Source organism: Myotis nattereri (assembly GCF_964212035.1).
Source record: "Myotis nattereri genome assembly, chromosome: 7".
Taxonomy (NCBI): Eukaryota; Metazoa; Chordata; class Mammalia; order Chiroptera; family Vespertilionidae; genus Myotis; species Myotis nattereri.
The window spans coordinates 1,084,533-1,372,890 of record NC_138082.1 but is presented as its reverse complement, the minus strand read 5'-3'; the positions used below and the strand labels follow the sequence as shown (position 1 = coordinate 1,372,890).

The 288,358-nt window shown below is 51.2% G+C and overlaps 4 protein-coding genes across 4 annotated transcripts; 1 reads left to right on the top strand and 3 right to left on the bottom strand.

The window, feature by feature from the left end:
* Positions 1–130,031: 130,031 nt before the first annotated feature.
* ZSWIM2 (zinc finger SWIM-type containing 2) lies at positions 130,032–143,140 on the top strand (the record flags this gene model as incomplete). Its single annotated transcript, XM_081095981.1, has 9 exons — positions 130,032–130,556; positions 132,133–132,209; positions 133,971–134,011; positions 134,346–134,556; positions 135,963–136,214; positions 137,013–137,097; positions 137,483–137,595; positions 140,500–140,653; positions 142,484–143,140. The coding sequence occupies 9 exons, from the start codon at positions 130,032–130,034 to the stop codon at positions 143,138–143,140; spliced, it is 2,115 nt and encodes a 704-aa protein (XP_080952107.1).
* Positions 143,141–148,777: 5,637 nt separating this feature from the next.
* FAM171B (family with sequence similarity 171 member B) lies at positions 148,778–176,174 on the bottom strand. Its single transcript, XM_081095707.1, has 8 exons — positions 175,937–176,174; positions 158,996–159,229; positions 158,478–158,570; positions 158,182–158,340; positions 157,287–157,457; positions 156,162–156,278; positions 151,921–152,041; positions 148,778–151,722 (listed from the first exon to the last, which is right to left on the bottom strand). The coding sequence occupies exons 1-8, from the start codon at positions 176,142–176,144 to the stop codon at positions 150,471–150,473; spliced, it is 2,355 nt and encodes a 784-aa protein (XP_080951833.1). The 5' UTR covers positions 176,145–176,174; the 3' UTR covers positions 148,778–150,470.
* Positions 176,175–179,919: 3,745 nt separating this feature from the next.
* Positions 179,920–236,339, bottom strand: ITGAV (integrin subunit alpha V). The gene is made up of 30 exons (XM_081095551.1): positions 236,116–236,339; positions 226,515–226,642; positions 220,779–220,870; positions 220,134–220,248; positions 217,035–217,096; positions 214,919–214,964; positions 211,765–211,890; positions 210,590–210,634; positions 208,960–209,003; positions 208,819–208,875; positions 206,727–206,779; positions 205,953–206,155; positions 204,472–204,663; positions 200,839–200,884; positions 199,191–199,298; positions 197,434–197,492; positions 194,255–194,409; positions 192,214–192,351; positions 189,839–189,906; positions 189,070–189,217; positions 188,483–188,575; positions 187,583–187,662; positions 187,150–187,230; positions 186,113–186,218; positions 185,398–185,556; positions 184,345–184,455; positions 183,630–183,743; positions 183,438–183,545; positions 182,404–182,526; positions 179,920–182,175 (listed from the first exon to the last, which is right to left on the bottom strand). The coding sequence occupies exons 1-30, from the start codon at positions 236,295–236,297 to the stop codon at positions 182,080–182,082; spliced, it is 3,138 nt and encodes a 1,045-aa protein (XP_080951677.1). The 5' UTR covers positions 236,298–236,339; the 3' UTR covers positions 179,920–182,079.
* A 23,430-nt stretch (positions 236,340–259,769) lies between these two features.
* ZC3H15 (zinc finger CCCH-type containing 15) lies at positions 259,770–275,068 on the bottom strand. The gene is made up of 10 exons (XM_081095550.1): positions 274,371–275,068; positions 269,682–269,783; positions 268,986–269,097; positions 268,156–268,308; positions 267,642–267,733; positions 265,403–265,585; positions 263,607–263,753; positions 263,327–263,428; positions 262,326–262,449; positions 259,770–260,518 (listed from the first exon to the last, which is right to left on the bottom strand). Exons 1-10 carry the CDS (start codon positions 274,443–274,445, stop codon positions 260,328–260,330), a joined length of 1,281 nt encoding a protein of 426 aa, XP_080951676.1. The 5' UTR covers positions 274,446–275,068; the 3' UTR covers positions 259,770–260,327.
* Between the last annotated feature and the right edge of the window lie 13,290 nt (positions 275,069–288,358).

Below are 288,358 nucleotides of genomic sequence, written 5' to 3'. Positions count from 1 at the left end.
TTCCCTGGCTCGAGGGGGCTCATCACTAATTATCAGGGAAATGCAAATCAAAACCATAGTGAGATACCGCCTCGTACCAGTCAGAACGGCTATTATCAAAAAAGTCAACAGACAACATGGAGAAAATGAAACCCTTGTGGACTGTGGGTGGGACTGCAGACTGGTGCAGTCCCTAGGGAAAAACATTATGGAGATTCCCTCAAAAAATTAAAATATATATATGCAATATAACCGATTTTTTATTTTCTTTGGTATTTATCCAAAGAAAATGAAAACACTAATCTGAAAAGATATATGCACCCCAAGTTCATTGCAGAATTACAACAGCTAAAACATGCAACCGAGGTACCCACTGATAAATGAGTAGGTAAAGAAGATGCGTTATATTTACACCATGGACTGTTACTCAGCCATAAAAAGAATGAAATCTTGCCATTTGCTACAACATGGGTAGGTTTAGAGGGTATTGTGCTAAGTGAAATAAGTTAGGCAGAGAAAACAAATACCGTATGGTTTCACTTACAGGTAGAATCTTAAAAAAAAAGACAAAACAAACAAACATAATAAAACAAAAACAGATTTATAGATACAGACAAAAGGTATGGTTACCAGAAGGGAGGGAATGGGGAAATAGGTGAAAAGGGGCAGGGAAATATAGTCAATAATATTATGATAACTTTACATTGTGACATATGATTAGAACTATTGAGATGATCACATTATAAGATATGAAAATATCAAATCACGATATTGTATACTTGAAACTAATAGAATCAGTATAAGATTGATACCAACTCTACTTAAATAAAATTTTTTTAGTGATATCAAGGGAGAGGCAACTGGCAAAGCAGGATTCATGCATGTCAGGGATCTGGTCATTAACTACCATCAAACCACACCCTTATATCAAACAGCTAATAGTGACGGCTGCTGCTAAGAATTCAGAGGATGGCCTCGCTGGCATGGCTCGGTGATTGAGCAACGACCTATATACCAGGAGACCACATGCCCGGGTTGCGGGCTTGATCCCCAGTGTGGGATGTGCAGGAGGCAGCCGATCCATGATTCTCATCATTGATGCTTCTGTCTCTCTCTCCCCCTCTTCCTCCTCTCTGAAATCAGTAAAAATATATTTTTTTAAAAAATAATAAGTCAGAGGATGGAAACTGAAGGTAAAGCATGTTAACCTGCAGGAACAGGTTCCAGTAGAGCAGGGGTGATAAAAACCAAAGAGAAGTCATGTGTGAATTGCGAGGAAGTAGAAACAAGTGGCTGCAGACCAGTAAGAGGCTGAGTTAAGAGTAAACGTGCACATGGGAAAGTTTACATGGGATGAGAACCCTCACAAAACACTTTTAGCTGGAGAGTGAGAATTCAAGACGCCAATAAGAGGGACACTGGTCCCATGAATTCAGAAGGAAGTTGGATTGAAGATGTTCTTCAAAAGATAAATCAAAATCAGAAGATAATTCTTTAAGAGAGATGAAGAGAAGAGAACAGGCACAGGGCGTGTTTAAGGAACTAACAGGCAGCTCCTTCCACAGGGAAATCTGTGCTTAATGAAAAGAGCTCTAACTTACACGCCCAAGTAATAGAAATCAAATCTCATGTGTTATCATCATGTTTATTCTGTCCTTATTAAAGGACGTGTTGGAATAGAAGGTTTGGATCATCTCTCCTGATTGGATAAGTTTTCAAGAAGCAAAGCATGGACTCATTACCACAAATTCTGCTTGGACACTGTTTCTACCACAGGAAAGTTGAAGGGAAATGGTATCGGGGGCAGGATTTTCACATATTCTTCGGATTAAACAAGTCCCAGCACCCCTTGCTGTCCTAGAAGCAAATTGGTTAAAGATGTTAATAAAGTGAACGGAGCTTCCCTTCTTATAAACAAACAGCATTGCATGATTCTCAACAACCATGATTTTCACATTTTCTACGCTTTGAAACAGCTTGGTCAACATTTGTTTTCTCCACACATCATGCATAAGCAACACGGTTTCGTTAATGGTTTACAAAAAGCTAGTTTATCTCAAGCAACAGATACATTTACAATAACTCAGGCATTTACGGACTAAGAATTTATTTATTTCTGCATATCATTACTAAGTACAAAGGCTTCTCACAACTCAAACTTCATTTCATGGCCGTGTAGGCACCATTAGCATCAGTTTGCATATAACAAAGCTGGAACTTAAAGGTTAAACGTGACCTGTGTTGCCCTAGCCAGTTTGGCTCAATGGAAAAAGTGCTGGCCTGCGGATTGAAGGGCTCTGGGTTCAATTCTGGTCAAGGGCTCATACCTTGGTTGCAGGCTCGATCCCTGGCCCTAGGCAGGGTGCAACCAATTGTTTTGCCTCTCTCAGATGATGTTTCTCTCTCTGTCTCTTCCCCTCCCTTCCACTCTCTCTAAAAATCAATGGGGAAATATCCTCAGGTGGGGATTAACAACAAAAATGTGACATGTCGTGATCATGCATCTAACACAGTATCAGACTGGATACTTGAACCTGATGTTCAATATTCATTCTACTCCACATGACAAAGAAAAATCGTTGATCCCCTAATTTAACCTCTGATCCAATTTCCATGGTGATAATAAAACTAAATAGGGATGCCTCTTCATCCAACTGAGAACATTAAAAATTGTGTTTGCGCCCAGCCAGTGTGGTCCAATGGTTGAGGAGGTCATGGTTTGATTCCTGGTCAGGGCACACGCCCGAGTTTCAGGCTCGATTCCCAGTGGGAGGCGTGCAGGAGGCAGCTGATCAATGATTCTCTCTCATCATTGATGTTTCTATCTCCCTCTCCTTTCCTCTCTAAAATCAAAATGTATATATATATTTTTAAAATGTTGTGTTTGCTCTTGGAGAACTCAGAAGTGTTTGTCTAAGACTTGAGGGACAGGCCCTGCTAGTCTCCCATTTGTAAAATCTTATATGACATTGTTCTGTCTCACATCACTTTACATTTTAGCCGTCATTATTTACTTGATTTTAAATTATAAATTGAAATGCCATGTAACTAAACATGCTACCTTTCACACATGTTTTTTTTTTTTGAGGTTAAAAAACTGTTCTTTATCTTTGGTTAAATTTCATACATAACTGTCATGACTTTATCTTGAAAGAAACAAAAGTTATTATGCCCAGTATTCATTTTATGTGGAATTTATAGCTTTTATTTTGGGGTACAGAATTCATACATAAATATTTCTCCTATAGGCATGTGAAAAGGACACTAAAAATTGCTCATAAAACATTAGGAAATATGAGTGTGTTGTAATTTTAGGTTCTGCGATGACACCCTGCGAAAGCGGGTGTCCCCTGCTGCCCTTCCCCCCAGTCCTCACGGAGAGAAAGTGATATCTTAGCGTTCATGACCCAACACGCTCTGCTTAACTGGGAACTGGTGATGGGGAAATGGGCTCTTGTAGAGACGGGCTCCATTCCACAGCTCAGAACACGGAAATCGATATTCTCATGACACTAACTTTGTACATGTGAGGCCAGAAATACTCCATGTAGGAAGGACGGTGTTTCCTGGGAATAACGCTATTTCACATGGAGGCCTGGAGAGTGCATGATCACAAGATATGTCGCCCTTTGAAAGTTATGACAGCTTTCTCTAGAAAGGAATACCCCCGGAATGGTATGAATGTTCCCAATTGCTGCAAGTGGAGGTGACAACACTGAATTTTCTGAAGAAAGAACAGCGAGACCCTGGGCTGAGAGTCCCGGAGCGGCCCGTGCGGACGCCTGGCCGCTCAGGAGGGAGTGCGCTAGAGTCCTTCCACCAGAAACGCACCTGGCCTTCATCCTCATCACTCATACCAGACGCAAAGCTTTCAGGTTCCCGCTTTTTACAGTTGCACATTCCTCTCTCTAGGATCGTGAAGAAGTGTTACCGCTGGATTCTGGGGAGTCATCTTGGTAAGAGGTGTCCCAGGAGGCCTTCCTGGGGTGCGGCCAGTGTCTGGGCACATGTGGCTGTGCCCAGCGGGAACTCAGATGACAGTTTCTGCAACCCCGTCACCTAGCTGTGTAACAGGCACCTCTCACTTTCCTTGTAGGGAAATGAGCAGCTGCTCTCCTCCCCCTGGCTCTTTGCCGCCCTGCCTGCTGGGGGGTGCACGGGGCGGGGCAGGGGGGGCGGGGTAGAGACTGGCCTTGCAAATACACGTGCATCCGAGTCCGCACCTGTGGTCTCTGCCTCTGGGCCGCTCCCTGGGACGTGTCCTCAGGGAATATGAAGGGACGTGGACGTGGACGTGGACGTGGCCATATAGACACAGGCCTCGCTACGGCCTTGCTCGTCGGAGGAGAGGCAGGGCCGCTCCGTGAGGACCCGCGCCTGCAGGACGTGGCCCGGTGCCCTCTGCCAGCAGTCACCTGGTGGCCAAGCAGGCAGGCCCGCGACTGGGGAGGAACTGATATGTCGTCAGCGTTTTCAAATGAAACTTGAAAACTGACATTGTTTTCATTTTCGTTTATGTTTTCCCAAGATTCAAACTCCAATCTGGCCAGTTTCCAGGTAGAATTTTCATGAGGTTGGCTTTCGAGTCTTGGAAAGACTCAACGAAAACGAAAACAATGTCAGTGTTCAAGTTTCCTTTCTGCACGTCACAGAGTGACTCTCGCCTGTTTCACACGCCGTGTTCCTGTCCGGCATTGAACTTAAGGCCTCGGAGTCTTTCACGCTTTACTGGAGAGCTGTGCGCCCCCCCCCCCCCATAACTTTTTAAAGTTGTAGAATAACGGCGATTTTCAACTTTTTCATCTCGTGGCACACATAAGCCAATTACTAGCATCACGCAGCACACCAAAAAATAGATTACACTTTTGCTGATCTAACAAAAAAAGAAGGTATAATTTTTATTTTTTATTTTAAAGATTTTTTTATTGGTTATTTTAGAGAGCTAGGAAAGGAGAGGGAGAGAGAGAGAAACATCAATGATGAGAGAGAAACATTGATGGGCTGCCTCCTGCACAACCCACACTGGGGATCGAGCCCACAACCCAGGCCTGTGCCCCGACCGGGAATCTAACTGTGACCTCCTGGTTCATAGGTCGACACTCAATCACTGAGCCAGGCCAGCCAGGCAAAAAACAGGTGTAATTTTGATTCCTTCACACCAGATGGCCATTGTAGCGCAGGCTGTTGTCATTTTTTTACCTGACAATCTAAGGGGAAAGAGGTCAGAGCCCCCGGCTAAAGAGTCAGCATTGCCTGTTCTAAAAACCCCCGTGGCCCGCAGGGTGAAAATCGCTGGCAGAACTTGAACCAGTAACTTACTGAATTGTGCACCAAAAACGTGGCAAAAATCTTGTCCCTTAAATTCTTGCCAATGTTATCAGAAATGCCATCACCGAATCTGCAGGAAGGAGAGTGACAGCAGATAAAGGTCTGCTGAGTAACCCCACCCCTGCCACTCACACCCCCTCTCTCTCGAGAAACACGGTCACACCTTTTCTCCGCCCCCCACACCCCCCCGCCCCAGCCCCTCGCCGCTAAAACAACAAGAACGCTCCAGTGAAAGAAGAATGCGGCCACTGGAGAAAGGGGCCCGAGCCCTGCTCTATCGCCAGGAAACAAATGTGAGGAAAGATAAGCGGGTTCAGTGAGAAAGACGCAGAAGGCGCCGCAGGAAGAAGTCTGGGCAGCAGAATGGCCCGCGGAAAACGGGCCCTTCATGGGAGGAAGCCGGCCCGGCCTCCAAGGCAACGAGCAACAATAGAGGCCACTGGGTTTCTGGGCTTGGAGGGGACGCCGCCGCACAGATTAAACCTTAGAAGCCTTCGCCCTGAGCGGGTCCCCTCCCGCTCACACTTCTCCCGGTGATGGCATCGCAGCCTCTGCACCTGCCTCTCGTTAGAAAGTGCTGCCCACACCCTCGTCTGTATTTAAGATATTGTTACTGCTTTCAGAGAAGGGGGGAGAGGGAGAGAGAGAGAGAGAGAGAGAGAGACCTCCATGATGAGAGACAATCATGGACCGGCTGCCTCCTGCACGCCCCCCACTGAGGATGAGCCCACAACCCGGGTCTGTGCCCTGACTGGGGTGTGAACTGTGGCCTCCAGCCACCGAGCCACGCTGGCCGGCCCCACCCTTGTCTTAAGTGACCCAGAGAACACAGCTTTCCTTGCAGCTCCCCAGCCTGCACCCAGAAGGAGGATGGTCACCTGGTACCTGGGCCTGGACACAGGGCTGGACCTGTTGCCTCAGCTACACACACCTGCTGGCCAGTCCCTGTTCAGTCACTGGGCCCAGGGCTGGGCTGCAGGGTTTATTTCAGAGAGAGAAAGGGAAGGGAGGGGGAGAGGGAGAGAGAAACACCAATGATGAGAGGGAATCATGGATCAGCTGCCTCCTGCACATCCCCCACGGGGGATCAAGTCCACAACCTGGGCATATGCCCCATCCCTCATCACCTTATTCTCCCTCCCCCCCACCCCCCGCCATCTGTGCTGAAATACCGTTCGCTCCTCTATCCGCAGAGACCTGCTCTCCCAAGTATCTCTGCTTGGCCTCCTCCATTGTTCCTCGCCCAGAATTTCATCCGCTTTCATCCCAGAAAAGCACATCGGTTCTTCTCGAAGGAGTCACCCCTATTCCACCCTGGTGGCTCTGCCGGGACCAGCCCGATGCCAGCCCTGGGGGTGGGGCCACCGCTGGGGCCAGGAGGGGAGGCAAACTGACTTCACTGCACGGCACGGCACCCAGACCAGGCCAGTGGGCCCCACACAGTGACACTGTCCTCATATCTCTTCCCTCAGATTCCATGTTTTTCCAGTAACCTCGGCATAGATGCGGCTACACAGCGAAGTCAATACAAATGCCCCGGGCTGTTTGTGTGCTTGGGAGAATCTGGGAACAGATGCTTCTTATACTGACTACAAACCCCACGTGTGTGTCCGCTCGGGGCATCCTGCTCCAGGCGCAGAGCGAGACGCCGTGGAGATGCTGGATCGCCAGGTTGATCTGCTGTCCCTGCCGGCGATGTTTCCCTTTTCCCATGAGAACTGTCCCTCCTGGCGGAGCCCCACGCCCCTTGCTCTGACTAGCTGCCAGGCACACGCACGAGGGACCCACGTCATGCCTGTGCGAGGCGAGGAGAGAGACAATGCCTGGACCTTCCAGACGTAAACAGACAGCGCCTGCTCCAGCCTCGGCCTCCGTGGAGCCTCGAAAGGCCTGCGCCCAGTCGTGGCCGATGGTTGTGTGTCCCCGCCTGGAGCACTGAGCCCGGAGACGCTGGGCTGGACGCCCCCCACTACCGCAGCATCCCCTTGTCTGCGAGCAATGTCTCCCGAGTGCAGTCTTCGCCACCTGCCTCAGGTAATGGAGCTGCTCCCCCAGCTCCCCTCCCAGCCTCCTTGGCCCGACCCCGGGAAAGGGCAAGTCACTTTCTTTGCAAGCTGTGCTGTGTCTCTGCAAAATCCTTCCCCACGTTTCACATGCTTGAGAAGCAGCCTTGGATCGAAGCTGCCTCCTAAATACATTTCCTACCAAAGTACCTTCTTAATGTGATTCAGAAACGCATCTAACGCACAGAATGGACAACAACCACTGGCAGGACCAGATAAATGTTCCATGACAGGTCCAGCGCGTTTGCCAATATGAAAACCACACAAGATCTGTCTACGTGTAGTATGCGCTTAATTTAATCCCATACTTGTAATTACTCCTAATCTTATTTGAGAGGGAAGATGTACGGGTACAAGAGTCATCGTATTGTGCAAGAGGGATAAAATGGTGCTAATCTGGACGTAATTAGGGAATGAATTACATAATCAGCACACAAATACTGTCGAATTACATTAACCTTGAATCATCAGTGAGTACTCCGCACATAGAAATTGATCTGAACTCCAAACAGCTGAATGGTTTTGTGGAGAAAAAGGAAAAGTCAGGGTTGCCGGGCAGGTGTGGTTCAGCAGTTGAGTATTGACCCATGAACCAGGAGGTCACGGTTCCCTTCGCTGTCAGGGCACGTGCCCCTGTTGTGGGCTCAATCCCCAGTGGGGGGCGTGCAGGAGGCAGCTGATCCATGATTCTCTCTCATCATTGATGTTTCTATCCCTCTCTCCCTCTCCCTGAAATCTATAAAAACATATTTTAAAAGAAGAAGAAGAAGAAAAAGGCAAGGCTAAGATGAAGAAGACAATGAAAAGGAGAAGGCTTTCCAAAAAAGCTTGCAAAAAGCGAATAAAAGAAATCGCTAGATTCCTAAAGTGGGAAGATCAATAACCTACACAAGGAATATGTGGATCATTCACGTTGGAAGGAAACTGATCGAAAGAGTATTAGGGCCGCCATAGCGTCCACATAAAGAAAGTCCATCTAACTAAAGCCGACATGATAAATAACAGCTTTTGTAACCACTACCCGTAATTAACTTCTGCTATTTAAAACTTTTATTTCAAAAAAAATCTGTTTTTAAAGACAGGATAATACTGTTTAAATTTAATACTTTCTCCAAGTTATTGGACCAGAGCTTTCATTTCTCTAATCTTGTAACCACACAGGATTGAAATTTCATAACATAAAGCGAGTCGCTACGGCCCTGGTTGGTGACGCAGCTGGTGGGAGCACCATCCCACGCACCAAAGTGTGGTGGGTTCAATTCCCGGTCGAGGTACATTCCTAGGTTGTGGGTTCAATCCCCGGTCAGGGTGCACACAGGAGGCAACCGATCTATGTTTTGCTCTCATCTCTCTCTTCCTCTCTCTCAAAGTCAATAAAAACACATATTCTTGGGTGAGAATTTAAAAAACAAAAAAGAATCAATATGTATAGAAAGTGGTGTGTAAACGATTCAGTAAATGCGTGTATTGCGTAAGAGCTATAGAACAAATTAAAACTTCTGGCTGCAAATCCGTGGACCGTGTAAAACCCTCAGATCTGTGTGGCTCGGCGATGCTGTTAAAGGTCTCTTGCCATCGGGTTTCTGTAGCGTCTCAGGCGCGTCTTTTCGTTACCGTCAGAGCCACACCCACGCTCTCCCTGCGTCCGCCCGTGAGGCACTCCGGACGCAGGAGAGCCACAAAGAGAGATTCGGAGGTCAGTCCCCTTGGCACCACGTCAGGCGGCGAAGAACCAGGGATGCACCTCCTTTGCCTCCACCCCGGAGGCCTGGGGTCTTCAGAGCAGCCGCTCCTGCATCTCTGTCACTGACTCTCCTCATTGGTTTCATCACAGGCATCTTTTTGCAGCTCCTGGTTCATGAATATGGTGCCAAGGGACTCAATTGTCAAATCACTTGCTTCTCAGGGGCTTACTTGGTTCAATATACTTGGTTCAAGAACCATCTCCCTCTGATTTCAGACACAGTTTTCCTCAGACTCTAGAGTGTAAGAGAGCCTTCAAATGTAGCAAAACAAGGACAAAAACAAGCTAGAGCTCAAGAGATCTGACTTCTTACTGCCCTGGAGAATCCAGAAGGGGAAAATTTTAGTGGACATTTTTCCTGCATTAATTCTGATACATCCTTTTTCAAACATTTTCAGGTCTCAAACCTACAAAGTCAGTATCTAAATTCAATTACTATCTTATATACTCATTTGTAGTTTAAAGTTTTAAGCATTATCTATATATATAAAAGCCTAAGCGACTGTTACAACCAGAGGACCGGACGATAGCTATGACACACCCTGACCACCAGGGGGCAGACATTCCATGCAGGAGTGCACTCCCACAGCCAACCTCCCACGGACAGCCAACCTGGCATGGTCCCTCCCCCAAGCCGGCTGGCCCTCATCTGCCCCAATCGGGACTGGGCGAGATGGCCCCAATAGGCCCCGATCACCACCCAGGCCGAGGAACCCCCCACCCGTGCACAAATTCGTGCACCAGGCCTCTAGTAGCATATAAGACCACAGAATGCAAAGAGTCAAAGACATGTCCCTGGCCCTGGCCGGTTGTTCTCAGTGTTTAGAGCATCAGCCTGTGGACTGAAGGGTCCCAGGTTCGATTCCGGTCAAGGGCACGTTCCAGGCTCACATTGATATGTCTCTTCCCTCCCACTCTCTCTGAGAACCAATGGGAAAATATCCTCAGGTGAGGATTCACACACACAAAAACATGGCCCTGAGATCTAGGATATCTTTGGTCCAACTTTCTTTTTTATAAAATTAGGATCATATCCTCTGTCCATTACAGAGCTGCTTTGAGAATTCAGTAAGATAACATATGACACGTATCTCACGTGTGTAAACGTGTTGGGGAGACAACTTCTGTGCTCACTGCCTCCTTGCTCACGTTTCTTTTATCAAAAGGAAACACGGCTGAAGAGGGTACGTTCAGCGACGCGTTGATGATTGCGCGTGCTCTGGGATTCTTTCACAGGGATTCTGGAGAGCTCATTACCCCTGCTCACACCCATCACCGTCCTATATGCTTTTCATAGTTTAAAATTTCAAATTAAACTTTATTGTGCATTCTTTAGTTTTTGTTTCATGTCTCAAAAGGCCAAAAAAAAAAAAAAGAAAAAACAGGTAAACTGTTCACTAATTAGCCCTAAACAGGTAAAACGTTCACTAATTAGCCCTATCCTTACGTAATAACGATGCAACCTGTGATGATTAAATCCAGAATGTGTGGGGTTTCTATTTCTTTAAAAACAAGAAATTCATGAAGAACCAAATTGAGTTAAATCACAAAAGCATGGCCAGTACCCGTATTTGAATAAAACACATTGAAATAATTACGTGAAACAGGGAAAGTATGAATTGAAGACTTAGAGAAGTCATACAAATTGTATGCAAGTACATTTTCTTGGATTCATTTTCAAGCAATTTTACAAGATTTGGGTTTTTTCAAGGTCACTGTTCATGGGCTGAATTAGTGGGGACAACGGAGACTTTAACCACAGGTGGCAGCTATTCTGTAGTAGGACAGGACTTCAGCAGCTGGGAGTGGGGGGGCGGGGGTGAGGTCAGAGTGGGGAGCAGAGTTGGGGGGGGCGGTCCCAGCCAGAGTCCACAGTCCCAGGCTCACGTGTTTCTTTTTGTGGACTGATCCGCTTTGTAGCATTTCCATTGTCGTATCGTCTGCTAATTCTGAACTGTGTCACCTCCTCTTTCTCGGTGAGAAGGACTCCACTGTCCATTGTTGGCCTTCGAGAAAGAAGGGGCCACAGGCCACAGCGCTGTGGGCAACCCCTGGACGCTGGGGGCCACCGGGAAGGATCCCCCTGGAAACCAGAAGGGACGCAGCCCGGCTGAGGCCTGGGTTTCAGCGAGTGAGAAGCACTTCAGACTTCCGACTCCAGAGCGGTGCGCTCATACACGTGAGCTCTTCCTGCCACTGGGTTTGGGGAATTTGTTGCAGCAGCGATAGGAACGGTTCCGTGGCTTCCCAATGGCTCCGAAACAAAGCCGGTGACTTACTTAGAATCGCGGAGATGCACTCTCTCGCAGCTCTGGGGACCAAAAGCGCAAAGTCAAAGCCGTGCCCCTGCTGGGCTTCCCGGGAAGCTTCCAGAACAGACTCCTTCCTCGCTCGGGGGTGCTGGGTGCTCACACTCCAGTCTCTGCTCCGTCCTCCGTCCTCACGGGCCTTTTTCCCGTGTCTTTGCACCTTTCTCTCTTTTCTTATAAAAACATTCGTTGTTGGATTCCAAGCCCACGCCACCGGGACGGTCTCAGCCCGGAGCCTTCCCTTCATCCGCCACGGCGCTTCCCAAGGAGCTCACGTCACACGTGCTGGGGAGACGTGTCTTTTGAGGGGCCACCGTTCAACCTGCCGCCCTAGCTTTGTGTCTGTGTTGCCTGCGGAATTCATTTCTGTCCTCAGCACAGAGAGGGAAGCAGGAGGAGCCCAGTTAGAGGACCGTCACGGTCGTTTCCAGCGGGTGAGGAGCTGGCGATGGAGTGATTGTGGGTTCACCCCGCCCGTTTGGAAAACGTTCTTCTCTGTGAAGCTCGCAGGTGCACATGGGCGGCCAGCAGTGCATCCCGGTGAACGGCCAAGAGACGCCCTTGTACACAAGGCAGGAAACGTGTGCAAGAGCGTTCCCCAGCCCATCGTGGGTGACATGTGCCGCAGCAAAATGAACCAGTGCGAGCCGATCAGACCAGCTGGTGGGTCACACACATCGTATGGGTGAAGAGGCAATGCATACGCTAGGATTTTATGTGTATAAAACAGAAAAATAGGTCAAAGAAAGCCATATTTTATGTATCTATTTAAGGTTGTAAAACTAAAAACAAATCACAAAATTATTATTAAGACACCGCGCTAGCTGCAGAGAGCCCCCCCGCCCCCCCGTTCCCGGGGCGCATGGCAGTGAGTTACTGACCTGGGGGGTCGCAGGGGGGTCTATCTATAATTATTCTTCAAAATGATGTGTCTGTTTCCTACACTCTTCATGGGGCTGCACCTCACAATGAGATGAGGGGGAAAGAGGGAACAGAAGACAAAAGCGAGGAGACCTGGGCCTGGGCAGCCGGGGGGGGGGGGGGGGGCGTGAACGGGAGAAAGGGTGCAGGAGAAGAGGGAAGGTGAGGGAAGTTTCTTTGTCTCGGGCTCAGAGTCGGGACTGGACTCCCCGCTGCCATAGCAAAGGGAACAGGAGGTTTTAATTTCCGTTGCCTTTAAGGGTCTTATTAATCCACCTACAATCTTCTAAGAATCAACATGCAACGAGATAATGTCCTGGAGTGGGCGGCAGCCGTGGACAGAGGGGACAAGGCCACAAGGGGGTTCTCCCCTTGCCCCCCCAGGAAGCTGCCGGACTCTGCCGTGGCCCCCAATCCAGCGCTGAAACGGCGCTGAGACACCGTGACCAGCAGGACTGGGGGTGCTGGGGGAGGAACGTCCCGCGGGAGCCACAGGGAAGCAGCCTCGGGGGAGGCAGACGGGCCCTGCGCCTGCCAAAGGGAACAGGCGGCAGCCAGGAGCTGTCGGTCAAGTGTAACGAGGTTGGGAAATGTCAATGCCACGCATTAGCCCCATGGGAAACAGAACCGTGTCAATTTGACTCTAATTGATGGATATGGAAGGAATATTCATCTACAGTGAAAGACTGTGCACTTGGGTTGCTGTTGTTTATACATTTGTATTGATTTCAGAGAGGAACGGAGAGGGAGAGAGAAAGAAACGTCAATGATGAGAGAGGATCCTGGACCGGCTGCCTCCTGCACGCCCCCCACTGAGGATAGAGCCGCAACCTGGGCCTGTGGCCAGACCTGGGAATCAAACCCGTGACCTCCTGGTCGATGCTTAACCACTGAGCCACACTGGCCGGGCTAAACTTGTTTTTAAGTTGACGTACGTAGGGGTTCAGGCTGTCGCACTGGCCAGTGGACCAAACCCTCCTCTCCTGCAGAATCCAGCGTCACCGTTCCTGACGAGGTGGGCAGAGGCGGCGGCAAGAGCGTGCACCCCCAGAGCTGGCAAAGGAGTCCTCCGATCCCGTGTAGTGTCTACTGACACGCGCGTCCTCTCGGACACTGTGTCTGTGGAAACACATCCCCGCGTCTCTGGCCGACCGCCGCGCCTTTGCACGCCAGAGCCGAGGAGCAGGCGCTGCTTTTCTGTTGCTCGTTCATTTGCTCCGTGAACGCTTCCCGGGCATGTTTGCCAGGGACGTGCCCGGTGCCAGGGATTCTGAGGGGAAGCAGACGTGTTCTGATCCGTGGCTGGATGGTGGGGAGGGGAGGGGCTGACTGAGGATGAGCACATCCCTCAACGCGATGTGGTCCATGCGAAGAGAGAAACAAGATGAGGCCCCGAGCAAAGGCTGAGAACGCCTCCCGCAGGTGTAAGGGGTGTGAGGGGAGTCGGGGGATCGTAATGAGTGTGACTTGATTCTTAGCGGGATGCTTGGTGCCCGACAGACACAGCCGTGGCACAATGAAGGGCAGTCCACGCAGAGAAGAACTCGAGCAGAGGAAGGGGTTGAAACACACCCCAGTGTGTCTGTAAGGGAAACACATCTCATACATGACATTTTGTGATATTTTCGTGATGTTTCAGATTCATCAGGGAACTCATCTCCAGGCAAATGCATCGCACCGATGGCTGAGGGATCCCCACTGGTTCTTGAGTTAAGTAAGAATCACTTATCTGTCTTCATGCTTTCGCGATTTAACTTTTATTTTACCATTTCTGTGTGATCACATAACGTAGGAGAAGTTAAAAGATAAGTTTTTGAGCATAAGTAATCATTCCAATAAGAAATTTTATTTTGTATTCATACATTTCTATCCATTTGGTTTCCTTAAAATGACATATTTTATTATAATTGCTCTCCGTTGTGTTCAAGAAAACCTGGCCTTATCCTTATTGCAGACCTAATTCCACTTTTTTTTTTTTTTTACCACAGAGGATAAACTCTTGACTGAGAGTTTAAGTAAGCAAACATCCGTTTAAATACACAATTATCTCCTTTTAGCACTTATGTTTAGTAATTATGGGGAAACTAAAGTGTTACTTCATGTTACCATAAAAACAAAATGTATGAGCTGACTTTCTAGTTAAAATGTCATCTCTAATTCCATTCACCCTTTATGAGGAAAGTGTCTGTCAGTCCCCAATTGCTGTTGCTGTTGTTACTAGTGATTTTTTGGAAACCCCCAGACTAACCCCGAGTGGCCGCCTGCACAGGACGCGGTGAGCTGACGGTGTTGACATGTGCTGACCAAGCACACGGAGACCGGCCCTGGGCTTACAGATTCTGTGCAGAAGCTCTTCCTGCAGCCACGACATGTTTCTCTGTCTATTTAGGGCCAATAGGGAAGAATTCGAGTAGGGAGACGCTTGACTTTGCTGTTACGTCAGTTCGCATGCTTGCCTGACCTCTCCGGGCCTTTCGCAGACGTGGCTGAAACCAGGAGTGTTCGCTGACGGAAGGCGCCTCTGCCTGGTTCATAGAAAGCCATAGTGACTGTTTACGCTCATATTTTTGTGTGACAATGTAGCAAAAGCATTATTATTAATAATAATAGCATTTAAAATAAAATTAGAAATTTCTGCCCAGCTGGCATGGCTCAGTGGTTGAGCATTGACCTATGAACCAGGAACCCGGTTCAATTCCCGGTCAGGGCACATGCCCAGGATCCCCAATTGGGCAGTGCAGGAGGCAGCCGATCCATGATTCTCTCTCATCATTGATGTTTCCTCTCTCTCTCCCTTCCTCTCTGAAATCAATAAAAATATATTTCTAAAAAATAAAATTAGAAATTTTGCTATTTAAGAAATTGCCCAGAAATGCGGAGGATCGATGATGACCGCCTAACTATTCTATTTTCACTCTGGCTATTCCTCTGGGACGCACCATTTTTTCAGTTGAACGTCTCATCATCATGCAGAAACCATCTGCCAACATCGCGGTTGTTTCCCTTCCTCCTATCTCTCTGAAGCAAAATGTCAGGGTAAGTATAGACACCCCGACTTAGCAACGCTTCCCGTAACGACAGGAAGCAGTGTCTCATCCCCGGGGCTCCCGAGCCCGCCAAGGCCGTGGGAAATCTGCGGAGGAAGCCTCTCCACGGGCAGCAGCAGCAGCTCTGGGAGGGGCCCTGGAGAAAGGCCTTATCTTCACGATTGATCTCTCAGTTGATGAACAATCAAATGTCAACTGGGGCCTTACACATGCTGCCACAGCCCGCAGGCGGGGCTCCGGGGTTGGGCGTCGACCTATGAACCAGGAGGTCACGGGTCCATTCCCGGTCAGGCCAGATGCCCGGGTTGCGGGCTCGAATCCCAATGTGGGGCGTGCAGGAGGCAGCCGATCAAAGGTTCTCTCTCATCACTGATGTTTCTCTCTCTCTCTCTCTCTCTCTCTCTCTCTTTCTCTCTCCTTTTCTCCCTCTCAAATCAATAACAGCCTATTTTAAAAACATAACTAATCTAAAAATACATTTTCTATTAGATGCCAGCTTTGGATTCTTGATTTGTAAAACTGGATTTTCTACTAGAAAGAGGGACCGGCCTGGGAATGCTGAATGCTTGTGTTTAACCAATGGCCTGCATCCGCAGCCGGGGTAGAAGCTCAGGGATCACTGGGAAACACCCACATTCTTTTCTCATAATCAAGACATTTACAAGAAACTCCTCAATAGTGACAGGACCTTATGTGGTCCCAGGACGGCTCCATCTTACTCCAGCTTTGTACAAATGGCTCCATCACTCTCACAATCTTTGTAGAAGTGGCTCCATCACTCTCACAATCTTTGTACAAGTGGCTCCATCACACTCTCACAATCTTTGTACAAATGGCTCCATCACACTCACAATCTTTGTACAAATGGCTCCATCACTCTCACAATCTTTGTACAAATGGCTCCGTCACACTCACAATCTTTGTATAAATGGCTCCATCACTCTCACAATCTTTGTACAAATGGCTCTGTCACACTCACAATCTTTGTACAAATGGCTCCATCACACTCACAATCTTTGTATAAATGGCTCCATCACTCTCACAATCTTTGTACAAATGGCTCTGTCACACTCACAATCTTTGTACAAATGGCTCCGTCACACTCTCACAATCTGTACAAATGGCTCCATCACACTCACAATCTTTGTACAAATGGCTCCGTCACACTCTCACAATCTTTGTACAAATGGCTCCATCACACTCTCAATCTTTGTACAAATGACTCCATCACTCTCACAATCTTTGTACAAATGGCTCTGTCACACTCACAATCTGTACAAATGGCTCCATCACACTCACAATCTTTGTACAAATGGCTCCGTCACACTCTCACAATCTTTGTACAAATGGCTCTGTCACACTCACAATCTTTGTACAAATGGCTCCATCACACTCACAATCTTTGTACAAATGGCTCCGTCACACTCTCACAATCTGTACAAATGGCTCCATCACACTCACAATCTTTGTACAAATGGCTCCGTCACACTCTCACAATCTTTGTACAAATGGCTCCATCACACTCTCAATCTTTGTACAAATGACTCCATCACTCTCACAATCTTTGTACAAATGGCTCCGTCACACTCTCACCATCTGTACAAATGGTTCCATCACACTCACAATCTTTGTACAAATGGCTCCGTCACACTCTCACAATCTTTGTACAAATGGCTCCATCACACTCTCAATCTTTGTACAAATGACTCCATCACTCTCACAATCTTTGTACAAATGGCTCTGTCACACTCACAATCTGTACAAATGGCTCCATCACACTCACAATCTTTGTACAAATGGCTCCGTCACACTCACAATCTTTGTACAAATGGCTCCATCGCACTTTCACAATCTGCTGACGCTGATGCTGTTACTTTCATCATTATTCTTACTTCACAGAGGAGGAAAGGGAAGAACAAAATTGTTGACAATCTTGCCTAAGGGTCCATCAAAAGGAAATAGCAGAACCAGCATTTGAACCAAGCCAACTACTATATGACACAGTTCAACCCTTTTAATCAGCATTCTCCCAACGAAAGTGAGTAACTTGCTCCTTGTCCTAACTCCCTACTTTGCTGACACTCCTGTAGGGTATCGGTGACCACCCGCCTTTATGTTTGTAAATATAAATGTGTCTGCCCCACTCAGTCACTCCTAGAGTAGCCAGGGCTTCTACCGTGTACATGCTGGGTCTCCCGGACACTTAGCACAACTCCTTCCTTACACTGTATTTCTTCTTCATAATAGTTCCTCAGTGACAGCTTACTGACCATTTGACGGCATAAAATCTCAGAGTTCAGTCACTCCTCTTTGGTGTCCCTCAGCCTCGCCCTCTCTCTACTGCTGGCCTGGGAAACTGTCACTGCATTGCCTGGACGCCCTTTGCAGACATGACCACCTGTCAGCCACTCATCCCTGGAGGCACAGACAGGGATTGGAAGGTGGGAGGAGAGAAGAGGCCATCTCTCCAGCTCACACAGCCTGGGAATGGCTGCCCTGGAAGCTGGAGCAGCAACAGACCAGCGGGAACCCCCCATAGGCACCTCAGTTCCAGGGGCCCCAGTGGCCCAGTGATCACGGGCTACAGGCAACACATTTTCCTGCTGCTTCTCCAGTTGTAAGGAGTAGCATCTCCCTGCTCTTCCTAATTTTCACCTTCTCATTTTTAAAAAATATATTTGTATTGATTTCAGAGAGGAAGGGAGAGAGAAAGAGATAGAAACATCGGTGATGAGAGAGAATCATGGATCGGCTGCCTCCTACACGCCTCTTACTGGGGATTGAGCCCACAACCCAGGCATGTGCCCTGACCAGGAATTGGACCATGACCTCCTGGTTCATAGGTCGACCCTCAACCACTGAGTCACACCAGCCGGGCTCACCTTCTCATTTTTGCTTTTCAAACCTTAGCCTCTTAGCAGCTAATTTCTAGTGTCACATTCCCTCTGCTTTCATTGTTCTCATTAGATACTGACTTGCTGCACCTTCCAGAGGACAGACAGTGATCACCAGGACTGGCTCTCAGTAAACTCCGATCTGCTTGACTTGATTTAGAGAATCCTCCCACCTAAGACCACCTCATAAATTAGGGCACCCAGTAGATGGCTAATCTCTCTATCTATACTAGTATATATAAAAGCCTAAGCGACTGAAAGGCAGGACGACTGGATGACCGACTGATAGCTATGATGCGCACTGACCACCAGGGGGCAGATGCTCAATGCAGGAGCTGCCCCCTGGTGGTCAGTGTGCTCCCACAGGGTGCACCAGACCAGACGCTGGGCTGACGGCTGGCGAGAGCTGCTGCAGCAGCGAGAGCCTCACCTGCAGACACTCCCCCTGCACAACTGAGCGAGCAGCGGCAGCGGCAGGTGCAGCGGGCCCGGATGAGCAGGAGCGGCGCAGTGACCAGCCCGGGCTCGGGCTCCTCCCCGGCCAGCTGCAGCTTCCTGCACTACTACATCCCTCAGGGGATGTCGGACTGCTGCTTTCGGCCCTGCGGGGATCAGGCCAAAACCGCCAGTCCGACATCCCCCAGGGGTCCCGGATTGCGAGAGGGCACAGGCCAGGCTGAGGGACCCCAGCAGTGCACAAATCCGTGCACTGGGCCTCTAGTTGGTTTATAACAGTTTACAGCCCAAAGGGTGACTTGTTCTTGACATTACACCCATAAATGTAGAGGCCTTGCTTTAATATGTTACTCAATATATTAGCCACCGCATTCCCCCGGAGCTGAGGCGGGATTCAGCTACCCACACACAAACACATTCACTCCTCTCATTCACTCACTCAGCAAATGTCCACCACACTCCCACGCTCCTGCTGGACGCCCTGCGCTCTTTGAGACTAGAAATAGGGTGATGGGCACGGTAGCCAGATCGCTGCTTTCGTGGGTCTGACCTCCTGTTTTTGTTGGGAGGCAGACAGACGTTAAACAAATAGAATTTATAAACAAAAATTTTCCAACCAGAAGAAAATGACAAAACAAAGGAAAGAAAAAAAGAAATTTCTATCGACAACCTGTCCAGCATAATTTCAGAGCATTGGAGTGGTGCCCCATCCTGATGAACAGAATGCAAAACCCTATCCCTGGGAAATGGCATTTCAGCAGCGTGGCCATTTCCCCAAGAACCCACAGTCATAGGCTCACTGTGAGGAAAACATTAGACGAATCCAAGTGGAGAGCATATTCCACAGCATTTCTTGCCAGCACTCCTCAAAACTGCCAGAATCATCACAAACAAGGAAGGTCACAGCCCGGAGGACCTAACTCCACTGCAGTGACTGTCCAGCTTTACAGGGTAAGTGATTACTTTAATAGAGTGTTAGCTGACATATTAACATTTCCTGTGAGTGCTACGTTTGACCCAAAATAATTGAGCCAATTATTTTTCACATTTTTACAGTATTTAATAATCAATCAAATGCTTTCGGTATTTAAGTCCCTCGAATCAGCCCATATTACAAGCAGTAAGCGCAACATCTGCAATCATTGCTTAATCCCCAAAGAATACTCTTTAATCCATTCAACCCATGACATCTGAATGTTCAATTCCGCCCGGACACTGTCAGGCTCATTATGTCAGAATTTAACGTGTTTATGACGGACAGGGTCACCCCATAACTTTCCCCAATTAATCTCCTGGAGGAGTTTTAAATCCTACTTCTCAGGCGATAAACTGAGCCTCTGTAAGGATTTTCCACTACTTTCCGGGGACAGGCGGTCACGAGGGCCACAGAGAGGAAGTGACATTTGATCTGCAACAAAAGCGAAGCAGAGCCTGCCATGTGAAGGACTGGGGGAGGAATTCAAAGCAGAAGAAGACAAGTTCAAAGGCAGAGGCATAACTTATACTGATTCCCTTTCAAAGTACTCTTTTTTATATATATATATATATTTTAATTGATTTCAGAACTTCTCAGAGGGAGAGAGAGAAACATCAATGATGAGAGAGAGAATCATGGACTGGCTGCCTCTTGCACGGCCCCTATTGGGGATCCAGCCTGCGACCTGGGCATGTGCCCTAAGCGGGAATCAAACCGTGACCTCCTGGTTCCTGGGTCCACAGGTCCATGCTCAACCCCTGAGCCTCACCGGCCAGGCTCAAAGTGCTCTATCATTTATTCAGTGAATTACTGATTAGCGCTGACAGTGTCCTACCCATGGGGATAGCCTTCGATAGGCTGTTGCCTGTACCCCCTGTTGCCCCAGTCGGGAAGCAGGAAGAGGCCCGTCTCAGAACCCCGAGCTGTGGCACCCAGGAGAGCGATGTCGCCCAGGGTCTTTCCTTGGCAAATGGGACAAAGCAGGACCATGTGGCTGAGGGACTCGGGGTGCAGAGTCTCCACTCACAGGCCAGGCTCTCTCATCCTCCCCTCAACAGGGTCCAACACGGACCCGCGGGGCTCAGTGGGGAAGTTCTCACTTTTCAGAGCACTAACTGGCCCTGGCAGGGTGGCTGGGTTGGTGAAGTGTCATCCGTACACCAAAATGCTGGGGGTGGATCCTGACGGATGCCTATGGGAGGCAAGCATGGATGCTTCTCTCTCACATCAATGTTTCTCTCTCTCTCTCTCTTTCACGTTCTCCCATCCTCTCTCTGAAATTAATAAGCATATTATCAGGGGAGGTTAAATAAATAAGTAAATAAATGGCATTCGCCTAAAACAAGTTTGTGGCATGTTTTTCGCAGTTTTATTCCCCAAGTGGGTTTATCACTGCCGGGGTCCAACCCCAGCGGGTCCAGGGGTCCCCAAAGGTGTGGACGGAGTCGGCGAAGAAGGAATGACATGGGGACGGAGTTCAGTTGATCAGCAGCCTAGCCAGGATCTCTAGCCAAGTTCTGGTCAGGATCTCCAGTGAAGTTCTGCTTAGGATCTCCAGCCAGGTTCTGTCCAGGTTCTCCAGCCAGGTTCTGTCACCAGGTCCTAGCCGGGTTCTCTTGCCAATTTCTGTAGTCAGGTTCAGTCCAGGATCTTTTGCCATGTTCTCTCCAGCGAAGTTCTTCTGTCTCTAGAGAACGTTCTGTGTAGGTTCTGTGCCAATTTCTGTCTCTCCTCTCTGTCTCCTAAGTTCTGTCTCTTGCTGTCTTATTACATCTGTATTTATACCAGTTGATTTTAATCCTGTCAATCTCTATTACAAAGGTTAGGGCGTTTCTTATCTCCATTCCAGGGAGTAAAGATTATGTAGCTTAAGCATGATTGTTCATAGTTAAAGTGATTAATTACCCGCCTGGCACTTAGTTGAGGGGTTTTATTCCCTCCCTAACTTCAGGGAAAAATTCCTACCTGGGGAAACAACCTTTCTAGGAGAGGCATCCCCTCCCTGACTTCAGGGAAAAATTCCTACCTGGGGAAACAACCTTTCTCGGAGAGGTGACCTTGGTTAAAACACACAGCGCTAAGGGGAGCAAACATATTAAGAACAGTATGCTATATACGCCAGGTCCCTTGAAACAGCAAGGATGGACCGGCTCCCGGCATATCACCATGTGTGACCTGCACTGAACTCTGCCGTTTGAAAGCGGATGAAACTGCCATGTCTTTATCCACTGGGGGATCCCGAGCAAGAACAAATGCGGGACATGGAGAGCGCGAGTTGGGTCCAGGGTGGAAGCAGGAATCGGCAGGTCATCACAACATGAAGCCCAACTGGACCCTGAGCTCTCACCTACGCAGAGGCTGACCCTGTGAGGCCTGAGCCGCACTTTCTCCCCGGAGAGAGCATTTGTAAACCATGAGGGAATATCGTTAAGAGCTTTTCCTCTGAGGATGTGGGGAGAGGGGGGTTCTCTTCACTCGGGCTGGAGCGAGGCCTGGTCGCCGCCTCCCATCACAAGGAGCAGCTGGCGCCAGAGAGGAAGCGCTTGGGGGAGTGACCCCGACACGGAGGGGCCTGGGGACACCCTGACATGAGCCAGTCGCTCCTCGGGCTGCTCGGCCTGGTCATTCTCATGAGACACGTACCCTTTGGAGCAGAGTGACCGTGGGCTGTCTCCCAGGCACGTGTTCAATCACCATCTGTTCTCAGCAATGACCCCTGACCGAGGCTCCCGTCGGGCCCTGGGAAGCGACAGGAAAGCTCGCGGGGCGGCCGTGGCCCTGGAAGCCCCCAGGATCCACGCTCGTTGCCATGAGGACAGGACCGAGCAGGTCACCGGGCTCCGGGCTGTGGCCGCAGACGCCTGGGCAGAGCCGGGCAGCTCAGAGGCGAGGGCGGCCCTTCAGAATGTCCGAGATCGGAAGGAGGGGCCAGGCCCTGGGAGAGCCGCGGGGACCGGGGACCCTCTAGGCCCCGCCATGGCCTCCAGCAGACAATGCGGCTGCTGAGGGGATGCGCGCCCTGTGCCCACGGGGCCGGGTGTCTGGTGTCCACACACATAGCTCGTCCGTTTTGTGGGAGGCCTCTCTGTGAGAATTTTATCGTTTTTAAATCAATTGTTAGTGCTCATTCTGCTCACTTCCAGTATTTTTACTAATATTTGCAAATCATGAAGCTAACATATTCTTGCATGTCTTAGGGTGTGCTTGTACAAAGGTGGTTTTTTCCGTTTGCTTTTTTAAATGTCTTTTTATTGATTTCAGAGAGGAAGGGAGAGGGAGAGAAACATCAATGATGAGAGAGAATCATGGATCAGCTGCCTCCTGCACGCCCCCCACTGGGGATGGAGCCCACAACCCGGACATGTGCCCTGACTGGGCATTGAACCCTGACCTCCTGGTTCATAGGTTGACACTCAACCCCTGAGCCACTCCGGCCGGGCACTTAGACAAAGGTTTTAATAGGAATGAGTCTAATAGATATTTTTACAACAAAGTGGCCAATGGCCAATAATTTGGATTACAAGATAAGGTTCCTCTTCTACACAAAAAATAAGTATGTAAATGAGTAAGAACTTTCTCACACCTTCTTTCACCCAAACAAGGTGCAAGAGGGTGAGCCACGCATGCAATTTAGAAACGTCTCCTACTCTATGGCTCACCAAACAGTGTCACTGGCCATGCACACAGCAACCACTAGCTGACCGTGGCTATCACATGCTCTCGCTACTCACATAGTTACTAAGCTGTTTCCAACAACTAGCAGTGCTTTTCTACACCCAGTTCATCACACTGCTCACTCGAACCCACCTCCTCCCACTCTGTCTTCACCCACACGACCTGCAATCCCTCGCCGTGCTGCCATCTCACACAACCCGCGTGGAATCAGCATGAATATACCTCCCTCCCGCCTCACCCTTCCGCCTGCCTTTCTCACTAGCTCTTCAACCTCGAGGAACCCTATGAATTATCACCTCCTTTCTTTCCAAATAGAACTGCTCAGTCCAACTGCCTAATTTAAGTCCCGCTGCTCCTCGTGCCTACCTTTCCTTTTCCCTTTTTCCACCGCGAAGATGTGCCTCCTCCCATTCACCCCGCTCTCTCCCGCCATCGCCAGGGCCCAGCATTCTCCTCGCCAATGGGTTTCCCTCCCTCTCTCTGCACACATCAGGGCAGGTCTGCGGCCACTAACGTAAACATAATCGCTATAAAGCCATTCCGTTCTGTCCCAACTGCACTCGTCGGTTTCACATTCTCCCTACAAACATTTCTTGACCCCACAACTCAAATCCTGAAAGATATCTCGCTTTTAGAGGGCATCTTTTTACCAGAGGGAAGATAGGTCATATTTGAAGCCTTCACTTACCAGACATGATGATACATGTCTATGTTCCATGTCTTGTGACTTTTTCTTCATTGTGTATATATTAACCTACCCTTGTGGAGAGCTATAAAGCATTTACTCTTATGTTTTGATAAGGGAATATTAACTCTCAGGAACACTTCTTCTTTATACTGCTCATTTTAAGAGTTAATGAAGTAAACAGGAAAATAAAGCTATGTCCTATTGCCTCTGAAATGATTTTTAGCATATAATATGCCTAAAGGGTTATTGACTTTAGCGTTAGAAATGTAACATCCACAGTAAAATTTTAATTTTTGATAAACAGTTAATTTTTTAGCATAAGTCCCAAGCAATATTTGGAACATAAAAATTATTCATCATTTACCTGAAATTCAAATTTCACTGGTCATATTATAACATACCTGGCAACCACCAATACCTCTCAATGCCAAAAAACATAATTTTACTTGCATGTTTTCATAATATATCAAATAAAGGACATCCTCTACCTAGTTAATTCACCAAAAATTTCACACATCAGTACCTTCCAGACAACCCAGGTGAACAGGTCAGCCCAGCACCGACTGCCGTGGGAAGGGGAAGCGAGCGCCAGCGGAAACAGAGACCCATGAGCTAGTGAGGCTGTGTCCCTGCTCAGGGAGGACGCTGCCACCGGGAGCATCGCTTTCAACAGGCTCAGCATCTCCGACTGTAGTTACAGGTCTCTTCCAGGGAAAACGCTCTCTTTTCATGTAGCTCTAAGCTCAGATTTGTTTCCTACACTGAACATTTCAGTAAGTCCACTCCAGAAAATGAAAAATACTTGATTTAGTCTTATTTCGTTCATACTCACTCTGGGAATAATCACATCAATGTTTTAGATTTGTGTTTGATTTACAGAGAATGATTGGGACAGGTGATGTCGTCCCCTTAACCTTTTCTGGGTCACAAATACCTTTTACAAACTGATAAAAACTAAGAACTTCTCAGGGGCTTCGGAAGATGAACCACGGGCTCAGCTAAAAACCCGGAAAGTGCTGGGTGAGTGAGTAAGGTAACAGAACATGTAATCATCATTAAATTGTTGAATGCGCTGACGTTCTACTTTCACCTGAGCTTCCAGCAGTAGTAATTCCTCACGTAAAGTAGCTCACAGATTAAACACACAGTACACACCACACCTGCACACAGTTCTTTTGTTATTTTTCCCCTGATTTAGTAACCCACCTAATTTTACGGTGTGTCTACAGGAAGCTGCGAGGTAGTGGGTTTCCTGTCTTGTCCTGCCGCAGTGACTAATGTCTGCCTGTCTTATCCAAGTGCAGGAGTGACGGTCTGCCTGCTGGGACGATGCCCCCTCATAAGCAGGTGCAGAATCAGCCGAATTAACTTAGGGAGTCGTCTTCAGCCAGAGTTTTGCTCTCCGTGACTTACTGAGTGGTAACGACATTTAAATTGAGCTACTTGACTATATTAAAAGAATGCTACAAACAATAGAGCTAGTCTTCATAGTATTCCAAAATGTTTTAATATTGCTTAAAAAATAAACAACAACACGCTTTTACTTGCAACTTGGGTGAAGTTTTAAAAGTGAGTTCAAAACTAGTCACATTCACAATACCCAAGCATGGCATGGCGGTTGCCAGGGATGGGGATGAGGAGAAAGCCTTTGTCCGCAGCAGAAAGTCTCCGCTTAGCGAGAGGACCCCCCCCCCCCGCCCCCCACTGTCCCGGGTGCAGTGCTGTAGCTCAGTCAGCAACACCCTGCGTCCTACACGCGAAACTTGGCCAAGAGGCTGGCGCTCACGCAAACTGTTCATACCGCACAAAAGAACATTTTAAAACAACAAAAAACAACCTTTGATTTTCTCGTTTCCATGTGCTCTGAACTTAAAAAGGGCGCCTGGAGACCCAAAAAGTACCGCGCGTTCACTATCTTCCAACGGAGCGAGTTACTGTTGCCCAAGACCTGCTGTCCTGTCGGCCACACCAGCCAGAGGTCATCTTACGAGTTAGTTACTAATAATAAACGAAACGACTGCCTTCTAACGATTTACCAAGAATTAATGTCACAATATTTGGAGGATGAAATAAGGCCACTTCCACTTGTTCTGCCCCCAGGGACTGCCTCGCTCTGCCGATCACCCTGTAGCAGTAGAAGTCCCCTGGTTTGGGGAGAGATTTGTATTTCAATCCCGGGGTCGCCATTCGATGGCGTTGTCTTTTCGGCCAACGATTCCACCTTCTCCGGTTTTCACTTTCCTGCATGTTTACTGGAAAAACAAGACTAGATACGTAAAGCTCGTTAGAAACGTGAACGACGGCCTTGCACAGAGCCTGCCACACAACAGATGCCCATTAAAGCGCGTCGCCTCCAGCGCGTCCACCCAGGGTGAAGGGGGTACACGCGCACCGTCTGAGGGTCGCCTGGCGGCGTCAGGCTGAGTAAAGCGTGGTCGGGCTACGGACAGTGACGCATTCGTGACGTGGTTCCCCAGAGGCCCCTGGAGAGGCCTCCGTCAGGGCTGGGCGATGAGGGAGCTGCCGCCTGGACGTGGAGGCGGCGGGCTGGGAGGCGGAGAAGCGGGTGTGATGAAATGACAACCTCATCGCGGTGGCTGTTCACAGTTTCGGATAGGAAATGGCTAACTGGTCATGTAGTCTCTGGATTTCATTAGTTTTATCCTGGAAAACAAGCTTGTTTTGCCCTAAGATACAGGGACCAGGGTCCGATTGTGAAAGGGCCACCCGGCCTCCGTGTGTTCCTGACTGGCTTTTGCCAGCTTTGATTTGAAACCGCTGAAGGCGTCTAACTGCACGGAGGTCAGAGAACAGCTCCCAGCGTGTTAGGAAACACGGTGTCATCTGCGCACAGGTGGCAGGAGCCCACGCGGACGGCTCCAGGCGCCCTGGCTGCCACCCCGACGCCGACACCCCGGCCTCACACCAGGCCTGCGGGCCCGTCTGCCGACGGCTCGTCCAGAACCGAGACCCACTCACCAGGCGTCACTGGTCTTCCCCTCATTTTGTTTTTCGATCCTCACCTGAGAATATTTTCCCATTGATTTTCAGAGCGAGTGGACGGGAGGGGGAGAGACACAGAGAGAGAAACACATGGATGGGTGGCCTCCTGCGCACACCCTGACTGACTGGTGCCCGGGGCTGGGGAGGAGCCTGCAACGGAGGTACGTGCCCTTGACCGGAATGGAAACAGGGACTCATTGATCTGCAGGCCGACGCTCTATCCACTGAGCCACACTGGCTAGGAATCCTTTCTTTCCTTTGTAATTATCACAGGGATTTCTTGAGTTGAACCAAAAATTTTTCAGCAAATGTTCAGGAACTATGAGCAATAAATCATCGCAAGCACATTAAGATCATGATTTGAAAAATCACATAAGGGGTTTTTTTTTCTAACTTGGAATTTCCCTGGAAGAGACTTCTGAGGGACGGTCGACAAGAATGAGTGGCTCTGTTTCCTCTGAACTGGTGAGATGATTCTACGCTGACAGGGCTTCACAAAGAGAGAGAAGAGAAGCTGCGATGGAGAAGCGCCCCGAACCCAAGGCTGATTGTGGGGTGCACGCCCCGGCCCGCAGGCCTGGGTGGTCAGCCTCACCAGCGGGGTCCCGGGAGGCAGGCGGCGTGTGAACGTCAGATTGAAGTGGGAGATTACAGTTTTCCTTCCAGTTACATAAGCATCTGAAAGGAGGACCCACCTTTACGCCTCAATTTTTATCTTAATTTTTTATTGTAGCTTTGTGAAAAGAAAAGCTTTTCCTTTGTTGGCGGTGTTGCCTAGGAGACGGGTGTAGGAGAGGAAATGTGAACCGAACTCGGGCTGGGGAGCGGAGAAGCCGACTGATTGCCTTCCTGTTAGTCAGACCCTAAAAATACGTGACCAGAGGCGTCGAGTTCAAGGGGAAGGGCAAGCGATTAGCCGAAGTTTATGATGGCAGAGAGGGGCCTGGGCAATCGTGGGTACATCCCGCGCCAACCGACCCTCCTTTCCTGCCACCGAGCACAGGGAGAGTGCTGGGGGGGGGGGGGGGGTTGGGGGTGTAGACTCCAGTGTCTGATGCCTGAGACGCGCACCGGAGTGAAACAGGCCGCGTGTGAAACTTCTCGAGCTCAGACCAGCCCTGGGCGCCGGGTTCTGAGCGACAAACACCACGGCGCTCTGAGCAGTCGGTGTGCACACAGCCCCTTCCTCCCGTGAGCAGTCGGTGTGCACACAGTCCCTTCCTCCCGTGAGCAGTCGGTGTGCACACAGTCCCTTCCTCCCGTGAGCAGTCGGTGTGCACACAGTCCCTTCCTCCCGTGGGCAGTCCGTGTGCACACAGTCCCTTCCTCCCGTGGGCAGTCGGTGTGCACACAGTCCCTTCCTCCCGTGAGCAGTCCGTGTGCACACAGTCCCTTCCTCCCGTGAGCAGTCCGTGTGCGCACAGTCCCTTCCTCTGGGGAGATGGCTACTCATGTCTCCAACCCAAAACAAATGTGAAAGTGGCGCAGGGCGGCGGGGGGGGGGGCTGCCTCTGCGAGGCCCCGTGAGCCTGGGATAGAGACTGGTGGGGGCGGGACACACCTGCTGGCAGCTGCCCACCTGGTGTTGCAGAGACCTGAGCCCCCTGTGACCCTTGTGTTCTCCCCGGGACACGGGGCGCAGAGCCCAGCTGGGTGTGGGTGGACTGGTCAGCCCCGTGGTGCGTGTGGACGGGTCAGCCAGGAGCTCACACGGCCACGGCTCCACCGGGCTGCGGCCCTGCTCCTGCTGCTGCCCCTCCGTCTGTGCTTCCAGCCTCCTTCCCCACCACGCTGGCCCGTTCCCCTCAGTCCGGGGATTTCCACTGATACTGTGTTCCTTCCCCTCCTGGTTCACCACGAGCCCACCCGCCTCCTGAGAGAAGAGCAGAGGGACCTCTCCCGGGCCACGTTCACGAGAAACCTCACTGCCCTGGTCTCCAGGCACAAAAAGGAATCACAATGGCACCTTCTTTCAAGGTACGGACCGTGGTGACTCAACAATCATCCGTTAGGGAAATGCCCGTCAGAACCTCAATGAGATCCCGCGTCCCACCTGCTAGAGCAGCCACTACCCACCAGACGCGCGGTGCCGAGTGCGGAGAGGCTGTGGGGCGGGGGGGGGCGTTCACTGAGGTGGGAACGCAGGTGCACAGCCACTGTGGGCGCAGCCTGCCGAGTCCTCGGGAAGAAGAACAGAGCCACCGTACCACCCAGCAGGCCCTCTCCGGGGCGTCCACCGAAAACCTCGAACTCATGTATCTGCAATGACACACCCCCCTGTGTTTGCTGCAGCGTTACTCGCGGTGGCCAAGACATGGAAACAGCCCCCCACGTGCCCTGCGACAGAGGACCGGGTAACGGAGATGCGGCACATAACACAGTGGAGCACTACTCAGCCGCAAGAAGGGATGAAATAGCGGCATTTGCCACAACACGGATGGACTCTGAGAGTATGCTAAGTGAAAGAGGTCAGTCAGAAAAGCTAAGAACCGTCCGATGCCCACGTGTGTGGGGTAGACAACTGAAACTGGTGAGCACCAGCAGGCGGGTGGTGGCTGCCAGAGGGAAGGGGTGGGGGGAGACGGGGCCTCATATCTGGAGACGGAACATGGTGTGACTCTGGGCGGTGGGCACGCGGGGCCACATACAGATCTTGTCACGTAGAAACCCACCCATGAGACCTAAGGATCCTATCAACCATGTCACCCCAACACGTTTAATTTTTAAGATAGCCAAAAGAACGAAAGAAAGACCTAGGCAATGCCCCCGAGTGCTGGCAAATTCTGGGGGACCCCTGCCACAGGTGGAGTGCAGCCCCCACTCCTGCCCAGCGTATCCAGGTACCTCTGAGTCCTTCCTTCCTCATTCGCCTTTTTACGGAACCTTTCGGTGAAGCTATTCTGGAACCTTGCAGGCTCCGGAGGCCTCTGCACGCTAATGGAAGCGGATACCCCCCACCCCCACCCCCCATTGCTTGTTTCACTTGGGAACCCTGCTTTCCAGTGCACTTTGTAAACGAACGCTCCTGGCTAATTAGGCCTTTCTCCACGCTGGCCATTGTCTTTCCAGGCCGACTTAGTCACGCTTGGCCATTTTCTGTGGCTATCCACCGCCTCCAGGACCACGGTTCTTAGACGTCAGATTGGCTGGTGTTCTGGAAGGTGGCGTGCTCACCTCATGACCACTCGAGGCTCACGTTTCTGTAGCTGAGCCTCTTTAGCAAAGAGGGGTGTGCTGCTGGCCAGGGGCGTGGGGGTATCTGACAGCGTCTCACTGCGCAGACACGTTCTTGCTGTCAGTAGGTGACGTAGTGCTGCTCTAAGCCACCTGTAACCCTGTGTCCTAGCATGGGAGTCTTAGAGTTCAGGAGCAAGCACTCTGCCAGCTCGTAAGAGCTTCACAAGTGCCCACAAGTTTTGCAGCTTTGACTTCCAAAGTTCTCATTGGCAATGGATCTATCACTTGTTTAAGAGGCGATTCCTTGGTTACGGCGGACACCCTAATAGCTGTGAATAGTCTGACTTGTGCCCCCTGAGATTCTGATGTGCCGTGGCTTTAAAGGTCTGAACTTCTTATCTCAATTTCCGTCCCCAAGTCCCCCAAGGAATTATGGTTTGGCCTTACCTTGAGACTTGGTGAGCCCCCGGGAGCTGCCATCTGGCTTTCTTTAGTTTGAGGGGCCCCATGACGTTCCCTTGAAATAACCCTGCTGAATTCAGCCAGACCTGTCAGGACCTCCCACAGGTCAGCCACAAACCCAAATGCAGTGCCCAGGAAAGCTCGCTGTGGAAAGCTGGAGCCTCTGGCCCCGAACGGACAGGCCAACAAACACGCAGCGCCCGAGAGCAACACGAACAGAACGCCATCGGAGAGAGGCTTACCTGGGCCCAGAAGAGACGCAGGTTCCGAACTCGCACTGGGCGCCGCCACCTACCTCCGGGCGGTCCTGAGGGTCCAGCAGCTCTGCAGTCCCCACTCATCCCAGCACTGTCAGAGGACAGATTACTCAGGTTAGCAACAAGGGTGATGTCCTTTCTCTTTTAAATATGTTTTTATTGGTTTCAGCGAGGAAGGGAGAGGGAGAGAGAGAGAAACGTCAATGACGAGAGAGAATCATTGATCAGCTGCCTCCTGCACGCCCCACACTAGGGATTGAGTCCACAACCCAGGCATGTGCCCTGATGGGGAATGGAACTGTGACCTCCTGGGTCATAGGTGGACACTCAACCACTGAGCCACACCAGCCAGGCTAGTGTGAGGTCCTTTACTCAAGGGAAAACACCCACATATTGGGAGCGTGCAGTGCCTCCCAGGCAGTTGACTTTTATAAAACTACCAGAGGCCCGATGCATGAAATTTGTGCAAGAGTAGGTCTTTCTTCCCCAGGCTGCTGGTGCAGGCTTCCCTCTGGCACCCAGGACCCGGGCTTCCCTCCGGCCGTCGGCAGGCACCTGGGATCAGGGCTTCCCTCACAGTGCCGGCTTTGTCCAGAAGGTTGTCCGGTCTGATTAGCATATTACCCTTATATTATTATAGATTGGCACCTGTATCTGCAAAGCTCTGTGTTCCAATTAGAAGAGATGCTTGCGAGAGAACGAAGTTATTTGTATATTGTTAGTAATTTCAACAACTTGGCTTTGGATGGCAACAGTGACCATAGAACATGGACATTGACCATAAAACGTGGGTGAGAATAGTAGATGAAGAGGTCAGAGCTGGCCCCCCGTCCTAACATGGTGAGATTTGGACAATGAGTCGGGAAGGGAAACGGGAGGAGCACATGACTGGGTTTTAAACACTGTGCGTCTCTGAGAACGAACCCCGGGCCTGCGTGAACTCTAGGCTTAGCTCTGACAGTCAGCCGGGACCCTAGAAACCCGGATGTAGAATCCAGAGCAGAGCAAACTGGAGCCTTCTTCCCCAACTGCCAAAAGCCTGGGTGCAATAGAGAACCACAATTTACAGGCTGAAAAGAGTACAGAGACGGGAGGGCCTCAAAGGGTTTCACTCTCTCCAGGGCAGCCAGAGAACAGAACTCTAACAGGCTGAGAAGCTGGGGGGAAAGGACTTTTGGAAATTTCATACCAAAATGAGGTCCCAGAATCAACCAAGATAGACGGATCCTGTGATAGACCCTGAGTGTCGAGTGCGTGTTCCCCAAGCAGTGCATCCTGGGAGCACATGTGAGCCACACAGAAGCGCTCTCTCAAAGATGCAAGACCACCTTGACTCAGCGGAATCCACTGGAGGAAGCTGGGCCAGCTGTGATAGAACCACTCACCAGAAGCAGAAGAAAAAGACTCTAGAGAAGGGTAATGTGACCTAAGAAATCACATCACTTCTAACATTTTTCTTAAATGTATTTTATTGATTTTTTACAGAGAGGAAGGGAGAGGGATAGAGAGTTAGAAACATTGATGAGAGAGAAACATCAATCAGTTGCCTCCTGCACACCCCCTACTGGGGATGTGCCCACAACCAAGGTACATGCCCTTGACCGGAATCGAACCTGGGACCCTTCAGTCCGCAGGCCGACGCTCTAGCCACTGAGCCACACCAGTTAGGGCACATCTAACATATTTCATATATAACATCTGGCACGCGATAGAATGGAGCAGCATGAAAAACGTTTAAAGGGAAAGGGTGCCCACAAGACTTCGATGGCCCAGAGTGGAGAATGAACAGGCTTACGGTGATAAAACAATGAAGAGTGCAGAAAGTTCGTACACAAAACACAGATTTAGCTACATAAAATTTTTTCTAGGATCAACCCTTTATATTAGGATCAAGACTTGTTTTTTGCTTTAATTCATTTGACAAGTAAAAATATACGATAGAAAATGTCTAAAAGAGATAAAGAATTTTCTAAAAATGGTATTTTCTAAATACTAATAAAGAACTGAAACGGAGCTGTACAGTGAATAAGTTCTGGCAGCTCGCCCATTCGGCATGGTGACTGCGGTTAGGAATGTTGTATTATACACTTGACATCGGCTAAGAGAGTCGATCTTTGGTTCTTACCACACCAAAATAAAAAATAAAAAAGGCAACAATGTCAGATGATGAAAATGTCAATTAACTTCATCGTGGCAACCATCTATAATTGTATACATATATCAAATCATTACACTGTACATCTTCAGTATATACAATTTTTATTTGTCAATTATACCTCAATAAAGCTGGGGGGACATTGAAAGACATCAATTAACAAATATCAGATGTGATTGGGAATCATGTGACCATCCTCTCAGGAATGACAGTGCAGCCACAGCTTCGGGTTATAGCTTCCGTCTGAAATGCATGAGGAGGACCAGTAGGTTGGGATGTAGGAAGTGGGGCGCATTATCGCTGATGAGCACAGAGGTGATATTTTGATTCGTGGGTCTGAAGAGCATAATATAAAGATGCTTCCAATACGAACTCTAGAATCTTGTGTGAAACACTCTGGTTGCCATGGACACCTGTGTTTATTTTTCTTTATAAACAAACCCCGCTGAACCGTCCAACTGTAATTTACAGACAGCTTCTCATGGATCGCTCATTCTTTGCTCTGAACTCTTAGGGATATAAAATTCTCAAATGCCGTTGTTTTATTTACATAATAGACAGCTGTGGAGAGGGAAAGACTTCTCAGAGTTCAACATTTTCCTTAATCCATTCTGTTCCTGTGTGATTTTTAATAACGTCTTACAAATGCCGTCAGGTCACCGTGTGAAGAGACTGTGTGATGGGAATGGATCCGTACAAGGGTCACATTTCACGTCTGAACTGTCTCGGTGCCATCTGTCCGGTCCCTGCTTCAGGCCGGCCTGGCATTGTCCGTGGCCTGTTATCAATGAGACGCCTGGGGCCTTGCTCCTGCCACTGTTCGTGGAAGTGGAAAGCTCTTCAGATTTACAGCGCCCACGTATTAATGCACACAGACTTTCTTATCGTGGTCATTCTTGTCATCCTCACAGCCATGGCCATAGCGTTCTAGCACTACTTCTTTCAATGCGTGTCTGTGGCGAAATCTGCTCTTCCTCGCCAATGCCTTTCTTCCCTTCCTCCAGGAGAACCAAGCCCCAGGTTCAGCTGGATACAGAATCAGCGAAACGGAAGATAGGCCGTCTTTTCTAGCCCGTCCGTCCGCTGGCCGCAGGCCTGGTGACCTTCAGGCCAGTGGAGTGGAAGCAGGAGTGATGTGAGCACCAGCAGGTCCCGCTCCGGGAGCAGGCCTCTGGTCTGAGGGAACGGGGCCCCCTGAGCCTCTGACACAGCGAGGGCACCCCCAGGCGCTGCTGGCTTTCCAGAGATGACTCTACCAGCCAGCGGGCAAGCTGTCGTAGCTAACAATCCGCGGTTCTGGAGGAGCTGCACCACAAAGATCACAAATGCCACACGTCCTGGGTCTTATTTTATCTTTTCAGAGAACTGTTTACCTGCGCCACTGGTAACTTTGAAGGGAGCGGAAGGACATTGAGACAGAACACGTTTGGGTCTTTGTCTGAGTCCGATGCCCTCATCTTAAGGAATGATGTCAGCAATGACCCTGATACCAAAATCAGGTTTCACCCCGGAGGCCGGAAGGTCAGTATATGGCAGTGATGGCGAACCTTTTGAGCTCGGCGTGTCAGCATTTTGAAAACCCCTAACTTAACTCTGGTGCCGTGTCACATATAGAAATTTTTGATATTTGCAACCATAGTAAAACAAAGATTTATATTTTTGATATTTATTTTATATATTTAAATGCCATTTAACAAAGAAAAATCAACCAAAAAAATGAGTTCGCGTGTCACCTCTGACACGCGTGTCATAGGTTCACCATCACTGGTATATGGGCTGCAGGAGCACAGGACTCACTCACAGCAACGCCCTGGCCCTGGACTGGACTCATTGGCTGATGCGGACCACATGGCGGACATGGTGAAGGGCCTTACGCTGCTGGGCAGATCTCCCGGGACACTGACCCGCTGACGTCGGGAGGATGCGGCCATGGCTGCTCGGGGGCGTGTTCACACGGCGTCATACGCTTCCTAGGAGGCGAGTTTTGAGCTTCATCTGGCTTCCAGTGGTGGCGATGTTTGCACCCTCTCACTCTCCAGTCCATGGCCCCGGTGTACCGCCTGAGTCAGTAATGAAATAAGTACGTGGAACTGAAAACAGTTAAATAGTTAACCCGCCTGCAGCCTCCATTTTTATTTACTGGAACTTTCTTTATGAAGGTAAAGGCACCTGCCTGCCCTAGGGATGCCAGGAATTAAGTGAAACATGGTTTTTTTAATATATTTTTACTGATTTCAGAGAGCAAGGAAGAGGGAGAAAGAGATGGAAACATCCATGATGAGAGAGAGCCCCCTGCACGCCCCGCACTGGGGATGGAGCCTGCAACCCGAGCTGTGCCCTGACCGGGAACGACACTGTGCCCTCCTGGTTCCAAGGTCGACGCCAATCACTGAGCCACACCGGCCGGCAAAGTGAAACGTTTCACTGCGTCCAGTGCGGATAGCTCCCAGCCTCACCCTCCACCCTTCAGAGCGCCAGCCTCTCCAGGGGTGGGGTCGCCCCACGTGTCCCCGCCGCCGCCAGCCTATCAGCTCTGCAGAGGCGACTGGCAGCGGCCCCGGGAGTCACGCCAGACTCACGCCAAACGCAAGGCTTTGCGGGGAAACTGCTTAAGCCGCTCATCCCGGGAAGAAATGTGGCGGCGATGGAGGTCCCGAGGCACCCGGGGGGCGTGAGAGCCCCTTGATGCCAGGCATGTGGATGCGAGGCCCTCATTTCCCTGCACGTAGAAGGTTTGTCTTTTGTGTTCCGTCCGCAGCGCACTCCCGTTGGATAAGGGGGTTCGCCTTGTGCTGGAGGGAATGACACGCACAGCTGGTGGGTTACGTAACCACTGGGCTTCCTCTGAAGTCAGAGCAGCTCGGCTCTCGGGTCCATCAAAGGCTGTGATCCAGAGAGAGCCGTCCTCCTGGCGGAAAACCAGCACCGACATCATGACACATCTTTCCTCTTGAGAACAGGCACCACACGTCCCCCCGCTTCAACACCCCCCCCCCAGCGCTGGGCGCCCCTGCCCAGGCCTGGCCCAGCCCGGGGGCTGTGGGGGGGCCTTTCTTGCTCAGAGTTCTCCTCTGGGACCAGCTCTGGGGATGCCAGCAGCTCGTGGGGGTCCTGTGTGGGGGGCAGGGGGTCTGAGCCCTGAGCCCCCCGCCCAGAGGCCTGGCACTGAGCATCAGGTCGCCCCAGGAAGCCGCGCAGGCAGAGCTGCCCTGAGGTGTCCCAGAAGCCATAAAGCTGTCACAAGGCGCGTTGGCCAGCTGTCTCGCGCAGCTGTGGGGAGGGAGGAAGCGAGGCCGCGAGCACATCCTGCCGGCTGGCTCAGGGGAAGGCCAGCGCTCCCACAGGAGGACTCGCGGAAGGGGTGCTGGAGGTGGGTTCCCCCGCTGCGAACCGGGGACCTGCAGGTGCTGCGGCCAAGGAGAGGCCGGGCCTTCCTCCCGTCCCCTGCAGCTCGTGCTGCGTCAGGCCAAGAAACGAAAAGACTAGAACTTGATCTCACTCGTATGTGGGGTCTGATGAGTGTGGGGCTGGGGGGGACGAGAAGGGAGAAGCCACAGAACTTACATACTTATGTGCACGGCCCATGGACACGGGCAAAGGGGGTGAAGGCCTGGGGGAGGGGCGGGGGAAGGGGAGACATCGGTAATACTATCAACAATAAGAAATACATTTAGAAACAGAAATCAGGAAGACAGTGCAGTCCCCAGGGGCCAGCCTGGGCGCCTGCCGGCGGCTCACACCCTTCATGTCGGCTTCGCGTTAGAAACAGCAGCTGGTAGTCTCACTCCCATGGCGGCCCGCGCGTCAGGGCCAGAGCACTTTCAGCTCAACTACCGTCTGAGTGTCTCCGCTGAAGACGGTCGCAGCCAATAACTCTCTAAACATTTCAGATCTGAGTGAGCTGCCAGCAGTGACTGAACCGAGCTACATGTGCTGCCGATGGGTGGGGGCCGGGGGCTGGGGGTGACAAAGGCTGACCTGGTTAGAGGGGCCTCTCAGAATATACTCAGGGCCATGAAAACCAAGAACTGCCCTGGCCAGTTTGCTCAGTGGGTAGAGCGTCAGCCTGTGGACAGAAGGGTCCTGGGTTTGATTCCAGTCAAGGGCACATGCCCAGGTTGCAGGCCTGGTCCCCAGTGGGGGACGTGCAGGAGGCGGCCGATCCATGATTCTCTCACATCATTGATGTTTCTCTCTCTCCCTTCCTCTCTGAAATCAGTTTTATATATATATATAAAATGGACTTTTCCTCTATTGTGTTAAAGCCAAAAGGAAATACTCCCCCCCACCCCGCCCCGCATGTGATACTGTGCCTGAATGGATACTGGATTTCGAGAATCCAGCGCCGGGTGGCCATGGGATAGGTCACGGAGGGACAGAATGCCTGGGCGCCGGCTGAATGGCCTCACTGGCTCTGGGCGACCTTTACAAGGTGGTTCCTGCCACCAGAGTGAGCCAGGCCGAGGCAGCTGCACAGACAGGACAGCTGACTCTTCCGCGTGGAGCCAGTCGGCTTCGTGGGAAACCTGAGTGCTGCACGGGCGGCCCCGCACTGAGCGAGGGGGGCTGTGTGACCTCGGGGAGAGCCAGCCTGGGAGTCACTGAGGACCGAGCGGGAGTTTGATCCGAGAGCCACCGGGGATCGCATTCGCGCTGACACTGAGTGGAGCCTCTTCCTTCCCTGAAGCAGAACTTCAACGCCAGAAACAAAATCCACAAGCCAAGAGCAGGAACTACGCCTCCCAGAGGAAACCGAACATATTCCGACAGCTGAAGCTCGAATGTGCTGTTGCAGGATGTTCTGAAATGCGTAAACGATAAATATGAGTGTGTATGTGTGTGTATACATGTGCACATGTGTATGTATGTATCTGTACATGGAACCCAGTCTCCAAATGCAGCTCCTGGCCGTGGGATATAGTGACGGGAAGTAGACGTGTCAGCGGAGCCTGTGGAGCTGCCTCTGACCGCAGGCCGCGAGCAGCCCGTTGGCGAGGTGCGCACCTGCTGCTGGGGAAGGCGCGACGGCGTCGGTGAGGCTGAGGCTGGGGAGCCACACGCCCTGCAGGGAGCTCCAGGGCTCAGCTCACTTTCAGACACACCAGCTCAGGAAGCACTGTTTTCCCAGGACCCAGGGGCTCTGCCCGTCCTGCTCGGCCCTCCGCTCGCTTCACACGACGCCTTCGCCGGCATCCGGCCGCCACCTCGCCCCCACCTCCCTTACTCACGCCGCCTCTTCAGGCCCGCACACCCTGTCCCTCCCCATGTGATCGCATGCGCCTTCCCTGGTCTAAGGGAACATTTGCATTACTCTGGGGGGCAGAGAATGGATCAACATCGTGTCTACAGTAGAGCCATCCCAATCTTTCCAAAGAAGTTCTCTCTCTCCCTCCCTCTCCCTCTCCCTCTCCCACTCTCTCCCTCTCTCTCCCTCTCTCTCCCCTTTCCTAATTCCCCATGTTTTGCTGATGGGCCATGTCTGGGGCCTGCTTTCATGTCCTTTGTCTGTGAGGGCGTCTGTTCCTGTGGGTTCATGTGCTGGCCTGGCCGACCGTGAGAAAGCTCCCAGCGAGGCCGGGAAGTACCCTGAACAGCACAGCCAACACCAGGGGCCTCGCCCTGCCCGACGGTGGCCGGCAGCAGTGGGCTGTGACCAGTCTCCCTGGGCTGAGACCCGCCAGGAAGGGGTGGACGGTGGGCTGTGACCGAGTCTCCCTGGGCTGAGACCCACCAGGAAGGGGTGGACGGTGGGCTGTGACCGGGTCTCCCTGGGCTGAGACCCACCAGGAAGGGGTGGACGGTGGGCTGTGACCGGGTCTCCCTGGGCTGAGACCCACCAGGAAGGGGTGGACGGTGGGCTGTGACCGGGTCTCCCTGGGCTGAGACCCACCAGGAAGGGGTGGACGGTGGGCTGTGGTGGGTCTCCCTGAGCTGAGACCCACCAGGAAGGGGCGCAGTGAGCTGTGACCGGTCTCCCTGGGCTGAGACCCGCCAGGAAGGGGTGGACGGTGGGCTGAGGTGGGTCTCCCTGGGCTGAGACCCGCCAGGAAGGGCCGCAGTGGGCGCATCAAAGCTGCTGGGGTCCCTCCAGAGCGTGTCACCCAAGACAACTGCGTGCCGGGAGCGTTTTCATTTTACAAAGAAAGAAAGGAAGCAAGAGACATGACAATGGCTTTTTAAACAAAATCCTCTCCCTGAAACATGAAGAGAGCAGAGCTCTGGGCGGAAGGAAAACATATGCAACTACTTCTCTTAAGCACTCATTCGCTTTTGTCCTCCTGTGTAACTTTTTTAAAATAGTTGGAGGCCTGCCCCTAAGTGCATTTCTCTTTTGCATAAGTGACCATTCTATGCCACTCCACGCGGAATGAATGAATGAGTCGGGAAGGAGGACTTTTCCTGTTTCCAAAAAGGCGCATGAACATGCGGCCTCTGCAGCACCAGCCGCAGGTGACAAGGGCTGATGGAAACATGGACGTTCAGGAGAGGGAGCTGCACCTGCTGTGGGCGTGGAAAGTGAGTCTTCCGTCGCCTCATGCTCTGTGTGATGCTGAACAGAAGGCACGGACGCCACCATGTGCACCTGGCCTTGAAGGCCATTTTCTTGCTGATGGAAACAGCAGGCGTCCCTCCTCCTGGGACACATGGCGGGGTGGCTTACCACAGGAGCTGGTGGCTGGAGGTTTGAAAAATGCCCCCCAAGTCGCCTGTGCGACTCCCTCCGACAGCGGGTCACCAGGAAGCATGTAAAGGCTCCCGTTCTTCACTTCCTACCTCCGTCTTGGCCCTGATGACGCAGGGGGAGCCCCAAGCGCACAGGGCGCCGGACGGGTGCACACGCTACCCGTGCCCGCGGCTCACAGCCATCAGCCTGAGCACGCGGCGCAGGCCCCTGGGCAGCAGGAAGCCAAGAGGAAGAATAAAGAGGGGGACCCCCCAGCTCTGCTCAATCATCTTCAAATGCAGCGCCTTAGGGTGCTGTGGCATGTCCAGGGGGAGCCCAGCGACCCATTCCAAGAGAGCGCTCAGCCTGACTTGGGAGCTGGCACCTTCCCTAGCGGCTCCATGTCTGCGCACAGCCCAGCACCCCCTCAGCCCAGCACCCCCTCAGCCTAGCACCCCCTCAGCCCAGCACCCACCCAGCCCAGCACCCCCTCAGCCCAGCACCCACTAGGCCCAGAACCCACCCAGCCCAGCACCCCCTCGGCCCAGAACCCACCCAGCCCAGCACATCCTCAGCCCAACACCCACCCAACCCAGCACCCACGGGGGCATCAGGCATGGCTGTGCGCTTGGAAACCTGGGGTAAAATTCCACGTGGGGGCGTGCCCGGGCCTGGCCTGCCCTCCCGCTCCGGCTCCGGCTCCGGCTCTGGCTGGGGCTCGGGCAGGGGTGCAGGTGAGAGGCAGGAAGAGGCCCGGCCGCCTGCTCCAGCCGCGCTTGTTCAGCTTGAGCCTCAACAATGGCAGGAAACGGGTGAGGACACATTTTCCTCGAAGGGGAGCCGCAGCCTGGAGGGCCGCCCCGAGCCTGCCCACTCAGCATGAATGGGAGGAAGCCTGCAAGGAGGGCCTGGCCGGCCCGCCCGACAGAGGCCGTGGCTCCTGGACGGACGGACACACTCCCAGGATGCGCCTCCTCCCGTTTCCTGAGCTCCGCGCCTCCCTATCTCCTCCCAGGCCCTGCGGAGGCCGACAACCTGCTTTGCTTTCTTTTTCTTTAAGAACACGTGTCAAAGCAGCTCCTGAGAGTAACCCTCCACGCCACAAACACTCGGAAGGGCCCCCTCCCTCGCTGCCCAGGGGCCAGCCTGGACCTAAAGGCCATGTTCTTACGGATGGGACAGGAGGCGGCCCCTCCTCCTGGGACACAGGCCGTTTGGTTCCCACAGGAGCTGGTGGCTGGAGGCTCGGAAAATGTCCACCAAGCGGCCTGTGTGCCTCCTGTGACAGCGGGTCGCCAGGGAGCAGGTAAAGGTCACTGGTCTTTATTTTCGCCTCCATTTCGGCCATAAGGATGCAGGGAGGACACGAGGGCAGAGCGCCTGAGCCAGTGCACTCTCTGGCCGCCCCCCGCCCCCTGCCCGCAGCCGGCTGTGCAAAAAACACGATGCAGTGAAATGCACAATACCCATGATGCAGGGAAACGCCCCCCTATAGACACGATGCAGGGAAACGGCCCCCCATAGACACGATGCAGGGAAACGCCCCCCTATAGACACGATGCAGGGAAACGCCCCCCTATAGACACGATGCAGGGAAACGCCCTGCGGCTTCCCACGTGGGCGCCTCCCCGGGCCACGCTGTGCAGGGAGCCCCGGTGGCCTCGCCTGTTGAAACAGGAGAGAGAACTCCGCCTCGGGGCCATGGCTGCTGGGCGTCTGTCTGTCGTTTCAAAACAGGCTGCCCGTCCCGCCCGTCCCGTCCCGCGCAGGGCGTGAGTCAGGGCTCCTGAGGCGCATCGCTCGTGGCCGCAGGGTCTGTGTCTCCCGTGGAGGTAAGGGCCTGGCCGCGCTCCTGCTTTTCAGCTGGCACAGCCGGGAATGGAATTCCACGCGGGAAGAGGGGAGAGCTCGAGATGACTAGGAGATTAATAGTGTCAGTGCACACTGGGCCACGATGCCTTCACAGGGCCGAGGGAGGTGCCTATAAACCACATCTGGCTGTAAATACCATTGTCACAAATCCATAGTGTCGGGGTTTGCAATGGAGAGACATTTTACCATGTATTTTAGGGTTCCATCATTTTTCCCCGGGGAAGGTGTGTTTGGGAGTGGGAGGAATGCACGGATATTAAGTCACAGAGAAAGATTAGTTATTCCTGCGGCCTCAATATTAACACTTAACAAAAGCCGAAGGAGGGAGTAGATTAAACTCAAGAAAGGAGCTTCCAGTTAAACAATGAAGATGAGGATACAAGCTGTTTCCTGAGGACTTATCGCTGATTAAGAGAAGTTGTCGAAAGCATTTGGGCTTTCATGCTACCCAGCCCTTAATCCCCAGGAAGTATCCTTAACTTTATTGCTATTTTAAGATACGCTAAAAAGCTCTCAAAGAGAAAATGGTGATAGATGATCTATCTTTTTTTTTTAAAGCATTTTGTAACTCAAGATACTCCTATTGCCTTAGCCATTTCAAAGCATTCCCTACAATTTGTGTAGCTCACATGTAGTATCGTGCATACAGCCTAAGATTCATATATAATGGCTGAGTGGGATTTCTTAGCCACATAACAGATCTTTGGATCTTGATTCCAGAAGTACTAACTCTGTGACTTTGAGGAGGTTAATTTCTTCAAGTAACCATTTTCTAAACTATACGGGGATAATATCATCATAATAAAGGGTGATGAAATGAAATAATAAAATAATACTATGCGGAATACTTAATACAGGTAATCCTAAGTTCAGTTCCCTCACAGTTATTGCTAATTTCCCCGAAATTCGGTTTTGTTCTTTTTTTTTTTTTTTTTTTTTTTGCCTTTTCTTGTTTCCCCAGAAATTTTAAACTCTAAAGAAGGTATGTTAATATCTCCATTATTTCATCATTGCTTTCTTGCCTGTTTTTCCTCAAAACCTTTAGAAAATTAGGACCTATCTATTCCTATAGTAAAACTCTCTCAAATTCCACGTGTTCGGGACTTGTCAGACTATTGTGTCAATATAGTTCTATCCAGATGGTGACAGGTGTGCATGAGGACAGCGTGTGGCTGGCTCTAGAGCCCCTGTGTCCGTCCCACAGTCAGGGAGCTCTAGCTAAGCTCCCAAGTTGGAGAAGCTCTTTGCCTCCCAGCTCTGATTTTGACCATAAAAACCCATTTGGGCCCGGCCAGTGTTACTCAGTGGTTTGGAGTCGAGCTATGAACCAGGAGGTCACCATTGGATTCCTGCTCAGGGCACATGCCTGGGTTGCTCATTATTGATGTTTCTATTTCTCTTTCCCCCTCCCTTCCACTCTGAAATGAATAAAAATATATTTTAAATCAATTATGGTGTTGAACTCTTGAGTATAGTATACAGTTTGCCAAAGCAAAAAAAAAAAAAGTCTGGTAAATAATATGTTCTCTCTTTTCTCAAAAAACCTAATTTGCCTATTATGTAGTAATGATTCCTCATATCTGTCAATTCTGGCAAATGAGGAGAGAATGTTAAGAAAGGAACGTTTAGTTATTTTTTTAACTTGCATGTATTAGCAGCGTTGCCTGGGCGTACTCCACCTCCATTCATAAAGGGAAAGGCCAGGCTGATGGGTTTAAATCAAAGAAATAGGAAAAACGGACGACAAAAGCAGCCTCAAAACAGGGGAAGTGGGGCAGAAGGTGATACAGGCCATTAGCCCTCTCCATTCCAGGACCCCTTGGGGGATGTCTGACTGCAGGGATCAGGCCTAACCCGGCTGTCGGACATCCCTCACGCAATCTGGGACCGCTGCCTCCTAACCGCTCACCTGCCTGATTGCCCCGAACCACTTTGCCTGCCAGCCTGGTCACCCCTAACTGCCCTCCCCTGCCAGCCTGGTCGTCCCTAACTGCCCTCCCCTGCCAGCCTGGTCGCCCCTAACTGCCTCTGCCTCAGTCCCCACCACCGTGGCTTTGTCTGGAAATGATGTCCGGAAGATGTCTGGTCTAATTAGCATTTTATTAGTATTGATATTCAACATCTGGTTAGTGGCAAAAGTAGGACATAAACTCCAGTCCTCTAGTTTTCTTATGAAAGTTATTGTCACTGATCATAATGTACGCTTTCAGCATAAAGGCATATATGATGATGGATGGAAAGAGTCAATAGGATTTTACAAATTGTGGAAAATAGGACTTAATACAGACTACGTAACTTTGAAAAAATGCTGTAAATCAATAAATACATGTCCTGGTATCTCCGCAGTCTACTGTAACAAAAGCCTAGTTTGCATTTGAGACAACAGCATCACACAACTATTTCTTTTTCTTTTTAATATATTTTATTGATTTTTTACGGAGAGGAAGGCAGAGGGATAGAGAGTTAGAAACATCAGTCAGCTGCCTCCTGCACCCTCCCTACTGGTTATGTGCCCACAACCAAGGTACATGCCCTTGACCGGAATCGAACCTGGGACCCTTCAGTCCGCAGGCTGACACTCTATCCACTTGAGCCACACCGGTTAGGGCCACACAACTATTTCTCAGGAATTGCCCACCAGAGCGACTAGTCAAGAATATATGTCACCTGTTCTTTAGTCCTCAATAAATGGCCCATGTGTCTACAATTCTTTACCAAATCTCCTCTCTGCCAAATTACTTGTAAAAACCTTATAAAATCAGTTTATATGACTGGTATTTTTAAAATTATCTTATTATGACCACCAAATAAATCTATGTGAATAACTAAAAGGAATACTTTAAAGATATAGAGAGCTCATCTATTAAGCTTTAAAAAATTCCTTATTCTAATTAAAGTTAATAATGATTATACTGACACATTTTCCCAGAATCTTTAGGAAATGTTTTATTTAGTCATTACTATTAATTTAAAAAGTCAAAATAATAAAAACAGTTTTCAGCCAATTCAACAGATACTGTTTTACTGTTTTTACCTTCAGTTCCAGAGGAAATTGTCAAAAGAATTGATAAAAATGGACCACATTGGCAATATAAGTGCAATCACTTTGACAATTTCTCCTGGGCGGCTTTGTAAAATACAGTGCTTGTCTTTATAAAATAATTCTTATGGGAATCACCATGACTTTAATGAAAATACCTAGTATAGCCACTGGATGTAAAAAACAGTGTCCATGACTCAAAGCCATTGAAAGAGCGTTTACTTTAGATGTGATTTGGTAATGCTGTTTACGAGAACATTGTGATCAAAATCATATTTCAATTCCACGTGGAGACAATGGGTGTTTACGGAAGGAAGGTAGTTCAGCCACTGTTTACCTATCGTAGCGATGTGAACTTTGAATACCGCGCCACAGGAACGTTTACCAATAAATATGCCAGAGTAAAACTTTAATAAAAGGAAGACGTAACTATTTCACCACTGACATGAGGACTTACTTTAAGGAAGTAAAGACTGCGTGTTTGTGTGTATTTCTCCTCAGGGTACACATTTCATATACATGAGGCCGTTATTTCAATAAAGATTTGCCATGTGATAGTTCAGACTTGAAAAGAACATGCATCTACCCCAACCTGAGACTAAAATATTTGCAAAATTACATCAGTTTTGTCATCAGACTATACAAACGCACACACATAACATACCTCCACGAGAATTACCCTTTAGGGTAAAACAGAGAGATTTAAGGAGGTGTTTCTAGCCGACACCTCGCTAACTTGTAAATACATTTTAAACCCCAAGTTCACAGTCGGAATTTTCAGTGAGAGAAACGTGGTGCTTCTGTGTGTTCTGTGCTGTTTGCAGAATTCACAGCCTCAGCTCCCGCATCTGCTGATACTGAAAGAGCCCAAAGCAACCCCCAAAGCAGCAGCTCGTCCTCCAGCCAAAGGTGTCTCATCAGAACCGCCACCCGTCCAGGTGCAGCCTTGAACCTGAAGCACAGCTGCGAAGCAGGGGCAGATCTATGTCCTCCCTTCCTGCGCTCTAAGGCAGTGATGGCGAACCTTCTGAGCTCGGCGTGCCAGCATTTTGAAAAACCCTAACTTAACTCTGGTGCCGTGTCACATACAGAAATTTTTTGATCTTTGCAACCATAGTAAAACAAAGACTTATATTTTTGATATTTATTTTATATGTTTAAATGCCGTTTAACAAAGAAAAATCAACCAAAAACATGAGTTTGCGTGTCACCTCTGACACGCGTGTCATAGGTTCGCCATCACTGCTTTAAGCGACACAGCGAGCTCTGCCTTCCTCTCTTAGGGAGACCCACGTGTGTATGTTTTGAAAGCTCTTCTTCTTTCTCTTGCCCAGCAAACAGCTCTGGTGGGCAGATGAACTACATGCCAGTGAAGCTGGGGTAGCTGAGAACATTTGATGTGGCCAAACCTCAGGATAAAAACAAAGCAGACTCGTTATATGGATCGGTTATGACGTATTTATTAAAAGAAGAGCTTTATGGCCGTGTAGTATAGAATTATGAACTATGTCTGGGGGGGAAAAGCTGCTTAGTATTTTTAAAAAACAAAGACATGCTAAGAGCGACACAATTTGAAAAAACATGAATTCTGGGCTGCCCATAAGCTACTAGTGAGCTCACTTGATGGGACAAGGATGTACTCCTGGTGTTCCTTCTGAAAATGCTAAAATGCTGGCTTCATAAGGACAAGAGGAAGGCCCGGCCTCAAGTGTGTCTTTACCGACAAACGTTTATTCAATAAACCTGAACTGGGCAGCTACTAGGGCTCAGGTCCTGGGTTATGTGTTTGAAACAATGAGACAAAGACCCCCAGTGAGTTCATAATCTACTAGGAAGACAGGCCTGTGTGTCAATAAAGCCCAGAAATGAGACAGAAACAAAGTCCCTCCAGAACTGAAGGCAGGAGCCAAGCTTGGTCTGAAGGACCATCTGTGACACTTGATCTGGGCCTGGACGGCAAACCGGCTGAGTCGTCATCTCGAGGGTCACCTGGAATTCGTGGGAAGTTTTGCAGGCGCCGCAAGGTGAGTCTTCGTGTACAGATGCTCGATCTGCTGAAGAGGAATTCCCGCGTTCTGAAGATATTGGGGACCATTCACTCAAAAAGGAGCGCCCATGGGCTGCTGTTCCTTGTCTGAGATCCGCGGGATAACGGAAGCCAATGTCGTCGTTATTCCTCTCTCGGCTTCTGTTTAATAATTATTTATTGAGCACCTAATCCATGCCAGGTGTCTTATATATGGGGTTGGGCAAAAGTAGGTTTATAACTGTGGGTACACAAAACACAGAGGTTACTCTTGTATTCTTACTTATCACTTATTGCATTATGCATTTGTATCACAGCTGTAAGCCTACGTGTGCCCACTGTATGCAAAAGCAATGGGCTTATAATACTGAGCCTCAGGTTTAATAAGATAAGAATAGGCCTTCTCACCCCATGGCAGAAAGGAGAGGAGAGCCTGGCCGGTGTGGCTCAGTGGTTGAGTGTTGACCTATGAACCAGGAGGTCAGGGTTCGTTTCCCGGTCAGGGCACAGGCCCAGGTTGCAGGCTCAGTCCCCAGTGTGGGGCGTGCAGGAGGCAGCTGGTCCGTGATTCTCTCTCATCATTGATGTTTCTCTCTCTCTCCCTCTCCCTTCCTCTCTGAGATCAATACAAATATATTTTTTAAAAAAAGATGTAATGAGAGCACTTAAAAGTCATACCTATAGAGATCCTTCCTAATGGGAAGAGGCAAAAGGTGTCAGAAGCATTTTCCATTCCCTTTAATGGTGATGCTGGAACTGGGTCTTGAAGGAAGGGAGAGAGTTTCCAGGTCATGGTGTGCGGACGTGGGAAGTAAGAGAGCAAAAGCGGGGAATGGTAAACACGTTCAAACCCAAGCGCCAGAGCCCAGGTGTGGGATCACCGCAGGAGACAACGAAGAGCTTTCTGGGGACTGTAAGTCCCTGTGAAGAAAGAAGAGCTTTGTCGCCAGGCCCGTGTGGCTCAGTGGTTGACCTATGATGTTTCTACCTCTCTCTCCCCATCTCCCTTCCTCTCTGAAATCAATACAAATATATTTTTTTAAAAAGAAGAGCTTTGTCTACTTAAGAAGATGGCCCTGGGCTTAGTGAAGGACCTGGGAGAGAAGAGGATTGGTAGCTGGAAGGATGTTGCAATAATTCCAGATAGAAATGAGGAAGGCCTGGAGAAAGGTCCTGGCAGAAGAACCGAAAGGAGTGGACATGTCCTGTAAATGGTTCTTTAAGAAGATAGCTGGGAACCGGGGCTGCCTGTGTGGAAAAGGGAGGGCAGAGGAAACAAGCCTGAAGTTGGGTGTGGGAGCCTCGTTGGACAGATTTGATATAAGACAATATAATCTGAAACATACGATTGGCATGGGGGGAAGATGAGCTCTGTTTCAGATGTTATTGGGCCATGAGAGAGCTGAGACCCGAGACCGCATGTCAGGTTCAGGGTTCAGGGCCGTCAGACTCAGAGCCTGTGTGTTCTCTGGGACAGGACGAGGCTGGCGATCCCCCGGGGCTCCCCTCTAGTCCACAGCAAGTGGGGAAGCAGGGCATCTTCTTGTCAACATCCTCTCTTCTCTGGTGTGTAAAGCAAATTCCCAAACGAGTAAACACAACAATGAACACCGTATGCTTCCTCATTTTAAAGATATGGAAACCCTCTGTGTGAACGAACTCCTTCGAGAATAGCGGGCACAGCTGGGACTGAATCATCTCCATTTAAATGTCATCTCTTAAGGAGAACAGCTCCGGCAATGTTTCCTTCTCAGAGCACTGGCCACCGCCCTCAGAGCACCGACCATCTTTCTTATTCTTTTTGTTGTCGTTGCTTCTCTCTACAGCGATGCAAGCTCCACAGGAGTCCGCGATTCCTTTTTATTTCTGATCATGACTGTCACCTGAGAGCCGGGGATAGCGTTCGGCACAAAACCGCAGTTGGTAGCTGTGACCGTGGCAGTGAGGAGCTAGTCCGTTGTCAACCTTTGCCTGGGTTTCCAATCTCCTTCCTGGTTTCATGGGGAGAAAATACCAGCTTCCCTGAGGCCAGCGCAGATTCAGGGGTCAGAAGGCAGCTTCTGCTCACCGATGGGAGGCCCTGCAAGCCTGTTCCTCTGTGCTTGCTAACCGGCCTGCACTCCCTCCCCGGGAATCAGCGTCGTAAACACACCCACCCGAGCGGCATGAACTGAGTAAACCCCTGGCGTCAGGGCGAGCGCGGCTGATATCACTGGGTGTGACGAGGACGTCTGTGTGTCAGGCTCTGTTATGCAGTGTGAGCACAAGAACGTGGTCATAGGACTGAGTGTTGCCTTTTTCTAGGAGAACATTTCAAAGAACAAGAACAAGATATGCTCCTGGAGGGAAGGGCGGGGCCTGTCTGCTGGAGGAGGTGGCATCGTCCTAGGACCTGGCTGATCTGAAGCAGGAGCGAGCGAAGGGGCGGCCCCCACTGTCTGCGTGGTCCCCTGGGCAGCTTCCCCAGGAAGCACAGCTTCACGCTCCCCAGATCCACCGTCCATTCCCTGGGGTCCAACAAGGGGGAGATGGGCACCTGGGCGGTAAAGTCAGGGTGACTAGGGAAGCGGCTTGCCTGTCGGTCTAGCCGGGGATAAAGAGAAGTATCTTTGATGAGAGAGAAACATCATCCATCGGCTGCCTCCTGCACGCCCGCTACTGGGATCCAGTGTGCAACCTGGGCATGTGCCCAGGCCAGGAATCGAACCAACAAACTGGTGGATCGATACTCAACCACTGAGCCACGCCAGCCAGGCGAGAACGGCCTTATTATGTTTAGGTGGAAAAAGCTCATTCGACAGCGTTGACAGTGAGTCAGCCATTGATTCCATTGAGTTCTTGTTGTTGTTCAGTTACAGACTGATCTACTATTTCAGCCCTTCCTTTGCGATACCCTTTACCATGGCTCTAGGAATGGGCACTGGAGGGGCGTTGATCGCAACTCTGGGCAGTTCTCACTACCTACAGATCACCAGCCCAGACACCACAAACAGCTTCGCTCCATTATATCTTATGGATTTACCTTTCTCCAATCTCTACCTAAAATATTTGTATTTTTAAACGTGTATAGTGCCTAGGGGAAGTAGTAAACCATAAGATTATGAACAGAGTCTCATTATTTTGACAATTCCTGTGTTTTTTTGGTTCACTCTGTACTTAGGAAAGTGCCTAGTACATAGTAAGTCCTCAGTCAACATCACAAACTAATTGAAAACCATCACCGGAGAAAGACATCTGTAGGATGGCATCATACCACGCACAAAGAGACAAAGAGGATTATAAAGTAAAACAAAAGAGAGTCACATTATTTTACAAAATAATATTTGCATAGTTGAGGGAAACAGGGCAAAAAAAATTATTAATATTAATTAAAATTTAGAATTTGGTTATTATCTGATAGAAATAGTTACCTATAGCATTCAGGCATTTTTATTTTAATGACCACGTTTTTACTTAAAATATGTAATAAAAATGTTATAGTGGACATATAAACAGAAAAATAAAAATTTTATAGACAATAGCTAAGAATTCGATAATAGGTTTCCATAAATCCTTGCAAACATCTCCTTTGTCCACCAATTGCTGCTTGTTTGGATCTATCAATGTTGACTTTAAAGTCAATTAGTGGACATCATCTCTTCAAAATCTTTCTTTCTAATATGTTCCTTTTTTATCATAATCCATCTGGACTTATGTTTGCTTTCAGTTACATGAAGTCTAACAGCGCCGACCATCTGTACGTGGGAAAACACCCGCCCTCCAAGTATAAACCAGAGAACCAGGGAGTCGGACGCATTTAGATACAAATAAACAGTGCGCATTATCCTTGGCTCGCACTCCCGGCCAGATTTATTGGCCACTTGGAGAAAGAAATGGAAGTTACTGTCTTAGCCCTGTGGGGAAGAGAGAAGCCCAGTTACATGGCGTGCTGTTCCTTAAAAAAAGCAAGAAGAGGATGAAGTCTCCTGCCCAGAGCACTCACTGACCCTCTGCTGTCCTTGCTCTCTGACAGAGAGAAGCAGAGGGGGAATGAGAAAGACAATGATATCTTGAGATAAATTCGCCGGGACTCCGCCACACTTAGCGGGTGGACTAGCCAAATGGTCCCCACCGTCATACTGTCTTGCTAAAGATGCCACAATTGCTTGGCTGGTAAGTCCCGTGGATTCCCTCCACCCTTTGTGTTCATAGAAATGAGCAGCATCTCCGCGTGGATCATCCCAGCTCCTGGCTGCCCCTTCCCGACAGCACGGCTTGTCCTGGCGTTTCCCTCCGGGCACAGCCACTGCTTCTCAGGGACCGTTTCCTTTACTTTGACTTGTGTGTGTTTTTAATATATTTTTATTTATCTCAGAAAGGAAGGGAGAGGGAGAGAGAGATAGAAGCATCAAGGAAGAGAATCACTGATCGGCTGCCTCCTGTGCCCCGACCGGGAATCGAACCGTGGCCTCCTGGCTCAACCACTGAGCCACGCCGGCCGGGCCCTTGACTTTAACGGTTAACGCTACTCTTCGTGTCCACTTGGCACATTCTCCCTTCCCAAGACCACGTGTTCTGTGGTGGCTTCTCTACCTCCACCCAAGACGGTGGCCCTGGTGCGGAGCCACATGCAGCGCCATCTCCTGGACCTGCCCACTTGCGGGCCCTCAGGCTCCCACACTCAGCAGGACACACACTGAGTGTGCCACCGTCGCGCCCACATGCGCTTCTACCCCTGCGCTGCTTGTGAAGGCTCACAGCACGTTAGCCCATCAGCCCGAGCCCTCCCTCTCCTGCACCTTCATTCACATCCTCCGCTGCCGCCCAGGTTCTAGACCTTCCAAATCTGCACCCTCCCCGCCCACCACCGGGAATGGGACACAGGTTTCCATTAACTCGTAGCGAGACTGTTAACTCAAATGAGTCCCAGCTCCCGCTGCACACGGCTCTGACTGAGGCAGACCCCCACAGGGCACCTTCCACAAGAGACATGAAATCCGGCAATGCCTGTTTCTCAGCATGAGAAAGCCGTCCAACTCTTTCAGTGACACAGATGAGGGTTTACATGGTCTTATTCCCTCTGCCCGCCTTTACGGCTTCCTCTCTTTCTATCACACCCCCCCGGTCTCTGGCCAGGCTGAACTACTGGCCGTCCCCAGAAAGTCTAGTGTTCTTTCTAGTTCCCAATCTTTTGCACATGCCTAGACCCCTTCTTGTATTTCCCCAGCCAAACACATACGGGTCCTTAAAATCTTATTCAATATTTCACTCCCCCTGCTGTTCTCTGCACCCATTAGACTGGACACTAGTGGTTTGTACTTCATTGAAATTGTGCCTCACAGCCTCCTCCTCCAACCTACTTTCTAGGGCAGATGCTGTTCCCATGAATCCCAGGACCTAGAATAGTTCATAACGTTACTCATTAGGCCTTCTACAAAAATATGATAACTGAGTTCATAAACAAAGAACCTTTAAATAAAAAAAGACTATGACTTCTTTCCGTTTCACATTTCTTTGAGAAGATGCGGACATTCTACTTAAGGATTTTTCATCTGAAGAGATATTTAGTCTGTGTAGGAGATAAGAGAGGATTTGATAAATATGAAAAAGTGAGAACAAAAACCTTTTCTTTCCTTCTTAAACGATGTATAAATTACCAAATAGCCAAACATATTCACAATGTGCCATTATCTGAATGGCCAAAACATCACCCTTTAAAATGTTTTTATTTTGTGCTTTTGTGTACAGATTTAGAAGAGTATCAAGAACATTCCTATAGTGAAGGCCGGGGGGGGGCGGGCGGCAGGGAGCAGGCTAGAGGGGTTCAGTGTGGGGAGAAGACAACATCTGTAATATTTTCAACAATAAAGATAAATTTAAACATTTTTAAAGGGGAAAAAAAGAATATTATAAGTCACCACGGCCTTGTAGTTAGGGACCCAAAACTTGGAGTGGTGACCCCTCTCACCGAAGCCCAGAGAGCCAGCTCACACATGCGCCGAGGTGACTATCATGACCTTCAACCTCTCTGACTCACCTTCTGCTTCTACCCAAGGTTGGCTCTTTGCAAAGACCAGGTTTCCAATCAAGTCTGAGCACTGCCGATCGCTTCTCAAAACCAAGTAAATCCCATCCTCACTCAAGCCCTGTTTGGATCATGTGTTCAAACTTAGCAATCACTTGTGTTTGGTGAAACTAAATCACATGTTTATGATCATGGAAAGAGAAACCTGTTCCCACCCACCAATATCAAAGGGACCGGGCTCGAAGCAGGAAAGAGGATTCCAAAGGAAGAAGGAAGAGGCATGGACGCAGGAACATAGGGCAAGGCACACAACAGACTTCTCCTTGAATGGCTAATATCTACACACCTTTCTCTTATACAATCATTTTAAAATGTCCCTACCTCACATAATGCCTCAATATTATCTCAGAGAAAATATAGATCTCCAAATAAAAAAAACTCCAAATTTCACACAGTTACAGCTCCAGCTCCATGTCCAGGGAATCTAGGTGATATGCATGCTTTTCAAGGGGATGCAAGGTGGCTTTTCATGGCCTGGTCACCGCTGGCTCCCTGACCACTGTGCTCATGTCGTTAGAGTAACATCCTAGGGAGTATACCTGGTAGCATGGAGGAGGCAGAACAAGAATATAGAGCTCTGCTGGGCAGGCACTGCATAGTCTATTGCCCATAAAAGAGTAATGTGTCTTCTGAAATTGAGTGAGAATATCATTGTATAATCTTTTACAATAATTAAAGTGTAATATGTTAATTAGACCTGATGTCCTTCCGGACGAAGCCGGGCTGTGAGGGAAGCCCGGGTCCTGGGTGCCAGAGGGAAGCCGGTGCCGGCAGCTGGGGGAAGGAAGGCCTACTCTTGCACGAATTTTGTGCTTCAGGGCCTCTAGTAAGAATAATGCTTAAAATGGGTTTACATGAGAAAATTTTTCTACAAAAAATAATATTTTAAATCTGTTTTTACTTGTGGAAATAAGTTGACTTTTTCCAGAGTAGAAGTGTGTTGTGGAAGAGAAGATAACATTTTTTATCTGCTCCAATGAGAGGAAAACACCACCATGCGTGCCTTCTAAGACCCTTGGGAAACCAGGCCTGACTTCTGGCTTCTGGGCCCCGCGTGTAAGGGGCTTGGAACTCACGCTCCGTCCTAACAACAAGGAAAGAGCTGAACAAACTGGAAACTCACCCTCTTCTCAGATCAGGGCAGCTGCTCCCCAGCATCGGAGAGACGCTGGGCAAACACTGAATCGCGACTTCATGGGCCAGAAAGACGTGGCCACTGAACCGGCCCCCATAGGAAACCCACCCAGTACCAGGGACTTCTGGAAGCTCGGGGTGGACAACTCAGGCGCTAAAGCGCTGGGAATCTCCCCGCACCATCTGTGAGTCCTACCTTCCGAAGAACAGCCCAGCCGCGTCTCACGGTGAAGATCCGAGCAAAGCCCCTCTTGCTTCTGGCCGGGAGGAGGAGGCACTCTCCCACACCTGTGGGCGCTCATCTTCCTGAAAAGTCCGCCCTCAGGGGGAACCAATTCACCAGGCTCTGCCCCGCGGGGTGCAATTAGAGCCCCACTGACCCAGGAGGGGCACCCCCAACCCCAGGGCCGCTGGCCCCTGTCCCACTCAGCAGGGGGGGACAGAGAAGCACTTGGGGAGTCCACACCCCAGAGACACAGGCTCCCGAAGACTGAGACCAGCCACAGGACTGCAGAACCCTCCCCCCCACTCATCTCCGTCGCACCCAAGGCCTGCGTGGGGCATCGCGTCCAGCGTCAGGATGACAGTCCGCAGGCACAGCTCGGAGAGGCCTGAGCAGGGGAAGCAGACCCCGCAGAGGTGCTGGCATTTCCAGGCTGAGAATTGGCCGCCGTGACTGACACCCAGGCATCCAATGGAGGATGTGAGCAGCGTGTCAGGTCCGATGGGCAATGGAGGCGGAGGTTGAAAAGCCTCAGAACAAACGAAAGAGAAGCTCTAGAGATCAAAACACCCAGAGAAGCGGGGGTCCCTTCGATGTGCTTATGAAGAGGTGAGATGCAGCTGAGGAAATGATCTTGCAATTTGCCTGGGCGGCGGGGCTCAGTGGTTGAGCATCAACCTATGAACCAGGAGGTCAGGGTTCGATTCCCGGTCAGGGCACATGCCCGGGCGGTGGGCTCCATCCCCAGTGTGGGGCGTGCAGGAGGCAGCCAATCCATGGTTCTCTCTCATCATTGATGTTTCTATCTCCTTCTCCTCCCTTCCTCTCTGAAATCAATAAAAATATATTTATAACATAAAATAAAATAGAGCCTAACAAAAAGAATCTCACAATTTGAGGGTATCTCAAAGAAACCATCTGAAACGAGAAAAGACTTTTTAAAATAGAACCGAATATTTTAACTAAATTTTAATGGACAACAACTAAAAGGTATAGCCTGGGTAGTGGTAATACCAGAATTAGAGAAAGGACCAGAAGAAATACTTTCATAAATAATGACTAACCATTTCCCCAGGTTAATGCCAGACACCAAACTACATACTCAAAAGCTTAGTGAACTCCAAGCAGGATAAATACCCCAAAAAAACTACACCTAGAAACATTCCATTCAAACTACAGAAAATCACAGATAGGAAATGTGCCAAAAGAAGCCAGAAGAACAAGAATCACCTGATCATAGAGGAGAAGAGAGAATTACAGCTGATTTTTTCTCAGAAGCCACACGAAGGCAAGAGGAGAGGGAAGTGTTGAAAGTTTTGAAAAAAAAATAAAACCAGTGTAATATCCTGAACTAAAGCCAATATTCAGACTTAAAGCCAAATGAAACCTTTCTCCACATGGAAAAGGCTTCTTTCTAACATACAGGGTGAGGCACAAGCAGGGCTCCAGTTGTCTGTACGGGGAAATAATACAAGAAGAAGTAATAATGCAAGAATAAACTCTGTTTCTCATGCAACTCGGGTGCCTGTTTATATCTGAAAGCCTGTTGGACACACTTTCGCTGGCATTAGACAACGCTGACAGTTCTCAGCACGCACTGTTTTGGATGCTCCCAGATGACCCGCCCTCTCTCTCAGCCGTTAGTGAAATCTTCTCCGTGGGATCAGCCAAATTGGCCCTTACTGTTGCCTCTTCGCTCCGACGTTAACAAACGCCAAGACACTTTGGGGGGAAATTGAAAATGGGAGTCACATGAGCACTTGTTGGAAGATTATGTTTCCTGCCCCTCGTGGAGAGACTTCTCGTTTATGACAACAGCCCCCATCCAAGAAGTTTCCGGGCCCCGGGAGCCTCCCTGGGCAATGGCAACGGAGAATTCCACGCCGGAGTCTTCCCGAAGCCCGGACCTCGCGGGTGTTTGGGTAAAGAAGGACATACCCACGTGCCCATTTCCTTATTCACAACAAAAACTGAAAGAGCTGATGGTAAAGCTGTATGTATGAGCCTGGGCCTCTGGTGAAATGTAGTGGTGGACGTACCTTAGCAAACTAACCAGACACATGCCATTTGCTCCATTCTTTTCTCTCGGCATCCACTGCAGGGAAAGACGATGAACACTCTTATGTCACCCACGTGGAACTATTCCTACATTTACATCCGGGCCTGGTCATGCTGACTGGCTGGTCCAGACCTTGCGATAGTTAAGCCGTATATGGAATCTATATATATAAAGGGCTAATGTGCAAAGTGTCCCCTCCGGAGTTCAACTGGAGACCGGGAGTTTGATTGCTCACTATGACGTGTGCTGACCACCCGGGGGTGGTGCAGAACAAAGGAAGGCCCTGGCTGGCAGCCGAAAAGCCCCAATCGGCCCTGATTGCCGGCCAGGCCTGGGGACCCTACCTGTGCACAAATTTCATGTACTGCGCCTCTAGTCTATAATAATAACCGCTGCAGTGTAATTGCATAGCACTCTTAGCCTTTAAGACACTCTCACCTTAGGTTGGCTTTAATATTAAGATAAAGTCTTATGACACTTAAATCATGTTCATTTGCTGTCCTACCGCTAAAGTGCATTTTAAAAGATCCCTAACCAAATGTGCAACAGTTTACAAAGCTATCACTACAGGGGTGGGCAAAGGTAGGTTTACAGTTGTGAGTACCTAAAACACAGTTTATTCTTGTATTATTACTTATTAATTATTGTAGTATTTATTTTTATTACAACTATAAAGCTACTTTTGCCCACCCTGTATATATAAGCTAAAAAAAATAAAAATAAACCTAGCCCCTCCCCCAAAGTACCATATTTTTAATGCAACCCGTGTAATATAGTCTTCCTCCTGGCAATTAAAAAGATTATAATGCATAATATAATATTATTACTCATAATCAAATGAGAGCCTATATCACGAATCAATTTTATTTCCTGCCCTTCATTGCTTAGAATAATCTCTCGTGAGCTGTATTCTCTCACTCCGTCGGCAAGCTTTCTGGTATAGATGTTTTAGTTACACATTCTCTTGTCCTTCTATGCCAGGGGGACACTGAACATTTCATTTCCAGATGGTACAGCCGATGACCTATCACAATAAGGCCCTGACCACTTGCAGCTGAGGATGGCTGTCACCGAGCAGGTGGCTGAGCTGAGCTGTGCGGCTCACTGTCCACCGTCCACCCCCCAGAACATTTCCTCAGGGTACTGCTCGTGTAGGCCTGTCCCCCTGACGTCACTGATCGTGTCCACTTTTGTTGGTAAAAGGGTCCTAGTTTAAATGATAAATCACAGTGTCCCCCTGACATGGAGACATCGGCATAAACACCTGCTGTGGGGAGTCGGCGACCACACCTGCTGCTACCGAGGAGCACCCGCCTCGGACAGCAGCCGAGGGGTCACGCAGAGCCCGCAAGACCCCAGATGCGGATTTGAACGAGGACGGGACGGAGCCTGCATGTCTGCACCAAGAGGGTGAGGATACAACTCGCTGGGGGATCCTACAGACAGACACCCCCCAGGCCTGCATCCTTCCTCCGGGAGGCGCAGCTCCGGGGACGTGCCCTGTGCGCAGGCCAGTCGTGTGATGTATAAGACGCCCCCCTGACAGCGGACAGCGGAGGGAGGCCCCGAGGAGGCAGCGCAGAAGGAACCAGATGGGAGCCAGGTTCCTAGTGCAGACAAGGCACACAGCGCCCACCCGCGTGGGCAGGGGCAAGGCTGGCCGGCTCCCAGAGGCCTCGCGGGGTGATCTTCCTTACCTGGTGGGCTCCCCACGGGCCCCGACCAGGCCTGCGGGCTCCCAGGCCTAATGGCTCGGTTCTGTCCGCTTCCCGAAGCCAACCACATCTCAGGGACAAGCTCACAGGGTCCACGTTCCCGGGGCAAATAAATAAGAGCAGAGTGTGACTCAGTTCGTGTTGTGAAATAGCTGTTACGGGGATTAAAGCGCGTGAAGCTCCGGCGAGCAACACATTCTGCCTCCAAGGCGCACACACGTGGAGAGACAAGCACCATCAGAAGGCGGCTTAACAAATGTGGAGTCAAAACAACAACAGAAGCAGACGGTCCCTCCTTCAGTGACACTGGGCCCAGAGGCTGATGAACTCGTCTCCAACGGGCTTGCCAAGGGGCCGGTGGCTCCAAGTCTGCTGGCGACTGTCTCTCTCCCGGGCAGCGCTGGGTGGGAGTCGCCACATTTCCCTCCTGAGTCATTTTCTAAAGGCGCCCGTGACCAACCCGCTGCATCCCAGTGAGGCACTTTCTTCAGAGACCTTCATGCTCTATAGCAAACGCATTCGAGTCATAGCTCGTAGCATCATGTTTACTTGGTGATTTTTTTAATATTTTTATTGATTTCAGAGAGGGAGGGAGAGATAGGAACATCAATGATGAGAGAGAACCACTGATGGGCTGCCTCCTGCACGCCCCACACTGGGGATCGAGTCCACAACCCAGGCACATGCCCTGACCTGGAATTGAACTGTGACCTGATTCATAGGTCAACGTTCAACCACTGAGCCATGCCGGCTGGGCTCTTTGGTGATCTTTTCATTAAAATTATGTTTAAAATAATATACATGAATATTTTTAAAGGGAAAACTCATTTTAACCCTTTCAAACTTCCATTGCCCTTCTCAGATGTGCCTCATGCATATCCACAGATATGTACTTAGGTGTGTAAGGAATTCTATGTTGATTTCTTTCCTTAAAATTAAATTAAGTCCTAATCCCAACTCTCACCAAAACGTGAGAATGTGTTGCACTCGACATTACAACGGCTGAAAGGTGACTGGGTGTTGGGAATTCTTAGTTCCGTAGTGACCGCACGGCCGACCCGCGCGTGTGATTCGTTGCTGATTGAAGGGTCACTACGTGCTGCATGACTATATTTTCACTCGGAAAACAGAAAACTCAAGAAGAAATTTCATGTCTTCCACCATTGACTCTGCCAATGTAGAGTCTGTAAGCCCAAACCATAAAAATGTATTTTATTAAAGTGGATAAAAAACAACAACACCCTTGTCCCTAGCTACGGCCCAAGGGTTCATTGAAGTATTTGTTCTTTTTGTCATTCTCTCTCTCTCTCTCTCTCTCTCTCTCTCTCTCTCTCTCTCTCTCTCTCTCTCCCCCATCCTGTGGATCATTCCCATCAACAATATCATGCCCATTTTTTGCCCCATCCCCCACCTGCACCCGGCCACTGGTCAGCCCTGCCTGAGTCCACCACTCCCACACCTACCCAACAGTCAGAGCTCAGCCTTTTCCTAATTTGACTTAGTGTCACCTGTCAGCACCAGTAGTTCCCTCTTGCAATCCCTCTCCTGTGTGCTTCTGGGACACTGTTTGCGGACAGTCCACACCAGTTACTTCCACGGCAGCCTTCATGCTGGATCCCCCTGTGTCCTAACCCCTGGTGCCCACGTTTCTTCTCTCCTTTTGCAATACCTTTCTGGATAATAACATCAAATCTCATCTTTTAAGAAGATGATCCCTAAGTTTTACACCTAGCCCTATTCTTGCTACTGAATTCCAGGCCCACAGATTTAATTTCCAACTCAGCATGTCCACTCAGACACCCGTAGGAATCTCAAGTATCCAAGACTGAATTTCTATTTTTCACAGACACCTGCTCCATCCCAAGGAATTTCATCTCATCCAATAGTAATACCATTTGCCCACATTTAAGTACAAAACCTTATCATCATCTTTGGTTCTTCTTCTTCATACAAATATACAATCCAAAAGCAACGTCTATCGCTTCTACTTTAAAACATACCAAACAAAGGAACATACCACCCTCACAAACATCTTCCTAGTTTGAGGAACCATCATTTCTTGCCTGAATTACCATAGGAAGCCGTCGGCTTTTCTCCAACACACCAGGTGTGTTCCCCGCAGGGCCTTTGCCATTGATATTCCCTTGGCAAGAACATCCTTTCTTCCCTGATGTTGGCATAGCCCTTCCTTCAGCTTCTCTGTCTCGTTTCGCCTCCTCAGACAGACCTTCCGCGGACACCCGCATCTACAATGACAAGTCCCACCACCCGAGTGTCCAGGCTGTTTTCAAAGCTGATGCACTTGTTCCTCTTAATGGGACATGCCCTTCTGTCCTGCTGCTGTTCCCACCGACAGGTAAATGCTAGGTCTACTCCCAATACAACTGGACTGGCTGCGACTCTCTATGACCCATAGTCTGATGGAAGGTGTGGCGGGACTTGTAGGCCTCCGTCTTAGGAGCTTCTCTTTTGGTTTCCTTGGAAGCAGTCACCATATAAAGACGGTCAGGCCAGACTATTCAGTGATGAAAGACTGCATGACTGAGTCACCTCGCCAACAGTCAGAAGCAAGCCCCCAGATGTGTGTGCGTGTGTATATGTGTATGTGTGTGCATGTGTGTGTGTATGTGCGTGCGTGTGTGTGTGTGTGTGTGTGTGTGTGTGTGTGTAGCCATGTTGGACACCAGTTCCAACAAAGCTTTCTTGCCGAGTGCAGGTACACAAAGGAACCCAGAAATCTTAAGAAATTTTCCAGATTCTAGATCATTATTACACTATAAATAATTAGCCAATCTGTTCACAAATAATTAAACTAAGAATTTCAAAAGAGCCTTTGTGGGGAGTTTAGATCCTTTTGCGCGTAGGATTGAAACGCAGAGAGTATGCTGAGGGGTATGAGTAATAAGAAACTCCTTTTTCAGCTGAGAAAACATAGTGCAATCAAAGCTGCCAATCATTTCATTATCTTTGCATCAGGAGAGAGACATAGCATAGATTTATAGATTTTGTATATATAATAGAGAGAAAAGCAAGTATTCAAAATACAAAGTAACAGTAGATGAAGTGGAAAAGAAAAAGACAATAATAGACTTTTAACTTTAATTTACATTATTTGAAATGCAATTTGCAATGTCTCAACTAGAAAACTCACAAATGGTTTTATTTTTCAAAAAGATGACGGAGTTGCTGGCTCTCTAGTGAGTGATTTTCAACCTTTTTCATCTCATGGCACATAGACTAACCATTAAGATTCTGTGGCATACCAAAACAAATATTATTTTTTGCCAATTTGACAAAAAAATAGGTATAATTTTGATTGATTTAAGATAATATAATAATAGTAATTACCCTTTTGGTTTTAAATGGGCTTTTTAAAAAAATCAGGTGCTTTTACTTGTATATAAGGATTTCTAGTACCAAGAATTAACCAATCAGATTCAACCTTACCATTATTTTTTAAACCTCACCTGATGACATGTTTTTATAGATTTTTCAGAGCAAGAGGAAGGGAGAGAAAGAAGGGGGAGAGAGAGAAACATCGATGTGAGAGAGGAATATTGATCAGCTGCTTCCTGTACACACCCTCACTGGGGCATCAAACCTGCAATCTAGGTATGTGACTGACCAGGAATCAAACCTGCAACCTTTTGGAGTATGGCGGCTGCTCCAACCAACTGAGCCACCCAGCCAGGGCCAGACACAACCTTATTATGACCTGTGACCAATAAGATTCAAAACTATTAGATCCTGTGTATTTATGGCTCAAAACAGGGCATTCACACCGGGTGGCCCTTGCTGCGTTGGTTGCTGTCATTTTTTTATCCGACAATTTAAGGGAAAAGAGGTCCGTGCCCCTCACTAAATAGGCAGAGATGGCGTGTTTTAAACATTCCTGCGGCAGACCAGTTGAAAAATTGCTGCTCTAACAGAATGGAGGAAGCAGGAAGAGTTGCGGGCTTAAAATCTTAAATATTTCTTAGTTTTAAAAAACTAACAGACATAGAAGATTTTTTTAACCAAAGTTTAGAAATGTGAATCTTGGCCCTGGGAGACACTGATTTGGTAAATACCAATAAAGCAGAAACAGTTTAAAAGAGAATAGCGAGAAAGAAGGGATTTGGTTAAGGAAATAACGTTGAGAATTCATTCATGTCGAAACACGAAAGATGAGATGGGGGAAGGGAGGAATCCGGCTAAGGAGGAAGGCAGCGTCGAGAAAGTGAAGCTGAAACTTAGGAGGACTGAAGCTCATTCACCCTGGAATTTAAGAAATTGCGAAAAGTTTAATTTCTAAAGAGCAGGAAAAAGAGTCTGCGATACCGGAGGTCAGGGCGAGTGGGAGGAACAAGTAATGGCAGCAACGTGTTTCTTCCTTCAAATAGTGGTTTCTAGAGGAACGGGCTACACGGACGGAGGACGCGAGGTGGAGCCAGATGGGTAGAAGGGAGAGGCGCTTGGAAGCCGGGACTAGGAGGTTGCATCATCTCTTGTCGGATGGCTCCTACTTCAAAGCACCAAATGCGGGAGATTGGGTGCGGCCAGGGTGGGGGTTAGGAGGGTGGGAACGTTTGCAATGGCCACTGTGGTGAGAGAAGCAGGACACTGAGGACGCCCTGAGGGGGGATGAGCATCGGCTGCTCACCTGGCTGCAATCTCCTTAGAGGACACACGCTCGAGAGTCCAAAAATGGTGAAAATTTACGTATTCCATCTGAGTCCCGTTGTGTTCTCCCGAAGGCCGTGTCCGTGGATGCATGAGCACCTTCCTGTCTTATCTGCCTTTCTTGCTGAGGCTTTTACAGATGCCCCCCCCCCTTCTTTCTTTTTTAAATATATTTTATTGATTTTTTACAGAGAGAAAGGAAGAGGGATAAAGAGTTAGAAACACTGATGAGAGAAACATCGATCAGCTGCCTCCTGCACACCCTCTACTGGGAATGTGCTCGAGCCAGAGACGTAACTGAAGAAGTCTCCCTGCCACCTATTTTCAAACCCTTAGAGTCGACCACAGGCTCCATGACACCGCACCTACATTGGCATTAGATGTGGGAAAGGGAGGAATGCAGGCTGAGGACGCCCTGAGGGGGGGTGAGCATTGGCTGCATTGAGTAGTACCTGCTCATCCGGCTGCAATCTAAGAAAATGCAATAGGTCTAAGAAAACACAAGACACATGTGGCAAAGCCAAACAACTGACTAACAAAGTGTAAAACCTGAGCCCATCCCCGGTAAGTAACACCTACAACAGGCAGCACCCTGCACAGGGGACAGCTTGCTGTCCAATGTCACGAGAAAGCACGGTGGGTCTTAACGCAGCTCGGATCACCAAAGGAAGCCTCTGAGTCGTGGACATTTAAACTGAGACCCATGGGCGGGGGGAGGGGGGAATTTTCAACACAAAACATTCAGTTATGGAAAAAAATGGGCTAGAGAACCTTCTAGGCAGAATATACAAACTCCCAAGACAGAACAAAGCTTGGCACACAAGGAAAAGAAGAGTATGGCCCGAGTTTTGAGTATGTCGGGAGAGTGGTCTGAGATGAAGGCATGGAGAGGTAGCCAAAAGCCATGGGACTAAGGAATGTGCCTACAGGAATAAGAAATGTGTATTTCATTCCAGCCGGCGTGGGGAGATATCACAGAGTTTCGGGAAATTGACAGGCTTTCATTAGAACTTTCTCCCGGCGGCCTTTGAAGACGACGTTGGAGGTGGCAGGAACAGGAGCGGGGAGAACGAGGAAAATAGTGGGAATGTCCAGGCGAAGATGATGGTGATAGACATCGGAGACGTGGAGACGTGGACATGGAGTATTCGAGGTGTGCTTTCGGGAGAACGGAGAGCGGGGTTATGGGTTGGATGGGGGTTTCAGGACGAGTTCTGGGTCGCGTTAGATCCCTTACAATGAACCGTTGTTCCCGCTATGCCTCACGGAGACACTGGGTTTCCTACGAGCTGTGCCGATAAATAGAGGGAAATTGTCAGAGTCTGCAGCCAGCGCTTCTCCGGAAACATGGGAGGCAGAAGGAGCCCCGTGCACCTCCCTCCATGAAGCCCTCAGTCTCGTGTCAGGAGGCCTGACCTGCAGTTCTGACTGCGCCTTTACCCGACAGAACGTTCGGCGTGTTCCTGAACTTCTCTGACACTGAAATTCCTCCTCTGACAACAAGCGCGATTATTCCATAAGCGCCGGGCGCCAGGGTTAAGGGAGACGATGCATGTGAAGAACATAATGCAGTCCCTCGCATGTGGGAGGCACTTGTGGTTCCTTCCGGTGGAGGATGTGTAGGGGTTGTTTTTTTTTATTGATGTCAGAGAGGAAGGGAGGGAGAGAGAGATGGAAACATCCATGATGAGAGAGAATCATGGATCGGCTGCCTCCTGCACGCCCCACACTGGGGATGGAGCCCGCAACCCAGGCATGTGCCTTGAGTGGGAATCGAACCATGACCTCCTGGTTCATAGGTCGACGCTCAACCCCTGAGCCAGGCCGGCGGGGCCAGATGTTTCTTTTAAAAGTCCTCCTACTCGCTACGTCTGCTTGTTCTGTGAGTCTCATCTCCCCCAGCAAGGCCGTGGGAGCCTGGTAGGAAAGCCAGGACATGCTAAGGAGGTGTAAATTGCCTTGGAGATAGAAAACATTTCAATAGACTGCTTTAGCTCCTTCTCAGATATAAGCGTTTATTTTCTCTCTGTGTACGTGAAATTGCCAGGTTGTAAATATTCCTGCTGTACTTATGTATTTGCCACTGTGTTTGTTCTTTGGAGTTGACTGAGGACTGAAAGGAAAATCAATCTATGGTAACACATAGTCCTCACATGTCGTGAAGAAAAAACAGCAAAGATGACAGCATTTACAATAGTAGGGACAGAAGCGTTTTGGAATCTGTCATTGCTCCTGCAATCTTGAATAGAATTACACACAACTGTCACACTTTTGTACAACAGCCTTCACAATCTTTACGCTGTAGGACGTCTGGGGTGTCAGTAAAGTCATGGGTGATCAAAAGAAAGAAGACAGGGGAGCTTCCCACATTCCTATTTTGCACAAAGTAATCCTTGATTTAGAAAAACATCAAAAGGTATTCGAAAAAAAATAGAATATGATCAAATGGCCAGGCTCAGTGTCATTTGAGTAAATAATATACAATCCAGGTGTCAATTCCCAGGGCCAGGAACACAACGCCTTCCCCCGACTGTGAGCTTCTCTCGTTAGTCTACACCCCCTCTCGGACCCTAAGTGACTGCATTTGCACGGCTCCCCCCGGGCAGCTTCCTGGCGAGGGGTTGCCACCTCTGTCCCAATGAAGGGGGGTCCCAGGCAGGTGGCACTTCTGCCCATTCACACAATAATTGGTCCTGTGAGATGGCAGCCCCTGTGGAACCTGTGTGCAGAGCAGGGCATCCCCGAGTCCTTCCCGAGCTCAGGCAGCTAGGCCTTCTGGTTTCCCTGGGAGACACTCAATTTAAAGTTACACTGCGGTGGGGAGAACACGGACAGCTTTGAGCCAATCGCCAATTTCAAATTTACTTCTTTCCATCTAAAACCATGGACCAAATCTCTCTCTCTCTCTCACACACACACACACACACACATGCACACACAGAGACACACAGAGACACACACATGCACACACAGAAACACACACATGCACACACAGAGAGACACAGAGAGACATACAGACACACACACACACACACACACTATTGTTACTCTACATAGGATCCCTACATGTGATCATAATCATGTTTAAGCAATGACACCTTTTCATATGAGCATCAGATATGTGACACCAAGTCAAATCAGCGCTGCCTGTGTGACAGTTGCCAGCTTCCACTTTTGCAGGAGTGACTCTGAGTATTAATAACGGCCCAAAATAAATTTGGCCACATCAAGGCCAAACCCCCATTGTGAGCTGTAATTCCCTCCCACGTAAACCAGGACGATTGGATTACACGATTTCTGCGGACCCGTCCAGCCTTAAAGACGTATAACTATTATTTCCAAAAATGAGAGTGAAGGGACGCAGCCCCTGCCTCTTGTCTCAGCGCTGCATTATCCTGTGTTCATTTGCTTCTTTTTGTCCCCAGGAGACTCAACTTTTACTAAGGTCCCTTGATAGGCAACATGCTGCTGAGAGCAAGGGAAAGTGCAAAGGGTTCTGGTGCTCAGTTGGCCAGGAGTGCTTCAAGTTCATGGAGACTCGAAAGCAAAGAACCACCTCAGACTCAGCGGAACTAAACCCGCTTGGTAGCAGCATCGGCCACAGACACAGCACAGATGGCACCCTGGCCCCAGGCCTGGCAGCACTCAGAGTGATACCCGGATTGCTTTCCCCTGGGCTCAGGAGCGGTGATGTGAGACCTCCGTAGAGGAAGTCTATTAATATGGACGCGGTCTCACAGCCAAAGCCGGCAACGGATCTCTCTCAGGGGCAGCTGGCCTCTGCCCCGGGCTGCCCTGGAAGCCAGCGAGCACCACGCCGGAGGGATGAAACCTCAGAAGGTAAGATGAGGAGGCCTGTTTCCTCTTCCTGCCGGGACCGTGGGGAAAGCCAATAAACTCCGCTATTGTCTTCTGATTCCGTTATTCCAAAAGCAACGACTTAGAAAGCACTTAATGACTCGTATAAACAAGAAGTGGGCGATGTACATTCCCTGGTAACAAACTTCACTTTGTCTCCAGACTCGTTAGCAAGTCTTGCCTGAGCTTAGCGGGTGCCAGGCTTCCCTCCGTCCATGCCAGCGGTTCTCAACCTGTGGGACGCGACCCCTTTTGGGGGCGAATGACCCTTTCACCGGGGTCGCCTAAGACCATCGGAAAACACATCTATAATTACATATTGTTTTTGTGATTAATCACTATGCTTTAATTATGTTCAATGTGTCACAATGAAATTGGGGGTCACCACAACATGAGGAACTGTATTAAAGGGCCACGGCGTTAGGAAGGTTGAGAACCACTGGTCCATGCGGTTCTGTCTGCCTGGCTCCCTGCAGCCTGCAGACACGAATGTGACAGAGCGAGCGGAAGAGCCGACGAGGGTGAAGACCACAGAGCAGCAGTAACGGCATCCGCTCCTCCCTGGGCTCAGAGGTCACTCACTGAGCACCTGCCATTCCCCCAGCACCAGCACCGCACCTGCCAAAATTCAGGTGCTCAGCACATGTCATTAGCACCCAGTTCACACGGAACAACACAGACACACTTCATATATGAGCAACCAGTGGGCGGTGCGCGTGCCATGGACAGGCTGGGTCCCAGCCTGCAGTTTTCCCACCCGGATCTGCTTCTGCCCAGGACTTAGAACTCAGTTTCACTCTAACCTTCTGAGAGTACAACCTCTCTGCACCGAACACCAGCCGAACTGACTAGTATCCACTCTTGTCCCTAATCCCTGCCCTCACCCACCCCCAGGGCCTGTTCTCATCTTCTCTAGCATTAGCCCCTGGCTGTGCACTTTCCAGGACCTGCAAGCCCAGCCATAGTCATCGGACAGTGAGTGGACGGGTCCTGTCTCCATGCCTGCTGAGGTCCTGGACGGTAGGTGCCGACTGTCTGACCCTCCTGTGAAACCCTAGGCCACCGGCAGGGCTGCCCGGGAGCTGTCTGTGAACCAGCCTCCGCTGCCTCAGGATGTTCACATCCTGGCTCCTGAAGCGGGTGGCCAGGTGCCTGGTCCCTGGAGGACAGGAGAGGGTTCTGTGGAGGAGATGGTCTCCGATGAGCCGGTGGAGGCATCTCGGGCACGAGGGGGATTTGCCCTGGTCCCCAGTCGAGGGAGAAAGGCTCCCAGGAGAGCATTTCCTGCAGAGTCTGACATGATCCCCTAGACCCGTGGTCGGCAAACTGCAGCTCGCGAGCCACATGCGGCTCCTTGGCCCCTTGAGTGTGGCTCTTCCTAAGCCTTAGGAGTACCCTAATTAAGTTAATAACAATGTACCTACCTATATAGTTTAAGTTTAAAAAATTGGGCTCTCAAAAGAAATTTCAATCGTACTGTTGATATTTGGCTCTGGTGACTAATGAGTTTGCCGACCATTGTCCTAGAGCAGTGGTTCTCAACCTTCCTCATGCTCCGACCCTTTAATACAGTTAGTTCCTCATGTTGTGGTGACCCCCAACCATAAAATTATTTTCGTTGCTACTTCATAACTGTAATTTTGCTACTGTTATGAATCGTCATGTAAATATCTGATATGCAGGATGTATTTTCAGGGGTCGCGACCCACAGGTTGAGAACCGCTGTCCTAGAGTCTTCATACATACAGCATGCCTCTTCTTCACTTGCCAGAGTTTGGCCTCGTAAGAATCCATTTCATTGGCATCACACAATTAAATCAAGTATTATTTTGTTGACATTTAATCCATTTTTTAAATTTTACAAATATTTTATTGTTCATAAGTCAACTATATTGTTTACAAATGAACTATATATGCATGGCCAAAGTTATCACCCACAGAGCTGAATGGGAAATATTGTCCAGCAATCCCAGGCCCCTGGTTCCTCTCACCCACCTTTGGATATAGGGTGAATTTTAACGATATCACAAATTAACTAACATGATTTTCTCCAAAATCAGTGAGGAAGTAGGAAGTACCCAATGTTCCATAGTGCATTTCAGCTTTAACTCTTGCTGGTCAGACTCCCACTGTGTTTGTGGCTAAAAACCAAAACCTTCCTTCTCTCCTTGTCTCAGTGACGTCTCGCTCCTCGATATTTCATTCACTTGCATAGTTTCCCTAAAAGTGTTGATTCTTCTCCTTCTGTGTCATCGGGCTAATCTTAACCCATTTCTTTCTTCACCCAAACCACAGGTTCACATTTGGATTAGGACATTCCGTTCAAGTATGTCCAGGGGACATCGCCACCCTAATCCAAGGAATTTTGAAACAAATAACCAGCTTCTCTTAACTCTATACTGGCAATCAAAGTGGAATATTCAAATTAATTATTGCTGCAGAATCAATCATTAAGATGATTACAGATATAAAGCTACATGTTGTTGATTTGTTCATACTGTTTAAGTCTCTGTTATTCATAAATATTGCTCATGAGAGAGTTTATTTCTGGTAATGAACATGGGAAATAACCATTAAACAGTTTTTTAAATTATGAATACATGTACTAGCTCGTGAATGTACACTGGGTGTAAGCACTCAACTACATCCTAGGACAGGGGTGGGCAAACTTTTTGACTCGAGGGCCACAATGGGTTCTTAAACTGGACCAGAGGGCCGGAACAAAAGCATGGATGGAGTGTTTGTGTGAACTAATATAAATTCAAAGTAAACATCATTACATAAAAGGGTATGGTCTTTTTTTTTTTTTTTTTTTAGTTTTATTCATTTCAAACGGGCCGGATCCGGCCTGCGGGCCGTAGTTTGCCCACGGCTCTCCTAGGGCCATGGAGACTAAGGAGAAAATAAACAAATGGGACTACATCAAAATTAAAAGCTTCTGCACAGCAAAAGAAACCATCAACAAAACAACGAGAAAGTCCACTGCATGGGAGAACATATTTGCCAATGTTATCTCTGATAAGGGTTTAATCTCCAACATTTTCAGGGAACTCATACAACGTAACAAAAGGAAGATAAACAACCCAATCAAAAAATAAGCAAAGGACCTAAATAGACACTTTTCTAAAGAGGACATACAGAAGGCCGAGAGACATATGAAAACATGCTCAAAATCACTAATGATCTGAGAGATGCAAATCAAAACAACAATGAGGTACCACCTCACACCTGTCAGAATAGCTATCATCGACAAATCAACAAACGACAAGTGCTGGAGAGGATGTGGAGAAAAAGGAACCCTCGTGCACTGCTGGTGGGAATGCAGACTGGTGCAGCCACTGTGGAGAACAGTATGGCATTTCCTCAAAAAGTTAAAAATGGAGCTCCCATTTGACCCAGTGATCCCACTTCTAGGAACATATCCCAAGAAACCAGAAACACCAATCAGAAAGGATATATGCACCCCTATGTTCATAGCAGCACAATTCACCATTGCTAAGATTTGGAAACAACCAAATGCCCCTCAGCAGATTTAAAAACTGTGGTACATCTACACAATGTAATACTAAGCCACTATAAAAAAAGAAGGAACTTTTACCATTTGCAACAGCATGGCTGGACCTGGAGAGCATTATGCTAAGCGAAATAAGCCAGTCAGAGAAAGATTCGTATTACATGATCTCACTCATATGTGGGATATAATGATCAACATAATTTGATGAACAAAAATAGATCCAGAGACAAATGGCAGGGGAGTGGGGGGGGGGGGGGGCGGAGTAGAGAGCAACCAAAGGACATGTATGCATGCATATTAGCATAACCAGTGGACACAGACAATGGGGTGGTGGGGGCTTGCCTGGGATGGGAATGGCTGGGGGGGGGTGGGGGTGGGGGGTCAATCGGGGAAAAGGAGACATATGTAAATCTTTAGACAATAAATTAAAAAAAAGAACAACTACAAATTCCTGTGTGACCCTATAATCTATTGAGTCCGACACAAGGGTAAACAGAAAATTAAACACAGAACATGAAGCAATATCCTGCTATTCATCCATTTAATAAACATCCATCAGGTTCATAATTTGTTCCGGACCTTCAACAGGGTCCACAAGAAGAAGATAAATGAACTGACCTCATAAAGCCTGCACGCAGGCCGAGAAGAAATGAGTAAACGAAGAATGCGGTGCACTGAGGAGCCTGTGAGTGCTTGTGCCTCCATTCGGCGACATTTCTTGACGATTACTTTACGCCAGTCCCTGTGGCGGCTGCTGGGGAGAGAAAGGTTATAACTCATGGTTCCTTCCCTTACGGGGAACCCGTGGTCGCTGGCGCATTTGGATGTGACACTCACTTTGTCTTTCTAGATGCATCTGGGGTACCCCTGAATTTTGAAACCTCTTCCCAAAAGCCCACTTGGTAGCCCTAACATATATTTCCCATAGCGTGCATTATGTCACAATGATATGACACGTTAAAAATATATTTTTTTTTATTGATTTCAAAAAGGAAGGGTGAGAGAGAGAGAGAAATTTCAATGATGAGAATCATTGATTGGCTGCCTCCTGCACACCCCACACTGGGGATTAAGCCTACAACTTAGGCAGGTGCCCTGACCAGGAATTGAACAGTGACCTCCTGGCTCATAGGTCGCTGCTCAACCACTGAGCCATGCCAGCTGGGCTATTGTTTCCATCTTTTAAATATCAGTAGCATAAATGAATTGTATTGCCACAGTTTGGAAATATTGCTTGAATGAGGGTGACTCCCATCTTTGTAGCTTGACAACAGAGAAAAAAGACACAGAGGAAGGGAGGGGAGAGAGCTCTGAAGAGAAGAGATGAGCTCATGTCCAGGCTATGCGAGTCACGTTCACGTAGAGAGCTTCACTTAATCTCTATAATCACCTCGACAAGAAGTTGCTGTGACAGTTTTAAGGAGGAAGAAATTAAGGTTCCTAAAAATTATGGTACTTTTCAAAAATTGCACAGGCAGGAAAATGGAAGAAAGGCTTTGAAACAATATTTTACTCCCCAGTTAAAATAAGTATTTTGCAAGGTTTCCCTTTAAATTAACCACTATAAACCTTGCTTCATATTTGGAAAGTTAAAAATGCGAGGACATACTGTCGTTAAATATCTGGCTGACACCGTAGTCTAGCTTTATGTGTATGAATTAAGTTATTTTTCTGTTCCATGTTCATGTCAATAATTCTTCATAAAGAAAAAAACCAATTGAACTCTGCTTGTTCTGTGAGTGAGAGAGAATGAAGGGCCGGAACTATTTTTTTCTCTGAATTGTCCATTTTCATAGAATTTTTAAACTGGGAGAGACTATATAGATCGTCTAGTGGAGACATCCGATTCCTTCGCTTCACATATGAGAAAATTGAGCTCAGACGTTTATTAGGAGAACGGGGTGTGGGAAGCGATGGCGAATTATGAGTTCTGCCCGTTAAAATCTGCAATTATTATCCCACTTCCCTCCTCACTCTTCTCTGCAAACATTCTAATTGCTCTTTCCAGAAAAGTCACGTCCCAAGTGTGCAGCTCGCAAATAGAAGACAAAAGAGGGTCAAGCACCAGGAGGAGGAAAGGGCGGGGCTGGGAACACCCTCCCTTTGCCTCCAGGGGGTTCAAAGCCTTTCTTTTTTTCACTCCTTCCTCTTTTTTTTTCCTCACCCAAGGATATTTTTCCATTGATTTTTAGGGAGAGTGGAAGAGAGGAAACGACAGAGAGAAACATCCATGTGAGAGAGACACACTGATTGGTCGCCTCCTTCATGAGCCCTGACCAGGGTCTGGGCCAGTGGGAGCCTGCAACTGAGGTACTTGCCCTTGACCAGAATCGAACCCAGGACCCTTTGGTCCACAGGCTGACCCTCTATCCACTGAGCCAAATTGGCTAGGGCCTCACTCCTACTTCAGTATACACAGACTGAGCATGTGCAGGGCACGCTGTTTTATCTGCAGCCCCGACGGAAATTAGACAATTATTTTTCTCTTCCGATCTTGATGATTGACAACTGGCATCTCAAAGATTCACTTGCCTCTTCGGCATCTGTTTTCCCATTTCCTTCCCACTCCATGAATATATCAACCCGTCCGTGTTCATGTTCATTTCAGCTCTTTGTCCGTCAGGACGGCCTTTTTGGCAAAGGGCCCCCTCCCGCCCACTGCCCCCGAGTCTTTGCTTCTGGATGCCATGGAGGGTGGACAGCTACAGGGAGAGAGTCACACAGAGGGAGTCAGCCGAGGCCATAGGAATCATTTGTGTATTTCACAGGCCAAATATGAGCAACTCGTTTCCAATCTGTGCAGAAACTTTGCAGGCCAGAAGGGATTGGCCAGAAATAGTTAAAGTGATGAAAAGCAAGGGGCTATCACTTAGAAGGACAGAGAAAGAGCTTCCCAGACAAGACAAAGCTAAAGGAGTTCATCACCACCAAACCAATATTATATGAAATGTGAAAAGGTCTTGAAGGAGGATGAGGAGGAGAAAAAAGAGAAGAAGAAATATATAAACAATAAAATGGCAATGAATACATATATACATCAACAATTGAATCTAAAAAACACAATAAATGAACAAGCAGAACAGAAACAGATACAGAGAATATTTTGATGGCTGCCAGGTGGGAGGGGGGTTGGGTGAAAAAGATGAAGGGATTAAGAAGTACAAATTGGATCTTACGGAATAGGAACAGGGACGGAAAGTACAGCACAGGATACAGTCAACACTATTGTAATGACTGTGTGTAGTGTCAGGTGGGTGCAAGGCTTATCAGGATGACCACATAGTAAGCTACGTAATATCTAATCACCAGGGTGTACGCCTGGAATATAATAATGTGTATCAACTGTAATAGAAAATAAATGATTTTAAAATGGGGAGAAAGCAGGGGGAAGGGAGGCAATGGGGGCGTAAGGGGGGGCATCTGTAAAACTTTCAACAATAAAGATACATTTAAAATAAAATTAAAATGGGGGGATTTAAATTTGTCATTTGAAACCTTCAAAAATGAAAGGGTTCAAATTATACCAATACTTGGTAGTGAATTATACCAAGTATTTAACAAGGAAATAACACCAATTACTCCACACAGTCCCTTACAGAAACTAGAAAGCGAGAAGGGGCACTTCCAGTTCATTCTATGAAGCCAGTGTCGCCTGGGGCCCCCCCGCCAAGGGCATCACAAGAAAACACAGAGCACTGTCCCGCATGAACACACGGGAAAGATCCAGTGCTGCTATGAACATGCGTCCCCCCAGAATTCACGTGGTGGAAGCTTAACTCCCAGCTGTGATGATATTAATGGGGGAGACTTTCAGGGGTGATGAGGTCATGAGGGTGGTAAGTGTATGTTTATCCAAGACTGGCTCCGTAGCCAAACTTCTAAAATCAAATCTCAAGGATGGAAAATCCCATCTCAGTGCTACATGAACTTTGTTAGTTTTAAAAATTTTAATTTAAATATCACTTACACCCCTGATCAGTTTGGCTCAGTGGATAGAGCGTCGGCCTGCGGACTCAAGGGTCCCAGGTTCGATTCCGGTCAAGGGCATGTACCTTGGTTGCAGGCACATCCGCAGTAGGGAGTGTGCAGAAGGCAGCTGATCGATGTTTCTCTCCCATCGATGTTTCTGACTCTCTATCCCTCTCCATTCCTCTCTGTAAAAAAAAAAAAAAAAAAAAAAAAAAATCAATAAAATATATTTAAAATATATATATATATATATATCACTTATAACCTTGTAAATACTCACACGTATGTGCGCACACACACAATTATAACTAGTTTCAAGTACACCATGGTTGTCTCCAACACGGGGCCCCTGCTCTCTGGCTAACCTTTGATGAATTTCTTAACGAGAGAAAATGAGAAAATCACCCTCATAGCTAAAGCCGTCCTCTGGACAAACAGGTTTCAACCCCTGTTAGTTCATCTGTGGATCCCACCCAAAAAGCATTTGGCAAGAGTCCTTATGAAATCAGCAGGAGAGCCACAGAAGGACCAGTTGGGGTCATCTCAGTCGGTCCAAGGGCGTCTTAAAATGCTTTGAACCCGCATTTCCAGAGGGGAAAGCCAGGTTAACATCACAATCAGCTCATGACCTGCTTTCAGTTTCTTGTAACCGTGAGTCAGAGGGAGACGAGGTGGAGAAAGAAGAGAAAGGGCAATGGGGATGTTTGGGTAGAACATTGCCAAAGGACTGGAAATGATTGTTTTTTAATCATAAATTTGAAATAATTTCAAAAGAAAGGGTCATACTCATAAGCTATACTAGTTATCTTTTTAATCAAACCTGTAAATCATTCTTCTAAAATAAAAAACAATACTCTATTAAAATTATTTTTTTTTTTGGTATTCCATTTCAAAGTTCAAAATAAAATACATCCCAGAAGCGTTAAAACTAAAGCATTAAACTCTCTTCCTTCTTTAGATGAAATCTCATGTTCTCAGGTTTTAGACAATTGTCTGGATAGAAAGCCATAGTTTTCATTATATCAATATTATAATTAAAGCAAAGAACGTCCTTGTCTATGAATGCTTCACTACAAAGCCACTGGTGTCTGGAGGAGAGATGAGCTTTGGTTATTGAATTTGCTGCCACCAAAAACATTCCTAGAGCAATCATGTCTGTTTGTCCATTCCAGTCTTTACTTAAACTCTTTTCCTCACGTTTTCTTCTGTTTTTTATCTTTCCACTTGTTTTCTCCTGATTCTACAAGGAGTATTTCTTCCCCTTCCTTTTTGTCCTTCACATCTTTTCTTGTCCAACCCATCTGCTTGAGGAGTCTGGCTCGAGACCAGCGCTGTGGTGCTGGATCCCAACAGTCCCTTCTCCAACAGCTGCTCTTCCTTTAAAGGCCGCACTTGCACTGAAGACTGACGGACATGCTGGTGCCGTCAGCTGTGCTGGCCGTCTGGCTGCTTAAATTACTCACTGATGAGCTGTGGGTATCATTTTCAATGAAACTATACTTCCTAGGTCCCTAAAAATAAAGTCATCCGAGGAAGACAGAAATATTTTTGTAAACATGGTGTAATGTGTTCCCTTAAGAAGATTGGGGGGCAAGGAATAATACATGTACCGCAGCTTCCCTGCCATGCTCTCTGAAGAGGCATTTCAGATGCTCTCATCCATGGACTAACAGCAATCCCTATAATAAAAGCCCCTGGGCCGTGACGCCGTCACACCGAAATGACCAGAGACCGGTCACCAGGAGGCTGTGTGCGCAGCGAGGTGGGTGGGACTTGACTCTGGGTCCCATCCCACCCAGCCCGGCAGGAGTCAGTCCGGGACCCGGGTCTGGGCCTCTAGTCACACATAATGTGGGGAGTACACGTGTTTTTCCAGAGAAGTGCCATTAGCAGTGACTGGCCATGAACTGACGATTCCCCATAGCTCAGGCTCCTCGCTAAACACTGCACACGATTACCGCTCCTCATCCCTCCAACCACTCCTGCAAGTCCGGCTATTTTTATCGAGATTTGATGGCTGAGGAAACAGAGCCACAGACAGGTTGGGTAGCCTCTGGGAGCACATCAGCAATAGCTGGAGCTTCAGACTCAGGCCGTCGCCTGTCTCCAAAGACAGCCCTCCCGGCTGCCAGGCAGCCCTCCATCAGCCAGAAAACAGACAGTGAAATCCAGTACCTGCATGGAGAAGGTGCAGTTACGGGAAAATAGAAAACCTGGGAAATAAACAGAGAGGCACCAAGAAGGCTCTAGAAATGACGTGCCATTCCCTTCTTGGCCAGCGGCAAAAATAATTTAAACACGTAACTAGGGGTAAATATAAGAACCCTTCATGAGATGTCTGCCCTCTGTTTAAAATGTCTTTCCTGTATAACACCACGGTCACCTTTCTCCTTTTCTGACTCGGCGGCAGCACGCATTCTCAGATTACAGCGGACATGGGAGGCCGACGACGTGCTCAGGACTTGAACTTCAGTACGTAACAGGCTCTGCTCGCTCCTGGCGGGGACGCCAGGCCCGTGAGGAGCGTCACACGTCCGTGCACAGTCTCTCGTTTTAAAGTGCACAGCACAGCCGGCCTGACGTGACCATTAAGCTGACATTTCCCTGTGCCTCCCTGTGTGCTTTAAGGAAGGCCATAAAGCAGTCACATCACTAAGACCTAACTGCAAAAATGGCCGGGGTGTTACATCAAAAAAAAAAAAAAAAAGAAGCCTGATTTATTATCGTGTAAAATACACAAACTCCATGAACAGGGACATTTCCTACCCGTGTTTACTTAAGCGGAGCCCGGGGGTTCCCAGGCGCTGGATGGGGACGGGAGCCGTCGGGCACCCACGGTAACAATGGAGGCCGGGCTCTTCCTCTGAGATACTGCTCCAGCGCCAGGAAATGAGCCGCTGCTCCTGGCAGCACGTAGCGCCCGAGGGGTGGGAGCGCCCACGTCCAGCCTCAGCGAGTCGCCCGGGGCACCGGGTTCAGGCGAGGGGCGGGGGCGGTCTCCGCCCTGGGTGTTCTCTGAGCGGATCAGCCCCTTTGGAAGTGTTAGCGGAGCATGTCTGCTCTTCTGCTGGGGCGTGTGGGAGGACGGAGGCGGGAAACTCTGCCACCTTCTCCAGGAAGAGAAGACCTGCCCTCTCCTGGAAGACGACCAGGTTACACTTGGTGTGTTCGGACTTGTAAGGTGTGGAGGGAGGTCCCCGACCCACAGGGTCTCACACTCTGGAATAATGAGCCATCTCAAAGTACTCAGTTCAGCACAGGTGGTCTTATGCAGGGAAAGAGCAGTGGGTTTAGAACCAGAGAGCCAGCCCGGCCGGTGTGGTTCAGTGGTTGAGCATCAACTTAGGAACCGGGAAGTCGGGGTTCAATTCCCGGTCGGGGCACAGGCCCGGGTTGCAGGCTCCATCCCCAGTGGGGGTTGTGCAGGAGGCAGCCGATCCATGATTCTCTCTCATCACTGATGCTTCTATCTCTCTCTCCCTCTCCCTTCCTTTCTGAAATCAATAAAAATATATTTTTTTAAAAAAAGAATCAGAGAATCAGTGAATATATGGGGTCAGTCACTAGTTACTATGTCAACTTGGAAATCTTACAAAACAGTTCTGAGACTCGGTTTCTTCACCTGTAGGATTAGAGATAATAACGCCTGGCTCACCAGAGCGCGGCGAGGACAACATGGAATATGCAGAAGGTTCTCTCCTCTTTCCACTTTCCCTCAAATGTAAAACCGTCCGACCAGTCATGTCTGCAGGTCAGAAAGGGCCCTGCATGCGATGCCTTCGCTCGGACACAGGGACGCCAGGGGCACCCTGGAGAGAACGGCCCTCCCGGGAGCCAGCTCCCCTCTGGAGGCCCTGCCTCCAGCTCAGCCAGCGGCCAGGAGACGGCAGGAGGGAGCCACCTAGTGTCGGAAACAGCGGGACAGCGGGCTGGTGAGGGCTCAGGGACTCTGCACAAAGCGCGGCACTCAGAACGCGCTTGGCGGGGATTCGCTCTAAAAATGACTTTCAAAGGCAGATATTGGGGAATTTTCATTCTAAAAATTAAATACTGAAACCATTGAATTTTGAAAAACCACACAGTTTTTTAGGCCCTGCAGACTTTTAACCTTTACGTGAAAATATGGACTGCCATTGGGGGAGCTAATTTCTCTTATCACATGTCATTTTTATAACATTTGACCACACCCTTAACAGCTCTCTCTGATAGCTCGGTTCAAAGGCAAATACATCTTAGTGATCGCAGTTGAACATACTTTCACCTGTACAGACAGCCATGTGGTAAAAGCGCATGGAACATTGTCCGCTTGACTGGTTAGATACTTATAGTAATTTAGAAAATTATGTCGCAAAAACTTATGATCTGTTTTATGAACCACAACATTTTCACCAATCTGCCTTTTCAGAAAGGTTCAGTTATAAGCTAAAAGCACCCCCACCCCCAGCCGCTATTCACCACACTTTTGGAAAGAATTGTTAATGTAAAAACACTGGAACCTGTAAAGAATTTTTGTGAGTTTATTTGAGCCAAACTGTCGACATATGCCAGGAAGCAGAACCTCAAGGAATTGAGATAATGCTCCGGAGAATGGGGAGTTCATACCTTGTTTTTATGAATGACCATCAAAAGGAGAAAATGTAAGTGAGTTACAGGAAATTCATTGGTGATAGATTGGGGAGGTGGGAGAAAGCAAAGTGGGGGAAGAGAACCTCTGGGATAGGGCCAAAAGTGAAATGGTGGACATGTGCTTCTCTCACCCAGATGGGCACGGATAGTTAACATAGTTAGCGGTTGGCGGTTACCACGGTAACAATGACAAGGAGGGAACGCCCTGGTGCCATTTGTTGTGCCCTAAAGGGTCCGAGAAAAGGGAAGTTACACGTTACCCAGTCATTTCACAGGTATGTTATCTTAGAGCAGCGGTTCTCAACCTGTGGGTCGCGACCCCTTTGGGGGTCGAACGACCCTTTCACAGGGGTTGCCTAAGACCATCGGAAAACACATATATAATTACATATTGTTTTGTGATTAATCACTATGCTTTCATTATGTTCAATTTGTAACAATGAAAATATATCCTGCATATCAGCTATTTACATGACGATTCATAACAGTAGCAAAATTACAGTTATGAAGTAGCAACGAAAATAATTTTATGGTTGGGGGTCACCACGTAACTGTATTAAAGGGTAGTGGCATTAGAAAGGTTAAGAACCACTGTCTTACAGGCAAAAAAAAAAAAAAACAAAACAACAAAAAACAATGGGCTCAGTAAAGATCTAAGTTGATCTTTGTCAGAGAAAATACCGGCCTAGGACATGACTACCCATCATAACCTGTTTGTAAGCAAATATTTAATTTTCAGACCATTCTTTGTGGTTATTTTAGGTCTTTGAGTTTGCACAACCGCCATGCAGGCCTCCCCTGAGCTAGTCAGGTTAACATGTGGCCCCTTTTGTCCACAGAATGGAACACGGACCTGGGCTCAGAGACTTGCCATGGTTTTATGTATCTCTGACCCTTCATCTGGGGCAGGTTTCATAAAACAAGCTCCCTCCTCTTTAGACGCCTTCTTAAGCTTTTTATTTTGACATAATTTTTCACTCACAGAAGCTTGAAAAAAAATACTGCATAGAGTCTTGTGTATCCTTCCCCCAGCTTCCTCAATGGGGCATTGTCTATATTCATAAGGTTCTACTTTATAGTGTGTGTGTATAAAACTGTACATATATATAACCTTAGAACCATGTCTAAACCAGGAAATTGGCTTTGGTACAATATTATTAACTAGACCACAGATGCTATTCACTTTCACCATTTCCTACAGACATTCATGCCCTTGTGCATGTGTGTGCGTGTGTGTCTGTGTGTGCGTGTGTGTGTGCGTGTGTGTTTGCACACAGTCTTATCCCACATGCAGACAAAGCTTTGGCCACTGTGGTCCGTGCAGGAGGCACACAGCGGTGCCAGGCAGCGCCAGGAGGACCGATCTTGTCTTATTGAGGTTCTCACATCGCAGAAACCAGGGGCTTCCGGATCTGAGGTCATGTCTTCTCTCCCGCTTGGAGAACCTGAGCAAATCTCTCGCGATGTCGCATGTCAAGTTCTCCTCCAGGAACAGAGACATAAAGCAAATGGGCTGAGGGCGACAGTAGAGCGCCGGTCACATGACATGCGTCTGTCATCTCTGTTACGGGAGGGAAGCAGTTAGATGACATCGCCCCACGCTGACCTCCAGAAGGGCCTGCGCCTCAGGCCCGGGGACGCACAGGGCACTCGTCCCTCGGACCACGGGGCTGCCTTGCTCAGGTGAGGAGGCGGGAGGTCCCAGTCTGATTCCAGGTCAGGGCACAGGCCCGGGTTGTGGGCTCCATCCCCAGTGGGGGGCGTGCAGGAGGCAGCCGATCCATGATTCCCTCTCATTGTTGATGTTTCTCTCTCCCCCTCTCCCTGCCTCTCTGAAGGCAATACAACATATTTTGTAAAATAACAATACTCACGGCGCCTCGCTAGGGGTCTGCTGGCCATTGTGCTGGAGAGAAGGCCAGCCTCAGCCACCCCCTGGTCACTAACGTCTGTGGAGAGGCTGGCATCTCCGCGTGTGCAGACCCGGCGGCAGCACGATGGCGCGGGGAGGGGCCTGCACCCGCTGGCCGAGGAGCAGCAGGAGGGACGCTGGGTGCCGGCAGCAGGGCACCAGGGGGCCGAGCCAGACACAGAGAGAGGCCCTGGCTCAGCCTTTCTCCTCGGGACGGGGGGTGGGGGGGGGGTGGGGGGGGAGTGGGGAGCTTTGGTGCCTAAGACAGAAATGGCTGCTGCTGTCCCCATAACGCACAGAAACAAGGAAGTGGAGGGGGGTGTTAGGGAAACCCGAGGTGTTCCTTTCACCTTCTTTCTGAATAAATTCTAAAGTTCCCAGGTCGCCGCGGGTGACCCACGAGTAAGTAACCCTGTAGAAAGGGGGGCGTGGGGTGCTGAGCTCCTGCTGCTCCCAGTTTTCTCCCCCTCCTTCAGGAGCAGACAGACAGCTGGTGTTGAGCAGGAAGAACCCCTTTTGAGATGTAACACAGCCTCCCACCCCGCGGCCCAGCTCCCACGGCCCCTGCCCCAGGAAGCTGAAGCCACAGACACGCACCAGGGCTCCGATTCGGAAAAGGCAGGGCCAGGACGGAGCCGGCCGCTGGGTTCTGAGTGTCTGACACTCGGATGCTGTGACTTCGGCTGGAGCAGCAGAGGGAGGGCCCCCCTGAGGTCCCCCAGCTCAGCCGGGGGTGCGGCCGCTGCAGGAAGCGTGAGGCCGAGGAGATAAGACGCTCACGGGAAGGCCGGCCTGGAAGCGGCGCAGCATAAAGTGTGCTCATCCCCGACGGCCCCACCGGCCCGGGCGGCGGCCGCTGTGCGAGAGGCAAGCTGACGCCCTGAGCGCAGAGCACAGCCCTTGTCACCGCGGTTTTGGTAGCAGGAGGAGGGGGCATGCTTCTCTTCAAGGTTTTTATCAGCTTCGGGGGCGATAACCCTGGCTATTCCATCGTGGAAAGACTGCATCGTCGGCAGGACAAGCTATAAAGAAGGCTGAGTCTTCTGTTAAAAAGAAACTGTCTTTAAAATACACGTTTCGCCAGGCGCAGGCCAGGTGCGCCCTTGGCAGCTGGGGTCCGTGATGGGAGAGGCCGCTCCTGGCCCAGCTGGCACGGCCCGGGCACGCACGGCCCACCACTCATTCATCTGCTGGGAACAGTTCTGAGCGGCTACTAGGACCCCACAGGGACCGTTAGACAAAGACAAAGGGAAGGGTCCCTGTCAGTGCTGGTCTCCAGGGCTGCGAATGCCTCCCCCGTCCCTCCTCGATGACAAACAGCGGGAAGAAGGCGGCCGGACACGCCATCCGGACGTGAGTCATTTCAGGCCGCGGAGCTCGCCCTCGCGCTTATGGCCTAAGCGTCAGCAGCTGCAGCGGAGTCAGGTCGCGCTTGGTTTGCACAGACATGAAAGAGTTGGCGCTTCTGAAACCCAGTGACTGGGGAATTGTCCACGTACTTGGTTCTATTGGAAGAACTGCACGTGGTTTGTTTTATTACAGAGGAATTTACTTGCTTGCGTTGCTCTCATAGTTTGATTACTTCTTTGTCAACATTTTTATGAGCATGAGATGGATGTACCTGACTGCCTTAACGAGCAAAGCAAATTCTAAAAGTGTCATTAAATATAGACGGCTCTAAATTCTTTTAATTACAATTTTTAAAACATAACTTTGATGGATAATTTAAAAATATAATTTAAGGTATCACTTTTAAAAGCAAGTTATCTGCCTAGCTTAAGCTGCTTGACTTTTCAGAATTTGAACTCAGTTGTTGGATTAACTTAAATATTAAACCAGTTTCTCTAATTGAAAATGGTGTGAAATGACATCCCAACTTACAGTCCTGGAAACACTGACCTAGCAATCAGGTTATTAATCTATTCACCTGGAAATACATCTTAATACTAACTTTTCCCGTCATATATATTTAGTTTAAAAGTTTTAGTTAAACAATAGAATCACAAGAAAATTAGAGTAGATTTGAGTGCTACAACTTACGTTCACTTCATTTTTCATTATTTAAAAGTACATAATAGAAATACAGTGACACGTTGATCTCAGGATGTGGATATGAGAAATGTGTCATTAGTCCATTTTGTCATTGTGTGAACAGTATGGAGTGCACGTACATGAGCCTTGGTGGTACAGCCTGTCACATACCTGGGCTATATGACACACCTGTTACTACACACCTGTATAGGAGGTTGCTTACTTACTGTAGGCAACTGTAACATAAAGGTAAATATTTGTAAATCTAAACCTATCCAAACATAGAAAGGGTAGAGTAAAAACATGGTAAACAGGACTTTTATAAGCATAGCAGTGTTGATTATACCACCATCACTACACACATGTGAGTAATGCGTTGTGCTACGACCATATGACGTCATGCGGTGATAGGACTGTTTTAGCTCCACCATAATCTTATGGGATCATCATCACGTGTGTGGTCCATCATTGGCTGCAGCGTCGTTATGTGTACATAACGATATAAAAATGATAAACGTTCCCATAGAAAGACACTGTGGATTAGTGAGACCAACAAAGGTTTACGTCTCACCACTTCTACTCACATTTTCTTGATTTGGGTTCATTCCTTGAAAAACTATCAGAAGAGAAGTGTGGTATCTTTGGTTTGGAATAACACAAAAACCAGTACTAGAATCATCAGTACATGGCTCTGGGAGGGAGAGACCAAGCCCTGGCCATCGATCGCAAGGCTCAAGATGCAAGAAAGGATTTTAATGGAGTAAAAAGGAAGAACGCTTGGAGGTCACTCGTGAAAGGGAAACCCCAGGGGTTGCTCCAAAATAGACCTCTGGATTCTGTTCTGTCTCCTGGCCACTTGGTTCTGAAGAACTTGGCCCCAATTCCTCTCACGGGTGAGGATGCTTCAGGTGTGGGGTCTGAATCGGGATGTGTCTATGGCCTCTGACTTCCCTTGCTGGGAAAAATATAAATTCCTAAGGAGAACCTTGGGTGAGGATTAACAAAGAATATAAAAGATAATGCACCGTGACCATTACACACCTGTACAGGAGGTTACTGCACTTAAGACTGTAGGCAGAATCCCAGCAACAACACAGCGCTGGTAACTAACTATTACGCAGCCAGCTCCGGGCAGTGAACTTCCACTGGACAGAAAGGCCCTATAGCCTCAGAGGCCAACCCCAAAACACTGCCACCCAGAGGCTGACCCACAAACTGACTCTTTGCTAAACACAAAATAAGGCAGTCTGGGAAACAAAAGCGGTCTGCTTTAAAATAAGGACTGTGGTTTACAACACAGAGGAACAGTGTATTGCAGGGAAACTCAACACTCTCCTGAATACCTGGCAGGTCTAAGGCGAGCCACACTGAAGAATAGAAGAACCAAGGGACCTTCACTACTGCAATTTTTTTTTTCCACCTTTTAACTAAGAAACCAATTTTTTTTCTTTTTTTTTTTTCTTTTTTTTTTTTTCTTCTTTTTTTTTTTCTTTTTTTTTTTCTTTTCTTCTTTTTCCATCACCTGATTTTACCCTTTTAATTACTACCTTCTTATTTTTAACCAGTATTACTACTGCTACCATTTTACCATTTTTTAAAGTGCCATTTTATTTTCTCTTTATTTTATTTTGGGATTAGTGTTCTCCATTCTATTTTCATCGTTATATTATTGGTTGTTTCTAGTTTGCATTCATCTCCAGGGAGCTGTTGCTGGAATTTGTTGGGATTAATGGCTGTTCTATAGGAGTATTCTCCTCATATAAAAAGTCTCTTCCCCTCTTCCACTTCATTCTCTCTTTTCGCTCTTTTTTTTTTTTTCTTTTCTTTTCTCGCTTTTATTTTCCCCCCTTCTTTTTCCAGATTTCATTTTTGCACTCCTTTTTTTTTGGTCCCTACTTTTCTTTTCTTTTTCTCTTTTATCTTTTTCTCTTTCTTCTTCCTTGTTCCCTAATTCTCTTAATTCGGGTGATCACCTTTATTTGGGGTTATTAATATCGTGAATATATTTGTGTATAGTGCCTGGTACGTGGTGCCTTGTTGTGTTGTATTTTGTGCCTTTAAATCAACGCAGCAGGTCCAAGCAACAGCAACCTCCTGAGCAACACACCCTCTGCCGAGGAACAGCAGCTGTACGTGAAACCTCGCCCCACCAGCCAGAAGAGCCACCACAGCTGTGACCAGAACCCACCAGAGGAGCTGCTGCCAACTGAAGAGCAGCTGCTACCGCAACCGCCCGAAGAGCAACCACAGATCAAGGAGTCACTGCCACCAAGGGAGCAACCACTGAACGACTCAACGTCTAGATATGTCAGTGAGATCAAACATGGGTAGACAAAGAAACCCCCAAAGGAAAGAGAAGGAGGACTCTCCAGAAAAGCAGCTAAGCAATACAGAGGCATGCAACATGACAGAAAAAGAATTCAGAATAAGGGTCCTAGAGTGCATAAACCGGATGGAGGAAAAAATCGACAACCTCTGCAAGAAGCAAGACGAAACAGATGAAAAAATCGATAACATATGGAAGAAGCTAGAAGAAACAGATGAAAAAATCAACAACTTAAGTAAGACCCAAGAAGAAATGAAGAGTGATATAGCTGCAATAAAAAACTCCATTGAAAGTATCAACAGTAGACTAGGAGAAGCGGAGGACCGAATTAGTGAATTAGAAGACAAGGAAGCAAAACACACCCAAAATGTACTGCAATTGGAGAAAAAAATTAAAAGACAGGAGGACAGCCTAAGGGAGCTTTGGGACAACATGAAACGAAACAACATACGAATAATAGGAGTACCAGAACAACAAAAGGATGAACAAGGATTAGAAAACCTATTAGAAGAAATAATATCAGAAAACTTCCCTGAGGTGGGGAAGAAAAAAGTCACACATGCCCAGAGAGTCCCAAACAAGGTGAACCCGAAAAGACCCACACCAAGACACATCATAATTACCATGGCAAATGTTCAGGACAAAGAGAGAATCTTACAGGCTGCAAGAGAGAGACGGAAAGTTACATACAAGGGCTCTCCCATTAGATTGTCAAATGATTTCTCAACAGAAACACATCAGGCCAGAAAAGAATGGACTGAAATATACAAAGTGATGCAAAGCAAAGGACTGAATCCAAGAATACTCTATCCAGCAAGGCTATCATTCAAACTTGAAGGGGAAATAAGAAGCTTCACAGACAAAAAAAGGCTAAGGGAGTTTATCACCACCAAGCCAGCAATGCAAGGAATGCTAAAGGGACTGGTATAAAAATAAGAAATAAAAAGCTCAGAAAGAAAACAGCCACACAAAAACAGAAATGGCTACAAACAAGTACCTTTCAATAATAACTTTAAACGTAAACGGACTAAATGCTCCAAACAAAAGACATCGAGTGGCTGAATGGATAAAAAAACATGACCCATACATCTGCTGTCTACAAGAAACCCACCTCATTAGAAGGGACTCACACAGACTGAAAGTGAAAGGATGGAAAAATATCTTTCAGGCAAATGGAAAGGAAAAGAAAGCTGGGGTAGCAATACTTATATCGGACAAAATAGACCTCAAAGTGAAGGCCATAACAAGAGATAAGGAAGGCCACTTCATAATACTAAAGGGATCAATACAACAAGAAGATATAACTCTGGTAAACATATATGCACCCAATGCAGGAGCACCCAAATTCATAAAAAAACTCCTGGAAGATATCAAAGGAGAGATCGACAACAATACAATCATAGTAGGGGACTTTAATACACCACTGACAGCACTGGATAAGCCCTCTAGACAAACAATCAGCAAAGATACAGCAATCCTAAATGACTCACTAGATCAGATGGACTTAATAGACATCTTCAGAACACTCCACCCCAAAGCCAGGGAATATACATTCTACTCAAATGCTCATAAGACATATTCAAAAATAGACCATATATTGGGTCACAAGCAAAGTATCCCCAAATTCAAGAAGATTGAAATCATAAAAAGCATCTTCACAGACCACGATGGCATAATATTAGAAATAAACTACAATAAAAACAACCAAAAATACTCAAACACCTGGAAGCTGAATAGCATGCTATTAAATATTGATTGGGTTACCAATGAGATCAAAGAAGAAATTAAAAACATCCTGGAAACTAATGACAATGAAAACACAACAATCCAAAACCTATGGGACACAATGAAAGCAGTCTTGAGAGGGAAGTTTATAGCTCTACAGGCCTATCTCAAAAAACAAGAAAACATGGTAGTAAATCATCTAACTCTACAACTCAAAGAATTAGAAAGAGAGCAACAAGAAAACCCCAGAGTGAACAGAAGGAAGGAAATAATAAAGATTAGAGCAGAAATAAATGACATAGAGACCAAAAAAACAATACAGAAAATCAATGAAACCAAGAGCTGGTTCTTTGAAAGGATAAACAAGATTGACAAACCTCTAGCCAGACTCACCAAGAAGCAAAGTGAGAGGACCCAAATAAACAAAATCAGAAACGATAGAGGCGAAATAACAACAGACCCCACAGAAATACAAATGATCATTAAAAAATACTATGGACAGCTCTACTCCAACAAACTAGACAACCTGGAGGAAATGGACAAATTCCTAGAAAAATACAACATTCCAAAACTCAATCAGGAAGAATCTAAAAATCTCAACAGGCCAATAACTATGGAAGAAATTGAAGCAGTCATCAAAAAGCTTCCATCAAACAAAAGCCCAGGACCAGACGGCTTCACAGGGGAGTTTTACCAAACATTCAAGGAAGAACTAAAACCTATCCTCCTCAGACTACTACAAAAAATTCAAGAGGAAGGAACACTTCCAAGCTCATTCTATGAAGCCAGCATCACCCTAATACCAAAACCAGGTAAAGACAACACAATGAAAGAGAACTACAGGCCAATATCCCTCATGAACATAGATGCCAAAATCCTCAACAAAATCTTAGCAAATCGGATCCAGCAGTACATCAGAAAGATCATACACCATGACCAAGTAGGATTTATCCCAGGGATGCAAGGATGGTACAATATCCGCAAATCAATAAACGTGATACATCACATAAACAAACTGAAAGAAAAAAACCACATGGTCATATCAATTGATGCAGAAAAAGCATTTGACAAAATTCAACACCCATTTTTGATAAAAACTCTCAGCAAGGTGGGAGTAGAAGGATCATACCTCAACATAATAAAAGCCATATATGACAGGCCCACAGCCAACATCATACTCAATGGGCAAAAACTAACACCATTTCCCCTAAGAACAGGAACAAGACAGGGATGCCCCCTCTCACCACTCCTGTTCAACATAGTACTGGAAGTGTTAGCCATTGCAATTCGGCAAGAAGAAGAAATAAAAGGCATCCAAATTGGAAAAGAGGAAGTAAAACTGTCCTTATTTGCAGACGACATGATATTATACATACAAAACCCCAGAGACTCCATCCAAAAGCTACTAGACTTAATACATGAATTTGGCAATGTAGCAGGATACAAAATTAACCCCAAGAAATCGGAGGCATTTCTATACACCAGTAGTGAACTTTCAGAAAGCGAGATTATAAAAGCAATCCCGTTTACCATTGCACCAAAAAAATTAAGCTACCTAGGAATCAACTTAACTAAAGAGGTAAAAGACCTCTACTCAGAAAACTACAGGACGTTGAAAAAAGATATAGAGGAAGACATAAACAGATGGAAGAACATACCGTGTTCCTGGATTGGTAGAATCAACATCATTAAAATGTCCATACTACCCAAAGCAATCTATAAATTCAACGCACTTCCCATTAAAACACCAACGGCATACTTCAGAGATCTAGAACGAACTCTCCAAAAATTCATCTGGAATAAAAAAAGACCCCGAATAGCTGCAGCAATCCTGAAAAAGAACAAAGTAGGTGGGATCTCAATACCAGATATCAAGTTGTATTACAAAGCCACTGTTCTCAAAACTGCCTGGTACTGGCACAAGAATAGGCATATAGATCAATGGAATAGAATAGAGAGCCCAGAAATCGGCCCGAACCAATATGCTCAATTAATATTTGACAAAGGAGGCAAGAACATACAATGGAGCCAAGATAGTCTCTTCAATAAATGGTGTTGGGAAAATTGGACAGATATATGCAAGAAAATGAAACTAGACCACCAACTTACACCATACACAAAAATAAACTCAAAATGGATAAAGGACTTAAATGTACGACAGGAAACCATAAAAATTCTAGAAGAATCCAAAGGCAACAAAATCTCAGACATATGCCGAAGCAATTTCTTCACTGACACAGCTCCTAGGGCACTTGAAACTAAAGAGAAAATAAACAAATGGGACTTCATCAAAATAAAAAGCTTCTGCACAGCAAAAGAAACCATCAACAAAACAACAAGAAAACCCACTGTGTGGGAAAACATATTTGCCAATGTCATATCTGATAAGGGCCTAATCTCCAAAATTTATAGGGAACTCATACAACTCAACAAAAGGAAGATAAACAATCCAATCAAAAACTGGGCAAAGGACCTAAATAGACACCTTTCAAAAGAGGACATTCAGAAAGCCAAGAGACATATGAAAACATGCTCAAAGTCACTAATCATCCGAGAGATGCAAATCAAAACAACAATGAGGTATCATCTCACACCTGTCAGACTGGCTATCATCAACAAATCAACAAACGACAAGTGCTGGAGAGGATGTGGAGAAAAAGGATCACTTGTGCACTGCTGGTGGGAATGCAGACTGGTGCAGCCACTATGGAAGACAGTATGGAGTTTCCTTAAAAAACTGAAAATGGAACTCCCATTTGACCCTGTGATCCCACTTCTAGGAATATATCCCAAGAAACCAGAAACACCAATCAGAAAGGATATATGCACCCCTATGTTCATAGCAGCACAATTCACCATAGCTAAGATCTGGAAACAGCCTAAGTGCCCATCAGTAGATGAATGGATTAGAAAACTGTGGTACATCTACACGATGGAATACTATGCTGCTGTAAAAAGGAAGGAACTCTTACCATTTGCAAAGGCATGGATGGAACTGGAGAGCATTATGCTAAGTGAAATAAGCCAGTCAATGAAGGAAAAATACCACATGATCTCACTCATTCATGGATAATAGAGACCATTATAAACTTTTGAACAATAATAGATACAGAGGCAGAGCAGCCTCAAACAGATTGTCAAACTGCAGCAGGAAGGCCGGGGAGGGTTGGGGGGCAGGAGGTAGGGGGGTAAGAGATCAACTAAAGGACTTGTATGCATGCATATAAGCATAACCAATGGACATGAGACACTGGGGGATAGGGGAGGCTAGGGGACTGTCTAGGGCGGGGGGATAAAATGGACACATATGTAATACCCGTTGTAATACTTTAAGCAATAAAAAAATAAATAAATAAATAAATAAAAATAAATAAATAAATAAAAAAAAGACTGTAGGCAACTGTAACACAACAGTAAATATTTGTAAATCTAAGCCTATTTATTTCAGGGATGCAAGGTTAGTATAATATTCCACAAATCAATAAACGTGATACACCACCTAAACAAAATGAAGGCTAAAACCCACATGGCCATATCAATAGATGCAGAACAAGCATTTGCTAAAATCCAGCATCATTTATGATCAAAAGTCTCAGCAAAGTGGGAATAATACTTCCACGTAACAAAGGCCATCATCATGCTCAATGGGCAAAAACCTAAGTGTTTCCCTTCAGATTGGGAACAGGACAGGGATGTCCACTTCGACCCCTCTTGCTCCCCACGGTCCTAGACACGAGTTTAGGATCCGGGAATGTGCTGCAGTGGAGACACACATCTGACCATTCTCATCAGCGTAGAGAGTGTAGATGAAGCAACGAGAAAGGTCACATCCTCTTGGGCAAGGCTGAGCCATGAAGCACTTCAGCGTCTGGAGGACCGACTACAGATGAAGAGCCACTAAAGAGGCTAAAAAGGAACAGCCAGCAGCAAAGGAGAAAACAAGAGGGTCTGATGTGATGGAACCTGGAAGAGGGATGGTCGCCCGGCCAGCGTGGCTCAGGGGTTGAGCATTAACCCACGAACCAAGAGGTCAGGGTTTGGTTCCCAGTCAGGGTTGTGGGCTCCATCCCCAGTGTGGGGCGTGCAGGAGGCAGCTGATTCATGATTCTCTCTCATCATTGATGTTTCCCTCTCTCTCTCTCCCCCTCCCACTTCTTCTCTGAAATCAATAAAAATAAAAACTAAAAATAAAGAGGTGTGGTCAATTGTGTTGAACGGGCACATTGAATGCTCTCTCAGCCGGGTGAGGACAGAGAAGGGTCCTTGGTTGCTGGTGACCCTGACAAGATTCGTGTTAGTGGATTAATAAGGTAGACACTGAATGATGGAGTTGACCATGTATTTGGGGGGAAAGTGTAGATGGCAAGAGCACATTATGTTTTTGAGATTGTGTGTGTGTGAGTGTGTGTGTGTAGGGTGTTATCCAGAGAGGAATGAGAAACGATGATGTCACGGAGATTTTCTTTTTAACACGGGTATTGCCAGACCGTGTCTGTGCTCCCAGGAGGCAGGGTGAGGCTGACGGTGGGAGAGTGAATGACAGCAAGGACGAAGAAACCATTTGGACCAGCTGCTAAGAACTTTTTAGAAGTAGAACTTCTTTTTGGAACAATAAGCTTTTGTGTATTTATTCTGTTTATAAAGAAAATGGATGGTGGGTTGGAATGTGTTTGTGAAGTCACCTCCGTCTAAGGGACTGTTCTAGAAAGTAGTGAGCTGCAGAGGAATCGGGTTCTTGCCTCAAGAAGCTGACATTCAGCCCATTGATGCAGCCACTGTGGGAAACGGATGGAAGGTCCTCAAAAACTAAAAAATAGAAAGACCACATCATCTGGCATTTCAGCTTTAGGGCGTTCATCTGACCAAAATGAAAACATTAACTGAAAAACATAAACGTATGCGCCCCCATGTTTATTGCTGCATTACATACAGAAGCCAAAATACGGAAACAACCTCCGTGTTCATCAATGACTAAATAGATAAAGAAAATGTGAAATATACACATAGATACATAGATACATAGATACATACCTATATAATAGATTCTTAATGAGCCATAGAAAAGAAGGGAATTTTGTCATTTACAACAATGTGGGTGGACCTTGAGAGCATTATGTAAGTGAAAGGTTAGACAAAGAAAGACAAATATATGAAATTACTACTACGTGGAATTGAAAAAGAAATACTGAGCTCATCGTTACAGAGAGCAGATTGGCGGTTGCCGGCGGCGAGGGTGGAGGGTGGGTGAAATGGGTGAAGAGTCAAACCGCCAAGTTCCCGTTATGAATACGTAACTCACGAGCAGACACTTACTGTACTGCATGGGGACTGTCGTTGGTAACAGGACTGTGTGTGTGAAAGCTGCTCAGAGAGGGAATCTGAAAAGTTCTCATTACAAGAAAAAGTACAATTTTGCGTGGTGCTGGAGGTTAACTAGACTTAATGTGATGGCCATTTCACAATACATTCAAATACCAAATACGATGTTGTACAACGGAAACTAACGCGACATGTCCGTTGTACCCCAGTTGAAGGGTAATGTGTTTTTGACATGAAATGTTCTAGAGGAAGTGAAACATGATGATGAAAAAATGCCCAAAGCTTACAGTCAAGACTAAAATAAAGGTAAAGACTGAGTGTGAGGCATATGAAAATAACGAGGACTGTGTAAGAGAATAAGATACAAAATAAGACATCGCATGGACCAGACGCAGGCGTCGCCGCTCAGAGCTGGGATCCTGGGGGGAGGGGGGGAGCACTAAAGCGCCCTCAGTAAGACTCAGAGGGGCTCAGCAAGGGGGCGAGGCATGGCTCCCCTGCCTGGTCATAGAGGGGGCGGCCGGGGGCATGGAGGGGCTGCCCCCCTGACTCACCCACCTCCGGCCCTCGCTGAATCGTGGAGCCCTCAGGACAATGGTCAGCATCCTGCGGTCGCAGGGGTAGAACCTCGGGTCTGTGACCACAGAGACAGCGTTTCCATGAAACTAGAGACAACCTCTGGGCCTCAGCTGTGTTTCAGCCCCAGAACAGCCCTACCGTTTGCACCCTGAGGAACCGGACCAGCCACGCCCCGGCTGACCGAGGGCCAGATGCAATGACCAACTAGACCCACTGGCCCTAATGCTGACCAACCAATAGAGACCACGGCCCTGATCGTGACCCTAACTCCCTTAGTCACCAGGATGAAGGATCTTCCCCACATCACCCATCCCCTGGAGCCACGGGGGACACGTCATTGAGCATGAGCTACCTGCGGCTCTGGGCGCGGCCCATCTCCCTCAGAAGCCTTCCTTGCTCCTCTGCGTGTCTTGCTAGGCTCCGATGAACACAGGCAAACAAACCCTCCAGTTCTGTCTCAAGGGGAGAAGAAGAGAGAGAGAGAGAATTGCAAAGAGAACTGACCACACAAAATGAGCTTGTCGTCCAAAAGTCTAATAGGCAACTAAAAAATGTATGCTTTTGGCTTTTTAATAACAGTCACCACGACAAGTGGGAGAGGGTATCTCCTTGTGATGAGGGCACGGGCAGGCAAGAAGAATAGGGCCACGGCGGATGAATGACTCTTCCCCTGACTAACTATGAGGTTCTCACAGACCCTGGGAAACTGAGGGTGTGTTGCAAGGAGAAAACAGGGCTGGTGAACGATAAGAGACGCCTCAGAGCCCTGGAGGGTCCATGGCTCCCAAAAGAATTCACATCTTGAGAACAGACAGAGGACAGGACAGGCTCTGAGCTGGTCGCTGTGCCTGGACCCTGACCCCTCCGGGCGTTTGCTTCAGGGATGCTGACGTTCTCCCGTCCCAGGAACAGGCAGAGCCGGTTTAACATCACAGAAAAGCAACTAACGACCTTGCTATCGGAGTTCAAGACCTTGGAAGGGGACACACAGACCATGGGCCCTGCAGCCCCTCTCTGCCCCCTCCCCCTTGCACACAGCCCTGCTTCCTGGCCCCTTTGTGGTCAGCCGGCTGGTCAGGGAGGTCAGAGCAGAATTCACAGGGTGACCCGCTGCTCTCTCCTGCTGCCCTCGTTACTGCAATCAACGCTCAGCTATGAGTCAAGCCTGTCTGTGCTCAATCTGGCTCAGGTAGTGACGGGTGGCCGGACCCGTTTGGTGTCTGCTATTGAGTTGCAGGAGCGCCTTCCATATTTTGGAGAGTGCTCCCTATCAGTGACATGGTCTGCAAAGGTCACTCCATGCCCACGCAGCCCTGTTCACAACAGCCAAGGAGTGGGAACCGACACGTGAATGGATAATAGAAGGTGGTGCAGACCATCAATGGGCTGCTACTTGGTCTTAACGGAAGAAGGAGCTTCCACAATGTGCTGCAAAAGGGATTGTCCTTGCCCGGCCGCGGGGCTCAGAGGTTGAGTGTTGACCTATGAACCAGGAGGTCACAGTCCGATTCCCAGTCAGGGCACAGGCCCGGGTTGTGGGCTTGATCCCCAGTGTGGGGCGTGCGGGAGGCAGCCGATCCATGATTCTCTCTCGTCACTGATGTTTCCATCTCCCCCTCCCTCTCCCTTCCTCTCTGATGCTGGGGTCCAGCCCCAGTGGGTCCAGGGGTTCCCCAAAGGTGTGGACGGAGTCGGCGAAGAAGGAATGACACGGAGACAGCGTTCAGTTGATCAGCAGCCTTGCCAGGATCTCTAGCCACAATCTCCAGCCAAGTTCTGTTCAGGATCTCCAGCGAAGTTCTGGTCAGGATCTCCAGCCAAGTTCTGGCCAGGATCTCCAGCGAAGTTCTGGTTAGGATCTCCAGCCAGGTTCTGTCTCCATGTTCTCTTGCTAGGTTCTCCAGCCAGGTTCCTCAGGTTCCCCAGCCAGGTTCGGTCACCAGATTCTGTAGCCAGGTTCTGGCTGGTTCTCCAACCAAGTTCTGTAGCCAGGTCCTGTCCAGGATCTTTTGCCAGGTTCAGTCACCAGGTTCTAGTCAGGTTCTCTTGCCATGTTCTATCCAGGTTCTGTAGCCAAGTTCTGTCTCTAGGTTCTTCAGCCAGGTTCTCTTGCTAGGTTCTGTCTCTAGGTTCTGTCTCCAGTTTCTGTCCAGGATCTTTTGCCATGTTCTCTCCAGCAAAGTTCTTCTGTCTCTAGGTTCTGAGTAGGTTCTGTGTCTAGGTTCTGTGTCCTGTTGTCTTGTTACATCTGTATTTATACCAGTTGATTCCAATCCTATCAATCTCTATTCCAAAGGTTAGGGCGTTTCTTATCTCCATTCCAGGGAGTAAAGATTATGTAGCTTAAGCATGATTGTTCGTAGTTAAAGTGATTAATTACCTGCCTGGCACTTAGTTAAGGGGTTTTATTCCCTCCCTAACTTCAGGGGAAAATCCCTACCTGGGGAAACAACCTTTCTTGGAGAGGTGACCTTGGTTAAAACACATAGTGCCAAGAAGGTGAGCAAACATATTAAGAACAGTATGCCATATATGCCAGGTCCCTTGAAACAGCAAGGATGGACCGGCTCCCGGCACTCTGAGATCAATAAAAGCATATTTTAAAAGAAAAGAGAAAGAAACAAGTGGCAGGGCCTGCAACAGACTCACAGGCTCTGAGCTCCTCACCACCCTCCCCGAAGGGCAGCGATCCCGTCTCCTCATCGAAGGCAACTGCCCGCTGCGTCTCCGCCAGAGGAGTTTCAGTCCCACACTCTCAGGGCGCGCCCTCTTGGGACAGACTGTCTGTTAGCAAAGGACAGGAATAGCCCCAGAACCCGCCCGCCCACCACCACCACACACACACACACACACACACACACACACACACACACAGAAACATCCCTGAAGGAAGGAAGGTACGGAAGAGGACAGTCACAGCATAACCTCGAATCCAAATACCGGACTGTGTTGAGCAACTGCAACCCAATGAGCAATACAAGTTCAGAGGCTGAATATTTATGTGATAGAACATCGCTGAGTAACAGGTTATTGCAGAGCCGGCAATAAGGAAACTGCGACCAGAAGCAGCAAGTGAGGTATAGGAAAAAGACGACGCCAGGAGCAGAGCTGCATGGAGGTTGGGGTTGTTTTTACCAAAGTCATTAAAAAGAGGATTGAAAATTTTTTAAATATATTTTTACTGATTTCAGAGAGGACAGGAGAGGGAGAGAGAGACACACACATCAATGATGAGAGAGAATCATGGATGGGCTGCCTCCTGCATGCCCCACACTGGGGATCGAGCCCACAACCTGGGCATGTGTCCCGACCGGGAATCTAACTGTGACCTCCTGGTTCATAGGTTGACGCTCAACCACTGAGCCATGCAGTCAGGCAAGGATTGAACTTTTAAACAGCTCCATGTCACTTAGCAAAACATACGGATTACACATGCTGGGCTGGTTAGATGGCTTTAATAAAAGCTACCACAGAGCAGCGAGGCAGGGCGTGCCGACTGGAGCAGGCAGGGGGGCAGGAGCTGGTGGCCTCCATCCTAACCTACAGAGCGTGCTTTTCCCTCACGTGTTGCCATTTAACATGAATTATCCTGTGATTTTGATGCTCGATTCGCCTTCACTAAACCAACGCCCCTGTGACAGGCGATGCTTGCGTGGGTGGCCCGGCCAAGCGCCTAGGGACCTTCATCTGAAGCAAGCAGACTGTCAGCTCATGAACGTGGTTGACTACTCAGATGCCTGAGGGAGTGACTGTTGGTCTCATCTCTGCCCCGCCCCGTTTAGCAGTTGTTTCTCCCCAGATCAAGGCGGCCGTCCCCACTCCCGGCTGCCCCGCCCTGGTTCCTGCCCTTCTCCCCGCCTGGCCCCCGCCCAGCCTCACTGATTAAGCAGCTGGAACTCGGCACCCTCCTCGAAGCTTTCACCAACCCTCCTCCCTTCAGCCTGGCTCCCAAAACCCCCCATGAGAAACCTCCAGACAGAACTGAAGAGGAGCAGTCATAAGTCATGTCCCTCTCCCAGCCCCGTCTCAGGCTGAGCGCACACACACACACACACACACACACGTACACACACACACGCCCCTCCGCTGTGAGGTGGTAAATGGGTGAGCCATTCCAATTCAAATGTCATGTGTCACTTATTCAAGGTTAGAAAACAGCTAGGCAGTCACTGAATCTGTTTCTTCATAAAGTTGCAGCTTCTACAAAACACAATTAAATGCATAAATGCTGACTTCACATCCTCTTTCTTGTTTTCTTTAGAAATGTTTAAGTTTTTTCAATTACAGTTTACAGTCAGCATGACCTTGTATCAGTGTCCGGTGCACAGCACAGTGTTAGACAATCGTACCGTCTACCCAGTGTCCTGATATTCCCAGTGCCCGCCTGGCACCATTCACAGGCATTACAGTACGACTGGCATGTTCCCTGTGTGCGCTTCACTCCCTGTCACCCTGTACTTCTCAGTCCCTGCGCCTTCCCCAAAGCCCGCCCCTTTGGCAACTACCACTCTGTTCTCTGTATCTGTGAGTCTGTTTCTGTTTTGTTTGTTCATTTATATTCTTCTTCAGATTCCACATGCAAGTGACATCATATGGTGTTTGTCTCTCTCTGCCTAACTTACTTCACTGAGCATAATACCCTCTAGGGCAGCGACGGCGAACCTTCTGAGCGCGGCGTGCCAGCATTTTGAAAAACCCTAACTTAACTCTGGTGCCGTGTCACCTATAGAAATTTTTTGATCTTTGCAACCATAGTAAAACAAAGACTTCTATTTTTGATATTTATTTTATGTATTTAAATGCCATTTAACAAAGAAAAATCAGCCAAAAATATGAGTTTGCGTGTCACCTCTGACTCGCGTGTCATAGGTTCGCCATCACTGCTCTAGGGCAAGCCATACTGTCACAAATGGTAAGATTTCGTTCCTTTTTGTGGCCGAGTAATATTCCATTGTATATGTGTACCACAACTTCTTTATCCATTTGTCTGTGGATGGGCACTTGGGTGGCTTCCATAGCTTGGCTACTGTAAACAGTGAACATAGGGGTGCATATATTTTTCAAATTAGTGTTTTCAGTTTCTTTGGATACACAGTAATCAAAACAGCATAGTACGGGCATAAAAACAGACATTTAGATCAGTGAAATAGCATAGAGAGCCCAGAAGTAAACCCACACCTGCATGGTGAGCTGATATTTGACAAAGGTGGCAAGAACATGCAATGGAGTGAAGACAGGCTGTTTAATAAGTAGTGTTGGGAAAATGGGACAGCTACATGCAAAAATAATGAAAAAAAAGTGCTCAACATCACTAATTATCAGAAAAATGCAAATTAAACCACAATGAGATATCACTTCACACCTGAACTAATACCTTTAAAAACTGGCCTGTAGACTTTGATTCATCACAATCAAATAGAAATGAAAGGATTACTCTCTCTGTTTTGGTTAGTATTCCTCGGACAATTTATCTGCGAGGTAATTATATTAGTTTAAACAATGGAGATGGGTAAGGGGGGGAGAGGGAGACATCTGTAAGAGTGTCAACAATAAATTTTTAAAAATGAGATAAATTTAAGGTGCTATAAAATAAAGGCAAGCAATTAACTTATTCCTATTAGATATTTAATGTGTCTTTAATGTAACAGATATGTGAACGTGATCTTTATTAAGCTGTTCTTTTATGATTGTTCCAGTTGCTAACGCCTGATTAAACAGAACACAGATTAAGATATACAGAGAATACTACTAAATTGATCTGAGTTTGGAATCATGCCAAAGTCATTGAATTTTGTGGTAAAACGATAATATTTGAAATGTCTGTATACAAATACGTTACAGGGATGGGCACAGAAATGACAGGCCTCAGCGGGTATTCTCATATGTACTTAAAAGAATTATTTTTCTAATAAATCTGAATTTAACCAGCGTTCCTTTCCTAAGTAGTCACCAAACATAATATTACTAAGGTATTTACTGAATGGATATATTTTTCCAATAGAAAATTAGCATCAATTAACCAGCCGAATTAATGGATCCAATACTTTTAAAAAGCATTTTTGAGCACATATTACATACAAGACACTGGAGTAGACACCGGGAATAGGAAGAGTAGAAAGATAATCACTTTAAATTATTTACATTCTCAAAAATGCTTATAACTTATAGGAATGTTACTTGTGGTCTGAGCATAGAAAGAATGAAGTAGAGAGGAGAGGGTTTGGAATTTATTTTGTAGGAAATTTTAAACCACGAATCCTTTGAGAGCTTTGGTCCAGTGCGTGTGAGTGACAGGACAAGGCCACCCCGGAGACACTGCACCGGTCGGGGATGTGGCCGTGAGGGCCCGTAGCCATAGAATTAAACTCTAAACATGGAGAGACGACGCCCTGTAAAACCAGTTTTAACCATTGTGCGCTGTTGCGTGAGGCCGCAGATCTTTCTATCCCTCGTGAATCGCATTTTCTCTGGCGAGACCCTTTGCACCCCGGTGCTGTGACCTCCCCGGTGCCCTAAGACTCAGTGTTAATTATATGTCCCTGTGTCCATCAGCCCGGCTACCTCCCAGCTCCCGGGCGCATGCTCTGTGAGGCCCCGGTGCTCATCCCACGCCCGCAGGAAGCAGGCACTCACCAGGCCATGATTTATTTACACGCGTTGTTTCTATGGGAACCCAGACGGGCAGTGCCGTTTGCTCTCAATATCCTAGATGCTGGTGCTTTTCTGGAGAAATCGGGTTATTTTTATCTCAGAAGGGATAGAAGTTCTGTTTCGTTTCCTTCTTTCCTACCAGCCGTCAGGACAGGAAAAGCAACGTATACTCACCAATAACAAGTGGGTGAAATTCTCAGTTCCTGTCTCCATCTTATGTGGGTTCCTGACTTCTAACTGCCTCATCTCTCCTACTAATTCCAAGCTATGCTCTCTTCCTCAATGTTTTCATATTTATGTAAATCACCTTAAGTTCTTCGATAAACAACAGATTAAGATGATTAAGCAGGTGTTCCACAAACGTCTTTTCAAAGCTGGAGGAATGGAATACATTACTGAATTTTAAATTATACTGATTTTACACGTATGCTTTTCTTTCTGAAATCCCTTTGCCTTGCGTCAGGTGAATTCTTGTCTGTTCTTTAACCTGCACTGCTCAGTACAAGTTCAATGACATAAATTATAGGCAGAACCAAGACTGAGTGCTAGAGCTCTTGTCAGTGCTTCTGCTCTGTGCTCATAATGTGTGTGATGGCGCTTTTCCCAGAGGCCGATTCTCCTGCCTTAACAGTCACAGGAGGCGTTAGGGGTGTCCCCGTGATAGAAGTGTGCCTTGCAGTCTTCCGTGGCCTAGAACGGCAGCCTCACCACTCTGAGGTGATGGATTTAAAGTCATTTCTTTTGAGTTTTCATTGCCCACGACTTCGTATTCATACTTTCATAAGCTAAAGCCACAGGAGAGAGGGAAACACACCGCCTGTGATCCTCAGGGGGAGTGAGGGGACTAGGGGGGAATAGGGGGGCTTGGGGGGAGTGGGAGGAAGTGGAGGGAGTGAAGGGAGTGGGAGGAAGTAGAGGGAGTGGGGGGAGTGAGGGGGATTTGGGGGAGTGTGTGTGTCGGGGAAGGGGGGGTGCTGTGGCTTCAGGATTCCCAGAAGCTTGCACGGAGTGAGCTGACATGTGGAACAGCTCAGGCATCAAAAACAACAGCAAGGGCCTCTCTCTCAGCTCAGAGCTCCTGCTGTACAGTTAAAGTTTAAAGATAAAAATAGGCAGCAAAATTCTTCAGATGGCTTTAGCTAGAACTGACTGTGGCCAACGTCCACATTTTGATTGACTTGTTTCCATAAATATTCCAAAGAACAAACATTCTAGGCCATGTAATAATATCTGTATATTTTGCCAAACACTTAAGAAAGGATTCACATATGAAGCTTCCTGATTTATCTCATGCTGGGAACTACCTCGCTCTCCACAGGCCATTCTTGTGAGAACGCCACACTGAAGGAAAGCCGGGGGCTCGGATGAACCCTAGATCATCAGTTCATTGCGATGTCTGTCCTCTATCCACGGAGCAAGGCGTGTGCGCGGCCCATTCCACGTTAGGTTGGGGGAGTTCTTTAAATAGCTAGGAAATATTTTAAACTTTTCCTCCAAAAACTGCCCAGTGCTCTGTGGACTACTAAGGCTCATGAGAGGACTGCGTGCACATAGCTTCTTAAAGAAAACAGTCAAGTTGGAAAACAGCACATCGTCATAGGCCACGGACATCCTGGGAAGGGAATTTCAGATTTTTCTCTGAAAGGTTATTTCCCACTTTTGCAACATATTTCATCATTCTGTTGCATCATCATCAAAAAAACTCAGCTTTGTTTGCCATCGCTGACATGTTGACAACTTGATGGCTAACTCAGGCATATTAGTAAAAAGGCATGAAAATGACATTCAGACCTTTCCAGAATGAGAAAAGGTCCTTTAGGAAACAAAGGTTCTCACATTTTTATAAATTTATCTTTCATTACTTGGATATAATGTCATATCAGTTCATTACTTGGATACAATGTCATATCAGTTCGAAATTAAACACTGATAAAGGAGGTCCTAGATCAGCTAGCGAAAAGAAAAGTCATTTTCTCCTGAGAGCTCAAAGGGATTCTTTTTTAAAAAATATATTTCTTTGATTTCAGAGAGGAAGGGAGAGGGAGAGAGAGATGGAAACATCAATGATGAGAGAGAATCATGGATTGGCTGCCTCCTGCACGCCCCACAATGGAGATGGAGCCTACAACCCAGGTATGTGTCCTGACCAGGAATCAAACCATGACTTCCTGGTTCACAGGTCGACGCTCAACCACTGAGCCACACCGGCCAGGCTCACGGGGGTTCTTTGCATACAACTTATTTTAGGAAAAGTTTGAAAATACGTAATATTTAGCAGAGTTCTGACTCCCTCTTGTGACAAGTAAGTGAAATGTAAATGCTGCATAAGGGTTTCAACAGCAGTATTGATGGAATTGCCCCAACCTCGCTAGATTATAAATGTTCATTAAAATTAATTTAGTATCAATTTAGCACACACCTAAAAAGAACTTATTGAAAGAGAAATTCATCATGATTCATCCAAATGTGACAACAGCAAACATTTACTTATTTTGTTTTTCTTTTTATTTCAAATGCATACGTTAAGTGTCTGTGTTTCTTGGTACAAACACCAGAGTGCAAGAGAAGCAGCTTGAACTGGGAATGGCTTTAGGCCAGGCCCCCCTTTTACTGAACTGCTCCCCCAAATATTGGTCCTCAGACATGACCAGGAAGGATGGCAGGAGTGACGGCGCCAGACCCGGACCCGGTCCATGGGTAGCCGGAGCCGGCATCGCTGCCTCCTCTCTGGTTCTCAGAGGTCCCCCCCCCCCCCCCCCCCCGCAATGAGCCGATTAAAACGGCTCTCAGCTGAAACACAAGGAGGATGACACTTGTCGTGGATGACTTCTTCCTGCCCAACAGCCCTGCTCCCAAGCCTCGGCCTTGAGCGTTACCTTCCTCTTTGTCCAGAACCCAAAGTTCCCTCGTGGCCTCGGAACCAAATGTGCGCTGAGGCCTCTCCTCCCGCAGCCGGCGGCCTGTGCTCCGGGCCCATCGCCCGCTTCTCATGCGCGTCAGCAGCTTCGAAAGGACCCCCCTCCTCTCATGTCCGACTCTCGGGACCGGTACCCGAGAGAGCAGATGTGTTGTATGCACACGTACACACACACACTGATGGAGACTGAAATGTCCCGGTCACTGTTTGCCTCTCGCACCCTGTGCTTGCACTGCACCGGGGGTTCCTGGAGGCATCACCCTTCATCCCAGACCACACAGGGGCCCAGGCGCTGCGGTGGGAGGGCCCGTGTTGAACGCCTACGGCAGCAGGTGCTGCACTTGGCTCTTCGTAGACATCACCCCACTTCACCTTCGCGACATAACCCTCCCCTGAGGACAGCGTGGCTCTCCTTAGTTTACAGATGACAAAACTCACACTTAAAGGAGGAGCTCACTCGAGGCTGCTTGTCTCCCGGGGACAAACCCGGGTCTGTCTAGCTCAGCCGTGGGCAAACTACGGCCCGCGGGCCGGATCCGGCCCGTTGGGCTGTTCTATCCGGCCCGCGGAGCCGAAGAGCGGAGGGTTCTCTTGCTCTCCCCTCCGCTCCTTCACCAGCAGCAGTGTTAACATGTATTAGTTCACACAAACACTCCATCCATGCTTTTGTTCCGGCCTCTGGTCCAGTTTAAGAACCCATTGTGGCCCTCGAGTCAAAAAGTTTGCCCACCCCTGGCTCCAACGTCTCGGATGCTCTTCTTAGCAAATAAGGACGTGTTTTCCACCCGGGGTTTTCCAGGTGGTTCTGAGACATCACGTGAAGGTTGCGTCTGCTTTCTCTGTGCTGCTGGTCCTCCTGGTGAGCTGCAGCGTGCTCAGTGCGTCAAATAGGGGGAAAGTTCTCAAAACGAAACATACAAATATGAGGTCACTAAACTGATTTTCACCAAGTCCCAGGGGTGTCGTTGGTATTTTTTATAGTCCTGTATCGGGTGCTTTATTGCATTATGAAATTCTGTAGAATTGTAGCTTAATTTCATTATACATCATCAGGAGCATTTGAACATCCACTTCAGTTTATCCAGCAGTTATTTATTGAAATCTATCATGATTAAAATATTATAGGTTGTCCAGCCAGCGTGGTTGAGCATCGACCCATGAACCAAGAGGTCACTGTTTAATTCCCGGTCAGGGCACATGCCTGGGTTGCAGGCTTGGTCCCCAGTGTGGGGCATGTAGGAGGCAGCTGATCAATGATTCTCTTTCATTATTGATGTTTCTCTCTCTCGCTCCCTCTCCCTTCCTATCTGAAATCAATAAAAAAAAAATGTATTCTTTTTAAAAAAGAATGTAACTATGAGGCAATTTATAGGATTATTCCATTCAGCAAGGCTAGTGTAATGAGGCCCTTTAGGCATTTCAGTAAATAAATTCCTTTTTGTTGAAGTTCAAGACTGGCTCACCTTATACCGAAATAGTTATGTAGTTGACATATTTGGGGATTTTCTCTTTAAATTTTAAAGTGATGGGCCCTTTGGAAGTACAGTAGATATGTGGCAGCTGCTTTGTTTTCTAAACTCCACATTTGTTTTCTGACATGAAGTGAACATTTCTCCCCTCGCTACAAAATGTGTTGGTGGTTTTGTCAACTCTGATATAGCTGACTATTCTTTGATCTCCTATAGATGTGACTGACTCAGAATATATCATTGACAATCATTGGAGCTGATTTCCTGAGTGTGTTTACACTGTGTGAATACAGTTGTGAAGAATTAAATCAACACAAACCTTCCCCTACAGTGGTCAAATGCAGCTTTTGTTCTACTATTCACCGTCTATTGGAATGTCATTTAAAGAAGCTCCAAAAAATACTAGATTGTAACTAGATAAGCATATTTTTATTTTTTAAAATATATTTTTATTGATTTCAAAGAGGAAGGGAGAGATAGAAACATCAATGATGAGAGAGAATCATTGTTCTGCTGCCTCCTGCACGCCCCCTACTGGGGATCGAACCCACAACCTTGGCATGTGCCCTGACTGGGAATCGAACCTTGACCTTCTAGTTCAGAGGTCGACAACCACTGAGCCACACCCGGTGGGCTAGAGTAAGTGTATTTTTAAAAACCACAAAGAAAAAAAATGTGTAAATCATGAGCATTATATCCGCAATGTAGCCAGAAAGACAACCGCTGACACCCTCCCGTCATCTAAGCAGTGTTGAGGAGAACGTATTTCTCCTGTAGAAATGCTACCCTCAGATCAAATATGTCACTTTCTCTGACTCCAGGAGCCCCACGTCCATTGCCGGTTCTTTGTGGAAAAGAACAGTCTGGCTGGAGGACAGAAGAGTTGGGTTATGTTGGCCGTTATGTCTCTTATCATCGAATAACTCACTGGCTTCCTGGTTTATATACTGCGGTCTCTGGTGAGTTGAGTCATCCTGCACATCTGACTTATCGTAGCGTATTGACAAGATTGAGTCTGGCAAACTAGACCAGAGTGACAGCATCTGCGCTGGAATCGCGCTCTGTGTGGCCTCTCGGTCTCTTGAAATTTAACCAGCTGGCTCCCCCGCCGCAGTGCCTCCAAACCTCCATGACCGAGCAGAAGCGATTAGGTACAACAACTGGCAGACAGGCTCTCCTCCCGTCACTCCAGGTGTCTCAATGTGATTGACATCTGAGCATTATAAGCAATCATTCACATCAAGACTTCCTTCCTCCCATGTTCATTTATATAGAAAAAAAATTACTAAAAGCAGATTGATTTTTCATTGTAGCAATGCCTTTGCAACAAACATCACCGTGTTTTCTAAAAACGAAGGCCTGTTGATTGTAATGAAGGAAAGGGGAGACAAATAGTGTATTGGAAGCCAAGTCTTCAGATGTGCCGATGGATTGTGGCACACACCCAGGGATGGGCCAACCCTGCGTAGCTCAGCACTTTCCCTCCCTCGGGTGGAGGCAGGAGGAGGACCGGGGAATCAACGCGAGGACCACAGGAGAAGCGGGTCAGGTGATACTTGATCGATAGAGAGCGAGCCCAGGACTCAGGATGAGACCCACCAGAGGCCACAGACAGCCTGCTTTTCCCACCACGATCTTCACCCTCCACCCGCCCCACCCACACAAACAGACATGAGTATAAAATTGGGGATCTTACCACGTTCTGATGGCTGTATGGATACAGCGTGTTGAGAAAAGGAGGAGCGGCCATGGTTGCGATTCCGATACAACTTTAGAAAGTGGGAAACGAGAGGGAGCTGAGTCAGCTCCTGCCTTTTATCCTCACAGGCCCGCCCCCCACGTCACTGCGACCTCGCGGGTGTGGGAGGGAAGAGTGGGAAAAGGTGCTGGTGGTTTAGGGAGCAGGTGGAGGCAATGTTGGCACCGAGTGGGTGAGCTGAGCATTCCTGTAAGACTACAGTGTGAGGGGGAAGTCCCGGGCACGGGGTCCAGTAAGCCTGAGTCACTATGAGTGCACAGCTAGTTGGCTCTATGGTTTCTGTATGACCCTCCGTTTCTCATTCATGGAATCAGAATAGTAATCTCTATTAGGGATATTATGAGGAGCACACAAATGACTAAAACAGTGACTGGCACAGGGTGGGTACCCAATAAATGATGGCCATTATTAATAACTACTCTGGGAGATTTGTAGATCATACATACTTTGTATAAGGGGAGTTTATATAATAGACAAATAGCCCGATCCCTTTCATATGTTGTGCTTGGTAATCATTTATTTAACATTTTCATCTCTATTAAAAAGATCTTTTAAAATATTTCACTTAAGAATAATTTTCCTTTATATGACTTACTACCAAAATCATCCAGATGAATAAGAACTCCATGTCTAATTCTCTGAGGACTGGATGTTCTCTCACATGCTTCCATTTCTATCAATACTTAAGAGTTTTTAAGAGCATTTCTTTGGGTTCATTGTAGACCTACTAAGTGTGTGTTAAATGTGCTACACTCATTTGGATAAATATCCTTAGTCTTGGTCACTACATATTTATTTTTTCGTAAGGGAAACATATATGAGCCTTTTTCATTTTCTAAAAATTAATTTTATTCCACATCGCCATCCCCTGAGGGTTAGTCATGCCAAAGCCTGCATAGCAGCAGAGTATTTCATCATGGAATTGTGAAATGGAAATCTGTTCCACCCGAGTTATTGGTGGACAGCAAATGGTGAAGCTCGATAAACTCTCACCCATGTATGTCCTCCGCAGCTTATTTTTAAGACAGTAGCTGGCCATGTGATTAAACTTGGGTAAACCTTGAGTCAGTTCAATGTTACCCACCTTCCAGTCTGCTTCACTGAAGTTTATTTTTATTGAGCTGTAACTCACAGAAAAGCATTGTATAAGTTTGTGCTCAGCATATTGATTTGTACATTTATATATTGCAGTATATATTGCAGCATTAGCTAACAATGTTATTATATCACAGAGATTCTTTTTTTGTGGTGGAAATAATTAAGCTCTAATCTCCCCGTGACTTTGAGGCACTACTACAGTATTATTGTCTGTAAACATTATGTTGTGCATACATCTCCTTCTCTTTTAGGCTGTCCAGTTCCTGGGCATATAAGCACCCAGAGCAGTCTCTTAGGAGCCTACGTATTTCTGTGCTAACAGTAGTAATGCCTCCTTTCATTTCTTCTTTTGAATTTTCTCTCTCCTTTCTTAAATTGTACTAAAGATTTGTTGGTCTTTTTGAAACACCAGCTCTTAGTTGTGTTTTTTTATTGTTTTCTCAGTCTCTATTTTATTTGTTTCTGCTCTGATCTTTGTTATTTCCTTCCTTCTGTAAACCTTAGGCTTTGCTTGTTCTTTTTCTAGTTCCTTGAGTTGTAAAGTTAAGTTGTTCATTTGAAATCTTTCTATTTCTTAATATATCCATTTACCACTGTAAATTTCCCTCTCAGAATTGCTTTTGAAGCATACCATAGGTTTTGATATGTTTTGTTTCCATTTTCATTTGTTTTGATATTTTTTTAAAAAAATTTCTTCTTTATTTGTTGTTCCAGAGAGTTTGGTTTAATTTCCACATATTTGTCCATTTTTCAGCTTTTCTTTTGTTAATGATTTCTTGTTTCACATCTTTAAGGTTGGAAAGGTACTTGGTATGACTTCAATATTCTTACATTTCAAAGACATATTTCATGTGCTATTATACAATCTTCCCTTAAGAATGTTCCGTGTTCACTTGAGAAGAATGTTTGCTCTACAGCTGTTGGATAAAATGTTCCAGAAATGTCCATTGGGTCTGTCTGCTCTAATGTATGGTGCAAGTCCAGCTTTCCCTATTGATTTTCTGTCTGGATTATCTATCCATTGTTGAGAGTAGGGTACTGAAGTCCACTACTATTCTTGTGCTGTCTATCTCTCCCATCAGCTCTGTCAGCATGCATACATATCTATGAGTGTTGCATCTTCTTGATGTATTGACCACTTGATCACCATATAATGACCTTTTGTCTCTTGCTACTGTTTTGGCTTAGTCTATTTTTGAATGATATTAGTATAGCTTTCTTTTGGTTTCCACTTACATGGAATATCTTTTTCCCTCCCTTTACGTTAAGCCTGTATGTGACCATGAAAGCTGAAGTGAGTCTCTTGTATGCAGCAAAAATAAGATATTTCTTTTTTTTTTTTTTTTATCCATCCAGCCATTTTCCTTTTGATTGTGAATTCAATCCATTTTCACTTAGAGGTATTATTGGTATGTAAGGACATACTCATGCCATCTTATTAATTGCTTTCTGATTGTTTTGTATTTTGTTTCTTTTTCTTTATGTTTCTCCCTACCTTTGTATATTGGTAATTTTCCATAGGGGTGTGCTGTTTCTCCTTTCTTTGTCTCTTATAAATCTAGCCTAAGTTCTTGCTTCATGGTTACCATGAGGCTTATCTAAAGCATCTCATTAACAAAATGGCATATTTAAGCTAACAACAGCTTACCTTTGACTTCCTACACAAGGTTCATGTTTTTCCTCCCCTTTTTATCATTTTTGTGTCATCATTCACCTCTTTTTCCTTTGTGTATTCGTTAACACATTATAGTAGCTGTAATTATTTTTAACATTCTTCCCCTTTAACCTTCATACTATAGTTAAGTGGTGAGCATACCACCGGGCTCAGACCACCTTTCTGTGTCTGACTGTGAACGTACCTTTGCCAGGTGTGGTGTCTTTCCTGCTTTCATGCACTGAGCAATGTCTGTTCATATCAGCGTGAGGAACTCCTTCCCGTGCTTCTCCAGGGCAGGCTTATGGCGAAGAAGTCCCTCAGCTTTTGATTGTGTGCGTGTTCCTTGGGAAAGTCTGCTTCTTCTTTAGGCCTGAAGGATGACCTTGTTGTATGGCGTGTTCTGAGCTGCCCATTTTTTCTTTCAACACTTTGAACACATCATTCCATCCTCCCCTGGGGATCCTTTGTAGGTTTAATGTGCTTTTCTCTGGCTGCTTTTAGGGTTCCCCAGTCACCTGTGATTTTTGACGGCTGCATTGTGTGTCTCGAAGGTCTCTTTATGTTGCTATGACAGGGTGATCTCTTGGCTTCGTAAACTTGGATGTCCAAGTCTGTCTCCAAATTGGTGATGTTCTCAGCTATTATTTCTTTCAATACACTTTTGGTCCCTTTCTCCCTCTCTTCTCATTCTGGAATCCCAGTTATTCTAACATTATATGAATAGATAGATAGATAGATAGATAGATAGATAGATAGATAGATATAGATAGATAGATATATAGATATATAGATATATAGATATATAGATATATAGATATATATAATTGATTTCAGAGAGAGGGAAAGGAAGAGATAGAAACATCAATGATGAGAGAGAATCGTCGATCGGCTGTCAAAAATGATTCTCTTTGCTATTACCTTCCCACCCTTACTGGATCCCTCTTCCCCTAAGCTTATTTTCCAGGCTGTAAAAATATTGGAACACAGTGTCTATTTCTATTAGCTTTAAGACTGAACTAGTAAGATACCTCCAGCTGACAAAGTATATTTTAGAAGTTGGTGTTCATGTTTATAATGACAAAATCAAGACCAGGTCATTTGAAATGGATTTACATTAAAGAAACTCTTTTAACAAAGAAGGGTGGGAGGGACAAAAAGAAAGAAGTCTTGCCTCCATGATGTCACTCCCCTCCTAGCCTTTATTATTGTCATTTCTCTCACATTTGCATTTAGAGGAAAGAGATCCCAAAAGAAAAAAAGGAAATCTGTAGCGTGGGGGAGATGGTCACAGGATTTATAATCAAAAAATGCGAGATTCACTTTCTGGTTCCAATAAATTTCAACTTTGTGACTTTGGGCAAGTTAAATAAAACTTGATTTCAATTTCTCACCTGTAGAATGCAGATGAGCTCTCGCCCTCAGCTGTGGGGAGAACTGAATGAAATGCTAGAGCTACCCAGCATTTGTTGAATTGCATATTTTAAGCCAGGCTTACCTTCTTTCTTTTTTCCTTTCCTTTCTTTTCAATAAGAATGATAACTTCCTTCCCTATTTTACAGCTACTTTTCAAATATAAAGAATTCGATCAATTTAAGGAAAATCCAAACAAATTAAAGGCACAATTTTTGCTAATATCCAGCAGTTTTCTTTCACTTAGAACTTTATTATGGAGCAGGTTTGTATATACAAGGGCTAGGAGAATGAGGAGAGGGCCTCCAAAATATTATGATTTCTTTAAAGCATCTCTCTGTCTGGTGTCTACTAAGCGGGCAATAAATGTTTGTTTAATGAATGCTCACCAAAATCTGAAGGAACAAATAGAGTTAACGGGCTTGACAAATTGTATTTCACAAACAATATGCACAGATGTTCATTCTATTTTTAAAAGTTAAGAAGCAAATCAGTTTGGATGAACCTGTTCCTCTCAGTTATCTCCCCTCTGGTTTGACCTGAATAAATTAAATTTAAAAATGAAAAGTTACGTTACATTACTCACATAATTTCAAATGAGAAAATATGACCACTAATGAAGTAAACTTCTACGTGCCACTCTGAAAACACAACTAAAGCAACGACTTTTCCCATTTATCATGGCAAAACCTGTTCATAGAACATGAATTGCTGGAGTAAATAAAACTTGGCTCATAGTTATACAATTAGAATTCTGTTAGATTAAGTCCTATTCCCTAGAATAGTTTCATAAATGTCGTTGATACTCCTCTTGAGTTTTTTATTATTCTTTTTTAAAATATATTTTTATTGATTTCAGAGTGGAAGGGAGAGGGAGAGAAACATAATGATGACAGAATCATCAATTGGCTGCCTCCTGCTCGCCCCCTGCTGGTGATTGAGCCTGAAACCCAGGCATCTGCCCTGACCATGAATCGAACTGTAACCTCAACCACTCAGCCACACCAGTCGGGCAATGATTCCTTATTATTCTTATTGCTATATTCTATTCTTCCGATGAAAGACCTTGAAAACTCAATAGCATCATTACATGTGAAAGTTTTAACCTGACTGTCAACTCTCTTCCTTAACTGAGTGGAGGATGAGAGGGGAGCGGAGGGGAGAAGAGGAAGAGGAAGAACATGAGGAAGAGGAAAGTGGCGAGGAGGGTAGTGGACTCAGCCATGATAACATACAAAATCTTTGGCTCCAAGAGGGCATAGAATAATGTTCCTGGGGACCATGAAATCCTCTAGCAAGTGGTTCTTAGAACTTGCAAGATTCACTTTGTCCCGAGGTCCAAGTCCTCCTTGAAGTACGTCCCCCATCATTCAGCCAGTGGCAAGAATAACTAGGAGTGTTTCGAAATGTGGTTTTTAATCAAAGAATAGACCATGAGTGGGGTTGTTTTTTTACAACTACAATAATCGGTGTTCTAAAAACGTATCTGTAAAACTTTAAATTTAAAAATTAATTTGCAGCCCACCTGGCATGACTCAGTGGATGAGCATCAACCTATGAACCAAGAGGTCACGGTTTGATTCCCGGCCAAGGGCACAGGCCTGGGTTGTGGGCTCCATCCCCAGTGGGGGTCGTGCGGGAAGCAGCCGATCAATGATTCTCTCCCATCATAGATATTTCCATCTCTCTCTCCCTCTCCCTGCCTCTCAGAAATCAATAAAAATATTTTCAAAGTGATTTACAGAAATGTAGACTTCTCTAAACTGACAACTGAGTTCAAGATTCTTCTTTGATCAAATGTAACTATATCACATTTCTCATTAAGTTTTTAAAAGCAAGTGAGAAAAGGGGGGCATCTGTAATACTTTCCGCAATAAAGATAATTTAAAAAAAAAAAAGCAAGTGAAACGTATTTCGAACTACCTGACAGCTGTCCTTTCAATGCCATTTACCAAGGAAAGACCAAGAAGATAAAGGGTAAGCCCTCGTCTAATAATTGGGGTGAGCAGATCAAGTTACCCACGACCTGCAAGGATCCTGTCTGAAGGGTCACAGGATGGGGGTGGGAGGAAGAGGGTCCCGCTGACCCCCCCTCAGACCCGAGCTCTGGGGAGCACACCCCACCCACACACAGCTGCGTGGCCCACTGGAGCCTGTGACCCTGAGCGGGGAAAGTTGGGGATAAACAGTCAGAGGTTGCACAACTCAGGAGTTTGGCCAAGTGCTCCCAGCTCCTCACGCCGCCCCGGCCCCAGCCCCAGCCCCAGCCCCGGCCCCAGCCAGGGCCCGGCCCAAGACGTGCTCAGAGGGCTTTCCTGGGACTCCAGGAGCCAGACGCAGCCCTGCTCACAGCCAGCAGGGCCTCCCGGGTCAGATGACCTAGTTCAACAGCCTGGGAACATCTGGAGGCAGCAGAGACCTTCTCCCTGATGCTGTGCCAGCTGCCGGCGCACACGTCGCCAAGCTCGGGAAGACGCTCTTTCTTCTGATATTTCTGTGCGATGTTGCTAAATGCAAAAGGACAGCGTTTGCTTTTTAATCCAGCTGGGGTAGGAGGCTTCTCTTTTGTCGCCATTGTGGTTTTTCAAGAAAAAAGTTTCCTATAGAAAAAGCATTGAATACACTTAATCAATGTACACTCTCGTGGCCTATAGCTCGGTGAGAGCAGCGTCCTGAGACGCAGGAAATAACCCGCGAATGTAGGAGTAAGGGGAACGACAAACCCTCTCCTCCCTTCCTCTCTCTCTCTCTCTCCCGTTGATGTAAAAAGTAGTGCACGATTTGAAAGCCTGGCCATAAGCAAGAAAAATGGAATTCTTTTTTATCAGTAAAAACCCGATAAGGTCAAGAGAGCGTTAGGTTTTTAAAGCCTCTTTATGCTCGTGAAGATAAGAAATGGCCCGTCAGCCCATGGCTTACTCCCTGTGGAAAAAGGGGAAAGATGTCCAGTCGCTTCCACCTATTTGATTGTTTTGACCTGGTGTCCAGCCCCGTCCTCGGGCAGGAGCTGGGGCGGGAGGAGAACAAGCAGCAACCGGAGGAAAGAGAGAGCGCGGGACGCACAGCGGCTCCTCCCGGGTGTCAGAGCCGTGGGCGCTGGTCCGGGACGACGCCAGTGAGTTCTCTCGTTGTGACTTGGATTTGCATCTCTCTGATGATCAGTGACGTTGAGCATCTTTTTGTATGTCTCTTGGTTTTCTGAATGTCCTCTTCAGATCATCCTTCTAAATCCACTCTGCCACATACAACTATGTGGCTATCCATCTCTAGAGTATGTCCACCGGGACTCAGATAGCTCTTTAAAGCCAGATGCACACCCTGATTAAAACGTACAAAATAAAATCCCTGAAGGAAATTTTTATAGCTTCCGAAAGGCACGAATCCTTTATTTAAGACAGAACATCCGCCACAAAACGGAAATCCTCCTTTCTGAAATAAGAGAACGAATTTTTTTAATTATAGAAAACAAAGGGGAACAACTTTTAAATTATTAAGAAAATGTTTCTCCTTCAATAAATTGTGTTATTTCTAACATGCCCGTTTTAACTGTTATCTCCCTGTTTTTGAAAGAGGGCCACCTTTCCGGAGAGGAAGGTAAGACGCTGCTTCTTGTGCAGCTTCTAGGCCCGTGAGGCTGCCGCGTGCCTCCTGCGGGATGGGGCCCTGTCCCCAGATCCGCCTGCAGTGCTTGAGCCTGGATGCTCTCGGCACAGCCAGAGCCTGGATGCTCTCGGCACAGCCCGAGCCTGGATGCCCTCGGCACAGCCCGAGCCTGGATGCCCTCGGCACAGCCCCGGCCTGGTTGCTCTCAGCACAGCCCGAGCCTGGATGCCCTCGGCACAGCCCGGCCTGGTTGCTCTCGGCACAGCCCGGCCTGGATGCCCTCGGCACAGCCCGGCCTGGATGCCCTCGGCACAGCCCGAGCCTGGATGCCCTCGGCACAGCCCGAGCCTGGATGCCCTCGGCACAGCCCGGCCTGGTTGCTCTCGGCACAGCCCGAGCCTGGATGCCCTCGGCACAGCCAGAGCCTGGATGCTCTCGGCACAGCCCGAGCCTGGATGCTCTCGGCACAGCCCGAGCCTGGTTGCCCTCAGCATAGCCCCGGCCTGGTTGCCCTCGGCACAGCCCGAGCCTGGATGCTCTCGGCACAGCCCGAGCCTGGATGCCCTCGGCACAGCCCGGCCTGGATGCTCTCGGCACAGCCCGGCCTGGATGCTCTCGGCACAGCCCGAGCCTGGATGCCCTCGGCACAGCCCGAGCCTGGATGCCCTCGGCACAGCCCGAGCCTGGATGCCCTCGGCACAGCCAGAGCCTGGATGCTCTCGGCACAGCCCGAGCCTGGATGCCCTCGGCACAGCCCGAGCCTGGATGCTCTCGGCACAGCCCGAGCCTGGATGCTCTCGGCACAGCCAGAGCCTGGTTGCCCCCGGCACAGCCAGAGCCTGGTTGCCCTCGGCACAGCCCACCTAACCTGCCTGGCACTCCCCCTGCGTGTGTGCCCTGTCCTGCAGGCGGCCCAGCTTCCGCGACGGGATAACACGCCCGGCTTTGTTGCTGCTGCTGCGTGCGGGCAGGCGGTGCCCTCTGACCTGCGGGAAGCAGAGCCGGGCTTATCAGATCCTCCCCAGACACCGTGAGAGGAAGCGGCGAGAAGGCCGCCTTCGGTAGGAAGCATATTTTATAGGAGCCTGTCAGTTCTCGCCCTCTGGTCACGGCACAGAACGTCGCTTCTGCGAAGCTGGTCCTTTCAGACAATGAAGCCAAACCAAGACAAATGGAAGAAAGTCACAAGAAAAGCGTAGCTGGCAATAAATTACCCTCTTGCCATTGCATGGCCAAGGCTCTTTGCCAAAAACACTGACTCGCCATGGTAACAGGAAACTGAGTCTAAAGTCTTGTAAGTATTTAAAGGGTCAGAACTTATGTGCATTTATTTAACCTGTGCACATGATACAAACAGACTTTACTGACATTTAAGCTGCAACAGGTTTATTCCTAAATTTATTCGGTCTCTCAGATCACATGCGGCAGAAGAGTGATGGTCACACCTTCAAACCTCCTTGCCCCCAACTGATCTCCACCTTCACATACACAAGGAAACTGTTAAACCGAAGAAACAAATTTAGAAAAGTGACCAAATTTAGTAAAAGGATACAAAATTAACATATAAAAATATTTCCTTCCATATATTGACAGCAAGCCATCTGAAAGGAAATTAAGAAAACAATCCTCTTGCCGAAACCGGTTTGGCTCAGTGGATAGAGCGTCGGCCTGTGGACTGAAAGGTCCCAGGTTCGATTCCGGTCAAGGGCATGTACATTGGTTGCGGGCACCTCCCCAGTAGATGTGCAGGAGGCAGCTGATCGATGTTTCTTTCTCATCGATGTTTCTAACTCTCTATCTCTCTCCCTTCCTCTCTGTAAAAAAAATCAATAAAATATATTAAAAAAAAAACAATCCTCTTTACCACAGTATCAAAAAGATAAATACTTAGGAATAAACTTACGCAGGAAGACAAAAGACTTGTATGAAGAAAACTACAAATCATTGCAGAGAGAAATTAAAGGAAATGCAAATAAATAGAAAGACATCCAATGTTTATGGATCAGGAGGCATCATATTGTTAAGATGTCCCTACTACTTAGAGCCACCTACAGAATCAGTGCAATCCCAGCCAGAATCCCAATGGCATTTTTACAGAATAGAAAAAAACAACCTAAAAGTCATGTAGAGGCACAAAGGACCCAGACAACCAAAATGACCCTGAGGAAGAAGAACGAGGCTGAAGACCGCACACTTGCTGATTTCTAAATATATTACAAAGCTAAAGTGATTAAAAGAGCGTGGTACTGGCCTAAAGACAGAAAAAAGGTAAATGGAACCGTCTAGAAAGCCTAGAAGTAAACCCATGCATGCACCGTCAACTGATCATCAATAAGGGTGTTGCGAATGCACAGTCTCAACAGATGGATTTGGGAGAACTGGATTTCCACGTACAAAACACCACACACAAAACTCAACTCCACACGGACCTCTAGAACGGAGACAAACATCTTCAGAGCCTGCCCCAACGTCGCCTGGGCCCGGGAGACCACTCAGTAGAGACAGGTTATCTCCGGGAGGCAAACCCCAAGAGCACCCGAGAGACCTGGAGTATTCCCAGCATCGTTTTAGCCAAAGCCTATTGGCCATAGAGAGCGACGCGGGCGCCAGGCTTGGCCAGAAAATACTCGGGTAGCTGCACTCTTTGTGCCCAGCACTCAGAATCAGAGAGGACTGATTAACATACAAATGTGATGATTAATTACACATCATAGCAGTCACAGCTCAGTGTAAAATCTTTTAGAAAATATTAATCTTACAAAATTGTGTAGAGAAATTTCTTCCATGGAAAACTTTAATTTTAAGGTGTTGGCCTCTTTATACATAATTCTTGGGTTATATCATTAACATTCTAGTTCAAGAAAGTGAAATGCAAAATATTAAATATTTTCTTGCACTAGTTGAGCTCCAGAACTTAATCTTGTTAAAGAGATGCTTTAGCATGTCACTTTTTGGTGTAGATGATGCTTCCGAATTACCAACCAAAATCATGCTGGATAAAACTCTAGACATATTTCTTTGTTTTTTTTAAACATGTTTTATTGATGTTTTACAGAGAGGAAGGGAGAGGGATAGAGAGTTAGAAACATCGATGAGAGACAAACATCGATCAGCTGCCTCCTGCACACCCCCCACTAGGGATGTGTCCACAACCAAGGTGCATGCCCTTGACCGGAATCGAACCTGGGATCCCTCAGTCCACAGGCCGACGCTCTATCCACGGAGCCAAACCGGTTAGGGCTCTAGACATATTTCTAAGCGAGTTTCAGCCATTGCTCCAATGCTTAAGTCAAAACAGTGGTCGACCTGGCCAGAGTGGCTCAGCTGGTTGAGCATCGCCCTGTGCACCGAAAGGCTGCCCGTTGGGGTGAGGGTTTGACCCCCTGCCAACCCCCATCTAGGTGCGGATGGAAGGCAACCAATCCATGTTTCTCTCTCACACTGACGCTTCTCTCTCTCTCTCTCATCTCCCTTCCTCTCTCTAAGTGTGTCCTCGGGATGAGGATTAAAATAAAAAACACCAGAGTTGGCACAATGAGAACCGAACAGAGCAAGCACTAAACTCAGGCAACAGGCCTGAAAGACGCCAATGCCTTTCCCTTCATTATTCCTTCTGGTTCAGCTCACATGGCAGGGGTTTTACCGACATGTTAAGCGCACACAACAGATAGTTTGAATAAAATAGGGATAAATTCCATCATTTCTGTGATTTTAAAAATCCAGGTGTTTAAAGTCAGATAGACCAAGCATTCAAATATTTGAATATTTCTTCTTCATTTTATCTACATGTTCTGACGTTTTGGAAACAAAACTCGGAGTGAGAAATAGTGGATCCAAAATGAACCAAATAGAATTTTTATTTTGAGTAAATTTTGAGAAAGAGTTGACAGGCATGTTGAATGCATATTTGTGCTTTTTGAACAATGGACAACCTCCAGCATCTACTTGAACATTTCAGTAGTGATTTGCTACTTGCACGAGAGTAATCATGAGAGGACATTTCATGATTGGAGCTCCCATTAGTGGGGACCTCTCCGTTAGTGGGGAGCACCCCATTAGTGGGGAGCACTCCTCTAGTGGGGAGCACTCCGCTAATAGGGAGCACCCCATTAGTGTGGCTCCACACGCGCAGCAGCTCCCCCCCAGGTTCCCAGGGTTGCCTTCAGGGGGATCTGTGCTTCCAGCTGAAGACGCAGACAGACGCCCTCACCCACAGCGCGGTTCTGCTGAGTAACCAGATTTAACCCTCAGACAAAGCATTTCTTCTAAAATAACTTGTTTGGCACATCATCAGGGTTGCGCTATTATTAGTTCAAGGCAAACAGATGTCTTCCTGGTTGACATCCAGACCAGGCATCTTGTTTGCTTCTTGGCACGCGGGCTGTGTGCTAAATTATACATTTTCCAGCTCAGTGCGTTATTAGCATCAGAAAGGGATGCACTCTTGCAATTCCTTGGCTGTTTAATCTACCCTTTTGCAGTGGGTGTTACAACAACTTACTTCTCTACAAAACTATACAGTAAATTCCATGTTTCCTAAAAATGTACGTGTACTGGCCAATGACATAGAAAGTTCAAAATCACAGCATTTATAATCCTTTTGAGAGCATCAATAGCCATTCTTTTAAAAATGAAAACTGGGTTAGTATTTCCAAAATGTGCATAGTAATGTCAAAGATTAAAGCTGCCCTCAACGCTGCCACCTTTGTGAAGGGCTTTGAAATAGACTAAACACACATATTGCAACTTTTTCTTCTAAGGCAGCAGCAGAAATCCTCTTTCCCCATCTTCCCATGTAAATAACATTTTAACAATGTTTTTCAAAGTGAAAGTAAATTTTTAAAATAGTTTTATTGATTTCATAGAGGAAGGGAGAGGGAGAGAGAGATAGAAACATCCATGATGAGAGAGAACCATTGATTGGCTGCCTCCTGCTAGCCCCTGACCTGGAATCCAACCGTGACCTCCTGGTTCGTAGGTTGACCACTGAGCCATGCCAGCCAGGCGAAAGTAATTTTTTAAATTTACTCTAAGTTACTATATCTAAAATTGGCCAGTGCATGTACATTTTTAGAAAACATGGGACTTACTACATATATAGTTTTGTAGAGAAGTAAATTGTTGTAACACCCACTGTGAAACAGTAGATTAAACAGCCAAGGAATTGCAAGAGTGCATCTCTTTCTGATGCTAATAACGCACTGACCTGGAAAATGTATAATTTAGCACACAGCCCGCGTGCCAAGAAGCAAACAACAATGCCTGGTCTGGATGTCAACCAGGAAGGCATCTGCTGGCCTTGAACTAATCTGTTTGCCGGAAAAGCAGCCTCGCACTGACCACAGCTGCCCCATCATAGTCTCACCTTCTTCCTCTTACGGATAGAATCCTCCTGAATTTTAGCACAACGCAGGGCTGCCCGGCGGATACCCAGTCACCCAGCCTCCCTGGCCGGCGTGATGGCTATGCCCCTGTGCGCCAGCCCCGGGCCGGGAACAGGCGTGGCGTGTGCCGGTCCGGACCCTCCCCTGCAGCGGCCATCGCTGCCTCCTGCCCCCTCCCCTCCTCCTCTCCGCCGCCCCCTCCCGCCTCCGCGGGGCCCGCTGCAGCCACAGGAAACAAGAAACAACAGAACAGGAGGAACCTGACTTCTGATGGACTAAGGAGAGCCCTGCACCCCCGGGCCCGCTCCCCTCCTCTGGGCTGTTTCTTAGAGTCTTGTCCGAGCCCCGGTACCTTCACTTTTCTTGTGTTCAGCCTATTTCACCCGTTCATGTTTATAATGTGGTGGATCGGTGCAGAGAACGTGGAAACGGTTTAGCAGCGGTTCTCAACCTGTGGGTCGCGACCCCTTTGGCGGTCGAAGGACCCTTTCGCAGGGGTCACCTCAGACCACCCTGCATATCAGATATTTACATGACGATTCATAACAGCAGCAACATGACAGTTAGGAAGTAGCAACGAACATAATTTTATGGCTGGGTCACAGCATGAGGAACTGTATTGAAAGGGCCAGAAGGTTGAGAACCACCGGTCTAGAGGTCAGGTTGCTCTGTCTGCCGTCTGTTGAGAGGGCTCTGCACCCATGCGGCTGGGGGAGGGCCGGCGCTCCCTCGGGCACATGGACCCAGCCTCGGTCACTCGAGCACTGCCTGACACTGACCATCATGGCTGCTCATGGCTGGGCCCCCAGCCCATGCCAGGACCATACAAACCCTCCCAACAGCCTTGTTAAAACTGCCAGCGAAAGACCCCTCTTCTCCGACGGAGCTGATTAGCACGAAGCACCCACGACGCTGGAATGCTTGAGGCTCCTGGCTACCCAGTGGGGGGATCTGCCGAGAAGTAAATGCAACAAAAGAAAACAAACCCGCCGGGCAGGCCTGGCTCAGGGGCTGAGCGTCGGCCTGTGAACCGGGAGGTCACGGTTCAATTCCCAGTCAGGGCACAGGCCCAGGGCATGTGCATGGGTTGCAGGCTGCACCCCCTGTGGGCGTGCAGGAGGCAGCCCATCCATGATTCTCTCTCATCATTGATGTTTCTCTCTCTCTCTCTCCCTTCCTCTCTGAAGTCAATAAAAATATTTTTTTAAAGAACACAGACCCAAGAGAGGAGGAAAGAGGGGTCTTGATGATGGTATTTCAGCTCCCGCATCCAGCCGGCTGAAGCTGCCTGTAGCTGAGGTTCCCCACTTTTGTGGGCCAATAAATTCCCACTTTGGGTTAAAAGTCATTAAAGTTGGATTTGCAATTAAATAAATCTTGACTGAAACAGCTGCTGACGAGAGTCATTTTCACTGACAGCAACATCATTAAGACTTTGCATCTAAACGTAGTTCTAACCTCAGACTCATCGCCAGTCCCCAGGAACGTCCGTGGGCGGGTGCTGCCCGTCTTCTCGTTTGGCACGATCCTCCCGCTGCGCCCAGCAGAGTCTGACATTTCCAGCTCCGTGACACCACGGCTGCCACCCAGACACACACATGCTCTTCACTCTCCTGCATGTCGGCATCCGCAAATCATTGTGCTATTGCATACAGAACGTCATTTAATAACGTTATCACTTGAGTTGTACTTTTTTGGTGATATGTAGCACCTCTAGCCCTTCTTTTAGCTAAAAAAGAGATGTGAGATTTAAAAACTAAATTATATAAATAGTATATAGAGAGTGAACAAATAATATAGCATAAACTTAACTATGCTTTATTAAAACTTGCGACTCAAATTACTTCTGCTGACTGAGGACGTGGGAGTCTTGGCCACCTCTACTCACTGTCAACTCATCCACGGGGAAATAGCTGAGCATCCTACGCCGGACAAGCTTCCAAGCATTTGAAATACTGCACTGGCCTGACTGGTACGGCTCAGGGGTTGAGTGTCAACCTATGAACCAGGAGGTCACAGTTCAATTCCCAGTCAGGGCACAGGCCCAGGTTGTGGGCTCGATTCCCAGTGAGGGGCGTGCAGGAGGCAGCCGATCCATGACTCTCTCTCATCACTGATGTTTCTCTCACTCTCTCCCTCTCCCTTCCTCTCTGACATCAATAAAAAAATATTTTTTAAAAAAGAAATAACTGCACTGAAACAAGGAGCCAAGCTTCTGCTCCATCCGAGGTGGGTTTTCTCAGATGCGGGGGCTGCCTCCCCACCACCTGATGGGCGGGCGCTCAGGACTAGCGTCTACGGAGATCACAGGCCCACACCGTCACCATCCCCAGTGCCTTTCTAGGGTCATGATGCCAGGAACGCCAGAGCCACAGCAGCAGCGGGCCCCCCTGAACAGCTAGCGTCCCGGAGGCCCCGTCTGCTTCTCGTTAGAACCTTCCAACCTGCAGGCAGTGATCCTGGTCTGTTGCTGTTTATCTGGTTCAGCAAAAAGGTCGCGCCCTCACTGGGCCTTCCTTTCAGATGCTGTCATCGCACAGGACTCGACACTTCCTCACCGCCCAGGGCCAACGCTCGCCTCTTCCCCATCTCCCCTCGGCACCAGCTGGGGCTCTTTTTCATGGTTTTGTTTTTAAATTAGTTTATGCAGCAATCAGTAAATATTACTTGTGGTAGAAGACAGGATTAGGCAGGGATTTAATTCCTCCTTGGTTGCTGCTTTTATAAATCCTGAGAAAACCGTTCACATGCGGTGGGATGCGACCAATGGGAAGGGGAGTTTTGGTGTTTGCAAATGTAATTCGACTATTTGAACCCCTTTCGAGTTATATGCCCCCAAATCACATATTGATCTATTACCAAAGAGTGTATTTGAATGATCTGTCAGCTCCTTTGATCATTTAGAAACCAAAGAATTTGCCCTAGCTGGTTTGGCTCAATGGATAGAGGGTCAGCCTACAGACTGAAGGATCCCGGGTTCGAGTCCGGTCAAGGGCACATGCCAGGGTTGTGGGCTCAATCCCCAGTGGGGGGCGTGCAGGAGGCAGCCGATCCATGATTCTCTCTCATCATTGACATTTCTATCTCTCTCTCCCTCTCCCTTCCTCTCTGAAATCAATAAAAATATATTTTTAAAAAAATAGAAAGCAAAGAATTGGAAACATCAGGGAATTTCTAATTCTCAAATGACTTTGTTCCTCAAACACCTGGGAGGAGTGGGTGCGGGGCCGAGGGGGGTCAAAGGGAAACGAGGGGGCACATCTGTCATAGTTAGATTAGACGTGCACTTTCTTATCTTTACTGCGAAACTGCCTTTGGCTGGGGTCCCGTGATTTTCACGCTCCGGCGCTGAACATCCTGACAGCAATGCCTATGCCTCTAGAGGGAGAGAAGTACGGTTGCAAAAGGAAAGTGGGACAAGAAGACAGGCCTGGTGTTTGAGCCGAAGTTCTCAGGCCGATCAGGATTAGAAAGGAGTGAATGTCGGAGCTGAGGACGGGGCCAGGGACTCTCTTCGCATCGTCCCAGGTCCGTGTTCTTCGGAGAGTCTGTGTGGACGTCGAGAGCTGCACAGACCTCAGCTCGAAGCTGCCGACCCGCGGCCTCACGATTCCCAGCGCAGGCCATCTGGCCTCCCCAGCCTGAGCCAGGCCCTCTGCTCCCTTCCTGTGAACATCCATCTTCCCCCACACGCAGCCCACCGTCCACACATGCTCTTCCCTCCTCGCCTCCTGCCTCCTCCTCCCTGATGCTGGCAACAGTGGTCCCTGCCCCGACCCTGCGGGACCCGCTTCTGGGGGAGGCCTGGCAATTCCCGAATCTACAAGCCGTGGCCTTCCATGGCCCCTCGCTCCGCATCTCTGCAGCCTCTGACCCTGGGGACCGCTCCACGGTTCTCCATGTCCACTCTCTGGGCCACCACGTCCTCCTTCCCGAGACCCTCCCTCTTGGTCAGGGGCCAGGCTGCTGTCCTGCCGGGTCCCGCCATCGCCATCGCCGCCTCTGTCCCCGCTGCTCTGTCATCTGCTTCTCCTGACTCTTCTCTGCTGCTGCCCACACCGCCTCCACTGGCTCCACCTGCCCTCACCCTCCCTCCCAACTTGTGGCGCTCGCGGGCATCACGTGTGAATGCCACCAGCGGGCGGGCGTCTGAGTCAGAAGCGCCAGGGCTCTCCCAATCCCTCTGCTTCCCCACGGCCAGCCTCACCGACCCGTTCTCTGACACACCTGGCTTCTCCCTCTATTGACCCGTTTAACAAATTCCACTGCACACGTATGTGCCCGAGGCTGTTCCAATCATGCACAGGAGCCATGTTTCTTGTCATCTTAGCCCTGTGTGTGCATTTACAGAGATATACACATGTAGGTATACATGGACGCACGTGTGAACATACAGATCCTCATCTTAGAGTTGTACATATAACATTTCTTCAATCTAAATTTCTAAAAGACAGTTTTGCCAAAAATAGGGCCTTTAGAGATATCCATTGACCGAACGTTCTCTGTATTCTTTCCTTACAGCGTGGGATATTTTAACATCCCCAAATGTCTATAGTTTAGATTGTTTGATATTGGCTTTTTAATATGTATTTGATTGGTATTGAGAGTAAATCAATACTGAAAATAATTCTTTTACTATGAAGAAATAGCATGAAGGAGTGGACTTTCCTGTGAATTCTGAGGAAATTTTTCAAAGAAAAATTACAAGGTTATAACCATAAATTAACTAATTAATGAGTGATCCGTAATACTTCATTAAAATGACACTACATTGCCCCTGAGGATCCCCTACCCCACCCGACCACCCCATAGAAGGAAACTTATTAGAATGTTAAACACATTTTTTAAAAGTGCCCAAGTGGCACATTTTAATGAACTTTTATAGATGAAAAGTACTCATGTCGTTTTTCCCTTTAAAGTGTAGTAGCAGTAGTATTCAGCAAAATGACTAAAGTTTGGTGTACTAAGGAAAACAGAACTCGATATGAAATAACACAAACAGTTAGCTATTTCTGGCCTATGAAGATCTAAGGCACATTTTCTTTTTCTTTTTCTTTTTTTGTGAGGCGGGGGCAAGAATGAAAACTTTTAATATTTTGGCTGGAGGGCTTACATGGGTGAATGCATTTGTCAAAACTCATTCAGCTGTACGTGTAAAACCCATGCATGCTTTCTGTGTAAATTGTGTCTCAAAAGTCTGATGGAGGGAAAAACGTACCTGGAAGTAACAAACTTATATAAATTCAATCTAGGAGCAAATCTATATACAGGCAGTCCTTGGGTTACATTGGACTTGACATACGTTGTTTCATGGTTATGTCACCGTCTCCCATTTGTTTATTAAAAAAAAAAAAAAAAAGTTCTGTCATTTCGACGTCTGTACATATGTGCTTCATGTTTTCTATTGTTTATTTACCACAAGTAAAGGTCAGGAATTGTTCTCTTTCTTTTACGCTTTTTTAATGTTTCCCTTCATTACGCTGTGTCTGTGATCCATGTGAGTGACGTAGGTGCTGATGCAGGTGGTTCCGACTGACGGCAAAATTCGTGTTACGTCGCCGTAGGAACGGATCTCCCACGTACCCCGAGGACCTACTGTATATAGAAGCCTAAGCAACCGTTCAACCGTTCGACCGTTCAACCCATAGCTATGACACACACTGACCACCAGGGGGCAGATGCTCAACACACAGGCATGGAAACATGGGAAAGACTGATGAATCTCAGAGGGAAAGGGAGAGGGGAGAGGGCGGGAAGAGATTAACCAAGATCTTATATGCATACTAGAGGCCCGGTGCATGTATCCGTGCACCGGTGAGGTCCCTCAGCCTGGCCTGTAGCCACTTGTGCACCGGTGGGGTCCCTTGGCCTGGCCTGCGGGGATTGGGCTGAAACCAGCAGTCTGACATCCCCCGAGGGATCCTGGATTGCAAGAGGGCACAGACCAGGCTGAGGGACCCCACTGGTGCACAAATCCGTGCACCAGGCCTCTAGTGAACTTACAAAATCCCTAGAGAATTTCCATGTGACACTGACTAAAGTTCACTATTTAATTCTAACAAGCAGGGACGCTGTCATTATCTCCTTGTTCTAGAGAAGCAATTTTCAACCTTTCTCATCTCCTGGCACAGAAATTCATTATGAAAATTCTGCAGCACACCAAAAATGTATGTTTTGCTACTCTGGCCCCCCCCAAAAAAAAAAATAAAAATAGGTATAATCCTTATTCATTCACCCCAGATGGCTATTGTTGCATTGGCTGTGGCCATTTTTTAATCTGACAACCTAAGGGGAAAAAGTCATGCCCCCGACTAAACAGAGCATCGTACTACCCCGCGGCCCAGCGCCAGCTCCGCGATGCAGTGATATCAGCTCCGTTACGATGCAGAGGGTGGTGCAGGCACGCCGTCTCCTGCTCGCTGCTCGTGTCTCATCTGCGGCCCACGGGACGCACGCTGCTGCTTTGTGGTTGTTTTCCTTTATATTGACTATTGGGGTGACACTGGTTAGCAAAATGACACAGGTTTCAGGTGCTCGATTCCACAACACACGATCTGCACACTGTATTGTGTGTTCACCACCCCAAGTCATGTCCTTCCCCCCACACCCTCCTCCCCCTCCCCCCAGCGCCCACCCCCTCCCCCCGGGGTAACCCCACACTGTTGTTCATGTCCGTGAGGTTTTTTTTGCTCAGTCCCGCCCCCACCGGCACTCCCTCCCACAGCTGCCTCTATGTTGCTGGCTGCTCGTTTCATTATTGGATTCCACATGAGTGAGATTATGTGGTGCTATTTCCTGTACGATGAAGCTTATGTTCAGATGAATCAGGGTCGGCACACAGGCAAAGCCAATACTGCTGCACTGGGCAGCCAGAGGCCAGAGAAAAACCAAAACTATGTAACTTAGGAATTACCCCACATGTCCCTCAGCAAGAAGGCTTGTCTCTTGCACTGAGCAGGACACAGGCTGGTCAGTTATTGCTCACATCCTCTCAAGCACATTTACAGAGCAGATAACAGAAAGGGGAAATGCTATGCTTTCATCTTCTCCGACGCCCAAATTTCTTTCAGAAGCTATTGAGGACAAAAGCCACTGACTGAAAACCCAAAACGCAGATGCAGGAAACACCTCCTCACTGGCATGCCTGCGTGCCTGTTTGTTTCGTCTGGTCCCTGGATGTAGATCAGCTTCCCTAAAGCAAGCAGCTGGCACTGACGTGAGTAGGTCACATAAAATGAGCATTTGGGCAGGCGGTGATTGCTATAATACATGCGATGATTGCATTATTAAATCTGCATTTCCCATCACCATCCTTGGAAAGATCACCAGAAACATGTTCAGGAACAAGCAACGATTTCATGTTCACCCAGCTACTCACAGTGCTACGCTGACACCTAGTGGAATACAAGTTCCCAGGGCTGCCGAGGAATTCACATTTTTAAGTTTTTCCCACTTAACCTGTAGTCTAAATCACACACACACACACACACACACACACACACACACACACACAGGGTGCGGATATCATAAATATATGCCAAAAGACAATATGGCATTGGGGCCAACTTAGTAAGAAATTACTTGAAAGCAGATGCTACATTGGGTCTCAAATAATAACCCCTCACCAAGCTCTATAAAATTAGATTAAAAGTGGCTATGGAAGAGATAGAAGAAGATGTAAACAAGTGGAAGAATATGCCGTGTTCATGGATTAGTAGAATCAACATCATTAAAATGTTCACACTACCCAGGCGATCTCCAGATTCAATGCAATCCCCATTAAAATACCAGCCGCATATTTCACAGAGCTAGAACAAATACTGCAAAACTTTACATGGAACCAAAATAAAGACCCTGAATAGCTGCAGCAATTTTGAGAAAGAGAAACCAGATTTCAAGGTATTCTACAAAGCCATCATCAAAACAGCCTGGCGCTGGCCCATAGACCAATGGAACAGAACAGAGAACCCAGAAACCGACCCAAGTCATTACGCTCACTTACTATTTGACAAAGGAGGCAAGGGCATACAATGGAGTCAAGAGAGTCCCTTCAATAAACGGTGTTGGGAAAATTGGGCAAATACATGCAGAAATATGATACACTTGTAACTAACTAGTTATTCATAACAGGAAAAGAGCAAGGGGGGGCAGACATTATAGGCATGTTCCTTGCAAAACACTGGGGGGGGGGGGGGGACTGGACAGAGGGAAGACAGACACATGCCCAGTAGAGCTGGGGTGACATAGAGAAGGTACTTGCCTGTCAGTCACACCTGGGAACGGGTCAGTGGCCAGAATGGGCGTGGCCACTGAAAGGGCATGAAGATTTGGTGCTGAATTCCCTGAATGAGGAAGGCCCCTCTCTTGGACTCTCTCGGTTCCTCTTGGCCTGCTGCCCTGGGCTCCTGGCCTATGGGCTCTCTTGCTCCCGCTTCCTGGCCTCCTCCCACGTGGCCCACGGCCATGCAGACCCCACACAGTGGACTAATGGGCTGCAGCTGGCCTGATGCTGGGCTGGACGCGGCTCCAACCTCTGGACACTGGCTCTGATCTTAGCTCCACGGAAACCCAGCTACACTCCTTCTGTGACTGGAAGGGCTGGGGAAACGGGACTCTGGAAACCCAGGGGTGTGACTCCGTGCAAACAGCAATCACTCTCCCCTGTGCGTCTCAGATCCTTTTCTCAGGATTTTGTAAGAAGCCCACCCCCAGCACCCAGGGGGGGAGGACCCCCACCTCGCCTGGTACCCCTGGAGCTGGTCAGTGCCCAGCTCACCCACACTCCCATCTCACCGTGTATGTCACACTCGGTGAGCCCTTTCCAATGAGTTACCTTGAATATCTTAAATTATTTCTTTAATGTTTTCTTTTCTTTGTTGTTTTTTTCTATAATTTCTATTAATGAGGTATTAGAACTCTTGTACTATCTTACAATATTACTTTCTCACTGAAATTCTACATCTTTGTTTTTTGTTGGTGGTAGTGGTAGTTAGTTGGATCTTGTTGTTGCTTTATTTGTGAGGAAGATTTCCTTAGCCCTTATAATCCTGTTAAGTTTGTGTGTCTGTGTGTGTGTGTGTCTGTGTGTGTGTCTGTGTGTGTGTGTGTGTGTGTTATAACCTAAGCTGCTAAAAGCTCTTCTTTGCTCTCTTAATATTTCCGAATTGTACCATTCTGTTCCTTTTGCTTTTAATGGTTTCAGTGCACACACCTCTGAAAAGATTATGCGAAATTGTTCATCGTTGCTTCTCTCTGCTGAGTCTGTTTCTTCCTCAAATTTTTGTTCCTTTTAGTTATTTGATCTCTTTTAAGTTTCTAACCTTTGGTTACTAGATCATATAGGAGTGGGTGACAGAAAATCCCAGTTCAAAGAAAAGAGTGAGGAAGAAATGATGAAAGAGTAAATAATAGATAAGAATGACCAAAAACAAGCAAATAAAATCAGATACAAAATACAGCTAATGTATGTTCCTTAAAAAGAATCTGAAGCAATACGTCAGAAGCAATATCACTAATATCACAGACGAAGACACTGGGTCGACCAAGTGCCAGAAAAATTAATGAAAAACGGCTCTTGAAATGATCCTCATTGGAGTGTGAGATACTGAGAATTTTTAAGCTTTGGGAATAGAGGTGTTGCCATTACTTAAAAGATAAAAAAAAACTGGGCTAGTCTCAGACTTACACCCTCTAAATCATGGATCACCTGAGAATATATAGCATTATCTTCAGAGTTGCAGATGAAAGATTTTAATCCAAGTATTTTATACCCAACCAAATTGTCATTTACCTGTGAAACCAATTTTAAGACTATTTAGATTATTCAAGACCACAGAAAATATACCACTCACATTCTCTCTCTGCAAAAAGTATTACGTTCTCTCCCCACACTCCCGCCCCAGGTGTTCTCAGACTTCCCAAACCCATCTCATGCTTCAGTCCCTCCCTCCACATAATCCACCAACACCCCAACGCACACTCCCATGTTGAGATTGGCAGCTGGCTTCTTCCTCTGACTCGTCAGTCACTCCTCCTCCCACCTCCTCAGGGCATTCGCTTCCACACAATTCCAACCTCTAGCACTCCAGGCCCAGTCTTGTCTATCTCCATCTGGAGCAATAGTAGTTTATTACTTCCTGTCTTTCGTGACCAGATTGTATTGCTAAAGGGGCTAATACATATCTTATATGTTTGAAGTTTACAGATGACTAACCCCTTTCCTCTTTCTGGGGCAATATGTTTCAAAATGTAACCTGGAGGGGAACACAGTGGATTCAAAGGAGAATTTAATTCCCCAATTTAATATTTGCAAAATGTCACCCCTGTAACACATTCTTAAGAAATGAAGCAAGCATGTGGGACAGTCACCTGGCTTTAAAAATGTTGTTTTTCAAGTCTTAACTGACAGTTACCGAAACAAACGTCTTGCAGCGAGACAGGCGTTCTGTCTAGCCATCTGTGCTTTCTCTTGCTAATTTTTGGGAAAGCGTGAACATTGCTACTTTCATCATCCCCCCAAATGGAACTTCTGAACCTACATTCAGTTTACACAATGACTATTGTGTCTTAAACATATAACCTTCCTGAAAACGCTGTTTATCACTTACACACGGTGTGTCATTATCTAATTGCATTAAGTAAAACACAACTGTTTTACCAATTATTTACTATTGTTTTTCTTAATATTTATTGTTAAAAGTATTACATATGTCCCCTTTTTTTCTCCCATTTACTATTGTTTTTTTAAAGCTGTTTTCAAGGGCATTCTTAAGTAACTATATATTATATATATAATATAAATGGAGATAAAATACATATGGAAATATATATGTATATACTAAGGCCCGGTGCACACATTCGTGCACAGGTGGGTCCGGCCAGCCCACCCTGATCGCCTGGGCTGGGTTGGGGAGGGGCCGCAGGTGGTTGGCGGGGCCCCTGGTTCAACTCCAGGCTGCATTCCCTGGTCGAACTCCAGGCTGAGGGGACAATTTGCATATTAGCCTTTTATTATATAGGATATACTTACATATAAGTGTATATATACATATGGAGTATGTTGTATTCATGGCTGGATAGATACACACACATCTATGGAGAGAGTGGATGGCTGTTGAAGTGTCTTCAGTTATTTAGAAAGTGTGGGTTGTCACTCATTTACTTTGAATGTTTAAAATTATGTCTTAATAAATAGGCTACGGGACTTCGAGGTATGCTTTCTTTTGGCTTCAGGGTGAGCTTTTCCTGGTTAGCATGTCCTCCGTGGCCATCCAGCCGTTCAGTGGGTGGCGGAGCTGGGCGTCTGGTCCCGTGCGCGCCCCTTCTGAGTCAGACTGGGGTCCATGGTGTTGACCTGGTCGCTCGGGTGAGGCGGCCCCTCCAGCCTCTCCCTCCTGCTGCCGCCAGGGCTGCCTGACTCCCCGGGACGGAGGGGACCATCCTCCGTGCGGGGCGCCCAGCGGCTCCCCTGGCTTCCGTGGGGGGGTCCCCTGATGGGGCGCCTTCTCCTGACCCCCCTTACGGGCTCCCCTGGGACACGGGGGCAGCGTGTGGTGGGGCGCCGCCCGGGACCCGATCAGACCCGCAGGCTCCTCGGGGCGCGGGGAAGGCGCGGGGTCTGTCGGCGCCGCGATGGCTCGGGTCCGACCCAGACAAGGGCTCACAGCATCGCTGCAGCACCGGAGCCCAACCCGGCTGCGCGCCCGTCCCCGTCCCGCGCCGCCCGGCCCGCGGGACCCGAGGGAGGACTGGGACCGGGACCGGGAGGACCGGAGACCCACCGCCGCGCCCCGCCCAGGGCTCCTCCTGCGCCCGCGGCGGATGTTGCAGACCCTCCGGGTCCCGGTCCCGCGGGAAGGAGCCCCCGCCCCCGGCCCCGCCCCCGCCCCCGCCCCGCCCCCGCGCGGCGCAAGGCACGCCGGGACCCCGCGGTCCCGCCCCGTCACCCCGGCAACCGGCGGCGCGTCGCCCGGACAACAGCCGGCGGCGGGGATGCTGCGCGGAGGCCCCTCCCAGGCTCCGCGGCGCCGACACCCGGGCCGCCGGCTGAGCCGCGAGCAGGACCGGGCGCTGCGCGGCAGCATCTACCTCCTGCGGGAGACCGGCCCGACCGGCTTCCTGCTGCGCGAGGAGGAGCCCGCCTTCCGGGACTTCCGAGTAACGGCCCCCGACCGCCGACCGCCCCTCCGATCCCGACCCCGCCTGACCTTTCCCCCGGCGCCCCCCTCCCCCCGCTCCCCCATCCCTGAGGCCGCGGGAGCTGCAGGCCCGGGGAGGCGCAGGCGCAGGGACCTGTTGCTCGGAAAAGGTCCGGGCGGAGCTGGGACCCGGGTCGCACCCGCCGGGGGAGGGCGCCCGGACCTGCGGGTGGAGAGCGGAGCCCGTGGTCTGAACGCGAGGTCTGCGGGCGAAGCGACCTGAGACCGTCCGGCCCGCACCTGCCCCGCACCTGCCCCGCACCTGCCCCGCACCTGCCCCGCACCTGCCCCGCACCTGCCCCGCACCTGCCCCGCACCTGCCCCGCACCACACGACCTGGAAAGTGGACCCTCTGTCTGCAGACCGGCTGTATTTGCTAAACATCCGAACGGTTTTCCCCGACCCATTAGTCACTCAAGCTATAAGACCCTCAAGAAAAGCCCGCGGATATTTGGGATATCCGCACATCCTACCCTCACCGCTCAGCCAGCAGCCACCACGCCACCCCCAGCCGCTGGCCGGCGTGGAAACCGAGTGGTTTTTAATCACTTGGGGTAGTGACTGCGGATTCCTCACCGCTTCTTCCATTAGTACATCCTCTGATCACTCTGCTTACAGCACCGCACGCACTGTGCTCAGCCAAGGTAGACGTAGTGAACACAATTAGTCTCCTTGGAGCAACTTAAATAAAATAAACTCACCCATTCCAATGCACCAAACACACAAAAACCCAAAATCTTAGAAAGATCTTTAGCTTCACTGCAAGGCAGAAGAGAGATTTTTTAAATTAACCTTCTTTCCCCTTGCCTGAGTATAGGCCATTTAAAAACAGTCTTGGGTGACCATGCACGTTGTTGACGGAGGCGAAGGCCAAGGATGCTGGGCGTGAGGCACCAGAGGCCTCAAGAACTAAGGTGCCCTGTAGCCGAGAGGAAACCCTTCAGAGTGACGGGGGCTGGATTACCCCTTGAAATCTCCTGTAATCTAATCATTTGTTCACTTAGCTTTACTCTAACCCAGTGGTCGGCAAACTGCGGCTCGAGAGCCACATGCGGCTCTTTGGCCCCTTGAGTGTGGCTCTTCCATAAAATACCGACTTCTGCGCATGGGCCACGAAGTTTCAATCGCACATTACATGCGCGCCCGCACATGGTATTTTGTGGAAGAGCCACACTCAAGGGGCCAAAGAACTGCATGTGGCTCGCGAGCCACGGTTCGCCAACCACTGATAGACGAAACAAGTACACAAGACGAGTGTGGATGGGAGAGTTGGAAGGGGTCGACCTCAGCGAACGTACCTCCATCAGATTGAGGACGTTTTTAGCAAAGGCCAGCGTAGGAGGACCCTAATGAAGTTAATAACAATGTATAGTAATAAACCTGTATAGTTTAAGTTTAAAAAATTTGGCTCTCAAAAGAAATTTCAGTCGTTGTCCTGTTGATATTTGGCTCTGTTGACGAATGAGTTTGCCGACCACTGCCCTAACCCCACAAGCTGCCTGGAGCTTTAGAAAGTGTGCGTTTTTGCTTTCAAGGTTTTCCTCGGAAACCCGCACATCTGTAACTGCCCCACGTTTCAGAAAAGACGGGAGCTGTGCAGGCACATCTGCTGGTAAGTGGCAGCCACACCGCCTCCCACAGGGACAGCTGGGGCCTCCCCCGGCGGGTGCCCTTCCCGGGGTGAGCCCTGCGGGGTGGAAGGAGGTCGGTGCTGGGGACGAATACAGGCAAAACGGTCCGGCCCATCAGTATACTCCAGCGTGTTCTATTCACTCATAAGTGCGGCTTAACTTAAAACATACTACCACCTCTACGTGTTTTGAAGGTTAACATTTTTAATAAAAATCAGTGTGTGTGTACTCATTACGTACAATTATGAAATCGATAAGCCAGGGAAAGACTCCCTGACCATTCACGTCATTGATAACTATGCGTTTGGTTAGCGTGTATATTCTTTAGCTGATTGTTCTCCTTTCCAATAAGCATTTGACACTATCTTTCCAGATAGAAGTAGGACTTAACTGGAGATTCTTCTATCAAATCTGAAATTTGTCCTCTAATGTCAGAACCTACTTGTAAGGGAATTCCAGAAATAAAGTAATAAGTGTGCATTTAGTTTAACTCAGTTCGTTTTGTTTACTATACTGATGTCAAAAAGTCATTCATTATATTATTATAGAAAATTTGTGATTGATATCTGAGAGAGAAAAACATCAATAAGATTGTAAGAAAATACTGTGCATCTCGTATTTCTAATGCTTTTTGTTTATAGGTTTTTAAAAAAATACAGTGTAACATCCGTTATTCCTAATGCTTTTATTTACCAAATTTTTTGTTTTGATCAGTTTTTACTGAGCATCTACTAACAAGTTACTTGCTCTGGTTAGCGTAAGGCTATCAAACATGGTCCTTTCAAAACTTGCTGTTTGCTTTTATTATTATTATCATTAAAATACCTTTTTTCCCATTTTTATTTTCTGCCAGCTTCCTCGGGGCAAGGCAGTCTTTCCTGTTACTTATGTCACGTAGCTCAGGTTTTACTGTATATCACCTATAAACCAGATGGAGATGTGATACAAGTATTTAATATACTGAAATATACTTAATATATTCAGTACAAATTTTATATATATATATATATATGTGTATATATATATATATATATATATATATGTTACCCACTTTTAAAAAATAGTCATATTCCATTTTCATTGGTAATTTTGAAAATATTTTTCCTGTCATACAGTACAATGGCTCATGTAGGAAAATAGCCATTTGGTGCTCTCTCCAGAAAATCACTCCATTTCTGGGAGGAGGAGACGTCTGGGAAAGTTAAAGGGTCCTGTGAGTCCCCGAATTCCCCCACTAGCCTCTCTGCAAAGGACCTGATGTCATGAAGAAATGCCTGGACCCCGTCCGGCAAATTCCTTTACTGTAAATCAGAGGTCCTCAAACTTTTTAAACAGAGGGCCAGTTCACTGTCCCTCAGACCGTTGGAGGGCCGGACCATAGTTTAAAAAAAACTATGAACAAATTCCTGTGCACACTGCACATATCTTATCTTGAAGTAAAAAAACCAAACGGGAACAAATACAATATTTGTATTTGCATGTGGCCCGCGGGCCGTAGTTTGAGGACCCCTGCTGTAAATGTCTTTCGTTTCCATTTATCATACTTTTTTCACACGTGCTCATTTTAAAACATAAATGTGACTGCTTTCATAACAAAGCTGGTGAGGGTCTTCAGTTTATCCTCTGCATCCAGTAGTGTGAATTCTAGAATGCCATTCCTACTCTAAAATTACAATGAGGTAATTTTTGAGGTCCTATCAGAAATAAACGTGTTGTTTTGTTTTTCTACTTGTGAATCTTAGGATCTTGTTGAAAAAATTCAAGCTTCCAAGGAATCATGAATGTAAGTTGTATGTGCTTTTATACTAACTATTTTGAGGTTCACAAATTATAATCCTACAATTAATCCAAAACCCTTCAAATGCACTCGTTGCACGGGCTCTGGTAGTAAGGAAAGTGAGGTACTGTCCACTCTTTTTATAAATCAGTCTTTTCTGACCGTTTGGCTCTGGAAGGAATACAAAACAGTGGCAAAGGCGATGTAGTCACTCAGCCCGCACTGTCCTCCTGGCACTGGAACGAAAGGCTGACTTGCAGCACAAGGCGCGACGTCTGTGCCGCCCTCATGCTGCTGCTGGACTTTAACACGGGGTCCGGGGGGGGGGGGTGTCCGCTAGACGCTTCGCAGCTGGGCCTGGTGGAAGGAGAGATCGACGACCTGCTTCGGGGGGTGGGCCACCTGCCATCTGCCCCCAAACCAGCCAGCGACCCGCGTGCGCACACGGAAGGCGACGGGGGCGCGAAGCAGAAGGAGGTCGGCCCCGAGGACATCTGCTCCATCTGCCAGGAGCTGCTGCTGGAGAAGAGGCTTCCCGTCACCTTCTGCAGGTGCTGTTCCCGCCTGCATCTGGGAAAACATCCTAGTGCCATGTGTTTGTAGCCGGCCCGGGTGACACGCTGTCGGCAAACAGACATGTAGACGCCGTGTTTCCTTGGCCTCTCTTTTTTTCCCAAATATATTTTATTGATGTTTCACAGAGAGGAAGGGAGAGGGAGAGAGAGCTAGAAACATCGATCAGCTGCCTGCTGCACACCTCCTACTGGGGATATGCCCGCAGCCCAGGTCCATGCCCCTGACCGGAATCGAACCTGGGACCCTGCAGTCCGCAGGCCGACGCTCTAGCCACTGAGCCACACCGGCCAGGGCTCCTTGGCCTTCTCTTGTCTCCTAATGTATATGTTGTGGGAGGTCCTGTTCTTACTCTGACTATTTCTGGGCTACATTTTAAAGGGTGAAAATGGAAACCTAACTCTACTCGTTTCACTTTAAGTTTATTAAAGTCGAATATTCTTGACGTTTCTCTTTGAACACACGAATAAATGCCATGGTTTAGAGTAGTTACAGAGAGTTTTCCAAAAGTAAAGATGATTTTACTTTAAATGATAAAAAAGAAGATTCTGTTTTTCAGAGCTCTGTTTGTAAACCTAATAATCCAGAGTGTCACCCACGGCTCATTAAGTGTCGCCGCCAGCGTTCTCGGAGGCAGCGGATTTGGAAAGTGTGGACAGCCGTTGGCGATGGAGCATTTTTTCATTCTTTGTTTTCCCTCCCGGTCATTTTCCAGAATTGTGTCCACACGTAGTTTTCACCACTTCCCCAAACACTGTGTCTCTCAGGAGACGGTCACTGGGTGCTGCCGCATACCTCGGGGTTTCCAGAAAGAGAAGGTGGCAGCCTGCTCCCAGCGTGCTTCTTATTTAAAAAGGGAGCAGGCCCTGGCGGTGTGGCTCCATGGTGGAGCACCGGCCTAGGAGCCGGCAGCTCAGGGCTCCATTCCCGGTTGCGGGCTCGGTCCCCAGTGAGGGGCGTGCAGGAGGCAGCAGATCGCTGGTTCTCTCTCATCGATGTTTCTCTCTCTCACTCTCCCTTCCTCTCTGAAATCAATAAAAATATATATTTTTTAAAAAGTAATCATTGTTATAATGTTCCTTTTTGTTAATACTATGTGCAATCTCACTTTACAAATGGAAGATATTTTCATGCTGCAAAATTTTTTACCACCATTTCATTGAATGGGGGCAGTTAGCTTGGAATTCTGATGCAGTAAATTAAAGATGACAGACTAGACATACAGGAGAAGATAGAGTGGGCGTTGACATAAGCAAACGCGTTGTAGCTGGAAGCTCGGGGTCTGTTTTTATGGGAAATAAAGAAGGTAGCAGAGAACATTGTCTTGACACGCATTTGCAGAACCTTGTGTACACAGATGGCAACCTCGCTTTATTTCTCACAGGTTTGGCTGTGGCAATAACGTGCACATCAAATGCATGAAGATCCTGGCCAACTACCAGGACGCGGTGTCCAGCACGTCGATGCTGAAATGCCCGCTGTGCCGGGAAGACTTTGCGCCCTTAAGCCTGATCTTGGAGGAATTCAAAAACGCCAGCAAACTGGTGACCGTGGCGGAGAAGGAGCGGCTGGACAAGCAGCTGGGCATCCCCTGCAACGGCTGCAAGCGGTGCCCGATCCAGGGGCCGTGTTACAAGTGAGTGTCCGCAGCCTGGGGCGCAGGCATCTGGCCGCCTCCCGCCTCCCCTCCTAACGGAGTGTTTTCCCTGCCCGATGGGCGATGGGCCTGTGGGGAGGGTTTCCAGACTGGGAGGTAGGGGGCCAGGACCCAGAACTTCACTGTCTCCTGCTCTTCCCTCGCCCAAGGGCAGGGCTCTGCACAGCCCCCCCCAACCCCCAGCCCCTGACCCCACCAGCGAGATGCCCAGTGGTACCGCCCTGGGGTCCTGGGCCCGGCTTTGCTGATGGTCCTGGACAAACTCCCACGCTCAGAGCCCTACTCCGAGCCCCTCCCCCTCGCTCACAGCCCTTCGTTCGCCTGCGTCCCCTGGGCCAGGGTCAGCTCAGGGCTCTCGGAGGGGATGGGACAAGGGGACACAGAAGAGGGGGGCGCTGTGACTGTGAGCGGGAGGGCAGGCTCAGAGGTGCTGCCCCGCTTTCCCTGAGGTGAAGAGGGGGGTCACAGGAGGAGCAGGAAGGCGGGCGGCCGGGAAGGTGGACTGACAGGAGAGCGCTCTCGTCCAAGAGGAAATACAAGCTCCTGGCCCCTGGGTTTCAGCCAGGCTTCGTCTTACCAAACGATAGCTAATAAGCGGGCATTGCTCAGGCTGCTACCTGTGTTGACGCTTGTTACCATAGCAACAGGAAACTAACACAAGGTGGGACGTTTAGAGGGGCCTCCTCGGCACGTCTGCCTGGTTCCCAGGAAATTCTGGCCAGAATTCTTCATCCCAAACCATCCAAATAATTGGGTTTTCCTTGCGCGCGTGTCCAGGTGCACCCAGTGCGAGGAGTACCACCTGTGCCAGGACTGCTTCCGCAGCTGCGGCCACGGCTCCCACGCGTTCACCTTCCGGGAGGTGAGTGTCCCCGAGGGACACTGTGTGGGTCCCCTGGGAAACGGACTGAAGGGCATCTGAGAACAGCAGGACTGGATGGCACTCTGGAGAAGAGTGACATGAGACTGAATAGACACCAAGGACCTTACTCTTTGGAGAGCTCTCTCCACAGGGACGTGCCAGGCAATCGGTACGTACATTCGTGATCTGTAAAACCCAGCACAGTAGCAGCGTTGTACACAGCCGTCAGGACAGCCATCGGACCTGACGATGCATTCTTAAAGAGATCTGACCATTACAGACTGAGTTTCATATCCTGTTACTGACATGCAGCCTGTGAACTTTAATTCGCAAAATAAAAGTGTTTGTGATCGGCACAGAAACATGTACGTTTTCTCTATTACAGAAGAGAAATCAAAGATGGAAATTGCTAGAAAAGAGATCAGATGAGACTGGAAAATACAGAGACATTAGCAATGACATAGAAGAACAGACACCACATTTTCAAGAAAAGCCAGGGTGAGCTTCTCAGTGAAATTTCGTGGAGGACGTGGGGTACTTACGTAACGATTGAGTTTGACAAGTTTCATTCAGTCCTTTGTTCGATAAATACATGCTGAGTCCTCATTACAGGCCAGGGGACATTGCCATAAGCAGGGGGGGAGCGAGGCCTGGGGTCAGACAGCGTAAACCCAGGCCCAGGGCAGCCAGGTCAGCTGCCTGCCTTCGGGCAGTGACATCCGCTTTGCAATGGGGATGACTCTAAAACCAGCTGCGCAGGACTTCTGTGAGTCTGAAGGGAGTTAACACACACGGCAAATATTCCAGTCACGCCGTCTGTCATTAGTATTAATTCTACCAGAGGTTGCACTAGGTCCTGTGGAAGTAGTACAGTAATTCAATGATCATCTTAATAAATGTAAAATTTAAACTGACACATTATGTGTGCACCCCTATGTTCACAGCAGCACCATTTACAATAGCCAAGATCTGGAAACAGCCCAAGTGCCCGTCAGCAGGTGAGTGGGTAAGAAGGCTGTGGGTCCGCTTACGCCGTGGAACACTCTGCAGCAGTAGAAAGAAGGCTCTCTCACCCTTTGAGAAGCATGGAGGGACCTGGGGAGTATCATGCTAAGTGAAATAAGCCAGTCAGAGAAACACAGGTACCACATGACCTCACTCATATGTGGAATCTAATGAACAAAATAAACCGATGAACAAAGTAGATCCAGAGACACGGAAGCATAGAACAGAGTGATGACTTTCAGAGGGCAGGTGGGGGCGGGTGGGAAGAGATCAGCCAAAGACCTTGTGTGCGTGTGTGCACGGCCCATGGACACAGACAGTAGGGTGGGGCAGCCGGGGGGAGAGGGGGGGCTAGAAGGGGTCCATGGGGAAAAGGGGGACACATGTAATACTGTCAACAGTAAAGTTTGAGATAATAAAGTGGTTTAAAGAGAAAGAAGAAAAGGACCCCTGCAGGGGGATTTGAGGTCTGCTCTGACGTGGTTGGCCCTGCGGGAAGGCGGTCCCTGGGCCTCACCCCCCCCCACCCACCCACCCACATACACACACACACACACACACCCTCTTGCAGGGAGAGTGCCGAGCAATTGGCTGTGATCAGAACACAGACGGGACTGTTCTCCAGTGGGCAGGCCCCCAGACCTTGTGTCATACCCCTTAACTACTAAAAAAATCAAAGTTGCTGCTTTTATTAACCTACTACCTACATTATAAAATATATGCAAAAGGTCATTTTTAAAGGGTGGAATAAAATTGAATACTTTTTAAAAAATAATTTCAGTGAATTAATCAAACAAAATGTATATATACCCTGAGTGGCCAGACTATTATGACCACCCCATCAGTACTTCATTGACACTTCCAAAAATACTGAATATTGAAAACTTCCTAAGCAAGTACTCTCAAGGTTTTATTATTATTATTATTTGCATAACTAATTCACTTCATTGTACTGATGGGGTGGTCATAATAATCTGGCCGCTCAGTGTATACTAGAGGCCAGATGCACAAAATTCGTGCAGGAGTCGGCCTTCCTTCCCCCCATCTGCCTGCACCGGCTTCCCTCTGGCACCTGGGACCTGTTCTTCCCTCCAGCCACTGGCAGGCACCTGGGAACCGGGCTTCCCTCGCAGCCCTGGCTTCATCCGGAAGGACGTCTGGAAGGACATCTGGTCTAATTAGCATATGACGCTTTTATTATTATAGATACACATAACCCAGGGGATATTTAGCCCATGCCCTGTGGGCACTTTGGGGACCACCGCCCTTCATGCGCCCATACAGAGGCTCTGCCTCCTTTCCCTGGGCCCTGGCCCCTGGCCGAGGGGATGAGGAGCCGTAGGGCTCAGGGTGCGGGCGATGTGCGGGGAGGCCAGCGAGCATTGGCGGCAGAAGGACATTGGAGACAGAGAGCGTGCCACACAGGAGGGAGACTCGGGGGTCAGGGGACGCTGAGCCGATGGAAACGGGCACATCTTCCCTGGGACTCGGTGCCTTTGGTGAAAGCGGGCCCTGCAGCCGCCGGTGCATCCGCAGAGGAGCAGGAGGCACGGCTGTTCCCACGAACGCCCTGGACGTGCGTTCCCAGCGGCTTCTGAGTACAAGGGGGGCCTTCGCCCTCAGCTCTGCTGGTTGTGACTCTGGGTGCAAAATGGGCCTGGTCCTTTCAGAGCCTCAGCCACCCGGTCCAGCAATACCGATGGGGTCAGCGTCCCCTCCGGGAAGTGAGGGCGTCAGGCCAGTGCACTAGGACCTGCGGGCTTATCACAGCGGCGGGAACATCTAACGCGGCCAGTGAGCGCCTTCCTTCCCACCAGACGGAAGCGCCAGTTGAGTCGTATGCTCTTACAATATATATATATATTTCAGCCTGAGTCTGTTGGCTCAGACTGAAATAATTGGTATGATTCTCATCAAAATTCTGCTCTGGTTTTCAGGTTACTATTTTAAATTGAAATGACTAAATTTCATTCTTTTTTAAAATGTTTTTATTGGTTTCTTTTAGAGAGAGAGAAGCAGGGAGAGGGATAGAGAAACAAACATCCATGATGAGAACCATGGACCGGCTGCCTCCTGCAGGCCCCCCCACTGGGGATCGAGCCCACAAGCCGGGCCTGTGCCCTGACCGGAATCGAACCCTGACCTCCTGGTTCCTAGGTCGATGCCACGCTGGCTGGGCCTACGCTTGATTCCTGATGACGTTGATGTGAAAGTTGGTTCCTCCTTGTTCACGATCAAGACAATAGACTTTGTAGAACGGTCTGCCGTCCGAGACTGACTCTCTTCCATCCGAGAAAGCAGGTGTTTGTTCATTACGCTGTGGAGGTGGCTCCCTTATGGACGAGCCTCCTGGTCGGGGCGTCCCGGACCAGCACTCACGTCCGCTCACCCCCCCAGCCAGGTGCACACGCCGAGGCCGGCGGTGCGGTCGCTGCCCCTGCTGATGATCACCAAGAACAGCAAGCTGCTGGCGCCCGGCTTCCAGTGCCGCCTCTGCCTGCAGGCCTTCCGCCCCGGCCAGTACGCCAGGCTGCTCCCCTGCTCCCACAAGGTGGGTCCCCCGCCGCGCCCGCTCTCCCTGCGGCCGGCTCTCCCAGGCAAAGGGGCCACAGAAGCCTCCCCTTTCTCTCCGTGGTTTAAGTGCAGATGTTCAAACGGAGCAATGGCTGTAGAGGAGCAGAGAGACCATCGGAACGGCAGCCTTGCCCCTAAGAATGGATTCCTCTTGATTAGGGCTCGTTCCTGTGCCTACTGTCCAGGAAAGAGAGGCTGGCCCTTTAAGTTAGAGTCTTGCATCTACCGTAGTTATCTGTCAAAAGGAAAGGCTTACAGAATACTAGATTTTATGTGTATATTTTATTGATTTCAGAGCGGAAGGGGAAGGGAGAGAGAGATAGAAACATCAATGATGAGAGAAAATCACGGATCGGCTGCCTCCTGCATGCCCCCGCCGCCTTGGGGGTGGAGCCCTAGGCAGTGGTGCCCTGACTGGGAATCAAACCGTGACCTCCTGGTTCCCAGGTCGATGCTCAGCTACTGAGCCAGGCCGGCCGGGTCAGAATACTAACTTTTTAATGTATTTTTATGAGTCTTTGGAGGAAACAGATGCTTAACTTGACAGAGTTGGTTAATATTTCAAATGAACTCACTTGAAATATCGGAGTGTAATGTTGCTTATCGCCATGTAGTTGGTAACCAGGTTTTTCCTGAAATAAACTTACTTATTTGAGTTTAGTTTTCAGTTGTTTTAGGTTTCAGTTTGCCCTCAGTACTATCTCGCATTAGTTCCGGGTGCAGCATGGAGCTAGGCAGCCATCGCCTTGACCAGTGCCTCCCAGTATTCCCAGGGCCCGCCTGGCACCGCCATGGTGCTGCTCTGTTCTCTGTGCGGGACTTTAATCCCCGGGGCCATTCTGCCGCTGCCGATACAGAAACACACGCAGACACAGGGGACGGACTGGTGGCTGCCGAGAGGAGCGGGTTGAGGAAGGTGAAGGCAGTAAGAGTACCAACTGGTGGAATGAAATTGTTCCAATAAACAGACATGGATAGCTGTAGAGTCACCCTTACTTAAGATGTCTGACTGTTTTTCGCCCCAACAACGTGATTTATTTTATCTCACCATCATCAGACCAATAGTCAACTCTTGTTGGCTATGACTTTTTTTTTGTTATTTACTCCTTTTCATTCATTAGAAAGAGTAAAATTAATGGCTTAGATAACTAGTCTTAAACAAAATTACATAAATAATACCCATAATAGGCTTCCCATTTCAATGTTGAAAATGGACATAATAATAATATAGGTATATTACATTTTATGAAAATAAAATAGACCTATAATAATACTATAAGCTATGCCACATTTATCGTGGTTTTCTGTTTTGTTTTCAAAAAACGCATAACCCATAACCAATTACATTTTTAAGAGGACCTCTTCAACATGTTTTTATAAAACTTGGTAAGTTACGATTACCTTTCATTTTTGCTAGTTTTAATAGTAACTCAGTAATGAAACAGGAAAATTTGCATAGATTATATATATATATATATATATATATATATATATATATATGCCAAATATTCTAAGTGTCTGACCAATTAGTTGACTGCTCAATAAGTCGCTATGACGCACACTGACCATCAGGGGGAAGATGCTCCCACCGGTAGGGTTAGCTTGCTGCTGGGGTCCAGCCGATCAGGACTGGGCAGGACGGGCCAGACACACCGTGGAGCCAACCTCCCACAGCCCCTCCCCAACCTCTAAACTATTTCTTCTAATTAATTTCCTTTCAATGTGCACGAATTCGTGCACCGGGCCTCCAGTATACATTATAAGCAAGAGATTCATACCCTCAGTTAACTCATAACCTTTTTTTAAGTTTCACAGGAAATGTATCGACAGCTGGTTATTCCACAAGTGCAACGCCTGCCCCATTGACGGACAAGTCATCTACAACCCTCTGCTCTGGAAAGACACAGCCGTGAACGGACGCGGACATCGCTCCGTCCCAAACACAGAGGCCGCCCACCTGTCGAAGCAGGAGGAACCAGGGCTCTTTGTTCCTGGTACCGGGTTAGTCGTAAAACAACACGGAGCTTGGACTTTGCCTAGCATCCACCAACCTAACTCTGAAACGTCAAAGACCCCTCAGCGTCCCACAGACACCCACCAGGAAATGACCACAGGTGACCTGTACTCTATCAACGTAGACGATGCAAATTCAAGAAGATTAATCTACGAGTATAAAATCAGGCAACATTTCCCCCGGTATTTTCACGACTTACCCACGAGATCTTTTGGGAAAATACCATCTCAAACATTTCTTCCTTCTATCGCTCGCGAGAATAACGTCTGTCCCCCTGGAACGGGAGGCCCCCGGGTCAACGATGCCGGTCAAAGCCAGAAGCTGACCAAAGGCTCTAAACGTATCAACCACAATCTGAAGAAGATTCTTGGTGCCAACATCAGAGAGGAAAACAGGAGACCAAATACCTCCAGAAGATTACGATCTTATTGTCAGTTGGGGTACAACTGAGCTTGGTTTCTCTACGAGGTGTGCTAACTGTGTGGGGAAACTTAGAAATAAATGCCATCATCAGTCAAGAAGGCCTGTGCCTCGCCCTTTATATAAAACATTGGAAGGAGTTCAGTTATGAAAATACACGTTTGGCTAACATCAGAATTTTCTAATATTCGGATATTGAACATAAAATGTTTTCTTTGTAGAACATAAAGCAATACTTTGACAAATGGGTATAAAATTCTCTGTTGTCATTTTGCCTATTTGTCCATGAAGAACTAACTACACATAAAGGAAATTAGTTCACTCTTTATAAGACTTAAAGTGTTAGGTGTTTTGATGAGTATGTTCAGGATGTTATGATTATGAATATTTTTTGAACTTTTATATCTGACTTTATGCTGATTAAAATAATTATTATTACTTAAATGAAGGAAGGAGATTTTTCTTGTATTGAATCACTATTTTCAAACATTCCACTTGATAGCATAGAATGGGATTCTTTCCACATACGTGTGGGATGCTAGCAGAGAAAAACAACAATGCCGTAAAATTTACTTTCCGCTAAAAGAAAGCTATCGACAATATTCCTGTACTAGTCAAACTTATTAATGATAGCTCTGCCATCACTGAGTTTTCTTACTACAGTAGTAAACCACACACAGAACATTCTGCCCACAGCCTGCTCAGAGTAGTGAATCGTGTACCTTTCTGTAGGACGTTCGGATGGTCCGAGAGCAGGGGAGCTGACAGAGCCCCACGGCAAAAACGTAAGCGTGCGTGACTGTCTCCTCCGTGTCCAAGGGTCGCAAGCCCGCGACTCCCGGGAGCGTGCTCACCCACCCGGCTGTCTGAGGCAGACGCTGCAGTCCGCCTCGTGGTTTAATGAGGTCCGCACGGCTGAGAGCCAGCAGCACGTGAACGGGAAACTTCCAGGAAACCACTGGGGAGCTGGCGTGTCCCGCGGGACTGTGGGATGTCATTCACAGCCACAGCGAGCATGGGTGTAGAACCAGGAAATACAGGTCCCACCAGGGAAGGTTTTGTCCACAAAGGGAAGGAAAAGACAACATCTACTTTTCAAGACGTGAGCTCTCCCCACAGAAAGAGGAAGATGCTTGTCCACCAGAGCAGGCAACGCAGAGAAACGTGTTCCTGCAGCGGTTCACCCACCAGCACAGGGGTGGCCCTGACGCTCGGCTGTTACACACACATTTGGTGAAAAGGTTTTCTCACCGTTTGTAACGGAGTTTATTAACTTTTTGGTTTTTAAAATTACAATTGTGATGGATTTCTAGACGACTTTTCTCCAGTGGCGCTCTGAACGCTTTTGTAACGAAAAAAATACTTAACGCGTTGGACATTGAGCTAAAACCATACGTAAGTCAATGCCTCTGGCATCGCGCACCTGTTTCTTTTTAAAGCCCCGAAGGTGGTTTATTGAGCCCAGATAAAGCAGCACCATGTAGTTAACGGTGTTCCAGCTCAGAGCTCCCAGGAAGGGGCCCGGCTAGCTGCCACCTGACCCAGTGCTGGTGGGCGAGCCACTTCTGATAAACTCACTCAGACACCCAGCTCCACCCAGCTCCCTTCCCTGTGGCTCTTACCGGCCAGCCTCCTCTGCGCTGCTTTGGAGGCGAGAACGTGATGACCGGCAGCTGAAGTCACCTGCCTGGCGCTGAGTCTCCGATTGTGATGAATGAGATGCCCTCTCCCCGCCCGTTCCCTGTGGGTTGGCTCCGGCAGGACTCGTCAGGGGCTGCATCTTTCTCTTAAAACTCCAGACTCCGCCCGGCCAGCTACCGGCGTGGCTCAGTGGTTGAGTGTTGACCTATGAACCAGGAGGTCAGGGTTCAATTCCCAAGCAGGGCACATGCCCCGGTGCAGGCTCCATCCCCAGTAGGGGGCGTGCAGGAGGCAGCCGATCCATGGTTCTCTCTCATCATGGATGTTTCTCTCCCTCCCTTTCCCATCTTCTCTGAGATATATATACACTAGAGGCCCTGTGAATGAAATTCGTGCACAGGAGGTGGGTGTCCCTCAACCGGCCTGCACCCTCTCCAATCTGGGACCACTTGGGGGATGTTCAACTGCCAGTTTAGGCCCGATCCCACACTGCCCTCCCCTGCAGGCCTGGTCACCCCCAATTCCCCTCCCCTGCTGGCCATCTTGTGGCAGCCATCCTGTGACAACGTCGTGCAAGGGCATTGTGCTACGCCACCTAGGCTTTTATTATATAGGAGATATATATATTTTTTTTTTATTTATTTTTTTAAGACTCCAGATTCCCCTCCATGGAGGCCAGGCCCTGAGCCAGGGCAGCTCCCCCTGGCTTGTATGGGGCAGGGATCCAGATGGAAGTGCCCATGTCAGTGCCAGGGTTGGGCGTCATAATGGCCACCGTGTGGCTGAGTGGATTCAGAGCCCAATTCCCGTCCGAACTGACCAACTAACATGGTATTTCCAGCCCCACGTTCATCTGTTCCACAAACTGTCCAAAGGTGGCACCGGGTGAGGCTTCTAAGGAGCATCTGAAGCCCCAGGCGCAAAGGGCCGGGACCTAAGTGCGTCTGAGTGAGTGCAGGGCCCTCGAAGGAGAGCCGGAGCCGGCGCTCTAAGTGCGAACAGCCGCGGGTGAAACGCCGTCTGCGGTGTAAAGCCCAGAGAGCTTCCCGAAGGTGGGACGGAGGTGGCGTATCCTCGTCTCACTTGGGTATTTCGGGGATTGCAATTTATTTCACATGCTATCCATTATCTTAAGAAGTCTTCTCATTGGAGGAAAACTAGTATGTCTATCTTATGTGAACTTTGGAGAACACGACAAGCAGAGAGAGAGATCAAGTTCATCCTATAAACAAGGGGTCCTCAGAGGTATAATGCTTATCTTACTGTTGGGAGTGGAATAAATTAAAAATTAATACTTGCATTCTTCCCAGATTAAATGACAACTTAGAGAGGACTATGTCGTCGTTTGCCCAAAATGAACGATGCATCGAGCACATTTTCAGGTTTATCTTATCATCTTTAATGATCTGTGTGGGACATTTTACAGATCTTCAGGTGGTTCCAGTTTTCAGCAGTGAATACAGCAGTAACGGCCGTAAGTATACACTGGGATGGGGCCTCCTCTGACGAGAGAATACAAAAGCTAAAAACGCTTGGAATCAGAGGGCGAGCTGTCAGCGCTCGGTCTGCGATGGACACTCACAGAGTCAGATTCTCTACAAAGACAGCAAGTGCACGGGCCAGTGTGTGACTCATCCCCCCAAAAGGCAGATGTGACTCTGAGCGTCACCCTCGGGGGGGTCTTGAGGGGTATTGGTTGCCCACAGGTCCCTAAAACAGTCAGAGGCGTCGATCCCAGAGGACTCAGACCCGGGAAGGGATCTGAAGATGACTGCCAGGGCGGAGAAGTGCTCCACATGGTGTGCTGTGAATTACAAAAGGGGGTGGTCCCGAAACAACTGCCTACACGTCGTAAAAATGGGCTTTATAAAGTCTCAAGGCCCTACTGTGCGTTCAAAAATACACGTCGCTGTGCTTTCGTACACGAACCCATCGGGGAATCGAGGGAGACGCTCGCTTTTCAGATATGTGCAAAGTATGTACAAAGGATCCACAAACGCGAACCGCTTGTGACCAAAATTCTCTAGGTTTACATTTGCAAAAGCCTGGGTTGGTTCCATCCGGCATCGTAAGAAAGTGGTACGCGGTGTAAGCTTCTCATCACGGGGGTAAGGAGAAGTCGATGGTTCGTCTTCTGAACAGGAAATGCGTGGCCCGCTCGCCAAGGGGAAGGCGCACGTGGTCAGCCGTGAGGAAGGGAAAAGGCCGGTGCTTTCCAGGGGGGGACAGAATGTGCGGCGTATAAAACAATTGGGTTTTATTCTGAACCGAAACAATGCATTTCTGGAAAAGCCCTTGGGGACACCTCTTCTCGTTCCCTTTACACGAGGGTGAGTGAGTGCACATCTGAAAGGTACGCCCTTCCAGCCACGGGTATCCCCTCGCTGAGCCGGGAGAGGAGACACCTCTACTCAGACGTGGGAGAGACACACGTTTAAGATATTGATGAAGTAAAACTTTGCACTCGATGGTTTCTCACTCCAAGATAAACGACTGATATGAACGGCATTCAAACAAGAATCCACAAAAGAAAGAGAAACGCACGTGCATGCCGATTGCACCATCCCCACGTGAAGGAGCAGGTCCCTGTTCTCAGTGAAAACTGCACGTCTGCTGGGCTGGGGCTGGGGCTGGGCTGGGGCTGGGGCTGGGGCTGGGCTGGGGCTGGGGCTGGGGCTGGGGCTGGGGCTGGGGCTGGGGCTGGGGCTGGGGCTGGGGCTGGGCTGGGGCTGGGGCTGGGGCTGGGCTGGGGCTGGGGCTGGGGCTGGGGCTGGGGCTGGGCTGGGGCTGGGGCTGGGCTGGGGCTGGGGCTGGGCTGGGGCTGGGGCTGGGGCTGGGGCTGGGGCTGGGCTGGGGCTGGGGCTGGGGCTGGGCTGGGGCTGGGGCTGGGGCTGGGCTGGGGCTGGGGCTGGGGCTGGGGCTGGGGCTGGGGCTGGGGCTGGGGCTGGGCTGGGGCTGGGGCTGGGGCTGGGGCTGGGGCTGGGGCTGGGGCTGGGCTGGGGCTGGGGCTGGGGCTGGGGCTGGGGCTGGGGCTGGCCGAGACAGCGAGGTGCATCTTGAGGGAAAATGGGGTCCCCCTGACACAGCACGTCTCCTCAAGGCACTTCCACAGCCCGAGCCCTGGCCGCGCCCCCAGTTCCTTGGTGCGGCTCCTACCGGGTCTTGTGAGAAGCCTCCTCTGATGGGGGCCTCAGTGTCAGCCTGGGATCCCCAAACACCTCTCCCCAGGGGCTGGGAGACAGGGCCACTGTGCCCCTGGGCTAGATGCTTCAGCAGGGGGTACGAGGACCAGCTAGATGCCTCAGCAGGGGGTACGGGGGGCAGCTAGATGCCTCAGCAGGGGGTACAGGGACCAGCTAGATGCCTCAGCAGGGGGTACGGGGGGCAGCTAGAGCTTCAGCAGGGGGTACAGGGGGGCAGCTAGGGCCTCAGCAGGGGGTACAGGGGGCAGCTAGGGCCTCAGCAGGGGGTACGGGGGCAGCTAGAGCCTCAGCAGGGGGTACGGGGGGCAGCTAGGGCCTCAGCAGGGGGTACGGGGACCAGCTAGAGCCTCAGCAGGGGTACGGGGGGCAACTAGAGCCTCAGCAGGGGGTACGGGGGGCAGCTAGATGCCTTAGCAGGGGGTACAGGGACCAGCTAGATGCCTCAGCAGGGGGTACGGGGGCAGCTAGATGCCTTAGCAGGGGGTACGGGGTCAGCTAGATGCCTTAGCAGGGGGTACAGGGACCAGCTAGATGCCTCAGCAGGGGGTACGGGGGGCAGCTAGGGCCTCAGCAGGGGGTACGGGCACTGGCTGAAGTCCCCTCTGGAAAGTGATACCTTTCATGGCGCGTCCACGTATCCTCTAAGCTGAGGTGGCTCCTTTTGGCTCTTTCGATCCATGTGCCTTGGGTCTCCCTGTTGCTCTCATGTTGATCAGCAGGATGAGAAATGAAGCCATTTCCCCCATTTTCCCCCCAAGGAAAAGGGGCATCTGCTTCAGGCGCTGGTCTTCGAGGAAATTTTAAGGAAAATGGGGCGTGAGGATTTTAATTAAGAAGGGATTTATTTGGGATCTAGGACTGGGAACGTGGAGCAGAAAACATCATAAACAGCTGCATGTGTTCACGCGGAATTCTTCGCTGTGATGAAATGACGTGGACAGGGACATATTACTTCCAAAACTGGGGGTGCGGATGGGGGTGCTGCTAAGGCTCCAAGCGTTTTATGAAAAAATTTACTTTTCCCATTAAATTGAAACTGATTTTTTCAAACATCTCTTATGAATATTAACAGAAAAAAATCTATACACACACCTAATATCCCAAAGGTATTTTTGAGTCTCAGGGAAATGACATTTCTTGTTTAGCTCATCGACATTTAAGAAAAAAGTTGCAATGCTATTTCCTTTAGTTCCACACACTCTGTAAATGTTTTAATGTTCATAAGGAACATTTTTGATTTATTGATCTTTTTAAAAAATCAAGTTTAATAGCATTTTAGTGACAGAATTTTTGTTAATAAAAGACGTATCTTAGAATTGATTTTCGCTTCCATGTATCAGAGTTGAAACTAAAGGTGTGCTTGGTGAGTCTCTCTCTCTCTCTCTCTCTCTCTCTCTCTCTCTCTCTCTCTCTCTAGATTGGTGTAAAGTTTTCCTGGACAGCTAAGCTCATTTCACTTTTGAGAGAAGGAAAAGAAATTTTAAAATAAAAATTTAGTCTCAGAGCATCCGTTTCTCAGATTTCTAAATAACAAGTATCGCCTTACCGTCTGTTCTGGAGCTGCCCTCTCTAGCAGCCAAGTGGCTTCTTGCCCATCTTATGTGAATATGGGGTTCCCTGGGGGTCGATACAACCCACATGCTGTTTGCGGCAGCAACAACGAAAGGTCGAGTGGCCTTCAGACTCTGGACAGACATCAGCCCAGAATCGGTCCAGTGCGTCCCAGGGCAGGCGGTGGGAGCAGAGCGGCTCTATGTCACCTGAAGAGCCGTTTCATCCCCACGGCTTCGCGGGGTGTCCTCAGCGCGGAGCAACCCTTTCGCATGGAGGCAGCTTTGGGGTGCACATCCCACAGGGGCCTTAAGGGAGTCGGGGAGAGGGGGCTGCCGGGGCCACACTCCCAGACTACGAACTCCGGGAGCTGTTCTGCGTTGTGAGCACCTGGGTGCGGGCGGTGGGCCAGAAGCCGTCCTGGGCGCCTGCCTCCCTCACGGAGCTCCCATTTCACTGCTCACAGGGCCCCGGCCCGGTCGGTCTCACTCCTCGGGCTCATATTGGACCGGCCCCTGGCTCAGGGCTGAGCGTGGGCCTAGGAACCAGGAGGGCAGGGTTGGATCCCCATCAGGCCACAGGCCAGGGTGTGGCTCCAGCCCCAGTGGGGGGCGCGCAGGAGGCAGCCGGTCCACGATGCTCTCTCCCTCTCCCTTCCGCTCTGAAATCAATAAAATACATTAGCCCTGGCCGGTGTGGCTCAGGGAATAGAGCGTCAGCCTGTGGCCCGAAAGGTCCGGGTTCAATTCCGGTGAAGGGCACAGGCCGGGTTCCGGCTCCATCCCCAGGCGGGGTGCGGGGGCGCAGGAGGCAGCCGGTCCACGATGCTCTCATCATGGATGTTTCTCTCTCTCCCTCTGAAATCGATAAAAACATATTTTAAAAGAATAAGTTCCTCCTGCAATTTACACCGACACGCGCATGAACAGCAGGGAGGGGGGCCCTCCAGCGGGGCGGGGGGGGGGCTAGTTGGTGGGGAGCAGGGGGCGCCCCTCCCGCTTCCTCCAGATGCTCGCCTTGCTGTCCCTCTTGGGGAGCGGCGGGCGCCCCCTCTTCCTGGCGGGGGAGGTGCCGGCTGCCGCCTCATCTCCGTCCCCGGCGCCCCGGCTCCCGGGGGCCTCCTCCTCCCCGGGGCGCTCGGGGAGGGGCCCCCCTCCGTCCGGCGCGGGGTCCTCGGGGGAGCAGCCGGCCGTGCCGCTCTCGCTGCCGCTCAGGTCCGCGTCCTCCAGGTCGAGCGCGCGGGGGGCGGCGCCGCGCAGGAAGGTCCGCTCGCGCTCCAGCCGCCGGCCCGGGCCCGCGTGCGGCTCCTGCATGTCCACGCCCGAGTCCAGGCTGGCGTCGTGGCTGTGGCTGTGGCTGTGGCCGCGGCGGCCGCGCTGCAGGTCGATGAACGAGTGGCGCACCGGGGCCACCGGCTGCCCGTCCAGCGACACGAACCAGGCGCGCGGGTGCGGGCGGGGCGGCGGCGGGGACAGCGCCCGGCGCGCGCGCTCCGGCAGCCCCTGCAGCTCCTCGTTGAGCGCGCCCGGCACCGACACCGACTCCAGGAGGCTGCTGGGGTAGCGGCCCCACGCGGGGCCCGGCGGCGCGCCCTCCTCCCGGGCCGGCGGGGCGGGGGCGAGCCCCGGCGCCGGGGGCAGCGTCTGCGCCGAGGGCTCCCCGGGGCCCGGCGCCCGCAGCGGCCCGTAGAGCAGCGGCCCCTTGCGCGGCAGCGTGGCCGGCCGGGCCGCCGGGAGCGGGCGCTGCTCGGGGGCGAAGAGGTCGGCGCCCTGCAGGACGGCGAGGGGCGGGCCGTACAGGTGCAGCAGCTGCTCGGGCAGCGGGGCGCGCGCGTACCCCTCCGGGCGGCCCGCCAGGTGCCGCGCCTCCTCCTCGGCGTCCCCCCGGGGGGCCAGGCTGCCCGGGGCGCGTGCCAGCGGCCGGGGCTCCGAGGCGGGCGCGGGGGTCCTCTGATGGGCGGGCAGGAAGGCCGCGTCCTCCCCGTAGAGCTGGAAGTGCTCCCGCGTCTTCACCAGGGCCACGCGCTCCTCCGCCTCGGGCCTGGCCAGGCCGGGCCTCTGTGGGCTGCGGGAGGGGCTCCCCCTGTCCTCGGCTCTCAGGGCGGCCTTGGCGGCGCCGATGTGCTGGATGTGCGTGGTGGACGTGGTCTGGTCTCTCCTGAGGGCCTCCAGCTTGGTGACCGCCCTGTCCCTCTTCTGGGGAGGGCCGCACCTGTCCCTGCAGGGGTGGGGGGAGAGGGCACAGTGTTCACAGCTCACAACCTGGAAGGCCCTTCGGCAGCCAGCCCCCCACAGGGCACCCCGCGGGCGATGCTGGGGGACGCTCCCCTCCTGGTTCACCCCTGTCGTCAAGAGCCCACCCAGCTCAGCCGGCCCACCCTGTGACGGAGGGTGGGGTGCACGCGAACCCGCGCACCTGCAGTAGCACAGCAGCACCGCGAAGAAGCCGAGGACGATGACGACCGTGCCCCCCAGGATGGCCGTCAGGAACACCGTGTGGTAGGCGGCGATGTCCGCGGAGTCTCCGCCGCCCGGGCCTGAGCGGTCCCGTAGAAACAAGCAAATGACACGAGAAGGAAGTGCACGCCTTATTATTACTGTGTCACCCTGCCCTGGGGCTGTTTTCTCAGTGACTTTCAGAGAGAATTCTACTTAAGATTCATCATGAACACAGATTTCTGTATCGACCATGTTCCGCTCAGCAGCCCCAGCAGGTACCCAGCCCGTCACCGGCCACCCTGGACTGGACAGCAACGCTCAGCTCCTAACAGTGTTGGGAGAGAAGGGGTCACCACATCCAACCCCCGCTGTTTAGAAACCTGCAAACTAACACTCAGGGGGGTCAGTGCCTGTTTCGGACCCCTGGTCAGCGCCTGTTTCAGACCCCTGGTCAGTGCCGGCAAAGGCAGCGACACTCAGGCTGCCCCGAGTGTCTGGCAGAGCACAGCGTCCCCCCCACCCCACCCACCAGAGATCCGCCTGCAGCGGGAGGGAGCAGCAGCAGAAGGGATGGAGGTCAGTCTTGGCAGGACCCTCCCTCTCCTTCAGCACCTGATCCACAGTCTTTCCAACTCAAAAGCTCAGACCAAACTCTAACCTAGTTCAGAAAGGTATCCAGCTTTTACAACTCGTAAGGTCACCCTGTAAGCTGGTTGTTGCAGGTGTATGTTTAGGGGAAGGTACACTTCTCTCTCAGTAACAAAGTAAACGGATGAACCGAGCGGATCCAGAGACATGGAAGCATGGAACAGAGGGCGGGATCTCGGAGGGAAGGCGGGGAGGGTGGTGGTGGGAGGTGATCAGCCAAAGACCTTGTGTGCATATATGCATGGGCCATGGCCACAGACAGTGGGGTGCTGAAGGCCTGGGGCGGGGGGCAGGGGCGGGCTACAAGGGGTCAATGATAGAAAAAAGGGGGCATATGTAATACTTTCAACAATAAAGAATTATTTAAAATATAAATAAATAGCCCTGGCCGGTTTGGCTCAATGGATAGAGCGTTGGCCTGTGGACTGAAGGGTCCCGGGTTCAGTTTGGGTCAAGGGCACCTGCCTGGGTTGCAGGCTTGATCCCCAGTAGGGGGCGTGCAGGAGGCAGCCGATCCATGATTCTCTCTCATCACTGATGTTTCTATCCCTCTCTCCCTCTCCTTTCCTCTCTGAAATCAATAAAAATTACATATATATTTTAAAAAATAATAACATAAAATAAAAATAAATAAATAAATAAAAATACCCCCCCCCCCCCAAAAAAAAGTTCTACTTCTTCTCTACAAAGCGCAAGTGCTCCTCAGGCGATCTTTGTTGGACGTGAAATGGCATGGTGTTCGCTGAGCTGAAGGGTTACATTAAATATTAACTGTTCTTTCTCATCAATATTTCATTCTAGTTGCAAACCGGGAACGGGATGAGGCTGGACAGCTGGCAAGGCCGCATGGTACTCTGCATCGTGAGGACAAAGGCAGCCCCTCCGGTTTCTGAATGATAATGTCCTCGGCACTGAGGGAACAGCCCGTGGACCAGCATGGTTCAGGGCCCACAGTTCTCCTACGCGAGCACCAAATTCCGCTTCACTTGCATGGTGTTATTAGCCGATGTCACCCCAATAAATTCAGTTTTTAAAAATGTCTTGTTCCGTGCACAGTTTAAAATGCGAAGACTGTCAATAAAACAATGAACGTTAAAGCCTTTTTTTTTTAATTTCAGAAAAACTGTGAGAGTCTTCACATGAACAGATGCTGTGATGAGTGCGAGGACAGGAGCCGCGGAGAGAGGTCTGTGAGCGTCACCACGTCCGGTCGGCCTGTGCGCTGGGAGGGTCCTGCCGGCCTGGGACAGCCGCCTCCCGGCCCGGAGCCAGGCTCTCCCAGGATTAACTCTCCGACCCACGACCCACGATTAGATGGAGGGATGGCCTGGGCACTCAGCTTTCACTCCCCCCAGACTTCCCGGCAGCGCACTGAAGGTTTTGCTTTGCTTTGTTTTTGGAGGTTGCAAACCACAAGCTACAGGAGGAGGCGGTGGGAGACAAGAGCAGAGGCTGAAGGCCGGGAAGTTGCCTTGGCAACACTGGCTGCAGGGAAGGCCGGAGGCAACTCGATTTATGCCAGCCCCACCCCAAGGCCCAGGGGCACCTGCAAGCAGGCCAGAGGACGTCTCTTTATTTAAGAAGTCTTAGCCCAGCTGGCTGGCTCAGTGGTTGAACGTCAGCCTGTGAACCTGGAACTCACGGTTCGATTCCGTGGTCAGGGCACATGCCCGGGGCTGTGAGCTCGACCCCCAGTGTGGGGCCTGCAGGAGGCAGCCGGCCCATGATTCTCTCTCATCATTGATGTTTCCCTCTCTCTTTCCCTCCCCCTTCCTCCCTGAGATTAATAAAAATATTTTTTAAATAAATAAAACGTTTTTAAAAAGAAGACTTAATGGCTAAAATATGCAGTGCTTGAGTCTTTGGAGAGAGCTGCACAACTCACAGGTGCCTGCCAGATTGCCTTAGGTGCACGTGGTGTCATTGGACGCCTTGTTACATCTAGAAACCTGAGAGGCTCCTTCCTCCCGGATCTGACAGAGCACGCCTCCTGGGCCGTCCTCGGGTCCCGTCCACCTCTGCCCGCCCACACGGCAGGCCCATCTTCCCCGGGTAGCACCTGCCTTACCTGGGGAGCAGCTGGGGACACGCTTATCCGCAGCCCTTCCTCCACCCAGGGCTGTGCTCAGGACCCAGGCCCGGGCCCCCCATCTTCTCCCTCCCTGGGAGGCCAGGAGCGTGTGAGGACAGGACGTCAGAGGGTGTCAGCCATCACGTGGCAGAGCCAGTGACGGCGTCGGGTGGGCCTGAGCCGGGGCGGGGACCCTGCCTCCTGGCACCTGCTTCCTCGGTCTCCCCAGCACCCCGTGGACCCCCCTCGCCCTCACTGCGTCTCAATCACCCAGAGCCTGTCCCCCTCCTGGCAACCAGGTGCTCTCACTGGTCTGGGCGGAATTTATTCACAAAAAGTGAACTCAGAAAAGAGAGTGTCCTCTCGGCCTTCAGAAACCTGGTTGCACGAGGAAACCAACCCCGTACGTACTGTGGGTCTGGCCCTGTCGCTGCAGGAGGAGGAACGGTGGCCCAGAAGGGCTGCCTGGCTGCCTGAAGCCATCCAGCAACACCGGGGCACGACTCCCACCAGATGCCCTGGCCCCGAAGTGGCTCTGGCACCGTAACTCTGTTCCTTGCTGATCTGCTGACTGGTTTTATCTTTTCTTTACTCCTAGACCAGCAGTCACCAACCTTTCGGACCTCGCGGACCACCACTGGCGACCGCTGTACTAGACGACAGGTAATGACTTTTTTTCCTGCCTTTATTCAACTCCCCTGTTTGTACCCACCGTTTTGAGCGCATATCTCCTTAGCAACTATTTAGCTGAGTTATCATATCAAGACAAGAACTCTCAGCTACTCGCTGAAGTGTATGAAAGAATGCTGTAATTGCGAAGTTCATGTTTTATATGGAAACTAGAGGCCTGGTGCATGGTGGGGTTCCTCGGCCTGGCCTACGGGGATTGAGCCAAAACCAGCTCTCTGACATCCCCCGAGGGGTCCCAGATTGCGAGAGGGCGGTTCTCGGATGATGCACCCCGGAATCGAGCTCTCTCCTCTCTGGTTCCGGGTGCATCACCCGAGAACCGCAGCTGCCAAGTCACCACAGCTCGGCAGCTCCTACATTGAACGTCTGCCCCCTGGTGGTCATTGTGTGTCATAGCTACTGGTCAGATGGTCGAACATTCAAACGGTCGCTTAGGCTTTTATACATAAAGATGTTCTGTGATCTCTGATGGTGTTCCCTGAGAAAATTTAACTCCTGCTATATCTACATAAAGACCTGGCTCACTTAAAAAAAGAAAGAGAAAGAGGAGAGAGAGAGAGAGAGAGAGAGAGAGAGAGAGAGAGAGAGAAAGGGAAGACTTGATCCGAACAAACCTCATATTCACCTTAGAGCTCACGGAGCCTAACTTTTCTTATGAACACGGAGCAGACAGACCCAGAGCCCTGAAGCCGTGTGCTCGCTGCACCTCAGCGAGTGCGATGCTTATAACGAGGTCGGCCGCCGTCAGTGCCAGCGTGGCTGCTTGGGGGTCGCGTTTTTAAATTACTTTTTGTTTCACTTTTACACACCTCTAGTTCCTGGAAGCGGAGCTGCTATCCAGTAGCCCAAATGCGGCGCGTCGTACGTCCAGATTAAATGATTATTGTAGTCCTTGACCACTCCCCGGCCGTGACTGATCCAAGTACCTACAAGAAAGGAAAGTGGAGACGCCAAGCAGTTACAGTCGGTATCTGTCCCTTTGGAGCTGAAGGAGTTTGCCGATAGTCATGTAGAGAGTACCTTGCAGGACTTTTTCAAAAATTATGAAACCTGTACCAATATGTTACCATGGGATAATATATACATCGTATGTCACATGGTACTATAGTACCTATGATAATAAGATATTAAATAAAATGATTTGAATGATTTGTTATGACTACACAAAATAAAATCATTAGAAATAAGTACAGGATGTTTTAGGAAATCATAACTCTCCAAATAATGTTTAAATTGTGCCTATTGAGCCCAACCGGTGTGGCTTGATGCTTGAGTGTTGACACATGAACCAGGAGGTCACGGTTTGATTCCCAGTCAGGGCACATGCCTGTGTTCGACAGACATGGGCTCGATCCCCAGTGTGGGGTGTGCAGGAGGCAGCCGATCGACGGTTCTCTCTCATCATCGATGTTTTATCTCTCTCTCCCTCTGCCTTCCTCTCTGAAGTCAATAAAAATACATTTAAATTGTGCCTATTGCGATTATCGTAAGGATGCGAGTAGGGAAATCCGACAGGTGGTTGGTTATCTGCCACCTGTTCTGGGATTCCCTTTAGGCAGGTAGAGTGTATGCAGTGTTTGCATATGTGAAAATCAATCAAAAATCCTTTCGCTGGAAGGTACAGTGCGGCAAAGGCCTTTGCCAGGAGGAATACCCTGAAATCAGGACTCAAACAAGAAGATCTCCTTCAAAGTGATTTCAAACCACCTCCCACTCCACGTGTAGGAAGCGGAGGCCCCAGTCAGGGATGTGCTCACCAACAACCCTGGTGAGGGGGCTGTTTCCATCCTGAGGCCTTTACGTTACTTTACACGGAAATAGAGCAACTTCACTGGTCAGTTACACTTCAATAAGCGGAAACAAAGCGCAGACACCTACTTCTAAGATGCAACATTCACAAGAAGAGCATCCAGAACGCCTCTCTCGTCACACACCTGTGTTCATGTCAAAGGTCCAGGCGGGGACGGGGTCCCCCGCGCGCACGCCCTGCGGGCGGGGAAGCGGGAGCGAAAGCTGCACGGAGCCGGCCACCTGGAGCTCCCGGCCGCCCGAGTACATCTTCACGCACACCGCGGCCAGGGGCGTCAGCTCGATGCTCTCAAAACCTGGAAAAGGCCGTTTGCCAACGTCCACGTGAACACGGGTGCCGTGACCTGTCAGCAGCATTCACATGGCCCAAACACCCGCTCCTCTCGTCCAGCAGGCTGCCCACGACTGACCCTTCTCACCCATTCGGTAAGGATGCACAGAAGGTGCAGAAAATTATAAAAAGGCGTGTGCACACTGCTCTAAACCAGCGGTTCTCAACCTGTGGGTCGCGACCCCTTTGGCGGTCGAACGACGCTTTCACAGGGGTCGCCTCAGACCATCCTGCAGATCAGATATTTACATGACGATTCATCACAGTAGCAACATGACAGTGATGAAGTAGCAACGAAAATAATGTTATGGTCACAACATGAGGACCTGTATTTAAAGGGCCAGAAGGTTGAGAACCACTGCTCTAAATCAAATTTCCATTTTTAAATGTAGTTTTTAATTTACAAGATCACACAACAATCGTTACTATCTTCAACACCTGTTTTGACCTCTTTGAGGTAAAATTTGGAGGAGGGTGTGCAGAAGGCTTTGTTAACCTTTCTCCCACTGCATACGAGCGGATCGAGCGCTTGTAGCATCTAACCACGGGCTGTGTTTCCGAAGTGCCACCCCCCCACCCCCCTCCCTGAGCCTCAGCGAGCGTCCGACCTAAACCGCTGCGGCCGCCTTGACGGGAGGCTTGGGTACTGTCCCCCACAGACGGCTCTCCCGCGAGAAAGGAGACGGCACCTGATGTGTTAAGCGTGACTCCGGTCGTATACAGGAAACTGTCCATTTTCAGAAACTGCTGCAGGACGGTGAGGTAGCCGGTCACGTTGCCCAGCTGGTGGCTGTCCGGGAGCTGGATGAAGGCTTTTGAAAACTGGGCGCTTGGTTGAGATTGGGCATCTGGAAGGAAAAACAACCTGATCCGTTTAGATTTCCCACCTTAGGGCCCACAGTGACTCGTCCCTGCGGACGTGCAGTTGTCAGAGTAACCACCTCAACTGTGGACTTGTTAGCCGAGGAGAAAGCGTTACACTTACCGGCTAACTTTCCAGTAATTAAAACGGTGTCTTCAAACAGCCATATATTTGCTTGGCTTTGCGGGAACAGTGAAAGCGTCACTGATGAATATACTGTGAAATACAGCACAATGGAGAGACGTTACTAAGCTGGGGGGGGGGGGGGCAGACATGCATAGTTCTGCTCCAGCAAGACCCTAAAAAGTGGTAAAAGGCAAACTGTGAGCCAGGACGGTAGGGTTGGGTGTCCACCTATGAACCAGGAGGTCAGGGTTCGATTCCTGGTCAGGGCACAGGCCCGGGTGAGGCTCGATCCCCAGAATGGGGTTTGCAGGAGGCAGCCGGTCCATGATGGAAGTTTCCATCTCTCTCTCCCTCTCCCTTCCTCGCTGAGATCAGTAAAATATATTGGAGAGGAAAGGGAACGGGCACTCCTTTCTGACCCAGGCTATATGATCCCGCAGACACTCCCTGTGCAGTTAGCAGAGCCGAGGCCCCGGGACGGCGCGGCTGGGACGGGCACCCCGCCCCTCGCTTACTTGGCATCCGGCCGGGCCTCCAGGCCAGCGGGGCCAGCACGTAGCCGACCCTGTGCGCCAGGATGGTGAGGCCCAGGCCCAGCGCGAAGGGCACGCGGACCAGCACGGAGCCCTGGCTCCCGGTGGCGGCGGAATTCGTCTTCGTGTGGTTGACAAACACCTCGACCACCGCGCGGCTCAGGGGCTGGCGGCTGATGATGTCGTTCACCTGGACCTTCAGCGTGAACACGGACCCTGGAGGGAAGCAGGAGCGCGGCCGTCAGGCCCGGAGCGCGTGTCCCGGCGTCCACACGCCTCCCCGGCCTGCGAGCGGCGGTGCGAGCTGCTGGCCAACCCAGGAGACAGGGGTGTGGATGGGTGCACAGGAGACGGGGGTGTGTGGATGGGTGCACAGGAGACAGGGGGGTGTGGATGGGTGCACAGGAGACAGGGGGGTGTGGATGGGTGCACAGGAGACAGGGGGGTGTGGATGGGTGCACAGGAGACAGGGGGGTGTGTGGATGGGTGCACAGGAGACAGGGGTGTGTGGATGGGTGCACAGGAGACAGGGGTGTGTGGATGGGTGCACAGGAGACAGGGGTATGTGGATGGGTGCACAGGAGACAGTAGGGTGTGGATGGGTGCACAGGAGACAGGGGGGTGTGGATGGGTGCACAGGAGACGGGGGTGTGGATGGGTGCACAGGAGACGGGGGTGTGGATGGGTGCACAGGAGACGGGGGTGTGTGGATGGGTGCACAGGAGACAGGGGGATGTGGATGGGTGCACAGGAGACGGGGGTGTGGATGGGTGCACAGGAGACAGGGGTGTGTGGATGGGTGCACAGGAGACGGGGGTGTGGATGGGTGCACAGGAGACAGGGGTGTGTGGATGGGTGCACAGGAGACGGGGGTGTGTGGATGGGTGCACAGGAGACAGGGGGGTGTGGATGGGTGCACAGGAGACAGGGGGGTGTGGATGGGTGCACAGGAGACAGGGGGGTGTGGATGGGTGCACAGGAGGGGGTGGAAAACCTTCCGGCAGATTCAATTCTTCCTAAAACCCCACGCATTCGGGGCTCCAAGCCACCTCCACACCAGGTTACAGTGAGCCTGGGGTCAGTCTAGTTGGAGGAACGTGCGCTGTGACCCTCATTGCGAACCTAAATCCTGTACAGTAACAGCAGCTTCAGGAGGGAGCGGGAGTGCCCATGCCCGGCCATGGCTGCCAGCTCCAGCGGCAGGAGTAACGCCTGGAAAACTGAAAGGCTGGAGTATCTATGGCACGATGCGCTCTCCCCCAGCGGTACCTGCACAGGCCCAGTTAGTGCGGAAAACGGCCACGTGTGGAGGACAAGCCGCTGCTGCTCAATTCAAAACTGGTCCCCGGCCGCCTGCCCCGGCCCCTAGACACCGGGCTGGCCACCGGCGATGACCTCACTCTGGGGGCCTGAGAGGTTTCTGTCAGGACTTCGCAATGTGAACAGAGACACACAGAGGCGAAGAGAAAATGGAAAAATCAAACACGACAAAAAAACCCGGCCGGCGTGGCTCAATGGTGGAGCGTCAACCTATGAGCCAGGAGGTCACAGTTCAATTCCTGGTCAGGGCACGTGCCCAGATTGTGGATTTGATCCCCAGTGGGGTGGGGGGTGCAGGGGGGCAGGTGATCGATGATTCTCTCTCATCATTGATCTTTCTCTCTCTCTCTCTCCCTCTCCCTTCCTCTCTGACATCAATAAAAATATATTTAATAATAATTTTTAAAAAGATAGAGGCTCAGGTGGCTGGAGCTGAACCCTCTGAGAGACTCTAGGAGCCCCACCCACCGGTTCCCCGTTCCTGGCCCCTCCCCTTCCACAGGCTGGAGGTGCAGCTGCTGAGCGTGAGCCTTAGCATCGTCCCTCCCGGATCCCTCTGTTCCTTGTCCTCAGCCTCAGACGCGGCGGCCGGCTTCCAAGGCAAGAACTTGAATGATGCCGGGCACAACCTGAACACAGGCTGTTCCCTGGGCTCTTCTGCTCAGAGGGCAAAGGCAGGGACAGTGCCACCGACCAAAACTACGACGCCCATGAGACGAAGGGGACACAGCTCGCGGTGAGGGCATCGGGGTTCTCCCCGATTAAAATGCGATGCTCCCGCCGTTCCACTCCTCAGCACTGACCCGGAAAAGGAAAGCGCATGTCCACACAGACTTGGGTATGGACATGACAGCAGCTCATCGTTAATAGCAAGAACTTACACCACGAAATGCCCAACAGACGGACAGACACACTGCGGTGGGACCACACAGTGTCATGTGTTCGGCGATGAAAAGGCGCTTCCCATCGGCACACAAACAGCAGGACGACTCTCAGAGTGACTGCGCTCAGGGAGGGAACACCGACTAAAGGGAGTCCATGTCGTATGGTCCCGCTTACAAGATTCTAGAAAATTCCAACTATTTTATAGGGACAATAATTAGGTCAGTGGTCGCTTCAGGAGGATGGAGGGATGGAGGAGGGGGACCCGGAAACTGGGGGTGATGAGTGTGTTCACCATCTTGATGGTGGTGAGAATGTGAAGAAGGTTTGTATGTCAAACTGCACCCATTAAATCTCAATGAAGCTGCCCTTTAAAAAACAATAAAAGGTCAAGTTTGAGGACAGGTGCGATGAGCCTCGGTCCGTGCCATGGCGCCTCCCGCAGCACATGCAGGCGGGAGCTCCAGCGGGAATTTGTATTCATCCACTTGCTGGGAAGGTTCACGTCACAAGTTCTCGGAGCCTCTGGGCTGTGGACACATCCATTGGGCCGTAAGCCCAGCTCACGCCGCGCCATAAAAACTCTGCCTGCCCATCTGCTGCGTCCCGTGAAGCGCGGCTGCCAACGTGAGGCGCTAAGCGCTGGCGGCGGAGGCTGGGGTGGAATACGGGTGGGTCTTTCTAAAACATCTCCACTGCAGGATGGTGCTTCATTTTTTCACACGTGATGATAATATCCGTGTCACAAATGTGCTGAGACAACGAACGCTAACGTCAGAAAACGTGATCGGCAACGTCACACCACGGCCACCCACTCGTCTTCCCCTCTGAGGGCCCCACGCCTGAGCCCCGGGTCACCTCACAGACCCAGGGCACACGCAGGCCTGAGCAGGAGCTCAAACTGGAAAAACGACTGATGTCGGTGTGATACACGCGTGTGCACAGACACACACACACACACACACACACACCAGGGCCAGAGCTAGAAACTTCAGACGACAATTCGACAGTGAAACTGCCCAGCTTCACCCTGACACACACCCGCAGGCCCCTCCCCGCCTGCTCTCCTGCTCTCCCGCAGGCCCCGGGGCTGAATCGCCCAGAGAAGAGGGGAGATCCCCCATGAGCGATGAGCGGGCGGATCCTCCGACTCCCAGTCCCAGCGTCCCACCACACCTCCCCCGGGAGGGGCCTCGGGGTCTGGTTTCATCACTGTTTACCAGCTCACCACCTCCCCCCGGGCGCCCCAGAGCTGGGAAGGGGGTGCCCATTCACTGGCCCTCCATCCCTCACCCTCCTTCCTCCGTCCCTCACCCTCCTTCCTCTGCCTGGGTTGTGTGGCCCCGGCACAAGCAGCAGCAAAAACAGCATTAAAATCAAAACATAAACAAAACACTCAAAATCATTCCAGGGGCACAAACAACTCGTCTTCCCCCGGTAAAGGGAACATGACAAAGAACCACCTGCCTGTTGGACTTCTGTGCATCAAGTTTGACCAGGGCACCCCCGCTGACGGCCAGAAACACCCACATCCACAAACGCCTCCAGGTCTCCCTCCCACAGAGCCGCTCCCCCTCCAGGTCTCCCTCCCACAGAGCTGCTCCCCCTCCAGGTCTCCCTCCCACAGAGCTGCTCCCCCTCCAGGTCTCCCTCCCACAGAGCTACTCCCCCTCCAGGTCTCCCTCCCTCAGAGCCACTCCCCCTCCAGGTCTCCCTCCCTCAGAGCTACGCCCCCTCCAGGTCTCCCTCCCACAGAGCCACTCCCCCTCCAGGTCTCCCTCCCACAGAGCCACTCCCCCTCCAGGTCTCCCTCCCACAGAGCCACTCCCCCTCCAGGTCTCCCTCCCACAGAGCCACTCCCCCTCCAGGTCTCCCTCCCACAGAGCCACTCCCCCTCCAGGTCTCCCTCCCACAGAGCCACTCCCCCTCCAGGTCTCCCTCCCACAGAGCCACTCCCCCTCCAGGTCTCCCTCCCACAGAGCCACTCCCCCTCCAGGTCTCCTTCCCACAGAGCCACTCCCCCTCCAGGTCTCCTTCCCACAGAGCCACTCCCCCTCCAGGTCTCCCTCCCTCAGAGCCGCTCCCCCTCCAGGTCTCCCTCCCTCAGAGCTACTCCCCCTCCAGGTCTCCTTCCCACAGAGCTACTCCCCCTCCAGGTCTCCCTCCCACAGAGCTACTCCCTCTCCAGGTCTCCCTCCCACAGAGCTGCAGAGTCTGTGGTTAAAGATGTGATTTTCAACCCGAGGGGTGCCTTCTCCCTGGCGATAGGCCCCTCTTCCCCACTGAGTTTCCAGCTTCCTAGGCACGTAGCACTTTCTGTCACTTAATTATAATCATTACGGCAGACCCACCTAATCTTCCTCTCACTGTCACCGTGTTTAAAAAGAGCCTGAGAGCAAATGATTCCAGCGGCAGCCTTAGCAAACAGATCGCCTACATGGCGGGAGAAAGTAAAATAAAATGCACACCCACGAGCGCGGCCTGAGCTGCTGGGAGACACTGGGGGTTCAGCACGTAATGGGAGCTGCCAGGTCCCGAGAATCCCTAAGATTCAAAGGGTCACAGGACGGAGGGGTGCCAACGGAGTGCCCCTCCTGGAAGCGGAGAGGTGACCGAGACCCCGGACGTCCCGATCCATTCTGACCAGCAGAGGAGGTCGGCCCCCCAGCTCTCGCCGTTCTCACCTCACCTGGGAGACACCCCGAATTTCCTTCAAAGACACCAACGGGAATTCCAAAGGGTCCACAGGATTAGTCGCCTCCTTCAGACCCTCGCAGGCCCTCGGGCTGTTTCCTCTTTTTCAGACAAATCTAAGCTAATTGTTATCACTCATCTAAATGGGCAGGAGCAGGGAGTTAATGAGTCTGTTAATCTATCATCAATAATCAAAACTTCCCGGAGGGGGGGGAGAGGGTGCCGAGGGTCCTTGGGAAGCCCATCAGCAACAACACCGCGTCCTGGCTGTGCCGTAAGGTCCCGGCAGGTCGCCTGTGCGGAGGGTTAAGGAAAGGCCGTCTGTGCACCCAGAGACCCCGGGGCTGGCCCTGGTGAGCTGACACACACACCCCGCGTCCTGCCGCCGGGCACGGGGCCTCGTCTCCTCTGCGGCCACACTGCAGTGCCAACGGCGCCCTCGGAGAAAGCGGCTTCTTTCCCGATTTCTCTACAAAAACCAGCCCCCTCTCCCCCTGCGTTCCAAGCACCTACACTCGTCTCATTTCCCACACAACAGGCTCCTCTCCGCAAAGACGACGCTCAGCGCGTCCTAGTGAAGGCCTGGGGGGGGGGGGCGGGGGGGGCTGGGGGAAGCGGAGCAGGGGCTCCCTGGGGAAGAAGGGGCGTCTGTAACCCTTTCCACAATAAGACACGTTTGTTAAACATACACAAGTGCTAACCTAACAAAGAAAAACAAAGGCGGCTTCTTGTTTCTCAAATAAATAAATAAAGCTTGATGCACAATAACAGCAAACGTTTCAGATATCAGCGATGTCAGCATCAAATTCAAACGGCCATGCCGAGGGGTATGCGTTCCAATGAGAAGCAACGGACAAGCAGAGGAAGCGTCCCTGGTGAGTGAACGGCTGTTTGCTGGGCCACCCTGACCTGGGGGTGGGGGGTGGGGAGGGGCACACGGAGGATGTGGACCACATGGCCCCCCCCCCCCCCCCCCCCCGTCACCCCGGCTCGGTGAAACCACAGTTGTCTCTGACGATAGCGCCCTTCCTGTAGCAGGGCCTCTAACCAACTTCCTTTACGCCCTTCGGGGAAGGTCAAAGGTTGCTCCTGAGTTCCCATTTCTCAGAGTGACCCCCTTAACATAACCACACCCCAAAGGCAGGCTTTGGGGGGCACACTCGGCTCCCCCTCGGCACTTATCTACAACCAGGAAAGCACAAATGGTGCAGCCACTTGTGATGGCTGGAGGCAACGGGCCAGACGAGTTGGAAAATCCAAAGGCCTGGATTTCCACGGAACACGATTCCCTAGACCTGATCGATATGTTAATCCATCAGCGGCCTCCATTAGGAGTGGAGTGACCGCAGCACTAGAGAGAAACCATTCGCTCCTCTCAGACGGAAAAAGAACAGGATTTCACCTGCTCTGCAGCAGAATTCTTTCCTAAAAGGAGTGCCTGCTGAAGACGCCATGTGAACGGACAAACACGCGTCGGCAGGACGCACGGCCAGCAGAGGGGAGAGCTGCCCGCAGCCTGTCCTGTCCAGAGAGAAGAAACCCGGTCCTTCCCATACAGCTCCCCGGGGGCCCGCCAGCCTTCGCCGGCTTATTCATATGCTGAGAACGTTCTGGTCCGTGTTCAGGTTTCCCGGACACAAAACAAGAGGAAGAAAAACCGTTTCAGTCTCTCGTAAGAGCCGTCTGTCTTCTCAGCAAAACAAAAGGGCTGATGCGGTGAGACCTGCACCCCGGCCACGGGGCGTGCCCCTTGCTTAGGTAACGTTCCACGGACAACGCCAACTCTAGGCTGTTCTAAAAGAAAAACTCATTTTACTCCAGAAGATGCTTTCATAGTCTTACTACAGAAGCTTTCGTGTACTTTTACAGTCAACGACAGGAAACACAATGGAGCAGTGAAAACAAGCCCCGCCTCCTTGACCAGAAAGTTGTAAGGCTGGGAGTCACCTCCTCCGTCTACACTCGCCCCTGACTAACCTGCTACGGGCAATACGTCCAGGCAGAATGCTGAGCTTCTGAAATATTTAGCTTCCTACATGTGGTCTCTGACGGTAACGGCCATGGACCTGGTGAGTTCCAGATGTTTCACAAACATCAACCCCATTACTTGACGATTCTGCACAGGAGTCTCCTCTCTCTCTCAGAGCAAGTCTCACCGGCCCGCCCACAGCTCACATAGGAAGAGACGGGGGGGGGGCGGGGGGGGGGGGGCGGCCGCCTGGCTCAGTGACTGAGTGTTGGTCTCTGAACCAGGAGGTCACAGTTCAATTCCCGGTCAGAGCACAGGCCCAGGTTGCAGCTCGGTCCCCAGTAGGGGCTGTGCAGGAGGCAGCTGATCAATGACTCCCTCTCATTATGGATGTTGCTCTCTCTCTCCCTTCCTTTCTGGGATTAATAAATAAATATATACATATACATACATGCATATACATACTAGAGGCCCGGTGCACAAAAATCTGTGCACTCGGGGGGAGGGGGGTCCCTCAGCCCGGCCTGTGCCCTCTTGCAGTCTGGGACCCCTTGGGGGATGTCCACTTGCCAGCAAGGAGCAGGCCTAAACTGCAGTCAGACATCCTTAGCGCTGCTGAGGAGGCTGGAGAGGCTCCCACCACCACCGCTGTACTGGCAGCCGGCAGCCTGGCTTGTGGCTGAGCAGAGCTCCCCCTGTGGGAGCGCACTGACCACCAGGGGACAGCTCCTGCATTGAGTGTCTGCCCCCTGGTGGTCAGTGTGTGTCACAGTGACCAGTCATTCCCAGTCTTTCTGCTGTGAGGGTCAGTTTGCATATTACCCTTTTATTATGTAGGAGTGCCTGGCCAGCCTGGGCAGGCTGGCCACAGGCCCTTCAGGGTGGGGGTCCCCACTGGGGTGCCTGGCCAGCCTGGGTGAGGGGCTGAGGGCCATTTTCAGACTGGCCACAGCCCCTTCAGGGTGGGGGGTGGGTCCTGCTGGGGTACCTGGCCAGTCTGGGTGAGTGGCTGATGGCAGTTTGCAGGCTGGCCAAACCCCCCAGCAGGGACCCTCACCCCATGAGGGTGTGGCCAGCCTGGGTGAGGGGCTGATGGCTGTTTGCAGGCTGGCCACAGCCCCTTCAGGGTGGAGGTCCCTGCTGGGGTGCCTGGCCAGCCTGGGTGAGGGGCTGATGGCTATCTGCAGGCTGGCCACAGCCCCTTCAGGATGGGGATCCCTGCTGGGGTGCCTGGCCATCCTGGGTGAGGGGCTGAGGGCCGTTTTCAGGCTGGCTAAGCCCCCCAGTGGGGACCCTCACCCCATGAGGGTGTGGCCAGCCTGGGTGAGGGGCTGATGGCTGTTTGCAGGCTGGCCACAGCCCCCAGCCACTCAAGCTCCCAGTGGAGGTGGCTGGAAGCAGGTATCTGGGATTTGTTTATCTTCTATAATTGAAACTTTGTTGCCATAAGTGGAGGTCTCAGCCGGCTCAGGGCTGGCGGGAAGCTTGGCTTCCTCCATCGCCCAGGCAACCAAGCCTCCTGCTTGCTCCAGCTCATGGCTGTCGGCCGCCATCTTGATTGGGTTAATTTGCATATAGTCACTCTGATTGGCAGGTGGGTGTGGCTTAGGGTGTAGCAAAGGTACAGTCAATTAGCATCTTTGTCTTTTATTAGTGTAGATTTTAAAATAAAGAAGAGACTGGGCAGATTTGGACCCATTGCCCGAACCCCAAGCCCATGCTCTAGTCACCAAACCACACAGCGTAGGCGCCCCGCCCCTGTGAAGACCTCGGCCACAGAACAGCACGTGAGTAACAGAGACCAGGGCTCCACCCGACGACCACACGTGAGCCCCACCTCCCTCCGCACCCCAAGGCCCCTCATCCCCACGGCCTTCCCTCTCCAGCCTCACCCAGGAGTCACCCAGGTTTCAAAGCGCCTAGAAAAGAGTCTGACTGCCCCCCTTTTAGGGCAAAGGGAACTGCTCCTTGGTAATTACTGAGGATGGTTAGTTAAATGCCCTTGTTTGCCTTGTAGATTTAAAACTTGTTTTTCAAAGTCAGAGGCCCTGGGGCAGTGCTTTGAGGAGAAAAGGGGTCCTGTTTAGGGGAAGGACGCTAAATTCACTGTGAAGTGACAGGAAAGGAGGTGGGGGGGGGGGGCGGTGAGAGGCAGGAGATCATCGTCCTGGCCCAGGAAGTGAGAGAGCCAAGTGCTAATGGGAGACAAAAATAGAGGCAGGCAGGGAAAGAAGCAAAAAAGCAGAAAAGGGAGAGAAAACAACGCTAACTGGGCTCCAGGGGTGAGAACTGCACGTGGGCATATTCACATCACGGCTCCTTCCCCAGCCGTGTTCGCACAGCACCCCACACGCCCCTCGAACACACACCGCTACCACCTGAGGTCTCCTTGTCTTGTCCACTCGGGGTGTTCTCTGCCATCGGTGATCGGGTTTTGTTTAAAAATAAATAAATGGCCCGGCCGGCGTGGCTCAGGGGTTGAGCATCCACCCATGAACCAGGAGGTCAGGGTTCGAGTCTAGTCAGGTCAAATGCCCAGGCTGCAGACTCGATCCCCAGTGTGGGGTGCGCAGGAGGCAGCCCATCCATGATTCTCTCTCATCATTGATGTTTCTATCTCTCTCTCCCTCTCTCTTCCACTCTGAAATATATATATATATTTCATGAGTAGCAGCTCCAGGTACAATATCTAAAACGGGAAGCAACTCACATATCCATCCCCAGAAGCAGTGACAGACCAAGCGTGGTCATTCCTATAATGAAATACGATTCAGCAGGATAAAGAAAAACTACTGAACAAGCCACCGCAGGGGAACCCACGGAAAGCAGACTGAGCGGAAGAAGCTACACACACAGAGGCCGTGCTTCGTGCCTCCATGGCAGGAACAGAAATTCAACGCTCACCTACTGGGAAAACCATCGGGGGGGGGGGGGGGCCTGGGAAAGAGGAGGCCCTGCCTGGGAAGGGGCCACGGGGACGGCGAGGGGATGTGCAGGCTCCGTGTCTCCATCGGGGGGTGGTCATGGGCGGACACCCATCGGTCAGACAGCGCACTGAGGGGTGCGCATGTCCGTGTATTTTACCTCAAAGGGAAAGAAGAGCCCGCGATGGGGGGATGGGGGGAGGTGTGGGCACAGAATTCACAGCTGAAGGTGATCTTTGTCCAGGCTGTGATGCGTATGGGTTTTTTATTTATTTATCTTCTTTGTTGAAAGATGTCCCCTTTGCCCCCACCCATTGCCCCCTCCACCCCGCTCCCGTCCCCTCCCCAGGCCTCCATCCCACTATCGGCTGTGTCCATGGTTATGCATCTATGCATACAAGTTCTCTGGTTAATCTCCTTTTAGATACTATTTTTTTTTTTGCTTCCTGTATTTTTTACATTTTCCAACATAAAAAATTTAAAAATATGTATCGGTGAGATGTACAATCAAAACATGTTTATACCATAAAAATACGCTTTCCCGTATGCAGAGGACATTCATTACTACCCGGGTGACCCCTGCGGCCCCCCTCCCCCCCCTCACTGGGAGGACCTGAGGTGGAGCTCATTATTTCCTCTGCTCCCCTGCCCCCATCTATCTACCGGGCATCAGAGTGGATATGATGTGCTTGTCCATTCTTCCCAAACCCTCAAATATGATGAATAACTGATCCTGGTTCATCTGGAGTACCCGGAGCGGCTGCATCCTCTGGCGAAAACCACTGACTGACAGGTCTCAGCCTTCGCCTTTCCTCTCACTGCCCTCTAAGGAGGGCATTTTATGAGTTAGCAAGAGGTCCGGTGCACAAAATCCATGCACAGAGGTGGAGTTCCCTCAGCCTGGCCTGCACCTTCTCCAATCCAGAACCCCTCGGGGGATGTTCAACTGCTGGTTTAGGCCTGATCCCACAACCAGCAGTCAGATATGCCTCTCGCAATCTGGGACCACTGGCTCCTAACCGCTCAACGGCCTGCCTGCCTGATTGCCCCTAACTGCTCCCCTGTCAGCCTGATAGCCCCTAACCGCCTCTGCCTGCCTGCCTGATCGCTCCTAACTGCCTCTGCCTTGGCCCTGCACCCAGGACCCAGGATTCCCTCCTCTGGCCAGCCACAGGTACCCAGGACCCGGGCTTCCTTCCCTCTGGCCAGCTGCAGGCACCCGGGACACGGGCCGGCTTCGACCGGGCTGGCCGCAGCCACAGGGGACCGTAGGTGGGTGGCTTGTCCCTTTCCCGAGCTGCAGCCACTGGCACCCGGGTCTGCAGGGCAGGCGGCTTGTCTCGGGCCTGGCTTTGTCAGGAAGGACATCCAGAAGGTCATCGGTGCTGGGAGCCAGTCCATCCTTGCTGTTTCAAGGGACCTGGCATATATGGCATACTGTTCTTAATATGTTTGCTCACCTTCTTGGCACTATGTGTTTTAACCAAGGTCACCTCTCTGAGAAAGGTTGTTTCCCCAGGTAGGGATTTTCCCCTGAAGTTAGGGAGGGAATAAAACCCCTTAACTAAGTGCCAGGCGGGTAATTAATCACTTTAACTACAAACAATCATGCTTAAGCTACATAATCTTTACTCCCTGGAATGGAGATAAGAAACGCCCTAACCTTTGGAATAGAGATTGATAGGATTGGAATCAACTGGTATAAATACAGATGTAACAAGACAACAGGACACAGAACCTAGACACAGAACCTACACACAGAACCTAGACACAGAACCTAGAGACAGAAGAACTTCGCTGGAGAGAACATGGCAAAAGATCCTGGACAGAAACTGGCCACAGAACCTAGAGACAGAACCTAGTGAGAGAACCTGGCTGAAGAACCTAGAGACAGAACCTGGCTGCAGAACCTGGATAGAACATCAAGAGAACCTGACTAGAACCTGGTGACTGAACCTGGCTAGAGAATCTGGACAGAACCTGGCTGGAGAACCTAGAGAGGGAACATGGCTACAGAACCTGGCTGGAGAACCTAGCAAGAGAACATGGACACAGAACCTGGCTGGAGATCCTAACCAGAACTTCACTGGAGATCCTGACCAGATCCTGGCTAGAGATCCTGGCTAGGCTGCTGATCAACTGAACGCTGCCTCTGTGCCATTCCCTCTTCGCCGACTCCGTCCACACCTTTGGGGACCCCTGGACCTGCTGAGTGCACCCAGCATCTGGTGCCCAAACAGGGACCCCTAGGTAAGCCCCACTCTCGGGATGGACAGGACTCCACCGTAGGAAGAGGGTGGATAGTCTTCACCGACTCCGTCCACACCTTTGGGGACCCCTGGACCTGCTGGGGTTGGACCCCAGCACATCGGGAAGATGTCCGGTCTAATTAGCATATTACCCTTTTATTAGTATAGAGGAGAACATGTAAATTTACTGTTTTTAAATCCTGATTTTTCTAAATCTCATATTCAACTTTTACTTTTTGCTTTTTTATTTTATTTTAATCCTCACTCAATTGCATTGATTTCAGAGAGAGAGGAAGGGAGTGGGAGGGAGGGAAGGAGAAACATCGATGTGAGAGAGAAACGTCCATTCACTGCCTCCCATACACACCCCAACTGGGAACCGAACCAGCGACCGACCTTTCGGCGCACAGCACGGTGACAAACAAGGGGCCACACCAGCCGGGACACACTCGCCCCTTTTTAACCCACATTCTTCTTCCTCGCAAACAGAGAGACGTAAAGTCTCCGACTCATAAAACCCAGAGAGCACTAACCATGGTCCATGGCTACTTTCTCTGCTATCTGCTCAGCACACACCACTCACTGGATGTGTCTTCATCATTTTCTAGATTTTTCCTGAGCAAAGTCCTCTCCTTTTCCACATACCACGTCCTGAGGATCAGAACACCACACAGAGGCAGAGGAGAACCGCTGCTCAGCCACAGCCGTTTAAAGACACGCTCATGCCTGCGAGGCCGCAAGAGGGCTGCCGGTGCACACGGGGACAGAATTTCCTGGGCAGAACCCAGTAACTGGACTCTGGTGTTGGCATCAATCAGTCGGCTACGGTCAGCATAAGACAAACACTGAAATCAGATGATATTAAAAATCCAAAATTTGTATATCTATTTATAACCTCTACCACAAATACTTCTACCGAACGTTTCCTTACTTTGCATATGTCGCCTGCTAAATTCCAAGAAGAATTTCACAGGAGGTTACATCAGTGAAAGGGATCCTGATGCCAGCATTTCTTAAAATATATTTTTATTGATTTCGGAGAGGAAGGGAGAGGGAGAGAGAGAGAGAGAGAAACATCAGTGATGAGAGAGAATCATTGATCGGCTTCCTCCTGCACACCCCACACTGGCGATCAAGCCCGCAAATTGGGCATGTGCCCTGACCAGGAATCAAACCGTGACCTCCTGGTTCACAGGTCGAAGCTCAACCCCTGAGCCACGCTGGTTGGGCCTGATGCCAGCATTTTTGGTCGTCCACTCATCCATCCATTCATCCAACAAACCCATGCTGGCCTGGGCACACCAGGTGCTCTTTTAGGTATTAGAGACATGCAGAACAACCTATATATAAACGGCTATTCTGCAGTGTCCCCTCGGGAGTTCGACCGGTTCGATCGCTCGCTATGACGTGCGCTGACCACCAGGGGGTGGCGCAGAACAAAGGAAGGAAGGCCCCAGCCGGCAGCTGGCAGCCAGAAGGCTCCGATCGCCCTGATCGCCGGCCAGGCCTAGGGACCCTACCCGTGCACGAATGCCGTCCACCAGGCCTCTAGTTTAATATCACTGTTAACGGAACGAAGGCGATGCTGCCATGGAGCTTACAATCCAGGGGAAGGCGGGCTTCTAAGAGCCGAGGACACTGCCTGCCGCGGGAGAATCATCACAGACGGTGGTGTCATACGCCGGTCGGGAAGGCTCCCCTGCCCTGGTGCGTGGCTCGGCTGCTGGGTGTCATCCAAGCACCGAAAGGCTGCTGGGTCGGCTCTGGTCAGGGCACAGGCTCAGCTGCAGGCTGGGCCCCCAGTGGGAGACACACAGAGAAAGCCTCTCTCTCTCTCTCTCTCCCCCCCCCCAAAAAAAATAATTAATAAAAAATAAAATAAATAAAAAGGGCTTCCCTGTTATAGTGACACCTGAGCAAACCCAAAGGATTCCAGGCAAAAAAGGCAAGTGCAAAGGCCGCCGTGCCCCAGCCACTTGCAAAGGGAGGAAGAGCGGCAGGGTGGCTGCCGCAGGGAGCCAGGGTCAGGGCTGTGGGAGGTGGGGGGTGGGGGGTGGGGGAGGCTCGGGCCGGGGTGGAGGCTCTGCAGGCCATTTCCAGGGCCCGGCGTCCGGTCTGGGATGGTGGGCAGCCCCTGGAGGGCGGTGGGCAGCCCCTGGAGGGCGGTGGGCAGCCCCTGGAGGGCGGTGGGCAGCCCCTGGAGGGCGGTGGGCAGCCCCTGGAGGGCGGTGGGCAGGAAGGATCCTATTGAATGCTTTTAAAGGCCACTGGTGGTGCGAGGAGAGGAACGCGGGCCAGAGCCGGCGGCCAGGTCACCCGGAGACCTCGGGCCCCGGGGACCCTGTGCCTTCACGGCGTCGCCCTGTCTCCCAACAAGGAAAGCCGCCTTCGGCCGCTGCTCTCCTGCTCGGCCCTGGCTGGGAGCCCGCGTCCCGAGGGAAAGCAGAGGGCTCAGGAGTGACCTGTGGGCTCGGGCTCTTCCACGGCCGCGGCTCCGTCATCTCACTCTTCGCACAGCCTGCGGGCTTCCCGGCATCCGCCTCCTCAAAGCGACGCCGCGGATACGGACACGGGCCGTGTCCGTGCGATGTCCTCGTGCACACGGTGGAGGGGTGTCACTGTGGGCGCCCCACGCACCTCCTCACGCATGCACCGCGCAGTCACAGCCACTACTATTCCCCCCATAAACCGAATGAAAAGCACCGCGAACCCTAAACCGGCCACGCCGCCTTCTCCCGTCCGAACGGGTGACGTCCAGCCCCCCACTCCTGCCCGTCACTTCCTTCAGCTGAGCCAGCAGCGCAGGCCACCAGGCCCCAGCTCCCCATTACAGAGACCCCTGGGAAAGCCGCGTCCAGGGCGCCCGTCAGCTCCGGACCCGGTGGGAGCGCCATGCCCTGCTGAGCGGGCCGGCCCTCCTCGCTCAGGGCACCCCGACAGGGGAAGCACCCCATGTGTCCCCAGTCCTGGCCGGGCGCCTGGCTCCAGCAGCACCAAGTGCGATGCTGGCTCCACTCTTTAAACGCCTCCTCCCCAGCATCTCGTGGAATATGACTGGGCAGCACTTACACACACACAAACGCTGGAATTCGCTCAGGTTTTGCAAAACCCTCAGCCCATTCGCCAACAAATCCATGGCTTTTTTTTCTTTCCGAAGAGCAGGAGGGCAGGCATATGGGGTGGGGGTGGGGAGAGGCAGTGAAATGGAGTCCAGCTCCCTCTGAGCGGGGCTAGTGGGGGGGCGGGGAGGAGGAGCTGAGGGCCAGTCCCTGGCCGGAGGGCGCTGGGCACCTGCCTGTGAGTTCCACCCCCAGGTCAGGAGTCCCCTGGGGCAGGCGGGGAGGGGGGGGCGCCTTGCTGGGGGAGGGGGGCTGGCTGTGTGGGCATCACCAGGGCTCCTCCTCTCCGCCCCTCTCCCCCCTCCCTCCATCACAAACTCCCCTCACGGTGTGTTACATCCTGAAGGGATTCTGGCAAACTACTTTACACCCTTCCTTCCCGGAATAAGAAGAGAGAGAAATACATGAAAAGCAATCAAGACTTTTTCCTCCAATGTCTGCATTTAAATACAGCAGGTGGGCGGCGGGGAGATGGGGAGCAGGACAGAAACGGGTACAGAACAGGGTGCTGAAGGGAAGTGAGAGCCTGTGAGTGTGGGCATAGGTGTGTGTGTGAGTGTGTGTGTCTGTTGGAGTGTGTGTGGGGTGTGATTGTGTATGTGTGAGTCTGTGTGTGTGAATTTGTGTGTGTGTGCCAGTGAGTGTGTATGTCTGTCAGTGTGTGTGACTGTGTGTGTCTGTTGGAGTGTGTGTGTGTGTATGTATGTGTGAGTGTGCGTGTGTATGTATGAGTGTGCGTGTGTGTGAGTGCGTGTGTCTGTGTGTGTGGGTGTGTATGTGTGTGAGCACCGTGTGAGTGTGGGGGGTGTGAGTGTGTATGTATGAGTGTGAGTGTGTGTGTCCTTGGGTGTGTGTGTGTGTCAGTGAGTGTGTATGTCTGTCAGTGTGTGTGACTGTGTGTGTCTGTTGGAGTGTGTGTGTGTGTGTATGTATGTGTGAGTGTGCGTGTGTATGTATGAGTGTGCGTGTGTGTGAGTGTGCGTGTGTCTGTGTGAGTGTGGGTGTGTATGTGTGTGAGCACCGTGTGAGTGTGGGGGGTGTGAGTGTGTATGTATGAGTGTGAGTGTGTGTGTACTTGGGTGTGTGTGTGTGTCAGTGAGTGTGTATGTCTGTGTGTATGAGTGTGTGTCAGTGTCTGTGTGTACGTGAGTGTGCATGTGTGTCTGTGTGTGTGAGTGTCTGTGTGTGTGTCTGTGTGCGTGAGTGCGTGTGTGTGTGTGAGTGTGTGAGAGAGTGAGTGTGCATGTCTGTGAGTGTGTGTGTGAGTGTGCATGTGTGTCTGTGTTTGTGTGTGTGAGTGTGTGTCTGTGCGTGTCTGTGTGCGTGTGAGTGCGTGTGTCTGTGTGTGTGCGTGTCTGTGAGTGTGTGTGTGTGAGTGTGAGGTGTGTGCACAGCCCGGCAGGGGATCCTTCAGGAACAGGGAGGGAGGGAAGATCCATGGAGGCAGCACCGGCGCCCCCTCCCACCCCCTCCGCACCCTCCGCACCCACTGCAGAGCCGGGCTTCCCAGAAGGCTCCCGCCCCCAGGCTGACCCCCCACCCAGCAGCGCCCAGTCCTGGCAGGGAGGCCGGTGGGCAGGGGGTCTGGGCTGGGCAGGGGTCCGGGTGCCCAGGGAGGCCGGTGGGCAGGGGACCAGGGTGCCCAGCGGGTTTGGGCTGAGCAGGGAGGCCAGGTGCCAGGGAGGCCGGTGGGCAGGGAGAGGCCGCGGAGCTGCGCGGCGGGGAGGGCGGGGAAGCCGGGGTGGAGGGCCGGGGCGGGCACCTACCTGGCGCCGGGGAGGCGGAGGCCCCGGGCCCCTCGGGCGGGTCCTGCGCGGCCCGGTCCCGGTCCCGGTCCCGGTCCCGCGGCCGCGGGCGCTGCTGGATGAGGCTGAGGTCCGAGCGGCCGGGCTGGGCGGCGGGCACCGGGCGCGCCCGCAGCAGCAGCGCCAGGCCCAGGAGCAGCGCGCAGGGCGCGCGCCGGAGCCTCGCCATGGCCGGCAGCCGGGGCCTCGGCTCATGGCGGGCGGCGGGCGGGCGCCTGGGCTGCGGCTCTCCGCCCGCTCCGCTCCGCTCTGCGCGCTCCCGGCGGCGGGAGGCGGGAGGCGGGAGGCGGGCGCGGCGGGAGGAGGGACCCGCGTCCTCGCGCGGGTGCTCGCGGGGCGGGCGGGGCGGGCGGGGAGCGGGAGCGCGGCCACCCCGGCTGCCACCTGCGGCCCCGCCGGCCCCGTCCCCTGCGCCCTGACCCAGGCTGCGCCCTGACCACCCAAACCCACGGAACGACCACGGGACCCGAAATGAACACGTAAGATTTGTGTTTCCGCGCCAGCGAGGGACCGCACGGACCAGCAATTCAGGAAAAAGTCCCGCTTACAGAGGCCTTCGCGGAAAAGCCTCAGGGATACATTTACCCAAAGCGGACAGATCTGCAGGCGGAAAACTGCGGAACAAGGCGAGCGCAAGGCAGGCACGGGCGATGGAGCGCCACCCCCGCGCGTGGGCTGGAAGAGTGACTGTGGCTGCGCTGTCCGCACGCCCGAAGCATCTGGAGAGTCACTGCAACCCCTTTCGGATTCCAGCGGCCCTTTTCACAGAAATACTTCTTTTAAATCCTAGAATTCATATGAAACCACAAAAGGCCATGAGTAGCCAAAGCAATCTTGAGCAAAAAGAGCAAAGCTGGAGACAATGCCCTGCCTGACCTCAAAATACAATACAGCCCCAGGCCTGGCTCAGTGGCGGACCGTTGACCCCTGAACCAGGAGGTCACTGTTCGATTCCGGTCAGGGCACATGTCTGGGCTGCCGGCTCTATCCCAGGGTGGGGCGTGCAGGCAGCAGCCAATCAATGATTCTCTCTCATCATTGATGTCTCTCTCTTTCTCCCTCTTCCTTCCTCTCTGAAATTAAATTTATACACACAGATATATCTATATATATAAAAGCCCAAGTGACCCTTATGACCGGACAACCGATGGTCGCTATGACGAGCACTGACCACCAGGGGCAGGCGCTCAATGCAGGAGCTGCCCCCTGGTGGTCAGTGCGCTCTCACAGCCAACCTCCCATGGACCCTCCCCCGGCCCGCCCCATCAGTCCCGATTGGGACTGGGTGAGACAGCCCAGATCAGCCGGGAGGGGCCCCGCCTGAGCACAAATTCATGCACCAGTCCTCTAGTGTATATATATATATACACACACACACGTAAATAGTATATATATACACACACACATATATAAATAGTATACACACGCACATAAATAGTATACACACACACACACACACACACACACACACACATACAAAGCAGTCCAAATGGCATGGAAATGATATGGAAACAGACCCATCAACTACTGGAACAGAACAGGGAGCCCAGAACACATCTGCACACGTATGATGATTGCTCTCCGGTGCCCACTGGGAACCCACACGCCTCCCCTGAGTTTCACATCAGCAGGAACACCGCCAGCGTGGTCTACAGGAAGCACCCCACGAAGGCTATTGGCCCACACACTGCACCAGTGCTCAGCTGCGGACACATGCTGCCTTTCACGGGGGGATCAGTGAGGACCTGTTCATGGGGGGGGGGGGGGGCGGGGCTCAGTATGGACCCACGAGCCAGAGAATTCCTCGCAAAACCATTTGACACCACTGGAGGCTGCCCCGCTTGGGACCAGGGACTTTTCCCTTCTTTGAACCTGAACGTCCATCGTTGCTATCGGACGCCTGTCCCACCAGGGTGTGTTGGGAGCAGGGAACTGGTTTCTTTGGTTCCCCGGCTCCGCAGAGAGGACTGGTACCCGGGGGTAGATCAGGACCCAGGCCCCACCCACGCGACCCGGTGTGGAGTTAGGACAGCCATGCCCAGAGGTGCCCCTCTCACCTGCGGCTCAGCTGTTGGGCCAGGATGCGCGTGGCTTTCTGTGAGTTCCTGTTTGTGTTTCCTGAGCTTCCAACACTGTACATTCTACTTTTGATCAAATTCGGAAGCCTTTTGGCTTCTCACATATATATATTTTTAAAGGTAAGATTTCCTTTTTTTAAATATACTTCTAAAATGTTTTTATTGATTTTTAGTGAGAGGAAGGGAGAGGGATAGAGTGATAAAAACAATTCGAAACATCAACGATGAGAATCATGGATCAGCTGCCTCCTGCACACCCCACACTGGGGATCGAGCCCACAACCTGGGCAGGTGCCCTGACCGGGAATTGAACCCTGACCTCCTGGTTCATAGGTCAATGCTCAACCCCTGAGACACGCAGGCCGGGCTGGCTGCCAATATTTTGTCCGGCCCATTCTCTCTCCCTAGACTCTTCGTACCTGGTTAGACTGCCCCCTGGTTCCCGGAGACTTTCTCTCCTCCTTCCCCTGGGCTTCAGGCGGTGAGTCTATTGGTCTATTTACCACGTTCTTTGTTAGGAAGTCAGGCATGTATGTATGAGGTGTGCGTGTCACGGACGCGACCCTTTTCCTGCATCACTGCTGCTTGCTCGTGTGAGTAAAGAACAAAACGTCACGGAAGGAAGACACGGTCCACACAGAAGTGGCACCTGAGGCTCAAGTTTATTGGGCGGTCAGTCGCGGACACCAGGAGGACCCAGTACACGCTCCACAGACTCAGAGCAAGTTGGCAACGACAAGGGTAGAACACGCGCGTTTTATGCCTCGCCCGTGGGCTGCTCAGGGGAAGCGAACTAAGAAAGCCGGTTACCCAGGCAGCAAACCGCTCTGACGTCCGCAGCTTCCCAATCGCGTCAGGAGATTCCAAAGTGTTCCAGACCCAAGGCGGGAGCCCTGTCCAGCCGGAAGGAACGTGCAGAAGGGACGGATCTGAGTGACTTCCTCTGTGTGCCCCCAGCAGACTCACGCCTGCTAACCAAGCATCAATCCATCGCCATCAGCTCAGGGTCAGCGAGCGACGGGTGCCGGAGACTGTCTGGGCCTGGTTACTCGTTACATTGCACTTGGGGACAACGGCAACAGGACGCCAGGCTCGTACCTCTCCCGGAAGCTCATTCTGTACCAGAAGTGGCAGTGAAAGGCAAGCAGGTCCCATCCTCACTGCATCCGCCTCCCAGCCAGCGAGAGGGTGACGCTCCAGAACACAGGACTACGCCATTTCTTCACCACGTTTGATCCTAATTCCAGCTTCAGATTTTATTTTTTTCTTGTTTATCGAACTCCCACCTGCACGAGCTCCCCAGCAGCACAGCAGGTGGCACCGAGTCAGGGCCCAGGGGACCGGTCCTCACCGTGCCGGGCGCCTCCCTCTGCCACAGGGGCGCCCGCCGCCTCCCGAGCTGTTGGCCTGATAACCCAGCCGGCCTGGGACACCCTGTGCCTTCGCCACACAGACCCTTCCCTGAGGTCATGGCTCGCTGTTGGAACCGTCCGCAGCCTCTTACGCAGCCAGCAGAGTCTCTTTTCTTAATATGTAAATTTCCTCCTTATAGAAAAGTATTAATGAGAATTTACCATGAAAAAGTAGTTTCATAACGCAGGTATAACTGTGACACTCCCTTTTTGATTGTTTCACACGTCAGAATGAAGAACTCAATCAGAATGATTATCATAATCGCGAGAGAAAGGTAAAGGGAAGACAAGGAATGAATGTCTCATGCAAACGTTTTTTAAAATATTAATTCTCAAATAAATGCCTATGTAAGAAATCAACGACAGTATCAATATCTACCAACCACAAATGCTTTACATATTATGTACCTCACTCATGTGTTTTTTTAAACTGAATCAGATTACAAGAACCGTATACTCAAACTGGATTTTAATTCTCAATAAATAACACAACAGTAATTAAAATAGTTGAAAATTAAAATAGTTTTCATAGGGTTTTGTTTTTTTACATTTTAACCAGATATATTGACAGGCTACTTTCAGGTACAGAGAATCCAGACATTTTCCTCCACGAGTAGGCTCTTACATTAGACTTCTACCATATTTTTTAGAGATGTAAATTTTCATTTTTAAAGAAAATCCTACTGCCTGAGACCATAGGCATAAAGGCAATCTGAAACATCGCGTGAAGTTCCGATGGGGCGGCCTTCGATCTCCGATACCAGACTGGACCTCGGACAGAGGCCGCACGAGGGACAGACTGTGCGAAAGGAAACACAAACTGCTTGGAAAGAGTGAATCTCTACCCAACACGTCACTTCAGGAATGCCTGTCGGTGCCAGGAAAATGGGTCACGTCGTGGAGCGACAGCGACTGCCTGGGGGCGGGCCCTAGGATAAACATGGTTTTTTCTTTAAAAGAAATAAATTTTTTGGCAATAAAAGTCCTAACTGCATGTGAGTAAGCTCTCTTAAGCTACTAATAAAATCCATCCTACCGAATCTGCTCACTGTTAAATCACTGACGCGAACTGCGGGGTCCTGCCGATGTTGGGTCGTGTGTGACTCACCACGTGCCTCTCGCGTATGGCTGCGTGGGGAATTAGCACGCGAGTCACGGCAGGATAAATCCCAGGTGTCTTTAAAACAGAAAACATTCAATGATTTAAGGGAAACACTTGTCATTGCCTAATGAAGACAACAGTTAAAAACCGACGGAACCCGCAACCTCTAACGCATAACATGATGTAATTGCACAAAAACAGGGACGAGAGTCATCGCAGCCCGGCTGAGGGGCTGTGAGTGAGTCACACAGGCCTCCAGCCAACGCAGCGCCTGCAGGCACAGCACACTCCGTGCAGCTTTTATAAAAAACTCCTAGAAAAGTAATTCATGGTAATGACCCTAAGAAAGTTGTAAAATCTTCCCAGTAACTGGAATTGCTTATAAAAGTACCTTTAAAAAATTATTTGAGAGCTGAGACTGGCTTTGCACGTTACACCTCGCTCCGAGCGAGGTAACGCCAGGTACGCAGCCTCGCACCACTGATGCTCGAGACTTTCGACGCCGGGCACTTCCCGTGCGGCCGAGGCTGGTGCCGGTTCCTGAGGCGTCAAGACCCCTCGCTGGCCTTGACGCTCCTCAGTAACGGTTTGGGGAACAAAAGGAATAGTACCTAGACTAGTACAGGAGGAAAATAAATGAACCCCAACTGAACACTGGATCTAATCTAAGAACGTACTATTGATAAGCAACTCTATCGACGAACTACAAACATGGTTTTTAAATTAAAATGCCTCTTTTTTTGTATTGTAAGTGGCCAGACCAATTCAATGAAATAATTGATTTCCAACTCCATATGGATGTAAGCAGCACGATGCTCAGCTGAAATCAAGCTGCTACACACGGGGTGTTTGTGATGTAAGGACTAACTTCAGCACAGGTTGACTTAGAGGATGGGAGATGCAGCGTACACGTAAATAGTCAAAATGCAATAAGGCGGACTGTGGGTTAGATATAAATAAGAATTTAACAACACGTACCCGAATTTCATAGTCAAAATACTCTCCCTATCTATTCCAGGAAAACATTCTGATGTGGTAATAAATGTAGAAATATTAAAATCCAAGTTCCCGGAGCTGTAACGTCTTTAGTCGCTGGAAAGGCGCCTGTAGTGTGATGTGTATTAACACTGAGTCCCTGTGCACACGATGCGGGTGCGAAGGCCCAAGGAGGAATCGCTTTAGAACAACAACAACAGGTTTCGTTAAATCCAGAGCAGAAGCCAGAAACGTCAGTGCGGGAGGGGGTGCCGTGTCACAGAAAGTGTGAGCCACTGACGACGGCCTACGTACATGGATGAGCTGTCACGGGAACCGTGTCTCAAGCACCAGACGCACGTCAGTGGGTGTGCGCTCAAGGTGGTCTGATTGTTGGTGGCGGGCAGCCTGGCGGTTATCGCTCTCGTGCTGCGGCCGACGCCCCCGGCAGCAGCGGTGACTCAGTCCCCGCGAAGGGAACCGGGACGGGGCCCAGGCGCCCTCCGGGGCGGGGGCAGCGCAGCTCGAGCCGCCCGGTTAGGTCTCCGAGTTCCCCTCGCCGTTCTCGCGCGGCTGCAGCTGCTCCCTCTCGGGCTCCTCCTGAGGCGGCCGCACGCGCTTGAAGAAGCCCATCTGCCGGGCGAAGAGACACCGTTACTGCCGTAGGTGGAGGCCGTTCAAGGATCCACGTGCCTGCGTCTCCCCAAGGAGTCTCCCCCTTCACACCCTCTGGGGTGCGCATCGCCCATCGTCATCATCCAAGACCCGTCCTCCTTCCCTTCCTCCTTCCCTCTTCCTCCTCCTCCTCCTCCCCTTCCCTCCTGCCCACCCCCCGCCGCCCTCCCTACGTCCATTCCTCACCCGGTGCATCACAAAAACCAGGACCGCCAGCAGCAGCAGCCCTGCCAGGACCGCTAAGATGATCACCCACACGGGGACAGGCATGGGCGCCGGCTGGATGCCCCAGGTGACGTCCGTGGCGACCTGTCAGGGAAAGAAGGTTTTGGGTCTTAAAAACAGCGCAGCTACCGGATGCCTGCTCTGTTTTAACGGTGTTCACATTCTTTCCTTTTCCTGTGTCTGAGGAGTTACGATTGAACATCTGGCATGGACAGCAGACACACACACACACTCACACACACACACACACACACACACAACTCCCAACAGCAGGGCAACTTCCGGTCGCCTCTGAAGTGGTTTTCAGACAACCCGGTCCAGTCGATGGTGTGTTGGTCCAACTTTCAATCCTCCGATCAAAGACCTTTAAAATGCCTTCACTCCTTGTAGTTAACGTCCCACTTTCTAACGCGAAGGGGAAAAACTGCCAAGAACTTCCCCCATGAGATTCAGGAAATGCTAAGACTCTTACACAGGACAAGATGCTGAAGAGAAAGGCATACCTTTAACAGGTATGGGGCGAGGGAGTAAATTATTAAACTAGTTTATAATCCTATCGAATGACTCTTCGTTACTTTTAATCAGCGGTTCTCAACCTGTGGGTCCCAACCCCTTTCACAGAGGTCGAACGACCCTTTCACAGGGGTCGCCTAAGACCATCGGAAAACACATATATAATTACATATTGTTTTTGTGATTAATCACGATGCTTTCATGATGTTCAATATGTAACAATGAAAATACATCCTGCAGATCAGATATTTACATGACGATTCATAACAGTAGCAAAACTACAGTTATGAAGTAGCAACGAAAATAATGTTATGGTTGGGGGTCACCACAACATGAGGAACTGGATTAAGGGGGCGCAGCCTTGGGAAGGTTGAGAACCACTGCTTTAAATCATCAAAACAGCCAAACGGCCGTTATCTAAGTAAACGCAACATCCAGGGCAGGAAGCCGCGCATCTGCCCCGCTGGCCGCCGGCGACGTACGAGGGTGGAGTTGGAGATGTCGTCGATGGGCAGGTTCTTGTAGGGGAACTCGATGACGCTGAAGGACGCCGACGACGTCAGGGAGTAGGAGCGGTTCTGGTTTTCCTTCTGCGGGAGGGACATGCGTGTGAGGCGTGTTCATCCCTCTGCGGAGCTAGCAGGCGTGTGCGGGGGCTGCGCCTGTGCACTCACGTTCATGAAGGTCTGGGTCCACAGCAGCGACCGCACGTACAGGATGGCGCTCTTCCCGCGGTCCAGGCGCCCCACCTGGCAGACGATCTTCAGGCACTCGGCCACCCCGCAGCCCTGCCAACGAGACACGGCTCACAGCACAGGTCGCTCTGTCCCCACCGCAGCCTTTTTTAAAATGTATTTTTATTGATGTCAGAGGAGGGGAGAGGGAGAGAGAAACATCCATGGTGAGAGAATCCTTGATCGGCTGCCTCCTGCACGCCCTCCACTGGGGATGGAGCCTGCAACCCGGGCCTGTGCCCTTGACCTGGAATTGAACCGGGACCTCCTGGTTCATAGGTCAACGCTCAACCACGGAGACACGCCGGCCGGGCATGCAGAACTGTTCAATTTCAAAATTTATCCTTATATACTATTTTTGCTGATGTCTCTGGGATTTTCCTGCATTTTTGCAGGAAAGCCTCAAAGATCAGGGCGAGACCAAGAAAATGGGCCAGTTAACGGAGAACAGAACAAGCATGTGGGAACAGCGTATCTGCCACGGGCGAACCACGGCGATGGGCCTTTGCGAGACAGGAATAAGGAGGGAGGATCGAGTGGCACGGACGACGTGCGGCTCTCCGAGCACAGCTGCCGCCGTCTCTGACATGCTCTCCGGGTCGGTCCCAGAACCGCGCGTGTCATGTCTGAGGGCTCGCTGCGGAGCCGCACTCACCAGCGTGTGGACGCCCCCGTCGCTCTGGGCCAGGTCCCGCCTGGTGACCAGGTGGCTGCGCTCGCCCTGCCCGGGGACGCTGTCGTTCTCCGCCGGCTGCGAACTGGAGACCTGGGGGTCACAGGACAAAGTGACGCGTCATCACGGACACGGCTCACACGCCCATCGTCGCACAGGCTGCCAGAGGCCATTTAAACGGGACCGAACCGGGGCGGACGGGCAACCCGCTCCTACACACAAACACACACACACACACACACACACACACACACACACACACACACGGCGGAGACACAGGAAGTGAGGGTCCGCCCTGAATGTGTCAGGGAAGGTCGCCTGGGCCTGGCCACGACCCTCCTCCCCTCGCAGCCTCCGGGGGAACCTGACAACCCCCCGGAGGAGCCTGCACGTTACAGGGCGCCGCGTGTGTGCTGGGCGGGAGGGGGCGGTCCCCACGTCCACAGACCCCACGAAACGCCACGCTTCTAGGCCCCCAAGTCCAGAGAACCAGCCGTGAAACGGGGCACCTTCTCCCCAAAGACAAAATGGCAACAACAGAACACCCTTGACACGGTGTCGTCAGGGGACAAATCACAGTGCGATGGGACCAAAGTCAGATCAGGTCACTTCATGCCTCCTGAGCCCGGCTGGTGTGGCTCAGTGGTTGAGCGACAACCCATGAACCAGGAGGTCACAGTTCGATTCCCGTTCAGGGCACAGGCCCGGGTTGTGAGCTCCAGCCCCCGTGTGGGCACGCAGGGGGCAGCCGATCAGTGAGGATTCTCTCTCTCTATCCCTCTCGCTTCCCCTCTCTCCACAGTTCACATGTAAAAGGGTCCCTCCACAGGTCACTGAGCACCCCCTAGACATGGCGCCCCCGGACTTCAGAGATCATTTACACACAAGCAATTTCACGCCCGGCGTCCTGGCTGTGAGCTAAAACGGTCTGCGGAACGGGCTGCGAGGAAACAGCCGTTTCGTTCCGTGCATTTCTCGGGTCGGTTCGGGAAAAAGCGAGGGAACCTGCCCCGTGATGAGCCGCCGCGGGGCTACCTTGATCCTCAGGGGGTTGATCTCGGTGTCGGCCGTGCAGTTCATGGGCCCGTCCACGTCGTACTGGAGGATGTAGAGCAGCGTGCTGTTGTGGTACTTGTGGGGCCACTGGAGGGTCAGCATGGCCTTGCTGAAGGAGCTGGGGCCGCTGTTCCTCAGCTACGGGGGCGGGAAACCGTCAGCCTCGTCCGGCCCCGCTCCATCCCACAGCCCCCGCCCTCCCGCAGGAGCCTTAGCAACAGGAGCGGAAGCAGAGCGTCTCCATGGTTACGCTCCCATCACCACACGACTGTTACCACGCAAAAGAGATCAAACCCGGGATCTGCTCAGGGGGAGGTCGGGATAAAAACATAAATGAAGAGGAAGCTCTGGGCAAGGTTCTGGTGAAGATGGCACGGGAAATGCTCCTCCCGCAGAAGCCAGATCTGCTCTCGGCGTTTCCCATGTGGAGTCGGACCTGGCCATGTCCCTGTGAACATACTCGGCCGCCTGTGGCTTCCACTCAGGTGGCACTAAGGGGCTTGAGACAACCACGTGTGCTGACTGCGTTCGGTAGCCACTGACGCCACTTGTCTCATGAAAATGAACTTGGGGACAATTCACACAACCAGAGTCACACCAGTGTGGTTTCCGTAAAACTCAGATGCGTCTTTCCAGCAGCAGCCGTCCCCTCCGTGCGGCCCCACCCGGGCCCCCCGAGGCCCACCCCGCGCACCTCGTAGATGTGCTGAATCACGGGCCCCACGTCCTCCTCGGTCTCGGGGTGCTCCTTGTGCTCCCAGTTGGGGATCGGGAGGAAGACATGGTCAGGACTCGAGACCCTAAACAACCAGAGAAAACCCACCATGAACATCAAAGAGACATCGGTTCGTTCTGAGAGCGCCCTGCGCCCGGACGAAGAAAAGCAGACCTCACCGTTACAAAAGCGCTGCCTGTTTAGGGAAGAACCACCGTGTGCACTCCTGCCTACGACGCTAACGCGACAGGCGAACGGGTGCCAAGCTGCGTGAGAGCTCAGGGCACTCACGCTGTGCCCGCTGTCGCCTGGGGGTTCTTGCAGATGACACGCAAACGAACGTTTGGAGCAGCACCTAGGCCAGTGATGGCGAACCTTTTGAGCTCGGCGTGCCAGCATTTTGAAAAACCCTAACTTAACTCTGGTGCCGTGCCACATAGAGAAATTTTTTGATCTTTGCAACCATAGCAAAACAAAGACTTATGTTTTTGATATTTATTTTATATATTTAAGTGCCATTGAACAAAGAAAAATCAACCAAAACAATGAGTCTGCGTGTCACCTCTGGCACGCGTGTCATAGGCACGCCATGGCTGGCCTAGACCCTTCTCTCCCCGGAGCTGCACTCACAGGCCAGCAGCAAGCGGAGCGCCTGCCACCCCAGACAGCGAGGGGCCGAGGCTTTACTTCTAAAAAGTAACCGCCGCCCTGGCCCGTGCGGGTGAGTGGTTAGCATGTCGGCCTGCGCCCTGGAGGTCCGAGGTCGTGGGTGTGATTCCGGTCAAGGGCATGCACCTGGCTTGCAGGCTGGATCCCTGGCCCCGGGTGAGGTGCATGTGGGAGGCGACCATTGCGGTGTCCCCCTCACATCAATGTTTCTCTGTCTCTCCCCGCCCCCCTCCCTTCCACTCTCTCTAAAACTCGGGGAAAACGTCCCCAGGGGAAGATGAACACACTCCTTTGTAAAGCAGCTTAAGTCGTGAGAACGCCAGGCGCTGCTCGGAGACCACACTGACCCTCTGATCTCCACGGCAGCGAGGACAGCAAGGTCGACTCTGTAGGACACCACCGGGCTGACTTTATCGAAGAGGTTGGAGCTGGAAGAGAAAACACGCCCTGAGGACCGAGCTGAGCATCACCCTCACTCAAACGAGCAAATGGAAAGCAACAAAGAAATGAAAAACATACAAATCAATGATTTGCATTAGCATTTAATTCCAAGTTTTACTTAACTTTTTGTCTTATAAACTCAAAACTGACAGCCATTCTTACAATATAAACAATGACTTTAAAAGGGTATAATCACGTAATGAAGTTTTAGTCTATTCTATTGCATATTAAATTACATACCATTTTTAACAGATATTTCCTCATCAGTTATACATTGGAAAGGTGGTTTTTAGTCACCCCAATAAACCCAATTAGAAAAGCGGAAAGGCCGTGTCATACCTTCGGATTTGTAAGTCAAACTTCACGGACGTGTCCATCTCCGACTGCTGGTGCACACTGAACCGGAGGCCAGCGAGGAGCTGACGGGAGGGGAGGGAGATGTCAGAAAATCCGGTCCGGCTAGTGCACGTCCACGTCCAATAAAAAGAACGTCCTAACCAGTTTTCTGCGCTCGCAAGAACCTGGAGGTGTCTCAACAGGCTCATTACAGGCGATCTTCTAGCAAAGCTCTCCCAGGACCCCTGGGCCAACCCATGAGGGGGTCCATGGTAAGTCCACCTCCTTGTAATACTCATCGTCTTCCAAAAAAATGAAAACGTGAACGTTTGCAGAAGGAAACTACTCTGCACAGAGATGTGTCTGCAGGAAGCGAACCCTGAGCCTGTGTGTGTTAAGGGGCAGGAAGGACTGGCCTCAGGGGACACGGGCAGGGCCAGCCCCGGCTCCCCGCCCCTCACAGCGCCCCACACCCAGCACCCGGCTCCTGCAGGTGGGACCGTTACAAGAGGAGAGGACACCGGCTGTGGGTTCGTGTAAATGACACACAAACAGGCATTTCCCACTCTCCAAGCCTGGAGGTGGCCGCCGGAAATAACCTGGCCTCGTCCAGACTGAACGAGCTGTGAGTGGAGAAGCTAGAGAGACTGAGAAACACGAAAAAAACAAAACCAAAGTACGTTCCACTTGTTAGCGAAACGTTGTGTTAAGTATACGTGAGCCCTGGCCGGTGGCTCGGTGGTTCGAGCACCTGCCAATCACTGGCCTCTAAGTCAAAACCCATTGAAAGGCACCATTTTGAAGTGTTTATTTAAGAAATTTACTGTAGACAAACCCACAGGGGGAAAGAATGTGCTACTTTCCTTCGCAGGAAAACACTCCCACGTGATCAGAACGTCTCACCTGCGTCCCAGCCTTCATGGGGTTCCCCAGGTCACACACCACCTGGCGGGTCTGGTTTTCTGTCTTAAACGCACAGGAAAGTCTCGCCAGGGCCTTGGAGAGACAGAGAAAGGATTACAAGGAAAATAAATTAATGACAGAAAAAAGAAAGCAGAAGCCAGGAGAGTAAAACGTTCCTGGACAGTGTCATGCGGTCGGACGTTTACATTCTTGCTGGACAAGGCAATACACCCCTCTGAGCAAGCAGGGGCGGGGCGGGCAGAAGCCAGGCGTGCACAGCTGCCACGTATGCACGTGGAGGCCCTTCTGGAAGGTCCTGGACACAGACACGGAACCCCAGCAGCTGAGGGCCAGGGTCCGAGGGCCAGGCCGAGGCACTGTCTGCCCGACGGGTTCCAGGCCCTCAGAGGCCATGCCCACCGTGACCTCAGAGCCCGATGAGGCAGCAGCTGGCAAGGGCACGGGGACAGGCTGGCTGGCCGTGCAGCCCGGGGGGGCGGCTGGGCTGGCACACGCTGCGCGGGGAGCTCCCGGGCGGGCGGCATGAGACTGGGGGTGCCCTGGGTCCCTGAACAGGCCGTGCCTACCTCACTGTTGCGGACGACGCCGATGAAGTCGGCCTGCGGGGGGAGGGCCACAATGAGCTCCGCCTCGTAGGCGCCTTCGCCCTGGTTCTGCGCCGTCACCATTAAGGTCAGGGGGTTGTCGTCCCCGACGTAGATCTTCTTCTGGTCTCTGCGGGGCAACACAGGCCCAGACCGTGAGACGGGCCGCGGGGGGCAGCAGGGCCGTCCACGGGACGGGAGACAGACACGCAGACGGCAGCACCGACACCCTCCCAGCGTCTCGGGGCGTTTACACGACCCCCAGCTCAACAGGAAACGGGGACCTGCACGCGGGCGCGGAACCCACGCTCGTCTGAGCGAACAAGGCGATGGCGCCAGCATATCCCCGCTGCCCACACCCACCACGGGCGTCACTTCACGTCTCCCTGTGCGCACTAGGTCTCTGATTTTAGGAGAAAACTGAATTGCTCATTTGCCACGATTCTCACAAAATCCCTTTGTGATTTATGTCTCGTGCACGTAATGGGATTCCTTCAGTCGGGAGGAGGCCGATGGTGAAGGGCGGCTGTGAGAGGACACGGTGGCCTCTCCCAGGACCCAGCGGGGGAAGGGACCAGCCTGCCGCCCCCACAGCGAGGAGAACTCAGCACCGACAGCCTGGCCGTCAGACAGTCACGCATCCGCCTCGGGTGTGACGAGTTCTCGCTCAGATGCACCGTCCCCGGGAGGAGGAGCTGGGCCCCGCCGCGTGCCCGTCCTGTGCGCGGTGTCACGGGCGGGCGGGCCTCACCTGTCCACGGAGACCGCCAGCTTGGGTTTGCAGACGTTGTCTTCGCCGCAGTCCAGGAGGATGTGAGCCTAGGAGAGAGGAGCGGTTATGTCCCTGCGCGGGAGCGCGGTGCGGGGCACGTCCTACTACACGCGGAGCGCGTGGACACGCATGTGCACACATATATACGGGCACACGGATTCGTCCACTTCGCATGCTAACAGGGGTCGTGGCTACTTCCTTTTACACGGGCCAGTGAACGGTCAGGAATGGCAGGAAGGAAAGGACTCAGGACATGAGATGACCAGGTGGGAGCTTTCCTTCCATCCCCAGTTGAGCTGCTAAGATTGTGGAATGAAGTGTCACACAGAAGAGAAAGCGACAGTCAAGAAATGAGGGTTCCGCCCGGCCGGCTGGGTGCGGTGATTGAGCATCAAACTATGGGCCAGGAGGTCACAGCTCGATTCCCATGAGGGCACAGGCCCGGGTTGCAGGCTCCATGCCCAGTAGGGGGCACGCAGGAGGCAGCCGATCATCATTTATGTTTCTATCTGCCTCCCTCCCCCTTCCTCTCTGACATCAATAAAAATGAAAGAAATAAATGAGGGCTCAGCAGCTGCTAGCTAAGGTGTGTGATCTTGGGCAAAATAAACTCCTTCTAGGGTTTCTCATTCCAGACTACGGTTCTGTCAACGCCATGGAAACGTGGCTGCGGGGTATAAAGGGAGGAGGGGACAGAGCGGCAGTTCAGAGAGCAAACCATGGGACCAGCCACGGGAACAGCCGCGGGAACAGCCACGGAACCAGCCATGGGCACAGCACAGGGGACGGCCACGTAGGGAGCCACCATGGGAACAGCCACTGGACACCAGGAGTCCAGCGTGTGCGGCCACGTGGAGAGAGAGGGCAGAAACCATCCAAGACACACACATATTCTACGTACTCACATGCAAAGTAAAATGTAAACTACATTGTTAAAATATACAAGTCACGGAAGACTTTGGCTTTTAATACGAAAGTACATTAGAATATATTTTAATTTGCCTTACACGCCTACCATGTATAGTTTTATCAAACCACACACAAAGGAGTATTTGAGCCCGGCCAGCATGGCTCAGTGGTTTAGCGTTGACCCACGAACCAGGAAGTCACTGTTTGATTCCCGGTCAGGGCACATGCCCAGGTTATGGGCTCGATCCCCAATGTGGGGCGTGCAAGAGGCAGCCGATCCATGATTCTCTCTCATCATGGATGTTTCTATCTCTTTCTCCCTCTCCGTTCCTCTCTGAAATCAATAAACATGTATTTTTTTAAAAAAGAGTATTTGAGATGTTAGAGTGTTAAACAAAGGAGAAATAACAACCAAAATGCAGGGTAAAGAATCCTGTAAAAGAAGAAATGTTAACCTAAAAATATGAACATGTAATAAAAAAGAGGAAGAAATAGGAAATGCAATCATAATATCTTAATACATGGGTTTTACATAACATTTTCTAAGAATATTGTAATACAGCCCATATGACATTTTATTGCTTTATTTGGTTTTATGAAAAGAAAGTGCTGTACATATACACTGTGTGGCCAGATTATTATGACCACCCCATCAGTACTTCGTTGGGCCACTCCTGCACAACACGATACCTAAGTATGTTGCTGATCGGGTTCATCCTATCATGTCGATGGCGTATCCCAATGGAGATGGCTTCTTCCAACAAGACAATGTGCCATGCCACAGTGCTCGTATTGTGCAGGAGTGCTTTCAAGAACATGAGGGGGACTTTACCTTGCTTAGGTGGCCCCACAATCACCAGATCTCAATCCAATTGAGCATTTGTGGGACGAAGTTAAAAGAGCCATCGGGCAGCTGGTTCCACAACCACCAAATCTCACAGAACTGGACAGTGCTATTCATCAGGCCTGGTGTCAGATTCCCCGCCATCACCTTTCAACATCTCGTGGAGTCAATGCCAAGAGAATCGCCGCAGTATCGAAGGCAAAAGGTGGCCCAACTAAGTACTGATGGGGTGGTCATAATAATCTGGCTGGTCATAAGAATCTGGCCACTCAGTGTGTGTGTGTGTGTGTGTATTTTTTTCAAATTAAATCAAAGATAAAACAGATATTAAACTTGTTCAGCAAAATATTAAAATACTGTGTAAACTGGCGTTTTGTTGTTTTCCTTGATTTATTTAACTTTCTATGTGACCCCAACGTTCTCTCCGTATCACCAAGTTCCAAGTGGCTTTCAATGTCTCTAACTCGACGCCTCCCCCTTGTACTTCTTTGCCTAAAATCCCAAGGTTACAAGAGCAACCCCTGTGGTAATTTAAAACACGAACAGCAAGACGGTGAAGAAGTGAAAGGCTGAGACTCGGGAGAAGCGAGGCGGCGCGTACCTGCCGGCTGAGGTTGGCGGGCGTGAACTGGTTGAGGATGGGCCGCAGGCCTGTGGCGTCGGCCGCCATGCTGTAGTCCAGCCGATACTCCATGAAAATGGTGATGGGGGTGAGCTTGTCTCTAAACTCAGACTCATCCTAGAAACAGAGAAGCTGCGCGTTAACGAGGACATCCAGCTACCGGAGAAGCCCGTCAGCGCAGACGCAAAGCCAGCTGTGACTCCTCTCCGCCCAGCTCCGCCAGACCCTCCGTGAACGTAAACTTATCAAAGGTTATTATTCACTGAGAACACAATCAGTTTATGCATCGTAATGTCATTATTAGATTCGAAGCGTGTTAATAAAATGAGCACTCAATGGCACGCCCACCCCGGCCTGTGAGGCTCAGTGGTTGAGCGTTGACCTACAAGCCAAGAAGTCACTGGTCTGGTTCCCGGGCAGGGCACACGCCGGGGCTGCGGGCTTGATCCTTGTGTGGGGCGTGCAGGAGGCAGCGGTCAGGGACGTCTATCTCATGGATGTTTCTCTCTCTCTCTCTCCCTTCCTCTCTCTAAAATAAATACTAATAAAAAACATATTTTTAAAAAATGCACGCCCAATATTATAACTGGAACGTTACTGCCATCGCTTCAGCTACCCACGTGGTCCTCTCTGGAGCGCCTCATCCCTCTGCCTTCCTTCCGAGCGACCGCCGTCCTGAGCCCAAGCCCCGTCCCCGCGCTGGCCTGCAGCTGTTTATAACCGGGTACCGTCTCTCAACAGCACGTTCCCGTCTATTTAAGAATCAGATCGTGCATATTCTTTGATCTGCTTCGTTCGTTCAATGCCCTTGTTGGAATCCTCGGATCCGCAGCCAGGCGCCTTGTCCATCGCGCCGCGGGCCCAGATCTCGTGGCCACAGCGCATGCGTCCACGTATCTGCGTCTTCTCCCCTTTCTTCCTTTCGTGTCTTATCGTTTTCTGACACGGGTTTGCACATCCTTGGTTAAGGTTACTCCAAGGTCGCTGTGGGTTTCTTGGTCCCGTTGTAAGTGAGATTCTTCTCTTAGCTTCCCTTTCTGATGGTCTATTATTAACGCACCAAAAGGCAGCTGGTTTCTGGACGCTTGTTTTGCATCCTGCTGCTTTAACTGAATTCATTTGTCAGTTCTGCTAGTTTTTGGTGGAACCTTCAGGGCTTCTGAATTTTACGTTTATTTTAGAAAGAGAGGGAGAAGGAGAGAGATACAACATCCACGATGGGAATCACTGACTGACTGCCTCCCCATGCCCCCCACTGGGGATTGTGCCCACAGCCTCGCAGGTACCCTGGTCGGGAATCGAACCCGCCCCTCTTGTGCACGGGCGGACGCTCAACCACGGAGCCACACTGGCTGGACCTGGACTTGTACTTCAGACTCCGTTTCGTTCATTTCTGCTCTGATCGTTACTATTTCCTGTCTCCTGCGCACTTGGGCTTTGATTGCTGTTGCTGTTCTAGTGTCTCTGAGTGTAAAGTTCGGTCATTTACGTAAGTTCTCTTGTTTCTCGAGGGAGGCCTGTGACCCCACACTCCCTCTCGGGAGGGCAGGCCCTGTGTCCCACAGACCGTATCGTGGGGGGCTCTTGGGGGTACGCGGTCCACCAGGAGGAGGAGGCCGCTACTCGGGCAGGACATTTAAAGAGCCACACTTGCCCTGACCGGTTTGGCTCACTGGATAGAGCGTCGGCCTGCGGACTGAAGGGTCCCAGGTTCGATTCCGGTCAAGGGCATGTACCTTGGTTGCGGGCACATCCCCAGTAGGGGGCGTGCAGGAGGCAGCTGATCAATGTTTCTCTCATCAATGTTTCTAACTCTCTATCCCTCTCCCTTCCTCTCTGTAAAAATCATAAAATATATATTAAAAAATAATAATAATTAAAAAAAAATAAAGAGCCGCACTTCCTCACGTGCATTTTCCTGTGGACTTAAAGCACAAACATGCACCGAACGTGGAAAGCGCCCGGATGAGAAGAAAAGCAACAGGAAGAGAAGAACAGACATGAGGGAGAAGGGCCTCACCCGCAGGTACGCCACCAGCTCCTCGCACTGCATGCGGCCCCCCCGGGAGACGGTCATGTTCTTGGGGTGGCCCGGGGACCTGTTATGGAGAAACAGTGCTCGGCGAATTGCTCCCTTTTGCTTGAGTTTATCCAAAAGAAGCTCCACCTGAAAGTCTGCACAAACCAAAGGTTTAGAACCAACGCGGCCCCCGGACGCTGCCCGCCCCGCACCCGCGGTTCACGCACCCGCCCTCCCGACGCCCTGGGGACGCTGTGCTCCCAGGGAGACCACCACCGACTCGTTCGGGATGAATGTGTCACAATTAATGGCAGAATTCACCCAGCTACCCCCCGGGGAAGGTCACAGTGATCCAGGCTCCAGGTCCTGAGGCAGTAAAACAGGTGGAGGGCCCCTCCCTTCCCCGTTAGAGCGACAAGCCTGAGGGGAACCCCGTGTAAATCACACGCAAATGACGCTCCCTGAGTGCAGGGGCAGGACTCCTGCTGAGGGCGGCGAAAAAGCACCCTTTCCACTAGAGCAGCGGTTCTCAAACTGGGGGTCGCGACCCCTTTGGGGGTCCAATGACCCTTTCACAGTGGTCGCCTGAGACCATCGGAAAACACATATATAATTTCAGGTTGTTTTGTGATTAATCACTATGCTTTCATTATGTTCAATTTGTAACCATGAAAATCCATTCTGCATATCAGATATTTACATGACGATTCATAACAGCAGCAAAATTACAGTTGTGAAGTAGCACGAAAATAATGTTATGGTTGGGGGTCACCACAGCATGAGGAGCTGTATTAAAGGGCCGCGGCGTTAGGAAGGTTGAGAACCGCTGGTCTAAGGCGGAGCCTGACCCGACAGCTGCATGTGGCCGGTGCTTCCAGACCCCACACGCCCTCTCGCGGGAGCCTGTCCTCCGCGCTCCCGCCGGGGAGCTGACGGTTTGCACTAAACGTCTGTGTGGACTTCACAGGGGACACGTTATGGACAAAAGTTTAGTGCAAACCATCAGCCCCCGGCGGGAGCGCGGAGGACAGGCCCCCGCGAGAGGGCGTGCGGGGTCAGGCACCCCCTTAAGGCGACAGCGCGGCCGCGGGCCTGAAGCCGGCGTCAGGGCCGGTGCCGCTAAGGTCTGGCTCTCGGGAGCGTCTTCCCAGGATGGGGGGGTGCAGGCCTCTAACCACAGCGTCTCCAGTTTCTCTGAAGGTTGAACTTCAGGTCCCATTGGGGTGAAAACCCAGGGGTTTTCCGCTTCCAGTTCTGCTCCATCCACCCACTGCCCTCCGTGCGCTCACACGCCAGGCACGCCCTTCCCGCGGCCCCGACATGCCGTCTCCTCTGGGGGCTTCCTCTTGCCCCCACCAGGGCCTGCCTCCCTTGCTCCCCGTGAATGCCACGCACCAGCACACGCACCAGAACACGCACCACTGCACACACACCAGCACATGCACCAGCACACACACCAGCACACGCACCAGCACACACACCACTGCACACACACCAGCACATGCACCAGCATACACACCAGCACACACACCAGCACACGCACCACCGCACACACCACCACACACACCGGCACACACACCAGCACACGCACCAGCACACACACCACCGCACACACCAGGACACACACCACCGCACACACCAGGACACGCACCAGCACACACACCAGCACATGCACCAGCACACGCACCACTGCACACACCAGCACCAGCACACGTAGTACTGCATGCACCACCACACACACCAGCACACACACCAGCACCAGCACACACACCAGCACACGCAGTACTGCATGCACCACCACACACACCAGCACACACACCAGCACCAGCACACGTAGCACTGCACACACCAGCACACACACCACATGCACCAGCACACGCACCAGCACACACACCACTGCACACACCAGCACACACACACCACATGCACCAGCACACGCACCAGCACCATCACACGCACCATCACACGCACCACCACACGCACCACCGCACAGGTGCAGCCTCCGCCCGCTGTCGTGCCTCCCAGCACCGTCCCTACCACGCAGCAGATCGTGGCCACAGGACTTAACGCTCCCCCCGCTCTCAGGACGCAGGACCACGTCTTGGGAGGGAAGAGCCACCTGGGAGCCACCTGGTTACATGAGTGGCCCAGACCGTGTCTCCTGCTCTTTCTAAACCACCTCCAGGCCAGAGCCAGCGGGGGCTCCCCGAGGCCTATGGACGGAGGTCCCAGGAGACCCCTGGCTTACGGGCCATCGGGACCCCTGGCTTACGGGCCATCGGGACCCCTGGCTAACGGGCCATCGGGACCCCTGGCTAACGGGCCATCGGGACCCCTGGCTTACGGGCCATCGGGACCCCTGGCTTACGGGCCATCGGGACCCCTGGCTAACGGGCCATCGGGACCCCTGGCTAACGGGCCATCGGGACCCCTGGCTTACGGGCCATCGGGACCCCTGGCTAACGGGCCATCGGGACCCCTGGCTAACGGGCCATCGGGACCCCTGGCTTACGGGCCATCGGGACCCCTGGCTTACGGGCCATCGGGACCCCTGGCTAACGGGCCATCGGGACCCCTGGCTAACGGGCCATCGGGACCCCTGGCTTACGGGCCATCGGGACCCCTGGCTTACGGGCCATCGGGACCCCTGGCTAACGGGCCATCGGGACCCCTGGCTAACGGGCCATCGGGACCCCTGGCTAACGGGCCATCGGGACCCCTGGCTTACGGGCCATCGGGACCCCTGGCTAACGGGCCATTGGGACCCCTGGCTAACGGGCCATTGGGACCCCTGGCTTACGGGCCATCGGGACCCCTCGCTTACGGGCCATCGGGACCCCTCGCTTACGGGCCATCGGGACCCCTCGCTTACGGGCCATCGGGACCCCTCGCTTACGGGCCATCGGCTCGTTCCCTCGCACAGGGACGCGCTGGGCCCGGTGAGGGTCGCAGGCACGTTCAGGGGCGACCCATCGCCGCGTCAACGAACAGGTGTGTCATTTCCCCACTGGGTAGGAGTTTCCACACAGAGTGATTGTGGACTAAACATTCAAATACGTAACAACGGCCCGAGTGACTCCCGCCCCCACAGTGTGAGCTGGTGCGCAGCGTCGGTAACTCGCGTGATTCCCATGGACATGGACACGGACACGGACACGGACACGGATGCGGACACTTACTCAGTTTGGCGGGAAGCGCGCCTTTGCCGTCCGCTCGCAGGCAGAACCTGACGTTGAAGCTGCAGGGAAACAAGAGCACACGCGTCGTCACGCAGGCCGGCCGTGCTCCGTGTCCTCACGCCTCACGCCCGCGGGGAGCTCGCCCGGCAGAGCTTCCTGTCTGTCTGTCTTCATCTTGTATTTAACAACGAAACGAGACAAACTTCCCTCCCTCAGCCTCCCTAGCGCAGGCTCCCCTCCTCCCTCGTCCCGATGAGGAAGAAAGGAAAGGATTCCCCGCTTCCCCCCGAGTCCCAGCTCCGGGGACACGTGGAAACGAGGGACAGAATCTGGACGTGACGTGACGCCGCGTCATCGAAGTCCCACCGACGCTCCCCGACGAGCCAGCTCCCCGACGGGGCCCCCCCCTCGCTAGCGAGCCCGCGATCGCTCTCCCCGGCTCTTGGGAAAGAAAGTCATCCCAGCTCCCGTCACCCCCCCAGCTCTGAGCGCTCCGGCCCTGTACCCGGAACCGGGTGTTCCCCCAAGTGGGGCTCTCGGGGTGACGTCACAGCATGTGGGTCCAGACCTGTCATGACCAAGTCATACTTATTCCGACGTGTAGGAGAAAGATACTGGTTTCTCCATTCTCTCTTAAAATGTTTTAGACAAAACATGTCAGTTTAAAGAAAAAAATCTTCAGAAAATCACAAATACAGGTAAAATGAAAATATGCAAAATCATGCGCTATAGGGAAGAGTAGCATAAAAATATGGAGACTTGAGAAACCGCAAGCCATAGAAGAATTCAGACGTTAAATTTAAAAAAATATTTTTTTTATTTAAAAACTAGTAAAGGGACAATAGAAGACTGGTATATTAGAGCAAAATAATATTTTTCCATACAGCTACTCACAGATATTAAATCTGAAAAAGATCATACCGTTTAAAAATTAAAATGTTCATGGGTCTTTTTAAAAATTAAGTATGAATGAATTCTGAAATCTTATTAGCTTTTCCTTCTTTTTTAATATATTCATTGAGCATGCGTCATTTAATAAAACTACACTAGTTTTTGGCCAGGCCGGCGTGGCTCAGTGGTTGAGCGTTGACCTATGAACCAGGAGGTCACAGTTTGATTCCTGGTTGGGGCACAGGCCCGGGTTGCAGGCTCGATCCCCAGTGTGGGGTGTGCAAGAGGCAGCCGATCCATGATTCTCCCTCATCATTGATGTTTCTATCTCTCCCTCTCCCTTCCTCTCTCTAAAATCAAATACACACACACACACACACACACACACATATATATATATAAACTTTCCACTAGTTTTTAACATACTTCTGGAGCTTCTGCATATCTTTCTGGAACAGTATTTCTATAATCCAATCTATGACATGATAAGAGAGCAGACAAATGAACTCTGCTTTTGCACTATCTCACCCCCTACCTTCATTTTCGATTGTTTTTATAATAACTTAACCACATGCCCTAACCGGTGTGGCTCAGTGGATAGAGCGTCAGCCTGCGGACAGAAGGGTCCCAGGTTCGATTCCAGTCAAGGGCATGTACCTTGGTTGCGGGCACATCCCCAGTAGGGGGTGTGCAGGAGGCAGCTGATCGATGCTTCCCTCTCATCGATGTTTCTACCTCTCTATCCCTCTCCCTTCCTCTCTGTAAAAAAATCAATAAAATATATTTTATAAAAATAAAATAAAATAACTGAACCACTCATCAGAATAATAACTATAATAATCACAACATTCAGCTAATACTCTTACCAGGAAACTTTCAGATCTGTCCCAGGCAGTGAGCAGGTCTTATTGTCTTGGTTTAAAATGCTCGGGTAGACTTCAAGGCCAGCGCTGACTGTGATGACCGGTCTGGCTCTAGTGGGGGGGCGGGGGGGGGGGAGAGGGAGAGAGAGAGAGAGAGGGAGGGAGGGAGGGAGGGAGAGAGAGAGAGGCGGGAATGAGGAAAATAAAGAAGCTGTCTGCAATGTTGGGCTGACTGAGCATTTCGGGTTCATACTCACAGGGCAGTGAAAAGACAAGAACTAAACCTCAGAATGACCACTGTCCCCGTCGCCCGGGGCTGCCCTGATTCCAGCAGGACGTCCCGTGACCAGCAAATCCCTCGGGCCCAGGCTAAGCGGGACGACTGGCCAAACTCTCTGAACTCTGCCCACGAAAGCAGAACAGCGAAGCCAGCCGTGCGCCATGGACCTAACGCCGCGCTCACAGCGGAACGAGGGCCGTGCGCCATCCGTGCTGTTACGGGGGAGCTGAGATACACGCCACAGGCACTGGCAGTGCGACACGGGAGAAAGCCACGGTGTGCAAAGGATGCACACGCACACACACAATCACGGTAACGCCTAGCATGTTTCTGAGTGTGCACACTAGTAAACGAATGACTAGTCTGAGAAGAGGCTTCTCCGTTGCATGCCCTTTTATTTATTGACTGTTTACCGCCTGCATGTGTTACTTCATGAGCAGCCATTGTAAAAACTGACACGGAGCCCGGCCGGCGCGGCTCAGGGGCTGAGCATCGACCTATGAACCGGGAGGTCACGGTTTGATTCCCGGTCAGGGCACAGGCCCGGGTTGTGGGCTCCATCTGCTGTAGGGGGCGTGCAGGAGGCAGTCGATCCATGATTCTCTCTCATCATCGATGTTTCCATCTCTCTCTCCCGCTCTGAAATCAATAAAAATATATTTTTTAAAACTTACAATAAATAAAATAAAAACTGAAAGAGGCACCGATTTAAACTCTGTCCGGAAACGCAGCCGCTCCGGCCTGCGCTGCCCCGACCCCCGGCCGAGGACACGCGTCTGGCGGACACAGGCCCGGGAGCCAGTCGCGCTCCTCCAGCCCCGGCCCAGCAGCTGCCGGCGCGTCCTGCCCGCGCCCGCGGCCGTGGGAGGTGAGCACCTCCATCTCCTGGGAGGCGGAGGACGGCCCGGGGCAGGAGGGGCTGTGGGCACATAGTAACTGGGCAGGGCACGAAGCTGGGAGACACAGGCCTGGACGTCCACGCTGCTCTGAGCAGCCGTGGTCCCGGGAGTCGCTGCACACGGCCTCCGTGCCCAGAATGTGACGCCCGAACACGCGTTAGGTTCTCGCCCCTCAGCGGAAAACGCCAACTCCTAGAATTTGGGGGACACTGAAAAGGTAGGAGACTCTCTAGACATGATTTCAAGAACGAAGAGGGAGACCCTACATGCTCTTGGAAATTAACGACGTCTACGCTTTCTCTACGTGGGGACCTCCCCTTCTACAGGCACCGCTTGCCCGCAGTAAATCTTAAAGAGAAAGAGCAGGTTGTGCCGTCATTTCCAGAAAACTACGCTGACATTAAAGCACTGGGACTTAACCATAAAACGCTCGATGAATTCAGAGCAGAAGCGGCGATGGGAAGGCGCTCACCTGTACAACACAGCTCTGTCCACACCAAAAGCTCCCACAATCAAGTCTTAAAAGAGAGTAGAAAAAATGTTAATAATGATGATAGTGATTCTTTAAAATTCACATGCCATTCCATACAGCTTCCAGTACAGACGATCAGGCGTTAAACAGTCTCAAATCTCCCTCCATGAGGAGGCGGAAGACGACCTTTAGAAGGCTAGGGCAGGAAAATTCGAAATGAGCTACTGCCGACGGCAAACGCGCCTCATAAAACGAGTCTTCCATTCGAGCGGACGGTCTTCCCATGGACACTTCGTAAAACCAGCACAGCGGGGAGCAGAACCCCAAAACATGGACCATGAGGGAAGCCCTGGGGTGCCTGTGGATGCCGCTGTACAGGTATTTTTTCATTTTTTTTATTTTTTTAACCAAAACCAAAAAGCACATCGCATACGTTTAGAATACTTAGAACTGACAGCAGACAGCACTCACATCAACGCAGACAGAAGGCATTCGTCTTCATATGTGAGAGGTGAAAAGGGCTCACAGTTAGGAAAAAGAATCCTCTCGCAGCTCTCTCTCGCTCTATAAACAAGCTAGATTGGAGGAAGCCCTTTCCTGGCAAAAAAAAGTACGTGGGGAAAAAAAACAACATAAAGACGGGCAGATTGTACTACAAAAAAATTAAGAACTTCTCTATGCCCAAAAAAAGCAAATGTGAGAAGCTAAGAAGTATACGGGGGCAGGGAAAAGGAGGGGTACAGCTACGTGCATAGGAAGCACAGAGTTTATTCTTGTTCTATTATTTATTATTGTCATTATTTTCCACACGAACAGCTGTAAACCTATTTTTGTCTTAGTTGAGTTAATAGCCTAAAACATGCTATTTTAAGGCACCCGCCACAAGGTAAAAAAAAAATGAATTAATGAAAGAAAAACATCCCAATAAAACAGACAGAAAAAAAAGATGTAAAAAAAGAAATTCACAGAAGTAAATAGATGCAAATAAACAAAACGCTTACCCTCACTAATAACCAAAAACTGAAAATTAAGACAAAAGGACAGTTCCCACCCGCCACATAAAGTTACTCTAAGGGAACAAAGATGGCACGCGACACGGGAACGAACGTGAGGGGAGGACGCTCGCTCGCTGCTGGTACGTGGTTTAAAAAGCGGCAAAACCTTCGTTTAGAGGGAGTGGGACTGTAGTTTGACAAGCGAATCAACAAACTTAAAAAAGACAACATGCTTATCTTTGACAAAACAATTTTAAAACTTTGTCTAATAATAAAAAAATAAAAGGTTTTTAAAAATAAGGTGTATCCACACCAGAATTATATACAATATAAATGCCCCAAAATAGGCAAATACGATACGATATAGTCATTTGATAAAATGAAAAATATAAAACTCATGCTTTTGAAGAAAAATTAGTGACATGGGAAAACATTTCTGATACTTTCAGTGAATAAAATATGCTATTAATAGTGCATAAAGCACAATTCTATTTTGTTCATAAATGTGTATGAGTGCATTGGAAAAAAGATTGCAAAATACGTTCTGCTGTATTTGCTAAAAGTTCTATAAATATGTTGCACTTATAACCAGAAAATCCTTGAACACAGACAGAGATAAGAATCAACTTCCTGTCGTATTTCTAAGAGCGCTTCAACAGACTTGCCCACTGAGCTCACAGGAACTGTCCCCAAAAAAAGGCAGTTACGTTTTCTGCACTATATTCGTTTAAGGAATAGACCCATGATAATCCCAGGTCTATTGCATATATGAGCCAGAAAATAAAAATCTCACTTTCTCCACTGGCTCAAACCAGTGGGCAGGCTGGGCCAACGCACTGAGTCTCTTCTCCAGAAGATGGTGATGAGCTGAAATAGCGCGCATTCTCCAGAGACTTACATGAAATAACGTATTTGTTAAAAACCACAATGATTAGTCAAATCCACAAAAATGTTAGGTCATTGAAAACCAAAAAAGGCCCTGGCGGTGTGGCTCAATGGATAGAGCATCAGCCTGCGGACTGAAGGGTCCCAGGTTCGATTTCAGGTCAGGGCACAGGCCTGGGTTGTGGCTCAATCCCCAGCGTGGGGTGTGCAGGAGGCAGCCGATCCATGATTCTCTCTCACCGTTGATGTTTCCATCTCTCTCCCTCTCCCTTCCTCTCTGACCTCAATAAAAACAATTTTTTAAAAAAGATGTCTAACGTTCAAAAACTCAAAAGGAGCATTTTTCGCTTGTGTGTAACTTCCCTGGATTTCCTTACAAACTTCAACTGACACACAGCACCACTCAGCACAGCACCCACTCAGCACAGCACCACTCAGCACAGCACCCACTCAGCACAGCATCCACTCAGCACAGCACCCACTCAGCACAGCATCCACTCAGCACAGCACCACCCAGCACAGCATCCACCCAGCACAGCATCCACTCAACACAGCATCCACTCAGCACAGCATCACTCAGCACAGCACCACTCAGCACAGCATCCACCCAGCACAGCACCACTCAGCACAGCATCCACTCAACACAGCACCACTCAGCACAGCATCCACCCAGCACAGCATCCACTCAGCACAGCACCACTCAGCACAGCATCCACTCAGCACAGCACCCACTCAGCACAGCATCCACTCAGCACAGCACCACCCAGCACAACATCCACTCAGCACAGCATCCACTCAGCACAGCATCACTCAGCACAGCATCCACCCAGCACAGCACCACGCAGCACAGAATCCACGCAGCACAGCACCACGCAGCACAGAATCCACGCAGCACAGCACCCGCTCAGCACAGAATCCACGCAGCACAGCACCTGCTCAGCACAGAATCCACGCAGCACAGCACCCGCTCAGCACAGAATCCATGCAGCACAGCACCCGCTCAGCACAGCACCACACAGCACAGAATCCACGCAGCACAGCACCCGCTCAGCACAGCATACACCCAGCATAGCACCCACCCAGCACAGCATCCACCCAGCACAGCACCACGCAGCACAGCACCACTCAGCACAGCATCCACCCAGCATAGCACCACCCAGCACAGCACCCGCTCAGCACAGCACCACTCAGCACAGAATCCACTCAGCACAGCACCACGCAGCACAGCATCCACCCAGCACAGCATCCACCCAGCACAGCACCACGCAGCACAGCACCACTCAGCACAGCATCCACCCAGCACAGCATCCACCCAGCACAGCACCACGCAGCACAGCACCACTCAGCACAGCATCCACCCAGCATAGCACCACCCAGCACAGCACCCGCTCAGCACAGCACCACTCAGCACAGAATCCACTCAGCACAGCACCACGCAGCACAGCATCCACCCAGCACAGCATCCACCCAGCACAGCACCACGCAGCACAGCACCACTCAGCACAGCATCCACCCAGCACAGCACCACTCAGCACAGCACCACTCAGCACAGAATCCACTCAGCACAGCACCACGCAGCACAGCACCACCCAGCACAGCACCACTCAGCACAGCACCACCCAGCACAGCATCCACTCAGCACAGCACCCACTCAGCACAGCATCCACTCAGCACAGCACCCACTCAGCACAGCACCTCTCAGCACAGGCCGTTTGCTCTGGGCCGAGTGCCTGTGTGCTCAGTGCGGCCGCACCTGGGTACCCGTTGCGGTCGATGTCCGTGGCTCCCTTCATGGCGTAGCCGAAGCTGGGCGGCATGCTCTGCGCGGCCCACCTCCCCTCCAGGGCCTGCGATGGCGCCGTGTTCAAGCCCGTGGATCTGCCGTTGAAAATGTAAACGATCCCCTTCCTATCTTCACCCCCGTAGGGAGCGGCGATGGCGATATCTGGGGGGAAGGAAGGGAGGCGGAGAGGGAGACGTGAGAGAGGGAGAGGAGGAGGGGGAGGAAGGAGGAAGGAGGAGGGGAGGGGCGGGATGGAGAGAAGAGGGCTTGGTGTGTCCCGTTCAAAGGCAGCCTCGAACCCGAGGAGACTCAGCAGCACCGGGCGGAAGTGACACAAGGGGAGGCAGACGCTCTGGGTCTGGCCCGCGACCAGTCAGCTAACCTTCCGGGGCCTCGAGCTCCTCGCCCTCCAGTGGCCGGGTGAGGGTCAGACCCCTCCCAGGCTGCCCTGGCTCCCACATCCAGCCAGCAGCTGCGCGTGGTTTGGGGTTTTTTGTGTGTTTTTTTCCCCAAAAGCAAAAGTCAATGTGGCTTGGAAACTTGAATATCAGAAATCCTTTTTGGTCTTGCTCAGCTTATACTGAACTAACATAAACCAATAAACGCTTGGAATTCTTAAAAAAAAAAAAAAAAAAAAAACTAAAGCAAAACCCACCAAGTGGTCACTGTGACCCGTTCTAACTGAAATGTTTTACAAACGCGCCCACTCCCGCTGCCTCTGCCGCCCTCGCCTCACCCTCCCCACCGGCTGCCTGGGCCCCGGGAGAGACGGGTGAGTTTCCTTCTTCATGTTTAACTTTCTGTAGATATTAAGGGGCAGGTCCCTACTTGCTGTTGATGAAACACACACACTAACGGTTCAACTGTGCAGATCTCTCAGAAAGGGCTTTAACAGTGTCTTTTCTAAATCTTGGCCACGTGTAACCTATATTTCACCCTATCATAAAAGCCACCTACATTTTTTAAAAAATACCTGCAGCGATTGAGTAAATGACTAAACGGGACTCTTCTAAACAGCGAGCTTGTTCCTCTGCCCTCGTGCAGGGAGCGAGGACCTCCCTCAGTCACAACGCAGTTGCAGCTTTAAAAATGTTCACACAATCGCAGCTTTGCGTGTGAGGACAGTCAGGTGCCCGGTGCCTGGGCGCTGAGTTTGCGCTTGTCCGCATGGGGGACAACAGGGGGCACTCCGGCTCGCGGGCCAGGGCGGGGCTGGGGGCCGGGCCGTCCCTCTCCCACGGGCACTGCCCCACCTGCTCTGCTGCACAGACAGCAGCGCGTGGGATCCGTTTTTGAAATGCTCGCTCCGGTTTCTAAGGGAAGAGCGCCTCCGCGCTGGACCTGGGGTGTCTGTCACTCTCGCCCGCATCCGCCCCCGGAAGGAGGCTGTCACGGGGCAGAACTTCTCCAGCTGGACCCGGCACACGAGGCGCACAGCCGGCCGGCCTTACCGTTGAAGCCGTCCTGGTCCAGGTCTCCCAAGGGCGCGATGGCGCTGCCGAACCGCGCGAAGACCTCGAAGCCGTTGAGCTTGGTCGTCTGGAAGTCGCCCGCGGCCGTCTGCAGGGACACGGAGACCTGCCCCACCTCCTGCAGCTTCCCGTCCGAGCCGCGGTCCATGAACAGTGGGGCGCCCACGAACACGTCCGCGAAACTAGGGAACGGACCCGTTCGTGCGGATCCAGTCCGCCCATCACTCCTCACTCCCCCCCACTCCCCCACCTCCCAGCCACACGGAGGCTCAGAACGACCATTTCAAAGCTGAAGGCCCCTCCAACTCGTCTAATAAAACCAGGAGCAATCCACACCATTACTTCTCTCCTTCATACGATCAAACCCATTAAAAGGCATTATGAGGGCTGGCAGGGGAGGGGGAAGGCATCAGCTCATGAACCCATATGCGTACCAGCATCACCCATGGACCCGACAACAGGGGGCTGAAGGCCTGGGGCGGGGGGGGGGGGCGGCTGGGAGAGGGCAGTGGGGGCAAATGGGGACATCGGTAACACTTCAACAATAAAATTTAAATAATAAAATAAGTATAAAATAAGAGGGATGATGGAAAACATCGAGGCCGCCTAGCGTTCCTGGTAAGGCTGCTTCAAACCGGTTCCTGCTCAGCAGCCTCAGAGGAGCGGACCAGGCAGAGAGGAAACGCTGGGTTTTAGGAAAGCGCTCGTCAGCCCGGACGAAAGCAGTTTCTGGAAACACCGTCTTCGACTTACTCATCCCCGTTGATGTCCGTGGCAGCGACAGCAAATCCGAAATACGCAGCCATCTGGGAAAGGAGACGAAGGGACACGGTTACCCCTCCGGCCGGTCTGACACCGGCAGCCGTGGTCTCTGGGTCAAGGAGACGGGCGGTTCCTCCGCGCACAGTGCTTCAGCCTGAACGCCTCTGCCGTTTATCCACCCACACGGCAGCCTCAGGCACCGAGCGTGTTACTCTCCTGCATTCACGAGCAGAGCGTGTCCCGTGTGCATCATTTCAGTGACTTCGACACATACAGCCCGGCCGGCGTGGCTCAGTGGTGAGCGTCGACCTATGACCCAGGAGCTCACGGTTTGAGTCCCAGTCAGGGCACAGGCCCGGGTTGCGGGCTCCGTCCCCAATGTGGGGTGTGCAGGAGGCGGCCGATCCATGCTTCTCTCTCATCATGGATGCTTCTCTCTCTCCCTCTCCCTCCCTCTCTGACATCAATAAAAATATATTTAAGAAACAACGCACACACAGATACCACCAAGTCCAAGTCCAATCAGTGCTCGTCCCAGGCCTAACCGACTGCCCCCTCCCGCTCCACTGGCCAGACAGACACACCGTCAGCCGGGCCTTCAGCCACAGACGTTTGCCTTGCGTCCGAGGGGTAAGTGGTGCCAACGCAGTAAGATAACGGGAACAGTTCCTAACGGTCACCACGGGCTCCCATCTGTGAAACGGTGACAGCTCTGAAGGGATGAGCTCATTTTGTCTCCCCTCCCTGATGTTTCTCTCTCCCTCTCCCTCTCCCTTCCTCTCTGAAATCAATAAAAATATTTAAAGTAATAATAATAGTAACACTGGGCATGGCAGCCCAGGTCTGCCTAATGGTCCTAACGCAAAGCCGAGATTCCCCACAAAGAGCCGAGGAGGATCATGCCTGCACACAGGAGGGTCATTCCTGCACACAGGAGGATCATGTCCGCACATAGGAGGAGGGTCATGCCTGCACACAGGAGGATCATGCCCGCACACAGGAGGAGGGTCATGCCCGCACATAGGAGGTTCATGTCCGCACACAAGAGGGTCATGCCAGCACACAGGAGGACCATGCCCGCACACAGGAGGGTCATGCCCGCACACAGGAGGATCATGCCCGCATACAGGAGGGTCATGTCCGCACACAGGAGGATCATGCCTGCACACAGGAGGATCATGCCCGCACACAGGAGAATCATGCCTGCACACAGGAGGGTCATGCCCGCACACAGGAGGGTCATGTCTGCACAGAGGAGGAGAATGACTCACACAGGAGGATCATGCCTGCACACAGGAGGATCATGTCCACACACAGGAGGATCATGTCCACACACAGGAGGGTCATGTCCGCACACAAGTGGGTCATGCCCGCACACAGGAGGAGGATCATGTCCGCACACAGGAGGATCATGCCTGCACACAGGAGGAGGATCATGCCTGCACACAGGAGGAGCTGCCTGAGGTGAGGAAGCCGCCCCAGCACAGAGGGACACCCCCCTGCACCCCAATGGCAGGCCATTCGCTCCCAGCTGAGCAGCAACCCTGACTGTCCCCCAGTGGGAAGAGGCTGTGAGGACGGGGGTCCACTCCCTCTTGCTACCAACCCTCTCGCGAGGCCCAACCATCTCTGCTGAGCAGGACGTGGGCCTGAGCCGGGAGCTGAAAACCAGACAGCTGTTCCCCGAGTGCTAACGCACTTTTCCCGCGTCGTTACCACCTCATGGCGTAAACCCGCACCCGGGACATTTACAAAGCACAGAGTGTTCCTTAGGGGAGAGGTTAGCGTCATCAGCCAAGAAAAAGGACGTTCCTGGTTTTGTGTGTGAGTGACTTGGATCTGCATTTCCTTTTAAAAAAACTAGCACAACATGCAATTACCAAAGTGTTTGCCTAAACAAATTACTTTGATTAAAACAATATAAAATACCCAAAGCCCATTTTACATCTGTGCTACTGAATACTGAACCAATGTTTATTACATATTGAATATTAAACCATTAGGATTTGCCAAGAAAACCTGTAAGACGTTAGGAAATGCTGACATTAAGATGCGAAGTGGGAAAAACGTTTTAGACGCGTACCTGCTCGCCAGTGAAGTTGTGCAAGGAGGACATGTTCTTCCCATCATAAATATAAACCTGTGCGGGAAACCAGAGTGTGAGACACAGGAAAAGGTAAGATAACCCAGAGATTTTTTAAAAAATATTTGTTCACTTTCCTACCATTCCCAAAGTCCTCGCTGCTCTGGGAACTCCCGAGACAAAGTCTGAGAAGAAAAAACTCAATTACTCATTTTGAAGACCAACATTGGAAACTAATGGAGGAAGGGACATGTCAGAAAGCTGTAGGTTTTGTTATTTCAACGGACGATAAGTAAGAGATTTTTCAAAGAATCGGTTCTCCGTAACCAGTGACCAGTGTGTTTTCAACCACAAAATCCAACACGTACAAAACAGACTCATGAGGGCCCTCCAATAGGCGCCTGTGTGTAATCTGGTGGAAAAGGGCAGCGAGATAAAGTGGCCCCAGAACGAAGAGAAGCACTGGCCGGCGTGGCCCAGGGGCTGAGCGTCCACCTAGGATCCAGGGGGTCAGGGTTCGATCCCAGGTCAGGGCACAGGCCCGGGTTGCGGACTCGATCCCCGTGTGGGGCGTGCAGGAGGCAGCCGATCCATGGTTCTCTCTCATCATTGATGTGTCTATCTCTCTCTCCCTCTCCTCTCCTCCCTGAAGTCGATAATATATTTAAGAAAAAGATAAGAAGGAAGAGAACCAGCAGAGCCAATGACATAGGGCAGGGGCGGCAGTTACTCCGAAACGGGATCCGAATCAGGGCAAGTCAGCGGCCGCCAGGTGAGCTCTGAGGGGTGACGGGCGGACAGAGGGTGGGTGACCACCGTGCCCAGAGCCCAGGGGGAGGGGACCGATGAGCCTGAGGAAGGAGCAGCCACGCCCCTCCGCGGGGACCGCCTGCTGAGCAAGAGGGCGGAGCCCAGGAAACACAGTGGACGCTGGTCTCTGGAACGAACTTCATCCCAGAGGCTGTCTGAGCAGCGATTCCTTCAAAAACTGAATCATTCTCCCATTAAATAATGTAAATTAAGGTAATCGTTCCAGACCCCACTGATTCCCTATGTCAGCCTTTCCTATAAACAGTCCCTGCCTGATGTGCTGTTTAATGTATAAATAAACACTCTTTTCTTAAATTCACAGACCCACCGCCTGCCAGCCTTAAAGGAGTTACTCCTGTCCCTGCCTCCCGAATGCTCTCCCAGGTTCATTGCTTTCTTTTGTCCAAACCAACAGGGTTTCCTAGCTCTCCAACTGCCCGTGGTTGCTGTTTTGTGAGCACAGTCACACCCTCGCAAGGCTGGCCCGGTGGAGGCCTCTCGTTTTAAAGGGGCGCCAATCCCAGCAGCGAGGCCCCCTCTCCTCGGCCGTCGCCTGCCAGGGGCTTGCAGTCCCGCTGAGGTGCCAGCCCAGCCGGAAAGCGCTGTCGGGTCGAAAACTGGAGTTTTGGTCGACAACTGAGACATTTCTTTCTGTGAACAACTTGGTGGAGAACTGAATTGTTGGAGATGGGAGACGTTCGAGAAACAAGGTCTGCCCGTAACTGGGGGGCGGGCAAGGGGCTGCTGGGGGGAGACTGAGCCCCCCGCCCCCAGCACAGGCTCCATCGTTGCAGCCGTGGCTTGAGGACCTCGGACACGGCCAGCTCCTGTCCATGCACCAACCCCCCCTCATTCCTGGGACAGTCCCTGAACCGGTGTCAGAGCCCATCAGTGGCTGGACTTGCTCAACGCCGGCCCCCGTGTGTAAAACAGGAAGAAAAGCAGCTCAAGCCTTTCGTACCGTCGATGCCGTCCCCGTTGAAATCACCGACCGCCACCGAGTAACCTGCACCGGGGACAGAAGGTGGACAGCGTCAGGCGGGCACCGTCACCCTCGCCACTCAGCGTGCTCTCCTCCAACTGCAATTCCTCCAACTGCAATATTCCTGCCCTGGGGTCAGAGTCACACGTGCACAGGAGATGCACCTTAAAAGTACCTGAGCTAAATATTCGAAGAGTAAATATTCTATTAGAAAAACAAGGCTTTTACCAACGTCAGAGCTACTGAGAAACGGTAAATCTGCAATTCATCACCAAGTAGCAGACGTTCTCAGCCAGCAAAGCACTGTGTCTGTCGTGTGCACTGGGTTTAATGAGTCAGAGACATTGAAGAAGAGAACAAACGTTCAGAAACCCGAACGCCACAGCCGTCGTTTAACACAGTAACTAATTCAGGCTCGGGGTCAGGCCGCCTGGTGTGACGCTCAGAGCAGCAAGTTCTCAGTGAGGGGCTTCGGGCAAGTTATGCGGCCTCTCGGGGCCCGAGTTTATTTTATGTAAAATGCGAACAATAACAGTGCACGTTACAGACTTCCTGTGAGGATTCAATCAGGAAACACTGAAAGGCACTTGGTGCCATAGCCAGTAGCATAGCTTAAACGTTATCTGCTATTATCGTAGCATAAACCAGCGGTTCTCAACCTGTGGGTTGTACGACCCTTTGGGAGTCGAACGACCCTTTCACAGGGGTCGCCTAAGACCATCGGAAAACACATATATAATTACATATTGTTTTTGTGATTAATCACTATGCTTTCATTATGTTCAATCTGTAACAATGAAAATACATCCTGCATGTCAGATATTTACATGACGATTCATAACAGTAGCAACATGACAGTGATGAAGTAGCCATGAAAATAATTTTATGGTTGGGGGTCACCACAACATGAGGAACTGTATGAAAGGGTCGCAGCATTAGGAAGGTTGAGAACCGCTGGCATAAACGATCATGCTCTTAAATTCCAGTTACTGAAATGTAACATAACCTGAGTATTCAGTAACAATTTGAAGTTATATGCCCCTTACATTAAAAACAAACAAACACAAAGACCTTAACCTATTTCACATGAAAGGTTTTCCCACGTAAAGCAGCAACCGCAGGACAAGTCCCCTCCGGGTGTCGGCGTCACCTACCCAAGTAGCTGTCGTCAAACACGGCCTGTGCGGTCCGCGTTGCCAGCTGGTTGCTGTACTGGATGCTGTAAACCTTGGGGTCGTATTTAGAAACGATTTCTGCCACTTGGTCCGAGATGAGCTGACCTGGAACAGAGAAGTCGCTTTCTAGTGGAAACGTTAAGAGGCAGATGATGGTGGCACCTGCGTGAAGAAAACGGCCTGGGATTATGACTTCTAATGATGAGCCGTAAATACCGCTCCTTCATCACATTCAATCTGGAACTGGATTTTATTTTTAAGTCACAATTATTTCTATTCAATCCAGTACACACTTAAAATTGGTCTCTGCTAATAAACAAAATTTTCTGAGTAGAGACTTTGTCTTAATTCCCTAAAAAAAATCAATGTTAAGTAAATGGAATAAAATCAAGGGCTATTTTCCAACAAAATCTCTGAGAACTGGAGAAATGAACTGAAGTAATGGAATATCTTTTCCTCCACCGTAAGAATCACTGGGTCAACTGACTTTTCCCAGCGAATTATCTGAAGACCTTTAGGAAGCAGCCTGGTGGGCAAGCTCACTTTCCTTCTCAACCGGCAGTGACTGGGCAGACAAATCCAGATGACGTGAAACTCAGGCCGAACCCGCCACCTCCGCGGCCTGAGAAAGCCACCTCTGCCCTCTGCTGCTGTAGAAAGAATCCATAGCGGCCAAAGGCCGAGCCCTGCCTCTCCCTGCAGCCCAGGGGGGGAGCGACCGGGAGAAACTGTCCGTCCGGGTCGCTCCTCACCCTCTGGGCCACCTAGGACCTGACACACGGGGGCGGGGGGTCCGTTCAGTGTCTCCCGAGCAAAGAACAGGAAAAGGCTCATCTCTTCGGCCTAAGGCGCCACCATCACGTCCCTGTTCTCACAGAGACAGTGCTGGGGTCCACGGAAACTCCCTCCAACAGGTCTGTTCACGGTGGAACCCGCTCACTGTCATCTCATGAGAACAAAATCACAGGCTCTGCCCGGCCCCCGAGTCTCCGCCACAGACCGGCTCACCCCCGTTTACCGCGAAACCCAGGGCCCAGGACGCCACTGGCACCTGCACCGTCCTCACTTAGGCGCAGGGAGGGCCCGGCCCGGGCACCCGGCAGGGGAAGGAGACGCCGCTCAGACGCGGCACGGGCACCGGGCGGCTCCAGCAACGGCAGCGCCCACACCGCCCGCCCCGACCGGTTCGCACACGAGCTGATGAGACAGGTCCCTGCCCCATGACCAGCACACCCGGCAGCAAGAAGAAGAAACCCGTTTCATGTCTATTCATGTAACGACGAGCATGTATTTCCTCGTGTGCAATTAGAGCTACCGTTTCCACCGCAAAGCCGTACCGGCCGGGTGTCACCTCCGGCCGCCCGCTGTCCAGCCAGCGTCACTCACAGGAAGCCAGCCCTGGCCGGAGCGAGCGCGGCTCTCACACTGACCCCAGCCTGGGCCTGGCTTTTCTTTCCTCCCTTCTCTCCTTTGCCCCGCCTTCACTTTCAGTTACTCCCACTTCCCAGGCCACCTTACTCCCTCCAGCAACTCTCTCTCGAGCCGCCCTGCCTATGAAGCGAAGGCGGTGTCCCGCAGAGAACAGGTAAGAAACGCGTAGCGTAGAGCGTGGGAGCAAAAGCAGCGTCCGGCCACTTCAAACCCATCTGGCTGGAGGGTCCCCCTTCTCCCCAATCTGGCCACGCCGCAAACACCGGAGTGCCGAGAACAGGAGCGCCGGCCGGCAAACGGCTTTCTCCGCAGAAAATACACGTGTGTCTAATGACCAACGGAACAAGCCAGCGGAGAAGCGCATGTGGCTAAGGATTCGGAAGCCGTCAGCAGACCATGGTCTGTTATGTGTTCAGATGGCAACTTAATTAGACCTCCCAGAGTGACGAAGAACATGTTGTATCTTCACATCAACCATCAATGCCAGTTTAACTACATCCTTTTGGAAATTAATATGATCCTCTATTTTAAAAACTCCCGACACCAGTGGTTCTCAACCTTCTGGCCCTTTAAATACAGTTCCTCATGTTGTGACCCAACCATAAAATTATTTTTGTGGCGACTTCATAACTGTCATGTTGCTGCTGTGATGAATCGTCACGTAAATATCTGATATGCAGGATGGGCTGAGGCGACCCCTGTGAAAGGGTCGTTCCACCGCCAAAGGGGTCGCGACCCACAGGTTGAGAACCGCTGCCCAACACAAAGACATCATTCTTGCTGTCAGTGGTGAGTGAGAAAACCACCATTTCAATATCCGAACGAGCACATTCCAAACACTGTCAGAGCCGGAGCGTCCGGGCCGCCACCTGCCCATCACAGCTCAGCCGCACACTCCCTGCCGCTCCCGTCGCGGCCTCACAGCAGACACGGAGGACACGCGCCAACACGGAAAGGACTTTAACTCTCTTTATACCCTAACTTACACGTCACCTTTTAAATATTCAGGTTATTTTCTCCTAAGGATACATGTACTGCTGTATATATGTATACGCTATACGTGTACAACACTAGAAATACTGTCTTATAATCCCTTTAAAGACCACTGCGGAACTGGTCAGTGACTGAACAGGGTGCCCCCGAAAATGTGTGTGTATTTCCAATGATTACAAAGTCAATGTTTATGAACACACAGTTCATTTTCAAAATCGAGTTATTAGCTGCTAAAGTGTACATACATTCTTGGGGACACCCTCTACACCCTGTACATTGTATTTTTCTATTTCTTTCTAAGCGGAATACGCCAATCTGAGGAAGACAAGCATCACATGATCTCACTTATGTGTGGGATCTAATGAACAAAATGAACTGAACAACGAAGTAAGACCCGAAGCAGGGAGGCGTGGAACAGACGGGTGTGCCTCGATGTGGGGGTCGGGGGACGAGCGGAGATAAACCAAAGGACTTACACATTCATATGCACGGCCCATGGACACGGGCAATGGGGGGGTGAAGACGTGGGGGGGGTAGAGGCTGGGCAGAGAGGGGCAAAGGGGCGGAAACGGGAGACTCTGTAATGCCATCAACAATAAAGTATGTGTATACTGACATAATAATAATGTGAAATCTCACAGGGACACGGTAAGACAGGTGGGTGCTAATTAGCAGGTCATTATCGGGTGATTAAACCATGTTAACCTACCTTGCCAATAAAAGCTCCCAGGACCACCAAGAAGCACTCTGTCGGCCTAGATTAAATCAGACAAAACGATGTATTTAAAAGCAGGGGCTTTAAACACGGGAAGCAGTGAGTTAAACACGAGCTGCATCGATGTACATAGAGGAATGGAACATAGATACACATATATTAGAGCGAACAGGATCACAAATCTCAGATTCATCCAACTCAGTCTCAGGTATTCTCAATGTGCCTTTTCTAAAATACAACAAAAATGAGAAGTTATGTTCATTTAATATATGAAAGTTAACGAACGTAACACAACACCCACAGATTCCGTGGCTCGAGCCTGCTTCACAAACTGGGTACAGAAGTTATCACAGGGTTTCAATACGGAAAAAAGTCACTGCTTAATATTGTCTGTTACATGTGTGACTACACGGCAGCCTTCCCTCCTGAAATCCTTACAAATGTTTCAGCTAAAGGGAGCTTTCCGTGTCCTGCAGACCTAAGCAGGAGCGAGGTGAGAAGGCAGATTTCCAGGGTGTATGATATACACAAGCTACTCTTGGCCAGCACTGCTTGTACCAGAGCCAGCTACAAGGACCTGATGCACGGCAGGTCGTGCTTAAGCTCCACATTTCGGACATTTCTTCGGGCTGGAGGTAAAGGAAACGACGCACCCCTCCCAGTGCTCACAGAGCCCTTCCCGCTCTCAGCGTCCTCCCGCGTGGCTGAGCAACATGGTAGATACGTCTACGTCATCGGCTCTAAAACGACACCTTTCTTCAGACAGGAGGCGGAGAAGTGAGCAGTGAATTCAGCAATGACTGTTCCTATGAGAATATTCCTACCGGTGTAGGCACAGAAAACATGGACAGTTTTTTAAAAAATACAGTAGCCATTTGAAAATACATCACGCAAGTTTAAACCTAATATTTATCGCCATACTTTATCTCTTCGTTTTGCTTCCTTAAATTCTGAACTGGGCAAATTTTGGATTATGAATTTCAAATTGAGTAAATTAAAATCAATTACTTAGTAAGGAGAGCTAACCATAAGTGTCAGTACCTAGTCTAGAAAAAAAATTTAATAAAATACAAACATTTTTTAAGAAAGAAAATGCTTTATGATGATTATAGTTGATGTTCTAATAAATCTAAGGCACGCCTCCTCGCATTCTATAAGAAAGCCGCAGGAAGCTTTCTGAGGAAGCGCTACTTTTAATCAATCAGCATATTTCTGAGATTTCTCTAAGAAGTGATTCATAGTCTCAATTTCACATTCAAAATGCTCAGACCCCCCACCCAAAAATAACCACACCAACAAGCCCCAGGAAGGAAAGTACTCAAGAAACTTTCCCTTTGAAAATATAAGCCCAACTCTTATTTTAGGAAAAAGATAAAAACCATCAGCTCTGGAAAGCATGTGGTCCTCGTTAGAAATACGCGGATCCTGCCCTGACCGGTTTGGCTCAGAGGATGGAGCGTCGGCCTGCGGACTGAAAGGTCCCAGGTTCGATTCTGGTCAAGGGCATGTACCTTGGTTGCGGGCACATCCCCAGTGGGAGATGTGCAGGAGGCAGCTGATCGATGTTTTTAACTCTCTATCCCTCTCCCTTCCTCTCTGTGGAAAATCAATAAAATATATTTTAAGAAAAAAAGAAATACGCGGATCCTGCACATCCGACTGGTCCCGCCTCTCACTGGCTTCGGGTCCGCTCGGGGCTGCAGGCGCGTAACGGATGGCAAATACCCTTGTCTCTCGGCGTCTGTGTAACGGGACTCTAACTCCGTCATAAAGCTCCCGGTGATAACGTTGGTGAAAAATCAGCTTCCGTCAAAACCAGAAAACGCGAACGTTCCAGGAACGCGTCTAACTGGGAATTTTAACGCTGAGTCGTAACAGTTATCTGCCATCCGCCGAGACGCCCCCCTGCCCTCGTCCCCATGTGGATTCCAGCAAAAGCAGCGTCGAGGGAGAGAACGCAGAGAACATCAAACGCCTGGGCCACGCTCACTAGCTGTTTGCACGAAACAAGCAGTCGCCACGGCGAAGCTGAAGCATCGGCCGATTCATTTTAACCAAGATGAGAGGAAGGCAGCCTGGAGCCTCGCTGAGTCATTGAATGAGAACTTACCTTCGTGAAATCAATGCTGAATCCTCCTTGACAGAACCCCTGTCCGTCAGCATCAATATTTTCTAAAATAAAAAAAAGATTGGAAATGTACACAAGCCCCCAAAACAAGCGAACAACACACACAAGAACAACCCCGACGTCGCTGTGATGGTGACGGCGCGCATCTCACTCGTGCGGCACTGGGAGCGGCCGTCACGTGATGAGCAGGTGCGCACGCGTGTTCGCTCAGCGAGGACCACAGATTCAGGTGCCCGGCCAGTCACCAGGCAACAGAAGAAACACCGAAGGCGGCGAATCTCCCACTTCTTACTTTTAACCACAAACCACAGCAAGGTTACATTTTATCACACACACACACACACACACACCACCAACATGCACACACACAAATAAAACAATTTCACAAAACACTGCCACCATTATTAGGTACCGTACACTCTACCACTCTGTAGTTTATCGTATTTCATTCCTTTTTTTTTTTTTTTTTTTTTTGGTGACTGGTTAGGACCCACTATCTGACTTCATAAAACAATGACGAGTTGTGATCTGAGTTAAAAACTCCCCTTTGAGATTCCCGTCTCTCACTGTTACTATCCTGCAGTTGGTAGGTCTCTGCACGAGTAAAGAAACACATACATTCCTAACACATCCATTTCTCACGTACATTTTACAGCCAATCACAACAACAGAATCTATTTAAAACACAGTTCAGACCTTCAGGGGACAGCCAGCACCTAACCGATGTTCTGTGAAAAGCAAAGCACGGACCACGCCTCACAACACGTGTAGTTCCGGGGTCGATGAACGCGGGCGGCATTAAACATGACACTTTCGGGTGCTTTTACCTGATAACAGACTCCATCGTTCTACTCCTTGGGGGCGACCCTTTTTGGGGGACGACTTCTGGGCAACTGGTCTATTAATTTCAATGAAATCTAATCATGAGCAATGTTGTGCCTAGACTAGACGTAGGAGGAACCTAAAGGCTTCCCCTTGTTTTATTCTGAGGATAACGGGCTACTCTTCACTTGGCAAGGAATTTTCTTTTCTTAGCCTCCTTTTCACTTGCAGTTGACAGACAATGTTGTATTACTTTCCGGTGTGCAAACAGCGATGAGACATGCATATGCCTCGTGACGCGACCATCCTGGTAATATCAAGGAATTCTTACAGCCAACGTCGCCACACAGAGATCATCACGCTGCAGTGACTGCATCTGCCTCCCAAAGAGAGGAACCAAAACCGCTGTCTGAAGTCATTAGGGCAGCGTGCGAGGACTTTTGTCAAATACTCCCACCAAACATTCTGAGCCCTTTTAAAAAAAACTTGGGAACTGCCCAAGATTACACACTTTGTATTCTAAATTTAGATTTTTTTTCCCCCCAGAAATAAACCTCAGAGTGTGAAGTTACCCGTGTAAAATTTCCTCCCAGGAGGTGCTGGGAACTGTAGCCGGGGTTTCCATTCACAGCATCTGCGAACTCACCCGCAGGAATTCTCTCTGACCTCAGGCCAGACAAGCACTTCCTTTACTCGGTTACATCTGGGGAACTATCTCAGACTGTTTCTGAGGACGTCCTTTCATCGTCAGACTTCCTACGGTTTCCCAGAACATCCCGTTAGAAACCACCCCTGCCCTTTAAAATGGGAGAGACAGGCAGAAACATCAATGATGACAGAGAATCACTGATCGGCTGCCTCCTGCACGCCCCCCACTGGGGATGGAGCCCGCAACCCGGGCCTGTGCCCCGACCGGGAATCGAACCGGGACCTCCTGGCACATAGGTCAACGCTCAGCCCCTGAGCCAGGCCGGCCCGGCAGGCGCACCATTGAACGGAGTGCTCATGCCGCCGTTAGGAATTTCACGTGGACCACAACCTCCTTCAGGGGAAGCTTTTGCTTTTATTCCTGCGACGGTTTCTGCCGCCCTCGGTGAAGCCTGACGGCAGTGCTGCCTGTGGCAGGCAGAGCAGCTGCGCACGGAGCCTCCCAGGCCGGCTGCTCTCAGCCCTTCCCGGCGGCATCTCAGTGCCCACAGTCCACACGCAGGGGAGCGAAGGCTTCCGGACGACCAGTCGGAGCAGCCAGTACGGCCAGAGCAGGTGCGAGCCCCAGTGTGTCCACCAGGAGGCGCAGGCCCCCTCTCCCCGCAGGAGCCACCCAGGGGCCGGGAAGCCAACTGGACGTGAAAACCAAGAAGGAGCCGTGTTCCCACAATGTCCTTGTTGGGAGCAGGCGGCACACGCGCCTCCGTCCGGCCTGGGAGTGAGGGCAGGCGCGTCCGCGACGGGGGCTCCGCACTAGAGCAGAGGCTGGGCCTACTGTGCGCCGGCCACAGACACAGCAGGAGCCCGGAGCACGTGTCATCAGGAACCAGGAGGCTGCTCACAGGTTCCAGCCCAGGGTGTCCCCGTGGGTCATGCCTGCGTGGCTCAGGGGTTGAGTGTCAACCTACGAACCAGGAGGTCAGGGTTTGACTCCCGGTTAGGGCACAGGCCCGGGTTGCGGGCTCCATCCCCAGTGTGGGGCATGCAGGAGGCAGCCGATCAGTGACTCTCTCTCATCACTGATGTTTCTCTCTCTCCCTCTCTATCAATTAAAAAAGAAACTGCATTAGTCTGAAGTTCTCAATCTGAGTACCCCGCAAAGTCACCCATGGAATTTCTTTAAAACGCAGGTCCCCAGGCCTGCCCTTGTCCCACTGAGTCAGAGTCTGTAACGTCTGTCAGAAAAGCTCAGTGGAGCTTCTTTTGACAAAAAGTGACTAAAAATACAAGCTTCCAACATCGAGTATGAGTTACAACTACCTACGGAGGATGGAGACTCCTCCTTCAGAGACAAGCCTGCCGGCCGCACACTTGTCCTGACTTTACGGTACCAGGACTGGCTTCCCTTTGCTGTCATCAAACATGACAGCCTGTCTATAAATGTTCACCCCCTCCCTCGACACGCACACGCACACACGTACACACACGCATGCACACACACACACGCACGCACACACATGCACACACACACGCACTCACACACGCACTCTCATCCTTAACCATCTGGGCCCCCCGCCCTGTTCTCAGAGGGGGTGCACGTCCCACACGTACTTGACCGGCACGGGGCGTACTCCACGGTCCGCGCCCCGTCCTGAAGGAAGCAGGTGCCCACGGGTTCTCGCTCCTGCTTCGTCTCCGTCCTCCAGTGGTACAGGGGGGCGCAGGCCTGCCGTCAGAGGGGCCAGTGAGCGCGAATTCTCTGAAACCAGCGTCTCAGACCACCTCGCCTGCCTCAGAGCAACAGTCCTCTGACTCGGGGCTCGGACGTACGGATGGTGCGTACTTCCAGCCACGGGCAGGGTAGGAGGGGCTGGGGAGAAGGCCTCGACAGAGACTCTGGGGCCCAGAACAGACCCTGGGGACACCCCACACTTAGAAAGTGAGCAGGAGAGGAGCCATTGAAGGAGACGGCAAAGGAGTAGCCAGCGAGAGGGGAGGAAGCCAGGCCAGGACGGGGTCCGTAGCCAAGGGAAGGGCATGACTTCAAAGAGGGGTTGCCAGGCCAGTGTGGCTCGATGGTTGGGTGTCGGCCCATGAACTAGGGGGTCACGGTTCAATTCCGGTCAAGTGCACATGCCCAGGATGCACGCTCGATCCCCAGTGTGGGGCGTGCAGGAGGCAGCTGATCCGTGATGTTTAAACATGAAACTCCCTTCATTTCTACATAAACCGACTATGAACAAACAAAACACTCACCAAAATTTTGTCCTGCTTGGACCTCACGGATGCGCCAAACCACTGGTGGGACTTAAACTCCAACGGGTCGTCCCGGGCATAGTCCCTGTTGCCTGAAACACAGAGGGTGCGGGATGCGCGTCGAACAGCACGTTCTGGGGCGGCAGCTGGTTCCACGCAGCAGCTTTAATGGCGTGGCTCTGCTCAGCCAGGCTCCACATCGCCTGTTCATCTCCTGCCCTTTCCACCGAATCGGGAAAGATGCCTTAGCCACGTCCCAGGGTGTCACTCACCTCATCGATCACCCTAAGGCAGACGTGGAGCAGTAACGGCCACGGAGGTTTTCCAGTTGTCAAACTGTAAGGTAACTGACGATAAACAAATACTTATGATTGCCAACAGGCCCCCCGCAGCGCTCTCTGTGGCATAAAGACATTCACGGAAATAAGGCCACGAAACGTGGCTGCAGAACACCAGCCACAGAAGGGCCGCCGCCAGGGACCAGGCGGCTGGGCGCTGCGATGTCAGAGCGGAGCCAGGAGCCAGGACGCAGCTCGGAGGAAGAGAACTCGGTTTGGGATGAGAAAGGCAAACGTTTCTCCTCCGGGCTGCGTGACCGCGAAAACTACCCTCAAAGTCCCGGCTCAGCGTGGCTATGAGTTAACTAATCATCGTCCAAATGGAAAGGAAAACCACAGTAAGATATCACGGCACATCAGTTGGAATGGCTATTATTTAAAATTTAAAAAAAGGATAAAGAGATGTTTGCAAGGATGTGGACAAGAGGGAACCCTGTACACGGTCGGTGGGAATGTAACTGGTGGAGCTGTCATGAAAAAAAAATAGGCTGCTCAGGAAGTTAAACGTAGAGCTGTCCTATGACCAGCAGCCCTGCTTCGGGGTTCACAGGAAAAGGGAATAAAATCGCTGTCTTGCAGGGTCCCTGTGCTCCCAGCACCCACAGCAGCCAGGACACGGAGGCCACCCAACCGCCTCCTGAGGAACGAAGGGAGGAGGCGCTGGGGACCAGGATGAGGGCAGCGCAGGCGGGAGGCACGCTCGCTCCTCCAGAGTCGCAGCTGAAGCGACCGCCCAGCAGACGAGCCGCACAGAAGTCTCCCAACCAGGACGGACAGAAGCCACATCGACGGGACGGCAGGAGCGGGGAGTCGAGCAGGGCTGGCCCCGTTCGGCAGCTGAGAGGATGGGGGGGGTCCCTTGGCGGCGAAGGTCCCCCTGAGGAGCGTGGTCTCAGGCCCACGCGGGGAACCCCAACCCCGAGCCCCAGAGCCGGGGAGGGACCCACATCACAGCGGCTGAGGAGTGTCCGCCGCTGGGGAACCCGGGCTAAACTGAAACGCAGATGTGCCCCAACAGCCGCCGGCCGAGGTCATGTGATCACTGCGCTGTCAGTGACCTCACCGACCCACGGCAGGGGGCAGGCCCGACGGGACACAGGCACACGACCCCAGGACCAGCCCCTCAGTGCCGGGGTCCAACCCCAGCGGGTCCAGGGGTCCCCAAAGGTGTGGACGGAGTCGGCGAAGAAGGAATGACACGGAGACAGCGTTCAGTTGATCAGCAGCCTAGCCAGGATCTCCAGCCAAGTTCTGGTCTCGATCTCCAGAGAGGTTCTGCTTAGTATCTCCAGCCAGGTTCTGTGTCCATGTTCTCTTGCTAGGTTCTCCAGATTCTCCAGCCAGGTTCTGTAGCCATGTTCCCTCGCTAGGTTCTCCAGCCAGGTTCTGTAGCCATGTTCCCTCACTAGGTTCTCCAGCCAGGTTCTGTCCAGGTTCTCAGGCCAGGTTCAGTCACCAGGTTCTAGTCAGGTTCTCTTGCCAATTTCTGTAGTCAGGTTCAGTCCAGGATCTTTTGCCATGTTCTCTCACTAGGTTCTGTCTCTAGGTTCTGAGGTCAGTTTCTGTCCAGGATCTTTTGCCATGTTCTCTCCAGCGAAGTTCTTCTGTCTCTAGAGAACGTTCTGTGTAGGTTCTGTGCCTAGGTTCTGTCTCTCTCTCTGTCTGTCTCTCTCTCTCTCTCTCTCTCTCTCTCTCTCTCTCTCTCTCCCTCCTCCTGTCTTCTTACATCTGTATTTATACCAGTTGATTCCAATCCTATCAATCTCTATTTCAAAGGTTAGGGCGTTTCTTATCTCCATTCCAGGGAGTAAAGATTATGTAGCTTAAGCATGATTGTTCATAGTTAAAGTGATTAATTACCTGCCTGGCACTTAGTTAAGAGGTTTTGTTCCCTCCCTAACTTCAGGGGAAAATCCCTACCTGGGGAAACAACCTTTCTCAGAGAGGTGACCTTGGTTAAAACACATAGTGCCTAGAAGGTGAGCAAACATATTAAGAACAGTATGCCATATACGCCAGGTCCCTTGAAACAGCAAGCATGGACCGGCTCCCGGCACCTCAGGAGGATGTGAATCACCCACGCGCGCCTCCGGGGTCACACCGCAATCATTCAGGACTTTGCTCCAGAGGCAGTTCCCTCTTTAACCCTCTGACCTCTTCCTCCAGAGACCGGCCTGGAAACACCGACTCAGCCTCAGGCAGAAGCTCCTTAGAGGAAGTGTGAAGGGGCGGGGCCCTCTGTCGCACAAACGGACAAGCAGCTCGGGCCTGACCACCCCCCACCCCCCTCACCGCCCCCCATCCCCCACCCCCCTCCCCTGCAGCGGGCGCCGGGGAGGGAAGTGAAGACACAGTCACGGCCCTGAGGCCCCCGGGGCGAGTGCACCAGGCTCCCCAGGCTGCATGGCCCAGGCCCGAGCTCCCCAGGGAAATGGGGTGCGGTCAACGCAGAAGTGCCCGTGGGAGGACATGGTCCCAGGCCCCAGACAAGAAAGAACCCCGACTTCTGCGCATCATTCTGTAAAACACCTCGGACCGTTTCCTTAGATCTTCCAGGTAATTAAACAGTATTTCCCACAATAGTGAGACGAGAAGACACGTCCCCCATCACATAAACTAACATATTTTATCACTTTCAAACATCGAGGAGAGCCCTGGCCGGCGTGGCTCGGTGGCTGAGCGTCGACCTACGAACCAGGAGGTCAGGGTTCGGTTCCCGGTCAGGGCATGTGCCCAGGTTGCAGGCTCGGTCCCCAGTGTGGGGCGTGCAGGGGGCAGATGACCCTCTCTCATCGTTGGTTCTCTCTCATCATTGATGTTTCTGTCTCTCTCTCCCTCTCCCTTCCTCTCTGACATCAAAAAGATATATTTTTTAAATCAATTAATAAAAAAAATAAAATTAGATATAATTTTTTCCAAAAGCAAAGAGGAGGAGTGAGAACAGCAGAGCCAGGAGGAGGCACGATGAAGGCCATGTCCCGGACGGGGGTGCGTCTGTGCATTTATGGAGTCGCCTCTCCCATGGGGACAGGAACCGAGGCGCCCCCCGCCCCCCGCCCCAGCCCCTCCACAGTGAGTGCGCGAGGTTCTGCTGAGCAGCGGAGAACACAGGCCCTTTGAGAGCCCCCCGCCCATCAATGCTGGCTTGTTCCCCAGCGAGGAGACGGAAATGCTCCTGAAAGCATCTAACAGTTCAAGACAAAAACTCTTTGCTGACGGCTTTTGTTTTAAAGCCAAGTCGATGTTAAGCCTTAAAAAAGGGGGGACGTGTCCGGTCAGCGTGGCCCAGAAAGAGGCTTTAACCCAGGGGTTCTCAACCTTCCTGACGCCGTGGCCCTTTAACACAGTCCCTCATGTTGTGGTGACCCCCAATGTCATTGTTACAAATTGAACATAATTAAAGCATAGTGATTAATCACAAAAACAATATGTAATTATATATGTGTTTTCCGATGGTCTTAGGCGACCCCAGGGAAAGGGTCGTTTGAACCCCAAAGGGGTGGCGACCCACCAAAGGATCCTAAGAAAATTCCGTTTTGGCAAAACATTGCAAGTGTTAAAATAGCAACTAACGGCGCGAGTGAGTCACCTGGGAACACAGGACGGGCTCACTGACGCCAGGCTGCCGGCACTCCCCACGGGTCTCCTTCTGCACCGACCCCCTCCGTGTCATTACACAGAAAAGGAGCCCCGAGCCGGTGTGGCTCCGTGGGCAGAGCGGCGGCCTGCGGACCAAAGGGTCCCGGGTTTGATTCCGGCCGAGGGCACAGGCCTGGGTTGCAGGCTCCGCCCCGGCCTGGGCCCTGCCTGGGGTGCGTGCAGGAGGCAACCAAACAACGTGTTTCTCTCACATCGATGTCTCTCTGCCTTTCCCTGTCCCTTCCACACACTCCAAAAACCAACGGGAAAATATCCTGGGCTGAGGATTAAAAAAAGAAACAAAAGGAAAGGACTTCACACAGTTACAAGCTTCCAATGTTGGCCCCACAACCATCAGGGCGCCTCTCCTGGCTCAGCTCTCGGACTCGCCAACGCCCAACGCCACGCCCGCGCAGTGGCGCTGCCCGTCTGCCTGCAGCTGCTCCGTCTAAAGGCGATTTACCCTCCGGGCGCCGCGTGGGCAGAAGCAGGGCTATCCGGCCATTAGCCACTCGGAGTCACGAGCCCCATCGGCAGGTAGACAGGAAAGGCGGGCCCGGCCGGCGGGGCTCAGGGGCTGAACATCGACCCATGAACCAGGAGGTCAGGGCTCGATTCCCGCTCAGGGCACAGGCCCGGGTTGTGGGCTCGATCCCCGGTGTGGGGCCTGCAGGAGGCAGCCGACCCATGATTCTCTCTCATCGCTGACGTCTCTCTCTCTCCCTCTCCCTTCCCGTTGTGATACAGTCAGTCACAAATGAAGGACAGCTCATCCTGCCAGTCATCGTACCTTGTGCCAGAATGCAAAAGCCCGGCCCGTGTCACGCGGCCTCACAGGTCTTCCTCCCTCTGAGGAAAGCCTGCGCCGGTCGGGGTCCTTTTGGGGCTCCCCATGTCAGCCGCGTGTGGAAACAGCGGGGCCTCATGCAGACGGCTCACACGGAAAAACCGGGCACGTGACCGCTGCCCTCGGTCCGGTCTGATGACTGACACCCACTCTGGCGCCGGTCACGACGGCGAGCGGAACAAACGGCCCACGTCACGGTCCCGTGTCACCGACACTGCCGTGCCCGGAGCGAATACGGTTTAGGACGAGCAGGAAGTGACAATGCGGAAAAGGCACTCACCTCCCAGCTTATCCTAAACTCCTAGCACAGCCAGCAAACCGGGAGCATGTGAAGAAAAGGGTCAAACTCCTGCACCTGGAGAGCGTCACGCCACTTCCGGGGCTTTCTACGCTTTCACAAACACACAAACATGCCAACACGGGTGCGTGCAGGATCATACACAGGGCGAGCCCCCAGAGTGTACAAAATGGAAATGGAAATGAATAGTGACTAAGAGAAGAAGGAAACATCCGCTGAGCTGCCAGCTGTTAAAGCTGTTACACTTGGGGGAACACCCTCTACCTTATTTCACTGATCTAAATGCAAAACTTATTTTTTTTTATTGATTTCAGAGAGGAAGGGCGAGGGAGAGAGAGAAACACCAATGATGAGAGAATCATGGATCGGCTGCCCCCTGCACGCTCCCTATTGAGGATTGAGCCCACAACCCGGGCATGTGTCTCTGACCAGAATCGAACCCGGGACCCTTCAGTCTGCAGGCCGATGCTCTATCCACTGAGCCACAGCAGCCAGGGCTACATGTCTTATTTTATTAGAATTTTACAGTTAAGTTAAAGCAAGCACTTTCAAAAACCAATATTCTTAAAAAATCCAACGGCGGCTTGTGGCCAGGGGCCCGGCACCGGCGTTACCTGTGGCGTCGAACTCGATGGGCTGGCACCGCCGCTGAGAGGCCCAGTCGCACTTGAGGACCTGGCCGCCCTCCACGATGCCGGGCTGCGTGGTGTTGGCCTTGGGCGCGCCCACCAGGAGGAACATGCTGGAACCAGAGGGAGGGGCGTTAGCACGGCACAAGCAGAGGCTGTGCAAAGGCACCTGAGCCCCAGCCGGCCGCCCCGGCTCCCGCCCTCCAGGGCGGCCCCTCCGAGCTCTCGCCACATCACCTCCCGCGCCCGCCTCCCGTCCGCCCCTCCCGGCGACCTGGGTCCCCCCTGAACTTAGATGCAGGAGGGTCAGAGGCCTTCTGGCGGGCGCACGGCTCTCAGCCCCTGGAGGTCCTGCCCCCAGGGGCCCTCTGTGGGTGCAGGGAATATTCACAGAAGCCCTCTCCAGGGCGGGCGCTCTCCGTGGGCAGCCGACGCAGGGCATGCGTCCATTGTCACGTTTACTTGGTTTCCGTTCCATTTCATGGGGAGGCCCCTGCCAGGCCAGCCTCGTGCTCAGCGCTGGCTGCGTGGACGCGGCCTGGGAACCTGCCCGGACCCCACCTGGACCCCCAGACTCACCGCAGGCGCGCCCAGCAACGCGCATCCGCGGGCGCACCCACTGCCGGCCCTCCTCCCGGCCCCCGGCTTGGTGAGAAATCGGCCTGGCTTCCCTTCAGAGAGAGCCGTCCCCGAGAGACCGATCAGACGGGCGTCCGCCTCGCCGCCCTGTCTCTAGAGCGGAGCCTGGACGCTGGCGCCCGTCACGGGACGTTTCATCGCAGCAGGCGCGCGAGGGCCACACAGCCTCCCCCCCCATCCCCGCGTGGGGGGTCACTGTGAGTGACGATGGGAGAAGGGAAATCTCACACGGGTCAGAGTCAGGGTCCGCGTGGAGGGGAGGGGCGCTCGCCGTGACCTCTGACCCACGGCGCAGGCACAGGGCGCCCTGAGCTCGGGTGCGGGTGCGGGGTCTAGGCCGTCGGGCAGGGCGGCTGGCCCTCAGGACGCCTGAAGCCACAGGCACATGCTTCTCTGGACCCGCAGACACACGGCCTTTCACACGCCTGTGGCTGCTGTGAACCCTCCCCAGGGGGGGGTTCCCATTGTTTCTCAGAGAGTGGATGGGGGGGGGGGGCGAGGGAGAGAGAGAGAGAGAGAGAGAGAGAGAGAGAGAGAGGCGACTGCTGGCCTCCTACACACGCCCCAACTGGCAAGTGGGGAGAGACCCACAGCCCAGGTCCTCGTCCCTGACGGGGCGTCAACCCCACAACCTTCTGTGCTCAGGCCACACCCAAACCACTGAGCCGCACCAGCCAGGGCCAACCTCTTACCATTTTCTTTTCTTTTTTTAAAATATACTTTATTGATTTTTTACAGAGAGAAAGGGAGAAGGAGAGTTAGAAACATCGATGAGAGAGAAACATCGATCAGCTGCCTCCTGCACACCCCCCACTGGGGATGTGCCCGAAATCAAGGTACATGCCCTTGACCGGAATCGAACCCGGGACCCTTCAGTCCGCAGGCCGAGGCTCTATCCACTGAGCCACAATGGTCAGGGCTCTTACCATTTTCTATCAAAGCTATTTCCCCCCTTTACAATGAATTACTTCCTTGAGTGGAGAGGACGCTAATTCATCTTTGTATCTGACACACAACACCACCCAAGAAGAGATGTTTAAACTGACCGCTGAGAAGCAAGGGAATGTGGTATCCAAAGGGTTCAACATACAACAGCCGCCTGTAACGGAGCCACTTCCCGCCGCCTGGGAGCGTGAAGAAGGCACCTCCTGGTGCACAATCACGGGGGAAACTGCCTGTAAACTCATCATATTTGGGTTCCGGAAGCTTCGCCCGGCACGCGAGGCAGGGGGGCCGTTCGGAGTGAACATGCGGCCGAGCTCCGCGGGTGAGAAGGAACAAGGCGCCTTTCATCCGACGCTGCCCGCTCCAGGCACGAGGGCGGCGACCGGACGGATGCACGTGGGTGTCGCCGAATCCCCCTGAGATACTCCGTGTGCAGCCTGCCCGCGGCCGCAGCACGACAGACAGACACGTGGGACCACATGGACGGGGAGTGTGAGCCTGCAGGTCCTGACTGCGAGGTCCTGGGGGGAGGGAGCCGAGGAATCAAGTTCTTGGTCTAAAATGTCAGCATGTGCCCGGCCGGCGTGGCTCAGGGGTTAAGCATCGACCTATGAACCAGGAGGTCAGGGTTTGATTCCCGGTCAGGGCACAGGCCCGGGTTGCGGGCTCCGTCCCCAGTGTGGGGTGTGCAGGAGGCAGCCGATCCGTGATTCTCTACCATCACTGATGTTTCTATCTCCCTCTCCCTCTCCCTTCCTCTCTGAAATCAGTAAAGATATATAAAAATAAATAAATAAGCAAAGAGAATGTCAACATGGGATTTAAGTTACTTTGGAGAGGAGCACGGAGAGTGTTGAAAAGTGAAACACGGAGAGGTGCAGGAGGCGAACCGGCCTTGGGTGGACGTGAACGTCTGGAGAGGGAGTTGTGTGGAGGAAAATTACATATTTGTGTGGAACCGAGTACGGAGGGTGGCAAGAGGCGCTGAGAAAATGAAGGAACGTGAAAAACAGCACAAATCTCCGAAAACTAAAGCCTGTTCCTGTGCTGGGAGGGCGCCCTTTATGTCCTGTGGTTTTTGACACAATCACACAAGGAGCCTGCTAATGAGACACTCTACAGAAAATTAACTAATTGCTCCGTGAAGCTCATCCAAGAAACCCAATGCCCGTCTGCAGCAGCCTGAGCAGGGCCACGGGGTGGGGGGCCGCCCAGAGAAAGCGTTTGCAACACAAGCAGCGCTGCCCAGGGGCACCGTTCGGGACTAAACAGCTACCACCTGGCATAACTCAACCGGGAGAGTCGCGTGCATTCTCCCGGTGTCGGCTTCCTCTGTGCTGAACGGAGGTAACAGTGTCGACGGCCAGGACCCACAGAGGGAGGTTTCAGGACGCGGGCAGCAGACGCCGGCTCGCCTAGAACCCCTGACGGCACCCCCCGGGGACCGGACCAGGCATCCGAACCAGAAGCAACAGGAACACGCTTCCCAGTGACATAGGAATAGAAACGTTCAATCCGCTATTTTTTAAAAATATATTTTTATTGATTTTTTTTTTTTATTGATTTCAGAGAGGAAGGGAGAGGGAGAGGGATAGAAACATCAATGATGACAGAGAACCATGGATCGGCTGCCTCCTGCACGCCCCCCACTGGGGATGGAGCCCACAACCCAGGCATGTGCCCTTGACTGGAATCGAACCTGGGACCCTTCAGTCCGCAGGCTGACGCTCTATACACTGAGCCAAACCAGCCAGGGCCAAATCTACTTTTTTTAAGGGTTTGTTTTTTTTCTTTCCTTGGTTTCCTCCAAGAACCACTGACGAACTCAAATGCTGCAAAATCGCAGAGAAAAGAGGAAGGGTAGGAAGTCGCTGGCTCGCCGCATTTCCTGCCGACGGTGGAGGCTGGGGAGGGCACACGGGTCACGGCTCACAGAGGTGTCCCTGGTCAGCAGCCTCCACCTGAAGCTCAGCAATTTCGTTTCTTATGCCTGCAACTTTCCCTCCAAGAAGTTTGGCCAAGAACAGTATCAGGATCCCGTCCTCACCTTTCTGTTTATTTTATTTTTTTAAATACATTTTTGTTGATTTCAGAGAGGAAGGGAGAGAGAGAGACGGAAACATCAATGATGAGAGAGGATCCTTGATCGGCTGCCTCCTGCACGCCAACCCGGGCAAGTGCCCTGATTGGGAATCCAACCGTGACCTCCTGGTTCATGGGTTAATGCTCAACCATTGAGCCACACCAGCCACTGAATGACTTGAGACTATCCATTCAATTCCATTTCAAAATCAAGGTGTGCGTGCCTGAGCAGGCTGCTGACATCACGCTAAGAAATTCTAAAAGGTAAAGGGCAAAGTGTGGGCTTGGGGGTGGGGGTGGGGTAGAAGATGGAGAGACAGGCGGGGGGTGGGGGGGCAGGGAGGCGGGAAGAGGCAGGGCTGAGTGATGGAGGAAGACACAGACAGGTGCACCTGCAACCCGACGTGTCACTTTAAGGGCAGCGGCTCTGGGGATGTGACCTTGACTCCCAAGGACAGGCGACCAGCAAACAAGGACACGCACATCCAGTCAACCCTGCAGAGGAGCGTGTTCTCGGCTGCTCCCAGCCCACGCCTCTCCCCGAAGCAGCTGGTGACACCCGGCCGCCTCCGGGGGGGCAGTGAGCTCCCACAGAAGGAACGTCTGAAAAACCGCCTTATTCTTTACAGAAAGACGTGTGCAAAGACTTCAGAGCCACTTGCTTCTCCTCTAGGACATGCTACCGAGGCAGCAAGCGCAGGACGCAGCACAGGTGCGGGGACTGTCAGTCCCACAAGGTCCCTTCTCTTCTATGGCGTCCGACGAACCCTGGGCCTGAGTCGGGAGCAACCAACGCAGGGTTTAATTCCTAAGTCCTGAGGCTGTGGTGTGTGGACGTCTGTTGTTTATGGAAGAAAGGAGCCGACACAGCCAGGGCCACACGGAAGCTTTGTGTGAAGTGTCGTTTGTACAGAGCTGTGAACGTGGCCACAATGATGGGGGGAGACATGGGGCGCGAATATCTCCTTCTGGATATTTTTTCCATTGATTTTTAAAGAGAGTGGGAGGGAAGGATGGATGGAGGGAGGGAGGGGGAGGGAGAGAGAGAGAGAGAGAGAGAGAGAGAGAGAGAGAGAGAGAGAGAAGCATTGATGTGAGAGAGACACATCCATCGGTTGCCTCCTGCACGTGCCCCGACCAGGACAGGATGGACCTGTAACCCAGGATGTGCCCTTGACCAGAACTGAACCAAACCTGGGACCCTTTGGTGCTCGTCCAAGGCCCTAACCACCGAGCACACGGGCCAGGGCGGGGCGTGAGCATCCCACAGAGGGGCAGAGTGGGGCGACGGAAAGGGCCTCCCCCATGGCAATGACGCCGCCCGGCCTCTCTCCGGCCCTGGGAGGGAGACGCTGTGGGGGAGACATTAGCAGCCAAACAGCAGGAGCACAGGGGGCCCCATAGACACGACTCCCGGGAGCACGGGAGAGGCCTGCAGGCTCCGGGGCCCCATGGTGGGCACGGGGCGGGGACCGAGCGCCCCCACACACTCGTACGGACCCCCGGGCGCAGGGGCGGGGGCGGGAGCAGAGGTGGGAGGCAGGGGACGGGCACAAGGAAGGGCTCCGGGACGTCTGCCTGGTGACTGACCACGGGCTGGCATCAGGGGGCGCAGTTATGGAAACAACGGGAAGTAGACCAGGAGAGGGAGGACGTGAAGCTACTTCCCCGGCGACCACGGAGAAGAGGAGGCACTGTCAACAGCGACAGGTGACCTGGCACCGCCCGGCGCAAAGCCCTCCAGGCTGCTGGGTGCGAGTCACAGCTGGCTGCCCCGAGGGCCCGGCGCAAAGCCCTCCAGGCTGCGGGGTGCGAGTCACAGCTGGCTGCCCCGAGGGCCCGGCGCAAAGCCCTCCAGGCTGCGGGGTGCGAGTCACAGCTGGCTGCCCCGAGGGCCCGGCGCAAAGCCCTCCAGGCTGCTGGGTGCGAGTCACAGCTGGCTGCCCCGAGGGCCCGGCGCAAAGCCCTCCAGGCTGCTGGGTGCGAGTCACAGCTGGCTGCCCCGAGGGCCCGGCGCAAAGCCCTCCAGGCTGCTGGGTGCGAGTCACAGCTGGCTGCCCCGAGGGCCCGGCGCCCTGGGGAAGCTCCCGGTGCTGCCAACGGGGGGGGGGGGGGGGGGGGGGTGCAGAACCACCAGCCGTCGCAGGACCCGGCCAGGCACGCTCCCCACACCCTGCCTCCGGGGCCCACGCGTGTTGAACAGGGAGACGGACAGGCCCGACCAGCGCCCCCAGCACAGACCGTGAAAGGTGAACTCCTGTGCGCAAGGAAACTGAACGGGAAGGCTGCTCCACGCCCGTCCTCCTGAAGCTTTTCAATGTGACTGTGACCATGACACGGAACTCGAATCCCACACCCTCTCTCCCCATCCCACCCGGGCCCTGCCCCACCCACTCCCCACTCCCCACCCCCACCCCACAGCCGAGGCCGGGTGGGGGCCTTTCTCCCGCGAGGGCCATGTGGGCCTTCGTCACATCATTCACGGGCCATCAGGACGATCAAACATTTACCTAACTCACCCCGGACCCGGGGCAGGGCCAGGCCAGTGATTCGGGGCCTCCTATGGCCCGCGGGCCGGACGCTCCCCACCCTGAGCGAAAGCCTCGAACTCTTCTAGCTCCGCCGCCTCGCCTGTAAGATGGAGTTTACCTGCTTCCCCACCCGCCCCGCCCCGTGGGTGGCGCTGTGGGGGGAGATGGGAGGAGGAGGAAAAGTGCTGTCAGTTATAAAGCAGGTTAGCCAACGTGAGAGGCCATGATTCTGATTGAGCCCAGGGTGCAACCTGTTCTGTCCCCATTATTCTCCCCAAGAACATGGTCTTCCTTCTGGGCCTGCACAGGGCCTTCACATTTCACATAAGTTTGGCACGACGACCGCCATAAGTTAATGCACGCGGGGAAGGGTACATAACACGCTTCCTTCTTATTTGACACAACTTTTAAATCACTATGTGTGTGACTTTCCACTTCGCACCTAAACACTGGTTTCTGGAGGATTTTCTTGAGGCGTCCCCTTGATATTTTTGATGAGTGCTTTATTTTTCCTTTTCTTTAATAATCACCAATGCGTCAGTTTTCACAACAAAATGGAAATCACTCAATAACAAAGCTCTATGACAAGAAAAACTAGACTAAAGCATTGCCACCGCTGCCCGAGGCCTCAGACGCCTACAGAACCCAGAGGCAGCCGGGAGGGACTTGACTGCCTTCGCTTCCTCCTGAGCCAGTGTTCTGCCTTCAGGAGGAAGGAACCTTTTTCAAAAATATACATATATATTTTATTGATTTCAGAGAGGAAGGGAGAGGGAGAGAGAGATAGAAACATCCATGATGAGAGAGAATCATGGATCGGCTGCCTCCTGCACGCCCCACACTGGGGATCAAACCCACAAAGGCACGTGCCCTAACGGGGCATCAAACCGTGACCTCCTGGTTCATAGGCCGATGCCAGCCGGGCTGATTTCTATTTTTTTATGATTATTGATTAGAGGCTCGGTGCATGAATTCATGCTCCAGTGGGGTCCCTTGGCCAGGCCTGCAAGATCAGGCCAAAACCAGCTCTCTGACATCCCCCAAGGGGTCCCGGATTTCGAGAGGGCGCAGGCCAGGCCCAGGGACCCCACCGGTGCCTGATAAGGGCCATGGGGCACCTCGGGAGGGCTCCAGGGCATGTCCGGCCCATCTCACCCAGTCCCCATGGGCCAGACCCAGCAGCAAGCTAACCTACTGATCAGAGCATCTGCCCCCTGGTGGTCAGTGCGCATCATAGCGACTAGTGGGACCGTGGAAGGAATGGTCACTTTGTGCCTTAGGCTTTTATTATATAGGATTTCAGAGAGGAAGGGAGTGGGAGAGAAAGAAACATCAATGAAAAGAGAGAATGATTGATCGGCTGCCTCCTGCACGCCCCCACACGAGGCATCCAGCTGCAGGCTGGGGCGTGTGCCCTGACTGGGAATCGAACCGTGACCTTCATAGGCCGATGCTCAACCACTGAGCCACACCGGCCTGGCTGACTTCCATTTTTTCAGTAAAGCTATACCTAGAGCTCACGAGTCTATCGGTGACAAAGATTTCAAAACACTGTCTGAAAACAAACCGAGCTGGACTCTACCTCACCCTGGAAAGCCCACACGGGAGGTCCCGTAACCTGGGAGGTCACAGTAGAGGCAGCAACTTCCGTGACTAAACAAAGATGAATCATCCAGCTGCCTAACCAAACACGGTGAATGTCTCAGGGCAACAGCTCAGCGGGACTGCACCTCCCGGTAAAAACAAAAGCGAGCACCTTGTCTGTGTCTTCACGGAGCCCAGAGGGCGGCTCAGCCCCAAGAGCAGCGTCTGCGAAACATCCCACCAGCCCTGACGCAGGCAGCGCTCACTCCGCTAAGCTCAGCGCTAACTCTCGACAAGACACGGCGTCTTCAAAACTGTCCAAGTTGCTGTACAAGTTAAACCCAAAGAGCAGCCCTGGGAGCCACTAAAATCCCCTGTGCCTAAAGGCAGACGCGTAAAAATGCCGGCAAACAAGAATTTACATAACAGATCCGGCCAGCAAGTGATGAAATCAGAGAAGGCAGTAGAGGCCGCCTACCGTTAGCGCCTGTTAATCACCCTGGAAATCTGTGCTCTGAGGCTGAAACAGCAAATAAGACCGAGTTCCCCGCACAAACCGTGCCCAGCTCCACCAACTGCTTCCGGCCTGCGTCCTGCTGCACCCGGGTGGCCAGAGTGAGCGATGCGCCACATCAGAGGGACTGGGAGCCCGGCTCCTGCCCCAGGCCCTGCGGGTGGGACAGTCTCAGATCATCTCCACGGTGGCGCCGAGCGGAACGCGGTCTCTGAACCCGGCATCCCCATGACCGTCCCTCCACCCAACACGGAACTTTAAAATACAAAAATGGGGGGGGGGGGTTACAGAGCAGCCAAAGGACTAGTCCGCATGCGTGTCAGCATAACCAAGGCACAGACACGGCGGGTGGGAACGGCTGGGGGGTGGTCAATTGGGGGAAAGGAGACACATGTACAACTTTAGACAAGAAGATATAAACAAATAAATAAAATACACTGTTTCCATTTCTGAGTCCTGGAAAGACCGCCAAGAACAGCTTTCCCTCTAGAAAGCAAGGTTTAAGCATCAAAAGGCATCCGGCGGCCCTGGCCGGTTCGGCTCAGTGGACAGAGCATCAGCCTGTGGACTGAAGGGTCCCAGGTTCGATTCTGGTTCCGGGAACTTGCCTGCATTTCGGGCTCCCCGCCCTGGTCCCTGGTCGGGCGCGTGGGTGCAGGAGGCGACCAACACGTGGGATGAGTCTGCCGCCCCCGCCTTCCACTCTCTCTAAAATCAATGGAAAAACACCCGGGGGCGAGGCTGAACCACAACAAAAAGGCATCCGTCCAGCGGACACCATTACGTCACTAGTTCGAAGGCCGACGCGGGGCTGGGGAGGCGAGAATGACGTCACTGTCCGGCCAAGTCCCGCCGGTCCCGAGTCTGCCCCAGCCCCGCCGGCCTCGGCCTCTGCGCGCGGACCGGGGTCCCGCCTGCTTGGCCCGATGCGCACAGGCCCGGCCCAGGGCGAGGCGCCGGGGCGGCGGGGACGGGGCTCGGCTGCGGAGGGAGCGGGAACCCCGGCCAGGCTCGGGGCGCCGGGAATGCGGGGCGAAGCTGGCCCGGCCCGGCCCGGCCCGCCTGGGTCCGTCTGCACTTCCCGGGTTCCCAGCCCAGGTCGCTCCCAAGTGCCCCTCCCGGGAGCGGAGGGGAGCGGAGGGGAGCGGAGGGGAGCGGAGCGGAGGTGGGGGCCTCGGGCTCCTCTCCCCAGACGCGCCATCCCCGGAACCTACACCAGCGGGGGGGGGGGGGCGTCCCCCGAGGTCTCCCCGAGGTCTCCCCCGGATCCCCTCCACCCGCGGACACTCACGAGGACGCGCTGGGCACGAAGAAGTCCACGGCGAAGCCGAAGTAGCTGCCCTCGGGGCCCGCGTACTCGGCGGGGCTGTCGGCGTCCAGGTTGAAGGCGCCGCAGACGGGCAGCAGCAGCGCGGCCAGGAGCAGCCCGGCGGCGGGGCGCGCGGGGCGCGGGGGGCGCGGCGGGGAGGCCATCGCGGGGCGCACGGGCCGCGGCCGCCCTCCCGAGGCGCAGGGAGCCGGCCGGAGCGGGCGGCGGGCGCGGGCGGCGGCGGGGCCTCTCCTCTCCCGGGACCGGGCCGCCTGGTGCGGGGCGGGGGGAGGGGCCGGGGGGAGGGCGGGGAGGGCGGGGCCGCGGGAGGAAGTGGGGGCGGGGCCGCCTCCCGCCCGGAGCCGGTCCACTTCCTGGGCGCCCTGGCCGCCGCCGCCCGTCTGTCCGTGCCGAGGCCCAGACCTCGGAGGCCCAGACCGCGCTCCTGGGGTCGGACCCGCCCGCGCCCGCCCCCACCCGGCGCCGGGGGCTCCCCCTCCCCGCGGCTTCTGCTCTGAACCCCGCACTTGTCCGCCCCGCGTTTCTGCGCCCCGCGGCCCCGGGAGCCTCCTACTGGGTGGTCCTCCTCCCCTCCCCCCCCTCCCCCCCCACTCACACACACTCCCCCCCCACACACACATGCACACACTCACACACATATACACATACATACACACACCTGCACGCACATACACACTCACATGCACACACATACACACATGCACACACATACACACTCACATGCACACACATACACACATGCACACACATACACACTCACATGCACACACATACACACTCACATGCACGCGCACACTCACTGGGCTTAACTACAAGCTCGCAGATGCCGGCAGAGCTTAGGCCGGGTGACAGCCTCACTTGGAGCCAGACCATCCCGTGCTCAGTCTGCTCTGCCCTGACCTTTGTGACCTTGGAAAAGGGCTCAATCCCCAGGAAAAGGCCCAGAGAGGGCTGGCGAGGCGGAGCCCGCACAACCCTGTCAGATGGGTCCGACCGGTCACAGCCTAACCTCTGTGCCAGCTGAAGCCAAAGGCTGGGGTTTGGGTAGAAATGGGGTTTTAGCGCAGAAAGGAGAGTGTGTGCCCTGCGCCTACTGAACAGGCCCTGGGCTGGCTTGCTGTCCGTAAGCTGGGTGCCAGGGACTGAGATGGACAGACAGACTTCCTGCCATCAGGAACCTTTGACTTTTTCTTTTCTTTTCTTTTTAAAGTGATTCCTACCCTCCCTGCTGGCCCCGCCCTCTGACCCAGCCTCCTCAGGGGCAGGATTGGGAAGGGGGGAGGGAGGGCGGAGAGAGAGGATCCTTTTCTTCATATTCCCAAGTCCCAGCACCTTGCCAAGCAGAATGCAAACAATCAATAAAATGGTGAATGAATGAACATAAAAGGATGCGTACACTTGCCCAGGGAAGTAATTTTTTTAAAATGAGGCTAGCGCAGCAGGCTGGTGTGGCTCTGTGGTTGAGCACTGGCCTATGAACCAGGGGGGTCACAGTCCAATTCCCCGTCAGGGCACATGCCCGGGTTGCGGGCCCCTTCAGGAGGCAGCCGATAGATGACTCTCTCTCATCATGGATGTTTGTCTCTCTCTTCGCCTCTCCCTTCCTCTCTCTGAAACCAATAAAAATATTTTTAAATAAAATAACAAAATAAAATGAGGATAGTATAAGGGACCTCTGGGACAACATGAAGCATAACATATCCGCATTGTAGGGGGACTACAAGGAGGAGAAAGAGAGCAAGGAATTGAACCTGTTTGAAAAAATAATGACTGAAAACCTCCCCTCGCTGGTGTGGGAGACAGACATGCTAGTCCAGGAAGCATCCCACCAGGAGCCACACCCGAATGTTGCTTTTGTATCTTCTGAGCTCAACATGGAGCTCAGCGATGGAATTAATTCCTCCGTCTGGAGACCTAGTGATAGCTAACGTTTTCATCAGCTTCCTGATGGTGCGTTGGGCGCTCACTGGGGACTTTGTGTGCATATGAAGTCATGTATGAGTCCTAAAACCCTGCCAGGTAGATTCCACGAGTCGTCACAATGTAAAGGTGAAAAGACTCATTTCTTCGAGATTGAATCATGTTTTCAAGGTCACAGAGGTCGTGGCAGAGGCAGACTGGACGCGTGATGGTCTGGCTCCAAGCTCACGCTCACTGGCAGGAAGCTGCCTTTTACAATGTAAAATACACAGCATACAGTATAGGAATAAACAAAGGTAAGGGGGTGTAATATATTCAAAGCGATCGGAAAATTAACAATTATCTTTACCTTCCCTCCTTCCTCTGAACTTTTTACAGCTTAATGTTTACCAATAAAATATTTAAATCAAACTTTACTATTGGTTGTATTCATCTAGTAAGGTCTACTAACTTGGAAAGGTTTGTCTAAGAAGAAATTGTGAAAGAGTCACTGAACTATGATTTGAGTAAAGACTAAAAATGGTCTAAATCTACTAAAGTTTCACCATGAAGAAAATAGTTATAGCCTGGCTGGCCTGGCTCAGTGGTTGAGTGTCAACATATGAACCAGGAGGTCACGGTTTGATTCCCCGTCAGGGCACATGTCCGGGTTGTGGGCTCGATCCCCAATGTGGGGACATGCAGGAGGCAACCAATCAGTGGTCCTCTCTCACCATTGATGTCTCTCTCTCTCTCTCTCTCTCTCTCTCTCTCTCTCTCTCAGTTGTTGGTATTAATAAAGGAAGTATGAATTAAGTTATTGTGAGCAATATTCTTTTAGATGAATTAGTGCCTTCACCAATTTTGTCCCTTTTAAATGATTCATTGAGGGGGTTTTCTAAACTCTCCAGTCTTACTTCCTCTAAACACTTGGAGACTAATTAAAGATTTCCTCCTTCTGTCATTATGGAAAAAGGACAGGGAATTTTCATAAAATGTTACATATTTGGATTTAATAGGAAATGATTACATTCACTAGGGCAGTGGTCGGCAAACTCATTAGTCAACAGAGCCAAATAGCAACAGGAAAAGGATTGAAATTTCTTTTGAGAGCCACATTTTTTAAACTTAAACTATCTAGGTAGGTACATTGTTATTAACTTCATTAGGGTCCTCCTAAGCTGGCCTTTGCTAAAAACGTCCTCAGTCTGATGGAGGTACGTTCGCTGAGGTCGACCCCTTCCAACTCTCCCATCCACACTCGTCTTGTGTACTTGTTTCAGATAGACGAGTGTGGATGGGAGAGCTGGAAGGGGTAGACCTCAGCAAATGTACCTCAAAACAGTGTACCTCCCCCGCACTACGTCTCCGGTCGCCCAACCGACCGACACCCCCCACTTCTTCTAACTCCACTTCTTCAAAACAGACTCGCCCAGGCCGAAAACCGACTTCTGCGCATGGGCCACGAAGTTTCAATCGCACTGTCCGTGCGCACCCGCACGTGGTATTTTCTGGAAGAGCCACACTCAAGGGGCCAAAGAGCCACATTTGGCTCTCGAGCCGCGGTTGGCCGACCACTGCACTAGGGGCGTAGATACAAAGCTCTTAATCACATAACTGCATTAGGTTTAGCTCCTAGACACATAAAAGAATTAAATAAAGGTTTGGTGCATAGTCAGCATTTTTGTGAAGCATAGAGTTCTTTCTACAGTTAGTTCTTTTTCTTTTGAGTTTTGAAAAAATAACTACTATTGTAGAGGTGGTTACATTGACTAATGCTCTTAGGCATAAGTGAGGTTCTTTACAAAACTGAGTTAACATTTTAATCCTGTTTCCGGTTAATTATTCTACTTTAGTTTCTAATATCTTCATCATTCACAAAATTTTACAACTGTGACTGTAATAAAAAGTTCCTAACGGAGAATAAATCTTTCCATAAACCTAAACAATAAATATATGGAAGAAAACTTCAAGGGCAGTGTAACAACTGTGTCTGGCCTAAAACCAAGAGGGAATGACACTCCTTAAAAATAATTCAAGTCCGGCCGGCGTGGCTCAGTGGTTGAGGGTTGACCTATGAACCAGGAGGTCACGGTTCAATTCCCAGTCAGGGCACATGTCCAGGTTGGGGGCTTGATCCCCAGTTGGGGGCGTGCAGGAGGCAGCCAATCCATGATTCTCTCTCATCATTGATGTTTCTATCTCTCTCTCTCTCCCTCTCTCCCTTCCTCTCAGAAATCAATAAAAATATATTTTTAAAAAAATTTCAAGCTCAGGTGGGGGGGATAGAGGGGAGCTGTTGAATGGAACTGTCCACATGATGGAACCATTCCGCACCTGTGTTGCCCCAAACACTCCCATTGGGCAGATGGGATGACTGAGCCCGTGAAATGTGGTCAGTGTAACTGAGAAATTACACTTTAAATTTTATTAAATAATTTTTTATTGATTTCATAGAGGAAGAGAGAGGGGGAGAGAGAGAGAGAGAAACATCAATGATGAGAGAGAATCACTGATCAGCTGCCTCCTGCACGCCCCCAACTGGGGATGGAGCCCACAGCCCTGGCTTGTGCTCTTGACTGGAGTTGAACCTGGGACCCTTCCGTCTGCAGGCCGACGCTCTATCCACTGAGCCAAACCAGCTCGGGCTACATTAAATTTTATTTAACTTTCATAGCCACATGTGGCTAGTGCCTCCCAAACTGAACAGCATGGTTAGCAATGGTACATACAAGCTGGAAGAATTGGATGTGATGGGCTCTGGTCTCTCCCAGCTTTATACTGCCCTCGGTGCGAAAATGAGCGGTTCCGTGTTATTTCGTCTCCAGGTTCTGCTCCATTGTGCACCAAGTCTTCCTGTTCCCGTAGCTGGGATCCAGCCTTCATTAGCTTAGTCACCTGGCCCTGCGGCGGGCCCAGTGCAGTGGAAAAAAACAGGATCCGCTCCGCACGCAGTCCTCTAACCTCCTCCCCTCCCCCTCACTGCCTCCACAGCCCTTCCCTTCCTTCCTCCCACCTTTCTCCAGGCGAAGGGTGGGGGTAGGGGCGGTGGGCCTCAGGGAATCTCCAGGCCCCTGGAAGCCGGGAAGGCCTCCTATGCCGTCTGTAGATACCTGCTTGTCTTCTCTTTATTTAGCAGCTCGAGTCTCACAGCTGTGGCTGGAGGAGGGAGATTGTTGGGAATGGAAAGTGGGATTTTCACCACAAGGGGTTTCACTCTCACTCTGGCCAAGCCCTGCAGGCTGACCCCAAAAGATCCCGGGACAGATTCTGGCTGTGGAGGGTTTTCTGTTCTCACCACCTCCCGAGGGCAAAGGCGAGGCCGAGCTCGATTTCCATCGCAGCTGAGAGCAGCGTCTGATAATGTCTGATACCAGCTTTCCCTTCTGGTTCCTTCCCGCTTTCACTCACTGGTGTTCAAATGTTCTTGGCAGTGGGACCCCCCGCCCCCCTTCAGCGGACATGTGAGCAGAATTCCCAGACTGGAGGCAGGTCCAAGAGCAGGGCCAGGTGTGCAGGGTCTCCATCTTGCAAGGCCAAAGCCTAGGCTGGCTTGATTGATGATTGATTTGTATTGATTTCAGAGAGGAAGGGAGAGGGAGAAACATCTGTGATGAGAGAGCATCATGGGTCAGCTGCCTCCTGCACACCCCCCACTGGGGATTGAGCCCGCAACTCCAGCCTGTGCCCTGACTGGGAATTGAACCCGGGACCCTTAGGTGTGCAGGACGATGCTCAACCACTGAGCCACGCCGGCCAGGGCCAGAGGCCTTATTTTAAAATGGCAAAACGGTAGGCCAGGGTGAACCCGGGGACTGCAGCCATCTGAGGAGTCAGGTGTCGATAAAATCATACCATCGCTGCAGGCCGCAGGGCTCAAATCTCAGATCCGCCTGGAGTGACAAAGCCCGCTGGCTGGTGACAGGCGGGGGGCGGCCTCCCACCCACACCCCCAGCGCTGCCCCCGGGACCCCCGGTTGCTTGCGAACCGCAGACGATGTTGAGACACCGGCTCCGGAGTGCAGTCCTGGAAAGTGGCCTCGGAGGAGGCCGCGCGGCTGCAATTGTTCAGGAAAACACCCGCTCTGAGGGCATACGCGGAACAAACGTGGACACGTCTGTCCGTCACCGAACGGAAGTGTGTGGACGCAGCCGTTCGCTCTGCACATTGGCTCCGTGGGGCCGGGCGGGGGGAGCCTTTGCCAGGCTTCTGTCCGCTGAGTCAGCAGGTCCGCCTCCCGGCCCCAGCGGCTCCGAGGGTGAGTCACAGCCCTGCCCCAGGAGCCGCACAGCCCGCAGCCACGAGTCTAGACGGCTGGGCAGCCTCCTGGCCATTTGTGGCGTCGGCCCCCCTTCTCCCGGGGAGCCTCCAGGGGAGAGACCGAGGCTCAGAAGCAGCCGCACACGCAGGAGGCCTGGCTGCCTCGGGTTCCAGCATCAGGTTCAGGCCGAGCTGCAGGACGTGATGTACGTCTCATGCAGTATCTGGGACACCATTTTCCTAACGGAACAGCTTCCCTCACCTGCAGTTCACACCCACCTGGCAGCCCCAAGTGTGGGCCTCACGCCCTCCAGGGTCAGAGACGCAGGGCTGTTGTCCTGAGCCCACCTCCCCTCGTCTCTTATTCATCATGTAATCGCTGCCTGGCCCCCGAGAGGGAACGAATCATCGAATCATCGAGGAGCAGAGGTCTCCAGAGCAGGCTTCCCAGGCCTGGGGCCACGCGGGGCTTGAGCCGCCTGGGGGTTTGGGCGGAACTCAGATTCTCGCTCAGCCGCCCGCCCTGCGGCCTCACTCTCTGCTCCTCTAACCAGCTCCCGGTCAGCACACGCTGGTCCGGGACCACACGCTTCAGTGACAAGGTTTTCGATGTTTCTCAAACCTGGGAGCATTTTTTAACATATACTTTATTGATCTCAGAGAGGCAGGGAGAGGGAGAGAGAGAAACATCCATGATGAGAGAGAAGCATGGATCGGCCGCCTCCTGCAGGCCCCCCACTGGGGATGGAGCCCACAACCCAGGCCTGTGCCCTGCCCGGGAATCAGACTGTGACCTCCTGGTTCCTGGGTCGACGCTCAACCACGGAGCCAGGCGGCCGGTGGACAGAGGGTGGGCCTCCAGCAGGTACAAGGGGAGAGCAGAAGGCCCAGGGCCACCCATCTGAAGCCTGTGTTTGTTGCGATAAATGCCTCTGGTCACGGGCTCATTCCTCGGTTCCAGAGACACAACCCCGAGCCCGGAAGAATCCGCTCCCCGCTCCACTCCCAGCGCTTCTGGGAGCTGCTGGGCTCCCGTGTGCAGCCGCGAAGCCGGCTTTGGTGGGTCTGCTCCCGCGGGTGGGGTTGCTGTCACCCGGCTGGGGGCAGAGCCTGGAGGAGCCCGGTGGGCCTGGGGGTGCGGACGCCTGGGCTGTGACCCTGAGCCTGAGCGGAGCTGCGAGGGTCGCCTCCCTTCTCCAGGCCTCACTCAGCTGTGCTTTGTTCTTTGTTAAAATAGATTTTTGTTGATGTCAGAGAGGAAGGGAGAGGGAGAGAGAGATAGAAACCTCAAGGATGAGAGAGAATCATGGGTCGGCTGCCTCCTGCAGGCCCCCCACTGGGGATCGAGCCCACAACCCGGGCCTGTGCCCTGCCCGGGAATCGGACCTGTGACCTCCTGGTTCCTGGGTTGACGCCCAACCACGGAGCCACACCCGGCCGGACGGGCTGCTGTGCTTTCCAAGCAGGTGGGAGAGGCGGGAGGTTTTATTATTAACGGCGAGGCCACGAACTAGCTCCCAGCTGGGAAATGTCGTCTCTGACACACTTTCCCCAAGAGTCTCAGTAAGTTATTCCCCTTAAATGTTCCCTGTGGAGGCCAAGCAGCCAGCACGCTGCCTCCGAGGAGCCGGGAATGTGCGCCGGCCCCTCCGTGCGAGGCCTGGCCGGAGCCGAGGAATGTAACCTCAGGGCCGTGCTTCTCACGCGTGTAGCATGGGTGTGGCACACACTCACACGGGCCCAGCAGACTGTGCACAACAGCCCCGGTTCTTAACCAAACACCGCCCCCTTTTCCTTCTAATTCTGTTACTTTAGTGTCAACCATTTTTATGTTCTCGTCCTTGAATTACAATCTTTTCTGCAGAATCGTTTACCTTTGGGTTTGATACTGGAGTGTCACCCCACGGAATATTTTTTCTTTTATATTTTCTCCTCTTCCTCCCCCCATTCTCCCCCTCCTCCTCCCCCTCCTCCTTCTCCTCCTCCTCCTCCGAGGATTGGTCCCAGTTGGTGCCAGTCTCAGCAAATCTCCCTTGTAGAGCTGGAGGTTCCAGACATCTTCCGGAGCCTGTTAAGCCTCTGAACCCTGTAATTAACATGCCTCCCCCCAGCCGCCCCTGCCTGGGCCACACACTCCGTCTCAGTAACGTTCGCCAAGTGAAAGGGGGTTTCCCTTTGGCCTCCATCAGCGCAGGTTCTGTCCGGCTGTCTGCCAGCATCTGAGCACTTTGTGCCGGAGGGAGGGGGCCGTGGGAGGACGTGAACGCAGCGCATGGCGTTTCGGGATGGAGAGGAAGTGCCCACGAAGCTCCGCTGACCAGGAGGCGGCCGCGGGAGTGTTCACGGTCACAGCCGTCCTCGGACCCTCGCCGGAGGCGGCGTTACATCATTGGAAACGATGATGTGCTGGTTAAATGTCCTCACAGCAAACAGCAAACCCAAAACAAAAAGGTCCATTCGAAACCTCCGGCTCCTTGCCGGCCAGTGTGGCTCAGTGGTTGTCGGGGCTCGATTCCTGGTCGGGCACAGGCCCGGGTTGTGGGCTCCGTCCTCAGTCGGGGCGTGCAGGAGGCAGCCGACCGTGAAGAATCTCATCACTGATGTTCCCACCTCCCTCCCTCTCTGAGATCAATAAAATTAAAAATAAAGAGGATGAAGAAGGGCTCCGGTGCCCAGGGCTGCGCCCGGACCAGCTGCTGCCTGGGCCACGGGGCTCCTCACAGCAGCAGGTGCGGCCGCTCCCCGTCCCCCGGAGCCTGGGGATTCCCGAGGGCGACGAACCAGGTGCTTGTTGCCATAGAAGCACCTTCCCCTGGCAGCTCCGTCATGTCATGCGGCGAGTGCGGAAAGCCCCGAAGAGGAGGAGGTTGCCAGGCAACAGCAGGTGCGTGGGGGCTCCGCCCCCCCCCCCCCCCGCACCTCTCCATCCAGCGCCCCTGGTTCCCTCCTGGTTCCCTCCGTCCGTAATAAAGGGAGATCCGCCGAAACCGGTGTGGCTCAGTGGATAGAGCGTCGGCCTGCGGACTGAAAGGTCCCAGGTTCGATTCCGGTCAAGGGCATGTACCTGGGTTGCGGGCACATCCCCAGTAGGAGATGTGCAGGAGGTGGCTGATCGATGTTTCTCTCTCATCGATGTTTCTAACTCTCTATCTCTCTCCCTTCCTCTCTGTAAAAAATCAATAAAAAAAAATTAAAAAAAAATAAAAAAATTAAAAAAAGAAAGAAAATAAAGGGAGATCCCGTGAGCATTCTGTTCCCTGAGCTGTGAGCCACCAGCAAGTTAACTGGGGAACCTGTGACTTGGAGCTGTGTCCATCCAGCACAGGCCACGGCGCGTCCGGAGCGGGTGGAGGGCGGCGGCCTCGGGGGTGTGATCTGGCGCGGCCCCGGGTGGACGGGGTCAGGACTGAGCTGGTTTGGGGGGCCCAGCTGGTGGGGCAGGCCTGCTGGTGCGAGGGAACCCCGTCTCCTGCCAGTGGGTGTGGAGGCTCTGAGTGGGCAGAGCCTGGAGGGCGGGCCCTGGGAAGAGCCGGGAATGTGGGCTTTTCCCTCACACGCCCATCTGCCATCTCGGCCGCAGGAGAGAGCGTGGAGGAGAGAGGCGCAGCCCCAGGCCATCCTGGTCAGGACCTTCCGGAAGCTCTGAGAACACGGTCTATCGTCTGCCAGAACTTAGTCATCTGCCACACCTAGCGAGCAGGGGCTGAAAGCAGGTGTTTTGTTGTTGTTAATCCTCATCCGAGGGTATTTCCCCATGGATTTTTAGAGAGAGTGGAAGGGGGGGGGGGACAGAGAAACATCGACGAGAGAGACACGTCGACTGGTTGACTCTCGCACGTACCCTGCCCGGGGCCGGGGATCGAGCCTGCAACTGAGGTACGTGCCCTTGACCGGAATCGAACCCACAACCTTCCGTCCATGGGCCAATGGTGTATCCACTGCGCCACACCGTCCAGGGCGAAGGTAGAGGGTGTCTAGCCAGGCACGTTAATAGTCAAGTCAAGATGCCGGTACCAAGGTCGGCGGGGCCGGTGGGTGTGGGCGAGGCAGGGGGCGGCCTTCGCCTCCTCCATGCAGTGTGGTCACAGCTGTGTAATTGTACGGCAGAGCCAGGCCTGGGAGTGAGGCGACATGAGGACACGTGCATTTTGGGGGGGCTCCGGTTGGAGAGAGACTGGGGCGTGGGCAGGGTGTGGGGTGGGTGCGGGGAGCGTGGGCATTCAGTAGAGAGGACTTCGAAGTGTGGAGCCGTTGAGAATAAGACAGAAAATGAGGAAGGGGAGTGTGTCGGCTGAAACAAATGTTTTCCAGATTCAGACCTGTGTCATTTCTTTCTCCTTTGCCCAGCCCCCTCCAGGGGCCACTTCTCCCATCGTCGGCTCTCACAGATGTGAACCGTGACCCCCACACCCCATCTCTGCTTTAAACACCTCGATGGTAAGTTAGCACTTACTTGTGTCACGTGCAGCTTGAGAGTGTGAATGCTGTCAAGGAAGGCACACTGGCCCTTTTAATTTTTTTAATACATTTTTATTGATCTCAGAGAGGAAGGGAGAGAGAGACAGAAACATCAATGATGAGAATCATCGATCGGCTGCCTCCTGCCCTGACCTCCTGGTTCCTAGGTCGACGCTCCACCTCTGAGCCGCGCTGGCTGGTGGCTCACTGGCCTTTGTTACCATTGTCCCCAGCCTGGCATCGCGCCCGAATACACAGCAGCGAGCATTTGCTTCGTCAATGGAGCGAGCAGGTAGAGGCCACGCGATAGGGGAAGAATGCTGGTCGGGTGCATACCAGGGCAGGCTCTGGAACGGGGCCGTCCAGGGAAAGGCCCACGAAGCTGTGAGGCCTCGGGTCCCCGGCGAGGATTTGCTAAGAGCAGTTGCAGATGGACAGACATCAGTTTCCTTGTGATCACATCATTCTGCTCTTTCCACCCAGACAGACCTGACACCTGCTCTTCTGCTTCCTCCCCACGTAGCGAGCCACCTGGGCTCTGCCTGACTGTGGCCGCCCCCCCGCCCGCCCAGCCCTGCATCAGACAGAAATCATAGTCCAAACACTCCTTGCCAGCGTCCATGGGAAGAAACAACATTCCTTCCCGCCAGTGACCTTGTGAAATGTATTCTACTAGCCGGGCCTCGGTTTCCCGATCTGTAAAGTGGGAACACTATGGACCCACAGGTCAGGGCTGTGGGAGGTGAGGAAACCCACATACAGCTCCCCGCAGTGACTGTCCCCAGCGTGCCTCCAGCACAGGTGGGCGTTATTCCCCGCCCAGGAGCGGAGGCTAGGAGGCGGGGCCCAGGCCTTGCCTGGTTCACAGGACCCTTCCTCCAGGAAGGCCTCCGAGAGTGGGAGCCATGGGGGCCATGAGGGGAGGGGGACTGGCCAGTGAGGGGAGGGGGACTGGCCAGTGAGCGGTGGTGCCCCGGGGCGGAAAGGGGGAGCTGAGACCGAGTCCCGCCCACACTGGCTCTGGGGCACCTCCAGGACCCGTGGGCAGCGGGAGGGAGCAGGGAGCCGGCTGCACTGGGTCACGGGTGGACACGGGTTGGCACTGACTCAGGGGCTTGAGAGGAAGGGAATTTCCTAAAGGCCTCGCTCCCGAACCAGACACCGTTTGTCTAAGATAAAAAGCCTCACTCGCAAGTCATGTCAGGCAAAACCAAAACACAAGCCCTCACACACAGGCCAGGGAGAGGAATTTCCTGGCTCACACCCCGGGAATCCGGCAGCCTCACCTTTTTTTTTTTTCTTTTTTTAAAGCTACGGTGGGAAATAAATAATAAACAAAAATAATAAATAAAGATATGGTGTTGCCCACAGGCGTGGCTCGGTGGTGCAGCATCGATCTACAAACCAGGAGGTCACAGTTCGATTCCGGGTCAGGGCACAGGCCAGGGGTGTGGGCTCGGTCCCCAGTGGGGGCGTGCAGGAGGCAGCAGATCAAAGATTCTCTCTCATCACTGATGTTTGTTCCGCTCTCTCTCCCTCTCTCCTCCTCTCTGAAATCAATACAAATATATTTTTAAAAAAGATAGGGTGGTACCGGTGCAGTGATGCAAAGATGATTTTTTAAACATATTGTTATTGATTTCAGAGGAAAAACTGCAGTCCTGGGTTCTCCTACTCCCTGGCATGTAATTCGGGTGTTTTTCGTGTTCATCCATAAACACATATACACATACAGGGTGCCCCCCAAAGTGGACGTACCCTTTAACAGCTGGTAGCTCAGTGTTGAAAATGCAGTGTATTTTAATGAACACCGCCTTCATCGCTATTCAAAGTGTGTGCGTCCGTGTTGGGGGGACACCCTATCGGTGCACATCTGTCCTGTCTCGTAGTGCGAGCTGCTAGCAGGCAGGGGCCCCGCTGGGTGCCCTACGTAAGTCAGGATGAAGAAATAGTTGGGTTCGCCCTGGCTGGTGTGGCTCAGTAGGTGGAGCGTCAGCCTGCGGACTGAAGGGTCCTGGGTTCGAGTCAGGTCAAGGGCACATACCTCAGTCCCAGGCTCCTCCCCAGCTCGGGCCCTGGTCAGGGCTCATGCAGGAGGCAACCCATCGATGTGTCTCTCTCACATGGATCTCGCCCTGCCTTTTCCTCTCTCTCCCTCTCCCTAAAAATCAATGGGAAAATGTCTGGCGAGGCTTAAAAGAAGAGGAGAGATTCTGCTCGGTGATTCATTCACACCAAGGCTGTTTCCAGGCAGACCTGACACGTCAGAAGCAGCTGAGCTGCCGGTGGCTTCAAAGCAGGAATCATAATCCCGCTGGCAGGGATGAAGTCATCCTAACTGGTTGTTTTTTTAGAAACAGGATTTGAACAATATCCTGCTGACCGGAAAGACGGACGCCCTCAGCCCGCGGCAGAGCCGCGGCTCCCCCCGCACGACGCTGTAAGGGGGCCGACATTTCAGGTCGTGGGTTGGGTCCTCTCCTCTTCGGGAGACAGGCCCACGCTGCACGCTGTCCGTTGGAACCCAGACGGCTTCCAGCTCAGGGCGGGTAATTCCTTTCCCTTTCCATTGTCATAAGGTGCGAATTCCCTGGTTTAAAGGCTGAGCCGTATCCATGTAAACCCGAGGCTCTGACTGGTGTGTGTGTGTGTGTGTGTGTATGTGTGTGTGTGAGAGAGAAAGAGAGAGAGAGAGAGAGAGAGAGAGAGAGAGAGAGAGAGAGAGAGAGATAGACAGAGAGATACAGGGGATGATGGAAACTGACCAGTTGTCTGGGAAGCATGAGTTCAGGGTGACACAGGAAAGTGCCAAGAAGCTAAAATCAAAGTGCAATCGAGAGGCGGGCTGGTGTGGCTCAGTGGTTGAGCATCGACCTAGGAACCAGGAGGTCAGGGTTCAATTCCTGGTCAGGGCACCTGCCCGGGTTGTGGGCTCCATCCCCAGTGTGGGGCGTGCAGGAGGCAGCCGATCAGTGATTCTCTCTCATCACGGATGTTTCCATCTCTCTCCCTCCCTTCCTCTCACATTAGTAAAACTCACACATGAAAAAATAGTATTTATAGACTGACCACAGCAGACAGAGGAGCCAGACAACCCCGGCGTCCTGCCAGCTGCAGGTGCTGACAGCTCCCTGAGGGAGGACGGGAGACCTGCGGGGCCACGGAGCGCTTCAGGGGAGGAACAGCCCCAGCGGAGCCCTGGGGGGGTGGTTGTGTGTGTGGGGGGGGTTACAGCGTGGGGTGGGCGGCTGGCCTGGGGAGGAGCACTTCCCGGGGAACTGGAGCATCACAGAGTCCTGCAGCCCAGGAGCCCAGGTGCCCAGGGAACCCGAGGCGGGGCACCCCTAGGGCTGGGCACCCCCACGGTAGGGCACCCCCAGGGCTCGGCACTCCGACGGCTGGGCACTCCCATGGCAGGGCACCCCCAGGGCTGGGCACCCCCAGGGCTGGGCACCCCCACGGCTGGGCACTCCCACGGTAGGGCACCCCCAGGGCTGGGCACCCCCACGGCGGGGCTCCCCCACAGTGAGGCACCCCCCACAGTGAGGCACCCCCACAGTGGTTAGGAGGAAACAGGCTGGGCTGGGCAGTGATGGGGAACCTGAGACAGTTCTCCCCATGCCTCGCTGCTCCCTCCCGCCTCTTCCTCTCCTTGCAGGTAACAAACCCTTCCGCTGGGCATTGTTTTTGTTTAAATATATTTTTATTGATCTCACTGGGGCCTGTGCTCTGACCGGGAATCGAACCGTGACCTCCTGGTTCCTAGGTCGGTGCTCGAGCCCCGAGCCAGTGGCCGGGCTGCTCTTCCTCTCACCCACAGGAGGGGTGCACGGTGAGGGGCGCCTGTGCCTGGCGGTCTGGGGCTGCAGGGAGGAGGCAGGGGAGAGGCGTGTCTCCTCGCTGTGTCCAGAGCACATCTCCCGAGTGGCTTAAGAGCCAACATGCCATTTTGCTGTTTTTCAGCAAGAAAATCGCAAGGGAATGATGGAAAGATCTCCAGAGTTTATAGAAATTAGTGTGAAGTTGGGGTAAACTCTAGAAATAGATTTTTTCATCTTAATGTTGACTGTATGAAACAGTTGAAGGATAAACTTTGCACATTAATGCTGGACATGTATAACTTAATCAACTGCTCCAAAATTTTAATTCATTAAAAAGTTAATTGACTCTTTTTCTGGCCTATCTAATTCAATAAATATAATTTAGTCCATGTAGTTAAATGAAATCTAATTTGTGCTCTAAATGAGCTAATAATGTCTATCAAATTATAAGCATATTAAACAGACATTAATAACTGTGTTGGGAAGTTACTGCTCATTAGGAATCGGAGGCAGTGGGGTGGGTGGGATCTGCAGCTAAGTGGGGAGACCCACCTTTTGGGGGTCAAATCTGGCCCTTTTGGTGGCACAGCGTAGTCCTCTGGGTGCGACAACACCGATGATCGCCAAAGACCACCCTCTGCTCACTCCCGGCCTCCGCGTGGGCGTCCGGAGCTGAGCTGTGGCTCGCAGACGGGCGGCTCTCGCAGGTCCCGGCACGTTCCCCGCACAGCCACCTCCCACCTCGGGGTCCAAGTCGCCTTCCGGCCTCATCGACAGGCCGGACTCTCATTCACTTCAGTCATTCAGGGCCTTCGAAGAACCCAAGAATTTGCTTGTTTTAAAAAGAACGCCACGCCTCGCCCACTCCTGTACTTTCTGTTGTTCTCCTCACCCGAGGATACTTTCCCATTGACTTTTAGAGAGAGTGGAAGGGAGAGGGAGGGACAGAGAGAAACATCAACTGGTTGCCTCCTGCACACAACCGAGGTGTGTGCCCTTGTTCTCAACCGAACCCGGGGCCCTTCCGTCCGCGGGCGGACGCTCTGTCCACGGATCCGAACCGGCTAGGGGCGTCCTGGGCCTTTAACACTGCTACTTGACTGTGAAAGCTTGCTTTTGAGTTTTTAGGATCCTGAATCTTAACTATGGTTTCCTGAGGCCTTAGAACCGCTTCACCCATAAATCAGACACCTCTCAGCCACCTCCTCCCTTCATGGTCCCATCTGCTGAACTCTGAGCCACACGTGCTCACACTTTGCCTCTGCACGTCCAGAGTCAGGTAAAGGGTTGTCATAAGAAGCCCTGGCCTCCCCGTCTGAGAGACGGCCCTCCCGTGCGTGCTCGGGCACACGCACACACAATGCACGCACACGCACACGCACACGTGTGTCGCACTGTATTGAAATCAGCCACTTATTTTCCCATCTGCCCAGCAGACTGGGGCCCAGCAGTGGGGTCGGGTGCTTGCTGTTGTTTCATGGGACCGTCAGCCCCATTACCCGGTGCCCCTGCAGAGCCTGCACACAGTGGCTGCAGTGTTCGCTGAGCCAATGAAAAGGCGGAGATGCTTAAAAAGAAACGACGTAGTGGAGACTCGCCACCTTTCCCCTCCACGTCTGGCTGAACTACGGTCTTCGCTAAGTGGACACAGCCCCACACAGTCAGGTGTCACACGGTCCTTTCTCCTGTAATGATTCCCGTGAGTTACTGACGCCACACGTGGTCCATTAAAGCACGGGCACTGCCTCGCAGGCAACGACGCAGGAAATGCTGTCGTGACGCACGCTGTCGAGGGTGTTGCTTGGTCACTCTGACGAGAACGCTCTAGTCACCAGGGCTACTGCGAGGCCGACGTCACACTGAGAAGTGGGTCCATCGGATGGATTCTTTAAACGGCCGGCGCTGCTCTGCGAGCTCACGGCGTCACTGCGCCAGCGCTGGGGTCCCGGGTGCCCATTCGTTCTGAAAGCAGCCGCGGTGTCCCAGCCCAGCGGGTGCATCTGGGGGGTCCGCTGCCCGAGGGAACAGCTGGGACATTGTCCGAGTGAAACCACAGCCATGGCCGTGTTCCCATTGGCAGGCACAATAGCCCACAGTGTCCCGGCGAAGGTCAGGAACAAAGAGCTACTCATACAGCAATGCCCTTGAGGCTGAGATTGGATTCTGCCCCCCACACCGGCGATGGGACTGGGGACCTTTCCCTCACCCTCTGGGACTCGCTCACCTCCTCTGAACATGGGGACAACAGTACTCAGCTCACGAGATCCCAAGTAGGCAGAACAATCTAGAAGAACAAAACATGCCCAAGACGAAGTTGGACGCTGACCTTACACCACATAGAAAATGAACTCAACACGGATGAAAGACTAAACCTAAGGCCTAAAACTGTAACCTCTAAAACATAGGAGAAAAGCTTCAGGACAAAAGATTTGGCAATAATTTTTTTAAAAATATGTATTTTTATTGATTTCAGAGAGGAAAGGAGAGGGAGAGAGAGACAGAAACATCAATGATGAGAGAGAATCATGGATGGGCTGCCTCTTGCACGCCCCCACTGGGGATGGAGCCTATAACCTGGGCATGTGCCCTGACCAGGAATCCAATCCGGGACCCTTCAGTCCACAGGTCGACGCTCTATCCACTGAGCCAAACCAGCTAGGGCAATAATTTCTTAAAATAAAACCAGAGAGAACCAAGATGGCGGCATAGGTTAACGCTGGAGTTTGCTGCCTTGAACAACCACTTCAAAAATACAACTAACAGATGGAACGGACATCACCCAGAACCACAGGAAGGCTGGCTGAGTGGAAGTTCTACAACTAGGAGGAAAGAGAATAGCATACCGAGACTCAGAGGAGGTAGAGTGCTGAAGTCAAATACTAAGGTGCAGAGTGCATGCAGAGAGGGCTGGCGGCGGAGGGCGCGGTTGGCGTTTTCAATCAGGAGGGAGTCGCAGACTCTGAGCTCCAGATCCGGGCGAGTCTCTAGGGACCCAGACTCAAACGGGAGAAGCGGGACTGTCTGGCATCGGTTGGAACGAGTGCACTCTCTCTCCGAGGTTTGCAGCGATTGCTGAGGACGGAACTGAGAGCAGCCATAACTGCTCTCTCCGGCCCACCCTGTTGATCCCGAGCCTGAGCGACCCACCCGCCCCACCCAAGCCCTGCACAGAGGCATTTGCCGGATAGCCTCAGGCAAAGGCTAGATTAGCACCTCCCTAGAGGACAGAAGTTCTCCCACTGCAGACACAGTTGATTCTCATAGCCAGTTGGCCTGGAGGTCAAATCCCCGCCAGTATTACCTACAACAACCAAGGCTTAACTACAACAAGACTATACAGACCACTAGGGGGTGCACCAAGAAAGCATAAAAAATGCGGAGACAAAGAAACAGGACGCAGATGTCAGAAATGGAAGCTATAGAGCTCAAAACCGCACTTTTAAGGTCTTTCAATAATTTTCTAAAAACTGCCGATAAATGTAGTGAGATCCTCAAGAAATCTAACGAGACCCTCAATGTTGTGATAAAGAACCAACTAGAAATTAAGCATACACTGACTGAAATAAAGAATACTATACAGACTCCCAACAGCAGACCAGAGGAGCGCAAGAATCAAGTCAAAGATTTGAAATGCGAAGAAGCAAAAAACACCCAACCGGAAAAGCAGAATGAAAAAAGAATCCGAAAATACGAAGATAGTGTAAGGAGCCTCTGGGACAGCTTCAAGCGTACCAACATCAGAATTATAGGGGTGCCAGAAGATGAGAGAGAGCAAAATATTGAAAACCTATTTGAAGAAATAATGACAGAAAACTTCCCCCACCTGGTGAAAGAAATAGACTTACAGGTCCAAGAAGTGCAGAGAACCCCAAACAAAAGGAATCCAAAGAGGACCACACCAAGACACATCATCATTAAAATGCCAAGAGCAAAAGACAAAGAGAGAATCTTAAGAGCAGCAAGAGAAAGAAACTCAGTTACCTACAAGGGAATACCCATACGACTGTCAGCTGATTTCTCAACAGAAACTTTGCAGGCCAGAAGGGAGTGGCAAGAAATATTCAAAGTGATGAATGCCAAGAACCTACAACCAAGATTACTTTACCCAGCAAAGCTATCATTCAGAACTGAAGGTCAGATAAAGAGCTTCACAGATAAGGAAAAGCTAAAGGAGTTCATCACCACCAAACCAGGATTATATGAAATGCTGAAAAGTATCCTTTAAGAAGAGGAAGAGGAAGAAAAAGGTAAAGTTACAAATTATGAACAACAAATATGTATCAACAAGTGAATCTAAGAATCAAGTGAATAAATAATCTGATGAACAGAATGAACTGGTGATTATAATAGAATCAGGGGCATAGAAAGGGAATGGACTGACTATTCTTGGGGGGGAAGGGGTGTGGGAGATGCGGGAAGAGACTGGACAAAAATCGCGCACCTATGAATGAGGACAGTGGGTGGGGAGTGAGGGCGGAGGGTGGGGCGGGAACTGGGAGGAGGGGAGTTATGGGGGGAAAAAAGAGGAACAAATGTAATAATCTGAACAATAAAGATTTAATTTTATTTATTTATTTATTTTTTTTAAAAATATATTTTATTGATTTTTTACAGATAAAAAGGGAGAGAGATAGAGAGTCAGAAACATCGATGAGAGAGAAACATCGATCAGCTGCCTCCTGCACATCTCCCACTGGGGATGTGCCCGCAACCCAGGTATATGTCCTTGACCGGAATCGAACCTGGGACCTTTCAGTCCGCAGGCCGACGCTCTATCCACTGAGCCAAACCGGTTTCGGCAATAAAGATTTAATTAAAAAAATAAATTAAAAAAAATAAAATGAGAAATTCAGATTCAATTATCTCTAATATGTTGACCAGGTATCACAATCTGTGTTACTAAGGTGCTTCACATTGTGTCATGAATCATGAAGTTGGGAAGACAATAAATACAATTCAAATAAGAAGCTGAAAAAAAAAAAAAAAGTACAGGCAATGAAAGCAAAAATAGACTAGTGGGATTATATCAAACTTAAAAATTTTTCACATCAAAGGAAACAATCAACACAGTGAAAAGATAACCTGTGGAATGACAGAATATATTTTCAAGTCTTATTTACTGATTTTAGAGAGGAAGAGAGGGAAAGAGAGATAGAAACATCAATGATGAGAATCACTGATCGGCTGCCTCCTACACGCCCCACCCTGGGGATCAAGCCCTCAACCCGGGCATGTGCCCTGACCTAGGATGGTGCCGGGAGCCGGTCCATCCTTGCTGTTTCAAGGGACCTGGCATATATGGCATACTGTTCTTAATATGTTTGCTCACCTTCTTGGCACTATGTGTTTTAACCAAGGTCACCTCTCTGAGAAAGGTTGTTTCCCCAGGTAGGGATTTTCCCCTGAAGTTAGGGAGGGAATAAAATCCCTCAACTAAGTGCCAGGCGGGTAATTAATCACTTTAACTACGAACAATCATGCTTAAGCTACATAATCTTTACTCCCTGGAATGGAGATAAGAAACGCCCTAACCTTTGGAATAGAGATTGATAGGATTGGAATCAACTGGTATAAATACAGATGTAACAAGACAACAACACACAGAACCTAGGCACAGAACCTACACAGAACCTAGAGACAGAACTTCGCTGGAGAGAACATGGCAAAAGATCCTGGACAGAAACTGGCCTCAGAACCTAGAGACAGAACCTAGCGAGAGAACATGGCAAAAGATCCTGGACTGCACCTGACTACAGAAATTGGCAAGAGAACCTGACTAGAACCTGGTGACTGAACCTGGCTGGAGAACCTGGACAGAACCTGGCTGGAGAACCTAGTGAGGGAACATGGCTACAGAACCTGGCTGGAGAACCTAGCAAGAGAACATGGACACAGAACCTGGCTGGAGATCCTAAGCAGAACCTCTCTGGAGATCCAGACCAGAACTTGGCTGGAGATCCTGGCTAGGCTGCTGATCAACTGAACACTGTCTCCGTGTTCTTCCTTCTTCGCCAACTCCGTCCACACCTTTGGGGACCCCTGGACCTGCTGGGGTTGGACCCCAGCAGGATGGAACTGTGACTTCCTGGTTCACAGGTCGATGCTCAACCACTGGCCGGCCGGGCCAGTTTTACCAGAGAAACTGATTCGGACAGTTCTGCTAATGCAGCTCTTTGGAATTTGGCTTACTGAACACGTTTAAACAACTCACTATAAAGCTCATCTGCAAGATCTATCTTACGGAAAACTATGGCAAAAAAAAAAAAAAAAAGCCTCTCTGTGAAAGTCACTGCCCAGCGAATTCCTACATATTGTTCTGGTTCTCACAGCAGCACTCCTCCCAGTTCTACGAGCAAGCAGCCCACTCCCGTGCATGCAATTAAGTTGGCAGAAAAACGGCGGTGCGAGAACGAACCTGCCAGCAGCCGCGTGTGGGCCCGCGCGTCCGAAGCCCTTGGCTCATGTCGGTCTTCCCTAGACTCCGCGCTCGCCCGGGACGAGTCCCGACAGCTGGGTTTGCACTTGGTCTTCTGATCCTCAACTATCAAAGGGAGCGAAGATGAAAAGATGAGCAGCTTCTGAAGACGTGGCACCAGCCCTTCTGTCGGGAAGGACGAGCAGTGATCCCTCCTGTCACCAAAGCGGAGAGAAATCTGCATTTTCACTTATTTCACTCCAAATAAGCTGGCAGCGTTCTAGACAGCCCATAGCCTGTTAAATGTGATTAGGCGCCAGTTCTGATAAAAATGAGTGAATTAACGAAGCCTAAGACAATTGGCTTTATTGTATTAAGTGAGCTTCTTAATTTTAAAATGCTACCCAGCTAGACCCACTCAGGAAAGCCTCAGTCCCAGTGCTGCTGTTTCTGTCCCGAGTGGCGTTTTGGAGGGGTGTGGGTTAGGTGATGATTACTTATCCTTGTCTCTCTATCCTTCTCACATTGTTTCTCTTAATTAAAATTTCCAGAAATAACTTGAAAACCATCTTTTGAAGATCTGAATACTCTGCAAACGCTTAAAAAACACCGTTTCGACGAAATACTGTTTTTCTGAATATAGGCAGTTTCTGGTCTTCTCTCTTCAAGAAATGTTCATCTTATTTCATCTTGTGTTTCTTTGAATTGTGCGTATACATAAACTGTGTGTGTGTGTGTGTGTGCGCGTGTGTCCTGGAGTTTTATTCCTACCACATTCTAAATCAATGAATGGTTAGTGATCTGATCCGAGCACTGAAAACACATGGTACAGTTACACAATTTCATTATCAGGTTCCCCATGGTGGGCTTAGTGTCACACAAACCATTTGTGCAAAAATAAGAAAAAACTGTAATTCCCTTCGATTAGAAGGGTTTTGGCAAACCTGGGGTTGCGATGAGCCGTAACTGTCAGTGAGGATAAGACAGCGAGGGCTGGCTGATGTGGTCCAGATCAGATGACGCCGAGTCCTCACTGGGGGGCACGCCCTCGTTACAGACTATACGGAAGCAGGTGCCACACCAGCTCCCCCTGTGGGAGGCTTACATCTTAAGCTTCTGAATTTCTAAACACAAACCCTTTAAAATGAAGCTAACTGATAATGGATTACAGAGACCTACTGAGTTAACAATGGGAATTACATAAAAGAGCAATTTGTAAGAAAAAACTATTTGAAAGTCAAGTTATGTGTAAATGTGTTTAACAATGAAGAGTCAATTTCAGACCTACTGTGTCAATACAGGGGCCTAAGTTATTTAGAGGTAGATTTAATTTTCCATTTTGACTCTCTCAGATTAAAATGCTTTGCATTCTCTGAGCATACATAGCATTCTCATGCTTGCTGTAAGGTAGTAATACTTGAGATTTAAGTTAAACACCAAAAAGCCTTTAGCATACTTTGACTTACACAGGCCTACTTTATGTACATTAAAAACAAAAAAAAACAAAAAAACCCCACACAGTTTAAGGTCTAAAGTAAATGGATTCTAACTTTTATGAGCTAATTCTTAGGAAAAGTTTTAGATGGTTTCAAAATGGGGAAAAAGACTGCTTGGGTATAGCTTTAGAAAGATTTAAGCTCATTCGATTATTTAAAAATGCTTTATTATTAAAAATGCAATAAATAACATCTAAAACTTTTGTATAAAAAGAATGGACCAGCCCTAACTGGTTTGGCTCAGTGGATAGAGCGTCGGCCTGTGGACTGAAGGGTCCCGGGTTCGATTCCGGTCAGGGGCATGTACCTTGGTTGCGGGCACATCTTCGGTAGGGGGTGTGCAGGAGGCAGCTGATCGATGTTTCTCTCTCATCCATGTTTCTAACTCTCTATCCCTCTCCCCTCCTCTCTGTAAAAAATCAATAAACTATATATTTTTTTAAAAAAAGAACGGACCAATCTTTCATAGATACAAACTAAAACTCAAGCTGTCTTCTTATACACGAAGTATTCCGGGTGCACTGTCGTTGTGGATGGGGCATGAAGCTCGGATGTGCCCCATTTGAAAGTGGCAATTATAGACTCAACAACCAGGCAGGCAGTTTCTTTTCTGCCGTTGATATTGCCATTTACCAAGACTTACAATCATCTTCCTCAGGCTTCACACTTCCAAGCACCCTAACTCCATATGCAGATGAAGAAACGAATGCTTAGAGGTTTAATCATCAATTTACTGGAAGCAGAAGTGGGACTAGGGCCCAGGCCACCTGACACAGTGCTGCTCTCTTAGCTGCCGTAACACCCACTTCTATTTGCAAATAACAGAAGTGCCTATACCTGAAAATACACTCGTACAGAAGTAATAAAGAGGTGTCACTGGTACTAACGATGTCATTAGCATTTCGTGCCCATTTAAATGTTACCCCAACGTTTCAGGGGACCTCCATGCCAAAGGCTCCTGGCCCAGGGCGTGGGGACTTGTTGACCCCCTTTCCAATAATCAAGCCCAGCATGCACCTTGCCCAGAGCTTCCCGTGATGCCTCAGCAGCACGGTCACTGCGGGTGGGTTACGTGGCTGCCCCCCTACGCCCCCCCCGCAGAGCCTGCGAGGCTCCTGTGGTGACTCAGCCACAGCACTGCCCGTCCCCAGCTCTGCAGCAGCATCAGACCGGGGACAGTTCACGGTAACAGCCATCAGTTAAAGTCCTCCAGCTAGAAATGCCAAGAAATCTTTCGCAGAAAACCGTAAAACACAAGGCCCATATTTGGGTTTTAATGTCTGATGTCTTTATTTACAACTTTATTGGCAAAAAAGAAGAGGATACGATTAAACAGTTCACCACAGGGCACTGCAGCTGGTCTGTCAATGAAAGAAGGTTCACTTTAAAGGTCCACCCACTTCTCCAAAACATGAACACGGAATCTGCACTGCCGGTGCCTCCGGAAGGACAGTGCTCATGTTCCAGGCAGCCTTTTAACACATAAATACGGAAGAAACGACACCACCCGCGAGACGGCATTAAATAAAGGGTCCTTAACTGTACACGCGTGTCCTTGCGGGGACACATGCCAATGACACCAGACGCGGGGAGCAGGACACCCGCCCCGAGTGGACAGTTACGACGACGCCTCTGCCATGAGGTGCTTCACTCACCGCCTGCACTTCCTGGGAGAGGGAGAGGGAGCCGGAGGAACCAGGAGGGAGAGGAGTCCTTGGGAGGCAGCATGGGGACCGCCGTCCCGCGGACGAGTTCTAGGTGGAAGGAATGAGTGCAGTCCCTTCCCTTCATGCTGGGGGCGGCTGACGGACCCTCTGGCGGGGTCACTCCTCCAGGTCCAGTGTGTTCAGCTCCTCCTCCAGCTCCTCCAGGTCCTCCCCGGTGAAGAGGTTCTCGTCCACGGGCACCGCCGCGCCGACCCCGTCCTCCGGGCCCTCCCCGCCGTGGTCCTCCTCCAGGTCGCTCCTCTCGCCGTTCTCAGCCCTGCCCCCTGAGGCTTCGCTCAGCTTGTTTTCTAAACACAGAACGGCAAACAGTGAGGCCTCGAGACAGACACCGCTGTCAGTGACCGACCAACAGAGGCCACACGACCCCCGTCCCCCGCCGGCCTGAGGCCACGAGCGGGAACCGCCTGTCCCGGCCCCTGAGCTGAGGGGTGAGCCTGCTGCACCGTCCCCGCCACCTGCACAAGCACAAGCACAAGCCGTCTCCCCTCCAACCTCTGCCTGCTCGCGGCTCGGACCTCAGAGGCAAGATTTACCCCCAACCGCTCCCTCCAGGACCAGCAATTAGGTTCTAACGGTCAACACCCACGTACACCGGTATTTTGTCCGAACAAATGGCTATGGGATAGGAACACGTACGAGGTAAGCGGCCCCTTCGCTTTCGGCTTTGCACAGCCACACGGGGCAATGCCGGGACCGAGTGAACCCAGAAACACCCCCGTCATCAGCCTGCGAGCAGAGAACGTGGCCACGCGGCTCCCGCTCCTCAGACGCGCAAAGGAGCTGCAGACGTGGCCGTGCCTCGCCAGCGACACCAACACGGACACAGGCAACGCTCACTGGCCCCCTGAGACCCACAAGCTGCAGAAATCCGACCACCACGCCTTGGGGCCATGACCTCGGGAGCACTGGCGACTGACCGGCCTCCAGGCGCCTGCTGGCGGACGGCCTTTCCTTACGGTGACGAGGGTCAGCCTTCTCTCTCCCGACTCAGCCCTGGGAAGCATTCTTTCCACTTCTCCTCATCGCAACCAGGTCAAACCTTTACCTCTCCCCTCCAGTCCCCCCTCAGGGCTCCTTCTGGTTGGAAAAGGACGCCTGACACAGCGCCAACACCCACCAGCCTTCCTCCGTCCCGAGCCGAAGGCACTGTTTATACTTTGAGCTCCTGCTTCCATAACGGGCAGCCTCTCCCCTCCCGGTTTCTCCTCCTCTCCCAGGCCCTCTCCCACGGCCTGCAGGTACGCGTAGCTTCCTCGTACCCTAGCAGCCCAGCCCCTGACCATGCCCTGTCCTCCCTCCTCACACACCACTGCCCGGTGAGCTCTGGGACCTCTTCCTGCAGCCCCTTCCTCACTGCAACTGAAAGTCATTGCCAAGTCACCCACTTGATTCCCTGAAACTGGCCCTAACCCGATGCTGGCCGTGTGCTCTGGAAGTTCTCCTCCTGCTGCGCACCTGGGAGTTCTTTCAGCTCAACGACTGTCCAACCGCTTCCGCCCGCGAGCGTCTACAGTGTCAGAGGCAAGGCCACTTTCCCTCAAACTACGAGAAGCTTATTTGGAAAGTTAGAGGCAGAAGCGAGCCCACGAGGCTGCGGGACAAGTTGCAGCAGCAGAGGGGCCTTGGAGCTGAGCGAGGGACAGGTAGCGCCCAGGGAGGAGGGTGGGCCCAATGCCACCTACTTTTTTTTTCTTTTAAAAAAATCCTCACTAGGGGACGTGGTTATTGACTTCAGTGAGGAAGGGAGAGATGGAGTGGCTGCCTCCCGTATGTGTGGTGACGGGGAATCGAAACCCCAACTTTTCCATGTACAGGAGGAGGCTCCAACCAAGGAAGTCACCCCAGCCAGGGCCCAGGGCCACTGTTGACAACCAAAATCTCCGCCTCGAAATTCGTCCCACACATTCTCGTCCCCTTCTGGCTTCGGTTCACTGCACCCATTTCGACAGCCTCCACTCTCCTCAGGGCTTCTACCATCGGTCACGCCACACACTCACGTTGCCAGTCAGAGCCCGTGGGCACCGAGGGTGGTCAAGCCTGGCCTAACCCCGTCGGACAGCGCCCTGGTTCTGAGTCACCGAGGGAGCGCCTTACCGTCTCTCTCTGCAGTGTAGGCGCTGAATCGCTCACGACTGGCCACCGTGATGCCCGTCTCGTCCACGTCTCTTGGGATGTACAGGCTCACATCGATGTCGTTTATGCTCACCGAGTCATCAACCTTAAAAACACCGGAAGAAAGTGTTTCTAGTGAGAACAATCTCCACCACCTACTTGTCTCTACCTCAACGGGACAAAATCATCGCTGCCGTCAAGGGAAAACACGATTTACTGCCAAACTTTACTTTTTAAGCTTCTTGAAAAAACAGCAATGCCGTATTCAAGCTCCTTCCTCTGACATCCTACTCCCACACACAGACTACGGCAGTTTTATCTTTCAAGTGCAAGACAGAAGCCAGGACTTTATAAACATACAGAACAGCCCGCTCTCGGCTATTACTAAGTTTGCCTACAACCAAACGATGGTGCTAATGCCTCCTGCTTCCCACTCTGCACTATTTGTTTTAATTTGAAATTTTACTTTTATAGATTTCTCCCCCTTTTTAGAGAGAGAGGAGAAGGGAGAGAAACACCGGTCAGTGCCCACACACCACGACCAGGAAATGAACCTGCAACCTTTTGGCGCCCAGGACGACACGCCAGCCAACTGAGACACCCAGCCAGGCCTGCACTTTCTTTAGTTAGTATTTCTGTCTCATGATTTCTTTTTTGGTATAAAATATTAAACAGAAAGTCCTTTCTTCTTTAGAGGGAGACTCACACACACACTTCTTACAGCTAACACATAGCACGGAACTAGGCAGCAGGCACGTCCCTAGTCCTGGGAAGGACATGTGCTCACTGGCTCCTGTGATGCTCGCGAGCATCCTGTGACGAGGGTGCGCCTGCCCCATCAGGGACGAGGGTGGAGACCAGGGCAGGTGATGCCCAGGTGAGTCAGGATCTGACCAGGGCCCCTGAGGGGCCACTCCTACCCGCACTGCTCCACCGTCACTCCATCCCCTCAGCCAGTGAGAGAGGGTGCCCGCTTCTCTTACCTCATCACCGCCTGCTCCCTGTGTGTAGCGCGTATCGTCTGCTTCCTCATCGTCATCGTCAACCAGTTCAGGACGGAATTCAAATACTTCACGACCACTGATCTACTCGGACACAAAGACATGGACTCAGGACAGGATTCAACACTTCCCGGTCGCAGCGTTAGACAGACACACACACACACACACAGACACACACACACACACGGTTAGGGAAGGCTCCTGCCAGGCACAAGGGACAAGCGAGAGGAGGGACAGAGTCCCCCTGGGCCTGGGGACGTACCACCAACGCCTTCCCCGCCTTGAAGTCTGCTTTCCTTCGCTCCATGTCTTGCTCCAGTTTGTCGATCTTTTCTTGTCTCTTCCTCTTCTTCCAGGCGAGGAAAGACTCTAGGGTGATCTTGGTAACGTTTGGACCGAGGGCGGCGCGCTGCGGAGAGAAGAGTCATGACCCTCCACCCCCATCCCAGCGTCGTCGCTTTCTCTTCGTGCACTGAAGCCTCTGCCTGTTACGAAGTCATGACATTTAGAACTGGCTTATTTTTACGTTCGTGGCAGGGAGGGTGTCATTCTGAACTAGGGATCTTTGTGAAACGGAGGCGAGTGAAACTTGCCCCGAGAAGCCCTGTAAGCGAACGGCTGAGAACAGTGACCGTGAGAGCATGGCGGCAGCGGCCACGTCCCTGCTTCCCCGTGTTCCTCAGCGAGGAGAGCAGCAGAGAATGCCCCCTGCTCCTCAGGGCCAGCCACCAGCTCGCAATCACCTGGGGACAGTCCCTGCCAGACGCTGCCAGACAGTCTCCATCACTCCGACCTGGCCCCATAGCACCCGCGACGGGCATCTCCCAAAGGCTGACACCCCGCACACGGGGGAGCCGGAGCACAAACACCCCCTGCACCCGACTCCACAGCCTACGCTTCCTGTCACCGTCTACCACCTGCAGCGTGAGACTCCAGCAGCACGTCCATTTGAGAACAAACCTTTAAAGTCCTAATATCAGACAGTTACACGATGTAAATGACCCAACACACGGTGAAATGGATCCAGTTCAGAACGCACAGCCTCAAGCTGGCATCTCCAGGCACCTCAGCATCTCTGTATCACGTGCAGTGGTATCGGCTAACTCCTAGAATAAGCTTCTGTGCTGAGCCAGAGCAGTCGCGGGAGACTGTTTTCAATAAGCCCCACCTTCCTTTCGAGCCCAGAGATGCTGATCAGGGGAGCCGTCCCCTCCCACACAACGGGAACGGTTAGCAAAATGGTGAAAAATAAGACACCAGGGAAACATCAAAAACCTCAAATTCAGCCCTAGCTGGTCTGGCTCAGTAGATAGAGCGTTGGCCTGCGGACTGAAGGGTCCCGGGTTCGATCCCGGTCAAGGGCACATGCCCAGGTTGTGGGCTCGATCCCCAGTAGGTGGCATGCAGGAGGTGGCCGATCAATGATTCTCTCTCATCACTGATGTTTCTCCCCGCCCCTCTCTCTCCTTCTCCCTTCCTCTCTGAGATCAATAAAAATATATTTTTAAAAATCCAAAGACTTCAAGTTCACTCTGAATTTCCCCATTATGTCTCCTTCATTAAGAAAAAAATAAATATACACACACGCACACTTATTACTGACAGTATTACAGATGCGCCTCTCCACCCAGCCCTACCCCACCCACCCCAGGCCCTCACCACACTCCTGTTTGTGTCCACAGGCCGTGCATGTAAATGTGTAAGTTCTTTGGTTAATCTTTTCCCATCCCTCCACTTCCCTCCGATTCATCAATGAGAATATTGACTAAGCATTTTAATGAACTGATAAAACTAGTAAATCAATCTTATGGAAACGATTTATTTGACAACCCAGTGGCTAGTACTTAAAAATTATTTCCTAATCCTAAAATTAATGTCTTACTTGGCTAATGATTACGGCTGGATCTACACATAAAGAAACTTAAAAAGTAAGGCAACTTCAGGGAAAGAGCCTATTTTTTCTTTCATAACAACATGCTGTTGCCCCCAAGTGGTAAATATTAACATTTCACAATAAATGCTGCCTTTTCTTTTTATGGTGGAAAAGATACTAGTTACCTCTCTTTCAATGAGATCTTCTAATGAAATTTCATCTTCTTTCTCTTCTTTCTTCTTATCTTTTTTCAATACAAATCCAGGAGGAAGTGCATGACGATACATACAAACATCGCCGCCTCCGGGGCATACCCAAAACCAGCCATATTTGTTGTTTTCAATAGCTTCAAGGAAGTGCTTGCACACCTACAGAGACAATATTATGCACAAGCAGCAGCTCAGTATCGTCCATTTCCAAGGTAAATGCTCACGTATACAGAACAAATACATTCTTACAACCTTAGGCTACCACTCGGCACAGAGCACCCTTTGTACAGAAATGTACATACGCGTTAGTCTTAAAATACTTAACAGTAACTGCTCTTCAAAGAGGATCTACATCAGCGGTTCTCAACCTGTGGGTCGCGACTCCTTTGGCGGTCGAACGACCCTTTCACAGGGGTCGCCTAAGACCATCCTGCATATCAGATATTTACATGACGATTCATAACAGGAGCAACATTACAGTTATGAAGTAGCAACGAAAATAATTTTATGGTTGGGTCACAACATGAGGAACTGTACTGAAAGGGCCAGAAGGTTGAGAACCACTGACCTAGATAAAACTTCTGTCTTTGACAATGTTGTACATTCTGAATTATACAAAAGGACTTGTTCCATTTAGCCTTTGTAAATGTAATCTGAAGTCTGATTTTTAAATAAGAGAAAGAAAATATAAGTGTTATAATAAAACCAATGATTTTGCTTTGGTTTGACCTAAAAACCAATGCAATAATGATGTAAGCACGGTTTGAGTTATTTGAAATTACAGGGAATTTCTTACATCTAAGAAGGGAGCAAGGTATATAAGGAACATAAAGCACAGTGACCCTTCAAAACATGAGTGGGCGCTGGCCAGTATGCTCAGTGGGTTGGAGCACTGTCCTGTATGCCAAATGGCTGCGGGTTCCATTCCCAGTCAGGGCAAGTGGAGGAGGCAACTAATTGATGTTTCTCTCTCAAATGAATTAAAAAAAGAACATAAATGGGTGCAAGATGCAACTGTATTAAAGCCTCAGATAATAAACTTTCCAAGAAGGAAACACTAATGTCCATATTTCTTTCCTGAACAGCTACAAGTCCAAGTAAAACTGTTCCAGGTTCCAGGGCAGGAGGCCCAGGGAAGCTGAGACAGGAAGTTAACAGGCCAACAGTGCGGCAGCCATCACCTCCCCTGGCACAAACCCCTAGGAGAGAACGCAGGGCGGGAGGGAAGAAGGGAGGGGAGGGCCGTTTCACCCTAAAGCAGAGACGCCCACAGCCCGGGCTGGCAAGGCCACGGGCAGGTGCTGCTGGTGAGTTCTGGGAGGCCACACTGTCAGCAGGGGCCTGAGAAGTCATCTGCACCAGGCCCGTCAGCAGAGAGGTTCTGAGACCACAGACAGGAGGGCGTGCGACGCCTGGACCTCACCCAACCTCTCTTCAGAGTAGCTGAGTGCCCGTCTGCGCTCCGGAGCCAGATGGATAGTTTGCTCGCTTTGCTTTTTCAATAAAGGTGCCTGCTCTAAGTGCTTGAAGAACTGGCTTTTCACAACGCTGTCGAGGTCCCTCGTGTAAACTCATTTATGTGAGAAGACCAGATCGAGGCTGGGACCCCTCTCCCACAGGCTAGGGGCTGTCCTGTCCGGGTACACCTCTCTGGTGGCCGTGAGAGGGGCCTCCGACAGAAGCAGCACCTAGAACTGTCCTAGCACAAGCGAGGCTTCCCCTGTGACTGCGCGATAGTAACACTGTGAGCATGGATGCAGGGTCTGAGAAATGAGGCACCAATTTTAAAAAGTACATTTCCTGCGACACTGGAACATTAACACTGACTCCACAATTCACCTGTAACACTATTTGCACCGTGTGCTTTAAAAACTCTCTGATCAAAACAGAATTCTTAGTTAAGTGGATGAGTGTAACATTCGCCATCCATTCTTTTGCAAAAAATGGGAAGAGAACTTTTCCTGGCACATGTGCCTGTGCCGCCCATGTCTGAGAAAGAAAGGCCGCTCAGAAGAGGACGGAAGGACTCAGCCACAGGTTCTCAAAGGCGACTTCTCACCAAGAATTGAACTCTGTAACCTACACGTGCCCACTTTCAAAACGAAGTCCACCTCCCCCCCCTTTATGAAAAGACCCCAGTGACGTAACGAATAACAACACGAACAGCATGACTGTCCCTAAAGATAAATCCACTCAATGCAAGAAAAGAACATACTATTTGCGTTTTGGGCTTTTTCTTTTCCGCCTCACCGTGCTTCTTGTTCACCACTTCCTCCAGCTTCTTCTCGTCCCAGTTTTCCATGGTGTCTAGAAAGAGGAAACGGAGACTGAGTGCTGTGTTTTACCTGCTGCTCCCCGAGCACACTGCTCCTCTCCGCGGACAGGAGGCTGTACTGCAGCCAGTGTGACCATGTGTCTCCTTCAGACGCCAAAGGTGAGCGCCAACAGTGTGAGATTACTGACCCAGACCCTAAGCACTCGGGCAAATGGAAAGCAGTGCTGTCAGAAAAGGTGGGAGACAAATCCAGAAGTAACTGGTGTTTAATCACCCTCGTTTGCTTAATCAAAGGGCATCATGTAATAAATTCAGATTTTATGAAAACAAAACAAAAAAACAACAGTTATTCTTTACAGTCTATTAATACCAAAGTACTATTCAAGTTACTAGATATTCTTAGTAACAACAAACCCAGAGACATTGATCTTTAAGAAAATGTTTTTAAAAATACCTTTTTCAAGTTCTTCATCTCTTGCATCAATGTAAACACTTCGCTTCTCGCCCTTCCTCTCCAGGGTGAGGTCGTGGGAGAACTTGCACTTGTCCCCCTTCGTGCACTGCCCTTGCTTGAAGAAGGCGCACACCACAGACTTGGGGTCGGCACCTGTGCAAACGGCACAGGTATGTGTAATGCACTCTGCCAGGCCCTACAGCACAGCTTCCAGGTGAGATCAATTATCCTGGTTAACTTCTGATTTCCTGCTCGCTGATGTGAGAGGAAAACACCACTTGCGGGTGTTTGATATGACATTTTTTTCAAGTTCTTCTATTGCATTTTATATATATTTTTGTTTCTTTTATTTAAAAAAAACCCAAAACAAACGAACAAACAAACAAAAAACAACAGCAAAGGGGGCGCAGGAGACGGGAACCGAACACACATGTAAGTTACTCCATAAGCACTTGTCCCGCTGCAGTTCAGGAGGCAGCAGGTACAGAGAACACAAACGGAGGCACACTGCCGGAGTCTGGCCTCCATTTACAGAACCACAGGTTTGCTTTGTTTACTACCAAAGACTGGATATCACACAGCAACTAAATCATTCATTTTGCCTCAAGTTGGGGGGCTAGTGGCTGGAGTAAACGTTGCACAATGACACAGCTGTGCACATATGTAAAGGAACTGTGAGAAAGTCAATGACAGATAATGCTGACAAAGGGAGCATCATTTTCATAGCAGATACAATCAGCTTATGATCAGAATATATATCAAAACAAATTAAGAGTCTTAAACATGAGTCACATTTGATAAAAATAATACTTCTGAAATGTAAAGTTTACCTTTACTTATTTTCTGAGCAGCAACTACAGGTTTGAACAGTTCATTTAGCTCTTGCAATTCTTTCTTCTTGTCATCTTTCTTTAATTTCTTTTCAGCTTCACTCTGTGCTACCTATAATATTCCCAGATATAACATAAACATTTGATTTCATATAATTGTTTTCATTGTCCAGTGACATGTAACACTAACATCCGTTTTACAATGCCTTTCAATATATATTAAAGGGTGTGGTTAAACTATGGCACAAAACTGCTAAATCTTAAAAAATCTTTACTTCTTAGTTCCTGTAACTCATGCACTGCAAGTGAAAATCTGAAGTGCTACAATCTGATGGAAGTGATCCGACAAATGGATGAAAACTAGAAACCCATTTGCTTCATCTAGAATGTGCCTCCGAATGCACTCAGGCCACAGAGAGAAGGGCACCCGTGCCTGCAAGAACGTACGCACCGGGCACTTCCTGTGGAACTGCTCTTGGAGTCAGAAGGGCTCTACGTGGAAGCAAAGGGGTCACTTGTAAGCAGTGAAGGGTGCGCGTGTACAGCCAGTGTGTGGCCTCAGACGCGGTTAGGACCGTCTCAGAGCGGCTCGGGGAAGAGCTAAGAGGCACTGCTGAGGGAGCTGACAGGATGCAGAAACATGATACCGAGTATCTGTAACTGTGAATAAAGAAAATGCAGAATTTAAATCTTTACCTGGCGTGGATTCTGCTGACCAAACTTAACTTGATGAGTGACAGCCTTGATAAACTTCTGCTGCTTTGCTCCTTTCTTGTTCTTTAGACCAAAAGTTTTGTCCTAAATGAAAAAAGAGTATAAAATATCTTAGCCATTTATAGTAATTTCTTACCTACTTTTCCAGTCACATCTGAAACCATTCTTTCCTTTACTTATGGGTAAGAAACTTAGTCTTTCTTATGCTACTCACAGAGGCAAAACACTGACCATCAAGTCCAGGCACCACTGACTCAGGTCACCAGGCTCCCCCCCCAGCACGGTGGCGGCCGCACCCTGCGCCCAGCGAGTGCAGAGCCGCTACTGGAAGGAGAAGCCCCGCGGTCCCTTTAGGAGGCGCAGTTAACGGGCTGTTAATTCTAAGACAGCAGGAGCCGTACCACAGAGGAGACGCAGGCAGCAACTTCAAAACTCGCCCTGCCTCTAGTGCACTCTCCTCAACGCACCCTGAAGAACTACGCTCTACTGAACAGTTTTGGAAACACTGCAAAGAAGATACATTAAGTTCTAGTCTGATTTTTTGGGTCGTTGTCCTCTCAAAACAATTACATTTGAAGAACTCAAACCACTGAGAAGCATGCATTCCCGGTTGTTGCTAAAGTGGAAATAGTAAAATTGAGCATACCCAACTAAAAAGCAGCATGCTCCTTAAATCGGGAATAGTGACGTCGTGATCGGGGAAAACCATTAAAAGGAGCAGTCCTTCCGATGGAACGCTCGTATGTGCCAGGCACTAACCAATCCCTTGGCGACCTCCTCACACCGAGTAAGCACGCGGCGCGGAAACGCCCAGAAGCTGCTGCGCGAGCGCCAGCTCCCATGTCAGGGCTGTAGCGGGGTGAACAGCAACCCCCCAGTCACGGCTCCTGGGACTCTCCGAGCGCAGGTCCTTGCAGGTGCAGGAAGTGAAGACGGCAGTCATTAGGGTGGGCCCTAAACCCAAGGACTGACTCATTCCTCTTCCCATCGGCTCAGCACTGTCCTTTCCTACCGCCTCTGCATCAGGCGCGAAGGGCCACACCTCCCTTCTACCAACAGCGAGCTCCCGTGGAGGGACCAGTGAGGAGATTCGGGAGAAAGCACCCCCAATCCAAGGCGGCAGCCTCTGCACACACCGCGCCGAGAAGAGCACAACTGGGGCCCAGCCACGCCCCGCCGGAGCAGAGCAGCAGCAAAGCTCGACTAAAGGCCACAGGGCCAGGGAGGACCTGACCCCGGAGACCAGGAGACCGGCCCTTGCGGGGGCCTGGCCACGGGGAAGCAGGCACTCAGGACGACGGCACGGTGTGCAGGCCCAGGTCGCAGAGCACGCGCTCCCATGGCCCCGTGTGGCACCCGACTGCGCCGCCTCGAGATAAGAAGTCCTGCTCTTCCACGTCTCCGGGTCAGGACTTATTTCTTCCAGAGAGATGGGGGCACGTCTGCACCTGGCAGTCACCAAACAAATTCCTGAACGTGTTTTATGGAATCCTCTTAGCAATCTTACACTATTACTAGTGGCCGGTGCATGACATCCGTGCACTCGGGGGTCCCCCAGCCTGGCCTGCGCCCTGTCAGTGCGGGAGCCCCACGATCCTCACAGCAGTCCCCGCCCACCTGTGCCTCCTGCTGATCAGTCGTGATGCATGAGGGCGTCACAACCATTTGCATATTAGCTCTTTATTATATAGATACAGTCTATAATCGTAGCCATGGAAACTTAAAAATGTTCAAGTCCTTTGAAGTAACATCCCACATAATAAAACCCTAACATGCAAATCCACCAAACAGCGGGACAACCGGTGGCTGTGACGCACACTGACCACCAGGGGGCAGACGCTCACTGCAGGAGCTGCTCCCCTGGTGGTCAGGGCGCTCCCACAGGGGGAGCACCACTCAGCCAGAAGCCGGGATCATGGCTGGTGAGTGCAGTGGCGGTGGAGGGAGCCTCTCCTGCTCCGCTGCAGGCGGGAGGTAAGGAGTGAGGGGGCCCCAGACTGCGAGAGCCTGGGACTGCGAGGGATGTCTGACTCTGGGGGAGTTGGCCTAAACCGGCAGATGGACATCCCCCGAGGGGTCCTGGACTGCAAGAGGGCGCAGGCCAGGCTGAGGGACACCCCCTCCCCCGCCCTGCCAGTGCACAATTTCCGTGTACCGGACTTCTAGTCTATGATAATAATGAAAGCATAATATGCTAATTAGACCGGACGTCCTTCCGGATGAAGCCAGGGCTGCGAGGGAAGCCGGTGCCGGCAGCTGGGGGAAGGAAGGCCTACTCTTGCACAAAATTCGTGCATCGGGCCTCTAGCTGTTAATAAGGCAGGCTGTCCTGTGTGATGCTTTGAGACGGGGCGGGGAACGTCGAGCCCTCAGGCTGTAGAAGGCCTTTGAAATCATTTGGTCTGGCCCTGCCCAGGCACCAGGGATGAGCTGTTAACATTTTTAAGCTGATAATTGTGTGTGGCCCTTGGCAGGAAAAGGTTCCCACCCGCTTTAAGAGCATAAGCTCTGAAGCCAGACGGCTCACATTCTATCCAACAGACTAAGCAAATCCCCTCCTTTGCCAGTTTTCTTATGGCGCAGTGGGTCTACAGGAGCCTGGGGTCGCGAGTTACAAGGGTCACCCCCAGAGGACACACGGCACGGAAGGGAACCGCACGGACTCTGGAGCCAGACGTCCCGGGTCTGATCCCGCCCTGTGCCCTGCCACCTCCCCCCAGGCAGGCGTTTAACCCGTGCCCGTCTCCTCACGTGAAAAGCCGCGCTAGTACTCATCCCACCGAGAAATGAGTGAGCTGTGCAGGACCCCAGACGGCTGGCTTCTCCTCTCTCCGTCCCCAGACACGGAGCCCGCGCCCGCCCCGCCAAGCGCTAGCTCTGAAGGGACAGGTGACCGGGAGCCGAGGTGTATCTGACGCCACACCAAGTCCTTGCGTCCAGAGTGAGAATCTACTTCCCGGAAGCACCTCGCCAGGCGACCGGCCGATGGGCAGACAGGTTTCCTGAGCACCACGGGCTCCGCGGAGGGCACGCCTCCTCTTGAAGACGGCCGTCTGCAATCTGCAGTCACACTTCCTGCTCCTTAGCGGGGGGACAGACCTGACCTAAACTTGGCCGGATTGGGGCGGGGGGACAGGAGGCGGGAAGAGGTGCAATCAACCCCCGTCCTGGCTAAGACACAACCAGGGAGAGAAGATCCCAGAGGCGAGGCGAGGCGCGAGGAGGGAGCCTGTGTGCTTCAGACTTGGGCATCCGGACACGGAGGCGGCTAGACACAGGCGGTCACTCCAGGAGGAGGGCTCCCCGAGCCTTAACACCCAGGGAGTGAACCGGTTGGGAATTCCATTTTATTTAAAACCAGCCCCTTCCCCGCCAGGTAACCTGCTCTGGTACAGGCGGCTCCCCCTCCGCCAGGGCTCTCCTCCGCACCCGGTCAAGCAGGTTAATGCACCTCATCAAGGAGGCGGACAGGCCGCCCTCAGAGGCCCTGCTCACTCAGCACCGTCCCCATGGGAGCACCGTCCCCGGGGTGCCCCGCCGGCTGAGCTGCTGCCCGTCCTCACGGTACCAAAGGCAGTGAGAACACAGGTGCCGCCCGCGGGTCAGTGGCCGAGCCCCGACCTATGACCAGGAGGTCAGGGCACCGGCTGGGTGCGGGCTCCATGGGGGTGGGTGTGGGTGTGTGTGTGTGTGTGTGTGTGTGTGCGCGCGCGGGAGGCAGCCGGTCTGCGATTCTCTCTCACCGTTGATGTTCCTATCGCTCGCCCTTCCTCTCTCTGAAAATAAAACACACAAAAACAACCAGAAAACACACACAAAACACATATTGACAATAAAAAATAAAAAAAGAATCCAGGTGCCGCTTCCGGTTTGGAACGCGGCCAAAGCGACTAGGACCCGCTCGCCATCAACACGCTCATCGAGTCCCGCCGGCAGGACTGATTACAAACGAAAACCACTTACAAACGCCGCATCTCAAGGCCCCGGAAATGCGTGCTGGTCGGGCTCCACCCAGAAGGCACCAAGCCCCCTGGGAAAGGCTGCCCGTCGTCCAGGTGCGCTTTATGCAAAAGAAGGAGAAAAACAGGCCACGGCTCTCCCGGCTACAGGAGAAGCGACTCATGTCGGTTACGAGAAGGAGCGGTGGCGGCGGGCACCGGGGAGGCCCCTGGCAGGGGCGGGGGTGTGTGCAGGGCGTCCCCCGCGCCCCTCGCCCCCGGCCGCCGCCCAGAGCCCGCAGCCGGCGCCGGCCCCGCCCGCCCGGGGCCCGAGCCGCCCCGCGACGTGTCGGAACCGCAATCGGGGTCCCGCCGGCTCGGGAGAGGCCTCGTTCGGAGCGGTGGGGGCCTCCCTCCGCGAAGGCCCGAGCCCGCCCGGCCAGGGCCCGAAACGCCAGCCCCGGGAGCTCGTTCCACCAGCAGCGCCGGAAGGCCCGGCCCGCGCGGCCCGGAGGGCGGCAGGGGGAGGCGTCGCTCCCCGGGGAGGGCAGAGGCGGAGGCCGGAGCGGGGGCGCCCGCGTCGCCATGGCGATGAGATGCGGCGGGTCCTCGGGAGCCGGAGGCGGGCGGGGGTCGCACGGGGCCGAGCGGGGGACACGTGGCCCCACGCGCCCGGGCGGCGGGGACCGGAGGCGGCGCCCCTCGGGCGGCCGCGTGGGGGAGGGGCGCTCACCTCGATGATCTTCTCCTTCTTCTTCTGCTCCGCCTTCTTGCTGCCCCCGGCCTGAGCCTGCTTCTTGGGGGGCATGGCGGAGGCGGGGGGCGCCGGCCGGGCTGGGGTGCTGCTGGTCACCGTCCGGGGACGCGGCCCCGCGCGCGGCAGGAGGGGAGACGCGGGCCGCCGTCGCCGCCGCGCCGCACGTAAAGCGAGGCGCTCGCTCGCCGCCGCAACGCGGCCTTTGCGACAGGTCGGCGCGGCGGAGCCTGGTGGGGGGGCGGGGCCGGCGCCCGGAAGCAGAGGTGCGCATGCGCCTTGGCCGCGGCTGACCCGGCGCGAGGAGGGAATGTGAGGACGCGTCTCACGTGACGTCGTCGGGGCCCGGGCCCTTCCGGTGCTGCGGCGAGCCTGGGGCGGAAGCTTGGTGAGCGAGTCCTCCGTCCCTGCGCTCCCTTCCGCCGGGAATGGGTCACCCCTGGTCCATCTTCGCGGCGGGTGGCGGCGGGTGGGATGGTCGCCTGGGCCGTCCCGTCCCCGTCTGAGTGGCCGCCGGGCCACCTCCGCGCCCCGCGGCTCCGGGCCAGGCTCCTGCGGAGGGTTCGGAAGGAATGTGAAAAGCTTACTTTGTCTTTGTTGTTGAGAGCATTACAGGTGTCTCCTTTTCATCCCATTGGCCCCCCATTCTTCCTCTCCCCTCCCCCTCCTCCCCCTCCCCCGCCTCCCGCCTCCAGGCCTTCCCCTCCCTGTTGTCTGTGCCCATGGGTTGTGCTTATAGGCATATACGTTCTTTGGTTAATCTCCCCGCCCCCCCCAACCCTTGTCTTTAACTTTTGCCAGTATCCTATATAATAAAAGCCTAATGTGCAAATCAACCGAATGGCAGAGTGACCAGTCGCTATGATGCGTGCCGACCACCAGGGGCCAGGTGCTCAATGCAGAAGCTGCCGCAGGCGCCAGGCCAGCCGAGTGGGTGCCAGCAGGGGGGAGACCTGATGGCTGGCCAGGCGGAGGGACCCTGCCTGTGCATGAAGTCATGCACCGGGCCTCTAGTGATTATAATCATTACAGTGTGTCCTGGTGTGCGTCTCCCTGGAGTGATCTTACTCGGAGCTCCTGGTCTGGGTGTTTTTTCTCCCTCCACTGTCTGAGGAGGTCTCACCATTGCCATTTAATAAGCTTTACCCCGTTTCTCTCTCTTCCTTCCGTGGGGACCTGTATTACGCGAATGTGGTACTGAGTCTCTTCAGCCACCTTCACTATTTCCCATGCTTTTTGCTTCTTTGATGGGATGCATTCCGCTGCCGAGAAGTGTACGTTCCAGCAAAAGAACAAGCCAGAACTCCAGAAACAGACGAATGAAGTGGAGATGGGTGACTAACCTGATAAAGAATGGAGAATCATGGTCCTAAAGGTGCTCACCGAGGTCCGGAGAACAGTGCCTGAACACAGAGAGGATTTTAATAGAGAGACAGGAAACAGATAAGGAAATACCGAGCAAGTCACAGAGCTGATGAATACAGAAACGGAACTAGGTTCTGCAGAAGGAGCCAGCATCACATCACATGATCACATCACATCACATCACATCACATCACATGAGGCGGCGAGAAGAGCAGCAGCGGGCCTGTTTTTATTGGGAGAGGGCCAGGGAGGTCGCCCGGAGGCGGCGTTTGAATCCCTTTGACATTTTCTCACATGACTGTTAGGCTTTTGGAAAGCCTACGGTTCCCTCAGATCCCCCGTGTGAGGTGACATTAAGCCGACCTGGGGAGGGGGAAGAGCGCATCTCCGCAGCCTCCGCTGAGGGCTAAGTCCAGAAACGGCCGGGCCCATCGCACTGTTTTGTTCAGTTATCGCAGCGACACGGAGGCGGGCGTCCTTGCGCTTTGCATTTTAGGAGACCAAACCCAGGAGGAAGAACCACGCCCCAAGTTACGTTAGACGCTGAGCCAGGGCGGCCTGACTTCACAGCCCAGATGCCCGTCACTAACAGCACAAAGTAGATCCTGCTGGAAAGATGCTTGGTTAATGCCATGGGCCCGTTCATATTCAGAACAACCAAGATGCCATCTTTTAACAGTGAGCACTGCTGGGCTGTTTCTGATTATTGTTGAAACTGTTCCTGTTAGGAAGCATTGTGGCGCCAAGACTCGCCTTTCTAGAAAGTTTTTCATCTTTTCCATCTATTTGCATAAGGAGAACGAGTCCTCCGAGTTAGTACAGTGGATTGTATGCTTAACTGTGTACATAAGATAATGCCAAAGAAGCCGGTGTGTGTGTGTGTGTCTTGCTCTCTCTATATCTGTGTCTATATGAGAACTTTACTTCATCTGGGCTAGGTTGATGGACACCCTCCCTTTTTTTAAAAAACTTATTTACTTACTTTTTTATCTTTCGTTATTTCTGTAGTTGTTCTTGTCTGAGGACAGAGAGACCCAGCCTGCTTCCCTCTATTCCAGTGGTTCTCAACCTTCTGGCCCTTTAAATACAGCTCCTCATGTGGTGACCCAACCATAACATTATTTTCGTTGCTACCTCATAACTGTCATGTTGCTGCTGTGATGAATTGTCATGTAAATATCTGATATGCAGCATGGTCTTAGGCGACCCCTGTGAAAGGGTCGTTGGACCGCCAAAGGGGTCGCGACCCACAGGTTGAGAACCGCTGCTCTATTCAGACCTATAATCTATTGGATTCTTTGGGGATGCTCTCCCTTAAGACTTCCTGTAGGGGTGGGATGTGTTTGCTTTAACTTCCTCTTTTTAGTGCTGCCAAAGATATACTTTGCCCCCCCCCCCCTTTTTAAAAGTTTTATTGATAGTCATTATCATGAAACTGATGAATCATAAGGAGCAACTATAGGGAAATCACAGAGAACCTGGAATCTCATAATAGTTGCCTGTTTCATAGTTCGTAACTCCCTGCTACCTCTGACCTTTGCTTTCGCTTCTGGCCTGACGTTTGGGTTCTCTCTCTCTCTCTCTCTCTCTCTCTCTCTCTCTCTCTGTCTCTCTCTTCAAATAGGAATTTGTACATTTCCAGCGATTGTACAGGGGCCACGTGGGCCTTCCAGCTGGCACTCACCAGCCCTTTTCCCACAGAGCAGGCTGCTCTCAGCTGTAAAGAAGGATAGATAAGAAGTATTAAAACATAGGACTTATTTACATACTCCAGGCAAACAGAGTTGGCTGTAGCCTTGAGAATATGTAAGATACATAACTTTTATTGCTTAATTGAAATGTTAAATTATGGTTACACCATTTCCACCTAAGCCCAAGGCTTCGGATCTCAAAGGGATGAAACAAGACTAGATATAGTTCAGTTTTCAGGTCGTTAGGAGAAGGCGTGCATTCCCCGTCCAGTGCTGGTAGGCCATTGCTGCATCTGCACGAGGCTTTAATTACAGCGTTTCCTGTACCACTCGCTGCTTTTGTCTTCTTAGCCTCATGTCCCAGGCTTCCCAAGATTCTGGATTTCCTAAGATTTCCAGGATTCCTTAGATTCTGTGAGCAATATTTCCAATAAATTCTTTTTTACTTTAGTTAGGCTTGCGTTTAGTTGTTTGCAACTAATGGATGTTATGGGATCAATTATGTACCTTCTTCCCCCCCCCCCCCCCCAAATTCCTGTGTCGAAGCACTAGTCTCCATACCTCAGTATGTGACTGTCTTAAGGGACAGGGCTTTAAAGAGATAATTACCTTAAAGTCAGGCTGTTGGGGTGGTCTCTGATCTGACTCGTATCCTTATATGAAGAAATTTGGCCACAGACATTAGAGATGCCTTGAGGACACAGCAAGAAAGCAGCCATCTGCCAGCCCTTCATCTGGGAGTTCTAGCCTCCAAAACGATCTATCTATACGAATGATCTATACGAATAAAAGTGTAATATGCTAATTAGACCAGACATCCTTCCGGACAAAGCCGGGGCTGCCAGGGAAGCCCAGGTCCCTGGTGCCTGCCGGCGGCCAGAGGGAAGCCGGTGCCAGCAGCCCAGGGAAGGAAAGCCTACTCTTGCACGAGTTTCGTGCACTGGGCCTCTAGTAAGAATATGAATTCCTATTGTGTTGACATAAGAATGTCTAGACCTGTAGAGAAGTTTTATAAACATTTATTTGATCCAAACGGAGGATATGCCTGGAAGCAAGGTCTCCACAGACTGAGAAAAGTACTTCTTGGATTGGCATTTGCAGGTTCTTTATGCCTTTGGAATTGAGAAGGCTCCTTGGGGACATTGCAGGAAGGAGGGACAGAGCCAGGCAGGGGCTGGGTCACAGAGGAGGGAACGAGAAGGGGGGCTCTCTCGAGGGTGGTTTCAGTTCTGAGGGGCCTGTGTTAACCTGTGTATACGGAAACTGTTTTTGCTTAAGGGACAGATAAACCTTTTGCTAAAAAACTTGTATACTTAGGGCATTACTACCCACCATGGACTTCCGAGTTAGGAACTTATAATTGTGAGGTAGCTTTTTTTTTTTTTTTTAAATATATTTTATTGATTTTTTACAGAGAGGAAGGGAGAGAGATAGAGAATTAGAAACATCGATGCCACATATGTAATACCCTTTGTAATACTTTAAGCAATAAATTTAAAAAAAAAGAAACATCGATGAGAGAGAAACATCGATCAGCTGCCTCCTGCACATCTCCCACTGGGGATGTGCCCGCAACCCAGGTACATGCCCTTGACCAGAATCGAACCCGGGACCCTTGAGTCCGCAGGCCGATGCTCTATCCACTGAGCCAAACCGGTTTTGGCCGTGAGGTAGCTTTTTGAAGAACCCCATTTTTGACAATTGTTTAAGGCACCCAGTTGGTGATATTTTGTTACAGCAGCTCTAGTCCACTAGCACAGACCCTGGCTGATAAAGGACTGAACCATGCTGTGGGTGTCGCTATTGTGGTGAGCAGAGGCAATACCCCTAGTTTATCTAAATACATTCCTGATATAAAGACAAGACCAATTTGATTGGTTATGTAAGTTGCTGATCCATTTGATGGATTGAGGCAGAGTATATATTAGAAAGTGTTTTGATTTAAACATTGAATGCTTCTGACATGTAGGCAGTTTCCTTCGAGACATTTTCCCCAAATAATAAACTATTACAGAAGATTTGTCAGTGTTTCAGTAGAGCATACATAATGTCTTCTAACTTGTCAGTTTGAGTTTCAATTCTGTAAACTGTCACTTCAAACTACTGACAAACTTTTCTTAAATTGTGACTTACATGGGTGACTTACCTGTTTCTATTTGAAATACTTCTTGGTGCTTTTATGATAATAGTTATTATGGTATTTGTCAAGAAACCAAGGTGTACAATTTCCAAATATTTCTTGCTTCATTGAAGCTAAAAAGATTTTCCATGATTCCTGTCAATCGTGCCATTTCTCTGGTACTAGCTTTCTCATGGTTCCCATAGCCCTTTGAATTCAGTGCGAGGATCCCTGCTTCAGCCCAGCATGTCTGCTTGCCCCATCCCTCCCCTCCCCTCCACCCACCACTCCTTACTGCCTTGGAGCTCTGCATACACAGTCTTACGTGTACAACCCGATTGAAAACTAGTCTACCTTCCGTCTGGGTTCCGTGAGGGGAAACTTAGGGGAGTCGTCTGATTCCTCCTTCAACCTGCAAATCTAGTCCCGACCCAGTGACTCCACCTCTGACGTTTCTTAGAGACGATGCCCTTGCGGCCTCACTGCCTCCTTCAGGCCACGCCTCCTGCAAGAGCCTCTGGTTCTCAGGGCCACGCCTTCTCCCTCACGTCGGTCCTTACAAAACTAGTAGGATGCTAGCAGTCTTTAGCTAGCGGACCATCAAACATGAGCACAGAAGAAACAAGCAGAAATGGATAAAATATGTTTTATACAATAAACTGTTTTATGTACGTTCCAAATAACATGGGAGTATCTGTGTAAAAAAATAGTCATAAATCAAGTTAAATGCTTAATTTTTCTGTTATGAAAGCTAATTTCCTACTTTTCCAGATCAGATTTTGGAGTCAGAAGTATGTGGGTTAAATGCCATGGCTTCCCCGTTTAGGAGTGAATTTAGGTCAATTGCTGAATACCTGTAAGCGTCAGTTTCCTTGTATATAAGAGAGAAGCAATGGTGCTGACCGTAGCCGGTAGGCCATGGGAAGAGTGAAGTGCTGGGACCCACGGGAATCGCTCGGTGGCGCAGGGCAAGCACGTGCTCAGTGTCTGTCCCTCTACCGTCTGGTCCCAGGTGAAGGAGCCCGCAGTGCAGGGCTGACTTGGTTCTTTCTGAAGAATCTCACCGTCAGAAGCGTTAGGATGGACATGGGGAGACGGGATGACGGCGCGGGAGCCGCGGGGAAGGAGAAGGCCGGAGGGAACTTCCCGTGTTGGGCTGGGAAGGTCCCTGGGGTGCCGGGCGGGCGGGCGGACGGGCGGGCGGAGCCGGTGTCCAGCCTGGGCTTTGTTGGCGTCAGGCTGCTGGTGGCACATCCACGCGGAGAAAGCCAGTGGCGTACGGGGATTCGACTCGGAAACTCGGGAGAGACTTCTGAACATACGTGTCAGTGGGCCTAGACAGCGTTGAGGGGAAATAGACAGAGAAAAAACAGGGGTGGGGGATATTTAAAATACACAGGAAAGGAGGGAAAGACGCGGCAGCTGTGAGGGTCGCTGAGGTCATTCTGACTCGAGGGGGCTGCTCGTTCAGTGACCGAGGGGCGATGGCTGAGAGCTGAGAGTCCCCCCTTGTTTGGTAAGAGGCACTTACCTTACCTGTTGAAGATGAATTTGATAAAAGCCTCTGTGCCACGATGTGAGCACCCAGCCCGTCTCGGGAATTTTCCGGTGATAACGGGGATGCACTCCATGTCCCTAAGTGCCAGGGTTCCACAGTGAAGGACACAATAATAGGTGAGATGTCTTTAATTAGTGGGCTCTCCCGGGTCTGATGACACCCCACCCACTTACTCTGGGACGTGGTCTGGAATGGGGGGTTGGGTGTTGGTGAACGGGGAGCGAGCGACGTAGAGAAGAGCACACACACTGTGCTCTGGGCTTGGAGCGACACTTGGTGATCTTTAATGCAGCACGTTTGGACCCCAAAGTCAGAAAATACTCCAGAAGTTATGTGCGAGGTCCGTCTCGTCGTGCAGTCGGTTATTCTGGACTTTCTGGAGGGGACACGTGGTGTCACTAGCAATCATATTTTCTGAAATGAAAAACGTAGGAAATGTACTCTGACAAATTTATGTTCTCACGCGGGCATAGAGGCAGAACGTTAGAAATGAAATCGTCCTAAAAGCGTCTGTGACTCAGGTGATAAGTATATGCCATCCGTGTGCCCAAGGGGATGTGGAACCGCGGCAGGTGCATGACTTCTCACCTGGGAGGCAGGGAGAGGGGCTTGGAGCAGGCGCTGCTTGAGTGGGTTTAGGGTTCACCAAGCGGAGGGGAGACCCTCCGGGCCGAGACAACAGCACGTGCAGAACACGGATGCTTGAGAGGAGGCGGCGTCTTTGGGGAACGACGACCATTTGGTGAAGGTGCATTGAGACGGTGACCAGAGGTGAAGCTAAAAGCACTTTAGGATCAGATTTTAAAGGATTTGGGCTTTAAACGGAAGTTATTAGTGAGCCAGTGAAGGTTCTTTATAGAGAGATGATCTCTGGTAGATGTTTTCATCAAGACATACCGGACAAGAGATAAGTTAGGAGGAGAGACAAGGCAGAGGGATCAGCTATCAGGCCGCAGCCGTCGTGTCAGAAATGGGAACCTGTGGGCGACAGTGATGAGCGGGGAAGCATGAGAGCCCTCAGGCGGGATAAACAGGATACGTCCATAGCGAAGGACGGAGGCGAGGGGAGGAGGGCTTGCTTGTGAGTTTGTGTTTCCCGTCTGGGTAACTGGGTTGGAGAAAATCGGGCGCGAGGAGGGAGGAGACAGGAGTTGGTTTGGGTTCGGCTGAGTCGGCTCTCCAGGTGGGTATGACGGGGACTTCAAATACAGCTGGTTTGGAAGAGGGGTCAGGACTAGGACGATGAGTCCAATCATCGAGGTTCAAACCAGAGGAATATATTCGACAGCAGAGCTGGTCCGGGAGCCGTGGGAGTGAGCCCCCGGGAGCGTGACCAGGTGAGCGTGTCGGAGGACGGGGGTCAGACCCCGAGCGATGCTGACGCTCAGGGAATGGCATGTAGAAGTCGTGGTGATAGGAAAACGTGCACAAATCAGGACATACGTGCTCTTCACCGTGTGGAGCAGGGGCCTCAAACTTTAAACAGGGGGCCAGTTCACTGTCCCTCAGACCGCTGGAGGGCCGGACTACAGTTTAAAAAAAAACTATGAACACATTCCTGTGCACACTGCACATGCCTTATTTTGAAGTAAAAAAACAAAACGGGAACAAATACAAGATTTGTATGTGCGTGTGGCCCGCGGGCCGTAGTTTGAGGACCCCTGGTCTAGAGCCCAACTCCTGCCAAGCGTGGGGTGCACTGAGAGGCTCTTGAACAGATAAAACTGAAGTAGAGGTGGCAGCCCAGCGGGTGAGGCTCAGCAGTTGAGCATCCACCCAGGAACCAAGAGGTCACGGATTCGATTCCAGGCCAGGGCACACGCCTGGGTTGCGGGCTTGATCCCCAGTAAGGGGCAGGCAGGGCACAGCCAATCAATGATTCTCTCTCATCATTGAGGTTTCTACATCTGTCCCCGTGCCTTCCTCTCTGGAATCAATAAAAAAGAAGTGGCAGAGTACAGTTTCGGAGACCAGGGAGTAAAAAGCGCCACAGCTTTTCTGTCTCTGCCTTTACGTGGTTGGGGGGAATGCCAGAGAGACCCTCCGATGCCTGTGGAGAGATGGTGCAGTGAGGGACTGGGATGTCTCTAAGAAGGTAGAAGGGCCCGGGGCCTGCCAGCGGCCGGAGATGAGCCATCGTGAGCGCGGACCCTCGGCCTCATCCAGGCCTGTGGGTGCCCGCGGCCCAGGCAGTGTCTGCAGCCTCCCTGGAGATCCTGAGCCAGAACGCCCTGCCCGCCACCCCAGCGTATGAGCCCGAGGCAGGGTTGTCGCTAAGGATTGGGGCGCACTTTAGTTTAAAGTGAATGCTTCTTAACTTGTTGGCAGGTAAACTGCAGTTGCCGGTAAAGCTGGCGGAGACCTGCTCAGACAACAGCTAAGCTCATGCGATCGATAGAGGAGTCACAGAAATGTTCATTAAGAACATCCCTCCCAAACCATAATTATCAAAGTAAGCATCGTGACCAGTGTGGAAGCCAGAGAATAGTTTCCATCTTTTTTTCTTTCTGTTAAGAAGAATGATATCCTTTTCACCTCTCACTTCTACAGCCGGCACCAACTTCACCTACAGGGGAGTCCTGTGCAGCAGTTTTTAAATGCTTACCAAGAAGTTTGGCTCTATTGAAAAATGGCAGCGGTTGAGCTCTGGGCGGGGAGCGGGGAGCGGGGGGTGGGGAGGAGACCCTGATGGCAGCTCATGCCCTCTTCCCTCCTCCCTTTCCCGTTGGTTCTGCAACTAACACAGCGCATTGCAGAGGGGCAGGAAGGTTACGACTGATGCAGGTTTGTTGCATGTTTTAGTACCTAAAGGAGACAGGGCACTTCGTTTGGTTTTGCTGCCTTTTAGAGGTTGTGGACGCCGCGTTGCGTGGGGCGTGCCCCGTGTTCAGTTTGATGTGAACAGACGTGAAGCAGTTACTGTACAGCATGGCCAGTGCCGGCACAGAGGCCCGCAGTGTTCTGAAACTAGAGCGCCAAGGACGCCACCTTAAGGGACAGGAAGTGTAATCCTATATAATAAAAGCCTAATATGCAAATGGACTGAAGGGCGGGATGACCAGGGAGCAGGAATGACCAGGGAGCAGGCGAGCAGGCCATGCCAGGCCAGCCAAGGCAGGTGCCAGGGGGCAGAGGGAGGGGACGGCGATGGGAAGGGGGTGGTGGCAACCAGTGGCAGCAGAGGGGCAATGGGGCCCGGGGGCCGCCGCTCGCCAGCCAGTGCCGTCCCCTGATTGGCCTGCTGGTTGCCTCCAGAGGGCGGCCACGGGCGGGCAGCAGTGGAGGGGCGATGGGGGGGTGGGGGGTGGGGCCGGAGCTGTCCCCTGGTGGTCAGTGCGCTCCCACAGGGGGAGTGCAGCTCAGCCACAAGCTGGGCTGAAGGCTGGCGAGTGCAGCAGTGGTGGTGGGAGCCTCTTCCGCCTCCTGGGTAACGCTTAAGGATGTCCAGCTGCGGGGAGTGGGCCTAAGCCATCAGTTGAACATCCCCCGAGGGCTCTCAGACTGCGAGAGGGCGCAGGCTGAACTGAGGACCCCCCCGCTCCCCCATCCCCCCCCTCTCCGCCCCCCCCCCACCCGAGTGCACAAATTTTCATGTACCGGGCCTCTAGTATGATATAAAGGTAGGCCTTACTGTTGCGGAAATATGTTGACATAGTAAAAAGTAAATTAAGAACAAAGGCTTCTTCCAGAAATCAGACCCCAAAAATGCAAGGATGCTAGGTGCAAACTCAGTCAAGTAGGGAGGTAATTAAAAAACAAAATGCAAGAATGGTGAGAAAGCAGATGGAGTGTCCTAATTCCAACAGCATTAGGGGGACATAAGGGGATGGTAGCCCCCAAAGCATCACCACATGCGCCTGTGGAAACCTAGGCTGGGTGCAGGGGAAGTAGCGGGTGTAGGGAACAAGAGCAAAGGAGTTTGTATACTTTGTGTGAGTACGCAGCCCCACGCCCGCACCTGGGGACTGGTTCACTGGTCCGCCTCCCTCACCGTCTCAGAACGGCCACACAGCGTGGTCCCCCTTGTCCTCCCAGGCGGCTCCCGGAAGAGAGGAACCAGCTGGAAAAGCAAGAGCGATCTACAAAGTCCACGGAGGTCAGGGGCACGGTTTCAGGAGCGGTGACCTTGGCCAGGCCGGGAGGCGGCAGGAATTCACTCCAGGAAAAGCGAATGCACGCGCAGAGGCCGGAGAGCACGGAGAGGTGATGGAGTTGGATGGACAGGAAGTGGATCGGAGGAGCTGCGAGACAGACGGCCACTCCTCCCCGAGTCTGGGAAGAGGAGGACACGGCCGAGGTGCCTCCGTGCTGGGAGCTGTGTCAGCGGAGCGGCTGTGGGCGAGGCTGCGCTGCCCGTGCGGGGCCAGGCCGCAGGCGGAGGCCTGTGCTGCTGGGTGCGCTCTGCCTCCTGAGGAGCCCTGCTTAGGTCCCTGCGCAGGGCTGTGCTCATGCGGGTCGGTTCGCCATCCCCACGACCCCGGATGCCCCCTCACTGGCACCGATTGCTCCACCTTCGTTCGTGTAGCCGCCTCGGTGCCCAGCAGCACAGAGGGGTGAAGAGAAGGGACGTCGCGCTGCTTTAAGCGGGAAAGGTCGCTGGGCCGGGCTGCTGCGCCTTCCACCGTGCACAGTCGGGGTTTCTGTCAGACTCACTGTATCTCATGTCTGTCTCCGTTGTACACGCGTGATAAAGTGCACGCTACCCTAGCCATAAGTGTGTGCTGTAACGAAGTGAGGGTTTTCCTGGCTGATTCTGACATGATGACTGTGTCTTAGGTGAAAAGGGGAAAACAATCTCACACACAGTAATGTAACAAAAAATAAATAAACAGTGGCTTGAGGGCAGCGTGTTGTTTTCTGCATAACAGATTGTCGTTGACTTTGTGGTTGGAAGCGACAGTATTTACTGCCTGGCAGTTTCGGGGGGACCCCAGGCTGTCAGCGGGCCCTGCCCCGGCCTCAGAGGCTGCAGGGAGGCTCAGCCAGGGTGCAGCTCTCTGAGGGCTGGGCCTCCTCCGAGCCCTCGGGTTGTTGGCGGGACGCGGTCTCTTACAGCTGGAGAGCGAAGGCCGCACCCCAGGACGGGTTGCCCTCCCCTCCACGGGGCTGGCTCCACAGGCCAGCTGCTGCCGGCCAACAGCTGGTGCCCCCTGCGGGGCTGGGCCTTTCTCCCGGGCCCTCTGCGAGCAGCCCCACCGGACACCTGCCTCGTGTGGACGCAGTGCCCGCTGGCGAGGGCCTCACTACACCTGCACCCTCACCGCTGCCGTGCAGCGTGCCGGCCCGGAATGACAGCCCGTCACACCGAAGGGCCGTCCGCACCCGCCTTGGAATGCTGCCGACCACATCCATCCGTCCTCAACTACAGCTATTCTTCCAGTTTTCACAGACAGGCTGAGAAATGTTACGCCTTTAGATGTTTAAGGCTTAGATGCTGTCACAGCACTTAGTAGATATAGAATCCAAGCTGCACATGTGAGCCACATATGGAAGCTTAAAATTTTCAGTAGCCACGTAAGAAAAAGTAAATAGAAACAAGTGACATTAACTTTAATAGTATAATTTATTTAATCAATATATCTAGAATATTACATTTCCACATGTGATCAATACAGAACATTATTGGTGAGATATAGATAGTCCTTTTTCCTGTGAAGTCTTTGAACACATCCCATTAGGGAGCCACATTTTGGCTCTCAGCAGCCTGCCCTGGGGCTGTATCGGGAGCCCATGGCCAGGTCTTGCTTTTCTAACAATCCCCACCAGGTGTCACAGTGAGTTTATCACTAAGCCCGAGGCACCACAGAATGTCTTGGTGACAGTTGTGGGGATTCTGTTTTGTTTTTTTTAAAATATATTTTATTGATTTTTTACGGAGAGGAAGGGAGAGGGATAGAGAGTTAGAAACATCAATGAGAGAGAAACATCGATCAGCTGCCTCCTGCACACCCCCTACTGGGGATGTGGCCGCAACCAAGGCACATGCCCTTGACGGGAATCGAACCTGGGACCCTTCAATCCGCAGGCTGATGCTCTATCCACTGAGCCAAACCAGTTAGGGCGTGGGGATTCTGTTTGTATTCACACATTTGACTTCTCATGGATTCTCATTTCCTCTTGAGGATTTTGTCTACATATATAAGCAGTCAAGCAGCATGGATTTTACTACTTAAAGAAGTTGCATTCAAAATAATATCAGACCCTCCATTCACCCCATGGTAGGACCTAGGTGATCTGTGTGGTGAGAGCAAGGAATTATGAATTACACGCACATATAATACTTGACAACACAACAAAATAGCTTTACGTTAGATCATTTCAAATACCTGAGCAAGTGTTACAACCCCAGGTGCAATCAAATGGTGTTCATTTTACCTTCTCAGTATTAGCGACTTCTCTGTATATTAGTGATTTAGTTTTACCTAGGAAATAAGGCACAGGAGTATAAAAATTAAAGCAGGATACAGCAAAGCAGGTACCTCTCATTTTTACTTTATGCTTTTAACTTACTGTTGACAGTATTACATTACACATGTCCTTTTCTAGCCCACCGCCACCCCCTTACCTCTCATTTTAAAAGGAACCCTATAACAAACTGCAAATAACTAAATGAAAATTCTTATGCGATTCTGCTTTTCAAAGTAGTCAGTGTTAATGAGCTCAAACATCATATTCCATTGGGCTCAAAATGTTATTGTTTTCACTCCATTACTGCAGTTTACTAATTGCCAATAAAAATGTCTGCTTCTCATACCCAGTGAGCCCAATGGAATGTGATGTTTGAGCTCATTAACACTGACTACTTTGAAAAGCAGAATCGCGTAAGAATTTTCATTTAGTTATTTGCAGTTTGTTATAGGGTTCCTTTTAAAATGAGAGGTAAGGGGGTGGCGGTGGGCTAGAAAAGGACATGTGTAATGTAATACTGTCAACAGTAAGTTAAAAGAATAAAGTAAAAATGAGAGGTGACTGCTTTGCTGTATCCTGCTTTAATTTTTATACTCCTGTGCCTTATTTCCTAGGTAAGACTAAATCACTAATATACAGAGAAGTCGCTAATATGCAGAGAAATCACTAAAATACAGAATGTTAAAAAATATACGACTAGATGCCATACAGAAGCAGTCATGAGTGGTGAGAGGATTAAAATGGGAGATTTTTAAAAACACATTTTTATTGATTTTTTAGAGAGAGAGGAAGGAAGAGGGGGAGGGAGAGAGAGAAACATTGATTG

Bases quoted from the DNA above. Each gene is read 5' to 3' on its own strand.
- FAM171B (XM_081095707.1), bottom strand. From the start codon at position 176,144: ATGGCGAGGCTCCGGCGCGCGCCCTGCGCGCTGCTCCTGGGCCTGGCG. The intron at 157,458-158,181 runs GTGCCGTCTCCT...GGCCTTTTCCAG, and splicing joins AGTCACGCTTAACACATCAG to GTTTTGAGAGCATCGAGCTG. The intron at 156,279-157,286 runs GTGTGTGACGAG...CCTTTCTTGTAG, and splicing joins GACCTTTGACATGAACACAG to GTACTTGGATCAGTCACGGC.
- ITGAV (XM_081095551.1), bottom strand. From the start codon at position 236,297: ATGGCCTCCCCGCCGCGCCCCCCGCGCCCCGCGCGCCCCGCCGCCGGG. The intron at 185,557-186,112 runs GTGCGCGGGGTG...CCGCCCCCGTAG, and splicing joins TGATTCAGCACATCTACGAG to CTGAGGAACAGCGGCCCCAG. The intron at 183,546-183,629 runs GTGAGTGCACAG...TCCCTCCCGCAG, and splicing joins GGACCCAGACCTTCATGAAC to AAGGAAAACCAGAACCGCTC.
- ZC3H15 (XM_081095550.1), bottom strand. From the start codon at position 274,445: ATGCCCCCCAAGAAGCAGGCTCAGGCCGGGGGCAGCAAGAAGGCGGAG. The intron at 269,098-269,681 runs GTAAAGATTTAA...GGAATATTATAG, and splicing joins GTCAGCAGAATCCACGCCAG to GTAGCACAGAGTGAAGCTGA. The intron at 268,309-268,985 runs GTAAACTTTACA...CCGTTTGCACAG, and splicing joins TGCTCAGAAAATAAGTAAAG to GTGCCGACCCCAAGTCTGTG.